We start from the raw sequence: 284006 nt of genomic DNA on the forward strand, positions 1-284006 counted from the left end.
TCGCGATCCCCTTCGAGTTCGATATATCCGTGTTCGACTGTATAATCGCCACCTTTAGCATTTTTAAGGCAAAAGCCTTAAGTGCCCCATTCTGCGAAAAACTGTTGTTGGTGTCCAGTTAAGAAAACGGCCGTGGTCGCGGGTTCGATTCCCGGCCGCGGCGGCCGCTTTTCTGATGGAGGCGAAAAGCAAAAACGCCCGTGTGTCCGAGATTTCGGCGCACGTTAAAGATCCCCAGGTGGTCAAAATTAATCCGGAGCCCTTGACTACGGCGCGCCTCATCGCCTGCGTTGCGTCGGCGCGTTAAACCCTACAATGAATGAAGAAAACGGCCGTGGTAAAGAGTATCGCCGAGTTCGCTGTAAAGAGTAATTTATTTTTTTTATGTTGCTGTGTAACATTTTGTTTGTTTGTGTGTCTCTTCCTTCCACATGTGTGATTATTTTTTATTGCATTGTCATGCTTCATCCGCCCGTGGGCGGAGGAAGCATGACGAGGAACCATGACGGGCAGAGGAATTATGAAGAGCCTAGCCATGCACACCACTGGGTGGGCTAACTCTATGACCATATGAACATGAGTAAAGAAATATGTACGCTTGACCCGATGGGATTTGAAGCAGGGTATCACCAGTACAAACCCAACGCGGTACCACTGTTTTTTTTTAGTTTTTTTTGTTATTGCCTTTCGTGGCGACTACCAACACCTTACCACCATAGCAGGCCCTGCTGTCTAACCCGACTTTAGATGTCCAGCTCTGCAGCTAACAACCAGGGCGGCGCGGGCAGCTGAAGACCACGGCTTCTTGGACTGAGGGAGCTGACCAGAACTCCAATGACCGTTTTTTTTTTTAAATAAATGTTTATTCCTCCTGTGCCATCTCCGAATTTTGACAGCGGTAGAACAAGAGTTGTTGTCGTGGTCGTCGTCCCTTTCTTCGTGACACCTGGGAGGTCCAGGAGTCGGGTGCCTTGAGGAGCTAAAAATTGCCCGCTTCACAAAATTCATAAAACTATAAAATGGAAACGTAAGATTTTTAGGGTAGCCGCGTGACACGGAACGTGATGACGTGTGAATAGAGTAGGTGCGCTCCAACCGCGCACAAGTTCCAGGGGAGCTGTGGCATGTGCCCGTCTGCTTGCTGCCGCAATTCGCACCGTAAGTAGCAGTAACGAAAGCGAAGAAAGAGACGTTCAAAGTTCGACTTGAAGCCATGTTACACTCCACGTAATCGATGCACTGACATGAATTTTATACTTTTCATTTACCAATTTACGTGCAATAACTTTGTTTCAAATTATAGCGGTAAATGCCAAGCCAATGAGCGCATCGGTAACTTTTTGACTTCCGGTTTAAAAGTTGCCACTTCCGTTTTTGTGAATGCGGCGTGACGTGCGAGGCGGCAAATGCGCTTTGCTTTGCCTTCTGGAATACGGCCTCGCGTAAAATGGAAGACTCAGCCCTCACGGCGTTAAGAGAATTTCAAGAATGCTCAAGTCAAATAACAGAGCTGCGAGTTGAACAAACATCCCACTACAGGCAGATACTGGACAATATCCTATCCTCTTTACTAAACAACACTGACAAAGGTAAGCTGAAGCTGGCATGGTGGTGTGCAAGGTGTAAAATTTGTTTCAGCAGTTAAAAGTTCCGCGCTGCATGTTTGCCTTTTTACCTAGACGCGATACAGTTGCCGGAGATTGTGGTGCAACTGAATAGGGTACACAGTCGCTGTAGGCACGTTATTTCAAATGCATTTTCGATTGCATTGTCACGTCTGCAGCTCTTCAGTATGCGGAGAATACCCGACCGGTGCTGGAGCGGCTACTTGAATGCGTTCAACACTGTGTCCAAGCGTTGCCCCTCTTGTTCTTGCCTCAAGACAGAGATTCCGAAGTTGCTACTGAACTGAGTGCTTTGCGTAAGTAGTTGTGACTGTTGGGATGGTGGTGGTGCGCAAGTGTATTTGTTATGCGTCGCGGAAATAAAGGGTCAGGAGCGTTCAGTAAAATATATGAAACATGTATAACATGACAATATTGCTGGTTCCTTTATAAACATTGTGCAGTTCAAACTCCAGTGCTAAATGCTAAAACCTGGCAATGTAGTTTGAGAAGTCTTGAAGCAGTATCCTTGTAGTGGTTATAACTGTTCTTGTTTTCCGAGATCAGTTTAGTTGTATTATGCTACGGCTAGTTTTTGTTAGTCACGCTACTTAGCATAGTCTCTTGAGGCTTGAAAGCCGAGTGAGAGCAAATTAAGGAACATCGTTTAGACAATTTGTAGGAAACATGACACTGGTAAGGTACTTGCTTGCCTTTTGCTTTTGCTGCTTTTTGTTGAAGTTTATAGGCACCGGTCACTGCTCAGAGGGCGCGACGAATAAGTACACCCAGCGCCGCCCCGCGGAAGCTTGAGCTAAGTTAGGGTCGGTGAGAGGCAGACGGCGGCCCCGCGTTCATATATTCGGCACCCCTTGGTTTGTTTTTGCGATTCTGCAATAGTTTCCCCGTGTCTCAAGTGCTTCTGTGCGATTTCCGGACAATTACGGGGCTGTACGACTACTGTCGGCCTCGCATGCGCGAGAAGTTACAGAGATTGTACGTTCCTGCACGCGTGTTCGCCGTGAAAGAAATTTACGCGACAGTCATCGTTGCGAAGTCCCATTCTCAACAAGGGAAGGTTATTTACAGCGCCAATTCAGGTCAGTAGCCAGCGTATACAACGGCGCTCCACAACAGAAGCATGTTTGTGTTATTGTTTCCTCTGTTCGCGCAACCACACTACAGTTACTTTTTCGGTTGCCCTTCTTCAGCTCGGTTGGTGTTGTCACTAATTAACAACGCATTCCAAATGTTATTAGCCGTTGACAAAGTAAACGCAGTTACACACAGTTCGAAATCTGCTGCGGGGCGGCGGTTGTCTTCACGAAGATTCCGTTTAGTTTCGGCTTCTATCTTGTGAGTAATGTTAGAGTTGTCTTAGCGGCTAATTGTGATACAGTTTGTTCAGGCCGTTCGGAATTCTCCAAAAAAAGTATTTCCTCCTCCTCCCCATCCTCTGCTTAAACAATAATAACCTCAACTTTCAGAGTATGCAATAAAGAAGTCAGCGCGAGGGAATGCAACCTTGCCTTTGATAGCTTTCCACGCTCTCGCTTGAAATGCGTGGCCGAACTATGTACACTTCGGGGAACAAAGCAGTAAGCGGGATGCGTATTGACCGTCTTGACATTGCTTTTGGCATCGCCCGCGAAGTGCTGTGAATGCATATTCTTGTGTCGCCTTTTGATATCCATTCGGTGCCGTGAATGTCGCTAAAAAAAGGTTACTGCTGATAAAACAATAGTGGTGGAAGCGGTAATATCTTGTGTTATGCATCTTCTACGACGGCATGCGATTCATCGCAGCGCGTGATGTGTATGAACACTGAAAGCAAACGTTTTAGTTTTACGGCCCTTCGTGTGTGCGCTGCGCATAAACGGTAATCGTACTCCTTCCACTGACAAAAATGGCATGACTTTCTGACTTCCTTGACTTTTCTTACTGCTAAAATCATTTCTTGCGACGCCTATTCTCCCACGGCTGCCCGAGCGAGAATCCTGTACAGAACGATGGCAGGCTGCCTTTCGCGATTGTTGCTGTCCTTCGCGCAGCAGTAGCGGCGCTGCCACTAATTGTTTCTTGCAGCCTTTTGATCCTTTGGGACCCTGCAACTTGCAATTATAACTATGTTTCTTAAAAAACTTCCGCCACACAATGTCGAACCGCACGCAGCGCATGTTTTTACGTACGCTGAACAGCCGCTCGCGACATCCACCAACCCAGAGTTGCTAAGCGGCGGCGAGAGGCGGCGCTGGAGTCGCGCGCAAACTGCAGTGTCCGGTGCCTATAGACACATTGGAAAAGGTTGTCGAAATTACGAGTCTTGCTTCACTTTTGCAGTAGGGTAAAGATTTAGCTTCACTCAGCGCTTTCAGGTGATCTGGCTTGTACCTCGTAGCCCTAAAATGGTGCCGCTCGATCACAGCACCAGCAGTCTCCTGCCCAAGTGCACAGTTGTCTTTCGGGACATATGCCTTGGCGGCTGTGGCATAGAGCGTCACAGATTCAAAATGGGGCTGCCGAAGCAGTTATCTCAGTGAAGGTGCAAAATTAAAAAACCCAGAGTGCACTAGTACACCTTTGGGGGGAACTCAGCCTTCCACTGCGGTAGGGTTTGTAGGATACGTTCGGCTTCAGTACATTAAACTAAAAAATTGAAAGTTTGTATGTGGCTTTTCTGAAAAATCTGTGCAAGTGGTGTCTTATCACACTTGAGCATTGCTGGTGCTTCTCACTTCTTGTTTGCAACGATTGAAAAGTAGCATGCTCCCAAAAGCAGTGGCACTTTGTCTGCTAGTAGAGGCTGAGTTTGATGCTATGTCGCTTTCTTCTCGCCACTCAGAATTCAGTGAAAGCCTTGTTGGAAGGCTTCTCATGCTCCTGAGCGTGCCGAACCCAGGCGTGATGGGTGAGCACTGCTACCGAGTCCTTGGCTCGCTCTTGGATCTGTATAGGCACCAAAACATGGGGCTCTTGCGGCAGTTTCTGGACAATCTGCTGGAATTCTTCATTGGTGAGCTCCCGTCTATACACTCTGTTTCATTCATAACCTTTAAAGTAACCATTCAAATGACTCGGGGTCACTGCATGTTGCCAATTAGATGTGTATAGGTTTATAGATCTATATATAGATGTGTATAGACTTCTCCGCGAAGGTGAGCATCATATGACAAAGGTCGCATGAAAATGAAGCGTAATTCGTGACAATTTCTGTGTCTGAAAAGTGCAAAGGGGACGAAGGCTTGTGCATTACTACTGACTGACATTATCGCAACATACGATAAGCCTTAATGATAAACTCATATACTGTTAATAAAATGGGAACACTGTGATGGGTGGCTTCTGTCTGAGCAAAACATTGCCGGAGTTTCAAATGAGGCATGGTACACGATTTTGGAATGACACAAGTGCTTTCGTATGTGACTGTGGTTCATACTGCCCTCTTGTCTATATACTAAATATCTTTGATTTTTTGGAGCCATCTCCCATACGTTCTTGATTGTAAGCTGTGATGAATTGGTCAAATCTGTTTTGGTCAGCGCAAACCAGCTAAGTTTCTGACTCTGGCTTAAAAAAAAAAAATCTTTTTTAAAGAGCAGCATTTGCTAGAGAAAGTTGTGGCATAGCACCTGTACGAAAATAAGAGCTTTTTGTTTGTACCAGTGTGCCATCACATTGTGCATCAGGGTTTGTCTGCTCAGCTTTCAGTGGGTTCGCAATTTTCGCCACACATAATACTGTTGGGGAATAAGTACCCGTTCCGGGAGCGGGCACCAGTTGTACCTAAGTTGTGGCAGTTTCATACAAAGAGCCAGAAGAAAAACAAGAGTTGTTTCAAAGGAGGAAAAAAAAGTGTATGTATTGTTCACATGTTAAGCCATATTTCTGAGTTTCGATTTTCCTTGAGCTTAGGGACCCATATTTTGTACAAATGTGAAGCAAGCCATTGTTGGTTTGTTTGAGATTGCTGTTGTGGAGCATTTTTTGGTGTAAATTTATTCTAGTCATAAATATAACTTACACCCTGATGCTGTCTTGGCGTTCTCTCTTACCCTTGCGGTCTTTTGATTACTTCCTGGTTGCCTTGTAAATCAGAGACATATAGATGTGAACACTCAGAGACTATAAAAATATTACTCCCACCTCCCCTCGCGGGAACCCCTGTGTAGATGCGACGCATAGGAGGTTCCGTTGTTGTTTCCGTTAGGTTGATTCTCCCATGGCTTGAAATGTGCCGTGAACCCCCTGCCGCGGCTATGACGCAACGTGGTGCGGCTATGACGCAACACAATCCAACACAATCCACTTTAATCCAATCCAAATCCAAGCCAATCCACTTTAATCCAATCCAAGCCAATCCAATCGAATCCAATCCAATGACCCTCGCGAGAGAGTGTTCGCTATCTGAGAGGAGAGAGGGTGAGCGGCGGAGAGCGCAGCTCGCGCGGCGAGGAGAATGGGGGAGGGGTGTGGACGGACAACAACGCCGTATGGAGGGACAAGGCGAGTGAATGAGATGCAGTCGCATCTAAAAATACATTTATTTCGAGATTGGGAATGTTGTGCATTACTTAGACTTAATAAAAAAGCTTGTGATAATAAACGTTCACCCATCTTGGCTGCCTTTTTCATAATTGTGTGCTTTGCTGTGTCCCTCTCCACTGCTGCGTGCAGATGTCTACGAGTTCTGTGCGATCGGAACTGGGAGCAAATCTGTGCTGTGTCACTTTGGGGTTGCCCTTTCCTTCGCTGACCAGCAGAGCATGACAGTGGGGGAAAAGTCAAGGATTCAGCAAGCCAACATTCATGTCCCTCTGCAAGATGGCGGCAACTCCCTGCTGCTCTCACTAACGCAAGTATACTTAGCATAATTATCCTCAAGTATACATGAAATCTGTGTGTGCACTGAAACTGCATTTTGCAATAAACAGAGACACCGACCGAAAGGAAACTGCTAGAAACTTTAAAAACAACAAATAAGAAATGTTCGGCTTCTTTATGAAAGCCTTGTTCACAATCTTCCGTGGACAAAGCTTCCGTAGACAAGCCAAGACATCTCTTGATTGTTCTTGTTCAAATTTTTAACAGTTTCTTTGGTTCGGTGTCTTCGTTTTATTGCAATATACACAATACAATACAATGAGGTTTATTTTCCCCCAATGTCACTGATGGACGGAAAAAAGCGGACAGAAAAAAAGCTGGAACCATGCAGCTTGACAGAGCACCGTCTGCCAATGCAGCAATGACAGGCTAAAAACTTAAAGTGTACATTGAGAAAAATAATTATAGAAAATACAAAATGACAAATGCGACAAAATGACTAAAAGACAAATGTGACACTAAATAAACATATCTAGGATGCGGTCATCTTTTAAAACCAGATTAAGTTCCTGCTTGTGAAAATGATTGAGCATGTTGGGGAGTGTATGCTTTTTAGTAGCTGCTGTCCATAGTGAGTCTGTGATGATGGGATTTTCCAAGAAGGCCTATATTGGTGCGCGTATACATATACAGTTTACTGTTAATGGGCTAGGTTTATGAAAGTATGTAGTTTGCTTTGTTTTGTGGCTGTGGCTAGCGTTCCATCCAGACGGAACGATATACAAGTGCTGAAGTTCCGTCCAGACGGAACGGAGAACTGCGGGTTATCCTTCCGTCCAGACGGAGCCGGCAGGAAATGTGTACAGTTCCGTCCAGACAAAAGTAAAACCGGCTGATTAGACGCCATCTTGAGTATTCATATTTGGTGTAGGGGTTGCGCCTCAGATAATGGCACTCCCGTACCGGGTTCGATTCCCACCGTCGGCCCTGGCTCAGAACCAAGGCCGACGTAGCCATCGCTAGTTACACCCGATCTCCTGTAATTATTGCCAGTGATTGGTAAAGATAAAAAAGACTGCTCTCAACGCGAGTTATGTTTCCTCTGGACAGAACTTTAGTGACAGTTGCTATTCCGTCTGGACGGAACGCGAAGAGAAAAGTGTTGAGTTCCGTCCAGACGAACAGGCAACTGCCACTGAAGTTCTGTCCAGAGGAAACACAACTCGTGTTGAGAGCTTTCTTTCTTTCTTTTTTTTTTCTTCTCACCCAACCGGTCAAACCGCTTTCGCTCACTGACTATAGAATCACTGTTTCTTATTAATCATTATTAATAATCACAGATGATCGGACTGACTCTAGCTCAATCCGAACGGATCTCCAAGCCGCCACCCGCCGCCTGCTTCACAATATTTCAGTGAGAGCAGTCTTTTTTTATCTTTACCCAGCGGCCAAACCGCTTCCGCTCACTGACTAGCCTGATTCACTGTTAATCACTGGTAATAATTACTGGAGATCGGGCGTAACTAGCGATGGCTACGTTGGCCTTGGCTCTGTTGAGTACAAAATTTAGACCGACCGCTCTCACCGCGTCAATTGTAAAGTGGGCGCGAAGTTAGCTGTTACAAAACGCTGGCACAACCACGCAAAAAAAAAAAGCATGTCTGCGGGGAATCAAACCCAGTACGGGAGTGCCATTATCTGAGGCGCAACCCCTACACCAAATATGAATACTCAGGATGGTGTCTAATCAGCCGGTTTTACTTTTGTCTGGACGGAACTGTACAAATTTCATGCCGGCTTTGTCTGGACGGAAGGATAACCCGCAGCGCTCCGTTCTGTCTGGACGGAACTTTAGCACTTGTATATCGTTCCGTCTGGACGGAACGCTAGCCACAGCCTTGTTTTGCATACCTGCAACTATGGATGAGTTTATATCAATATATGTTTTCAGCTTTTAATATTCGGTGTTTTTGAAATAGTTCTTTCGTGTGTGCTAGAAAAGGAACATTTTCAACTGCACAAATGGCTTTCTTTTGCAGTGTCGTTATTTTATGTATGATTTTCAAGGTTGTGTTTGCCCAGACTAATGCACAGTAGTTCAGGTGTGAGTGAAAGGGCGCCTGGTATAAATGTGGTTTTTCGCCAGTGGGTAAGAAATGACGACATCTATTTATGATACCAGCCGCTTTTTGCGCTTTCAAACAGAATGACTTGACATGCTCGTTCCATGACATGTGTTCTGTAAAAATGACACCAAGCGTTCTCACACTTTTTACCATAGTGATTCTATACGGGCCTAAAACAATGCTAGGTACTACTACTGCCGTGCCTAAAGGGCGGAAAAGTACACCTTTTGTTTTTGATTCATTTAGCGTTAGGCAGTTCTTCTGGGACCACTCTTGGATTGCATAACATAGAGGACATGACACAGACACTATAGTCTTCAAGTTATTACCAGAAACAAACCGAGTGCAATCATCGGCGTATATAATAAACTTGCAATTTATCCGTATGCGTGTAATGTCATTTATGTAAAATAAAGATAGGATAGGTCCGAGAATGGTCCCTTGTGGCACGCCGGTTTTTATAGGCTTAGTTTGCGATTTGTGGTTATTTACTTCTACGCACTGAAAACGCGTCAACTAGTAAGACTGCATGAGACTATAGGCCACACCCCAAAAACCGTAGTTGTGCAATTTGTTAGGAATAAGTACATGATTGACACGATCAAACGCCTGACTGAAGTCTAGGTATATGCCCAGCGTAAGTAGCCTTTTTTCAAGATTTTCCAGGATCGTGTGTTTCTGCATTAATAGCGCGCTTTCAGTGGAGCTATATTTTTTTTTTTTTCTCATAAAATCGAACTGGCAGTCAGTTATGAAGTTGTGTTTCCGTTTCATCATCTCTCTCTCTCTCTCTCCGGGAAAAAATTTCTATTTGGTTACATATTATTTTCTCAAGACATTTAGAAAAAACTGGTAAGACTGAGATTAGCCCATAATTAGCTAGTTCATTCTTTTCACCACCTTTGTGTATAACGCTCACTTTGGCTATCTGCATGCCTTCCGGAAAAACACCTGATGAAAGGACTACATTGTGAAAAAAAAAAGTTGCTGCGTTTTTGCAGCCGCCCCTTCCCATAGGGGCGATTTCCCGTGCAAGCTGAAAGACCAGATGGACTTCCATCAAACCCTCAACTTCATTGAAGCAGCGTGAATCATGCGCCACAGGGGCTAAGGCGTTGTAGTGTTGGACACAAGTACACAGGTTCAATCTTGGCTGTGATGGCAGTTTTTTTTTTTAATGGAGGCAGTAAACGAAAACACCCGGCTGCCGAGATTTTGATGCATGTTAAAGGTGCCCCAGGTAGTCTACATTATCCCGTCGCCCTCCACTGCAGCGCACTCCAGTGTAGCTGCAATGTGTTCAACCCCCAAGATTTCTAGAAGAACGGTTTTTATTTTGAGCAGCTGTCCAGTGGGTTACAATCTTTTAACATAACTTTTCGGCACAAACAACCCCTTTACTCATTACTGGCATCAGGTAAAGCCCGAACATACATAGGTCAGGTGTAACTAGGCCCCATATTATAGCAGTGTTTTCTTTGCAGGAATTGAGGCAGCAATAATGCTGTTTCAGGTATTTATTGGGCACACTAAAAAGTGTGCCTTTATGTTATTTCTTTTTTCTCACTGCAGTTGGGTTGGGTTACGGCAGGTGATAGTTACGGCTGACTTGAGAGTGTTGGGGGGAAGTGTGTGACACTCCTGTGCTTCTTGTAGGAAGCTGCTGGTGCGCATAGCAGACGACATGGCTGCATTTGGAAGTGGTCGGAGATTTGGACGAGACCGGCTGGTGCGTTCACTGTCCGGGTTGCTTGGCGCCGACAGTGACACCTTGCTAGAGGTGCGTGTGCCTTCTGCACCCCATCTGGGACGGTTGCGTGAGGTGTGGTTAGGTTTTACAGCCAGAAGACCACTGCACAGGCTGCAATTTGTGGTGTGCTCGCTTAAATTTTAGCATTTAGATCATCTTTGGCATTCCCGAAATTCCAGATGAAAACCACTCCGCTTTAAAAGAACACGTAGTAGATAAAATTTTTCGCGAAAAACTGGAGGTTGTAGCGAAAACTGTCGAAAGGGTGCACAGAGTGGGCAAGAAAAAAACAGATAATCCACGTCCTGTTATACTCAACTTTTTCGACTACAATGAAAAAATGGCAGTGCTTCGAAACTGCTCTAAACTAAAAGGATCAAAATTGTCAATCAACCATGACTTTTGCAAAAATACTTTAGCTAAATGCTCAAACTTGTGGAAGTATGGCAAACAGTTTAAAGATCAGGGTCGCAAAGTAACGCTGGACTATGACCGCCTTCATGTGGACGACACTACCTATGTGTGGGACGAGGCTAAATCGTGTGCTATCCCATCTTGTCAGTTGAAACCCTCAACTAATGCAATCCAAACCCACCAGTCCAAATTTTCCACTCCCTCTTGATGCAGTACCAAACCACTGCGAATAATTCTGATGAATGCTAGAAGTCTAGTAAATAAATGTAAAGAGCTCGAGGAACTTATATTTCTTCATGATCCCCATATTCTAGCGGTAACCGAAACATGGCTGTCATCGAGTATCCTAGACGCGGAAATCATCCCACCGACGCACAAATTACTTAGACGAGATCGCCGAGGGCGGGGCGGAGGCGTGGCACTGATTCTAAAAAATGAAGTTGACTGCGTTCGACTCGAAGATATTCCCGACCACGAAAGCATTTGGTGTCGCATCAATTATCACGATTTATCTGCTATTTTTAGCGTCATTTACAGGCCACCCAAAAGCCCATCAAGTTACATGGCAGCCCTAAATGCTCACCTAGAGCGTATTCTTCGCCCTAAAGACAAATTAATATTGACTGGGGATTTTAACCTGCCGTGCATTGATTGGAACCAGATGTCAGTTTCTGGCACTCAAGACACGGAGAGCGCATGCCTGCTCCTTGATTCTGCACTTTTTTACAATTTAGAGCAATTAGTAAAAAGTCCCACTCGCATTACCGAAACAACCCAATCAACGCTAGACCTAATATTTACTAATTTTCCTGAAAACTCTTCCGTAACTACGTGCGATGGAATTTCCGATCACAAGCTCATCCAGCTGTCATTAGATGTGCGTAGAAAAAAGAAAGTAACCCATCCTGTCCAAACATTCCCTGATTTTTCGGCCGCAGACGATGAAGCTATCTTAGACAGCTTGCACTTCAGTCTCGATCAATTTCAGCTTGGTGGCGACATTTCATACCTCTGGGACAGATTTAAAACTCTGGTCACGTCATGTATTTCTGCATACGTTCCACTGCGTAAAAAGAAAATTAGGCACCACAACCCTTGGATCACACGAGAGATAATTCAACTAAAGCGGCGAATTTCTCGAAAGCGCAAGGTGAAGGTAAAAACTTCTGAACTGCGCACCATGAAGGATGACCTGCTCATCAAATTGCGTACTGCACGTTCTAAGTTTTACTGCCAAACGCTTTCAACTTTCCTGAAGGAATCGCCTCAGAAATTTTGGCGCTTTTTATCAGACACTAAGCGGCAGACAAAACAGCTCAAGATTAATGGGAAAACTACCACTGTTCTCCAAGAGATTACAAATGAATTTAATTCCACGTTTTTTCAGTCTTTCTCGCAACCCGCATTCCTCTGTACCCAAAATGAATCTTGCGGATCGTCAACACGCATTCCAATTCCTGATGTGGTATTACAACAAGAAGGCATATTCGCACTTCTTTTAAATCTTGATGTAAAAAAGTCATGCGGCGCGGATGGCATACCAAACATCTTTCTAAAACGATATTCTGAAATACTTTCGCACTACCTCTATGTACTTTTTGAGGCATCGCTCAGGCAGAGCACTTTGCCACATGACTGGTTGACAGCGAAGGTAATTCCCATACCCAAATCAGGTGACATATTAAACGCAAAAAACTACAGGCCAATTTCATTGATTAGTACCTGCTGAAAAATATTGGAACATATAATAGCCACATATCGAAGCAAGCAAGCCACATTGGAGCAAGCCACATATCGAAGCACCTTGAGGATTCCAACTTTTTTGTTGAGTACCAACATGGATTTAGGCGCAAGGTATCCAAAGTAACACAATTAGTAACTGTCATTCATGACTTCGCAACCGCAATTGATAATCACCAACAAATAGATGCTGTATTTTTAGACCTGTCAAAGGCATTTGACCGAGTTCCGCACAATTTACTTCTGGCTAGACTAACAGAGATTGGTTTACCCGACATTATAGTTCGATGGATAAAGGCTTACCTTGAAAACCGTACCCAGTTTGTGGAATGCGACGGTGTTAGGTCGGATAGTCTACGTGTATTGTCAGGAGTGCCGCAGGGTTCAGTGTTGGGACCCTTGCTCTTCTTAGTGTACATCAATGATATTGCAAAAGATATTGGTGACGGTGTAAAGGTCAAATTGTTTGCAGATGATTGTGTTGTTTACTCCGTTATCAAGAGTGGTTCTTGTCAGGCTGTACTGAATGAAAATGTTTGTAAACTCGTGGACTGGTGCGATAAGAGGGGAATGGAAATTAATTTTTCAGAATCAGTTTCGATGGTATTTACAACAAAAAAGAATCCTTTTATTCACACTTATGTTATTAAAAACCGTGATCTCGAAGTTGTAACGTCTGTGAAATACTTGGGCTTAACAATTACTAATAATCTGAAATGGAATGCGCATGTTGATAATATTTGCAACAAAGCCTTTCAGAAGCTATGCTTCTTGAGAAAAAAACTGAAAGGATGTCATTCTAATATTAAATGAGAAGCTTATCGCACCTTGGTTCGCCCAGTCCTCGAGTACTCATCAATAGTTTGGGATCCGTTTCATGCCAAGAATATTACAAAGATTGAACGTATCCAGCGTCTTGCTGCACGGTTCATTTTGTCCGACTACAGAACATCGTCATCAGTAACAAATATGATAAAGAAACTCGCCTTGCCGTCACTTCAACTCCGCCGCCAGGTCGCGCGCCTCAAATTCCTTTATCTACTGTACGACAATAAAACCGGCCTGTTACGCGAAGATTATCTGCTTCCCGCACCACAAAGGTCATCGAGGATCAATCACAGCAAGACCATACGCCCGTACTTCGCCCGCAATAAAATATTTCAGAAGTCTTTTTTTCCTAACACCATAGAACAATGGAACTGTTTGCCCCTCTCGATTGTGGAATGTACAAGTGTTGGTGCATTTGAACATGCATTGTATAATCACCTTTTGTAACCCTCTCCTGCTTGGGCAGCGATGCTGCCTGCAGTATTTCTAAATAAATAAATAAAATAAAATAAATTACAGGTCACCAAACAGCTGTGTGAGCAGCTGTTTTGGGTGAAGTGCAACAGGTGGCGTGACCCGTGCATTGTGGATGGTTGCCCACATACATGGCAATGAAAGCTATTCTGGAGCACATGCAGCCTAATGCGGGGGCCTTTGCAAAATCAGAGCTGCAAAAAAAATCATTTGCACGTTAACTTTTTGTAGTTTTGTGGCTCCAGGCAGAAATGAAAGCAGAATGACAGTACCTGAGCTGTTAGCTCGTTTTCATGATTACCTCATCATTAGAGTTCCCTGCAGAGTTCAAAAGAGATTTTTTATATTATCGTCGTTTTTTTTTTCTTCTTTTTTAGCGCAATTGTATGCTGACATACAATGGGATTTTTTTTTGCTAGGAGCTTTTCTGCTCCAGGTTGTCTTAAAACAGGTGTCTGCACTTTCTTCTGCCATCTTTATTCATCATCAGATGTCGCTATTGTTTTCACTATTATTATATGTTTATTACTGGGAATGTTTGAGTGTGCACGGAGTCTAGGCTGCCTTGCTTACAACAGAGTGCTTCAGAAACGACACGATCCTACCAAAGCTTTCCAGCTCCAAGGCCGTCGAGTGTGGCTGATGCTTATTTCAGCAGCACGCTTCACTACCCTCACCAGTGGTGACCTCTATTTGCTGCTTCCCTCCCTCCCCCCTCCTGTTAGCTGTCATTGTGTGGTATGCCGATAAGGAATCATGGTCTAAGGACAATCACAACATTTGTAATGTGCTTTCCTAGCCTCTGCAAAAAAAGTAGGCTGGCAAGTTGTGAATCGAGTTGTGATTTGATCGTTGCCTACAGTTTCTATCTGCTCTATGTTGTTCTTGTTCCTTGCAGGCCAGTGTTGAAGCGCTGGAAGCCTTCTCGAAGCGATACTATCCCGTGACGGACAACACGGGGGCGGTGCTTCTCCTCAGCCTTACAGAGCTCATCGAGTCGGTGGCAGCTGATGAAACGACATTAATGTGAGTGGGCACAGTCTATCAGTGAGTCAGATTGAAAGGTGCAATTCAACCAAGATGAATACACGGACGTTGAGGACAGCATCTATATCTATTGCCAGAAGGCTAGTTGTGGATCTGTACAAAAAGATGGGCCAGTATTTTATAGTCCACAGTCACAAATTGGGGAAAACACTTTTCTAGTCAACATCAAATGGAGGGCTTCAGCCTAGGTCAGTTCGGGGTAAAATGAAGTTGCGACCAGATGTGGACGAAATCAGTAGTTTGTCAGCACAGAAGGCCTTTTGCCCACAAGAGTTTGTATTTTCTTGTCACCGTTTAGTACCTTGCAGACTACTCACTTAAAGCGTTCAATTTGGCAGTACCTGTTATAACAAGCCCAGTTTTACCAGAAGGATATAAAAAAGTAATTTTTGAGTGATGTCTAAAATCAACTTCTACGGCACCATTTTATGAGTTAGATTTTATTTCAATGGAGAAAGTATTGATTGATTGATTGTGAGGTCTAACGCGCCGACGCAACGCAGGCGATGAGGCGCGCCGTAGTGGAGGGCTCCGGATTAATTTTGACCACCTGGGCATCTTTAACGTGCGCCGAAATCTCGTACACACGGGCGTTTTTGCTTTTCGCCTCCATCAGAAAAGCGGCCGCCGCGGCCGGGAATCGAACCCGCGACCTCGTGCTGAGCAGCGCAACGCCTTAGCCACTGAGCCACCGCGGCGGGTAATGGAGAAAGTAGGGCGGTAAGCATTTAAAATGCGGTCACCCACGAGGAGGGCAGTTGAGCTTACCATGGGACTCATCAGTGGGCCTCATAACATGGTGCCTTGGCATTTGTGTATTTGAACATGGGTTTTGAACTGCTTTTCCTTGCGTAGCAACTTTACTATCTGCCTTGTTTTTTTTTGTTTTTTTTTTTTTTTTTATACATAATGCTTTCATTTCCTTTCTCATTTGTTTTATGGGAACACTGCGGAATTTTCAGGTCTTCGACAATGGAACGCTTGACGTATTTGATGAAGACAGTCAAGAGTATCAAGGTATCCCCAAGTGCCACGGAAGAAGTACTTCTGGGCTTGTCTAAGGTACGGGGCTACAACTTCATTGTAAACTCTCACTTTCTTCGTTAACCCGTTGGCTAGCAAAAAAAAGGCAGACCTTGTGTTGCTAGGAAGCAGAAGGAAGAAATATTTAGCTTCCTGGATAGCATAGTCTCTAAATAGAGATACATTTCAGCCAAATTGTTTCCAGCAGTGGGTATTTTAACAAATTATTTTTGGTGAACCTACAATTTCCTATGACACTTGCACCGCTCCTGATTTTATTTTTTTGTCTTAATCTTCTCAAGAATTCCTGCTCTGGACAAGAGTGTGCTTGTATTCTTCGAAACTCCATACTTTGAGTTTAGGATGATCAGCACACACCATCGTTTTCCAGGGCTGGTTACCCTAAGCCATTTTTTTACCTGAACTGGGGCAGATGAGTGCAGACTGGTGCAGAGTGCTACTGGAGCTGTTAGTAAAAAAAATGGGCATACCGTATTTTCGCGTGTATAACTCGTGCCAAAAATGCGGAAATTTCAGTGGCAAAGTAGGGGTGCGAATAATGTGCAGGGTTTTTTTTTAGTGCAGCTTCACGGCAATGTGCGTTGTGCCGCAAAGATGACCTTGTGTACAGCAGTGAGGACTGCAGCCAAGCTGCAGAATGAATGAATGAAAAGTCTTTATTGTGGAATGGCTCTTTGGCCTAATAGGGGGGGAAGAAGGGTGTCAGAGAAAAGACAGAAACAAAGAAAGAAGAGAAAGAAGTGCGTGCACACGTGCGTGTACATGGTATACATTTGCAATCACATGCGGCAATCGATGCCTGCCTCGTGAGCGAACACCCAGAGGGAGAGCAGGGTGTCGCGGCTGTTGTTGTTGGGGGTGGTCCATTGATGCAGAGTGCTGATGTGCGGTGGCAGGTACTGGGCATGGAGGTCCTGGTAGCCAGGGCACTCCCACAGCATGTGGGTCACTGTTGGGCACACTTCCATGGTGCATGTGGAGCAGCTCACTATGGGGCCCTGTTCGTGGTCGCCGTCGTCGCTGTCATCGTCGGTAGCCCCGGGCCTGCATCGTTGGTGGGCCCGCCATTTGGCGAGCACGTCTGCTGTTAGTGCGGCCCCCGCACGTGTCTTGTGGATGAGGACCTGAGCCCCCCGTGGCAGTCCTCGGGGCAGTGGGTGGTGGTTGGTGGGGATGTGCTGCCAAAGGGCGCGCCTTCGCTCTCTCTTGGCTGCCAGAATTTTGGCTCTTGGGTCGGGGTCGTCTGGTGCGGGCATAGTCTGGGTCACCGGGGCGGAGCGGTCGTCCATTAGCTCGCTCGCCAACGCCTGTGCGGCTCCATCGCCAATGCCACCGGCGTGACCTGGTACCCAGTCCACCCTCACCTCCACTCCATATTGCTGGTACAGCACTGTGCTTGCCATTTTGATCCTGTGAGCAAGCGTGCCAGTCCTGGGGGTGCGGCCAAGGATTTTTATGGCCTCTCTACTGTCTGTGTAGATCACCACAATCTCCCCTGTCTGCCTCAGTCCTCGACGGGCCTCCCCACAAACCCCGTCCACTGCACACAGGATGGCGGACAGTGAAATCTGGTCTGGGCTGGGTCGGTGCTCATGCACGTGGATCTGTCTGCATGTGCCGATTGGGGAGATCGCAGCTAGCCTGGTTCTGTGCGTGATGGGGTCCCAGGTGGCTGCCGTGAACACAGAGTTCCGGGTTCTGTCAGTACAGGCAGCTGCTGCTCTACGCTCCGCTTCATGATCCTGCTGATGGCACTTTTTGGAGAGTGGTTTGGGAAGCTTGAGGAGCACATCGAGCCAAGGCTCCAGCAGGCGTGGCAGTTTGGGTGCATCGGGGGGTAGTTCTTTTGTGAGGGTGAGGAGTCCTCTACCCGCAGTTGTGTTTTGCCGTCGTAGTTCATGGCCTTCATTGTGTGCCTCGATAAAGGCTTTGAGGGGAGGGAGGCCGGAGTACCTGTAGAGTTCTTCAGTCCTCGTGTGATGCGGCAGGCCAGTTATTGCGCGGAGACATTCGAGATGGAGGACCTCCAGTTGTGCGTAGTGGGTTTGGTTCAATGTGAAGCAAGCTGCTCCGTAGCATGCCTTAGAGGTGAGGGTTGCCAGGCATAATGTCCTGATGGTGCGTGTGCCGGCACCGCCAAAGTGGTTGCCTATGCGGCGGATCAGGTGGAGGTGTCGGCGCCACGCTGGCTTAAGCTGACGGATCCATTCCTTTGGTCCACCAACCTCACTGAGGGGAACCCCAAGGATCCTCACCCACCGCTCCGCTGGTCGGGTGATGGTCTTGCCGGCCAGTGTAAGGCTTATCTTCGCTCGCTCAGAGTCGTAGCCACCTACCAGGAGGAGGTTAGTCTTTTCCGGTGACGGCTGCATGCCAGTGGAAGGGAGGTAGTTGTCGATGGTGTCCAAGGCTTGCTGCATGATTCCCTGTACATCTGCTGTGTTCAAGTTCGTGCCCTTGGGGTCCACCCACAGCGTGATGTCATCTGCGTAGAATGTCAAGCCCAGGTGCGGAATTTTCCGTAGCTCTACAGCCAGTCCTCGCATCACGATGTTAAAGAGGACTGGAGACAAGATGGCACCCTGCGGCACTCCTCTGGAATTTGAGAATGTCCTTGGGTGGAATAAGTTTGATCTCTCTCACTCTCAAGTGATAGCTCTAGTGAGAGCAGTGACACTGAGTGAATTGTGACTTTCGCCTTGAAGTCAGCGTATTCTACTTGCTAAATATACACTTTTTCTGTCTACATAGTATGTGACGTGTTGCTTGAGCAGCAGCTCTGGTGCAGCCTTTACTATATCAAACGTTCGGGCAGTACGCAAGGATTTTTTTTTCTTTCCCGGCAGGCTGAAAGTGGGGGTGCGGATTATATGCAGGGGTGGGTTATACGTGCGAAAATACGGTATGCTGCACTGCTTGGCTGCTTGCGCCAGTGCAGTCAGTGCACATGAAAAAAACAGCTCTGCTGTGGTAGAAAATTACCAGTGCACCTCATTGATAGTTAATTCTGAACAGCGAGGAATTTTATGCGGTGAAAAATAGTCAGCTGTTGGAGACCACGTGTAACATTGTTGCTTGTCATGCCCGGAGAACTTTCAGGGATGTGATCTTGTCAACTAACAGGCCATGCAGGGCTTGCGGAAGCGTCCCCAGCTGCTGGGAGCTGCAGCTGACTGGTTTGCCCACTTATCGGCAAGCTGGGAATGCTTTCCCCTTGATTCAGTGCTGCAGGAACTGCAGGAGAATCTGACACCCCTGTTGGAGTCCGCAGACACTAACATTGTGAGTGCATTCCCTCTTTCTTCCCCTTCCCTTCACCCATAAAGCCAGGAGCTTTTGCAGTGTGCTGGCAGACAGTTTAATCCAGAGCTTTCGCACGCTTGAATTGATTGAGTAACTTTAAAATACTGACTATTTTATTTATCCTAGAAAAAATGATGGGCATTAGTAGCTGCTCAATTTCATGGTCGTTGGGCAATCCCCCTGAGTGGGTATGCATGTATTGTTTCTCGGTGTGCTTGCACAATTCACCTTCCTCATGTTAGAATGGGTGAATCATCATTATCCCTCTTGAAGCCGGAATCACTGTGACCGTCGTCGATGTGTAGTGCCAGTAATGTATTTTACTTCTAATGGCAGCTGTCATTGTCGTTGGCCGATCCCTCTGTATGGGTATGTGCAGGTTGAGGAGCTGTAAGTGGGTGAATTGACATTGCCCTTCTCAAGGCAAGAGTTGTCGATGTTGACATAAACGTTAACGCCTTCATGGTCTGCGCCTCATTTTAGTGCCCGTGAATTGTTCTGAGGAGCCATTAATGTCAATGTCTGGTGACAGTTGTCATCACCTTTGGTCGGTCCCCCTGAGTGGTTACGGGTTAATTGTGGGTGGGTATGTGACTGGTGTAGTCATGAGGGGCAGTGACGGTCATCATCCTCGCATGTGGCACGAGCTTCCGGTGGAGTGCTGCCCAACCACTAAAAAATATAAATACCAAGCGTTTTCCCTCTCTCCCTCCGTCTCCTCACTGGCATCAATCCTGCACTCACAACTCCTCAATCTTCCCTTGTTTAAAATGAGGAGTAGATTGATAGAAGTAATTCAGCAAGCAACAACATACCCCCTCTCCCTCGGAGGCCACGAATGATCCTAGTAAAAGTGACACTAACAGCCTCTCTTGCCCACTGGCTAAGTCGTGCTGCTGAGCCCAAGGACGCGGGTTCGATTCCCGGCTGCGGCAGCCGCTTTTCTGATGGAGGAGAAAAGTGAGAACGCCTGTGTGTTAGAGATTTCAGAGAGCATGTTGAAGATCCCAGGTGGTAAAAATTAATCCAGCGCCCTCCACTACGGCGTGCCTCATAACCTGTCTAGTTTCGGTGCGTTGAACCTTATAATCAAATCAAAACGTACACATAGGGGATACTGTGGGAGTGTGTGATTTTGTACGTGATGTACGTGACTGAGCGAGTGTGGTTTTGTACGTGATGTATTTAATGTGAATCTGGGCATTGTCAGTCGCATGGCAGCACAAATCTTGTTGCCCTTCACCTTCACATTTGCTGTGTGGGCCTTTGTTTATTTGGTGCACTAATAAATGGCTTTACTGTGATTGCGTACTTTTGCAGTAGTCACCTGGTAGCTGTGCTTTCTGAGTGCGGTTAAATCATGCTTTCATTCCTATCTGTGGCTAAGCTGAAGGCTGGGGATAAAGTTGACTTTATTTTTAAGCTGTGCCATTTTCTGTCCAGGTGTCAAGTCAAACGTACGTCGGGATTCTTACCCTGGAAGCCAGCAAAGCACTCTCAAAGTCGCAAGAAACTGGTGAAAATGTTTGGTACGTGTTTGTTCCTTGCAAATTGAATCACCAACAACAGCATGTTGCGAACAAAAGGTTTTCTGGAAATGTATTTTTTTCTACCTTTATTCAGGCACTCCGTTGCTAAAAAAACACTGCATGACAGTTTTGTTGGAATCAAGCTGGACAGGCTTTTGCATATACGGGTATGTATGTACTCTGTATATCCTGGTAAGGCCTACCTTGTTTCAGTAAATAGTAATAATAAAAATTATGACAGACAGCAAAACAGCATGCATTCCAATTTGCAGCTGCCTTTAGTCAGTACTGAAATAAACCTTTGGTTATTATGTGTGCACATCAGCATTGCTCAACAGGCAGTTGCTGTGCAGGAACAGCAGAACATATGAGGGCAAACCTACTGCATTCATTTTAATCAATCAATCAATCAATCAATCATTCATTCATTCAATCAATCAATCAATCAATCAATCAATCAGTCAATCGATTCCTTTTTGAAAAAGGAAAATGTCAATAAAGGGCAAACGAGACAGACACAGTTCAGCCCCTAGCTTTGCAATCGGTGTAAATAAAATAAAAATTCGGTAGCTTGTGAAAGGTGGTAAGGTTTGTTGGCTCAGTTTACTATGAAGCTTGTTTACAGCAAAATGGTTTTTGTTTAAGTTGGAACAGTGGCCACGTTTTTTCGTACACTTTTTTAAAGGATATTAGTGTTGCGTTTAAAAAATTTCATTTTGTTACGTTTTTGTGAAAGTATGGCCCAATCAATGTGAGGAAACCTGGACACCGGAACTGGGTGCAATATCGAGGTCAAAGGTTTTTATTAAGCCCTTAAAAGCTATGACTTGCCCATTTGCCTCGCACTTGAAATTGGTTACACACTTGGGGTTGAAGGAACAGGTTTAAGGTGCGGTATCAGTGCACCCCTTTTTGAGTTCTGTTCCTACAAATGGAGGAAGTGAAAGGGCATCACGCTTGTGCAATGCTTGCAACAAGGCTATGCCAGAGTCCCTCAATGCTTCTCTGGTCATGAAACTCCCGGCCAAGTTTCGTACGGGGACAAAGGCTACTGCGAGGGGCGCCACCGCAGATCGGAGGGCATCGGACGGCCGCCGCTGCTCTGTAGCCAGACCGGCAGGCAGGAACGCAGTAGCAGCATGCCCGTTTGCACCAAATTTTTTCGCCACTCACAAAATGACAAGTCCATTTGAGCGGCCCACGACACGTGAAGCGAAAGCGCACTGCTGATAAGGCGGCGAGCGTCTGTTTTATCTTACTCCGTGGTCGGTTCCCTGCCAAATGCGCTCTGACCACGCCCCCGGCTGCCCTCCGATCAACACCAGCGCCGCGGCACAGCAGCGTACGAAGCTCTCCCATAGCGTGACGGCGAAGTTTCATGACCAGAAAGGCATTGAAGGACTCTGGCTATGCTTTGTTACAGCACAGATGCTCAACAAGGTTTAATTTTGCGTAAGAAGTAGTTGTATTTGATCACTGAGTGCGAATTTCCAACCATGTAGTCAGCCAACTTTTGTACTACATCCTTGTGGAAAGTGAGTGTAGTAGTTTTTTTTTTTTTTTTTTTAATAACAGCAAAAATAGAGGTTTTCCCCCGTTGCTTCATCATAGTGATGTTGCTGTTTTTATTCTCAGGCGCTCATTATAGTTTACATTACATGCATTTATATGCTTGTAGCCAAAAGTAGACAGCAACACTTTGTATGCTAAATTTCTAGCGATTTTTGGAACCGCTGTGGATAACACTGGATACTGTATTGAAGTAGGTATTTTGTCTTTGCTTGTAACTGCTATTGCTGCATGCTGCTGAGCAGTTCTGTGCAGGTTTTTTTGCGTTTGAAGCAGTGGGTCAACCAGCTGCTACAGGCCACTTAAGCTGTTTTGCCAACACCCCTGTACGACTGCACCATTCATATCCTCTAGGATACTGATGTCGGGAGCTTGAAAAGAGTCGCCCTCTGCATAGAAGCCTTGCAGCAAGTGGCTCACCAGCTCGCGCAGCACCCTCTCTTGTGAGAAACTCCTTTTTTTGCCATGTTTTGATTATTTGGGACTGATTTTTTTTTCTTTTATGGGCTGCACCTTTGTTTGGTTTGTGCATAGGAGTACAACGTTCATATGAGTGACTCGCACCAAATGCAGGCGAAAAGACAATCAAATGCTTAGTTAAAACAAAATGAAACAAAGAAATGAGAGCACGAACGGAAGATTTCTTTTTCTCATTTCATCCGTGTCGGTAAGCGTCATTTTTTGCTCTTTCGTTGCCCTATTAAAGGAAACAACCTACTCTGCAACACCCCAGCCTTGTGCGCGTTCATTGCCAGCTGTCTCCTTTTCCCTTGCCCCCCTGGTTAAAGATCTCTGTAATGGTACGAAGACGTAATTTTATGTCCACCCCACTTTGTGAGTGTCTTTAAAAAAAAAAGATGATGATAAATTTACACTTTGCAACATAGAAAAATCGACATTTTATAATCAAGGTTACGGGCTTAGCTATTTATGTGCTACAGCTACAGACTTTTATGTTAGAGATTACTCATATTTTGTAACTTAACTGTTGTTTACTCTGTGCGATGCCATTGAAACACCTGAAAATGTGCTGCTTGCTGTTTTCATCTGTAGGACAGAGCAAAAAACGACTGATCCCATGGCCACAATGAAGGCAACGATGCGCCTCCAAACGGATGTCATCAATGAGCGGATGGTGTGGGCCCTGCTCCGAGACTGCCTTGCTTGCCGGTTGAGCGACGAGATGCTGGAAGAAGTGTTCCACATCCTGGGCCTTCTCCTCAGGTGTCAAGGTAGTTGGGGAATAACTACGGCCTCATTCCTGTAGTACTATTGTGCCCACACACACAGCCTCTACACTCCAGCTCTTGTGAGGCCTTCACATATCGGCCTTGCTGATTTTAGCCGCAAAAGAGGCATTGAAAGTTTGTGCAACTACCACAAGGGATGCTTAACTTTTAATTCAGTAAGGATTGGTTATCTTTTTGTACATGACTGTGTCTTTGGAGATGTTCTTTTCTTTTATTTTTATTTTTTTTTGAAAATGGTGCATATCGGGAGTTGTTTGCATCTACAAACACTGAACACGCTGCATGGTAATGGCTGTCACATTTGACGCTGTTCATTTTTTACGTTTGTTGCTGCATGCCATGTCATGAAGGAGCTGTGTGGAGAAATCAGCCGTCCGGCCTTCGCAGCAACGAATTGTCACCTACAAGTTCTCTCTGTGGCTTCCTTTCCCTTTATGGCTTTCCTTTCAGACACCAAAAGTGCAAAAGAGCTGCTGTGCTTTGTGCCGGCCATCTCTGCTTTGTGGAACACCCGATTTGTGAGTTAATTTATCGTTCGGGGTAATTTACGCAGTTCGACATACGTGATAAAATGGCATTAAGAATTTCCAATGCGTGGTTGCAATCTAACTTTCAACAGTACAGTCGCTGTGAGTTTATGGTAGTTATTGATTTTTGTATTGTTTCAGTGAGACTGCAATGAGTTCAGTTTATATCGAACAATGGTCAGCTCTTTAAAGTGTGTCTTATTGCTGCAGTCGTCTGCACTTGTTAGAGCAAAAGATGTACTAGTTGAATAATGCTAAATTAATGTTGAAGCAGTGAAAATGTTCAGTTGAGTTATTTTAGCACACTGTGTGCCTCTGGAAAGGAACTTGTCTGTATTGATCAATGCTAAATGAGACCCTGACTGTTTTGCATTTTTATCTCTTCTATTTTATCTTTTGTGCATGGTTGCGTTGAACTTTTAATTGTTTTGCGCACGGTTGTTGAGCCATCACTCTTATGTGGTGATGTTACAACGTGCCGCTGGCTGCTATCATGCGCCCTCCAACAGCTGCGTTCACAGTGGCCAAATGTTTCCACGGGAGTGTAACGGGAGCAAGTGTGATTTCAGTGTTGCATGCTTTTGGTGCCCAAAGTGCATTCTGCTGCCCTCACTCAGCCTTCAAAATGCTTTGCTTCCCGTTTTCAGCTCCAGCTTCTGCGGCGTTTCATGAATGCACTTTACAGGATGGGAGGTCTGGCCTGGAGCCTGGAAGGACTACTCTGCGCTTTGATGGGGCTGGATCTGATGCTGCTCTTTGTGCCAGCCTGATTGCAGCCAGTTTCTTCCCACGTGGAGCCCTCTGTGTGGAGACTATACTCAGCCTAGCCCTTGTGCGTACTTTTCTTCACAGTTCTCGAGATTGCCTTTCTCTTGGGAAGTACAAAATAGGCACTTCCACTCAATTATTCACGAGCCGGGTTTGGACAACCGTGGTAGATCTGCGCCTATAAAAGTGCATAAACAAGTTTACCTGTGAGTTTTTTCTGAATTTGAGTCTACAAGTGTGAGCTCTGATCTTCCTAGTAAGGAAGTTCGTCCAGCAGTCGTTTCTTTAAAGATATAAATAAAAAAACGGCCTTTGCCAATATCAGGGTAGCGTATCTCTTTCGTGACCGCGCCTATTCAAAATCATTCAATTTGAATTCAACGATACCTTGGGAGACCCTTTTCATAGCGTTCCAGGAGTTGCTTGAAAAAGTAAAGCTTTTTGGAGTTAGCTCAGAAAATGCTCTTTCAAAATCAGCTTGGTTTTCATTTTTGCAACAAAAACGTGATTTTTGGCACGCGTTTGCGGCGGAGTCATCGCGCGTCACTGCTACCAATGAAGAATGTGTGCCACTCGTAATTACTCTGCATTAGCGTTTTGTTTTTGTTATCAGGGCACGAATGGTGAATCAGCAAATGATTTTCAATCGTCAAGTTAGCACTTTGACTGTAATAATCCCTGAAATCTGCTGAAAATGCCTTTTTGGAAAGCTACTTTATGATTTTAGGCAGCTTTATTTCCTTTGCACACGTTGTTATAAGTTGTGTTGTAGTTCTGCTTACCACAGGACCATTTGCGAATAGTTTACAACAGTTTCGGTTTCGTTTTTTTATCGCGAAATTCATATTTGGCGCTACTACGCCGTTATGCACTTTAAGCCTACCTGTCTTGAGCGTCCGCGACTGATCCTCGAACAAAGCATGCCGCTCCTGATTTCACCCAACCCTAACCCGATTTCTGCAATAAGAACTTCCAATGCAAGTCAAAAGATAACACCCAGTCGCCAGATATCTGTTCCGACGAGGAAAGCGCTTCAAACCAGCCTTACACACTGCCAGCTATTCGCCGGACAGTTTCATTTCCATACGAGGGTATCTCCGGGGGTCTAGTGCTGCTGCTTAGTTGAACTGTCTATTCGGACGGAGTCTCCAATAAGTTTTGTACTGTTTCATTTCAAAAATGTTAGGTGGGGCTGCAATGGAGGAGGCTATTAGGGCTGATCTTTGTTATCGCGCAACAGCTACTCGGCCAAAGTTTGCAGTGCACGACTCTAGCGCATCGCACCTCATTCCTGCTAGCAAGGCTACAATAGCAAGTCAGAAGATGATAATAAAGCTCAACTTTATGTTTTGAGAGATAACTGACGGTGAACGTCAACAAGCATCAACCATGGAGTTCCGTTTTCAACTTCATGCATGTTTTTCTGCATCGCGTGCTTGTCCCAGTCACTGTGCTGGCCGTGAATGCAGTCAGTCATTGACAAGATGTTTTTACGTTATGTGGGGGGCAAATTGGTGCCTCTGATAATGTCAAACTGCCAGATTTCTTCCAAAGAACCACCCGAAATTACGCATTTTGAAATGGAGGTTGGGCTTCACCGCATGGCACGAGCACCACGCATGCTAACATTTTTTTTATATCTGACAAACTGTTCCACGCAAGTCGACATTTTTTCTAGGTTGTGTTTTTGAAATGTTCCCCTACAAAATGTATATTCTAATTTTTTTCTACTAACGGTGGTTTGTTATACACAACTCTTTTTTTATCATTTTCTTTGACAACTTGACAAAAATTTTGATTTTGATATTTTTTTCGCATCTATGATGCATGAAAACATTTAAAAAACTGGTGTTATTGGAAAGGCCATTAAATAATCTGCATTTTGTGTTCCTGTAATTAGTGCCTAATCGATTTTATAGCAGAAAAAAAATGTTTTCTCAAACCCCTAAAAATCGGTCAATTTTTCTGCGGCCACGAAAGAGTTATTTAGGATTTGTTGTGCATTGTTCCCCCCCATCACTGTAATTTTTACTCTGGCTTATGGTACAAGGAAATGGGCACATTTTACAAAAAAAGAAAAACGCAAAGGATTTGCAATATGCAAAAGGAAAGGCACGAACGTAAATTTGCTATGGCAATGCAGTGGCAGAGAAAATGTTAAAGCATTGCCTATGCACTTGGGATTGCAAGAAAAAAAAGTCACTTTTTTTTGTGAGGAAAAAAAAAGTGATTGCAAGCACAGTCAAGTGACTTGTCAAGTGTGCACTACACCAGTCAGTATCATTTCGAACATGTCCAGGCAGGTTTATACAGTGTAACCAATTTTCTTTTTCTTTTATCATTGATGTTATTTTTATTATACTCTTTTTTTCCCCGTTGTACACATCTCCATTTCCTATCCTTTCCTTTGTTTCTTCTGTGCACCACGCTGAAGGCATCATGCTGTTTGTGGGCACTTATCTAAATAAATAAATAAATAAATCTTTCTAAAGCAAAAAAAAAAATTGAAAGTCTAAACATTTGAGGCAGTCCAGGTTTACTCTGAGTTAAAGGTGAGATTTGGGTTAAACGTGTTACTTAAGTGGTTGCCTTTGTAGAACCTCTTTCAAACAGTAAGAAAATAACCCTTGAAGTTGCATGTTCCATGGGGCTAGTTTTCAAGCCTTGTCCCTGCATTTGTGAGCTGAAACGTGCGGCTCGCTGCTACTGCCTTTCACCTGTACTATGTAGCAGAGGTTGTGGCATCGGCCTTTGTTGAAAGCAGTTGCCCATTGCAGGCTGAGGGCTCAAGTGAGGTCCAGAAGGCTGCCCTGCGAGTCTTGTGCCACTGCGTTCAGCAAAGGAGCGCGTCCACTGCTGTGGCTGACAGCCTCAGGTGACGCCTTGTTCCTGCTTGGGCCGTTTCTCTGAGTGTAATCGTGTGCGCACTTCTGCCTTACCCACATGCCTCGTAGTTGCTTACTCGTCGGAGAGCTTGCACGTTAGATGTGTGTTACAATCTTTCTTGCCAGCTTCAGCCGACCACCTGCGAGGTACGTCTCTTTCAGCAGTAGAACTTTGGCTTAGTGAGACTGCGGTAAGGGGCAATGGAATGAAATTAGGCTCGGGCATGCTATATTTTCAGGTGTGGCATTTCATGCTCAGGGCACTCCTTGCACGTACTCCTGCATTGTTAATTAAAGAGGCCCTAAAAAGAAATTACGTTTTTATTGTAGTGTGAAGATGCAGTTTTCTTTGGGGTGGGGGAGCCTATAAAGAGCGCTTTCCCTCCTTTTCTTCACGAGCAAGGAAGACCTGCTTCTTAGTTCAAAAGTTCGTAAATAAACGTGTGAATATTCATTCTGTTTTGTATACTTGGTCAAACTATACGTTACTCAATACTTGGTTCAATCAGGGTTTCAGTATTTGAAAATTTTGACGTGCTGTTCGACATCAGTAGGGGGGTTGGGGTGCCTTTTCAGTGCAAGGAAGGTCTAAGCGCGGGTTTATTCTTTTGTGATATCAGCGTTCTATAACATGCTGGCACTCAGCCACTAAACGTGAGCTGATCACTTCTTGCTTTGTACTCACTTCAAAGGCAAAAATCACTTTTTTGTTCAGCAAAATGTTCACTGTGTACAGTGTATTTTGTAAACTGGGCCCAGTATTTATTTAGGCAAACGATGTTTCCTTCCCTTGTGGTGTGTTAAGGTGTCCCATTTGATTATATCCCATTTGTTGATTATATCCCAGTGTCCCATTTGATTATAGTAAATTTTCTTTAGATAACCAAGAATCTCTTGTCTCTCGATCCTCATTTTCAGTGCAATTATTGGAACAGCGTCTGTACCAAATCTATTGGCTTGTGTTGAATGCATTTGTGACCTGAGCTGCATTCTGTCTGGGAAGGCCAAAAGGCAAGCACTTTGAAAATTTCACAAATGTGCATCCTGATTATGTAGTCAAATGGAGTTACTGCTCCATCTATGAATGAATCTGTCGAGTAATTAGTCCCTCTGTAACTTTTTCCCTTCTAGCATTCCATCAGGCAACAATTGGCAACAACCTCACCGTGTTGTCTGCTCTGCTTGTGAAAAAGGTTGGACTTCCATTCAGTGTCTAGTTAGCTGTAATCAATTTGAGTTATTCAGCTCTGAGCGTCGCTTTTTTTGCTTATTTTGGTTCATTATTTTTTTCTTCGGTGTTCTTTCCTGGATAGCTGCGATATCACTAAAAATGTTTTCCAGAGCAAGTTGCTCCAATCGCAACACGTACTGACAGTGCACTCATGGCTGAATGTGTCGTCAAGCTGTCCAAGTCCACTCACTCTTCAGTTCGAGAAGGTGAGGCTCGTGTTTCAAACTGCATTTTATAGTCTGGGCTTTCACAACACCAGTAACACGCAAGAAAATCTCATCGTCTGTTTGTTGCTTGTGCATAAAGAATATGCATGTGCTGTCATGGTGTTCAGTTCTGATTGTAAGTCAGATGCATGTAATCCGAATGCCTTCCCTTCTTGAAGGGGGGAGGCGGTGGAGGAAGAGGGTGTTGTTGCCTTCCTCATGCCCATCATCATCATCATCTTGAGCTTGTCTGATTAAAGCACTCATCGGGGTGGGTCCCGGCGGCTCGTCCCTTTCTAAACTGGGGAGGGGGGTTGTTGAGGCTTGTTAGGTGCGGTTTCCAAGTACAGTGTGAACCATTTATAATGTAACCGCTTATAGTGCGAAACCGGGTACAACACGGGTTTTCCTGGCCACCGGTAAGCCTCCCATGGAACTCAATGAACAAGTGTACTGCTTATAATGCGGTTGCCCGAAGCACAATACTGTTTATAGTGCGTTTTTTTGGCTGGTCTGCTCATCGACCGGTGCATTTGGGGTATTGTTTTAGGGTCGCAAAAGAGAAAGAAGATAGATTTAGCCATTCCATGCAGCCCGCGCTCCCTTCTCTCGTCTAACTTGGACACGTACAGGAAATAAAAGTAATAGGCCCTCTTCAGTTTGTGTGCTCCCTTTGCACTCACGTGATAGTCACAACTGCTGTTGCTTTCAACGCACTTCTGAAGATAGCAAGCCCCAACCCCCCTCATGTGCGGTGAGTTGTGATTAGAACCTCATGCAGATGAGCAACCACCCTTTTCCTTTTTCGAACATCTGGAGATTAGCTGGCTTGTGTTCTTATCACATTGTCTCGTTGACATAAGCCGGGCTTCTGCCCTGTCTAGATGCTAAGAAGCATATATATCTCAAAGCATAAACACAAAGTATAAGTTAAAAGCTGAGCTCGTGGTTTGCAGGGCCGTGCAGCAGCGTCTAATGCCAAAAAAAAAAAGGGTGCAATAAAGATCATACCTCTGTTTCTAAGTGGCATTTGTTTGAGTGACGATAAACAAAGAATATTTGGAAGGTAGCTTGCGATATGGTTGGATTCGCGCATGTTTTCTTTATAGTGCAGATTTTCGCGGCTCCTGCAAGATACGTTTATAAGCGGTCTACACTGTATCACATTGAGATTACTTGTTTAATTATTGGAACGACTTGCTCATTTCTGTACAGAACTGACATCTTAACTGTGAGTCAGCGACAGTAATGGAACAGCATCGTGCTTGAGTGCTGTTTTTCAGGAGCTCATCCACTTATTTCTACTATTTGGGCCATTTCCGATTTGTTAGCTTGAGTTTGCTGATGAACATTATTCCTTGCGCTTAGGTCATCATCAGTGTTCAAGCTAATCATTATATTTTTTAATACTTCCTCTTAGTACGTAATACTTCGTCAGAGGCATAATAGCTGCCCCTGACAAAAGGGCACTGCGGGCGTTTTCCTCATTGCTGCGTTGTTCTCTGTGTGCACAGCCCTGGTGTCGAGGCTCCCCCGTGTCCTCCGTCACCTCCGTGTGGATGCGGATCTGGCTGCGAGTCTGCTGGAGCTCTTGGAAGACCCACAATACTGTATCCGGATGAACTTTGGGTTGGTGGGCTTGTTATTATCCTGAACAGTGAAACCTAGTTGGCGCGCTCTTTGGAAGGTTGTGTAAATCAAATTTAGCAACCTCAAAAATCATACAGTCTGGGCAGAGTCGTGATAAGGAAAGGTGGAAGTGCATGTACAAAGGTTTTGCCACATAAACGATGCGGAAGTAGAGAATGTGCCAGCAGTTTCTCAGGTTTATGGGTTCTCTTCAGCACCAGCATGAGCATAGATGTGTGCCAAGGGCGGGTCACTGTACCGAAACAAACTCGGATTAAATTGTAGTTGTCCCCAAGAATTGTTCCCGGATGAAGAATATAGGCTTCTACTCGTGAACAGTTGTTCCGGGGAATTCGAAATCTTGGTACATATTAACCCGTAGCCTTGTACTGCGGCCCACCTCGTAACCTGCATGTAGCTACGTTGCTTGAGACCCCAATTTTAACGTCTGTTTTTTCACCAGTCATTGTGATGAGTACTGCCTGTCCTGTTCTTCACCCCAAAGAAGAAATACAGTTGCAGAGGAACAACAAAACAAAAAACATTCCGGCGGAAGTTATTTCCAGTTACTGTTAGTGTGTTGTGTGATTTTCCTCTCTCCAGTCTCTCCCACCACTTCTCCTTGATTTGCAAGGAGCCCTATACTCATTGGACAGGGGCTGAGGGAAAGGGTCCCACAAAGAATGCTAATGGTTGCAGGGACCGTCCGATGAGGGCGCTGGTGTCGAGCAAAGACAGTGCCGTGTGCGAGGCCATCATGGCCCGCCTGAGGCAGGCCCTGGAGGGGGCGTGGCAGTCGGAGAATGCCCGCCTCCAGGACACCCTGCTTGCGGCCGTGGGCTGCGTCGGGGGCCAGGACCCTGAGAATGAGAATCTGCAGGAGTTCGCTGTGCTTTGCCTGCTGCAGCACATGCTGTGCCGCACACCGGGTGTCGCCAAGATTGCGCGGGACCAGGTAAGGAGAGGAACGGGTGCATTCTGCGGTCCCAAAAATGTTGACGCACTCTGCCACCTGGCAAAAGTTTGTGTACTGGAAAACGCAAGTTGCTGCGGCGGTATTTCCCAGCTGGACGCAGGGCACCAGTGTGTCAATGTTAAAGGGGCGCACAATCAATTTTGGTGGAGTGCATGTCTTCTAGCTTATATGAAAGCCAGGGTTTTATATAGTCCTCAAGGAATTTCGAACTACACTAGCTAAACTAATTTTATTTTGGCACTAAACTTTTATGAGGTCTGAAAGGTGGCACCTTGTGGTGCCATCCAAGCAGCTCCGTCTGTTCGAATGCGCGATTCCAAGACTGCATAAAGGAGAAGGAAAGACTGCATTTTATTATTGCTTTATCTGGAGAAACGTCTTAATACTTCTTTTCTTCTCGCATACAGTCAGAAGTGTGTTGCTCCACCCCTCACTCTTGTGGTTGAAAGAATTCCTTTTGGTGGCATACAGAAGGCTGGTAGATCTAAAAATTCGGCTTTGAAACGTTTTAGGGCACAATCAGTAAAAACATCTCAGTTTGTGGTGTTCCAAACAATGCCATTTCATTTGGAATAGGGAGCATATACTCCACAAAAATTCCTTGTCCGTCCCTTTAATTAAGTGGGCTTTCATTTTGAGGTATTGCGAGAAAATAGTGCTAATGTATGTGCTGGTTGGGTTGTGGGAGGAAAAACAATAAGTAGCACAGTACATTTTAAACTCTGTGTAGTGAAGCTTGTTTCTATGACTTGCCGAATTCAGGCTTGGGGACTTGCGATTCCCCTATCAGAAAGATTTTTTCAGCATAATGACATCAACTTTGTGGAGTTTCTGACTCAACTAAACACTGTACTTCGTTTTGCATATAGGTCAGTACACTGCTCCTCCAATGGCCCTGCTCCTGTCCCCCCTTTTTCTTCTAGAGTAGAGGACGCAAGCAACCCGCATACAGATTGACTTATAGTAAAAGGATACGCATTTTTTTCTCCTTTTTTTTAAAGCTTAGGAAAACAGGTTCACGACTTACCTATATTTGTGTTGTTTTATATTCATGTATTTATTTATTCATTAAAGGATACTGTCAGTCTATTTATTTATTTCAGGGTACTGTCAATCCTGTTCAGAGTATCACAAGAGTGGACTCGCATGTCACATACGGAATAATACACAGACTCTGTAAAACACGTACCAAGCGATTGGAACCAGCATAAATGCAATATTGCAATGTGTGACGCCATCAAATGCAAAAAAATTGTCGTGACTTCATAAATGTGAAGTTACTTTAATATAATTATGGACGCAGATTCACTTGCCAGGAGTACATGACACACTAGTGCTCAGCGCGTTCTAGCTGCATATGCATTTTGGGAAAAAATCGGAAGCCCCTTCGTCTAAAAATGACAACGGTTGAAACGCGAAGCTTTCTTGCATGTGACAATCAAATGGTGAAGTGCCCAAGTCAAAGCCACTGTAATCAAAGTTAATGACCAAAGGGGAAACTGCCTGCAAGTCGAAGTCGAAACACGGACGAAAGCAAACAAATCTCTCACGAGAAAGCTGAGCCCTTTCCCCCCCATCGTCACCGTTAGACCATCGTTGTCGATCGAAATTCAAACTGCCCAAGTCCACAAGTTTAAAGCTAATGGCCGTGCAATGAACCCAAAGGAAATAATGCAAAAATGCCCATGGTTTAGAGTTTTCAGTGCATGTTTATTGAGGTCTGAAAGGTGGCACCTTGTGGTGCCATCCAAGCAGCTCCGTCTGTAAAATTAATCTGAAGCCCATTGCCTGTGAAGCGTTGGTGCATCAAGCCCCACAATCAGTCAATCAATCAAAGAACCCAAAGAAAAGGCTGAGGGACCTGCGATTATGGCGCATAAGGATAGACATTGGCTCCATAACGCGAGGGACCCAGGTTTGATTCCGACCACACAAAGTTTTTTTTTTTTTTTTTATATCATCGTCACCGCGTCATCATGTGGCCTCCCATTGTGTGAAGTTGGCTTTCCTGCAGTGCAGTTTGTTTACAACGCTGCCATCAGTGATTCCAAGAAAGCTTTGCTTCGAAAAAGAGTGGCGAAATTCGCCGTTCCTGCAAGAGTATTTTTTAGGGTGAATGACAGGGCTTGTTTCGTGTTTGTCACTTTCAATTAACTGCTACAAAGCTATGCAAAGATGCGTGTACATGTGATACTCGGCGGGTGTTTCCTACTTTTGTAAAGTGCAATTTCAAGCTGCAATTACGTGACCATGGCTGAGAGCTCATTGCGGATTCGTTCTGACCAACATGTGCGTAGCGAATTGCAGAAAGGCGGTTGATGAGGGAGGTGGGCAAGATGGATTATACCTCTCAGGGTTCAATTTGACACCGTACATTCAGGCCGTAGGCTTGGCTTGTTCATTGGAATGAACTTGGGGCCCAACTTGCATTTCCTAACAATGTGTTCCCGGATGCGCGGACATCTCGCATCCCAGCGCACGGAAGCAGCTGCTTACAATGGACCAGTGGCAAGATTACACTTGGCAACTTTGAAAGAAGGATGGTTGGCAGTCCACTTATGGCAGATAGTCACCATTGGGGCTTTGTCAGCACCCTTATTAGCTGTGTTAAAAGGCCACCATTGTGTAGCTACTAGAAAAGCATCATGGGATACTAAACAATGGAAGAAGCTCCGAAAAAAGTTGACACTGCTTTTTTTTTTAAATTTTGCCTGATTTTTCTGCGCGACAAGTAGCAGTGGGAATAGGCACACATTGTGATAGAAAGCACGACGCCTTGAAAGATAAGACCCTCTGTCAAACGCCAGATTGCACAGGGTGCACTTTTGGCATTGGTGTAACATTTTTCGGTGGTGTTCTAAAGTTGTTCGGGTGTGTGTTTTTTTATGGCAACCTTGGCACGGTTTCTTTACACTAGGGTTGTGCCTCTGTTTGTAGCTCAAAGAGCTTGCCGAGCGTCTTGAGTCGTCTACTGCCCTCTTCCTAAAAGCATTCCGGCCACTTGTGGGAAAGGTGAGCCTTGTACTTATTTTCTATTTTTTCTTCCCACGGTTTCCTTGCTTTGCATTAATCTTTGGTTTTGTTGTTGTGCACTGTAAGGAAGCCAGTCTTAGTAGTTAATCTTTAGATAACACATCACCTTGTGGAATTCGATATGCAATGTCCCACTTGCTCAATTCTTGTATTTTTTTCTTCACAGTTCCTGTTCGAGAGCATGATCAAGTCGTGCGAGGAGGATCCAGACTTCTCGCCAGAGGATTTCCTCTCCAATCTCATCGGCCTTTTTGGCTCCAGTGACGTGCGGAGCTTCATCATCGTAAGATCTGATTTATTTTCCAGTTCCCTGCTCAGGTGTGTGTGCTGTTGCCTTTTGTAAAAGTGCGGGTTCTTCTGTCTGTCCAAACCATCCTCTATTTTTATGCATGTGTAGCATAGTCAATACCAGTGGTTAACTGCTTGAATGCAGTTCTGAAGAAAGAAAAAAAAAATAAAAAGTGAAACCTAAATAGGCATACCTGGACAGTGTTCTCGTGCATAAGTACGTGGATGAAATGGGGTTCAGGGGTTAGCAAAAGGCTTTCTTTGTCAACACTGCAGCCACTGTCTTGTCCAAATTTTAGTACTTGGCCTCTTATTCACCTGCATAGAGCAGTTTTAATAAGCAGTTCCTGGGCAGCCCGAAATCACTCTCACTGGAGGAGGAATTCAGTGGGTGCAAAAGCACAGTTCAGCTTTGGAGCAGTTCTGGGCAGTCCGAAATGACAAATAAAATAGGTGCACTGTTTTTTCCATCTCTCTTTTTGGCGACATCTATAAGATCATTTTCCCCGCACATGCATTCCTGTTCTATTTTGAAATGCCAGCCAGTTTCTTATTAATGATTTTTATCATCGTCATCATTGTTATTATTATGATTATTATTTTATATTTATTAATTATTAGAGATCAGAACTTGTGAGGAGGGAGTGTAAGGGGAAAGAATTGAGGTTTAGGGGGTCGGTTCTCACAAGGTGGTATGCAGCCTGGTGGCAAATGGCACAGTTGATTCTTCTTTTGGCAAGTTGCGCTGGCTTCCACGTTGTGCTTAAGTCTGCTCTTTGCAGTGAAGTAAGGGGATTGAAGTTTTCCCTTTCTTTCTGCCTCTCCCTCCCTCTCCCTCGCAGAGCATGCTGCGCCACCTGCTGCCCCCGCTGATCCTGCAGGCGGCGGAGCCGGCCTGCTCGCGGCTGCTGCGGGGCCTGGCCAAGGAGCTGGGCGCCTCCCGGCGGGACTTCCTCATGGCCAACTTCAAGCACATCTTCCCCTACCTGCTCATCCACGCCTCCTCGGCCGAACAGCTTGCCACCGCCCTGTCCTTCGTCGAGGTAGTTTGCTCTGACTGCCATTACAGCCTGGCATTGCAGCCTCAGCTTCTTGCTGCAGTGGCTGGGGGGCTCTGAGGGAGCTCGAAGTGTTCAGAAAGTATACACTTTCTATGCTCCCTGACAAGACTTTTGTGTGAAGAAAAAAAAAAAAGAAGAAAGAAAAGCGCGAAAGTTCACTTCACAGGACAAGCTGTTTATGGCTTCGAGGACATTATTATCACACTAGGGCGGCTCTTGCCACTGTGAAGTCACGACATACTGTATGGCAAACCACACATTGCGGCCACTGTGTATCCAAACTGCAGTGGCGAAAACTCAGAAAAATAAACGAGGTTCAGTGAGAAGCTATTAGGAAGTAGCAATCCCTTTACCCATAGAAAGGGGCACACTGCACGATACTGTGCTCGCTGCTTTTATCTCTTTTGAAGGAGGGGGAGGGGGGGGGTTCTCACTTTCTGCGAGGCTATTTTTATTCATACAAGCCTTCAGAAGGCCCCTCAGAGCCCCCAACCTCCTCACTCCTGCAACCCCCACAACGGTCGCACACGACCTTTGCGCCTAGCAGATAACACACCTGCATTAACTAAACGTGCATCTTTTTTTTTCGTGTCAGCGTGCGTGTGTGCATGTGGCGTGGCATTGGTGCACGCAATTATTGGATGCATTTACACGAAAAAAGTGTGCATTAAAAGCGAGTACAGTCGGACACGGATATATCGAACACGGATATATCGAATTATTGTCTATATCGAACTGTCTGAACATCCCCTTGGGAACCCCGTGCAAAAGTATAGCGCTGTAGTACGCGTATATCGAACTATCGGTCACGGACACATTCGATATATCGAACGCTGTGCCCCAATTGCCCCTGCAAGTGCGCTTCTTCTGATGCGATGGATGGGATGATGATGGCGACTTCTGCCGCGTTCGGTTTCTGGCATGTTTTCTGCATGCTCTAGCGGTTTTCAGTGGTTGATCGCGCAGGGGGACCCATGTGGCATGTTGCGTGTTTTTGTCCACGGCCCACGTTTCGGAGCCATGGTCACGGAAAAGCGGAAGACTTTGGATTTGTTAACTTATGACGCAGAAAAAGAAGCAAGCGAAGCTCACAGATTTTGTTATTTGTGTTAAATTGTCGTTATCGTAGCGGTGTGGCTTTGAATTTACCGGGCTGTGGGGAACAAATCGGTAAGGTACCGCGTGTAGCGGCTTTGAAAAGCTCTCAGTGATGTGCGGAGTTTTCATATACGCTTCAGATAGGCATATTTCATATTTCGAATTATCGATATATCGAACTATTTTATGATCCCCTTGGAGTTCGATATATCCGTGTTCGACTGTATTACGCACATTCCTCGACGTTCTCCTGCCTCGACGTAGCTTTGCATCAGCGTGCAAGGAAGTGCGTACTCCAGCATACAGAAAGTGCACTGGTAATGCACCTTGTGTGCCGAAGTCTGTATAAACTGTGATTAATTTAATCTGTACGAACTATAGATGTCCGCTCACTGCACTTGCACTCACCACGCGCTGAAGCCAGTTCGGCCCGCCCATCGAGTGACTGGTTAGTTGGCCTGTGGCAGGGCAGGGAGGCGGGGAGAGTGGAGCCCGGTGCATTCACTGTGCATTTCCACCCACGTTGAAAATGGGTTGGCATAAAAGAATGACAAGTTATATCGTTCTTCGTTCGAATGCAATTTGATGGTCAGAAATGAAATGCAAGCTTCGGTCAAAGCGGATTGAGCAGCGTTAGGCCAAACAGCGGCCAGCACGGTCACGGCTACTGCCGGGGTGTCGCTTGCCCTCTCCAGCATAGTGCACGACAGCGCATACTTCTATGCGCACTTTTACGCCGATTCGCGAGTAGGTTGGCAATTACGGGGCCATGTAGTTGAGCCTTCAGGAGAATGCATAGCAAGCAGATAGTTATTTACTTTTGCGAACATGTGTCGCTTTTAGAGAATATTTAGTCATTGCCGAATATTTGGCAGCTTTCAAATATACATTTCTCGAATCAAATGCACCTTGAATAAGAAGAATACTCGATTTGTATTCGAAATTTCGAATATTCACACACCGCTAAAAACTGGTATCTGTGAAGGCATTTGAATAGGGCCATTAAAAACACCCCTGGCACCAAACTAACTGGAGCACGTTGTGACTCAAGTTCTGTCTGCTAGGTCTCGTGGCCACTGCCTGCAAGGCTAAGCGGTTGCCTTTGCGCTAGATGACGCCATGTCTTACACAATCCAAAGAGCAGGTCCCATGACGGGGTTAAATTTTGGAGTGGAGTTTCGTAACTCTCTAAAGCCTTGGTGTTCTGTAATGGAAGGGCTTCATACTCATTTAGACCACCTGAGGGTCTATATCATGCACTAAAGTCACGACACACACAAGCATTTTCGGTTTTTGACTCCATCTGAAAAAATGGCTGCTGTGACCGTGACTGAACCACACCCTTCAGCTTAGCAACACAGCGCCTTAACTCTTTCGGGACCGCTGGAAAAAGTGATGAAAAAGGGAGGTCTCGGTACAAATTTTTTATTACATAAAGCAAAGGCGCCATCCTGCCTTATCATATACCAAAATGCAGCTAATTATATGTTCTTTGACATACAATACCAAGTTTTCCTTCAACACTGACGATAGAACCATGAAAAAATCTTAAAGTAAGAACTTCGTAAAAAAACTACAGAAAAAGATAGAAAAAAGCGTAAATATAAAAATATTAAAAAGAATAAAATTATTTCAGGATATACAAAATCTAACACAATGCTTTGTTTCTTCATCGCGAAAGTTTGATGCGGCTAGCTGTAACTGGTTTTTTGATTTGTGTGTGATCTCTTTGGCACTAGGGCCATGGCTACGTCGTTGCCCAGGTACACGCCGGGCTCTCGTCTCGGCGAAAACTTGATCCGTTTCTGCGCTGGTGGCAGGAGATCACCACCATAGGTAGTTAACACCGTAGCGAACAACTATAAACCAGCCAGAACATATTTCGAGCGCACATACCTACTCCAGAGCCAATTGAAACCGAAACCAACACCCACCTTTGAGCGCGATTTGATGTTCCAGGCTGATCGACACCCGAATCCTCACTCGAGCTGAAATCCGATCTCTAATGCCGCATTCCGACTCTTCACTGCCACTCTCATCGTTAAAATCCACAGTAGAAGGCGAAGATATGCCAGAGAAGACGAGGCGGATTTCTTATTGCGCTCGCGCGAGTATGACGCCATGTTTGTTTACATTCGAAACCACTGCCCGTCAGAATAAAATATCTGATGCGTTGCCGCCTGGTGATAAAAAAAGAAACTTCACAAAAGAGAAAACTCCAGTTTTCAAACTATCTTCTAGATGTCGCTAGGTGTTCCATCGAGCGAAAATTTGTATTCTGCAGGCTCGCGAAACCATCGATCATATGTGATCGATGGCCTATGGAGCGGTCCCGAAAGAGTTAACCACTGGGCCACTGCGGTGGGTCATTTGCAGTGGGAAAAGCACTGTAAGCTTCTCCTTGTGCCATTATCCTTCTGCCATACACTGCATAGTTAAAGCACCACCGCATATGTTACAGTGGTGTGGGAAAATACAGGAATTTCCTGCCGCATTGCCATAGTGAGTTACATCATGGGCTTGAGGCCATGTTGAAACAGCAGACATAGCTGGGGGAAAGTGGCACAAAAAATGTTTAGGCTTATTTACTCATTCAACATGATGATGAGATGGTTGTTTCATGCATAAGCAGACACACACAACACAAACACATACGCATGCCCCTCAATCTACTGGTCACTGATGTCAGCAGCGGCTAATACACTCCAAAATATATCCACCAACATGCCCACACTGCAGCGAACATCTCACACTGTACCACACCACGTGGGCTTGCCAAAACACACCAGCAGCCCCCATTATCCGCACCCCCACCCTCGAGCAGTGGGAAGCCGCGCTGTGCAGTTCAGACCCTGAGGACCAGCGACAGTTGGTGGACCGGGCACGCAGGACCTCAGCCGCTGCAGGGGCCCTGGACTGAGGGCTTCTCCCGCTTTCAAGCGCGAACCTCTTGCACTTGAATAAATGTTTCACCACCACTGTCATTGTCCTCCCTCTTGGGCAGAAGAAAGGAAGGAAAGGGGAGGGGGATTATGATTTTTCTTTTCATTCCACTGGTTGACACATTTGAATGAGAAGAAAAATCATGATCCTCCTCCAATTTCCTCCCTTTCCCTCTTGACATGTGTAATTGTATTTCACTCTTCAGCGAACCTGCCGCGGGGGCTCAGTGGCTATGGCGTGCTGCTAAAGCCCAAGGACGCGGGTTCGATTCCCGGCCGCTGCGGCCGTTTTTCTAATGAAGGTGAAAAGCAAAAACGCCTGTGTGTTCGAGGTTTCGGCACACGTCAAAGATCCCCAGGTGGTCAAAATTAATTCGGAGCCATCCGCTACAGTGTGCCTCATCGCCTCTGTAGCGTCGGCGCGTTGAACCCCACAATCAATCAATCAATTCACTCCGTAGCGATGCAGTGAGCAGGAGACCATGCTCCCTAGAGCCACTAGATAAGCTATGCTATGCTAAAAGCCCTTATTTGGTGGCTGCAATTGAGGCGTGAATAGTGATAATGGTGACTATGCATCCATGATGTGTGTACTTAGGGTGCATGGTCTCGTTTTCTTTCACTCTCCCTCTCTCTTTCTAGGCCGAGACGGAACTGCGCATTGGCAACGTGATCCGCTTCGACTTCCAGCGCATCCTGAACGAGCTGCTCTTGCACCTGGACCCCCACTACGAGCAGGTGTACAACGGCCTGCTGGCCCTGGCCAGGGAGGATGGCTTCCGCCCCATTCAGTCTACCAAGGACCTGGTGAGGGGACAAGGCATGAGGGAGGTTTCCTCGCAGCCCCCATTGCACTTCTGCGCCCGAGTTCGGTGACAGAGAGAGAGAAACGGTGTGAGATTATAAGTCCAGTTCATACAAAGGGGGAAGTGAAAGAGCCGAGCAAGTACAAACCCGTCAGCCTGCTATGTGCTGTAGTGTGCAAGTTATTAGTTAACTGCATGAACGACTCCCTGGATTTCCGACAACCGAGAGGACAGGCTGGATTTAGGAAAGGCTAGTCAACTGTGAATCACAGTCATGTCACTAACATGGCAACAAAGAAATCTTCGGGGTGCAGTAGTAAATCGCTTTACGTGACATTTATAGATCATAAAAAAAGCATTTGACTCACTAGACACCTTTGCAATGATGGAGACATTGTGAGACCAGGGCTGGAGTAGTCGACATGGGGCTCTTTAAGATCATATAAAAGAGATGGCATGGGCATGGTAATCTTTTGTAGGAAGAGTGAGGGGTTCCCTATCAGGAAGGGCATCAGACTAGGAGGCACTATCGTATTTTGGGAGCTTAATTGTGGGGTGTTAGGTACGAAAAACTTGGAAATATTTGAGCCGCTTGAGATTTGTACATGACATTGTCTTGTTGAGCATATCAGGAAAAGACTGGCTAGTAATGCTGCAGGAACTGTACCCAGAAAACTCTCTTGTAGGGATAAAGATAAACATGAATAAATCGAAACCAATAGGTTGAAAGCCTAGGTAATGAAATGCTTTAAGCAATGGATGAATACAACTGTCTTAAACATGTTGTCCGTGCTCATCCCAACCACAAGAAAGGAAAACGATGTAGAATTGGAAATAATGGCTGGGGTGCATTCAGCACCCACGCTAAAGTAATAAACAGTAGGCTCCCCTTATAACTGAAAAGATTGGCATGGAACCAAACTGTACAGCCGGTGATCACTTGTGGAGTAGAAACTTGGGCACTTACTAAAGACCTTGGAAGAAAATGTTGGTCTGCCCAACGAACCATGGAAAAACGGGTGCTGGGATAGGACGGAAAATGAGCATCTTAGATTAGGGAACAAGCTTGGGTAGAAGACATGATAAAAAAAAAAAAGAAACAAGTTGTCTCAGGCTGGGTGTGTAATGCGGAGAGCAGACAACGTGTGGGCCATCTGGATAAAATTGCAACTACCGAGAGATGGGCTTGGATGTAGGGGATGCTTACCAAGGAGGCCTTTGCCTAAGGGGGTCACAAAAGGATGGTGGTGATGAGGCAAAGTTCAAGCTGAAATAGTGCTGATTTTTAGAGCTTGTTAAATTTCATGCATATCATGCTTCACTGAAAAAAGTGTATTCTGTTACTAATCTTTTGCTAAATTGATGTATGCCACTTCCCTTTTGTGTGCCCCACTTGTGCATTGTACCAAAAGGTAATAGTAACAATACATTTAATGACATGTGGCTGGGCGCAGTGTAGGAGTCGTATCCAGTATAAGGTACCAGTATAACTTGCATGTCCTTTTATCTGCCCTGACCACTGCAGGCCGAGTTCCTCCAGCCAAGGTTGCTGGGCTTTCTGACCTTCTTCGACCTCCAGCTGGTGAACAAGTCGAGCGTCCCTGATGATAAGAAAAGGATGGTAGGTTCCACTTGCTTCTCACTCTCGTTTTGGGCTCGCTTTGTAAAACAGGGCAGAGCACTTTTTGTGCGTACATGAGGGAAAGGGTGTGCTGCATGGCTCTCGCAGTTGCTTAGCTGTTATTACCAGTAATACCGTATTTACTCGCGTAATCCTCGCACTCGCGTAATCCTCGCACCCCTAATGTGAGCCACCAAAACTTTGATTTTTTGGTTCCTCGCATAATCCTCGCACCCCCAACTTTGCAGTGGCGAAAGTTGCCTGCTCGCAAAACCCGCATGGTGCACGCGCTCTCCAACGCGCGCCCTCCCCCGCCGCCTCTCCGTTCGGCGGAGAGCGCTGAGTATCCAAAGCCATCCAGGCGCCCTAACAACCTGCATGGCTACTCCCTAACAGGCGCCCTAACACGCGACTCACACTGTCCTTGAGCCGGTTTCGTGCATGTTTCGCGTGCGCGCAACTAGACGGTGTTCGCGCAGCCCGCTGTCGTGTCGCCGTCGTGGTCCCGTCGTTGAGCGGCAGCAGTCAGTGAGTCACTCGCGTCAGTGGTGGATAGCTCGCTGCCATTTTGAGAACTTTTTGATATCTTTGTTTCGTGCTTGGTGCCGCTTCGCCATGGGGAGGAACGCCAGCTACACTGCCGCTTTCAAATTGAAAGCGAAAGAGTACGTGATCGAACACGGCAACCGTGCCGCTGGCAGGCACTTCGGCGTCACCGACTTCAGCGTGCGTTACTGGAGTAGGGCACGCACATACGACGACGAGATAAGGCGTGCGCCAGGAAGCAAAGGCGGCAATTTCATGAATGCTGATCGACGGGAGACTGTTTACGTTGTAAATAATAAAATAAAAAGAAATAGCTGCTGTTGGCAACACTGAGCTTACATATACAAAAAATGACCGCTACATTTAGCGGGATTGGCATGAGGCCAATTGGCAACACTGTGCACCGGATTTTTTTTTTTCCCGCATAATTATCGCACTCCTAACTTTGCATTGACTTTTCCGAAAAAAAAGTGCGAGGATTATGCGAGTAAATACGGTAATGCACCATGCCTAGTGCAGCGTGCACCGTGTGAACATCGACCAGTTTGTCATCTCGCCTCTTTCGTAACGGAGTAAAAATAAATGATGGAACATCCTGGTTTTGTGTCGCCTGGATGCCTGTTGCAAGCTATTCCTGTTGATTGCTGCTCCATTGCAACAGGAAACACTTAAAAACCCGACCTGTGAAGTGGCCCGCTAGTTTCTTTCTTTCTTTCTTTCTTTCTTTTTAACGTTCGCGATCTTCTCATGCCGTGTGCACAAGAATCCCCCCCCCTGTTTTATGTGTCTTACACAGGCGCTCAGAAGCCTGGAGCGCATTCTTCGACTCATGGGCCAGCGCCACGTGACGGCGCTGCGCATGAAGCTGATGGCCACGCTGAAGCTGGCACTGCGGCTGACTCATGGGGAGTTCCCATCTATCAACACCAGCGTATGGAGCACATTTGTCCACAAGTACGTGGTCCTGGAGTGTAGAGTACGTTTAGTGCTTTATTCGCACGCCAGTAAAACCAGCCTAACAGCAAAGAGTAGGGAAGGAGTGCGGAGTATGTTTCGTGCTTTGTTCGCACACCGCAACGTTTTTATGGTGCAAGGTTTGTTTCGCATTCAACAGGTGGCGCACGCAAGCGCGCAGTTTTTAAGTTGCAAGCCATGGCATTCGCGCTTACGTCTCCGGCTACTGTGGAGATTTATTTTTGTTGGAATGCGTTTTTAGCATTTCTGCACGTACTGTAGCGCGATATCAAATCACCGCGATCGCCTACGGCAGCGGCAACCATGCTGAGATAAAAACATATTCCCGCTGCATCTTTTAATTCAAAGTGACAAAAAAGTAAATTCTTAACAAGAAAAGTGGCGGGAGGGTTCATTACGTGAGTAAATACGGTAATCGCCCGTGAAATGAACTTAGGGTACTGCAAGTGTTTGGCTGACCGATCTGTTCGTTCGTCTCGAGCCACCGTTGATATTCCGTAAAGTGTGCGTTGCTCTGCCCTTGTTATGTTTGAGCCAGGTGGAGTGCACGAGGCAACGACGACTACTGGACACGGCTGCCGGGAAGAGTGTTTATTTCATGCTAGGTTTCGTGCCGCCAGAGGGAAAATATGAGAGGGCTGTGATCGCCAGACAAGGTGAAGTGAAGGCGCCATCCTGAACCGTGCCAGCCACAAGCCGGGATACTGCGCTTGGTATTCAATATGGTGCTTGTTGCTTCAAAAGCGGCTTTGCTGCAGCCCTCCATTGCTCGCAGCTGGCTCGATGGAGTCTGGGACGCCGGAGTAGGGGGCACACTGGTCACTCTAGCATCGAAACGCGTTTCTTATTCCGTCGGTGAAAAATGATAAAAGTCCGAGCGATCCTCCTTGGCCAGAGAAACGTTGCTGTTGTCAGCGATGGCTTGAAGAGGTAAAAGCTACCAATGCCAGCGTTTACGCTCTAGACCGCACTGGGGCTTCGCTCCTAATTTGTGACTCAATGGCTACGTCACAAAAAAATGAAAGGGAAGAGGTGAGAGAAAGGCCAGCTTTGTTTACCGATTTATCAGCAAATAACGCGTTGTTTCTCGTCGAACGAAAGTCTAGAGAGCTACGAAACGTATGCTTTTTCAGTTGAAACAAAATTTCATTCGGCCTTAAGTGTCCCTTTAAACCCCACAAGTCGAAATGGGTAGCCGCCGGGAGGACTGATGCTAACCCCTTGGGTTTCAGCCTGGAGCCAGCATCTACGGGGCCGATGCTGAGCCAGATCACTGCCACGCTGCTGCCACTGCTCAAGCTGGACCCCGAAGGGGCAAAGAGCATATTCACCTTTCTCTTCGTGGACAACAGGTGGGTCCTCGCTACCCTCCCTTTGGGGATTTGCCTGGCCATTACGTTGGCAAATGAAATCTTTGGCGACCTACGGGGTACTCAGAAGCCAACTTCATTAAGGAGGAGTGTCACAGCTAGTGTGTGTTTAGTTTTCATTGATTTAAGTTTCCCACCAAAGCCACGTTCCCAGATTGCCTTGCCAAGGCAGGTCATGGTTAGAGCCCCTTCCTTTTTGCGGTGGAACATGTCAAATTCTGCGATTCTAGATAGGGGAATCTGCAAAATTCCGCTACAACATTGAAACGGCATAAGGTGCATGCAACAGTTTATTTATTAGACACTTCGGACTCCTAACATGCTAGATTTTATTTACAACTGAAGGAAGCTGTTGTGAGTCTGGTGATGCTTTGTGCTTTCTTCACCAAGAGAATGGCGCTTGTGAGGCACGATGTCACCATAGCGACTGAATGACCGACAAGTATTTAAAGGGCAATGGAAGAAAGTGTTGGTGTCAGGTGTTTCATCCCAGCCCAGAAAGCCAGGACATCAAAATCTTCCCCTGGCTTTTCTTGTTTAGAAAGAAATTGTGCCAAGTCCCTGCCACTAGACTTGAGGTCTTGGGCAGACTTCAGGTACACTTGCCATTCAGCAGCTAGGACGAACAGCCCCAAACTCTGATCTCTTCTCTGAGAGACACCCAGCTTGCTGGGGATCCAAGCACCTCACACTCTTGAAGAACTTCCAAGTGTCAGAGTTCTCTAAGTATACTAGTGCCTTGCTAGCCGCTTTACTCATTGCACCCTTCATTTGTTTGCAATCTGACGTGCCTTGTCGTGTGCAATGTTCTCTTTCTGTGGCTATGGCTAAGCCCCTTGATTTGGGTGGAGGCTGTGCCACCTAGCCACTTTTAATATTTGATAAGGTAGGAATACGCAGATGCAAATTTAAATTTTCAACAGTAAAAACGTCTCAAACAATAGAAACCATTTTGCTATTACTCTTCCGCCATATTTCACCGAATATATCGTTCTGGGGACGTAGCGCCACACTTTGAACGTTTTTTTTTTTTTTTTTTAATTCCGTGAAAACACTTTAATTCCGCGATTTTTCGCGGAATTGCGGAAAGCGAGGGGCTCTAGTCATGGTGCTTCTATCATTGCATATTGGGGTGGGACGTTAACCACAAGGAAGGAATGGAGGAAGGGCTTTGCACACCATGGTCCAGGAAAGGGATGACAATGATGAAATGCACTGCAGAAAGACCAACTGTAAACATGCCTAAGGGAAAGGATGATGATGATGATGAAATATGTTTCCGACACTGCTTGGACGCCAACTTTAAGCACACTACAGGAAAGTGATGGTGATCATGAAATACACTGAGAAAAGCCAACTTTAAACACAGGAAGGCGGTGATGATAATGAAATACATTCTCTAAGCAGGGTTGGACTTTGGCTGAGTTGAAGTGAATCAGTTGAACGTTCAAAATCTACTCTCACAAAGTCCAAAGCCAGATTTGAAGTGGACTTTGGCCTTGGACTTTGGGAGAATGAATTTTGAACTTTGGCTTTGACTCAGTTTGCATGGGAGAAAGCTTCACGTTTTAACTGTCCTTCTGTAAGCAATGGGTGCTTTGATTTTTCCCTTTTGTGTGCCTGTATTTCTCTGTCTTTTCCAGGGAACACTATGCCAGCTTCTTTCATGACCTCCATTTCATCTCGGAGCTTCCAGAACTGAAGCACGTTCAAGAAGCTGTGGCGACACCAGAGAGCCAAGTGTAAAATCCTTGTTACAGATTTGGCAGATATTTCTAGTATTGCGCCCTATTTCTTTCTATTCACAGTCAGAAATAATATTTTCCTAAACAGGGGTGAGACAGCTGCGCATATCGCGCAGTTTTGATACAAATTTGTTTTCCTGCGCCAGGCTGCTCCAAAAGCTTGAAAATTGCAAAAATTGTGCCAAACTGCTCCAAAACAGTCTGAGAGTCGAGGATTTTTGGCTCCCGTGGCAGTATTTAGTGGGGAAAAAGGCTTACTGACGGCATAATTTTCCTGCACCCTCAAAGTGATGCTGTTTGTAAAGGTTTAACTGATTGATCATTCAATACAAAGCCCGCATAAAATTGTCCCCCGAAACAGCTTTTCCAAAAGTCACAATATCGGGTTGCACATGTTATATTCTGTGCGTTTTTAAAGTTTTCCCATCGAAAATCAATGCAAAGTTTTGTAGAAAAAACACTAATGTTTACTGAGACGGTAAACTGCTTGTTCAAGGTGATGAAAAAACGGCAATTTTCGGAGCGCTGTATCTCCGGAACGAAATTACTGGGCGCCGCCATTTTGGTGTGGTGAAGATTGGGAAACATGGCTGCTGAGTGAAGCACTTGCTCGTGGTTCAGGCTAGTTCACTCTAGTTCAGGCAGAGCGCTCTTTGCAGATTTAGCGTGCTTTTTTCGTTATGGGGGAGGCTAGGTTTACATTTTTTCGTATGATCTGTTGGGGGAAGTTGTGCGACTCGAAAGACTGTGTTCGTCAAAAACAACGTGGTGCCTGCGAATTTGCCGTGTTACGGCATTGAGTGTGAGGTGCGGTGCGTGCTTGAAGTGAAATTTAGGACTGATTGCGATGTTATAAAATGCTGAGTTATTGCTTTCTTTGAAAGCAACCTTGCGAGCGGCGGGAATGGTACAGTCGACACTGCAGAAGGGGCGGCGCAGGCTACATTGCTGCAAAATGTTCAAGCAGTGTACGATAGCGTGACGGGCTATTTATTATTGCATGCTAGAAACAGGTTAATCTATCTGAAGTGAAATTTAATGCCAAAAGACAGGTGGCTAAACATACCAACGGTACTCAAATTACGATCGTAGTGAACGTGCACCTTGGGGATTGAAGTGGGAAAGCTCGTGGGGTGCGACGACTCACCTCGCTTTGCGCAACTTTTTCCGTGGCTCTACACTTGTGCATAATGCTGAGTCTTCTGATACAAAAATTATAATTTCGGCATTCGCATGACACTAAAAATGCCTTATGGTTGCTTAGTTTCTCATTTCGACATTTTAAATGGCACTCCACACTATCTAAGCTTAAGAATGTAAACATGGCTTGTAAAAAGGTAGTGCAGTTAGTACATTGTGATACCCTAATAGAAAAAAAACTTTTTTCAAAGGCTGTTTCAGTGTTATGTACGTCCAAAATCATTTAAAAAGTGCACTTTTCCCCCCGAGTTGCCAAAAATTTGATTTTTTAGTCTCCCAAAATGACGTATTTAATGTCATTAACTGCTCCAAATCAAGACTCTTCTGCTCCAAAATCGAGATTTCGCTGCTCCATAAACTGCTCCCAAATCTGATTCAGCTGTCTCACCCCTGCCTAAACAACCTCTTATTGTTTTTAGTGTATATTTCGCAGCGCTCTTGTACATGCTGTTAAACTCTGTGCTTGTGTGGCATGGGCCAGAATTCGGCAGCATTGTTAAAAATGTAATACCTGTGCCACATGGGCATTTGAAAGGCCTTTAAACCAAATGTCACTCTTCTCTAATGCCACTACTGAGCTGCTACGCAATGTTTTTCAAAGTCGTTGGGTTGAAACGCTATTGAAGTCAAAGGAGCATGGTAAACTACTCTGAAATGACTGGAATGCAAGGGCATGTGATGCCACTGCACTTAGACAAATTTTGGGGTGTAGCAAAAAAACATTTGTTGTCATGCAAAGAGAGTTATCTTTGGGAAACTTTAGCTTACGAGGAAAAGGGAGTGTTAAATGATCTTTCTTGTTCTCTTCTTCAGTGTCTATTAAAGTGTTTTGTTCTGCCTTGCGTGCAGGGAGAAAAGCCTGAGCAGAATCTTGGGACACTGCTTGCACGGAATTGCACATGAAAACCTGGACGTCCGTTTTCTGGCCTTGAGCAAGCTCAAGAAAGTGCTGGCGGCAAACCAGGTACGTACTCCAGCTTTTGTCATCGTTTATCCCTTTGTTTGTGAGATCATAAGAGATTTTTCTCAAGAAACTTCAAGGCGTCTAAAGAAAAGGTGCTGTTAGGCACAGTTTACTGGAGGCAAGTGAAAGTGGATTGCTGTCAAACCAACAATGCAGTTAAACTGTCGCGTGTGTAAGTTTCTATGACCTCACAGGCAGAATTATACAATTACTCGACTGCTGACAGCCTTGGACAAATGCAAACCTTTATTACTGCATTGATGTGCCAAGTACTGTATATATAGCATTCGTGCAAGGGCTGTGTCTTTGTCACGGGGATTAAATATTTACAATTGGGTAAGACTCAGTTGAGGCACTGTCAATTCACTACGAGCTAAGCACTTAGGTTTGCGATGCTATCATATACAGCGGAACCCCGATTATATGACCCCCGGTTTTACAATGACCAGCTTCTTACAACAGATCACCGTGTTCCCAGCAAACTCCCTGTAGAAACAATATTAAAAAGCCCTACACAACGCTTGGGTGCACGTGATCCGCTTCATACGGCAAACCCTGGCGGGGATAAACCAGCATTTTTTTACCTTTTACGCCGGCAAGTTTGCTGAAGTGACATGTTACTTGAGGCTGTTTGTTCAAGTAGTGGCTGTGCCCCTTAAGAGTGAAAAATTCAACCCGAACTGCATCTCTTGCTCCTTCAGAATGAATTGGCGGAACACTTGCTCACACGAGAGTCACTGGATCCGTTGGTCTCCAAACTAATCGTTCAGGTGAGTGCGTCGTGCTTGCAGCGGGAATTCCAGTGCACACTAAACAAATTTCACTTAGGAAACCTTTTGTGCCCATTTTCATGCTTGTCTGTGGATTCAGGAGAGGGATGTGGGTGTTTGCATGTGCCACATGTACATCTGCCACCTGTTGGTGTATTCTGTGCTTTTACTGATTCCTTCGAGAGAGAAATTACTAGCCCTGCTTCTTTTCTTTCGTTTCTCTCTTGCATCACAATGCAGCTTCTTAGTGGGTGTCGGGAGGCTGACTCCAAGGTTCATGTCCTTCTGGCTGAATGCTTTGGAGAACTGGGAGCCATCGATCCTGGCAGGTGAGCCTTACTGGATGCCTTAGTTAAGGAACATGAAAAACTGAATGTGTTTTTGTTCTCGTTGCAGCTAGAACCTTTTGCAGCTCTTGGCTTTTGTAGTGTGACAAATGGTGCTCTACCTTTTTAAATACAATAGGTAGTACTGGCATTCCTCCCCCTTGTTTCCCTTCTATCGTTCTGTGACCCAAAGGAGCATGTCACGCTGCGTGAAAGTCATTCAAACAGAAAAGGTGCTACCACCTAGGAGAACGTATAAATATCAGTTCCAATCTCCAGCATGGTGACCGACAGCCAGGCGGATCGTACAAAAACAATTGCAGGAAATAGGAAATTGCTCTTCTGTCCACCCTCAGAAACCTTTGAATGTACTTTTACCACAATGCCGAATATCTCTCTGAAATTGAAATTGAAACAAATGTTACGACCAACAGTTGTAGGGAGGGAACTTGACTGATAGTATCTTAGAGCTGAAATTTGTGCCTTTTAAAAAAATGTGCTCAGATAAGTTTCCACGTACATTAATTTAACATTTACATGTGCCAGTAGTGCTGTTTCTTTGGAGAAAAATGCTCAGACACGACTTACCAACCCTCTTTCACCATGCACGAACTGTGATGTCACAGAATTGTAGTGCGGGAAGTGTGTGGGATGGTGATACCTGTTTTCACACTTTGGGCACTTTCTGTGTTACTAAGCAGCTGTGGCTGCTGATGCTAGTGGTAGAGTCGAACCCGGCTATATGGAACCTATTTACATCGAATTATCCTTTATATCAAACGCGTGTTAAGGACATATTAGTAGAAATTAAGAAGAAGAAATGGACGTGGGCAGGGCATGTAATGCGAAGGCAAGATACAGAGTGGATCCCTAGATAAGGCAAGCGTGGCAGAGGGCGGCAGAAAGTTAGATGGGCAGATGAGATCAAGAAGTTTGCGGGGATAAATTGGTCGCAGTTAGCACAGGACCGGGGTAATTGGAGATTAATGGGAGAGGCCTTTGCCCTGCAGTGATGATGATGATGATCCTTTATATCAAACTATTTCTGGACATGGTACATTTACAATGAGACAATTACTGGACCTGGTCCATTAATAATGAGACTATATAGCAAAAAGTATGCTTAAATCGAACAAAAATACCAGCGACAACGATATACTGAATGCTAAATGCTGCAAAAGTGCCCTCCACCCCCCTGCCCCCCAAGTTGGAAGTTGACTTTCCCTCGGAGCGGATGGGACATTCTGCCGGAACACCCCTCAAAGTGGTTTAGCCCGGCCGCTCAGGGGCAGCGGGCGGCTCTTTCCCCTCCTTCACCTCACTGTCCCTATCGTGACTGCACCATCGCGCCATGTAGGGCAAGCCGTCCCCTTGCAAAAAATGGTCCCGACCCACCCGCTATGCCTTTTTGTTTGTTTGTTGTGTTTGCGTTGTTCGCACTCTTTGTGGGCTTGTGTGGTAGTGCAGCTATGGTGGCTACTGGTGTCACTAAATAAAGGCTTATTTAGCGGTTCTAGCTAGCGCGAAGCGGCCAGATTTCGTGAAGCTGGCAGTCGTAAATCGAGTCGAACTTGGTGAGAAGTCGGACGTCCCCGTCAGGCATGAGATTCCCGAGAACACCTTGTTGAGGTAGGCTCTGGGTAGATTTTACTAAAGAAACTGCCCAAAATTGCTTCAAATCTGCCAGCTTGTGCATGCCGCTGATGACTGAAATTCATGAGGAGTGCAACGAAGCCACCGCCGGCGTTGCCGAAGCATGGAGCGAGCTGTCGGAATTTCCGGACTCCGTTGCCGTATCAACGGTCGGCGATTTTTTGAATGTGGATTATGGTGTCACGACCATGGGAGAGTGTGGAAGATTACATTGCCGACTGTATCTAGAGCAAATGGAGGTGGGCACAACAAGGAAAGCAACAATGATCCTTTGCACAGAACCTCCAAAGTGATTGTTGTACTTGCACTAATCCGGCGCTTCTTCGTAAATGTGAACGATTGCGACCTCAGCTGCGCCGACCCTTTATACAACGTGGAGAAGTGCGTACTGTCTCGAAAAGCGAGGCTTTTCAAGCAGAAGATACAGGACTATTTTGCGCAAAAGTAAGGCAATGTCATTAGTAAAGTGTTTTTTACGAATGGTACGTGCTTTTATGACGCCCAATTCCTTATCTTGCTCATATTTAATTATCCCCTATTTCAAACTTATAGGTGTGTGTGTGTGCGCATGTGTGTGTGTGTTCGATATGACCAGGCTTGACGGTATGTATATCTGTATATGCAGGACCACAGCCTTCCAATAGAGGCCAGCTTGTTTCTATACTTTAAGCTCAGCTCCAATGATTCCTTGAAAGGACTGCACTGTGTTTTTTTGCTGTGACTGTAAACATCCACTGAGTGTGTCAGTCAGTTCTTTCAATATTGTGTCCTTTACTGGATCTGTTCAGTTTTTCACAGCTTAGCTTGTTGTTTGGTATCCTATAATAGAAAATCGGTGTCCATGGGCATGGCAAGAAGTTTGAAATCTTGAGTGTTTCTGTTCCTCCGAACCGTGTAATTTGAGCATAACTGACTGGTGTGATGTACATAAGAGCCTCGCTCTCGTGCGTATTATGTGTGCCCTTCCCCAACACGCATCGCTGACGTACGAAGGCAGTGACATCTTTTCACGGTTTTAGGAATATAAAACAAGCACGTGTGAATTGAGGATATTCATCTCGCCTGCTGCATGCCAGTGCAAGTTTGTTCAGTGCAGTTCCAATTGCCAACTGTGTGCCAATGTTGAGGACAGGAGCATGTGCTTTGCAGGTTGGAACTGAAACACTTGGCCACGGAGAAATCGGTGGCTGTCCACTCTGGGGTCAATGACGAGGGCTTCGCCCTTGACTTGCTGCAGCGACTCTGCCGATCCTACCTGGCAGCTGAGGACAGCAGAGTCCAGGTGGGCCGATGCGGTGAATAACTCTGTTGAGCGCCAAGCTAAGTGCATTCACGTGTGAACGAGTCGTTGTTTGAGATTCACACGGGAGTCCAGTCCTTGCCTCTGGAAATTTTGACAACTCATCCCCACTGTGTAACAGTGGATGTAGACCACTTACAGGGACCGGGCACCTTTGCCCTCCCCCCCAGCACCCCCCAACTTTGTCTTTCGCTTGCGCACGACTCTGTTTCGTCATCAACTGCCAAAGGCCAGCGCCGCAGCATTCCTGGATCGGCTGCACACACCGGTTTTGTAGGAGCATTTAGCTGCAGTATAGTCCTCGATACGCCAAACTGCATGCAGGCATGAAAAAATTTGCATGAAGGTACGGAGTTGCACTTCCAGCTTGACTTCGAGCTTGACGCATTGAGCGCCGTCTTCTATTTGTAGTTACTAAGTATGGGCGTAAATTACACACATGGCATGCCTCGTAAAGGTCGCCTCTACTTTCAAGATTTACCTATCTGAAAAAAGTCCTTGTGGTTATCTACGCTTTGCAAGCCTCACGACAGCAGAACGACAGAAAGCCATGCACAACTACGCTGCGCTGACCGCCAACGGCATTCCACTGATGAGCGGTTCGCCGTGGGCGGCGCTGTTCGATGAAGCGACGGTGGTGCCGTACAACGGCCGCCCAGTCCCTATAACGTATGTCGCGCGAGCTGCGAAAATCCGCACTATAAGTGGTACTGCACTATATAAACAAAACGTGCGAATCCAACCATATAGCAGCCTACTGTCCAATGATTCTTTGTTTATCGTCACTCAAATGCCGCTCAAAAACACCGGCACGGTCTTTATTTCGTCCTCTTTTTTTTTTCCCACATTAGGTGCTGCTGCACGATTTTACAAACCACAAGTGTGGTTTTAATGAACTTACTTTGTGTTTGCATTTTGAGGGAGCATGCCTCCGTTTCTTAGCATATAGGTGGTATTCATTGAAAAGTTTAGCTGTCAGTTCTTCACTTGGCAACACTGGAAGAAACTGCCACAAACATGGCTAATGCACCACGGACATGGTGCGGATTGTGCCACTGCGCCTGCATGCCAAAGAAGAAAAAAAACACCGATGTGCGTCATCTGCTTCGTTTCAACCCGATTCTCAATGGTGGTGTGAACAGAGATGTTATTAATCGCCCTCACATTGGACTCGAGGCATTACTTTTTCCTCGTACAGCACCAGACTGGAACTGCCTTCCCAGTGAAATCGCAACCATTATCTGCTCATCATCCTTCATAGGAAACATCAATAAGTTTCTCTTGTTAAATCCCTCTCGGGTCTCTAAGGAAATAAAATGAAAATGAAAATTACTTCGCCTTTGGTGGGGTAGAGTTTGGAACGTCCGACACAAATCTTGTGCTTAGCTCGGACAAGTACCGCCATCTCGCGGAGTCCAACGTAACCAGTGACGGCGCACTCACACGGTTGCCTGTGTGCGTTCCTCACCAGTGAATACAAGCTATAGCAGAGCAGATGCTTCAGGGAGGGAAGAAGCGCGGCTTATGCCAGCAAGACTACGTGATAAAAACTCGGCACTCTCTTATCAGCACAGCAACTAGGTGGTGGAAACCTGTGCGTTGTGGCTTGCTATCTCCAGATGTTGGGAAAGGAAAAAAGCGGTTGCTTATCGGAACAACATCCTAATAGAAACAACTTACCATATCTTAACTTACCACGCGCGTGCGTGAGGGCTCACTATCTTCAGAAGTACGCCGAGAGCAAGGGACGCTGTTACCATGCGAATGCCAACGGAACACACGAACTACGGATGCCTGTTTTTTTTTTTTTCTTTTCTGTGTGGAAGTTAGAGGAGAGCAGGGAGCGTGCATTGTATCTGATGACTGCTTCCATATTTCTTTTCTTTTTTGCGGCCCCAAAACGATGCCCCAGCTGCACCAGTTAATTGACGGACTGGCCGTAAAACCGCACTATAAATGGTATTGTGCTTCCAACAACCACATTTTAAAGCAGTACACGTATGCATTGAATTGTATGCAAGGCAAACCGGTGGTCACAAAGACTCGCGTTTAACTGGTCCTGCACTAGAAGTGGTTACGATGTAAATGGTCTACACTGTAAATAGAAACAAGTATGTGCTTCCAGGACTGTTCATCATACGCCATTCAAGAAATTCTGAAGATTTACAAGTGCAATGACCAGAAGTCGCCGTTGGGACAAAATTTGTGGTCCAATTTCTCGCCGGAAATGCAGGAGTTCTTCACTCCTATGCTTAGTTCCAGGTGAGTCCTCGAGGCTTTTTTCTCCCTGGTTATTTTTCAAATGATGCTCATAAGCAGTGTGAAATGGGTGTGTTCGCTGCTTGTTCTATTCAACCCACTCATTTCAGATATGTCCTGTCAAACACGCCAGTGGACTATCCACACCCGTTGTTTGGCAGCACGTATGGGCAGAACTTCCGCGATTGGCTGGCAAACTGGACGGTGGACCTTCTGAACAAGGTTCGACGCTCGACTTCCCAGGCTCCATTCAATTCCACAATGTTCTGTCGAGTCACAGAATCAAGGTTGTGCAATGATTGAACATTGAACTCCGTGTGCTGCAGGTGCAAGACGAGAAGGCCCTCAAGGTGTTCAGCGCCTGCTCGCTGGTCTTCAAGAACGACTCCAACCTCACTCTGTTCCTCTTGCCACGTGTCGTCGTGTACGCCCTGGCCAACACGGCCCAGGCCGGCAGTGAGCAGGTGGGTGCTAATGGATCTGGCCAAGTTATCCTGAATCGCAGTGTTGTAAACCACCATCACAAAATGTAAAAAATGCCAAGGTTTCTGCAAAAAATTTTCTTTGGGAAGAAAAGTTGTGAGGCTGAAAAAGGTTTCAAAAAAAAATTTGTTTTTTAGCTTTCGCAACTGTGGAACTGTGATTGCAAGTGCGTCATTATGCGAGTGCTGAGGAATTGCGGTTTTCTTAGGCACTCCGACTTTTTTTGGTGTTTTTATTTTGAGCACTACAAAAGGTTTTGTGTTTGAGAAATTTTTGGGAAAACTTCCTGCATTTTGGGGCGGTCAGCAACATTATGGTTAAAAAAACACAGCAAGATTCGTGAATGAAAAGGTTTTTGTTGAAAATTTAAAATAGTTCGAGGTTTTCTCACTGCTGAGAAAAAAATGACCCATTTTGTTGCTGGAGATCTTACAAATTTTTTTACTTTTTAGGGGTGGTCCAGGTTACATGATGCACCCTGAATTGCGTATGTGTAAAGAAAGCTTTGGATCACAAGCACACATGCAGGCATCCACACATGTGCCAAAGTGAAAATTTATTTAGTAAACGCATAACTTCATTGCATTTCTTTTTTTGTTGTTGTTGTTGTTGTTGTTGTTGTTGTTGTTGTTGTTGTTGTTGTTTAACGTGTATGCATGTGAGCGAGAAATCAAGTGCACAACTTCAGGAACTTATTCTCTCTTCTCAGTCCAAGCGTTTTCAGAGCAAAAATTCTACCGCACTACATATTTCAAGGTCATTCATCATGTTGCGAGTGACCTTCAGTTACTTGCGCCTTTCCTTCTTATCGGTTAGCTTACTTGGAGTCTTGCCGTGTGGTACCACGTGATTAGGCTGATTTACCGGCACTGTGTGCCTCAATCTCACCATCAATGGCGCATCGGCTGCGCTGTCTGTGGGCGTCCTTACCTGCAAGCAAAAGGGTGAATCTAATCGTTCAGTGGATATGGCTAGACAGCAAGCTGCAAAATTTCAAGCAAGGGCAAGCATTCACAAAACGCTGAGTGCAGAGCCTTCGCTTTTGCCCGTGGTAACTAGGTTTAGAAGTGTGAAACTTGGGCCATTTTTTATTTTTCCTTTGATCCTTGGCTGCCACACTGAATAGGTATGTTTGTAAGGCCACTCACTGAATTTGAACTGGTAGTGTTCAAGCAGTGCTATGAGCTTTTCCCTGGTTGCTTGCCTGCAGGTGATGGCTGAAGTGCTGGCGGTTTTGCACCACTGTGAGCAGACCGACGATGCCTCTGGGCTGCTGCACCTCTGCTCCCAGACCATCTTCTCCATCCTCGATTACCTTGCCGTGCGAGCCAAGATGTTTCGCAACACGTCGTCACCAAGCACATCAGCGTCAGCGTCAGGCAGGTCCCTCTACACTGCTTTTAACCATGCCGTCTAGGGCATTCCGATAATGCGGAACTGGGTCCTTTGATCTTTCAATCTTTGTCTGGGCAAAGGCAGACATCAACTCTGTGTGAGCTGTCGTAATAGTACCACCTGGACGATTGCAGCGGGTTAAATGTCAGTTGCCTTTGGTGTTACACGTTGAAAACTGCGGCAGATGGTGCCATCAACAGGCTCACTGCACGTTACATGTTCGATTCATTTGTACGACTAAATGTGAGGTAGACAAAAGAAAATGTAGCTATTTTGTCGAGAACAAGCATTACTGTGCCTAGCACCAGCTTGTACAATGGCTCCAAGCACGTAGATGGGAAAAATGTAGCCAAAATCCATCTCTTGGTTTCAGTCACTGGGCCTTCTGCTTTTCTGTTTCCCACTGTACCAAAGAGGGTGATTGCTATGGGGTAACCTTGTGGGCTTTTGTTGAATGTAGCAAAAGAAAACGCGACAAAAGAAACGGGTTGGGCAGTACAGTAACCCTACCTTACTGCGTCCGTGTGTACTGCTATCGTGCAGAGAGGCCCGTGCTGAGCCCCGAGGAGGCGTCTTTCGTGGCCCGCATCCCCCAGGACCTGTTGGCAAGGGTGTCCTTCAACTGCCAGGCCTACACCCGGGCCCTCTTCCACCTCGAGGCCTACCTGCACAGCCACCCCAACTGCCTGCAGGACAACCTGCACTTCTTGCAGGCAAGGGGACTCTTAGCGCCTTGTGCGATCTCCCCCGCTGCTTGTACTTTATACCCTGCTGCATTGTGCTCTGTGGTGGGGACAGCTGCACAGACCTCCCAGGCTTCGTTTGAGTTTGTTTTTCTTGTCGGTTCCTCCACTGATCTGTGAGTGTGCCAAAGGGGGAGTACAGTTGTTTCAGTTGTACTGTAGTGCTGCGAAATTCACCACTTGCTGCTTCTAGGTGCTTTATAGGCACGAAATTGCAAGCATGCATGTGAATACAAACTTTAGCGTGCAGCACTTAAGCGCCCGCTCCTGTGGTTCCGTGGCGCCGTCATAGCCCATTGTAACTGAATGAACGAAGGGGGAACCAACGACAGACGAGATACAACAAGCAGGAAAACGGAGAATGAAAGTATGGCAAAAGTGTGAGGGGGAGGGTGATATACCAAGGCAGCGCAAGATGCTTCCCAGCAGCGACGCGCTACGAGGTAATCATGAGAACAAAGAGGCCACTGTAGCAGTGCAGAAGCAGTAGGCCTACTGAACCATAAAGCTGTCCGTTGGTCATTCCAGAAAATCTACATAGCGCTCGACGAGCCGGATGGAGTCGCAGGGGTGGCCGCTGTCCGTGACAGCCCGCCCTCCTTGGAGGACCAGATTGTGGAGCACCAGGCCATGGGTGAGTGGGCATTCTTTCTTTGCACACCCCTGTTCAGAAACCGCAAGAGATGCTGTGGGGGGTTAGCTTGCACTACATTTTTAGTAGCTTACACACTGACACAGAATGTCGTTGGGCAGAGTCATACCTATCTTGGCATTTGCACCTACAGTTTAATCCCGCTACAACGAAGTCCGCTTCAACGAAATTTCCGCTTCAACAAAATATTTCCAATTCCCCGTCAGCTAGCCATAGATGTCAATGCAAAAAAGTCCTCGCCACAACGAACCATTTGTCTGGCTTGCTTTCGCTTCAACGAAATTTTCACTGACTGGGGCTTGATTTGAACAATTATTTTACAATCATATCAGCATAATGCTGGCTATCTGTAACTTTTTATACATTCAAGGCCCTCAGTTTCTCTGAACACGTGCGCTGCGCACCCACACTACTGCCCGTAAATGAAAACAAACTACCTAATAGATGGACGCCATTGTTTGCTGGTGATAACCAGATAACGATGTGGCTCTCCGTTTTTACATGAGGCACAGGCCCGGTTCACCAAGCTGGAGCTACAGCCAATCCGTATCCTGTTGAAATCACGCGAATGTGCTCTGCTGGTGGCGCAGTGCCGTCACGTACGCGTTGTAAGCAGCTGTCATTGCAATTTTCCTTCTACAGCTCTTCAAAGTTTAACACAAAAATAATTGTTTCGTGTTTAGTCTTGAACCCGCGTCATCCTATCTTAGTTACGAGTGCGCGCTGGCGATAAATGCAAGCGTGCGCGGCTTGCCTGCCAAGGTCAGTTGCAGTCGCGCCTAGTCAGAAGGCAAGATAACGGCACCTCTCCTGCCTGCCGCAACGAGGGGGAGAGGGGGGGAGGCTGAACAGCTATCTGCAAGTAATCAGATCGATAGATATGCCTTGTTATGCAGCAATACGTTTTGCGACTGCATTTCTTCAACCCACCCCCGCACCTGTAACCGCTCTTTACGTGCAGGTAAATAATACGTTTGTTATCCAAACAAACATGGCACATTTGCGCATCAATCGTTTTTCTAAACACTGCATATGCTGCCAATAATGCGGAAATATACGAGGCTATTTTTCTTGCCCTCCCATAGTGTGTTAGGGCTGATTGGCCGATTTCACCTAAACGAATTTCCACTTCAACGAAATTTTGCACACGTCCCAGCAATTTCGTTGTAGTGGGATTAGACTGTATCACTTTGTCCTTGTCAGAGATATCGCATGAGAGAACAACTTAAGGGGGAAAAAATGATGGGATGAGGTGTGTTACCATGGAGGCAGGGTTGCTCAAAGTTTGGAGATGGGCTGCTCTGCGAAGGCAGCTTTCTAAAACCTGGGAAAAAGTGCCTCCGCTAAACCCAATAGTTTGTTGTCCTATGTTTCAGAGAGAGGGAGAGGGAGAGAGAGAGAGCTTTTATTTGAGCCACGGTTACTGAGGGTTGGTGGCGGCTGGGCAGAGACCAGCTGTGACTTCGGTAGCTCTGCGTGCCAGGTCCTCCTGAATCTCCTGGCTAAAGCCACCCAACATCTCTCTCCATAGCTCGCTGCTGGAGATTGGAAGGAAGGGGTCATAAGGGCAAGCCCACATGGAATGTTCCGGAGTGGCACATTGGCCGCATTGGGGACAGTTGGGAGACGGGAATGATGAGGGGTGGATGTGGTGTAGACGAGCTCTGCATGGGAAGGAGTCTGTTTGCAAGAGTCGCCAATAGCGGGTTTGGTGAGGTGTGAGGGAGGAATGGGCGGGGGAGAACGTACGACGAGAGAGTCGGTAGTGCTCCACGATGTCGTTGAACGTGATGAGGCGTTCTTTGGAGGAGCACGCGCCGTGTAGAGGGACGATGCTCACACCAGACCGGAGTGTGAGATTGTGGGTGATGGCATGGGCAAGTTCGTTTCCCGGCAGGCCAGTGTGAGCCGGGGCCCACACCAACTCCACCATCTTTTGAGGCGGGTTACTCTGGATGATGCAGAGGGCTTCAGAAGAGATGGTCCCCAGTACAAAATGCAGCAAAGCCAGCTTGGAGTCCGTGACTATCTTGGGCGTGGTCGGACGTTTTGTGAGGGCCAGTGCAATGGCTGCTGCCTTAGACCTTTTGCCTTCTTTGAGTTTACAGTTGTAGCAACCAGCCTTTCTGCACAGACATGAAAAAAAAGTAATTAAAATTGTGCTTGTGAGCCATGTTCCCACAAACTTGTGGTCGAGTCAATTTAAAAGTAGTACAGGTGGGTTAAAAAGTGTCAACTAGTGTACTACTAGCTTTCCCGGCTTGGCATGCATTAAAGAGGATCCGCTCAATTATGCTAGTGCCAGTGTTCTGGGTAAAAAGACAAGTTTTGCAAGCACTTCGAAGGAGTAATGGTTAGAAGGGCTGACTGTTTGGGTCTTCTCATTGCTGCCGCCCACACGTCCGTGCAGGGAAGCTGCAGGATGCCCTCGCCTGCTACGAGCGGGCACTGCGGCTGCCCACTTCACAGGCCAGCCACCACCAGGGGCTGCTGAGTTGCCTGCTCAGCCTGGACCAGCCCAGCACTGCACTCACGCACGCCTCGGGCCTGCTGGACGAGAGGTGCGCTTTCCCCCTCCCGTTGCACTCCACCTTTCCGTGCACTCCAGGATGTGTGCTTTGGAAATACCCGTGTGCCGCCAAGAGAGGAAATCTGTTGGATGTGTGATTGACGGCCAATGTGTATTTTTGTGCTGTCGGCCGATACAAGCCCCAACAGCGCAGGAGTTCATTTTTGTGCTTTAAAGAAGGGTGGAGGGAGAGGTCAGTTTGCTTGCAAATTTGAGACTGTCGCGCCCCCTCTGTGGCTTTGTCTGGCCTGCATTGTGGGCCCTTTCTGATAAAAGTGGCACACCTTTGCTGTTGTTCACTGTGATCACCTCCTTGCTGTCTATGTAACTGACTCATTTTGACACATTCACCCAAGGCACAGTTGGTGCAGTCATAGCTGCAGTTGTGCACTATGAACAGCTTTCACTGTAGCAATAGGCGACCGGTAACAAGTGCAAAGTCTCATGGGTACGTCGTCTGCTCCTGTCATTTCCGATTCGAGAGCCCTCCTGGCCTCCTGTATGCCAGCGGCTTTCACGCACGTGTGCATGTTGTTTATCTCTTTCTACCGAAAAGAAAAAAAAAGCTCATGTATTGTGCATTCAATTAATAACAGCAATTAAGGGCTTCTCTGAAAAATAAGCACTCTGTGACAAATAAACAATACGCACACACGTGCGGGAAAGTTGCGGCACACAGGAGGCCAGGAGAGCTCTCTAACAGGAAGTGGCAGGAGCAGAAAAGGTACCCATGAGCCTTTGCACTTTTTATTGGTCACCTATGACTTGCTTACTACCACTGCTCCTTTTCCTGTACCGTCAGGAAAGACTGGCTGGCGGACATAATCGACTACCAGGTGGAAGCTGCCTGGCGACTTTGCAGCTGGGACTCCCTGGAGAAGTTTCTGCAGACCCAGGTGGGCTGTGGGCTTGTTTCCTCATGGACGCCTTCTCATCGCTCTCTCCTCGTTCCCCCTCCTGAAGTGCACATTGCTGCTTTTTTTCTTTTTCTGGAACAGGACTCGATACCGCAGGACCCTGGAAACAGTTCGAGCTCGTGGGGAGTGGCCACAGGCCGATTGCTTCTGGCTGCTCACAATCTGGTCAGCCTCCGGCGCACTATTACCGCGCAGTATTTTCTTTTTGTTGAAGCACCATGACAGTATGTAGTTTGGCCACATGATACTAGTTCTTTCTGGTTGTTGTGTTGTACTACCTCAATTGTGTTTACTGTAAAAATTATTTTATGCCCTTTCTTTGCTGCTGTTCTAGCTATCTGTGTTTTGCTGCTTTTTTGCCCTCACCATCTTTGCTTTGTTTTTCCCTTATGTACTGTGCCAACATGTCTCAGTGAGCTAGTCTCCCCCCCCTTCATGTGTGTATGCATTTTCGTGTGCATGTGTTGCTAGGTGGTGCTTATTTAATTAAGCACTAAAAATTCTCCGACCAGCACTTCTTTTTAACACCTCCAGCTTGTTCTACTTTTGTTTTCAACTGGCTTTCTGCACACTTTCATCTCATTTCTTCTTCGTTCTCCTGTTGGCTGTATACTTTCACCAGGATGAGAAGGCCTTTTTCGAGAGCCTCGCCCAAGCTCGCAGCCACCAGACCAGCCCGCTTGCTGCTGCCGCCATGGAGCAGGAGGCCTACCAGAGGGGCTACCGCTACGTCTCCAGGTGGGTGCTGCCTCAGCCTCTTCCAGCCAGGGTGCCCACTCCCACTCTGGCTGCTTTTAAGTGGGGCCCAGGTTTTGGTGCCAGGAGCAGTAGGAACTTGTGCTTTTGACTTTGGGCTTGCGACTGCACGTTGGCCCATTTGGTGTGCTTCAATGGGTGTTTGCTGCTCCTACCAATGACTGATTATGTAGCGATGACCATGCCTACGAAACATGAGCGAGGGCTGTAGGGAAGCATCATTGGAGTCGCATGATGGCTTGCACCTTTATCTGTGGATAGTGCTATGTGCACCGGCAATGCTGCACAACTACATAAAGTAGTGTGCAGAGCGTACCTTCAATTGATTGTAGTGTGTGTTTTCTGCACAAAGGAACTGTATAAACTTTGAGATCAGTGATGTGCCAGCCTCAAGGTTTAGGGGTAATGAGTCCTAATGCTGCGGGCTACAACACGCTATGCATCTTGGTAAGTGCATGTTACTTACCAAGTCATATACACCTCGAGCTTCACGATGACTGTGCCTCCTGCCGCTGCTTCTCCGTGGCGTCTACGGGATGAACACTGGGTGGCTGATAAGGGTCATGCAATGTTTTAGTTCTCTTTCGCTTCTTTTTGCCTCTCCGCGCCCTTAACAATTTGCTATGGTCCTGTCTGTGAGTAGATAGTACGTTTGGGGCACCTCAAAAAACAGCTGCGGCTTGGTAGAATTGCTCGAAGGCCAACAAAAGCTGTCCGGGTACACGGTTCTGCACGTTTCCTGATTGCTCTTACGGGCGTCAGCAACAACAGCAGCATATCACCACTGTCACCTCCGAATACATGTTTAGACGTGATACTGGCACAGTGAGAGGTAGGTTTTGTCTTGCAGCGAGTCCAACGAATGCGGCTTCGTTTCGAATATATACGCCGTAGAAAAATCTGTCTCAGGGATGTGATTATGCCAATACCTGACAACCACTGTTGCCTTTTGAGGGAATGTAAGCCACACGAAAATGTTAAACATAGTGCAAGGCTCTGCATCATTAAATATATGCACACAATCAACAAAATTTAATAAAACCACGGACATTTAATGAATGGTCGGCAAGTCGGGAAGAAACAGATGGCCCGTGCGGGAATGAAAAAAACCCAGTGCATCTTGGGAAATGCTTAAGACGTTCGTTTAAACGTAAGCCAGGTGGGACTCCCCAGACCCAAACTGTATGCGAAATGCACTATTTCGCAGGACATTGGGGGAGGGAGGAGGACGCTTATAACTATCATTGTGGCCGAATGCGGAGCGAAATCAAGGAATGCACGTTTTAGTAATCGTACACACAAGATGCGCGTTCACTTTACTTTTGTTTTTCGAGTTGAGGAACACCTGATCATTCGTAGAACACATTTTTTGAGTACAGGGTAGGCATGCATACAGTTCACAAACAACAAAAGGTATCGTTTTAAGGCCATCTTATTTTAGTTTTGGCTAGTTTCTGCAGGATCACTGTGTCATATGGTGTTTAGTCGCATACGCGGCTTACTCTATAAGCCCGTCGCCGCAACTGCGGATGATATATGTAGCAGATGATGAAAGTTTGCGAGCGCTCACCTCAGAATAAGACGGCCCAGCCTTAAATTCTTCATCGCGTGCCAATCACCGGGTGTAATTTTGTACTATGCACCGTACTCCTTTCATAGAACGTTCAGGATACTTGTGCCAGATTGCTTGTCCATGAATAATATCCGAGGTATGATTCTGGCAAGCGTAACTGGGCAACTGTTAGGTATGAGAGCTCCGCTGGATTATGTGAGCACACAAAACCGATATACATCGTAGTGTATAGCCGTAGCATGACCACCTGAAAAAATGCTCTTTACGGAGACACTGTTTGTAAATTTTCTAGCAGTGGAATGACAGTCAGCTCCATGCATATGCCGGTTTCCCGACGCGGACCTGAGAGACCAAATGTACCACACTAAGACCGCGTCAGAAACATTTGCACTCTCGTAGATACACCACATTTGCAAACAGGCGGACTTCTTGACAAAAATATGTATTTCGAATGCGTACAAACGGTAAATCTCGGTCTCGAAGGTGCCCCAAAAGCAGCGGCAACAACGGGGGCCGGCCCAAGACTCCCGCGGCTGCTTTCCAAACGGGCCGCTAGGGGAATTTCAGTGGCGCCCCTTCAGGCAGCGCTCGAGGCGTATAGCCTGTTCTTGTTTGAGACATGTGACCCAGCAGTCCACGAATATCTGTCCTTTTGCAGTCACCTGTTGTCACACAACGTGGCTTTGCAAAACGTGACCCACGACCCCAGCGGTGCTTGCTCTTTTGCAGGCTGCACATCATGACGGAAGTGGAGAAAGGGTTTCAGCTGCTACTCAACATGGACTCTGACTGCAGTCGCGAGGAAAAACAGGCCACACTGAATTCACTGCTCGAAGTTTGGAAGGTCCGGGAGAGCCTTGTGCAGGTGAGTCGGCGCATGGTGGGACCACATTCGAGGGAGGGACTGGAGGCTGGAGAACACTGCTCTAACTGATGATAGCGTGGCTTTTCATGAATTCCATTAAGAAAAAGAACACGAACTGTACTGCCTAGGTAGCTCGGGCAGCAGAGTACGTGGGTGCGTGCAATGAGATGCAAGGAGCAACGCAAGCGGACGGCCCTTGTAATCGGTGTGTGTGGGTGTGCGTGCGCAGTGTTCACCGCTGTTGCTGGAACCCCTGTGGAACGTGCGGCGGGCATTGCTGAGCATAGCCAGGCACAAGCACGAGGACTTGGGGGACCTCCTCCAGACAGAGCTGGCCAAGTGCTGGCTTCAGAGCGCCAAGCTGGCCAGAAAGTGAGTGAGCCCCCTCGGCTGCACTGCCTGGCTGGGATCGGTAGATCTTCAGTCACTGCGTAATAAGTGTGGGGCAGCAGTAAGTGCCTCTCTTGAGAATTGAATTGAGAACTTCATTTGCACTCAAACTTCGCACGAAAGTCGCATTTCGTGGTCTGTTCTGTGTTACACGAGTCAGTGGCTGCATTTGCTTGGTTGCTTAGGGACAGAATGTGAATGAGCTTTGCACTTGAGAATTCCGGCAGCTATGACAGAACAATCGCTCCATATAGTGGCTGCGTAACATAACTTTCTTAAACGAAAGGCCGCCCCAAAATCAAAGTTTTTCGTATTAGCAAGAGTGGTACTTGTCACAGGGCCATTTGTCATGTAAAGGAATTGTTTTTTGCTTGATTGATATCCTAACAAACTTATTCCATCAGCCGAATCTTCAGAAATCCTTTGCCACATAAAGCAATTCTTCCCAAGCAATAGTGAGTGCATGGCTTTTATAGGGGTAATGCATCGATTTTTGTAAGAAGCACCACAGTCGTGAAGTGACCAATACTCTCTGAGAAACGTTGCTAGATGGGGGGACGTTACCTGCGGACAAGCCACATGCGTCATTGCTAAGTGCTGGAAAGATTCACAGGTTGTGTACATGCTTTTTAGCAGGGGTCAGCGCACCCTCCACTCTCCCATCTCGTCTCCTCATTCACTCCAGGAACGGCCACCTTCAGCAAGCCTACAGCTGCCTGCTGGAAACCGAGGGATGCGACCTGCCCGACATATTCCTGGAGAAGGCCAAGTGGCTCTGGGCCAAGGTTGGCAGCGGCTATGCGGCTTCTCTCTGACTGGGTGCCACATGCAGGCCATTGCTTCATCGTATCCTTTGCAGGGCGAGAGAGAGAAGGCCCTGTCGGAGCTTCACCGAGGCATTGAGCGCCACTTCCCCAACTGTGGTTCCGAGACTAGCAGCGACTCCTCCTCCACCCCCGAAGAACGTTTCACGTGTGCAAAGGTGGGCCTACGAAAAGCCAATCACCGAGGCCTTTTCACTGTAATTACATGCTGTGCGGCACACAGGCCGGTGTTACTGCCGAGAAATGCCACAAGAAACATCACATAATCGATGATGCATGTGGCCATAAACATGCTCAGTGTATTGGGTAGGTTGAGGCAGTTGGTAAAAATGAGGCATACTCATGTGTTGTGCCTATTTGAAACTTCTTTGTGGCCTGTTTTTCAGTTCCAGTTTTGTTGCTGAAAACATCTACAAACTATTTGCTTGTCCCCATTGTTTTGATGGGGCTGTTGTTTGAACCTGTCTTCTGCACACGTGGTGAATCAAGACTGGCCTTCGGCTGATTCAGATAGATTTTTTCAGGCATGGCCAGTAGGGGAGGAAAAGATGCTTAAAGGAGCCAAGGAGAGAAAATACAAATTTGTTTAATTTGAAAGAACTAGGATTCAGTATCTCACTCAGCTCCATTGCAGCCACAAAAGATGTTTTTTTAACGAAAAAAAGCCAAAAGTATTTAAAAACTTTCAAATTTTTTGCCACAGTGACGTGTTATGAGCAAGAATAACGTCACACGGGCCAACAATAAAGCATAATTTTTAGTGCGTTAACTGCACGTTATCCTTCAAGTGATGCGGTCGAATAGAACTACCTACAGGCCCCATTACAGACGTCCAGTCATGTGTCGTCGCGACAGGTCAGTTAGGCGGCCGCCAATCGCACAAACAAGGTTCTGTGACGTCATAGAAAAGTTGTGGGAAATTGGCTAGGGGGGTTGCGACTGCTTCACACGTTTTCTTTAATATCTCCGTTATTTGTTCGAAGATTGCGATGATATTGGTATCATTGTTATCGGGACTAAGCAGTCTTTCTAATAAACCCAACTTGTACTCATGGCTCCTTTAACATTGATCATTTAAAGGGGAACTGAAGCAGACCGGGGAGATGCGCTGGTTGGTGGAAGTGTGTGGTTGTAACGAGAGTGAAAGACTGACGTGGGCAAGGAAGCAAACAGTGCCAGCCCGGTTCCTGCTCTCTTTAATGTCAGTCTGTCATTTGCATATCAGTTTCAATGATTGGGTAGAAGGTGTTTAGGGGTGGCATTTGATTCCACTGCCCCCACCCTCCCAGGGTACATATCTGTGTGCGTTTACCAAACTTGAAGAACAGATGTTAGGTTCCCAGCATTATTTCGATTACTACGTTGCCATCGTTGTATACCATTTTCTTTGTCCCTAGCTCTCCATCTCTTTCTTTCGCTCACCTCTGCTAGCTCATAATGGGTTCCCAGCATATTCATGGGCATGCTTGTGTAATCACTGCATCACTTTTGTGCATTTGAGAGTTTGCCTGTGCACACGCTCGCCGTGCAGGCGCGGCTGCTGGTGGCGCGCTACAGCGAGGAGTCGGCGTCTGTGGAGAGCACGCGGCTGGCCCTGCTGTACAAGAGCGCTGCCCGGGCCTGCTCCAGCTGGGAGGACGGCCTCTTCTTCTTCGCCAAGTACTGCGACAACATGCTCAACCTCAACGACAAGCCCGAGAAGAAGGCGTGCGTGTACTACAGCTGTCGGGCACTCGGTTGTTGCACAGCCCTCTATGAGGGGATATGGCCTGTGCTGCATTCCAGCCTTACCCTCTCCCCTGTCCTCCTCCCCTCGATCCCAGGGACACGATGGTGCACGTGGTGCGTCACTACGGGGAGTCCCTGCGCTTTGGCTGCCAGCACATGTACCACTCGATGCCGCGCATGCTGTCCATCTGGTTCGACCTGGGCTCCCAGGTGGCCGAGATGGGCCGTGCCCGCCGGGTGCCCGCAGGACTGGAGAAGCTCGAGGGGTATCTGCGCACCATGACCGACAGGGTGCGTGCCGTCAGCTAGCGCGCGAGGTGCTAGTTACAAGCACAAGAAGAAAGTTACTCAATGTTGACTCCTTGCTCATTGCAAGTGGTGGCCCGTTTCTTCTTCTTCTTCTTCTTCTTCTTCTTCTTCTTCTTCTTCTTCTTCTTCTTCTTCTCCTCCTCCTCCTCCTCCTCCTCCTCCTCCTCTTCCTCTTCTTCTTCTTCTTCTTCTTCTTCTTCTTCTTCTTCTTCTTCTTCTTCTTGAGGGGGGGGGGACATTTCTTGGAAGATCACTGGTAAAGCTCGTTGCTTCAAGCGCAAACCTCTGCAATCTTGGCACATGCATTGTCATGCAACTTAATTTGGATTGGAAGATTGTCATGTGGCATGCAGTGATACGAATTTGTGTGGGGGCGGACAACTCGAGGCCATAGTAGTTCAGAGAAAATCTTGCAGGTCATATCATATCGAGTTGCGCTGGGTATACTCAGACGAATTGGAAGATCTTTGATATCCCATTAGTCTGAATATACCCAGCGCAGTTCATTATGAAGCAGTACCAACCAGCCCCGTTCTACATCCTTTCGAACTCTAAAGTCATGCCTGTTTTTGAGTAGTAGTAAAGTGTGAACAGTCTCCTCCTGTCTCTGTGCGGAAGGAAGGCGCCCCCGTTCTCTCCCTGCCAGGTGCTGAGCAACCTTCTGGACCAGCTGCCGCCCTACCTGTTCTTCACGGCCCTGCCACAACTCATCTCCAGGATCTGCCACTCGCACGAGCGGGTTGCGGCTAAGCTCAAGGTGAACACACTCTCGCCTCACACTGCTCTCTGCACGGAAGAAGGGAGATTAGGAGATTGGTTGCTTCTTGCATGCACAACATTGTACTTTTGGACATGTGTTTGGTCCCCATTGCGGAGTAACTGGTTCCGTTCTTCCTCTCCCACAATGTTTGTTCCAGGAGATCATTGGCCGCCTGCTCGCTACCTACGCCCCGCAGGCAGTGTGGATGATGATTGCCGTCTCCAAGGTCAGGCTCCTATCACTAATGCCGCGTTGATGCGGCCTTTATCATTGTCGACCTCAATGTCCTACCTGTGAAAATACCGAGTGCATTTGGAACGGGGGCCCTCCCCTGCTTGTGCGCTGCATTTGGACTGTATGTGTGCGCGTGCGCAGTCGTCGTACCCGATGCGAGTCCAGCGGTGCCAGGAGATCTTCCAGCTGGCCCGCCAGCAGAACCCGTCGCTGTCCAAGTTCCTGAACGACACGCTGTCCCTGTGTGACAAGCTGCTCGAGCTGTGCAACCGGCCCACCGCAGAGTCCCACGTCATGTACATCTCCAAGAACATGGAGAGCCTGCACCGACTGCTCAAGCAGCCGTGAGTAGTGGGGAGGGCGGGGTACGGTCGGGACGGCAAGGATTTTCGAATTGCATTCAAACCCATTATCATCCTTGGAAAGAAAGGAAGACCGTGTGCATTTTTTGGGTGGTGGGGAACCAGGATGGTGTTAAACTTGCTTCGCGTCTCGTGTGTTGCGTCGAAATGTCTTGTGTGACCATTGAAAAAGTGAAACGAAAGTTTTCACTGGGTGAATTTTTTGCTACAACGCTGGCATCGAAGAATTCTAGGGACCTGTTCTGTTGTTCAGTGATGGAAAGGTGTCTGCCATGTGCGTGATAGATAAACCTTAGCACTTTGTTTTGAGTGGCTTCAACTCATGCAGTGTCGTATTTTTTTTTGTGGGTGTGTGTGTGGGTCCGAGATGACGTCTCCGTATTCCAGCAGAAAACACACTAAATGTATAATAGGATACAGGTTTTGTCTTGGCTTGGGCAGTGCTTCAAGCACTTTTTTAAGCACCATAACTGTCTTGAGGTCACCGAGTCTATGCTGGTTGCATGGACAGTACAAGATAAATCAGATGTTATTATGCGGGCTAGATACAGTATGGCACGGGAGCCTTGTTTGCACTGTTTTTGTTTCCTTACATGGTTCAGACCTTGAGTCAAGTGTGCTCGTTGCCTTAGGCTTTGGATACTTTTAATTTATTTATTTCTTAAATGTACCAGGTAACGTCACGGTTAACATACACAATTAACGATGCGGTTAAAATACACAATCGGGCATTGTTATTTGCAGGCAACAACTTTTGGTTATTCGTTGTTTCAGGGTCCTTGATAAAACTATGTTTGATGCAACACTGCTAACCTTAATCTAGCCCTTTTGTAAATGACCAGATTCCCAAGCAGATCCAGTTTCCCGTCCTTCTAAGAGCAGACCTGAAGCGAAGCCAGGAGGCATCTCCTTTGAACAGTGGTCATTGATGGGATGCGCAACTGACCTCATTCCCCTCCTTGTGTTGGTTGTCTTTTGGTTATGTCTTTCGAGTACAGCTTTGTCTGCCTTCACTTGCGTTCAAGGCTTGATTCGCGACAAAGATTCTTGGCGGCAGCTGGCTTTGGATTGGTTGCAGCCGGCTTGTGCATGCGCCTTCCCTGCACAGGAACTTCAGCCGTGTGCTGCTGCCCCTGCAGTCGGCCACCTCGGTGTCCCTGCCCAGCGGTGGCACCCCCAGGGACCACCGGCCCTTCCCGCAGACACCCGTGCACCTCGTCTCCATTGACGACCGGGTGGGCACTGCGTCCCTTTCTCTCTCCTGTGCAAAAAAGGCGTCTTTGCAGAGCCAGTCTTACTGGATTCTGCAAGCTGCGCTACAGTACAGTGCTAATCATAAGAGTTCAGGCTGATTTGTGGGTATCCACAGACATTTCAAAATTCAAAATTTCAAAATTTCGCAGTTTCAAAATTTCTTTGCTCACCTGATGAGCCTTGTCTTTTTCATCCGGAATCTGTGTGTTGGTTCACCCTGTGAAAACTGCATCTCCTAAGGCGGTGTGGTGTATTCAGAGCAAAACAGTGGGCTGATACGCATGCAACTTCTTCATATTGAGGGGGGCACACTGGTCTTAAAAACTTTTTTTTTTTTTGCTTTCCAACCAATTTTGACGAAACTTTATGGGCTAGTTCAGTTTTTTTAACTGATTTAAAATATCCAATTACTTTTGATCTGAGATAATTAGTTCCTGAGTTAATTAAAAATCTTTCTTGATTTTCTTCAGAGCAATAGGAAAAACTGTTCAACAAAAAATTACCAGCAAGGTATCAATAGATGCTAGAAGTTGTGGAGAATGAATTGTGGGGAACAGTTTTTTGTTTTGCAATCACATGCAAGTTTACATCAGTTCTAACTTCTGCGTTTGAAGTTTTTTTGCTAACCAATTAAAAACAATGCTAATTAAAAAAAACCACTGAAGCACAAAATGCAAAATCTGCTTCCCTTATTAAATGGTTTAGACATTCAGCTTCACAGTGCAAAAGAAATGATCTTCCTAGCTGCACTACATGCTGGGATGTACCTCTCGATAATTTTCTACCGCGGCGATACCACTCACGGTAAAGAAGTGGGGAATTGTGAAAAAAAATTTTTTTTGTTGAAGTGTGTCCTCTATGGCTTTTATAAGTACCTGGTACTGTTCCGAGTACGGAATTTTCAGAGGGAGAACTGTGCAAATCAAGAGAAAAGTGATACCTGGAGAAATTCTTTCTTGGGCAATTTTTCGGTCCCAAAGACCCATGTGCCCCCTTAATACTGATCAGAAAGCATTACATGGCCCATCGAGCACAAATGCCAACTTCAGAGTTCTCCGCCGTTGACGCATCCCATACCGCTCTGCTAGGCAATGCCTGGTCATGTGCAGAGCTCTGTGGAAAGCAGAGAGTGCAGCTGCAGCAGCTTTAAACACACACCATTTAATAACGAACTCGGAAACGTAGCTCGCAGCGGAAACTCGAAGAACCATGCAGTTGTGTTCAATTGAACATTAAATCTTTTCCGTTTCACTAGTTATATGTTTACGCTTTTCTGATGAAGGCGAAAAGCAAAAACGGCCGTGTGTACGAGATTTCGGCGCACGTTAAAGATACCAAGGTCGTGAAAATAATTCGGAGCCCTCCACTACGGCGCACCTCATTGTCTGCGTTGCGTCGGCGCATTAAACCTTACAATCAATCAAGAAGTTATATGTTAAGTCCCCGTGGAGTTTTTCTTTATTTCTGTTCTTTTCTAATTTACCTGATCATGTTAAATAAAACATACTTTTTGGCACTTTATTTTCTGATGCACCAGGTTATATGCTTTCTTTTTTTTTTTTTCTGTAAACAATAAATCAAGAAGGGTTTTCATAGACAATAACTATGAAAGAGGCTTCTTTGCTTTGAGCAGTGAATGGGGAAATGTTGTAAACATATCATAATGCTGTTGCCGTCAAGGGTTGTTATGCAAGCTGTTGTTTTTTTTATGTCCTAGCAGCGTGTGAAACAACTGCCATAAAACTGTGTTTTGGTGAAACTAGGAGAGTGTGGAAAATGAAGTATTAAAATTGCCTAATATTCACACACCTATGATTATTTTGAGATCACAGCAATGCAAATTAACCAAAAGTTTTTGCTTGTGCGTTTATGTACTCTACCTACCTTGCGAATTCGTACTGCACCTCTTGATTTACTTACAAAAATTTTTTTCTTCCATTCTTTTGACAGGTTGACGTGCTGTCTTCACTCCAGAAGCCTAAGAAGATCTCTGTCAAAGGCAGTGATGGCAAGACCTATGCCATGATGCTGAAACCGAAGGTTCGTGGCACCAACATCCTGTTTCTACACTCCACCATCGCTCCTGCTGATGCTCAGATAATTAATTCATATTGAAACTCATTCTGGATATGAATGCCACTATAGGTTTTCGAACTTCTGAACAATGGTGATTGTCTTGAGGTCCTTTCCTAGAGTATTTGTATAGGTGCATACATTCATGGTTAGGTAGACTTGAGGCAAATACTCTGTGAGAGAATGATAGAAGGAGGAAGAATGTCCCTACACAGGGTGGAAAATTTTTATGTTTTCTTGGAGGATTAAGTAATGTAAATAATGACGTTTTCTCTGTTTAGGTGACATGGAGGATTAAGTAATGTAATTAATGACGTTTTCTCTGGTTAGGTGACATGGGCATTGGTTTTGTTTTGTTTTGTGCGTAACGACCGCTAACGTGCTTGATTTTCGTGTGAGGAGCAAGCTGAATGGGGAGGTGCTGTAAACATTGTCGTAATGTATGCTTACATTGTTGAGGTAATTAATGCCTTCTGCAAAGGATGTAGGTCGTACTATAACAGTCTTTAAGCAGCTTTGCTAATGGCGGTTGGCATTTTCCCTGGAAATATTCAAGTCCTACTATAAATCTCTGCTGGACTGTGTTAACCCAGGGTCGTGTTTGGAGCGTCAGAAATTTAATGTAAGCAGTCAGAATTAATGAAACTTGAAAATCAGTGGACCGAATAGTGGACAGTCGTGAAGAGAATGCATTCGATCAGGCAAAGCCTACAGTTTACAGTACCTTTTCAATATGAACCTGTGAAGTGCATTGTCTCAAAAATTTGTTACTGCTGTTTAGGATGACCTTCGCAAGGACTGCCGGCTGATGGAGTTCAACAACCTCATGAACCGCTACCTGAAGCAGAATGCCGAGGGCCTCAGGCGAAGACTGCACATTCGCACATACGTACGTTCTTCTATTTAAAGTAAACGGCCAAGTTAACGGCATTCAAGTAAGCGGCCAAGTTGGCCTCCGTTGGTAGACCACAGCTCGCAGCAACATCGGTTGCTTCTAACACAGAAAATGCCAAAACTGTGAACATGGGTATCGCCACCCCATACATTTTTCCACACTGCGGTTTGTGACATAACAGATTGCGGATGGCGAAATGGGGCTGACAGAGCGCATTTCTGAAAATAGCTGTGACATAATGACATGCAAATGTTAAATAAATGCACCTGGTGATGCTTACGGTACACATGCCTTTTTAGTAGGGGTGTGCGAATATCAATTTTTTAATTTCGAAGCGAATACGAATAATGAAAACAAAGTTCGAATCGAATCGAATATTTTTCGAATATTTTTCGAATACGAATACTTATTGTTTTTTGTAAAATTAAAGTTTTCACCATCTAGAAACACAAAAACTGCACAACAAATCACATAAAGTAAAATTAGGAATTGCGCAGTACCATTGCACTCAACAGGTTAAGGTCTGCACTCACTTAAATGTTATCATGAAGAAAGGTTAACTGCTCGACATGTTCGGGGAGCAGTGAGCTCCTGCTCGTCACGACTCTGCCAGATACCGAAAACAGCCACTCACTTGAGACACTAGTGGCCGGCATCCGTACACATTACCGCGCGCTGATACAGTAATATCGCGATGATACTAATCTTGCGGGACCGCGAAAAATATTCGTATCATCCGAAATTCGTATGAACCAACACAGACCAAAAAATTGAGCGCTGAAAAAAGTTTTCGTTTATTTCTTTTCTTGCTTTCGCGTCAAGAAATTCTTGATTTTTTCTGCTTTTTTTTTAACCCCCATGTCGCAAAGCAGTCCTTTCTGGAGCACGGAAAGCTTCGCGCTCATCTCCTCACTCGCGATGCCCAAGTGGCCCAAGCTCGCTACACGCCGCAACAGTCAAGCGTGAACCGCATGGTGCGTTTTTGCACGCGATATCGCTCACCTCGGCTTTGCGCACGCTGTATTTTCACGCCCGCATCGACGATTTCGCGCCCGCGCCTACCTCGGTCAGAAAATGACGCACGACGCGCGCGGCAGAATGGAGGAGCCTGACGACTTGCGAAGCGATCGAGACAGCCGGCTTGGCTCCGCGGGAGATGGTTAGGCTTAGCACCCCCACAAATATTTCATGGGCGCTTTCACTAGCGGTGGGGATGATGTTTTATAGTACCGTTTTCGCATGCATTATCAGCTCCTTTACCGCACAAGCAACTTCGTGTCTCCCTTGAGCCTTATTTTAAAGAGTGGTTAGAAGCGGGCGCTCCAGTTCCCGCGCCACTTCACGGCCGGAGCCGACGCCATGTTGCCGCCGCCGGCCGCGCCGCGTGCAGCGTGCGGGTGGTTTCGCGGCGGTGTCAGCGCGCGTGGAGCGTGCGCGGCGCGTTTTCGCGAGCAGAAAACAACAGCCCGGCCATTTCTGGAGAAAGAGTGACAAACAGGGGAGAGAGAGCCGTCACTTGCTCGATCGGCAGTCGGGTGGCCTCGCCTGCTCGTTCGTACCCGCCGGCCGCGCAGGTCCGTTCGTACGCCGAAATTTTTCACATTGCAAACAATGCAATTTCGCCGAAACTTTTCGGAAATTCGTATCACCCAGAATCGTATAATCGAGATTCCACTGTAACCACGAATAAACACCGATACAGTCTGCGAAAGCACGTATCGTTCGCCGTGTATATGCTTCGCGACTTTGCTGTTGAGACACGTCCTGAATTTTTTTTTTTTTTTAGTTTTGGATGGTTCGAATATTTCGAACAATAAAAGTGCCGTTCGAATCGAATCGAATACCAAAAAATTCGAATCGAATATTCGAAGTTTCGAATATTCGCACACCCCTACTTTTTAGATGTTGTAAGGGCAGCTTGCATTTACTCATTTCACACATTTACTGTGTGCTATACTGCAAATTAAGAGGCAACATTGGAGGTGGCAGATACACAGGTGTATCATTCGTTGTTTACACGTTTATGTGCAACCTGTACAAAGATATTCAGTTGCACGGGGGAATTTGTCTTTTATGGATGTCTAATTATTATCTCTTTCTGGCCGTTGAAGAATATTTCAAGGGCACTCCTTGGAGGCTTCCAGATCCCACCGCAAGACCAGGTCGATACGGTTTCCATAACACGTGTTCAGAATTTGGAATTGCATGCCCAGCACCAAAATACGCCATCAAATCAGTTCATCCTTCACCCCTATACATAGGGTAGGGTGGAGGGGTGCTAGCAGCTACCACTGTAAAGCCGGCCAACAGAGCCAACATGAGGAGACAAATAGTTGTGAGCTGCAAGCACGTCCCCTACCCTCCATTATTTTTTATGCTTTCACAGCTTCAGGTTCATTTGATCTTATAAAAAATTTCGCTCTTGAGCAAATAGAGCTCTCCATAAACAAACTTTTTCTCAAACAGCCACTATGTGTATTTCACAGGATCGTACTGTTGTGCAGTTAACCCACTACTCGGCTATGATGATATTCGTAGCCCCCTCATAACCTTGCGACAGAGTACAAACAGCGCAGCAAGCGAGGGCTTGCGTTCCCAGTAAGATTCTTTGAATCGTGCAGGTGCTGCTCACACCTAGTGCCTTCCCACGTCCCATTGTTGTGGAGCAGCTGTCGCCTCTGCTCTCCTTCCAGAACGTGGTGCCCCTGAACGAGGAGTGTGGCCTCATCGAGTGGATCCCGGACCTGCAGGGCTTCCGGCTCATCCTGAACCGCATCTACCGCGACAAGGGCATCCTGGTGCTCGGCAGGGAGATCAAGGACATGATGCCCAAGCTCACCGCCAGCGTCGAGTGGGTTCTGGCTCGCTGCCTCGCCTAATTGGCACAGGGCGTCTCTCTCTCTCTCTCTCTCTCTCTCTCTCTCTCTCTCTCTCTCTCTCTCTCTCTCTCTCTCTCTCTCTCTCTCTCTCTCTCTCTCTCTCTCTCTCTCTCTCTCTCTCTCTCTCTCTCCCCCCCTCCCTCCTCACCTCTTGGGCCCCGTGTGCCTAATTAAGGGGGGACGCGGCTTTCAACTTCGGAAAAATGACCAAAACATCGTTTTTTTGAAACCCGCATATTCGGCTTCTATGTTTCCTATTCTATGCGTCTGCAAAGTTTTTACGCTGAAAAGCGTCGCAAAGTGGCATAAAAAAATACTTTTGTCAGGCGCGGTGACAAACTATCAGCGCAAAAGGGCGAAAAAACGGCAATTTTCGGAGCGCTCTATCTCCGCAACGGTGCCACCGGGCGCGGCCATTTTGATATGGTTAGATCGGCCGAGCGATCGTCTTTCCGGTTCCGCTCGTCTCTTTTATCTTCGTTCATTCACAAACGCACAAACGGCAGAAAAGAAACGACGCACAAACGAAGCTAGAAATAGATGCTGAAGCGCTATTGGTCCTCCCAGAACAACGACCCTCCTGATTGGATGTCACGGGCGCTACGCAAGATGGCGGCCGCCTGAGCTGCGTAGCGAGCGCATTGAGTTCATTTTCGCCGCTTCGCTCGGCCGAGTTTCTGTTCAATCTGTGGTATTCAACACGCACGTTATCGCGATGGGAATGCCTGAGATCGCGAGCCAGATTACGGGAAGTTGTGTGGCTCGAAAGGAGGAGGTCATCGAACGCTTCGTGGTGCGCGTGACTCTACCGTCGCCAGACCCCGGAGGGTGACGCGGTGCGCGCGCTTGCGATAGCGGTTCGTGAAGTGAACTTTTAGTCGGGTTTGCGATGTTTACACGCTTAGTTATTGCTGTGTTTTGACTGTGGACTCGCTAGCCTTGAAAAAGAAACGGTCGACGCGTCAAACGCGCTGGCGCGCACGGCATAGCCGACGCGCATTGGAGCAGCACATGACTGGGCAACCGGTTACGATTGAACGCCAGTAGTTGTAATTAATGCCTGCGACGTTAGATTTAATCTTAAAAGCGACCTGACCAGCCATATCAGGTATAATTAAAGTTCGATATGTCGCGGTAAGCGTGCGCTGAGATGCGCGCGAGCCATATCGCCCGTATTGCGCAACGTTTCCCGTGCACTTGTAATTTTCATGCAAAAAGGTTTGAGTTAGTAATATAGGAATAAAAATATGTTCTCTACATTAAAAATGTACGTTACTGTCGCAGCATTTAACGGTGATTTTTTAGGGAAATTATTGATACCATTGCTTAGGGCATACTGGCTTTGCTGCTGGAAATATTGGATGCCTTGAATGTCAAAAGTATTAAAAAAATATGCTCTTGCATTGAAGTTGGGAGTTATGCAGAATACTCTACCAAGCTTCAAAGTAGCTCATTTTCATCCTTGTGGTATGCAAACTTTTGGCAATGAACACCTCTGCACGTATGAGTACTAAGTTGCTGTGCCAGGCAAGATGATAAAACATAAAAAAAAAGCCAAAAATGTTCAAATTTAATTAAAAAAAATGCTCAACTTGTTGCCATGGTGACAGCACTGCAAAAGGAGGCTGTTCAGTGCGATACAGCCAACCAGCTAACCTACTTTGCATTGAAAGCCCATTGAAACCCATCTCCCCCTTCGTTTGGTCTGCAAAGTGGGGTATGTACTCTTCACGGAGGAGCTGAAAATGATGTTTTCTGGAGAGAAAAAGGCTGTAAAAGGCACTCCAATTTCAAGGCAAGGCATTCCAGAAGCCCCATGTTCAAAAGGACATGAAAGGCTACAACCATGACGACTTTTGATAAGTGAAACCTATGTTGCAACTTCGGAAGCCGTTTTCTCAAAACAGTTTTTTTTGCCACCTCCGTCGCTTGTACCAGGGATTTTTTTGTGACCGCTGGGTCTATTTTGATTTCGTTTCTTGCATTACATTCCTTGATAAACAGTTCAGGTCGTGACACTCTTGGTTTTCCAGATTTGTTTTTTGTGATTTTTTTATTCGAATAATCGTTCACAGTCAACATGCCTATTGCACATTAACCTCTAAAGAAATGAAAACCAAAAAACATTGTGTTGTAAAAAAAAAATTCTAAAACTGTCACGACCTCGTCCATTCATTTGGGAATGCAAAGCACTTCGAACAAGTTTTCTATCGTGTTTTATAAGCCGCTCAAGCTCGGTACAAGCGGAACAGAAAGAAAATTTAATACATAAAAAAGTTTTCAAAATATTAGTTTGAAATTTTTATGGTGTTATCACGGAAGCATTTCCAGTTGCTGTGCCAATTTTCATCAAAATCCACAAAGAAATAAAAAAGTTGATTTTGAAAGCCACGTCCCCCCTTAAGTTGCCACCGTTTTTCAAAAGAAGGTCTTGATGAACACTCCACTCATACAGAAAGGTTCAGAAAAGAAAAAAAAAGGTAGGGTGTTGTGAGGCCGTGTCACGTTTAGGGTTATTCTGCAGTGGGATTTGGATCACGGATGCAGCGTACTGTTTTCCTCTTTAATTATACCGTTGAACCTCGTTATAGGTGAAATTCCTTGAAAAGTTTAGCTGTCAATTTCTGCACTTGGCAACACTGTAAACGGCCACGGACATGGCCGCTGCCCCACGAACATGGTGCGGCTTGCGCCACTGCACCCACACGCCGAAGAAGAAAAAAATACCGGCGTTCGTCGTCTTCTCCATTTCAACCCGATTCTCAATGGTGGTGTCACCAGAGGTGCTATACATCGCAGTCACATTGGAGTCGAGGCATTACTTTGCGTTCAGCGGGGTAGAGTTTGGAACGTCCAACCCAAATCGTGTGCTTAGCACGGACAAGTACCGCCATCCTGCGGAGCCCGACGTAGCCAGTGACAGTGCACTCCCATGGTTGCCTGCATGTGTGCCTCACCACTGAATACAAGCTATAAGAGGCATGGATGCAAGATACAAGTGTGTATAAGAGACACTATTCACCCACATGGATGGTTGCCCTACCTTGCCCATTCAATTGACCTCTTTTATAACAGACTGTTATAAAGGACAAGTAATCCTTGAATTTTGGTCAACAATCTTGCTTGTGACAGACAGTCTAACTGTAGATGTGGTGCCACCAGTTACGCACTGCCGTTGCGTCTGTTGTGGAATCAAATACCCACAGTCACTACTTATCATAACTTCAGCAAACACACAGTGGTTCAGTCGGCTACGAAACGACGATGAGAAGTCCTGCCAACGGAAACGCAACATAAAAAAGTGGTTAAAGCTTACCGCCGGGCATGCTGGTGCGACCATGCATGCGGGATTCTGCGCGAGCCACCGGGAATGCACAGTGGGCTCTCCAAATCGTGTTGCTCCCAATCAAAAAGCATTGCAGATGTCGAGTCCTGAAAGCCTGATGAATAACGTTTATTTATAGGTATTTTTTCCGCAGTTGGGCGACACTACACATGAGTCTTGTGCCATGTGGTTTGCAGGTGTGGTACATTTGGTCCTACCCGCCGCGGTGACTCAGTTGCTAAGGCGTTATGCTGCTGAGCACGAGGATGCGGGTTCGATTCCGGGCCGCGGCGGCCGCTTTTCTGATGGAGGCGAAAAGCAAAAACGCCCGTGTGTACAAGATTTCGGCGCACGTTAAAGATCCCCAGGTGGTCAAAATCAATCCGGAGCCCTCCACTACGGCGCGCCTCATCGCCTTCGTTGCGTCGGCGCGTTAAACCCTACAATCAATCAATCAATCTGATGAATAACCAGAGCACACACAGGGTTCGCACAGGTCCTTGAAAACCTTAAAAACCCTTGAATTTAGAAGTGTCAATTTCAAGGCCTGGAAAATCATGGAATTTTTAAATGGTCCTTGAAAACCCTTGATTTTTCTGGAGAGAGCCAATGACCCTGTCTTTTCACAAGAATTTAAAGTGTTTGTCATGGATTTTAGGTGTTAAAAATGTGAAGAAACATTGTAGCAATCAAGTTTCAGTGTATTGCATGAAATTACGAGTTTGGTGGATTGTAATTCTTACGAGGCAACATTTGGAGCAGCATTCCTCACTAGAATCCATGTCACGATACAATCCAGTGAAAGCCGGCTTCTCTTCTTTATCTTGCATATTCCATTTAGTCTGCGGATGGCCGCTCATTGCATTTTTGCTGTGCCTCATACGCTCCATCTGCGTTTGCTTTTATGTGCAAATGGTAGACGTGTACATAGTTCATCCTGCCTTGCAGCAACACTTGCTGATTTAATTTTAGTTCATACTCTTGCTGAAAAGCAGAAGATGCAGGCAACATTATGAAGTTTTGAAATCAAACAGCCTCAGCAAAACACGAAGAAAAAAAAAACACCTCTAAAAGCCATTTGGGAAATAAAAAATAAAGCTGGGGGAGCATTCACGAACCGCTTAGCGCCTATCAAATGTGCACTAATGTGCTTAGGAATTTGGCAATAACGAAAATTTGCATTGTGTTGAAAAAGTTATAAATAATCCCAGATAAAACATTAGATGGGGGCCTTGAAAATGTGATTTCTGGTCCTTGAAAGTCCTTGAAAACCCTTGAATTTTTGCTTTTGAAGCCTGTACGAACCCTGACACAGGGGGGAAAGACGCTGTGCACTCTGGTTATTCATAATACCTGTGAACTCAACATCTACGATTCTTCATCTTGCACAGACAGTGAAGGAAGAGAAAGTTTGTGGAAGGAGGAGGAGGAGGAGGAATAAATGTTTATTCCACGAGCACTGGTGCTAAGCTATTGTAAAAAATAGTGTAAATGCAGTCATGAAGCAAGCAAAAATTAACTCTTTCACAAATTCGGGGGGGGGGGGGAAACATAAATTATAAGGCCAGTCCAGTGTTTTCTGTGTTTCTGTGTACCTGTGTCCAGTGCTTATGGAAATAAATTTGGTTTGATTTGATTTAATAATAAGCCTTTTGCAACATGCTGTAGCCTTCCTTTGTGCTTATTTTAGTCGTACGATGCCCCATTTTGAACTATGCTTTGATCAGTTAGTGAAATCATAGTACCCTTTTTATAAGAGACCTCTTATATAAAAGGCAGAAGCTGCTCCCTGGTACGTGCCTCTTACAAAGGGGTTCAGCTGTAGTTAATGTTATTTTTGTGCATGCGTGCATGTGTGTACAGGTGCGTATGCAAAAATAATTCCAATTGGGTCAAGATATACAGTAACTACAAAAGTCGGGTGGTTCAGCATGTCAACTGGAACTAGAATGACTTGTTTGTAAACTTTGGTTGTTGTAGTTGAACAATGCAGCAAACATTTAGAATCGCAGTTCTCAGCATGTGTTAATGGCAGCGCTCAATTTACTACCACACTGATCTTGTAGGCCCCTTTGGATCGGAGCCTTGCTTTTTATTTTTTGTTTTCACCTGCAGAGACAAGCTGGCCGTTTACAAGGAGAAGTTCTTGCCTCGGTTTCCTCCAGTTTTTGCCGAGTGGTTCCACAAGAACTTCCCCGACCCGACTGCCTGGTATGTTTGATCATTCGCCTGGTAATTCATTATTGATGTGCCGGTTTTGTATGACCGTTTCCTGTCACTTACACAGCTGGGCTGGACAAGCCGTCCATGTCAGTTAGGACCTTGTCTTCTACAGGGTGACAGCTTATGACGGAGGCTTAGCGAAGGATTGGCATTATCGCCAGTAGCGTAGTAAATGGCACATCCTGACCAACGACACCCTTCTCTAGCGAGCAGCCTTTATTTTACATACACACACAAACAAGTGGCATTTCTTGCTTAGATTGTGACCACAGAAGTGAAACTCCAGCTGCCCGCTTCCAACTGACAAATTTAATTTCATTGCCATAGAGTGCAATTGTAAGATCTTGTGCATTTACTAAGTCACCACACCAACACTTAAAAGAGAACTTTTAATCCCGAGCACCTCTACACGAAACCTTGCTCCCTCCCCAGTTTCTATTATGGTTGGTGAGTCGTTGGATACGTTGGGATCATGTAGCTCTCACTCCTCACCAAGCCGTGCATGACAGGGAGGGTGAGATTGCATAGAGGCACCTGGCTTCGTGTTGAGACTGCAGCAATCGAACTTGGCCGTCTTGTTTCAATTTGTTCTCCTCTTCTGCCCCTCTTCCTGCAGGTACACTGCCAGACTGTCGTATGCGCAGACTGTGGCGGTCATGAGCATTGTGGGCTTCATCCTGGGCCTGGGTGACCGGCACGGCGAGAACATCCTCTTCGATGTTACATGCGGAGACGCCGTGCACGTCGACTTCAACTGCCTCTTCAACAAGGCACGCTGCACCTCCCGTTCTACTGGTCTCACCAGTCTTGCATCACCAGTCCCCTTTGTCACAAGCACCTGATGCCACTAGTCAATCTGACTATACGAGTTAGGCACTGGCTTGGTGGGACAACATTTCAACGTGTGCATGGAATTGAGCTGCTTATGTGTGGAGAGGCACCAGTCAAACATGTGTTCTTTGGTGTGCCGTGTAGGTGTGTAAGTATGCTAGTATAGAGCAACTTAAGGCCTACAATATCTCTGCCATTTAGTTACACACACACACAGCATGTCAGCTTTGACCTTTAGTATGCTAAACTCCGAATAACTTAAGTGCTTTCCAGACATTGATCATAGTATTGCCATCTGTTGGCACAGTCTCAAAGAGTGATGACCAGCGAAACTGTATATACAAGGGCCTTCGACACTAAAGTACTAAAGAAAAAAAACATTTTAATGTGGCCCGAATAAGTTGTCTCAAGGCTGGAGCAGGGCCAAAGCTGAAATGTTCTGCTCCCTGCTGTTCCCAGAACCTGGACTCATTTGCATCTTGGGGGCTCGCCTTTTCTTCTCCTCCAGGGAGAAACATTTGATTGGCCCGAAAGAGTTCCTTTCCGGTTGACGCACAACATGATTAATGCCATGGTGAGTTTTTTTATTCAGTCTCATTTTGTTCAGTCCATGTTTGGTTGCTGCAAACCGGCATTGTACATATAATGCCCAATATATTCCCACATTGCCTACAGTAGCAGGCAATGCTGCTCACTGTTGGATGCGTGTTAGCTGAGCAAGCCATAAATTATGTTTAATAAAAACAACTGGTAATATTGGCCTCTCATCCTTACCTGCCTTAGAGGATGCCACAACTAGGAGTATCTTCTGCACAGGGCCCACACATTAAAGGCCGACTGCACTCAAAATTTCGATCTCTTGAAAACACCATTTCCGTATAGTATGCCTAAAAAGAAAGCAAGATGCAAAATACAGCAGCCGAAATATGTGTGTGAAGGCAGCAAGCGGTCAGCAAAAATTGGCGATTTTGAAACCGGAACCGAGAAGAGCGCGGCCACTAAAGTGACGTTGGAACCGTCCAGCGAGTGGCCGGACGGTCAGCAGCTCGGGAGCTAGCCTGCGCGCATGCTCTATGCGCGTGTGGGGCAGCAAATGGGGGAAGCGTGCGCAGCAGAGCTTGGCCAGTTCTCCAGCTGCCTGCCTGGCCAGAGGAAGAAGTCCCTGTCGGCTGGAGCATCACAGGCACGTCATGGCTGTTTACGCGATCCGCCGGAAGGTGCAGAGTGGTCTGCAGTCGAGCTTTTTTCAACGCTTCTGACTGATTAACGAGGCGTTTCATGGGGCTACCACTTGTGTCCCAGCTGATTTGGTGGTGCTTACTACATATCAAAAATAAATTTGGTTGAGGTGAAATTTGAGTGCAGCTGGCCTTTAATAAAATGAAAATTGGTAATTACGTAATGAAGCACATCTGGTGCACCATAATTTAGTTAGTAATCGTAGCCACCGGTAGATGCACGCTGCATGTGTATGCCTAAACTTTGGTTTTTCCCCAGGGTCCCCTTGGCTACGAAGGCATCTTCCGGAAAGCCTGTGAAGTCACCCTGCGCATCATGCGAAACGAGACTGATGCACTCATGAGGTAGGGCCCAAATCAGTGAATACAAAGGCTCCATCTCTGTGAAGCAGCCATTGTTTTGCACTGGGACGTTTTCACTTTTGTGAGCTGAACTTTGCCTTGATTCGTTGTTGAAACTCCCGTGCTGCTCTCCGGCAGCGTTCTGAAGCCGTTTGTGCACGACCCCTTGGTTGAGTGGAGCAAAGGACCCAAGGGCACAAGAGCGGGTCAGTCGTCGGAGACTGGAGAGATCATCAATGAAAAGGCAAGCCTGCACTGTCTTTCAGTTGCATAGTATGGTTGTCAAGTCCTGTTATCTTAACTGCACTTCCAGAATATAATAGTAATTAAGTCATTAGTTCTGTAACAGCCAACTTTGGAACTGGACCCTGGCAACGTTCAACGCACGTACTCTGTCTACCGAGGGAAGCTTAGCTGTACTTCTAGAGGAGGTCTCGGACATTGAGTGAGATATTATAGGGTTAAGCAAAGTTAGAAGGACAGGAGGAGGCTTCATGGAGCTCACTAACGGGCATATTCTGTGCTGCAGTGGACCCCAAGAGAAGAAAAAATACGAGGTGGGATTTTTAATCCACAGAGAAATAGCAGGAAACGTGGAGGAGCTTAGCATTTGCGAGAAAGCCGCGGCTCTTGTGATCAAGCCAAACAAGCGGTACAGGTTGAAGACAGGTCAGGCCTATGCACCTACATTTAGCTATGATGAAGCCGTAGACAGGGCATCGAATCAGCAATGAAGAAGGCAACAACACAGTTCACGATTGCGATGGGAGACTAACGCAAAGGTCGGTAAACAGCAAATGGGAGAATGGTCAGTGGGAAACTTCGGAATAAACAATCACAACAGTCGAGGAGATACACTGGTTGGATTTGCAGAGAAAAATAACCTAAGGTTGATGAACACCTCCTTCTACATAGGAAAGAATAGGAAATGGGCATGGAAAAGTCCCAATTCTACGACAAAAAAGGAAATTGACTTCATTTTAAGTGACAACCCAGGTATCGTGCAAGGCGTAGAGGTTCTAAGTAATATTTGGAGCAGCGATCATAGGAGAAGGAAACTCGTGAAAATTAAGAAACCCTCCATAGAGTCGGTCAGAGCCAGATAGCAAGAGTTCAAAATAACTCTTCAGAACAAATTCGCGCTTTTAAACCAGCAGGAAGAGGTCAGTGTAGACGGGCTAAATGACAATCTAACATTGGCACTTGGTGAATCAGCAGCAGCTGTGAGAGAAGCAGCATGTAGAGAGCAAACTGGAAAACTAGCTAAGAAATTGAAGGAACTAATTGCCAAACGTAGGAACATGAAAGTATCAACAACGGTGGATCGGACTGAATTGGCCGAGCTGTGAAAACTAATTAACAGAAATGAAACAAAAGACGTTCGTGCGACTGAGGAAACGCTGCAAATAGGGGGAAGCTTGGAAGCAACTAAGAGAAAGCCAGCCATCAGCGAAGACAGGATGTACGCAGGGTAACATTATTTGCAACTAGAACGAGATAATAAAGCTAGCAGAACGATTCTTCACCAGGCTGTTGCCAGCGACGTTAGATCAGGGGAAACTACTGAGAGTACAAGCTCAACTTGCAATGTCCCATTAGTGCTGCTGAGCACGAGGTCGCGGGTTCGATTCCCGGCCGCGGCGGCCGCTTTTCTGATGGAGGCGAAAAGCAAAAACGCCCGTGTGCACGAGATTTCGGTGCACGTTAAAGATCCCTAGGTGGTCAAAATTAATCCGGAGCCCTCCACTACGGCGCGCCTCATCGCCTGCGTTGCGTCGGCGCGTTAAACCCTACAATCAATCAAAGAAGTAGTCTCAGATGCGAGTAGAAGAGGAAGATGAGGAGCAAGAGCTGCTATCCGACGTGTTCTGTGTGTATTCTAATGTAAATACAGTCCATTTTCCCTCGCCGAAGGCATTGTAGTCGCTGCAGGAGCAGTTGGAGGTCAATGGGAGAGGCCTTTGTCTTGACGACGACGATGGTGATGATGATGATGATGATGTAGCGAACGAGGTTACTGTGCAAATACACAGAACTGCCAAAGCTGGAATGGCACATGTTTAAATGTTTGTCTGCCCCGAATTTTATGTTGTCGTCAACCCTTGAAAGCAAGGGACACTCTGTGAATTAGGTGACATGGAGGGCAAGAAGCTTAGTTGAAAATGTTTGTCAAGGCAGACATAAAGTACAACTAGAAAGAGAGGGGGAAGAAAGAGAAAGCCCCCCATGTCGATGGTAGATTTTTCAAGTGATCCTCTGTTGCTCTCCCCGTCCCTCTTGTGCCCAGGCGCTGGTCAATGTGAATGGCATTGAGCAGAGGCTGAAAGGCGTCTACAGGGGGCGCAACAAGCCTGCCGGACCACCCCTCTCCGTCGAGGGGCAGGTGGACTATCTCATCCAGGTACGGCCGCCGTGCTTCCATCTAGCGCAGAACTCTAGTCCAGTGAACTCGGTGTTAATTTGCGACAGGTCATGCAACATCAGCTACCAGAAGTTTCCCCCCTCCCCCTTCAGAATTTCATGTTCAGCCATAATGATTCCTTCTGAACTGATTTACCTTTACATCCTCTAAATATAAAAATGAATTTGCTGTGACACTGCTGTGGGCTGGCCTCCTGGGCAGCTTATGGTAGAAGGACTGCTTGGTGGTGTTTGTGCTTGGGTCAAGCTGTCTTCCGTGTGGCGTTTTGCTGCAGTGAGATATTGTTGCCACCGGCCCTACTAAGATCAGATCCCAATTATAACAACTATCTAGGTATAGTAGGTTACTTAGTAGATTGTGTCACTGATTTTTGTTTCATTCAAATTCTAAATACAAGAAGGTTTGGTTAGACAGGACCTGGTTGTAGCAGACTATCAGTTGCATTGGGCAGGATTTCGAGAGAAATATGGTTTACTGCAAATTTTGGTGGCCCAACTATGATAACTGAATTATTTCATTATGTGGATAAGAAAGAAAATGTGACTCACAGCATTGCCAGCATTGTGAATGAAAAGCATGAATTGTCCCTACCATAGCTGAGGTATAGGTAAATGTTTTTGTTTTTTTTTAACACTAGAGTTAGTCCTGTTTGACAAATGAGGTGCTGATATGTCTGCTGCAAAGTTAAATCGCTGTCTTTCGAGGTTAAATTAGCACTATGAAGCTTTATTTATTTTTTTTTAACTTAATGGGTAACACAACAGAGCTCAAAAAGACATTGCTGTAACTGCAAAGGGCCTTTCAAAGCATGTCGTATGACCAGAAAGGCAGCATTGCAGCAACAAGCAGTGTCTGAAGCTGATTTCGTATTGGGTATCAAAGCAGCCACAAAATGCTTTGTGGAGCTGCAAAGCGGCCCCTGTTCAAAGATTCGGAACCTTTGGTAGTACAGCAAGAAAGGTGGTGTTTGTCAAGACATTCGGTGGTTTCTTTATCGCCAAGTTTTGACCAAAATAATGATTATCACTCTTCGTAAAGTTTTGTTGCGAAACGCTGATTCTGTGCAATTCCTGTCATTTTGCATATGGCAAGTTTTTCACACATTGACGCATTTTTGCTGTATACTTGAGGTCCATCACAAAAAAAAGCCAACCGTGATGCTGCTGTTATTTTATTATAATTATTCGGCAGGGCTGAGCTTCGAGTCTAGTCGCAATGCCTCATTACTCATGGTCCAAATATACAGGAGTCAAAAAGGGCAGTTGCAACAAGTTGCAGCCACTAAAACAGTAGGTGGCCTCTTCCTGGGAATGCCTGCGCCTGCCACCAACCAAAGGAAATGCTTTGGTGGTGGGTGGTCCTTATTAATGTGCAGCAAGTCTGGTACCCAACTCGTTCCAATTCATTTTATTAAAGGATATAATATCTTCATGATTTCTTTTTTTGAGCTGGGCACTTCCAATTATCATCAAAACACAATTGCAGTCATGTATCTGAGTTTATTGATACAACTGACTATTTGCATTTTCAAACTTTGAAATACTTTGCGTACATTTGAATTTTTTTATTAGTGCTGTTTGAGTCAAACCTAAACCGAGTTTTGTATTAGTGCATGCTTCGATATTCAGAAGTTTGAAATATTTGGTCACTTTATGCGAGCCCATTGCTGGGTCATCCCGAGACAGTCACGTCGCTTGTGCACAGGTGCATACCTGTCGAACAAATGGTGGCTCGATTTATGCCTAATCAAAGGTTGCTCCTCACACTTTTTTATTTTTTTTACGTGTGTATTCTCATCGCCGTTTTTCACTGTATATTTGTTCATGATTGATTGATTGATTGATTGTAGGGTTTAACGCGCCGACGCAACGCAGGCGATGAGGCGCGCCGTAGTGGAGGGCTCCGGATTAATTTTGACCACCTGGGGTTCTTTAACGTGCGCCGAAATCTCGTACACACGGGCGTTTTTGCTTTTCGCCTCCATCGGAAAAGCGGCCACCGCGGCCGGGAATCGAACCCACGACCTCGTGCTCAGCAGCGCAACGCCTTAGCCACTGAGCCACCGCGGCGGGTATTTGTTCATTCAGTTGTGTTCACTGTTTCGTTAAAATCGTGTGAAAAAGTGGTTTTGGTGATTTGCTGAGGCATGATACTTTATCTTGGTGATGATGAGTGCATTAACTCTCGCTGTCAGCGTAGTCCTCTTGCTGGATTATTTCTCAGCATGGTTATATCTTCTTCATTTTTAAAAATGCAGGAAGCTACAAACGAGATCAACCTCTGCCAAATGTACGTAGGATGGGGAGCCTACCTCTGATACCGGTCGGCTGCTCACTGAAAGATCGCCGTCATGACTGCACACAGACTGCATGACTGCACACAAACCTATGCTTGTGGACGTTCCTCTCTCTCTGAAGAGTCACTTGTGCTCTGTCCTTTTGTTGAGCATTCTGTTTCTGGACAGCTTGTTAACTCAGGTTTTCTCTGTCTGTGTGTGTGTGTGTGTGTGTGTGTGTGCGTGTGCGTGTGCGTGCGTGCGTGCGCGCGTGTGCGTGCGCGCGCGCACTCAACTTGTTTGCAGCATCAATGATTTTATATGAACAGTTCACTTACATTGATAGGTAATGTAAATGCATATTTTTTAAATTTAATTCATGGTACTGTTGTTGCCAGAATGCTGCAGGCAGATGCATTTGGTATTAGAGAGCCCAATGAGCACATGAAAAACGTGCTGTCGTTTTGTATAGTTACAAATGTTGAGCAAGCGAAAACTCTTCCAGCGATTACACAAATAAAGTTTAGTAAAACCAATAACATGCTCTGTGTTTTAGATTGTGAACCCTTTTGTCGCAAACATGGGCGAAGACTTGCAAGAAGGTTTTGTTAGGTGCTGCAGCACACACTGCTTCTCAAGACAGCGCTGGAGCGCAAGCTCATGTTTGAGCGCACAGGCATGCGCTTACGACTTTGCACAACTAACGACGATAGTGCTTTGTACACCAAACTGGCTGTGCACACTGTCCTCGGGGCAGCACTTTCCAGGACGAGAAGATCTTCCAGGGCATCCCATCGCTGGAGGAGAAGGACGACCTCGCCTACCGGAGCTCGATCAGCGGCAGCTCAGCTATCTCCTTCCTCAGTGCCTCGGCGACAGCTCCGAGGGCAGCCTCAACGAGGGACCACTTGAAGACATTGGTGGCCAGGTTGACGAGGGCCTCGAGCAAGAAGTCGAAGGTGCCCAGGCCGCCCATATCGAGCCACACCTGTCCCACTTGGCGCAGCTCCAGGGCCTCCAGCCTCACGGGCCCCAGTAACGCGTGTGTTGATGAGCCCGCCTCCTGGATTGGCAGGGCGAGGCGCAGGTGCAACGACAGTCCCAGGACGCCGAGGGAAGCGTCGCCCGAAGGCCCAGAGCCCAGCAGCTGCGCCCACCAGCGCCAGTGGCCCGTCAGGTTGGAGAAGCCCACGTCCGCCTCCAGGAGAAGCGTGCCGTCCTGCGAATGGCAAGCACAGAGGCGTCAGCGTTCTGCGCATCCTCCCCAACCAGACCCCTGCGTGAGTGCGCCCCTTAGCTGAGGAGGGTGGAGGGAAATAAATGGATTGAACAGGCAACTCTCATCAGAAAAGTCAACCAAGTCCACACCATGCAGATGCAGTTTAAGTACGTGTTCGTACGTGGTGTGGAGCGAGATACCATCTGATGGCAACAGCTGACCAAACCGCTACGCGAGCTGCAGTACAGCACAATCAGAAACACAGCCTCATAGTGACACTGAACGTGGAGGAGGAGATTATATAAGGACACAAATCGCATGCACTCATGCCCTTCTGGTCAGACTCCTTGCTCTGCTCTTTGGAACGGTCTTCATCTCTCCTGGTCGTTTTTACCCGCCAACCTGCTAGCGGAGCTTTTCTTTGTCACCCCTAAGTGAACCTGAAAAATCGGATGTTTATCAGAGTATGCCTTGTTCAAAGTTGCCGAAAAGAGTGTGACATTCCACATTAGTGCACTTGCAACTTCGTCATCACCATTATGCTCGAGGGGCGGGTAAATTTTATCATTTTCAATGGGAATTCTTTGACTAGCTGTGGAATCTTTGGTGGCCTGTCATCGTTTCCTATTCCATGTTTTACTATAATTTAACTAAATAGGTTGCACAGGATATCTAAGCTTAGGTCTTAAAATGTAAGACGCGATATTGTTACTTTGTCGTCAAGGGAGCATTTTGAAACAGTTGCTGCCTTCTTTGCCCAGCTATGGAATCTTTCTGGTGTCCTGTCATCATTTCCTATTACAGGTTTTATTAGAATTTAAGTTTAAAGGTTGTGCAGGATATCTTAGCTTAGGTCCTAAAATGTAAGACGGGATAACGTTACTCTGCCGTTAAGCGAGCGTTTCCAAACAGTTGCTGCATTCCAGTGCTGTCCAAGCGGTCAAGGTCAGCTGACAGGTCGAGACTAGCAGCAATGGTTTTTTACAAAGACAAATTCACAGGCTTGAGCACCTATGAGAATGAACCCTTTTGTGCAGGCACGGCGCATGCTGGAATCTAGTATCTTTTATTTCTTCTGCACGACACCATTATTGTCAGTAATCCGGCTGGCATGCCCCCTTTCCTCACTCCTGTTATTGCTGCCCCCAATTCCAGCTTCAGGTGGTTGCTCGCTTCACAATGTCGCGTTTGTCGTTTCCGGTTTGGGATGATGACGTCGTTTTCGTGGAGGCCTGATAAGCACGGCAGCTGCGGATGCCTATTGCAGACGAAGAATCATTCAATGAACCTAGCAATGCCATCGCTTTAAAATATCCTGCTCCGCGGTACTCGTAACATGGCTTTTTATTTTTTTCCCTACCCAGTAGGCTGTATTGGGCATGCTACAACGCCGTCACCAGTGAAAATGAACTGAGCGCACACTTGTTACAGGTGGCCAGAGGGGGCAATTGGGCGCAGCGCATTCTAGGGATCATGTGCTCGCGCTCACTGTTACACCACTGGCAGGTTTTCAATCTGGCCATTGCGCCAGGCCAGCATACGGGACTCAGCCTTTCTGTGTAGCCTTCGTCAGAGCCAGCTCTTTAACCGCGGAGCTGATCAGGAGCTAGCAATGCCCGCCGATTATGCTTGTCACGCCAGGCGAGGTACGCCGGCGGGCCGAGAGATGGCGCCACCGTATGACGTCGGCACGTGGTGCATGTCCACCTCCTGCTACCAGGCCTGAGCTCTATAAATAGTTACATACCGCGGTGAATGGCGTTAGTGCACCCCCCGCCTCAGCGGGAGGTGGCCGCCAACATGCCGAAGTCGCGAAATACCCCTGCCGTACGCGATCGTTAGGGCTCGTATTCCTTCGGTCGTGCTTGCACACCGCCGGCCCGCCAACTTCGGAGCCGTACCGCGGGCCCAGAAGTGCTCTCGAGACAATGCGACGGCTGTCCGGTGCGCCATCTTGGATAGACCCGTCGCTGTGGCTCAATGGTTAAAGCGTTGTGCTGTTGAGCGCAATAACGCGGGTTCGATGCCCGGCCGCGGCGACCGCTTTTCTGATGGAGGCAAAAAGCGAGAACGTCCGTGTTCGAGGTTCCGGCGCACGTTGAATATCCCCAGGTGGTCGAAATTTATTCCAGAGCCCTCCACTGCGGTGTGCTCCTGTGTAGCTTCGGCGCGTTAAACGTCATAATAAACCAAACCATCTTGGCTCACGCGCCGGGGTAAACCCCGCCACTACGTGTGGTAGCCGCCAGCGTGCCGAAGTCAGCTCTGCTGTTAAAGAAGATATGTCACAGGCATGGAACTGGATTTAATTTTTCGCTAATAAAGATTGTCATTAGCCATAAGTACTGTGATCAGCCACGACGCCAGCACCTAGCTGGGGCAGCCGTCAAGCGACGTCCCTAGCCGGCAAGCAGCGGCCGGATCGAGCGCATGCACCTGGTAGAAGGCGAGCACGTCGCCCGTGCGCTGGACGGTGGAGAGTCCGTGCAGCGAGCCGTCGAAGAGGCGCATCTCCCCCTGGGCGCGCATGAGCAGCAGGTCGTGGTCGAAGGAGCGCGCCTGGTCCGGCAGCGCGTACGGGTCGGCCACGGCGCGCAGCTGCTCAGCCGTGCGCTCGATGAGCGCGTCCACGAGCCGCTCGGAGCGCGCCGCCGTCAGGTCGACCGGCACGCGGGACAGCTCCTCGTTCACCCGCCCGCGCACCTTCTCCTCGATCTCGCCGCGCAGCGACTTCTCGGCCTGCGATGGGAGGGCAGTGCACAGTCCATCCTAAGTGACACCAGTGCGCACTTGTTTTATCACTACCTTGGTGTGAAAAAGCCAACATGAAAGTTCATGCTAGAGCTAGTGCACGGGCCAGAAATTTGGGCCCGGGCTCAGAACGGCCCGGCCCGGCCCGGCCCGGTTCTTATCGCAGTAGGCCTGACCCTGCCCGACAAAGACCAACGGGCCGGCCCGGTAGCGACCGAGAACATTACCCCATGGCCGGGGCACGTGGGCCGGGACGTTTGGCAACAGAAACCTACCTAAACCAGATAAAAAGCACTGTAAATAAGATAACATGCAATCTATAAAACGGCAACACAACCACTGAAAAGTACATACCGCTGAGCTTATATGAAGGGAAAAAACCCTAAATATTGTTTACAATGCCCAAATGTATCATAAATACATAAAAGTTTGTGCTAAATAAAGAAAACAAGAAAAGAGACAGGCGCCTGCATAGAGACTTCTCGATTAGGGGGGGGGGGGGGGGGCAAAGTCTTACCGCTGTCCCCCTCCCTCTTTACAGCAACTCCAGACATCTTCCCACTGAAGGGCTAGCGGTCCGAACGCAGTGCAAAGAGGGATGGTTATAAAATTTTTATTTCAATTTGATGGAATTTCAACACATACAAAATATTTCTGAGCCGAAATTTTTACTTTAATGTGTTACATTGGCAAAATATGGGCCAATTTGGCGCCCCCCTTCAGATGATTAGGGGGGGGCGGCCGCCCCCCCGGGCCCCTGCTCCCCCTGTGCGCACGCCTATGGGCGCCTGTGGGGTTTGAACCTGGTTGAGGCGATATTGCTGCCCAGAAACGTAACACCTCGACATCAGTCGGCTCGTGAATGTTTAGCAACTCAGCGTTGCGCTTTTTTTTTTTTTTTTTTTGTACCCATAACTTTACTTACACATAAATATACTCGTTATGCAGAGGGTCACACATGATTTAGCAGTATCTTCGACAGCGATGTCTCGGTCACATTTTTTGGGTAATGGACATAAATCGAGCACGGAAAACACGAACAAAGAAGGAAGAACAATGACAACGGCATCACAGGCTATACCGTCACAAAAGCTAAAGGAATTTTTATGGGACGTATAGGCCGGCGCTAATCTCTTGTAGAAAGTACTGAAAGGAGGGATTGATTGTATAAGCCAAGGATGCGCTGACCCGTTGGGTGCTTGAGTTTTTTTCATGGGTTTGGAAGTTTCTCTGTCTGCACCTCTCCTCATAGTGTTGCAGTGCACGACTGCCTAGGCGAGCATTCGTCGCAGTTCCGGGTCCAAGCCTGGTGTTCCGAGAGCGCTGACTATCCACAAAACATCAATGAAGTCCACCACCGAGGCCAGCTCGCACGGGGACCGTGGGAAGTCGCAAGTGCTTACAAGGACTCCCGCCTTTTCAACTTACAAACTGCATTAGACCCCATCCCCGATAACGTTCTCAGTGAACTCCCAAAGATATCGGATGATTTGAGAGACTCCATCAACTCTCCAATAACTGCAGCGGAGGTAGAATCCCCAAAACAAGTCCCCTGGTCCAGGCGGGATTGTCTCAGAATTTTATCAGGCGTTTCAAAAAAGTTTAAGCCCAATCCTCGCTACAGTCTTCGAGGACACTGCAAAGAAAGCTACTTCCCCCTTCCATGCGAAACAGCCATCTGGTCCTCTTTCTGAAAACACCCCAATCTGGTTCAACCCCAGAACCTCGGATTTCCGCCCGATCTCCCTTCTCTCTTCGGACTGTAGTCCGAAGAGAGAAGGGAGATCCTGGCTCGGATACTATCGCAACGACTCGAAACAGCCCTTAGTGCGGTAGTAGGCCCTACGCCAGACATGCGGCTTTAAAGGCCGAAAATAAACTCCTACCTGCACTGCATGGATGAGAACCACGTGCGAGGCGGGAGAACTAGGGTTAGCACCGCTGGCTGTGATTGATCTCGGCCTCAGGAAGGCGTTTGACAGGGTACAACGGTCATTTCTGTTCACACTTCTACGGCACTGCGGATTAGGAGACACCATGTTGGACTGGATTCAGATTTGCTACACTCAAACCACAACGAGCATAATCTTAAACGGAGAGGTAGAAATCCCCATCATGGTACAAAACTTCCGGCAGGGATGTCCTATTTCTCCACTGTTTTTTTGCTCTTTATCTGGAGCCTCTGTGTCGCATGGTGGCCACTTCCAATGGAATTGAAGGTCTTGTTTTGGCAGACGGGAACTCCGAGTTCTCGCATATGCCGACGACGTCGCCTTTGCTCAACGGCCACCCAAGCTGGGGAAGTGCTCAGACTGGCACACCAGTTTTGCCTTTTCTCCGGTGCAGAGCTGAACCTCACAAAATCAGAGGGGGCCTGGTTGGGGTGCTGGGAAAGCAAACCACACAAGTGCTTCAACATATGGTGGTCAGAACGCGTTGGAACATATCTAGGTGTCAAGATTGGCGTGGGCCAGACGGTGGCCCCTCGGTGGAAACCGAAAGTTGACGCGCCAGAATGGAAGCTTCACCCATGCATGGAGGAACCAGAGCATATCCATTTACACTAGGTACCTTTGTGCAATATGGTACCTTACCCCACGATCCTGTACGCAGCGCGCATTATTACCATCGATGCCGGCTAGGTTCTGAGGCTACACCGGTCATGGGCAGTAGAGCGTGGAGAGGGAGACATTGGACTGGTAAATGAATAACTCGAGCTCGTAGTCCAGCGCTTCTCGTATTTCCGCAACCAGGCTGACCCGTTCCTCCAAGCGGCCATCCAGTCCCTAGTCCCCACCACTTGAGGTCATGGCTTGCCACATCCATTTCTGTCCGTCACGACTCCCGCATCACCGGGTTCTACAAGGAGATAACGAGCGCGGTGGCTTCACTGCAGACGCTGTTTTCGTGGGAATACCTGCTCGCCGTAAAGCCACGAAAGGCTGTACTGGAATTTGGTGGCACAGACACTGTCACCACCCCTGTACCGTCAGCCTCCGGTCCCTCAGGGTGGAGACGATGCGCTTAAGCGGGTTAAGCAATCGCCCATTCCAACCGGCACTAAGGACTTTTTCTTCCGATTCCACGCGGTAGTGTTGCCAGTGATGGCGCATCAGCAGGAGCAGGCTTCTTCCTCCCCTGGTGTTATGCTGGAAGCGGACCACCCCGCCGTCCGCGACTGCGTCCTCGCCGTAGGCTCCCTCTGGAAAGCCAGTGTGGAGGCCGTGCACGTGGAGAGCGCCCTCCACCCACAACTGGCATGGGTCATTTTGTGTGGAGAGAGGATGTGAATACTTAGGGTTGCGCGGTGAGCCTCGTCGGCTACGTGTAGGTTCGGTGCTATTACAGAAAACCTAGTGTCGCCTCACTTTACCAGGCAGAACCCGGGCGGTCAGAACGGCCCCGGCCCGACCTTAGCATTAAAGGAGTACTGACACGAAATTTTTATGTTACGTTTTTTTCGCTGCTATGCGTGCCTACCAGCCCACTAATCATAGAATGACAGATTCGACGGTCGAGCGCAGCGTAAACATTCATTTACGGCGTCGTTTATTCGTGCCAGTTTCGGTTTCGACAAAAAATTCCCCCGCATTTCCCCGAGGGGGAGAATGTGAAAGTGCGAATGCACGGTTGTCGGCCCGCTTGCGGCGCTTGCGCTCGGCCCCCGCAGCCCACCGCACCACCGCCTCGCCGCCTTCTCTTCCATCTCTTCCATCGGGTTTGTAGTATCACGTGTACACCACGCAGTTATCAAGCCGCTATAACGCCGCTGAGTCGCCAACGCACGCCGCTGACGACGTAGTTTGAATGCGTTAAAGATATAAGACGGGTTACTGACACCGATATCAGCGTCGCGTCCGTGGCTTATTCGGTAGAGCGTCGGGCTGCGGCCCGCAAAGTCCTCGGATCGAAACCTGGCGCCGGATGCTGTTTCATTTTTAAATATAGAGGAGCACTGCGGACGCCGCCGCCGCCGCCGCCGACGCCGGCGGTGGATGGTTTGGGGTCGCTTATAAAGTGCATTCGCACTTAAAAAACGCCGAGCGGCCGCCATGACAGCATGTATCACATGGCGTCACCATTCTTGCCGTATCGCTGCCTCTCTGGAAGCGCGCGCGAGCGAGCGCACGCGCGCGCCCAGACCGGCCGAGGTCTTCGCCGTCCCCACAGGCCCGTGCAGCATGACGTCAGTCCCAAAACCATGACGTGTACACACGCCCGAGCAGCGCGCGCCAACCACAGCCAGCGCGTCGGCTTCGTCACGGGAGCCCCGACGTCGGCAGTTTGGGGCACGTAGCAGATGATGTCACGTCAGCCCGCTCTGGGCTTTCTCGTGCGGGCGAAGATTAAAATGGATTTTAAATATGTTTCGCTGAACGGTTGTTGTAGAAACTTGCTGGGAGATATCTCCTGATAAAAAGGAAGCGTTTTACATAGTTATCTCAGCTTTGAAATTTCGTGTCAGTACTCCTTTAACATTTCAGCCCGGTTCCGGGCCCGGGTGAAAAGTTAGTCACGCGGCCCGAGCCCGTGCACACCTATTGTGGTGGTGGTGGTGGTAGAAAAGCAGCCTCGAGTCGGGTCCTCTGTCCAGGAATGCAATGGCGGACGTTATCCGGAGGACTCGCTCGATCAGCCGTTGCTGGTCTTGCGCGGAAGTTCTGGACAGAACAACCTCCCAAGAGGAGGAGGTGGGTAATTGTACAGGGGTGAGCCCGTCTGGTGGTCGCGGGCACTCCCATACAAGAGAGTGGTAGTGGGGCTGTTGCAAGCTGGGCGTTTGCTAGGGTATTGGTTGGGAAAGAAGATGTGTTTGTGGTGTAAGTTTGGGAACGTGTCTGTCTGGAGCTGCCGCCGTGACGTGGCGTCGGCGCAGGACAAGGAGTGGTGGGGCGGAAGTAGCGCTTTAGGGGCGGAGCTTCTTAGGGGCTCGGGCTGTCGGCGTCTCGCGTCGTCGTAGTATCATGGTACTAAAAAAACACCGGGGCAATCGTTTTCCGGCGCCCCGCGCTAGAACACTTCGTGCTTCAAAGACACGAGACTTACAGCAAAGCTGTATGCCTCTATCCCAAACGGTTTCACCTCCGTGGGCAAAAACGCCAAGTCGCCAGAAATACACTTATACACTGCATGCTTCGCCCCTCCCCAGGTTTCATGTTAGTGGAGATGGCCCGGGATTTTTAGGTGCGGAGTACCTTAGGACCGCACGATGTACGTCCGCGTCCGTGCGCATAGCATTTAGAATCACAAAAAAAATCGCACAGGAACCGGCAGGACTCGAGCCTGTGTCTGGTAGACCAGACAGAGTTAGTGTCAGTCGTCTTTACCCATTGGGCTACGACCGTGAGTTGGTACCCGAGAGTCAAACGGCTTACTCCCTCGCCTGTAACGGTGCGGAGTACCTTAGGACATCCCAATGTCCGTCCGCGTCCATCCGTGCGCACACCACCATCAAGCGAGATTCGATTTGAGCCGTGAGTTGCAGTTTCATTTATGGAATAATCAAGGTGCAACTCACGGCTCAAATCGAATGACGGCCGGGACGCAAATCGGATGTCACTCGGGGCGCAACTTGCAATGTCATTTCGAGTCCCCGTACTCCGCACCCTCGCCATCATCCACGGAGTGGAGATGCTGCCATTTTTCTTTGTGTGCGGTAGTAGGCGAGTGTGAGTGTATAGTTGAGAGGTTCATGGTATGGGATGGTGGAAGCTGATGTCTGGGAATCACCCTGGAGGCTGGATCTCTCTGCTGACACCCGATGGGTCATTTCTCGCGCGCAAGCGCGTGCGCGCGCTCATTTCCAGGAAGGGAGGCATGGCTGCAGGGGTCCCGACGATACGAATGAGGGGAAGCTTGGATGGGTGGAAGCCCGAAAGAATATGCACGGCAGGCGGCTTGTGAGCCTGTTATAATAGTCGTCGTCAGCATCCGCGGCCCGGGCGGTGGTGCACGATGTGGGAAACAGCCAAGGCGGTGCGGAGCACGTTGTGTGCGCATTTTGGCGTTGGGGTTGACTGAGTTATGCAAGTTTCACCGCACCGCCAGAATAAAGCGACTATGCTTATTCCACAAAATATTTCATAATCCCACATTAAAATAGGCCCTAAACAGAGTTCCTAAGGTTGCGATTTTACGTCCGCCATGCTTGAGTACTATCCAAGGAACGTCCTGCCGCAAAAATGGTTTAGAAGCGTTGAGTATTTATTAGTCGAGTTATCGTTCATTAAAAAGGGACCGGAATAAGTCCTGGAGCTTTTACCCTCTCACCGCGCCTCCAAATCACTGTGGAAGCTGTGACGTCACCGACCAGGCGCAAGACTACCTAAAGAAACACGGCTGGTTCGAGATGCGTGCAGCCATTGGCTCCGATCGGCGTTACGTCACGCTTTTTTTTTTTTTTTTTTGCAGTCGACGGCCGTGTTCCGTTTACTACAGCCGCTACTGATTATTCTAGTACACCCTACTACTGCTGAGCGGAGCCGGTTGGCGGTCGGCCCGCATCGACCTTCCGTGTGCTCTTCGCGTCGGCCGTGCCCGAGTCGGCACGTCAGTATAACGAGCGCTTGGAGGCCAGATAGGGGTGTTCTAAACACAACATGCTCGCTCACGACAGTAATTGAAGATATCCACGGACGACTAGCGGTCCGCTAGCGTTTCTGCATGCGGCTCTGTCACGGCGAACTGGTCGCCCCGAAGTCGGAGAAAAGGCTTAGCATCGTCATCAGCGAAATCTGCACTATCACCCCCTCCCACGCACTTATAAACTGATTTTCAGCAATAGTCCCGCTATGGCAGGCGGGGACACGTGTTTTAGCTGCTGCACCGCAGAGTGGGCTCTTTGTCGACCGCGCAGGCAGAAGCTTGCCGCGGTCACGCGTGTAGCTGCGTTTCCGCCTGCAGAGACTCCGTGTTTTTCAGCGTTATATACCTTGTAAACGACGTGCTACATCTACAAACTCGGCTAAGCTCGTGTGACGAATGTCGAACGCCGTGCCGCTTGCAGGAGCGCCGCTCGCCGGAACCGCACCCGCGTTTCTCCCAGAGCCGGGAACGCTGATTGGCTACTGCAGCATTTTAAGGAACCCACCAATAACGGCGCCGTGCGTGCGCATGGCCTCCGCGACCGGCTGCCGGCGGAGCAGCGGCGCTCCGCCAACGGCGCTCCGCCGGCAGCAGATGGCGGAGGCCATGGGCTGCGTCAGAGCATTATGCCGCACGTCAGAGCGCGACAGCATGGCGAAGAAGATCGTTAGGTAAGCAAGGAAAGGAAGGAAGATCTTCTTTGCACGTTTGTGCGGACTTTCGTCACAACAGGAAACGATGCAAGCATGCTCACAAATGATAGTGAGAAAAACCGCAAGGTGATGGACAAGGCAGACGGGAAAATGGCCATACAAAAAAAAATTAATGCAGCGACCTATACAGGGCATGCACAAGGATCGGCCAACGGGCACTCACACCGCTTTGGCGTTGGATGGACTATCTGACGTAAGCAAACTACGATTGATCAGCGCCCCCTCCAACTAACGAGAGGACGCATCGATAAGTGCCGATATTCCTAATTCCAGAATAGCGTGAACGACAACAAACACGGTGATGATCGTTCCGGCCGCATCAGCGCCATGACTATGATCAGCTTACCTCACCCGAAATTTCTGTGGACAGGCCCAAAAGCATACGGGTGCCCGAAAATGTTAAGAAACTTCTTTGCTAGTGGAGCAGTGCAAACTCGCTATGACTTCCTGGTATTACTCAAACGTGACCGTGCCGGCCTCGTGACAGTAAAAACACCCGTCAAACGGGAAATATTTCTTTTCACTTTTTTCTTTCCCTAACCAACGCACCCGATCAATCGACAATTAACCGATTAAAGCCTGCCGATTCATCAAGTTTAAATTTTTAACCGACGCCCAGCCTTAATGAAAGCCACTCCAATAGCCATGAACGAATACATTTCCCCTTGTGTCGGTTTGATCTCCTATGTAAAAGAATTGCAGGCTTCTCTTTGTAGTCGTTGGTCATTTGTGTACAGAATTTGTGAACTTTTTTATGCTGTGTTCTTGTGGAATTATTATTCTTTGTATGATTGCTTCATACGCGCTGTAATCTCTACTTCGAAAATGTTAAAGCCTACTCCCCTCTATAATGCTTCGGCCATGGGGGTACGCGTACTGGCTAGCGCTTCGGCTCGGGCGCGGCGCCTGCCCTGGTTGATCTTCGCGTGAACCATAGAGTCTCATACTAATGCATGTATATATCAGTGTGAAACTCTATGGTGTGCACGACGGTGCGGGATATCCTAGGCTGGCGAGCACGTGACGCTTGGTTCCGGGGTGCTAAGTCGGATAGCTGACTGCAGCTGCAACAAAAAAGCTACTCTGCTTTTTAATTTAAAAATTTTGTACATCAACACCCTGACTTGTATATTGTAAGTTTCATTTGTGTGCTACTAAAATTAAGCCTAATTTTTTAACCTTTTTAAAGCACTTCACCGTCTACAACGAGATCTCTTTGGGGGAAGGATATATAAGAATTTAAAACCGCTAACAAAACGTGTGAAGCAAGTTTACCGTGTTTACCAAGTTTACCTCTTCAATTGTCATAAATTTGTGATGCACTGAAATCATACCAACATAGAGAAGTCAATAAATAATATTAGAAATGTAGCTAAGGAATTTGTTTCTCGAACACACAAAAACTGTTTATTTTACCACTCACCAGCGAGAATAACGTGAGCTTTTCAGTCTCTAGCCAGCAATCATCATCATCATTGTTGTCGTCACTAGGGCCCCAAGTACGCAGTTAGCCCCCGGCTAAATGCGTACTTAATCTGGCACTGGCGACGGAATTTAGTTCTATACTGCGATAGAGCGGACACGAAGAGAGAACATAAATGCGTCAATTCGGGGCTCTGCATTAAATAGATCAGTGATTCTCAACCATGAGTGAGTGGGGACCCCTTTCGTGCTGGAAAAAGTTGTGGGGGCACTCATGATGAACGATGCTGATTTGTGTTAAAATGCCAAACAATTTGCACATTCAGCGAAATTCGCTCATATACTTATTCAATTCCCGCCTTTTGTGTCTGACTTTTATGCTTATGTGTGCCATATTGTCAAGCAATTTGCTCTTGCAGCTAAACGTTCCCCAACGAATGAATGAATGAATTTATTGACAAGGAAAAGGAAAGGAAAGACCACCAGCAGGCGTAAATTGTCACACCTAGGGGTGGACACCGGAACGCCTGCTGGTGTGGGAGTTGGGGCAGGGGTGCACGCTAAACTTTTTTACACCCTTTTTGGCCGAAAAGGGTGTAAAAATCTTATCCCATGGCTAACACCATTAAAAGGTATTTTGGCAAAAAAAGGGTGTATGGATAAAAAAAGGGTGTTGAGGATGCTCAACACCTTAAAAAAGGGTGTTGAGTCTCACACCCTTTTTCTGAGGTGATGGCATGCGCAGTAGCAATGTCTAACGGCGGAGCGCGCAGCATTCAACACTAACAGCCAATACGTACAAGTTACAGTTGGAACACGGGATGCAAGCGGTACAGGGAGTGCGCACTTACTTAGCAATAGATGTGCTGTTCTTGCTTTTATACCCGGCAGAGGAAAGCACCCAGATGGAGTCGGTGGGCTTGTCGCAAAAAACTGATATTTTAGCGGTAATTTTGGAAGTATGGATTTTACTACGAGAACATACAAATCAACACGCGGATTTGCAAAAACTTTTTAATTACGCGGTAGTTTTTCTGATCCGTAACTTATAGAATTTTATTAAATACCATACAAATCTTCCCTACCACCTAACACCCTTCAAAAAGGGTGTTCATAATTTCAACACCCTTTTTCCCAGAAGGGTGTGAAGCTACAAATTAGGGTGTTTGAATCTAAGAAAAAGGGCGTAAAGAAAAAAAGGGTCTAAGAAAAGACCGCCAACGAAGAAAAAAGGTGGAGAGACCTCCAATTTTGGAGGCATTTTGTACCTGTTTACACGGGTGGACTGAACATTCTCTACAAGCGGGCGGGGGGGGGGGGTTGTACCTCACGATGTTTACAGCAATATGAATTGGTATAATTTATTACCAGTGAAGCTCTTTAAGCTTCAGGAGGTAGTTTCGGTGGCATTAGCAAAAAAATACAAAGAAAAAGAACTGGGGCACCTGTAAAGGGTGCACCACCGCAGATAGGGTATTATAACAGTGAAGTCAGCTTTCGAGCTTGTTATGTGAGCGTGAGCACAAGGGGCGTATGCGTATCCGCACCTCTTACTGTACCATTTCAAAGGTACTAGTCTTTTTTGGGTTCTAAAAGGTAAAAAAATTCGCGCAGCTTGCAATAGTGGTGCAAGGCTGGAGAAACAGCAACGTTGGGGGCCGACCTACCTTGTTTCCCTCTTGGATCTCCAGGAATAGGGGAGGGGGGGAAGGGGGTCACACTAGAACAGCCTTGTGAAATCCGGTTAAATTTGGCCTCATCCCTGAGCGGTCATCCTGGCTTAGCAAGAACATTGTAAAGCTTAGCAAACATAACAAAACTTAGCAACACCGGAAGAAACTAGGTCAACATCCAGCTCCGCTGTTCTTTTTTTGCAAATGAACACCTATTTCACACCGTTTCAACAACCTACAGAAAGCCAAGCGTGTTGCAGTTGGTAAACATACCGTAAAAACCCGCGTATAATACGAACCCGCGTATAATACGAGGTGTAATTCGGTGACAACAAAATCAGAAAAAAAAGTTTTCATCCGCATATAATACGAGGTAAAAAGCACAGAAAACATTTATTTGCACTGCAGTTATCCTTCAGTCATTGTCAGTTCTCGTTGGCACTGTCTCCTGAAGTCGCCTTGTTGGAAATGTCTTACCACAGAAAGTGGTCCTCAGTGCCATCAAGGGCTTTCGAGATGCCACATTTCTTAAAAGAGCGACTGACGAGCTCCTCTGGGATGCTGGCCCACGCATCCGCGATCCAGCTACAAAGCACCGCTGGAGAAGCCCGCGCCAGCCATCTGGTAGCTGTCACTTACGGGTCTCCTGACCTCATCCACTCTTGGTAGCAGGACCTGATGCAGTCTTTGAAAGGCTTGTTGATGCAAACGTCTAGCGGTTGCACTGGGATGTCATTCCTCCTGGAATGACAATGAGTCCGATGCGGGGTTCGCGCAACAACTTCTTCACGGAATCGGCCAGGTGGCAGCGAAAAGCGTCCAACACGAGCACTGACGGGAACCCCCAACAGTGCTCCAGGCCGCCGACACCACACAGACTTTATCCAGTCAAGCACCAGTTGCTTTCTCCACCCGCGAATTCTGCCTTCGGTGACGCCGAACTGCCGTCCTTCGGCGCAATTCCTGATGGTCTCGGCACATAAAATAACTTTTCTTTTAATTGCCGCTGAATACTGCCTTCGTGCACCTGACATCGTGATAGACTTGCGGCGAACGTGCCAATCCTTCGCGTGGTCAAAACAATCAAAATGGCGCCGGCTGAGAGAAGCAGCAGCCAGCTAACGCCACCGCAAGATGGCCCACCCTCCGCTGAAACCGAAACCGAAAGTGCAAATTTTTGGCTGAAAACTTTGGGATCCACGTATAATACGAGGCACAAATTTTACATAGTAAAATTTGGAAAAAAAACCTCGTATTATACGCGGGTTTTTACGGTACTTTTCGTCACACGACTACAGTCTTTTTAATTTTGAAGGTTCAAATTGGTGTGTCACGTGCCAAAGCAAAACTTGGGGCATGTGGTGCACCGAATAAGGAAACGAGCGATCATTGCATAAGAGCAATTTTTTTTTTGCGTTTGAAAATTTCTTGCGAGTAGAGGAGTATATGAGGGGATGTCTTCTTCTTTACAGTGTTATTATGCATCCGAACATGGCCTTATTCAATGAACAGCTGAACACCTTCACCACACCCTTTCAACACCTTAAGAAAAACCAAGGGTGTTGAAGTTGATCAACACCCTTTTTTTCAAACAAAAAGGGCGTAGAGCTAGGAAAAGGGTGTTGAGACTCAAGAAAAACGGTGTAAAGGCCTCTCAACACCCTTTTTCCACCTATGCTACACCCTTTTTGGCTAAAAGGGTGTAAAAAAGTTTAGTGTGATAGGATAGCAGTGACATATTTACAGAAGACAGCACCCCCACGCACATATTCAGCTTTTTCGTGTGTCTGGCTTTTCCGCAGAGGTGGTGTGGTGTGCAAAAAAGCCAACCCTAAAACATGTGCTACGCGGAGAAATTGCACGTACAAGTCATGCAGCAAAGCCACCTTTCTGCATAATAACCGAGGTTCGACGAAAAGGAGAAAAGAATGGGGGTAAGAGGTTAGGGAAGGGCTTCGCAGACCCCTAAAATGCCCTCGCAGACTCCCATTTGAAAACCACTGAAACACGTTACAGGCACGTGCCGACCTTTGTGTGTTGCGGATAGAAATTGGGTCTAATGCGCTGTCGGAGGAATGTAACCCACAACAGGAATCGGTGAACTATTTCAAAAAGCAGAGGACCTCGTTGAGGAACGTAGAGTGACGTTCGAGCATACAGCATGGCAAAGATTTATTTATTTATTTATTCAGGTACCCCTAAAGGCCCTCCGTAGGAGGGTATTACATAGGGGGGAGCATTCGCATACATCAAAAATAACACGAATGGGTGCTAACAAAATCACAAATTACAAACGTAGAAAAAAATACAACTTACAAAAATCACAAATTACAAACGTAGAAAAAAATACAAGCAATAAGAACTTTTCAGACAACTCCAAAACATGCAACCACAAGGCAAGCACAGAACTAAAAAAAAAAGATAGAAAGGTCAATATACGCAAGCAAGAACAGAATTATGTCACTTAATTCTTTAAAAAAAAAGTCTTGAAATTTTATGTTAGCTTCTGTGGCAATGTGCTGCGGTAGGTTATTCCATTCTATTATTGTGCGCGGAATTAATGACTGTGCGAACGCAAACGAATGGCAAGTGATGCGCTTAACTTTACAAGAATGATCGCGCCGTGAAAATGTGACAGTGGGTGAGTGAAAGAAGTCGTCGCGAAGGCGCTCATGGTCATACAATTTATGAAAAAGTTTTAGGCGAGCACATGTCGGCGGCGAGGTGATAATGAAACCAACTCGGCCCGATTTTTCAGCGCTTCAACGTCCGGGACACTTTGTGAAGCAAGATGCCTCTCAGTCAGGGTACTATTAAGACAAGAAAATATCCGTGTCTGCCTCCGCCATTTTAGCGGTTCATTTGCCCATCCTTTGGCAGATAGCTCCAGAAGTCATGTGCAGGAATTCCTGCCGGTTTACTATCAACGTCCTATTAGACCCGAGTTACCACCTTGGCAATTTTCTACGTGGTCAATAACAACAACAGTGCCTGGAATCGGGAAAAAGTCAACGATGCCTCCACCAGCCTTGACCTACTACACACTTCAGCATATATCTCGCTGCTATGGCGGGTATACCCACGTATATGCTGATGGGTCCGTGACTTCTAAATCTTCCGCCATAGGTGTATGAGTCCCATCTTCGGGGGTCTCTGTGAGCCAAAAGCTCAGCCACAAGACGTCGGCTACAAAAACCGAGCTGGCGGCAGTAAGAGCTGCACTGCAGATTGTCAGGGACTGCCCTCCAAAACCTAGGGTAATTCTCCTGGACTCCCGCTCTGCGCTACAAACGCTTCTCAAGCGTGGAAGTAATCAAGGCCAATTAATACAAGAAATCAACGTCATACACACTGAGGTACTCCGCAACGGGCACACTATTTCTTTGCAGTGGCTGCCAGGACACTGCGGCATCACGGGCAATGTGATATCGGATCGGCTCGCACGCGAGGGCCATTCCACGAGCTCACCAGTACAAATCCCTTTATCCAAAGAGGACATCAACGGAATAGCCACAACTCTTGGATAGCGCATGCAATTGCAGCACTGGCGGAACCCGGACCTGCAGTACGCCCCCCTTTACGCTATCGACCCGCAGTGTACGTTTCGTATACACCACGGTTTATCGAGGCTAACAGAGTGTGCTATACATCGCCTGCGCCTCAGAGTAGCCTATACAAAAACCTTTCTTAACAAAATCGGTTTGGTGGCATCACCTCTGTGTACGCTTTGCGGTGTACGAGAAGACACGGAACACTTGTTCTGCGTTTGTCCACGTTTTAACTCGGTGCGAACGACAGCGCGAAGTTTATTACGGGCGAGAACTGTCAGCATGGAGAACTTTTTCGGCCCCTGGAACAGCGAAGACAGGGCGGTGCGGGGTTCTAAAGCTCTTGCGCGTTTCCTCAGAGACTCTGGACTCGACTCCAGCCTGTGACTGTCTGTGATTTTTTTTTTGTTTTTTATGTGTGTTCATGTGTCTGTCTGGTGAAGTTTCTTTCGTTTTTTTTTCCTTATTTGTATTAGTCATGTAAGCATATCACCCTTATCACATGTTTCACAAACCATCTGAAGTAGCAAGCCCAGCATTATGCAGGGCTGACCTCTTCGGTCTCATTAAAGAATCTTCTCTCTCTCTCTCTCTCAGAAAAAAATGGCAGCATCTCCACTCCGTGGATGATGGCGAGGGTGCGGAGTACGGGGACTCGAAATGACATCCAAGTTGCGCCCCGAGTGACATCCGATTTGCGCCCCCGACCATCATTCGATTTGAGCCGTGAGTTGCACCTTGATTATTCCCTAAATGAAACTGCAACTCACGGCTCAAATCGAATTTCGCTTGATTTTCGCTCGATGTGCGCACGGATGGACGCGGACGGACATTGGGATGTCCTAAGGTACTCCGCACCGTTACAGGCGAGGGAGTAAGCCGTTTGACTCTCGGGTACCAACTCACGGTCGTAGCCCAATGGGTGAAGACGACTGACACTAACTCTGTCTGGTCTACCAGACACAGGCTCGAATCCTGCCGGTGCCTGTGTGATTTTGTGCGATTGTAAATGCTGTGCGCACGGACACGGACGGACATTAAGGTGCTCCGCACCTAAAAATAAATAACACAAACAGCACGGTTTTGCAGGGATGCAATATTACGTATAATGTATTGCTGACTTGGATCCCAGATGGCAGATGCATATTCAATTTTAGGGCGAATGAGAGTGACGTATACAAGTTTTTTAATGTGTGATGGTGCCTGCTTGAAGATTGAAGTAAGAGCGAGGAATCTTGAGGGTCCGAGATAAGCGTATGCACTCTGCGACGAAACCGGTAATTAACCAACATTGACGAGAAGATGAAAGTACCGGGAAAGTTCTATGGAGGTTTAGTTGTACGCTAGCAGCGCTATAGGCCAGGGAACAGTACTGAAAGGACTCGCTTGGTTCTCGAGGTTCCAGCGGTAGCTGTGTACAGGCGAGGGGGAAAGGGCGCTAATGAGATGAAGGGAGGGAAACCGCGGAAAAGGACGTAGTTACCGCGGAGGATGAACGACATATTAGGAAAGCCAGCGAAATTATTCCCAGAAAACTTCGGGACTTTAATGGCGCGCCAGAAGCATGGGGGCGATTCCACGAGAGAACGAACATGCGTGTGCACGACCATTTTTTGTTCATTATTTTTTTTTATTATATATGCGCGCAATATGGAAACGCCCGAAGATCAAGTTTGTTTTCTCCTGAGGTGCGTAGTTCGGGAGAAAAAAATGTTTGAATGTGCCCGGAGCGCAGCGGTGGTTCCGTCAACTGCAGATTTTTTTCAAGTTTGCGTCTCTGTGTACGTCATGGAGTACAAGGGGTGTGTAAAAAATGTTTTGGGCCATAAACTACACCAGAATGCTAATCCGTGTAACGCAAAATCAGCGTCCAGCAGCGAACAAAACATTAAAAAAAATCGTGAAATCGGCCCAGACGATAGTTTGTTACTGTTTTTGACGCCCCCTATCTACATTTCTTCTTTTCGGAAAAACTTGTAAGTCAGCCATTTTATTGGCCATACGTGTAGGACGCATCAGCAAATGATGGTGTTTGTAGAAAATTTATAAGTACTAAAAAAAATTGAATAACTGCGGCTCTTTTTCAAAAATTGCGCTAATTCAAAACTCAATATAAAAAAAAACCCACACTCGATTTTCTTCCAAATTGCGTAAACAAGACTCCTTTACTTGGACAACAAAACTGTGGAAAAACATGTTGCATCATTTTGTTGAGAACAAAGTTATAAGGGGCCAAACTTGGGGCTCGCGCGACGCGTCTTGGCGCGCCGCGGTAAGTTCTGGCCGCTGTTGCCGGACGTTGCGCGGGTGTACACGGGCGGTAATTCACATTCCACTGCCACATGCCGGCACGGTCAATCTCTTTCCAATATTCCCAAACAAAAAAACTATTCTGGAGATTCTTCTTTTTTTTTTTTTTTTTTTTGCCCGCCTCTGTTTCCCTAATGTGGTCTTTAACGAGCTAACTTTCTGGCCGATACCAGCTCGAAAGCGCTTCTTTGCGAGCGCCACTCTTCTTATAGGGAAAGGAAAGAAGGATTCGAAACAACAGGTAACTACCCGGTATAACCCGGTGGTTATACCGGGTAGAAGTGGTAGGAGTGGTCGAAATTTTCTATTATGATGGCGCTTCGGTCACAGCACGAGTAAATTACTGAATGGATTTCAGATTTTCTTCACAAGAATATTTATTCAAGTAAAAAGACACAAGTTTGGAAATGGGCTGTCAGACTACCGTGATTAATTATTTACAGTCAGGAACACAGCAAAAGGCATATGTGTGGGAATACAACTCAAGTAAAATCTTTATAATATCTGCACCACAGCTTCCTCGGGCTCTCATACAGTCAAGCACAGGAAACTGATAACGGGCAAATGGCAGTGGGCTCACTTTCAGCAGTTCTAGCGACAGTTAAACGCTGTTCGTTTGGGTATTCCTTCGTGACAGATCACACGTGCCAGGACTGGATGCCAGGACTGGAATATAGCCATGGGAAATCCACTTGGTGACCAAGTGGATTTCCCATGACTGTATTAGGCGGACCCAGGCCATTGCCATAAACGAAGCGAAAAGTTGCCAACGGCGATCAAGCATTGTACTGCACTTCGACTTCGCTGAAAATTGGACAATTATTCTGCCAAATGAAGTCCAGTCGTACCACTGGCACAAAACACAAATTTCACTGTTTACGTGCGTTGTAAATACAAGAAAATCAGTTCAGAGCTTCGCAGTAGTCAGCGATCACGTGCAACACGATACCGCACATGCATGCTATGCGCTCCACAAGGTGCACGAATGCCTGGAAGAAAGTTCCCCGGTGTACAGCCACGTTGTTTACGTTAGTGACGGTGCAGCCAGCCATTTCAAGAACAAATATCAGCTGTACAAACTTTCCAGAGCAAACTACGTCTGCGAAGTGGCTGTTCTCTGCTACCGGACACGGAAAAAACTCGTGTGATGGAGTTGGTAGTATTGTAAAACATCACGCTTCGTTACACAACCTGAAGGCAGGCAGCACCAACGTCATTCGGTCAGCAGCTGAAATGATTGCCGAGTTGCAAAGCAAGCTAAAGAAGGTGACCCTGATTCACGCATCTGCTGCAGGCATCGAAGAGTTTCGCATGGAAAAGCGCGAAGAATGGAAGCGTCTGCCACGCATCCGAGGCATCCAGTCCTGGCACGTGTGATCTGTCACGAAGGAATACCCAAACGAACAGCGTTTAACTGTCGCTAGAACTGCTGAAATTGAGCCCACTGCCATTTGCCCGTTATCAGTTTCCTGTGCTTGACTGTATGAGAGCCCGAGGAAGCTGTGGTGCAGATATTATAAAGATTTTACTTGAGTTGCATTCCCACACATATGCCTTTTGCTGTGTTCCTGACTGTAAATAATTAATCACGGTAGTCTGACAGCCCATTTCCAAACTTGTGTCTTTTTACTTGAATAAATATTCTTGTGAAGAAAATCTGAAATCCCTTCAGTAATTTACTCGTGCTGTGACCGAAGCGCCATAATAATAGAAAATTTCGACCACTCCTACCACTTCTACCCGGTATAACCACCGGGTTATACCGGGTAGTTACCTGTTGTTTCGAATCCTTCTTTCCTTTCCCTATAAGAAGAGTGGCGCTCGCAAAGAAGCGCTTTCGAGCTGGTATCGGCCAGAAAGTTAGCTCGTTAAAGACCACATTAGGGAAACAGAGGCTGGCAAAAAAAAAAAAAAAAAAAGAAGAAGAATCTCCAGAATAGTTTTTTTGTTTGGGAATATTGGAAAGAGATTGACCGTGCCGGCATGTGGCAGTGGAATGTGAATTACCGCCCGTGTACACCCGCGCAAAGTCCGGCAACCGCGGCCAGAACTTACCGCGGCGCGCCAAGACGCGTCGCGCGAGCCCCAAGTTTGGCCCCTTATAACTTTGTTCTGAAGAAAATGATGCAACATGTTTTTCCACAGTTTTGTTGTCCACGTAAAGGAGTCTTGTTTCCGCAATTTGGAAGAAAATCGAGTGTGGGTTTTTTTTTATATTGAGTTTTGAATTAGCGCAATTTTTGAAAAAGAGCCGCAGTTATTCAATTTTTTTAGTACTTATAAATTTTCTACAAACACCATCTTTTGCTGATGCGTTCCTACACGTATGGCCAATAAAATAGCTGACTTACAAGTTTTTCCGAAAAGAAGAAATGTAGATAGGGGGCGTCAAAAACAGTAACAAACTATCGTCTGGGCCGATTTCACGATTTTTTTTAATGTTTTGTTCGCTGCTGGACGCTGATTTTGCGTTACACGGATTAGAATTCTGGTCTAGTTTATGGCCCAAAACATTTTTTACACACCCCTTGTACTCCTTGACGTACACAGAGACGCAAACTTGAGAAAATCTGCAGTTGACGGAACCACCGCTGTGCTCCGGGCACATTCAAACATTTTTTTCTCCCGAACTACGCACATCAGGAGAAAACAAACTTGATCTTCGGGGGTTTCCATATTGCGCGCATATATAATAAAAAAAACAAGAATGAACAAAAAATGGTCGTGCACACGCATGTTCGTTCTCTCGTGGAATCACCCATGGAGAACACCAACCTAATTTTAATCCGCCAGAAAGGTCGTGTCGAAGAGCTGAAGAATTACACTCCCACCACCGTTTTCCCTCTGTTACCGGCATTTATTGTGTTTATCCCGTGTTATAGTTGGTCACATAAACGACACCCTAGCTTCGCAACTACCTAGACAACAGGCTGGATTTAGAAGAGGTTGCTTGAATAGTCATATTCAATTCATCAAACAGGTAAATCCAGAAATGCTCGGTGTATATTAAACCTCCTTACACTGTCAGTGATAGATTACGAGAAAGCGTTTGATTCAGTGAACACCACAGCATTGAAAACAGTGATCGGAGCCAGAAGTAGCGGAGAGTTGCATGGGTGTTGGAGAACATATATATGCAAGAGATGTACGGGCGTGATAATCCTTCATAAGAAGGGTGATAGGTTCCCTATAAGTAAGGGTGTAGCGCACAACAGCTTGTCCAAAAGGTGCTCTTAGAAAGCCTGGTCGGAAGACGTATTTAGAAAGCCTGGTCGAAAGAAGTATTTAAAAACTTTCAAATTTTGCGCCACAGTGACGTGTATGAGCAAGAATGACGTCATACGGGCCAACAATAAGACATAATTTTCAGTGCGTTAACTGCACGTTAGCATTCAAGTGATGCGGTCAAATGGAACTAGAGGCCCCATTACAGTCGTCCAGTCATGTGTCTTCGCGACAGGTCACTTAGGCGGCCGCCAATCGCACAAACAAGGTTCCGTGACGTCATAGAAAAGTTGCGGGAAATTGGCTAGGGGGTCGCGACTGCTTCACACGTTTTCTTTAATATCTCCGTTATTTGTTCGAAGATTGCGATGATATTGGTATCATTGTTATCGGGACGAAGCAGTCTTTCTAATAAACCCAACTTTATTTTGTCTTCATGGCTCCTTTAAGCCGCAAACGCTGCGGGAGCGCACCGATCCCGAAGGGTCTACCGAACACAGGAAGATGGCCCTCGACTCTCTTCTCTTATATGTTCGAGAAGCCGCCATAGAGGACCACGTTTAATCGGGACGCCCCCCCCCCCCCCCCCCCCCCCCCTCATTCTTCAACTCCCTTCTCCCACCTCCCCCTCCGACGATGACAAAGGTCAAGGCAGGGAGTGTAATTAATTTTAATAAATAAATATCACAACAACAGGAACGTCAAAACAGCGCTCAAGGACGGGGAGAGGAACGTCTTGTGTTGTCGTTCATCGTCGCGTCCTTTTAGCGCTGTTTTGAAATATTTTTTGCTAAACACCCAGGAAAACCTCGGCAGCGACCACTGTCTCGTCACTATCGGGGTTGAATCTGGGCTAGCCAAAGGAAAGTCCGGCAAAAAACTACAGTTCGTCGACTGGGATGCATTCCGTCGCGGGCTTTGAGCCGAAGAACAAGGCCCGCTGGGCGCGGAGGACGGCATATCTGAGATCGACATAACAGACATTCAGTGCTTAGCAGAACAACTTCACGCAGACGCTAAACGTGCCACTAAGGTTGTACCGGAAGAGGCAAAGCTCCGAAAGGCCGACGCAAAGTTGCTGCATATGTTGGAAGCTAAGCGTAGCTTACACACACGACTCGAGAAGCAAATTAAGCTTAACCGAAACCTGCGGCGACGACCAGCCGCCGGGTGTAGGAACAAATGGTCCCGGAACAAATGGTCCCGGAATAAATGGCTCCGGAACTTATGGTCCCGGAATTTATGGTCCCGGAACAAATGGTCCCAACTCGAAAGTAGGAACAAATTGTCCCGGAACTTATGGTCCCGGAACAAATGGTCCCAGGCACCTCTTCGGGCAAAATGATTCTATAAAACTCCACGTTGGTTTTCTGTTCAAATTTGTTGTATCTTGCTGGAGGGCAGTTTATAATTTCTTTAGTTCCTCTTTTTTTTTTTCAGATTCCGTTAAACCGCTTATCTCAATTTACACTATTATATCGATAAAACGCGGTATTTCTCCAAACATTCATTTTTGTGCTAGTGCAGGGCATTACACGATTGGCCCGTTTGGGGATTTTTTTATTCGTATTTCCGCCGTTTTTCTCCGGCCTTTTTTATTTTTGTCTTCGCAATTTTTATACGTTGAAGACGAATATTGTTATTTATTACTTCTCTCTCTCTTCAGTTATTCGATTTTTGTAATGTTCTCATTTTTTTTTTTCTGTTTTCTATGCCCCCTCCCTTCCCCTCATAAGTTTTCTCAGTCACCGCAACTATTTCCAGGCACGGCCAGACTTAATGCTCCCTTCCCGTTTAAGAAGATAGTTTCTGAGTCCGGCCGTGTTCCAGGAAGCCGCACCTGTAGCGGGACGCCGCTAGTACTTATAAGCGAGATTGGGGACAGGCACAGTCTCCAGACATGCGGACGTCTGATCGCTAGCGTCGGCTGAGCTACTGGTCAAGCCAGGCTGTCGCGACAGTCAGCACCATGGCCAATTTCTTCTAAAGAGGGCAATGAGGGCCATCTCAAGCAAAGAAATTTGTTACCGAAGCGAGTGCACTTAGAGCCACTAAATAAAAATATTGTCGCAGCCCTTTATTGTATTCGCTTCAAACACCGGCCCTGGGCTGCCCAGTACAGCTGATTTTGATTGAAGTGTCTGCCACTGGTTTGCCTGGTATTCGGAATAACAAAAAAAAGGCGTGCAAAGGAATCACGCGAGGACGTACATGTGCGACAAAAAAACTGTATACCGTATTTCACTCAAGTAAATTCAGCCTTAGCAAATATATTATATATACTTTCATAAAGCGTATTCAGAATGCTGCCCAAACCTCTAAAGAGTCCATAACATGCTCTGAGGACACACCTGCCATGGACGGCCACCTAGCAAAACTTGTGGAACCGAGCTAAACACCTAACTCGTAAATACAGACGACTAGGGAAACGCCACGTCGACCTAGTGAAACTATAAGGCACCAATACAAACTGATTCAAGAATATCAGAAACAATTGGCTCATGAGCACTGGCAAGAGCTATGCTCAACTTTAGGCAAAGAGCGCAAACTCTCGAAGCTTTGGAGAATCTACAGAGGCATGACAGGAAAGGGCAAACAACGTCTTCCCCTCTTCGCGACGCTCACGCTACACAACACCCCGGTCCCCGGAGGTAGTCGAGCGGGAGATTATAGCAACGCTTTTCCCTTCAGCAAGTACGCAACCCCGCACGTCCCTACCTATCATCAAACTAGACTCGGACGACTCAGCTTTAGACACCCCTTTTACGATGGCAGAACTTCGCACCGCCATCCGACAAAGCAAGGTGAAATCATCCCCAGGACATGATGGAGTCACGTGGCGACACATCCGTAACCTCGACGAGCCTCAGCTAGAACAACTTCTTGGCCTTATAAATCATTCCTGGAACACAAGAGAAATTCCTGACACCCTGAAGCTTTCCCTGGTTAACCTCATTCCAAAGCCTGGAAAAGACCCTTCTGTCATCTCCAACCTTAGACCCATATCTCTTACACCCACGTTATGCAAACTGATCGAACGCCTGATTAACAACCGGCTACAATACCATTTGGAATATGTGAACCCATGGTTTCACCCGTCCCAAACTGGCTTTCGTCCGTACCTAGGGACACACGATTGCCTCTGGCTCTTACGACGGGTAATCAACAGATCCCCGTACGACCGCGGACTTCCCGACTACGTCCTTACTGTAGACCTTCGGAAAGCATTCGACAGAGTAGATCAAACGACGATTTTGACTGAACTCGCCCAAGCCTTCCCCAGCAAAAAAGCACAAGTTTGGGTTCGTAACTTTCTCCACAACCGGCCCATTCAACTCAGCAGCACGCTCCCTGGACGAACACCCAATACCTACTACAACGACAAAGGTGTTCCACAGGGATCTATACTCGGACCCGTACTCTTCAACATCGTCATGGCAAAGTTAGCCAAAACTCTAGAACAGGAAACGTCAGCCCGTTTCGCAATATACGCTGACGATATTACGATATGGACGGAAGGTAGAGACTACTCGTCAACATCCGGCATGCTGGTCGAGCTGCAGTCGGCGGTGAACAGCCTCGAAGCATGCATACCGAAACTTGGCCTAGAACTTGGCCTTGACCTAGGACAAGATGCCCCAACACACACCCACGATGCCCCTACTGCAACACTGACGTCAAATCAAATCTCCACCACCTAGTGTGGACATGCCCACACTTTGCCAAACATCGCCCAGAAAGTTTACAAACATTAATCCCGATACCCTATCACATGCAGCACATACTGGATTAGACGCATCTTTATTACGAACAATTGCCGCTTTTGCAGTTAAGAGTGGTCTGGCGCGAGTAGTCTAACTAGGGCCGGCCCCGGTGAAGACTTCGAGGCACCCATAACACGAATCCCCTCTTTGAATATGGACCTTGATTAGTAATCCCCTTCCTTCCACCCCTCTCCCCACTCTACGGCAAGCGCCCTCCTTGCTCCAATAAAAAGACTCAATCAATTAATCAATCAATCAATATCAACAGATGCAAAATATATTGTGCACAAATACAAACATATAAACATACAAATGTATTGAGCACAAATACAAACATATAAACATAGATACATTGACCCCCTTCCTTCCCTCATACAGGCGCTCAAGCATAGGAGCAGTAGTGGTGGGACCATTTCTTCCTAGTTTGAAGTTGGGACCATTTGTTCCGGGACCATTAGTTCCGGGATTATAAGTTCCGGGGCCATTAGCTCCAGGACCATTTGTTCCGGGACCATTTATTCCGCGACCGCCAGCCGCCATCAACCTACAAAAACGTAGGCACAACTAACTCTTCAAACATGGCATAGCACATGCGATCGCATGGACTTACGTGAGCCTTCCCAAAACCTGGAACATCCTGCGCTGTCTCATTGACCCCGAAAACAGTAAAACTACCCGAAGAAGCAACCTCAGCATACTTCTCCAGGAATTTCGGGGCACAAACACGGAATCTCCCAAAGCTATTCAGGACAGATACATTGGCGACTGCACGCGCGCTGCAATGCTATCGGGTTCAGTCACCCAACGATTCCGTCGGCCAATTATCGCAAGTTTTCCTCTCCCCTACCCTCATCGATGGGGAGCGACCCGGCTTTGTATGCGATGACGCGGCGGAGAGGGACGCTTCTGCTGGACACAAGGCGCTTTCCGCGGCTTCCCGCCGGCGAGGCAGGGAGGTAGGGAGGGATTTACAAAGACGTGCAGCATTGCTTTTCCGGCGGCAATCGTCAGCGGGGGACTGCTTTGTTGTGGTCCGAGACGCTGCTATTCAACGAGTACTCCACGCCGGATTATCGACCGGGTCCGGGCGTCCTCCCGGCGCTTCAACCATTGCATCATCAAGAGTCAACTGAACATTAACCTGTGCAAAGTGCCATCTCTTTGTGAGTGTGTGGACGTCAGCTGAGGCGCCCCTGATTGGACCATACTGACGTCAGTCGAGGAAAGGGGGAAACGGGGCGGACCCAACCTGGTTATTTAATCTCGTGCGCGCAGGAGCGCAGACCCCTGTTCACTCAGTCAAACACCATGTAGATATCTGTACATAAAGTTTCTTTCGTCGCCCTACAAGCCCCAATATTTGCCCCAACTCCGGATCAACGTACGCCACCACCGGTCACGCTACCAGATCCGCAACACTCCCTATGTGGGCAACGATAATTTGCTCTTCTTGACCGGCCCATCACTGTAAGTGAAGTTAGGGGCGCTAATCTTGTCACTGCACACTCGCTTTGCTCCTGGCCCGGACGGCATTACAAATAAAATGCTCGGAAACCTAGATGACGAGGCCGTTGAAGCCTTCACAGGATACATGGACGTATGCGGGCGTTTTACCGGCTCAGTGGAAAAAGGCCAAAGTCGCCGTGATACCTAATCCAGGCACAAAGGTCCAGATTGAAAACCCTAGACCTATTTTCCTCAGTTACTGCGTTGGAAACTATTGGGACACGTTCTAATCGAATCACCAATACATGAAGGCCAATGGACTTTTTCTGCACTCCATGATCGGGTTCCTAATAAAGTTATATCTATCTACTTGAACTATGATATCTTCTACTCTAGTTTGTTCTCTGATCCAGATAGCTCGTTTACTGTCCTTGAGTTTTATTCCTAGCATTATTCATTCCATGGCCCGTTGAGCCGACCTAAGTTTCCTTTCTGGTTGTTTAGTAAGGTGCCAAGTTTCAGCTCCGTATGTAACCACCGGCAGTATCGTATGCACTGGTTGTAGATTTTTCTTTTGAGTGACAGAGGTAGCTTACTTTTCATTATTTAGGAGTATTTGCTGGGTGTTCCCCAACCCATACCTATTCTGCGCCGGATTTTCCTCTCGTGGTTGGGGTCAGCAGTAATCATCTGTCCAAGGTATAGTTCACGGCTGAGTGTTCACGGTGCTCAGCCAATAACAGCATTGCACACATCCTGTAGGACTGCCCTCGCTTTGCCGACTGTCGACAACAAGCCTTCAAAAGCGTAGGATTAGCAATCCCACCGAGCATTAATGATTGCTTTATCCAAGTCGTTCCAATCGGAGCGAAGGACGGCGCCTGCTCGCCGCTCTACGAAACTTCGTCGAGAACTCTGGCCTTCACCATTTCCTTTTTCCCCAACTCCCATTACCTAATCCCTCTCTCTTAGACACCAAAGTTCGCTAAAGCGTAACATGGCGTCTTTGTATCCCTTGTACATAAAATAAATGCGTGTTACCACCACCATATTCTTTTACTTCTGCTAGCGTTTCGTTTCCTACGCTGAAGAGAACGTTTTTGGCATGCTTATTCATAAATTGCGAATGGTACATAGCGAATGGTACATATTTAACGTTTTAATACGAAAATTGAAAACTCAATCACAGCAGCGTCTTACAGAACCAGTTTGGTTGACATCGGGACCATGTAATTTCGCTAAAATATTATTTAATCAATAATGCCATTACTCTTTCTTTATACAGGGTGTCCCCACTGATGTCCTAACTATCATGCACCAAGATTTAAAAAAAGAGCAATGGCGTTACTCGAAGAGAAGCGGACAGTAATTTTTTTCGTTGATGAGACTTCGCTAATTAATTGTAATTAATTTTCTAACTTGAGAACTACTACTGTCCTAATCACTGAAGTGTCAATGAGGCACTTGTAGGTGCTCACTAGGGGCATCTAACTGCGGTATTTTCAGCGACAAACTAATTGCGTACTCATTTATTCTGGCTGATAAAGAAAACCCGCGAAATATGAAAAATACCATGTGACGGCGCTTCCGTGCGCATTGTAAAGCAGCGTCCCCAATAACCTGACTGAAAGCAACTGCTTCGCCTGTCACCCGCCCGAAGAGACAGCGCATCACCTTGATAATGGCATGCATGGAAGGAGCAGCAACAGCAAGTTGTTGTTGTTGTTGTTGTTCCTTTTTGTTTGTGGCGCGCACCCACTTGGGGGATTGGCCAGGATCGGGAGATATATTGGGGCTAATGTGCCCGATTTAGGAGACTAAATTTTGGAGAAAAAAAAAATTGTTGATCAGAATAATTGCACAACAAATACATGAATTTGTAGAATGAAAGTGTGCACTATGCAGGAATTTGCAAGAAAAGGCTATGCGGGATTTTGCAATAGGCTCTTATTTCGTCTGTGTACAAGAAGAGCGGCTAACAGGGTAGGCGCCTAGTCTCTGAGACGTAGGTATGAACGGCCGTAACCAAATTCCTGTGGGGAAACCCAAGCGAAATGGCACCGAACGGCAGTAAGACCGGCATTGAAAGGGTAAGTCCAAGGTGGTGAATTGGCTCCACGAGGTATTTTCTTCTCATTGAAGAGAAGCCGCGGCAATGTAAGAAAAAATGCTCTAGGGTTTCGGGTTCATCACAAAGAGCACAATGACGAGATGAGGTGAGCTCAGCGCGGTGCATGTAGAAGTTGAGCTGCGGAACTCTACAACGTAAGCTAGTTAAAGTAACATCACATTGGCGAGATTCGCAACATCGGAAGTCCCACGCATATGCAAAATGGGCGTAATCATCGAGGGAGGTGATGGCATCCTCCTGCCTCCTCGCCAGATGTTGATGCCGTCGGATCCGTGCTTCGGCCAGTATGGAGGGAAATGGACAGACGTCGATCGGAGGGCCGTCTAGTGCTGACCTCGCTAAAGAATCTGCTTCTTCATTCAGATATAAACCCTTATGCCCAGGCACCCATATCAAGCGGATTTCTCTTAAGTGGGAAGGAACTAAAAACCAAATGTGCGAAGAAGAGCAGAATTTTGGGGGGATATCAAAGCGGAGCAAACAGCTAATGAATCAGACACAATTACGACATTTCATATCTGGGGAGGTAAGCTTTTTAATGCTATGACTATTGCCATAAACTCAGCATAGAATATTGGGGTGAAGTCCGGTAGGCGAATCGAAAGCGACCAGTTGAGTTGTGGACTGAAAATCCCCACACCCGCTCTCTCCTCAAGTTGAGACGCATCAGTCGCTACAACCACGTATGTATCCAAGCTAGACAGATAGTCGTTCAACAAACCGGTTAGTATACGTGTAGGTAGCCTTTTCGCATTGTTAGGGAAAATGTTATTAAAGGTTAGGGGAACAGGGAGAGCTTCCCAGGACATCTGCATAACGGACGAAATGTTAATATTAAGAGGTGAAAGTAATGTCTGGGCATACACACATTGAGGGCGGTATTGGTGGGGCCACCACGAGTTAAAAAATAAAGCCGGTCGAGCCACCATCAGCGACAAATCTCTGCTGAGGGGCGATTCGAAAATCCGTCAGAGCACTTAAAAGCTTAAACCGAGACTCTAGTGCAGGCAGCCGGGACTCTAAGTACGGAAGGCCGAGACACAATCTCAGGGCACGTCGATCTAGCAGTATAAGCGGATTGAGTTTGTACATCGGAGATCCTGAAAAGAGAGCACAGCCAAATTCTAAGATAGGGCGCACGTACGCGCGGTAAATGAATATTAAGGTGTCTCTTCTCATCCCAAAATTCCGGTTGCTAATTCTTCGCAACAGGCCAAGTGCCCGTTCCCCCTTCGTCGTAATGTGCTTTATATGATGCCGCCAATCAAGAGTCTCATAAATAATACCCAAGTATTTTAGAGTTGTCACTTGCGGAATAAAATCCTCCCGGTATCTAAGGCAGAGGGTAACAGGCACTGATACGGGGAATACCAGGACCGCGCACTTGGCAACGTTCATCGACAAATTCAGATTTTACAGCCACCTTTCGAGAGAATCCAAATAATTTTGTGACGCCTGATAAAGCTCATGTATGCCCCGTGCTGCTGCGAAAAAGGCTATATCGTCCGCATAAACGTAACCGCAGACTTCATTGTTGGTAGGAATGGATCTCATCAGTATGTTAAACAGAACCGGAGAAAGCACTGACCCTTGTGGAACGCCCCTTGTATGATGTAGTGTGGAAGTCTTAAAACCATTTTTCGAGCAAAAGAACTTGCGGCCAGATAGAAACTGCTGAATCCATGAAATAATGTAATTGGGTATCCCGCATTCTTTAAGTTTAGCTATAAGGACGCTGTATTCTATACTGTCACGTATGATTTCGCAATGTCCAGTGTGACAAGCGTGCAGATATAGTTTGTTTCTACGGGCAAACTGGATACGACTCTCCAGGTCCACATGGGCGGACCAAATGGAGCAGCCTGGACGGAAGCCAATCTCATGTGCACTCATTAAATTTTCCCTAGATAGGAATCGAAGTAAACGGCCGTATACAATTAATTCGGTCAATTTGACTAAGTTACTGGTCAAAGCAATTGGGCGAATGTTGTCTGGGAGAAAGCCAAGACTGGGATTTTTTAGTAGGGGTACAATTTTTGCAATTTTCCAATCTTCGGGCACCCATGCTTTCTCCAATGACGTGTTGATAATGTTTAATAGATCGTGAGGAGATTCCTCAAAGAGTAGCTGTATCGCTGTAGTCGAGATGCCATCGGGTCCCGGGGAAGCTGGTGGGAGGCGCATAACTATATCCGCCATTTCCTCCATCGTGACAGGGGTAAAGTCAAAAACTGGGGTATTTTCCAATATCATGGGTCGGAGAGTAGCCGTAAACCTTGTTTGCAAGGCTCGGGCGACTTTTTCGAGCGACTTCTTCCGGCGTTTCCACAATGGATACACCGTTGCTTCTGTCGTCAGTGCTCTTGCGGTTACGCAAAAAAGCAAAAAGAATACGCCGGTTTTTCGTTTTGGAAAGCGCGGAGAACCGTTGCGAATAATAGTCTTGCTTAGCCGTTGAGATGGTTCGGCGAAAGATTGCGGAATAATACTTGAAATTGGTCCAATTATTGGGGCTCTGATTACGGATAAATTTTTTCCACGCTGCTTTCCTGCGCCGATAATCTCTCGTGCAATCATTATTCCACCACGGGCTTATACCGTCTCTCTTGGTTGACGAAACAACAAACTCTGAATTTTTTAGTGTACTTTTCATTAATGCTGTGACGTTTAGGGCCCTAAGCTCCATATAATCACTGGGCAGAGATGCAAGGGACGAACTCAACTTCTTTTTCATGAGTTCATAGTTAACCAAGGTCCGCAACACACGGTTAGGTGTGCTTGGGGAGACCGCAATATCAAAAATTATCAGAACGTGGTCGCTACTTGTAGGACCATCTACTGTACACCAACTAGAAACCAACCCACCCTTTACGAATGTTAAGTCTAAGACTGAGCGCGTTTGATTCCGAAAAAAAGTCGCACTACCCGAGTTAAGACATACTAAATTATTTTCCTCTGTCCAGTCTAATAAACGCCAACCAGAAGTGTCGGTCTTGAAGCCCCAGCTCACATGGTGTGAATTAAAATCTCCGGCAACTATGACGTTTTGATTACAGGAGGAAAGGGCGAGATCCAGCGGTTCTGTGGTGGACACTCCGTTGGGGAAATAGGCATTCAGAACAGAGAAGGAAAGGCAACCTGGCAGACTTATATCTACCACCATGAGTTCACTAAACGGTGACGAAAACTGGAAGGCCAGCTTGGCTTTGTGGCAAATAGACCCCCTCCTCGCGTGTTCCTATCTAAGCGAAACACGCGAAAATTTGGTAAAGTAAATGGTTTGCCTCTAGACAGCCACGATTCTTGAAGGAGAATAATATCTGGGCAGTGATTATTTATAAGACATTTAAGATCTGTCAGTGCCGCAACTATCGAACGGCAGTTCCACTGGAGTACTCGGATCGACATTATGGAGAGTGAATGGCAGTCATGGCTGCCTCCAAGATGCTTTCTTTCAGTTTAATGATTTGCGGGCGCGTGTGCAGATAAGGCACAAACTCGGTCAGGATTTCTTCTTCTTTCTTTTGTTTATTTCATTCTGGCTAACTCAGAGGCAGCCTGTTTGAGGACAGTGCTTTACGATGCGCGCGTAGGCGCCGTCACGTGGTATTTTTCATATTTCGCGGGTTTTCTTTATCAGTCAGAATAAATGTGTACGCAATTAGTTCATCGCTGAAAATACCGCAGTTAGATGCCCCTCGTGGGTACCTACAAGTGCCTCATTGACACTTTAGTGATTAGGACAGCACTTATCAAGTTAGATAATTAATTACAATTAATTAGTTAAGTCTCATTAACGAAAAAATTACTGTCCGCTTCTCCACAGTACTGCAAACATTATGCACTAGGTTTTCTTCGAGTTACGCCATTACTCTTTTTTTTTAAATCTTGGTGCATGATAGCTGGGACACCCGGCATATGACAATATGACTGTCAGCGTTTTGTACAAACGTCGTTCTAGCATGCCAGCAATTCATTCTTGGTTAGGTAAATAACGGCGCTGAAGAATGGGTTGGATGTTTAAGTAATCTGAATGGGTTTTTTTTATGGGCGTTCGTTTATTGAAGCACCATTCATCGTACGTTCAAAACCGGCCTCATGCAGCAAATATTTATTATACGTGAGCTTTTTATTTAAATATACCGAAGGAGAAGAAACAAGGAAGACGAGAAGGAACCATGATAGGAAAAGTAAATACAACAAAATACAAAATTTACCCTCCCTTCCTAAAGAAAGTTGGCAGAAGCGCGGAAGCTTTCTAGCATCAAAGCTGCGCCAAAATCTTCGCTAAAAGAGCGTCCGGCGTTCGGTGAAAGTGCGTCCGATCGACCGTCATACCTTCAAAGACGCAAATCGCAAACGAAGAGCGAACTCGTGCGACGAGTTTTCGCGCACTAAGTAAGCGCATCAACGAACAATCTAAATGTATAACTATGCGTGGTTTATGAGATAAATGTATGCTATTTTACTTCTTCTTCATGAGCGATGCATGCATTGCTTAATCTAGAACCGTTCCCCTTTTCGCGATTTTAAAGTAACCGTTTTCACACAATGGAAGCCAGGTTCCACGCACGCGCCATGTGTTCAGAGATCTTATCAAAGCTTTTCGGTCGACGAAAGGGTCTATGGGGGGAAATGCATTAGTTTTTTGACAGGACGCCATTGGTCCCACTAAGAAAGCTTTCGTTGTAATGATTAAACGCAGCACTAGGCAAAATTGGCAGGGCCGACTTGGCGTTTGGCGTAATTAAGCGCCTTTCGGGCCTACCCCCACCTTGAATGAGTAAGCGAGGTTTCAGGAAAAACAATCTAATCACCAACAGCCAAGCTGCGCCATGTTAAAAATGTTTACCTGCTTGAAGACGTTTCCGCTGATCTGGTTGAGCAGCGAGTTGCTGAAGGTCGACCATCGTCCGCCGCCCATCAAGTTCTCCATGTGTAACTGGATGTCGTCCACATCGAGCTTGGCGCTGACCTCGCGGACCCAGGGTCCGCCCCCGGGTCCCCTCTCCAGTTCGGCGCGGGCCGACGCCACGGCGTTGGTGGCGTTCATCCAGAAGGTTCCGTTTCCGCGGACCGCCACGAAGGCGAAGTCGCCGCTCACCACGTACTGTCCGCGCAGGGAGACCAGGTCCGTGAGCGTCGCCAGCTCGACCGTCTGGCCGGTGAGGTTTGCCGTGGCGCGCTCCAGTCGCGTCGCTGACAGCCCGTGCAGCTGCAGGTCCCAGAAGCGGCCGCGCACCGTCACCAGGGGCGAGCTGGTCGAGATGTTGAACTCCGGCACGGGCAGCGGGTCCTGAAGGTACCGCTCCAGGGACACCGAGCCGGTCCGTTGCCAGAGGCACGGAAGGGCCAGCGCCACAATTACCAGGCCTCCGTGCGCGGGCCGCACCATCATCGGGGCTTGCTGCCGCGTAACAGCAGCTGATAGCGTCGTATGTGCGTGCGGCCGGGCGTGGGGCCAGTGAGGCGTCGCGCGCGCGAGGAGATAAGCGGACTGACGGCTTGAAGGCTGGCTTGAGTTTCGTTTGGTGTGGCCCCGGCCGCCAATTCTCTTTTTCTCTTTTGCGGAGTGCAGACCGTTCGAGGGGGGGCATGTCTGGCTCGGGGGCCGGCCGGAGCTCTCGGCCTCTCTAGCCCGCCCCGACATCCCCCGCTCTACGTCCAGTCTATTTATTTACGCTGCGGCTGACGTAGGTCGTCGCAGGACCGAGAAAACGTGGCCACACGACGGACGACTGCGCTTGCAAGTGATGGTTGTGGCGTTCCGGCGTCCGCGTGTCTGTTTCTGGAGGGACCTGAGAGGTCGAGTTTCCGGTCTCCGTTAGCCATCTGGTATACCTCTGCAGTAGCGGCCGACCTTGTTTTTCAACACCCTTTTGTATGTTAAAGGACATCGCGATCTCTCTGCTTCGCGCTCTAAGCTAAACGTCGCTAAACCGTTCCGAAACACCAAAACATGCGTATACGTACCCGTGGTTTGTTATGATTTCCCTTGCTATATTGTTGTAAAGTAGTGGCGCAGTCATCGTATTTGTTATTTTGATTGATAACTCGAGGTACGTTTCCTTAGAAATTCGTGGGTTTCTAATGATTAGAAGCCGATAGTTTGTGAATAGACGGTTCTATTCACTAATCGTATATAATGTGCGAAATCTACTGTTCTTCGGCAGCATATAGAACAAGCTGCCGAAAACCCATCTATTTCACGCATCAAAGTTGATGCTTAGCGAAGCATTCCCTCGAACTCTAAAATGTCGCGTTTCCGTCGCCTCGCAGCCGAGGCGTTCAGCCGAGGAGTAAGGTATCGCCGTGCCCAAATATTGTGTCACAGAGCATGTTGTAATAACCATATTCGTAAGCGTTGAAGGCGCGCTAACATGGAGCAGATTATGGCTGAAACAGCTGTAATGCGGGCACTGAGACTGAAGGATGCCTAAACCACCTCATGGGGCGCATATTGGGACTTTCGGGTGTCTCCGAACAGCTTCGCCGGCTCCACCGAGGGGGAAATAAAAGAGAATTTATCGGCTATGGGGGGTTCCCTGTAAATTTAACTCCCCTCACTCCTTCTATAGAGGAATGGGATCTTGATTTCAGGCACAGCTGGGAGCGTTGGTAAAGGATAGGTGCAAATAAAGCGCCACCACGAAGATGGTTTATTTCTCGAGTTCTTAGTCTCGATCACCTACACAATTACGTAGGTCGTAAAAAAATGTGTAGCGAGCCTTCTGGTTCAATCAGCCGGTTGAGGGGAGGAAAAAGAAAAAAAAAAAACAGTGATTTAATTTAAGCGTACGTAAGAGAAGCTGGAAGGATAGTGGTGGCGTCCTCAGTGCAGGCCGCCTATCCCGCGCCCACGCTGATTCTCAAGCTTGGGGCTGATCAGTCTGCGCTGCTGCTCCTCCAGTGGGAGTGGGTTGGGATAAGTGGTTTATCCAGAATTTCGATTTTGGTGGTGGTGTCGAAGGGAAGATGTTACGGGGTGTGTGTATAAATCCCTGGACAGGGTGCTCCTGGTCGTGGAATCTTCTTTTTTTTGCGTGTGTGTGTGTGTGTGGGGGGGGGGGGGGGGGGGGGGGGGTAAATCCCTGGTTGAGATGTTCAGCCCTTCCCGATCAGCGGCGAGCATTCCGCCTCCCCGCATGCTAACTTACTCTCCTCCTGCTTCACTTTCGGCGGGGAGGGGGGCTTCAGACCACGAAATCTTTGACGAAGAGTGGAAGGGCTGTGGAGAGGGGGCAAGTGAAATAAAGGGTGGGTGAAGGCGCGTCCCCGCTGCTCGCTTGGCACAAACGCGCTACCACCGACAACGAGAAACGCGAGAGCCACTCGTTTGCAACAAGAGCGGGCACATTCCTTCTCTAGTTATAAGTTCCGCTACCCATTACATCCCACCAGCACCAACAGAATACTATCATTGATTGATTGATTGATTGTATGGTTTAACGCGCCGACGCAACGCAGGCGATGAGGCGCGCCGTAGTGGAGGGCTCCGGATTAATTTTGACCACCTGGGGATCTTTACCGTGCGCCGAAATCTCGTGCACACGGGCGTTTTTGCTTTTCGCCTCCATCAGAAAAGCGGCCGCCGCGGCAGGGAATCGAACCCGCGACCTCGTGCTCAGCAGCGCAACGCCTTAGCCACTGAGCCACCGCGGCGGGTAGAATACAATCATGCTCCAAAGCAGAGGTCGGCAACCTTTCGAGGTGGAGGGCCGATTTGCATGAAGCCGGCGCGGCAAGGGCCGGAGCAACGTATATATATGCCAGACGGCAAATCGGGGCGGAAGGGGGGAGGGGGGTATTTCTTGGACTGGTGCAGGAAAAGGAAGAGGAAGTTGAAGACGTTACCTGGCTAAGTGTGAAAATGGGTAGCAATGTAAGCTAGAAGCGATCTTTCTTTGTTCCTGTCTAGCCCCATGTGAGGTTCACATTGCCGTGTCAGCATTCAGAAGTGACAAGAGGAGGGGTTCTGACGTCGTGTCGGGGCCGCATAATACTTCCCCGCGGGCCGAAAGTTGCCGATTCCTGCGCCAAATGATGGGCTCTGCGTCAATCCATATGATTGGATTGCTCTATAGAATATATTTAAGGTACAGACGCAGGCAAAAGCATTGTGTCCGACACAAATACTGCTAAGTTGTGTCCTAGCTATTCTTCGATACAGAGCCATGCGTTGAATCACAAGTTTTCAGTGGCTAGCAAAACTACAAAAGTTGAGCGTCAGCGATTTTCTACAAGCCCAGCTTTACGGCATTGTTAAATTACACGTAGCATGCTGGTCATATATATAATGCCCCATCTCTTGCTGTCTCTTCGCACCAGCTTATTCTGCTATGTATTTTGCGTATGCGTTTCACGTGATCGATCGATTACGTGGTACTGTTTTCTTGCTGGCGGGCATGCCAGTAGTAAAAAATAATTTTGTTCCGACAAAGGGACTTTGTGATCTGCTCACTAACAATAATAACATCGATCTGCTTTATAACTCTCGTGTTCCCTTCGCGAACTTCTAAATATGTTCTTGATCTATTTTTCCCCCCCCCCATTTCAAAAGTCTCTTATCTTTCCTCTTTGTTTTACTTTTCTATTTGGTGTACTTTATAATCCTTGAATCGTGTCATCTTGTGGATATCTCTGAGTGCTTTGTTCAACTTCCATGACCATACTACTTTTAAATGGATCGAGCATTTCAGTCTCTAAATAAGTTTGGTTTTTTTTTTATTCGCTGCTTTTTTGTTTGTTTGTTTGTCAGATCAGTTCCGTCTTTTTTTTTTTTTTCTCCCAGTGCGCCAGAACAAAGGCTCCGGCTGTTCCCGGGCTTCTATATTAGCTTTGATTGATTGAGTGCTTGTTGTTATTATTATTATTATTATTATTATTATTATTATTATTATTATTATTATTGCGTACAATGCATGCTAACGGCGAACTGCTCCGTGTAAAAGAGATTAATGACACAGGCGTTATTTTTCACGGTACATTGTAAGCTTGCACTCACCACGACCGGATGTCTCCACACGTCAGTACAATCAATCCCTTTCCGTGCACTTCGACCTGAGCCCTCTTTGCTTGCAAAGCTCTACGCAACTACCTGCCGTCCAGATCATTTGTGAAGTGGTACGTGAAGAGCCAACTGTAAGCTATAATGGACACCAGTGGGTGGGTACCAGTCGATGACGTTAGACCTCAAAGCGTGATGTTAGGCCTAGCACCTATGTTAAGGCTTAACGTTAGGTAATATTCAAGTTGAGCCTTGCGAATTACCAAGTAACGTCATAATGATTCTACTTTATCGGTTAACGATGTTAGGCCTCAAAGAATGAGTTAGGCTTAACATCGGGCCGTCGCACGCCCGCGTCGCCCCTCCCTCTGCTGCACATCATCAACCTTTGAAAAGTGAGTTATAAACTGGAAAATACGGGAGGCTTCACGAACGAGGCTTCACAAAACAGGCTTCATGAAATTCTCTCAAAACCAATAGATGTGTAGGCTTTTTATGTTGTCTCGTTACAAGAAAAATAAGAAACAAAAAATCATCGCCCCTTTCTAGAAGAAAATGGTTAGAACACGAAGCTCTCCCCGATACAAACGCAAGGCCCCGCAATCCAATCAGCCAAAGGCCAAATCTACGACGACGCTGAGGTAAACGAATTATGATTTTCTATCTATTAGTATATATTGGGTCATCTGAATGTGCTGCTTCGGTACGCTCAGCGTTGTCGTTGATTTGAACTTTGGCTGATTGCACTGTGGACTTTGCACTTGTACCGGAGCTTCGAGTTTCAACACCACTATCATCATCACACGAACTCCCATGGTGAAAAGTTGGCTTTCCTGCTTCACGTTTTGGTGTAACATCGCCATCAGTGAGGCATAGATAGCGTTGCTTTAACAGGAGAGGAAGCGTTCGTACCGTTATTCTAAACTTACCTGTTTTAGGAACGTGTTGAGACTCCCTAACCTGAGCTCAAGACGGAATAAGGTATACCTCTAAAATCATTCTCAAGGTGTACTGTGCCGAAATAGGTTAAGCTTCATGTGCCGTATATTAGAATGACAATTTACACAACCTATTTTGTGTTCGTGTCCTGCGTCCAGCACGTATTGCAGTTGAAAATGCTACGCTCTAAAAAAATTAAAGCAGGAAAGGAATTAAGAATCCGATAAAAATATAGCCGGAGTGGCGGAATAAAACAGCCCACGCCTGTTCACACAGCATGACAAGCTTGATTTCAATGACGTACAAAAGTACGTGATACGCAGTTGTCAGCGGTGTTGGACAGCAGTAACAAAAGCCAGACAAGCCTTCATAAAACCAAACGGAACCGTTGGCTAGAAACAGTTGTTGATAGTCAACGCGTGCCTGGTGTCTCAGATAAAGTTTGTAGCTCTGAATAAGCTCGGTTCTGTAGTCAATTTATGCTTAAATTGTTCAGTTTTCTTTTTTTCAAAATTTGAAAAGCACCGACGCGATAGTATGGTGCCCGCAAATCCTTCGTAAGAGGTCTGCTTCTACGCCCGTGATTTGCATTTTTCATGCTGAGTAAAGGTTCTTTTGCTGGTATATTCCAATTCGCATTCGAAAAAAAAAAAAAAAAAGATGCGTACGTGGACCTTTTCGAAGACTTTTCGGTTTTATTTCGGAACCTTTCCGCGGGCCACATGTAGTGTGCGAAAGCTTTGAACGCGCGTGCTGCGATACCAGCTCTGCTGATCCTTTGCTCAGCCAAGATTATCAGCCTTGCGACGTAAATACGGTACTGGCTTTATGGACATACGTCTCTGACTCAGTGGGCTAGTAGCTGATCCCATTTTGTGATGACGAACTGTCGGCGTAGAGCGCAGTCCAAAGGTGGGCGTGGTCAAATTCAAACACGCAGCGAACTGACAAGTGCGGGCCAAGCATGCTGACATCTGCCTTCAGCTCCTGCCTGCGGTCGACTTCATTTCACGTCCTGCAGCGCGACCGAAGCAGCAGCGGACCGGCGCTGTTTTTTGTTGCGTCGGCGCTTTTTGTGCGCGCCGACGATGGATGGTCGTGGTGGCAGCATGGGGCGTGCCACACACGCGCACAAAGTAACGCTGCTGGACGTCACAAAACGGGTTTCGCGACGCTTTGGGAAACTAGTCGTAAACCTGGACGCCGCGCGGATACAGCGGGTCACCACCGCATATCCTGCGCGCTGCGTCAATGGCGGCGCTTAACATGGCGACAAAAAATGGGTTTCTCTTCCGGACCGAGGGAAGCCGAAAGGGGCGCCGGGGGAAAGGGCCTTCCCTCACGAACCCCGAGAGGAGTGCCAGCAGTTGCCGCTCGTGTCTGGCGCCGACGCTAGCTGCTGCTGCTGCTGCGGGAACCGCGACAGACCGAGGGCGGGAGGGGGGTCAAGTCTTGGGTGCCCCCCGCGTGCTCAGAGCGTCCCTTTCAGCTTCCTTTCGGGGGGAAGAGCTGGCGAAGCGTAGACGAGAGCAGACCGCGCGTCCCCCTCGGCCGCTGGCTCTTTTTGCTTGGGCTGCGGCACTCGCTGGCTGCTGCTGGTTCGTCGCGTTCACCGCCGCAGCAGCAGCAGACGGAGAGGGGAGCGTCGGCGGCCCTTTTCCGAGAAAAACAGCGGCGCTACGCCGCTGGCCTATCCGGCCTATCCGGCGGCGGCGAAAGGACCCGCGAAGGCCGGCGCCTGCAGCACGACCGACGCTGGCCCGTCTTCTGCTGTTGTCCCCCTCCTCCGGTCCGCTTTGACGGGGGCTCTGCGCTTGACACTTTTTGCTTGCCGCTCGCGGGGGGCTCCGGATCTTTGAACCAGCGGCGGCTGCAGCGCTCGCAGCGTCGTCGCTGCTGCTGCTGCCGGCCGGCGGCGGCTGGGGGGCGGGCACCCGCTCTTCTTCCCCCCCGCCACCCGGTGCTCCTGCGGCTGTTTGCTTGGCCGCGAGCGGCGGCGGACCAAGTTAGCGGCGCGCCATCAAGTAAACAGGCATCGGGCAGACGCCGCCGCCGCCGCTGATGCCCGGCGCGCAGCTTCGGCGTAATTAGGAGCAGGCCCTTCGCGGCTGGCCCGTTTTTGTCTGGAATGTTTCTCGGGAACTTGGGCAGCGCGCAGGAGCCCGGCGTAAAACGTCGCTCGGAGGAATCCTCGCTCTTTTGGCGATCTTTCGTTTATCGCCTCCCCTGCTCGGGGGTGCGGTCCGGTCGCGGGGAAGGCCACGAGGGGGGCGCACAGCAAAGGGGGGGAGGGGGCGCTCCGACGCTGGTCGGCACCTTCCAGGGGGTGTGTTGGTTAGGGACGGGGGGGGGGGGGGGGGGTGCGCTGAGTGGAGGCAGAGATCGCTCGTTCAGGCAGCGGGGGTCACTGTCTGTCTGTGCGGCGGCGGCGGTGGCGAGAGCGCCAGCAGCTTCGCTTTCCTTTGTCCAGTGCGTGGACGCTGGCCACGCTTAGCCGCCGGCGCTTAGCTGCCGCTGAGGGTCGCTAGTCAGCGCCGCGCCGCAGAAGCGTTGCACACCCTGTTCTGTGCGTTGCAGACGCCGGACGCGATGGCTCCCGATTCGGTGGAAGCGTTCATCTCCAGCGTTAAGAAGTACCCCATACTGTACGACTGCAAACGACTCGGCTACAGAGACGTTGACAGGAAGAGAGAAGTTTGGGAAATGGTCAAGCAAGAAACTGGAATGGACACCGGTGAGTGATCCACAATCAGCGCCGTCGAGTGTCAGCGATTTGGCAGGTTAGCACGCTGAGGCTAGCGCCAGTACGATTGTCGCGCCGTAGTCGTGCGTGCAGATGCCCATTACGCATTTTGCTTCGTGCAGAGTGCTAACCGGGAGCCAGCAATTTTGTATCCAGATAAGATCTTCCGCGCTGCTCTCTTGCCCACCCGTGAACAAAGGCCGGGTGCGTGTTGCGTAATTTGTCGCACGGGCGCGGCGAGTTTAAACGGCGCTTTGCGACAGATTTTGTTGACATGCAGAGAACACGCTTCAAGAGCGTACGCAGCGCGTTGTTAGCTGGCGCTGTGCCGCGGCGTTTGATTTGTCGTTGGCTCGTCCTCGTGTAGGGTTTATCTTACTGTCGCGGTGTGTAGTTTTTTCTTGCGATAATCTGATTGCGTTGCATTGCAGTTGACGACTGTCAGCGGCTATGGAAGTCCCTTCGCGATCGGTATATCCGAGAGCTCAGGGCACTGGAACACCCCAGCCAACTGCCCTGGGAAGCACGAAAGAGCAAGTGGACGTACTTCAACTCCCTAGATTTCTACAAGGACTGCGGCAGGGCTGCTAGGTGAGTGTTATGGACGTTTCTACGTTTGTTTACCTTTTGTTTCATGCGGCATAAAATCGGTCGTAAAGAGGGGGGCATCGCGTGAGCGATGGCTGAGGCCGTTACATGGCTTGTTCAACTGCGCGTATGCCGCGCGTGAAAACGGTACTCCATCATTCACGAATCTTGAGCTTTCGTACCGATGGCAAAGACAATCACCCTCGACACGTCTGGTGCCACTGCCATGGCCTTCGGTGTATTGTCCAACACTCCTCTCCTTCCCCTATCCTGGACTGATGGGCCCAGATGGTAAATGTTTTTTTTTAGTGTGTGGATATTGTGCCAGCAATACCTGCCCCAGATATAGTGCCAGCAGTATTGCATTTAGTGATTAATGTGTTCAAAGAACAACCACGATATTTTCCACCATCATTGGCTTGTCGTCACCATCATGTCTGCATTTTTTTGCTGGCAGTTGTCATTTTACTATCTCCCATACAGATGCATTTTTCATCTTGCATGCTTTATTCACACATGTATTTTAAGCAGACAATCAAACTTACTAATCTACCCCAACCTAACCAGTAAAGGCAGGTCCAACCTTAACCTGACCTAGCTTGAGCTAACACACCACATAAGGGCAGGTCTCTAATAAATTATAAAGACAGAATGCCGCAAAAGAACCAAGGTTCTGACTAAATAAATGCAGTGAATAAGGCAAAGAAAATCGCAAGGAACAAAGTAAAAAAAAAAAGAACTATGGAAGAATGCGGGTTCGAACGTGCGACTTCACATCAGAAACCAGATGGGCAACCAGTGCGCCACGGTAACCACAGCATGTTCTGCACCTGGCAGAGGCAGACATACCAGTCACAATAAAGTAAGCTTAAACAGCCAGTTAGAAGACTGCTGGCACCCGCCGCGGTGGCTCAGTGGCTAAGGCGTTGCGCTGCTGAGCACGAGGTCGCGGGTTCGTTTCCCGGCCGCGGCGGTCGCTTTTCTGATGGAGGCGAAAAGCAAAAATGCCCATGTGTACGAGATTTCGGCGCACGTTAAAGATCCCCAGGCAGTCAAAATTAATCCGGAGCCCTCCACTACGGCGCGCCTCATCGCCTGCGTTGCGTCGGCGCGTTAAACTCTACAATTAATCAATCAAGAAGACTGCTGGCAAAAGATCACTACCAGCTAAAGTGCCGGCTACCAGCAGTATACCCTTTTCACTTTTTTTTTTATTGCCAAAGAAGCTCAAATAAAGAATTTTCTTAATGATCGGGGTGCACGCGCAAGCATTTCAGCGGTTTGAGAGTAGAAAGCACCTCCGACCTAATTTTCCACTGCTAAAAATAAAATCAAAATCTGTTAGGAAACTCAAAACCAAACAATTTGACCATGCCTGTCTTACCACACATTATCATGCTCCAGTTCATTCCTTTTGGAATCAGTTTCTTCCTCCTCACAATAAGCAGCCAGTCTTGGGCACGTTACCGGCAAAAAGTAAGTGTAACAGTTACAATTACCAAAGCCAAAAAAGTAACTGTTACAGTTGCAGAATTTTTAAAAGTGACTTGTTAGTTACTGTTACAGTTGCAGAATTTTTAAAAGTGACTTGTTAGTTACTGTGAAAGAGTAACATCGTTACTTTCCCATTACTGTATAAAACTGAGTAAGTGATTGCCAAACAAATGATAAATTTTATTTAGGATTAACGTACGAAAGAGTGCGGGTGGTCCAAGGTGCGCGTGGCAGAACCCCAGGCGAAGGGAACCTAAAGGGGCACACTCAAGCCCAACACTAACAATCGTTCTGTACGCCTCATTTTGTTGCATCAACCTCTTTTGCTTATGCACCCTTGGAGTCGGGGAATATTTTTGCAAAACTTCCGAGAGCTTCCCTCTTCCCTCTATTTTGCATCCGAGAGCTTCCCTCATTTCAGAGGTCTACTTTCCATTTTTGCTCGCTCAAGACGAAGGAATAGTTTTAGACATCACCTCTAAGACCCACCTCCGACCTCGGTCTTCTGCAGGAAAGATAATCCATTTTCGTAGTGACCTTCTCTCCTAAACTGCGAGAGCAGCTGTGTTGTGGAAAAGTGAAAGGCGGAGAGAAAAAGGTCTGAAAAAGGAGCAAGCGCAATCTGTGCGCCGGCCTTTAATATGTGTACCGAATGGATAGTTTTCTATGTAAAAAAGTAACTGTAACGGTGTTTCCTGTTACAGTTACTCTCTCAAAAAGTAACAGTGGTACACTTATAAATTCCTCTGACTTAAAAGTAGCTAGTTACATTTACAAGTTCCTAAAAAAGTAAGTAGTTACCAGTAATGCGTTACCAGTAACTAGTTACTGCCCAAGACTGTAAGCAGCAGACATTGATACTGTTTCATACTGACCCCAATCCTCATGACATAGTGTCAGATGGATAGACATTGCAGTGCGAGCCCTCGTGCAGAAGCAGGATCATGAACTGTACCATAATGATAAACAGCTATTGCCCGTCATCTGATTTCTTGCCGATTTCTTCGAAAGAGGAATTAACCTTGGAGTTTCTTTCTCTCTCTTCGGTGTGCCATTATTGTTTGCATTTATTTCCAGAAGGGTGCATTTTTGGCCGGTTCACCCTCATGGTGACCACAAAACCTAGGGTAACAACAGTTCTGACCTACTTTTTCACTCACAAGGCCCATCGTTCCTTCATCCCCCAGGGCCAAACAACCACTGGGCATTGCAGACACGGGCTCTTTAGACCATGGTTACTCCAATGGAAGTGAGCCAGCAGCAATGGAGGACAGCTTCACCAGCGAAGGCCCCCCACCGGCGCACTCGCACTGCCCAAAGCTGGTGCTCAGCTCCCCACAGACCGCCCCCGAGGACTATGCACCCCTGCGGCTACACCAGAGCCCCGAGCCGCCCGAGAAGAAACCCGTGCTCAACAACGAGTCGATGGACTCGTTTGAGTCCGAAGTGCTCAACATCCTCAACCGCCCACTGGACGAGGACGAATACTTTGCGCTCTCCATCGTGCCTTCCTTGCGACGCTTGTCCCTGAAAAAGAAGGCGCTTGCCAAGGTCAAGATCCTGCAAGACCTGGCACTTGTCGAGTTTGGCGAGTGAGGGCTCCCAGGCGTTTTCCCTCCCCGCTGTTGTTGTTGCCATTTGTCAGTGCCATATTTACCAAAGGAATCTATTTGGGACCAGTGCTACGACGAAGCCCGAACTTTTCGTGCCTTTCGACTGGACACTCGAGAAAGTGATGTTCGGAACAACGCTTTTGGCGCAAGTCAAGAATGAGCTCAGCCAAAAGTGAAGACACACCGTGTGCCAACTAGTTCACTGACCACCTCTTCAAAGAGTCATCGAAGTCGCGGCTCCTGCTTAAGTGCGCAGTTTTGATGTATTGCGCGTTTTTTACTAGAACTAGCTTTACACACGCCTTGCGTGCACAGGGCACTGGCTTTGACATTCAGGGATTTCAACTTATTGCAGTCACAGCCCAGTGCCGCCAGGTGGTCACTTTGCTCCAAAGACGGTGATATATTTTTTTAAACATGTGCCAAGGACACTTCCCCAGGTGCCAAGCTTGTACAAAGAAAGGAGCGACGTCTCCACATTGTTGCTGTTCGGTGCCAATCCTTTTACACGTGCATCGTGCTGGAGCAAGCTCTCCGTGCATGCAAGATCTCTGGAACACTACTAGAAGCTGCAAGTGCCTTTGAGTGCAGTGCAAGTTCCATTCTCGTTTTTTTTAACTGTTTGCAGTAATAAATTGCCATTTTTGCTCATTTTTGTAGTATTCTTTATTGCAATCACGCTTTCATTCTCTTTATAACAGATCACATAACCGCAGTGTATTTTTTTCCCAGAGCTGCGCTTCTTTGTCCAGGGGCAAAAGTATACCGCGCAAGGGAACAATGTCTGAAAGTCATATTTGCCCGTTTTATACCACGTCAGATCACAAACTGGACTTCGATGTCAAGCTAAACAGTCAACAAAATAAAGTAAACAGGAGCAGTAGGGTATCCTATCCACTGCTCCAGTCGGAACTAAAATGATGACAATGGCAGCACAGCGAGTATGGACTAGCAGGAATGTGAAAGGTAAGTCTGTACACAGTTTCAGCTCTGTCCCTTGAGAGCAATGGCAAATGAACGGTCTGCTCTGCCGACAGTGTCTTCGATTAGAGCTTAGGCTCCGGCTTGTGCACAGAAACGTAGATTATAGTGCCAAAGGCAATGATGGCTGGGATCCCAAGGCCGACGGATGTAACTGACACCACTGTTGCCGACACGCGCTCCTGTGGAGATTCTCCGAAACCAGCTGACATTGCCCTGGGCGAGACAAAAAGCAAAGCAGACTTGTGTTACGTGACAGGCACATATAAAGTTCAGACCAATCCACCTGATTGCCCAATTGGAGTCGCAAATACCCACAGTGCATCTATAATGGCAGATACTAGCTACACTGAAGCTAAAGCTATTTGGCCATTCACTGCCAACAGTTAGACATGCTAATGCTATTCAGTTCAATGTCAGTGTCCTGAGGATGAACTGTATAGAAATGATTGGGGAAAAATAAAAAGCAGTTCTAAGCATGACTGAAGGTATATTTTGTAGACTTGGCATCACTCGAAAGATGGCCTTCGGATGCTACTTCAAAAACCAGCATTCACGTAATCTCTATGAACCAGTTTAGAACTTCAGATATTGAACACAGTCATAGAGGCATAGTAGTGTTATTATGCAAAGTAAAATCCACAGGAATGATTCCGAAGCCTAACAAAGCCAACTTTGCTACATTTGTAGCAAAGCAACCAGTTTCATGCCACCAATCTACATTGTGCATAAACTAAAAAATACTTTTGTCAACAAATTGCTTGCCTATTCAAACATAAGAGCTATGCAGTCTTTGCCAAAAAACAAACTAACATTTCTCGCTTCACTTGCACAAATTATTTGTTTCTGATAGCTCAGCCCTCTGCCTTTGATGTTTTCAGAATCAATTTTTGTTTCTGCATTGTATGCTGTCATACTAAAATACGCAATGTCCAAAAATTTGGGGCAACTGAATGTGCTGCATACAATGTTCAGGATTCACAACACCATTCGCTTTACACTTTTTACTTGTCATTTGTTAGCAACGAAAAATTGGAAACATGATTGCTGCTTGTCTGAGCTGCAGGGCTATTTCAACTGCAATCAGTCCAAGCAAATATTACGTGCCCACGGCAATGCAAAATCATCGCTCCCAACCCTTGCATACAGAGCACATCCCGCTTTCACTGTATAGCACATAGCAAGCTGGCTTGATGAACAAAAATGGCCAAGAAGAACAAAGATTTTATATTTTTGGAGTTCCAGGTAGTGCGCAAACACAAATCCACCTACGTCATAGACATCAACACGTGAATAACCCTTTATGGTCGGCTATCGGGCCCCACCCGACAAGGGTGTTCAGGGTTAAATTTCACAGTTTTTTTCACTGCAATGCGTGCACACTCTTTGTAAACATGATGCGCCATCTCTTCAGGGATAGTGCACGCTATTTTTGTGTACTTAATGCTCCATCTCCTGAGGAATAAGTGAACTTTGTTTGCAGAAGTTTACTTGTTTTTGCACTAGCGTGCAGCACAATGTTCAGCACAGGCCTTCTGTATCACAGAGTGTCATCAGTTGCATGCTGTTCACTGAAAAGCATGGGTGCTTTTTTACCACATGCGTTTTACGCTGGTGCATTTAGTGAAAATGATGATGGCGTTAGTGAGGAAGAGAATTTTCACCGTGTGCTTTTTACGTTGGTGCATTTAGCGAAAGCGATGACGACTTTACAGTGAGCAAGAGAATTACGTGCCTACATCAGATAGTGATAACAGTGGTTCAACAGAAGCGAGTGCTGAAATATCGGTTATACAGTTCGACGCAGAATGCAAAAGAAAAAATAAATATCCTGCAAGTTTTTCTTTCACAGTTTGTGTTTTTCTTTGTGGCGCCGAAAACTGGCCAAATAGTTTCGGACCAGGGCAGCCGGAAAGTGGGTAAATGTTAGGGACAGCAAAGAGTTAATACAGCATTAATTGTGCATAACACACAATAAGCTCCTCTTACTCGTTCATAGGTGGCACTAGTTGGAAATGGTTAAGATGGAGGACTGGGCAAACTTCCTAGTGATGTTTGGACTGGATTTGTCAGGTTAGACGATTTGATGAATCCTAACCCTCTCCCTTACTCTATTACTCTGCTTTTTTCTCTACCTGGCATGTTTCAAACTACCCCTCCTTGCGTGCGATTACCACGGAACTGCTGCACAAGCAGTCGAAGCACGTTTCGCGTCAAGAATTAGGAACACAGGGACAATACGACTGGCACTTTTCTACATCAGCAGCACATGCCCTTCCCACTCACCATGTGGCGTAGCTGTACTCTTGGTACCAGTTGTCGCCCTCCGAGCCAAAGGCCATGGTGATGGCTGAGGATGCCACATTGGGTGCACGGTGCGCCAGCCACGCTGTGGCCACGTTGAAGCTCCACCAGGTGGCATTCTGTATGAAGTTGGACTCAGTGGCATCCACGGACAGCGTCACCGTCCTCTGAGGGTCACGGTAGCAGACGGGCTTCCAGTGCAGGTACTGGCTGGACGCTCCCGGCTCCTTGTGGACCACAGCGACTGTCTGGAACAGCACGCGAGGGGGAGTCAGGTCGCTGCGAGCGAGCACAATGTCGCGAGGGCAGTACCAACTCTGAACTGATGGATGAACAGGTCAAATGGGCACGTAGTTGTGCACAATTACTTCGTGCCAAACTATGTGACGACGGAATGGCACAGAGGAGGCAGTGCAAAAAGAAAAAAGTTAAGAATTTCTTTAAGAGGCACAAAGGAAATGCAACCATAATGGGTCTATCAAAACTGCTTTGTGATTTCGGCACTGTGTCTTTTGCATTATAACTATGGCTCAGGCTACTTTTCAAGTGTTTATATGAGATCAAAATCTTTCTCTTCGTTTGTGCCTCCCTTCTTTTCTCAAATTTTCTTTTTTTGGGGGGAGGGGGAAGTGAAATTGGCCTGAACTCTATCACTGAGCACACATGCCATGCTCTTCGCCCAGTTTTATTTATTATTTTCCTTGCCGGGAGTTTACCGCGCAAGTCATAGCCTTCAGGCACATAGCAGTCTGGCAGTGGAGTGACTGATCCTAAATGTGAGGCCAAGTCATGGTGGACAAGTGGCACATTGGCTTCTGTTCACAACCAGACAATATTCAGTTTCACCTCAACACCACTCAGATATTGTCAACTCCATTTGACCAGCTGCATCAGAACACTGCTTTCATTTGTATTCCGTCTGGACGGAAGGATAACCCGCAAAGCTCCGTTCCGTCTGGACGGAACTTTAGCAATTGTACATCGTTCCGTCTGGACGGAACGCTAGCCACAGCCTTTGTTATTTCTTTATTTCAGTACGGAAGTGACATATTTCCAAAAAACGCAAACTAGGCCGTTTGGAGCATCTTCAAGAATCGGCAAAACTTTTCATATGGGTGCACAATAATTTTTAAGCCTGCGCGTGGGTCGTGAAGTAACGAGTCCCATAGGAATGTTAACAGGTGAGTCCCCCTTAAAGACTGGCAAGCTGACACCATATCAACTAGTCTTTTCCTGTACTGCATAACCTAACAGCACACACAACGAGGCACAAGTCCAAACTGAAAGCAAAAGCCCAAGGCAATTATGGTGTTCCTCAGTCATTAAGCCCCAAAAGTATATCAAGACCCTACTAATTATTTTACATAGTGCAAGACTCTAAAATAAGGCACAAAATGTTAGCACAGTCCATTTAAGGACTTAATGCCAGTTTGCGTTCGAGGCAAACTGCAGCTCGACTGCATGCATGCCACGACAACTGTGTTACGCTTGACACTTTAAAGATCAATCCAGGCAGCATGTGGAACCCACCGTGAAAACTCCGGGTGTGTACTCGTCATCAAACGTGGTCTGCTTTCTCAGGTCGAGGCTATGGTTGCGGGACTGGTCATCGAGGACCGTCAGCTCGAACGCAAACTGGGACGTCTTGCCAAGTTGGGGCGACAGGTCCAGCAAAGAGAGCTGCAGCTGGCTGCTCTCACTGGTGTAGAATAGGTGCGGAAGCTGACTGTCATGGCCGTCGCTGTCTCGAACTTCAACCTGAGCACAAAAAGAACACAGCAAGAGAACTGATGCTCTCAACTGAAACGCTGCCTACAAATTGGTCCTGTTGCTCGAGAGAGGGGTGAAGGAGAGATGAGACTACAGAGTTGCATCTACGAAAGCTAGACATGCATTACCCAGCAGCACCCCCACCCCCGCTTCACGCTTTCTCTGCTTAGTTGCATGCAGCAGGTTAAAGCCACAAAGTGAATCTTAGCCCATGCAAGCACACTGCGGAAATGTTTAACACACAAGCATGACAGTTATAATGTTTCAGTCGTATTTGCACCACCAATAAGAGGGTGCCCTCACACTTCAGACGAGGACAGGCAAGGAAAGGCAGGCACACTTACAGTGAACTGAATGGTGCCACTGTGGTTGAAGAAGCCCTCGTCTCTGGCGAGGGCTGTTCCACCAGCGACAAAGGTTGCTGCAACCAGGTTGCTGCCGTTGCCAGCGCAGCCCTGCATGGCTCCCCACTTGAGCCGACTCTGGTCAATGAAGTGAGTGCCATTCACCAGGCTGGAGTTCATGTGGACCTTGTTGTCGGGATCGTTGTACTCCCACAGCTGCCACCAGGGGCAACAGGAGAGACATGTCAGGAGGATGGCACATGAGTTCGAGGATTCTCAAACTACTAATTTGTTGTTGCACGCAATCTCGACAAAGGACCTAGGGCACTTGATAGAGTTCAACCTGGATGTAACGAACCTCTATGTAACGAATTCCTGGATTTAACAAAGTTTTTCAATTCCCCATTGCCAGTCCCATTGAAACCCATGCTTTTGCGACTTCTATGTAACGAATGCGTTGCAAAAGTCAACCTTGATGTAACGAATTCGCTACACTGATGAGCCATTGTTTTTCGGCTGGAGAAATGCATTCGGCTGGAGAAAATCGGCTGGAGAAATGCATTAATTTAGCGAATTTCACCCGCACCACAAACTACCGTGCGTTTTCACGTGTGAGTGCGGTCTCGGTTAGGTGCTAGGCGTGCTTGTCGGCGTGTAGTCGCGCATCTGTGCTGTCGGTTCGTTGGTGGGGAATTCTGCTGCCAGAAAACAAAAAGTTTTGTCTTTCCAAGACAAGCTCACAATTTTAAATGCCGTCTCTGCCGGCAAGAAAGAAGAACTTAGCCGCCCGGTACAGTATAACCGCCAGCACCCTCTCACAAATTTTTAGTGCGGAAAATAGCATCAAGTTCACAAAAAGGTGCTCTTTCAGCATAACTTTGGTCTTAGAAACGCGTTAAGGCACCGAAAAGTGATAAAAGCAACAGTGACACAAAAGTTACGTTTGCTAATACAGGGGTAAGTGGTGTTGCTTCTTTGAGTGCCGTGTAGAAACTAAGCTCGCGGAAAAGCTGCAGGCGAAAGTCACGCAGTTTTTCACTGAAATAAATCCTCAAAGAGTGAGTTCACCGTCACTGATGGGCAGCATTTTTATTTCGTTCCTGCTTCACTCATGCCAGCTTTAACTCAAAACCTGCATGTAACGAAAAATTGCGAACATTTGTCAATTTCGTTATATCCAGGTTTAACTGTGGAAGACAGACGCATAAGACAAAAAATAAGTGTGGTACTTAGTTCAGTTTAAAACTAAGAGTGGAATCACGTGAAAAATGGAACATTTTGTACAACTGACACAGAGCTGTGAAGCTGTACACAAGTTTTATTTCTCAACTGTGTCATTGTATTTGCTTTTTACATAACAGACAAGAAAACTTCCAGGAGAATATGTAGGACCTACAGCCGCTATATCAGGTAGAGCCACTAAACAAGCGTAGCTCATTTAGTGGCTCTAGTAGGACCTTCATTCTGAATGATGGCTCTTGAGTGGCAATAGCCTCGAGCCTCCAGTATTAAGCAGCTTTAAAAGGGGCTATGATAAAAATACACCTTCGTTCAATTTGAAGGAGCTAGCCTTTAATAACCCACACTGCTCCATTCTAGCCTTGAAAAACAATTCTTTAACCGAAAAAATGCACGGGATATCGAACTTTCAAATTTTGCGTTACAGTGACGTCGGCATGTGTGATGTAATATGGGCCAGTCCTAAAAACGCACAAAAATCCAATGGTAACATGAAGATACAGTTAAACCTGGATGTAACAAAGTTGACAAAAGTTCGCGATTTCCCGTTACACGCAGGTTGCAAGTTAAGGCTCGCAGGAATGAAGCAAAAGCGAAGCCAAAATGCTAGACATCAGTGAAGGTTAACTCACCCTGCAGGGATTTATTTCACAGCACAATACTGCTGCTTTTGCACGAACTTAGGCACTACATGGCGCTTCAAAGAAGCAAGGTCACTTACTCCAGTATTAACAAATGTAACTACTCTTGCCATTTGACTATTTTTGGTGCCTTAACGCATTTCAAGAACCAAACTTGTGCTGAAAGGGTGCCTTTTTGCGAGCTTTACGCTCTTTACCACACTCAAAATTGTTGAGAGGGACACTGTACCAGGCAGTGATATTCTTCTTTCTTGCCGGACCTGTATATATATATAGGATATATATATATATATATAGGACCTGTACAGAATACAGACTGTACAGACCTGTATAGAATATATAGGACCTGTACATTCCACAAATCGCATTTCAAACGAGAAATCAAAAAACAGAATTGTGCTTTTGCCTGGAAACGAGTCCAACTGGAAAATATAAGAGATGGCCGATTGGTAATGCCCAGCGATTCACACGGCCAGTTTTTTGCCCTAGCAATGGCTGCACTGCATCGTGGCTTCCTCGTGACAAGCACACAAAGCTGCGAGTCTATTTATTTTCAGGAATGAAGGTGAAAGAGGCGACAGATTCCGCGAACATTACCTTAGAGATGATGACTGCTGAGGAAGACAGCACAGGCTCAGAAAAGTGGAACGTGCTTGCACCTAGGTCACTCGCATTCAGCGCTTTCCACGAGATGTTGGTAAGGACGCCGCCCAGCGGGGTGCAGATGCTGAGGGCTGCAGGGGCCCCCAGTGTTGACCAAAAGTAATGCAGTGTGTCGTTCGTGCCTTCGGCTGTGACATAGCACAGCCCACAGTCCTTGGCATCACAGAACGGGTTGGGGTAGGCTGTCAGCTGCAAGTGATGGAAGGTGCACCAATATTGCCTTGTAAGGAGCAGCAGGGCATGCTACCTAATATCAATTTACACTGTATAAAAACACCTCTGAGACAGAGCTGGGAGGAAAAAACAAAAAGTGCTGCCACTCTGTGATCTCTTGCTGTGGCCTACATGCAAAGGTCCTAAAGGGCAATATGAATCATGCAATAAAAAATTGCTAGTATCTACCTGCTTAAGCCATGGCTTGTTGTTAACTGATCGCAACAAATCATTAACCCAGATGCGGTCTTCACACCTCCCCGTGATTCGTACAATTTGGCATGGTTCTTCTGTTTGGGTATCATTCTTCGTGCATCATTAGGAACATTAACGCATTGCATGTTTGGGCAGTATATCCAATTGGCACTTACTTTGTTTAGTGTTTTTGCAGCTGTCTGTAACATTGCAAGTTTACCGTCACATAAGTTATTTATTTCTCATACAAACTCAGTCATTAAAACAGGCTAAACGGTCCCTCATGGCACAGTTAAAGCCGCCAGGAATGCAAATGATGGAACTAATATATATGTCGATGCTCACAGACCTAAACTAAAATGCATATTTCTGTGGTTTTGCTTTTCTTATCCCTCCAGCAGTGCAAAATTTCGTGCCCTTAAAAGATTTCGATAGTTGTGTTTTGGCTTAATTAGCAGCGTAAATTATTGAGCACGGGAGTAAAAAGGTGCGCACAATTTATGCTATGTCGAGCTTGTATACAGCAGCAACAGTTCACTACAACCAGGCATTACAATAAGCAAGCTTGTGCTTCCACTGTCCACAGGAAATTCCATGCAGAATCTTTTACATAACTGGGGTATTTTCTATTATAAGGGGGTCCATAAAAAAGGCAACATGTGTTACCAATTTAATTACTTGCATGAGAAAATACATGTCAAGTTTTTAATAGTTTTCTGTGGGGATTTTTTTATAGGCTTGATGGCAATTAAGATAGAGTTATGTTTATACAGTTTATAATAACCATTTTAGTGATACAGGTGTGTTGCTGCAGTACCAGTAGGCGAGTATGCAGGACAGTTCAGAAAACCTCGGCAAACTAAGCTGGTTAAGAGCATGCGCGAAGGTAGTGCTGAGCACACTTTGTTTCGTAGGAAAAAAAAGAATCTTTGCTAATAATTAAGTACGAACCAATCAGAACAAGTCAACTGACCATACAAGTATATTAGAAATTTAATTATTGTGCAAGTTTGTGATACGATCAAGTGATTGCGAATATTCTCCTTGAATGTCGCAATTACGAGCAGCTACAAATACAAATTTAAGTTCTGGCCGCACTGAGTAGTGAGTATCCAATTTGCAAATACTTTAAACGACGGACTGTTTGGTGACGGTGCGAAAGTAACAGGGCGACAGGCCTGGTGCGCAGACTTGAGATATGAGAGTCAGAGTGCAGATCTGAGATATTTCCAGAAACTATATAAGCCGATAAGGCAAATCAAACGACACAGTTTACCTTTCTCTGGCTTCCCGCATGAGTGGTCGTTAGGAGCACCACCAATACAGCTTTGGCGAACATGACTCTCACAATTGCCGAGTACATCCCCACCCCTAGTCACGCGCCAGTCATCCCTCGTTCGCTTGCAATCTAAAGTTTGCGTTGAAACTCGGTCAGGCAAGTCGCACTGATAACGCTGATTGGACACTGTAGCCGCCGTAGCCACTGGCGTCTTCCTCCGTTGTCACGAGGCTGTTTGTTTTATCAATCCTCGCCGCATGCCATCAAACGCGTCAAACGATCACAACCGAATAATGAGTCACAGCTGCGGGCTCACTGAGAGGGCTTTTAGTTTCGGTTTTGCAGTCTGAACGTATGCTCTTTGGTAAACTTCAAAGTGCTTTATTCCATTCAAAGTGCTTTACTTCAAAGTGCTAAATATTTGTTTTATACGGCATTGTTTCTCCATTTGTGTACTTTTATGAGGTACTTAGTTTTTCCTTATAATGGCCAAAAAAAGTAAAATCCAATCCAATCCAAGGGAAGAAAAAAAAAAGTGAAGGGTAAAGGAGGGTGTGCGTACACATTGCGTATGTTTTTGGACTGTTCGAAAGACGGGGGTAGGTTAGACGTGCCTGCCTGCATGTGCAGTGTGTGACACTGACTTCTTTCCGCGTGTGGCTGTTGTTGTCCCGATCCGACGCTTCGAACATACTGCAGAACTTGTAGCAAATTTTGCGCTTCGTTTTACTTTTATCCAGTGCCAACTTATTCTATCGCAGACGGGGGACCTTTAATACTGTTGTTTAACTGCGCGCGTTTTTGAACAACGCTGTCGACCATTCCGCCGTCCTTTCGAGATGTCGCTGCTGTAACGTAAAGATCAACGAGTCTGACAAAGGTAACTGTTCTGCCCACCGGGTTATTTTGTTCATGAAGCATGTTACAAAGAAGCGCGTGCTTACAAGCAACGCTTAGCCTGTCAACACGCAGTGTTAAGAATGGTGCTCTCGCGTGGTGTTCTCGAACGCAGTAGCGCGCTGTCCCCGGCCCTACTGGCACCATGGACACGTCGGTGGAGAACCCCGTGACTGCTTACCGCACTGATCGTGCCTACTCCACCTCCGAAGACGATTCTGACGATGAAGATAAATGCTGGAAACGGCAGGCCACGGAAAAGGCCAAGGCAATGGCTACCAGCGCCGGCTATGATTTCGCCAAGTCATCTGCTGTAGCTGGTGAACCGCCGCTTCCCAGGAAAAGGAAGGTGAATATTTACCGAAATTGTATATTTGAACACTTGACTGGTAGCTTTTCACCTCAAGTCCCGTTACAAAACATGTGGCATACTTATGCGCACCTCAATTTCTTCTGGCGGGAAAAAGAGGGGGTTCACAAGTAAAGGTGGTTATTTTTGTCGCACACATTATCGTCATTTTGTAAAACGAAGGTTACGTGTGCACCAACACATGGCTACACAGTAAAGCTGTTGTACTGTTTTTACATCTCCTACTGTCCTCCATTAGAAATGGCCCTGGCCGTCATGTCTCCCTGTTCACTCTTGCGTTCTTGCACTGCGCTTCATTCCAGGTCAATAATGTGTGGGGTGCCGTGGTCAGTGAGGAGCTGCTCACTGAAGACCTGGGCCAAGTGTCAGTGGCCCCTACCGAGTCCTGGGCTCAGGACCGCCAGTGCGAGAGCTACGACTACATGCGCCGAGAGCTTGACACGCGACCCAATACCGGCGAACCTGACATTCCCGTCGACGACGAAGAGTCGGTCACCACACACGATGCACTTGATGTTCTGGGTACGGCACCACGCGGAGCAAAGCGTTCGTTTGCAGACCGGCTGGGTGAGCGCGCCTGCACACGGCCATCTCGGTCGCGGAGACCGGTGGGTCGGGGTGGAGCGCGCTCCCGACGTAACGAGTCGGGCAGCTCCAAGTCTGGCAGCTCAGAACGGGAGGAAGACACGGCTGCTGAGATGGTGGCTGACATGGCCAGGAGACTACAAGAACCCAAGGTAGAGCTGCTGGGTAAGAATGGAGCAGGGATTTCACATTGGCTGGTTAGTTTTTGGTGCCAAATGGCGTCTATGGTAGTAAGTGTGCCGCAGTTGCTCCAAGGTGGAAACGAGGTCCTTTAGGACAGGCAAGCTCAGTGAGCTTGCCTGTCTAATAAGGACCTCGGTGAATAAGCACAGATCGCGAGTGAGCCATAGCATTTTAAGATGGGAGTGCATATATGCACTGCAACATGTGGTGCCGACACTTTGGGTTGTGCCAAATCCAAGTTTCCCTGATGTGGCCATCCCCCCCAAGTCCATCTATGCATACAATGTGTGATTTTTGTTGTGCGTAGCCCTTTGATCATGTTGTCAAGTTAAAGGGGACAAGCCAGGTATTGCAAGAACTTGCATGTAATAAGCAGGGCTGTTTCTAGATTGCACCATGTCAAATTCATGGCTTGTATTATATGCCAGTTTGGACGGCCTTTTGTCAAAATTACTGTGGCTGTTTTCTGCTCTCGTTTCTCTCGTGCTTCCACCATTCAGTGATCGCCCGCACTAGACCATAGAAAGCCTGGCAATCGGGAAAAAAAAAATGCAGGGAGGCAGCTATTTTCCCTCCTTTCTCTTCGGAACTGTGGTGTGGATGTGCAGTTGTGTGGAAGTTGCGGATAAGCAGACCTATGCAGTGCTGCTGGCTCCTGATCATTCTGATGATTATCAGTTAAGGGAGTACTTACACGAAATTTCAAAGCTGAAATAACTACGTCAAAGGCGTCCTTTGTGTATGGAGATGTCTGCCAGCAAGTTTCAACAGTAACCATTCAGTTATAAGATAGTTTAAATCCATTTTGATCTTTGTGCGCGCGAGAAAGCTCAGAACGGATACCCTTTCCCAGTCAGCATCAGCGTGATGCTATCTGCTTCTCCTGGCCTCAAACTGTTGACGTGAGGGCACCCGTGACATGGCCAATGCACTGGCTGCGGTTGGCGCGCATTGTTCCGCCATGTGTATCGCGTCCCGGTTTTGCGACCGACATCATTCTGCCCGGGTGCGTGGAGACGGTGGAGACCATGGCCGGTCTGGACACGTACACGTCCACACCAGCAGTGGTGCTACGAGAACGGTGACATCACGTGCACCGTCCTTTCATGGAGACTGCCTCAGTGTTCGTTCAACGAAACCGAAACTGACACAAATCAACGAGGCTGTAAATAATTATTTACACTGCTATCGACTGTCTAATATGCTTATATGATTAGTGGGCTGGTAGGCACCCATAGCAGCGAAAAAAACAATACGAAAATTTCGTATCAGTACTCCTTTGAGAGCATGATTGCAGTTTCATAATGTGCAGCCATCGGCTGCACTTTTGTTTCTGCCTTAGTTATTTGGCTCCAAGGTTGGACTAGTGGCCTTTAATTCTGTGTGGGGTGTTTGAATTAGTTTTGTAGCAGTTTACATATGTCGAACCAATGCTGTTGACAGGTTTGGTGCTTGAGTGAAATGCATGTCCAGGTTATTTTAGAGTTCGCATACGTTATACTTGGTAGTGGTTATTCCTATCTTGCATGGCTGTGATTGACTGCAATAACTTCTATGATATGGTTTTTATGTTTTCATGTTTAGAGAAGTTGGTGTTAGTCTCTTAACAATTTTGTGTTTCCTTTAATTTTAGTACAAGCAGACAATGATTTGAAACTGGCACGACAGTTTATAACTCCATTTTTTTTGTGCGTGTGTTATCTAAAAGCTTTCAAATACAACAGAAGTTGCACAAGACAACATAAGGTTTGGCTTAATAAATTCGCTTCTGAAAATCCACACTTGCTTTAGTGCGTAGAGTGAAGGCTAAATAATAAATTGAAAGCACCTCCTTTTGATGCAGAAAACTCCATTCACTTGCCTCGCTGGTTAGTTGATTTACTGGAGTGCAATGACAAGATGAAGTCTTGGCATGAGAGCTTGGGAGATGTATGAGGCTTTATGCATTGAGAAGAGGAGCTCGCAGCGTATTAACATACCCTTAAACAATCGGGCAGCTACCCGAATAAAATAGCTAGAAATTAGAGCCTGTCTTCTTACTTTCATGTCCTTGTCTACTTGTGCTTGTGTTTGGAGTACAAACTATGGCCCAGCAATGCTTTTATCTAAATTTTTGTGCTTAAAGTCATTCCTTTTCATTATTTCTTATGCAGTATGTTTCGTGCTATTTTCTAGTGCCTTGTTGGATAGCTTGAGGGATGGTTGCAGCCCTTAGTGAGATAATAACTGTTTCGGCATATGCTCCGAACTAGCACTTTTCTTGCACTGAGTCTTCTCCACACTGTGAAATGCTATCACATGTGGTGTCGCAAAACTTTACTAGAGTACATCGCTAAAATCTAATCCAGGCACCGGCTCCACGTTAGAGTGGCTGACAGCTAGTCTACTTCTATGGCCAGCATTTCTTTTTTATTTTTTTACAACTTTTATGCACCTGCTAAAGTGCCTCCCACATTGCATGCAATGCGTACTCACTTTCAGACTGCGATTGGTTCGTTTCTCATTGATTCAAAGCATATGTCTAGAAGAGGACTTGCTTTTCTCTGCATTTGGTTGCATTTTCCACTAGAGCGCTGCTGATTCTTGACTGACCATATGAACGACTGTTTTTTCTCTCCCGCAGAGCGTGCAGTGACTATCCTGGGCATCCCACAGTGCCGCAAGTTCCTTGGCATGGCCGAAGACATTGAAGCCAGTGGAGGCCTCATGACTCTGGCACGTAGACTTTCCCCCGTGGTCCAATGCTTTTCTTCTTTTCTTGGAAGCTTGGCTGCCTGTTTTGAACTCAGGGCCAGGCATTTCTGCCTCCTGTAAGGCATTCTTTTATAAGCTGTACCAACTGAAACCCTAGTTTGGCCAAAAGGCTAATATATACATGCAGGATGTCCCAAACCATGTACATTGAAGGGACACAAAACTGAAGTTAGTCTAAATAGATAAATTGACATCCCCAGAAAATGAATATAATAGTCTCTAAAGCAGTACCTCAAAAATAATTTCGTAAATAATCAAAAAGGAAGCTATCAGTTGCCCAGCAGTGATGATGTAAACAGTGGCTGAGCGGATGTGCCAAGAGTCGCGTGACAAACAACAGAGCAAGGAGTGCTCACACAAGCTCTCAAGGAAATGCGTAAAATCTTTCTTTGCAAGTTAGCTTTCATAAGTTATAAACGGTTATAAATGTACAGGTATTCAAGCCGTGCTGACATTCGTAAGCTGCCAAGCCGCAGCGCTGGTGGCAGGTGCGATGGTTCTTGCAGGTTTAGCGTAGTCAGGTTCGGAGGTAATAGTCACATGCCTATTACCTCAAACTCTATGCATACCTAGGCTGTGCTACACCAGCACATCTGTCAAGCCGTAAATTGAATGTCTTTTCCGAGTTTTCGGACGGAAGTGCACACGCGTGCCTGCATAGCAATAGCACGCAAATGCACACGTACTGCCATTGAGGCATTGGGCGCTGTTACAAGTGGAACTAACAGATGGCGCCACGTAGTCGAGCCCAGTCGAGCCGAATGCATCAAAGCGACTAAAACCCAACTACCCACAACGAGACTTCAAAGCAAAAGAGCGCCCTTGATGTCATTCTTGCTGCAGTTGCGCTGTCCACTAGACGTTTTGTAGGTAAAGTAAAAGGCCGTGCAGCACATTTACATTGTTTAACCGCCATCGCATGTCCCATGTGGCACCAAGATTGGCGCACACAGAGTGGCAGATATGCGGACATGTAGGGCGGGCAAGTTGTTTTGTCGTATGCGCCGAGAGTGCGACCAGTGGCTCCTGTGGCCGCGATGGTTCGCTTGGTAGGTTTTAGTTGTTATGCTATATCACACCATTGTCCCACTTGCTTCTGGTCTATGTTTGCGTCACACGAAACGTGAAATGCCGCAAAGGATGAAATGGGTTTTTCAGTTGGTAATTTCTTGCTAATTAAAGCATTTTTTGCCGCCCAGTAAACGCTCAGAGGACTAAGGTGCAGTTGAACTTTCGTCTGAGCCCAGCTTGCTAGTTGCCTTCAATTAAAGCATCTTTTGCCGCCGAATAAACGCTGAGAGGGCTAAGGTGCAGTTGAACTTTCGTCTGAGCCCAGCTTGCTAGTTGCCTTGAGTGTCTCTGCCCCCACGCTTAAAACGTGGTGGCAGAGTCCTGGACGAATTCGTTGAACTGATCGATTGATTAGTTGCGAGGTTTAATGTGCTGACGCTACACAGGCAATGAGGCGCGCCGTAGGGGAGGGTTCCGGATTAAGGTGGCAGACTGGTCTTAGAGCTATTTTTTTTACTTACCAACAATTTTTTTTATTTATTTATTTTTTTATTTATTGAGATACCCTAAGGGCCGAAAAGGCATTACATAGGGGGGGATTACACATCAACCAAAAAATTGCATACAAGTCACATGTGTCAAATGATTGCAGGGTGAAAAGCCAGTACAAAACATAAATGGCGTACGAGAGAAAAGTACAAGAGAATAGTACAAGAGAATATGGATACAGAACTATAACGGATGTTCATTTTCTAAAAACGCTAACAGAGCACTCTGGAACGAGGACAGCTCGGTTAGGTTTGCCACACTGGCAGGCAACAGATTCCACTCGGCAATACTAAGCGGTAATGGTGAATTTTGGTATTTGTTAGTCTTCGCGAATATGGGCCTTACTTTATGCGCATGATCGATGCGTGCTGATACATAAGTTGCTGGATGAACATGACTGCTTGAAGGCAATAAACCGTTGTGATAAAGAGCATGAAAAAATGATAAGCGACAGTATTTTCTTCGAATTGCGAGAGGCGGAAGTTTGAGGGACGCTTTTATTGCCGAAACACTGGTATAGCGGGAATATGATGAAAGAATAAACCGAGCAGCCTTGTTCTGTACTGACTCGAGTAAGGCTGTGAGATATTCCTGGTGCGGGTGCCATATAATAGAAGCGTACTCTAACGAAGGACGAATTAAAGAACAGTATGCGTACAGTTTAGTTTCGGAGTTTGCAAGGTGTAAGCGTCGTTTTAGAAGGCCCAGTTTTTTAAAAGCTTTACCTGTTAGGTATTCTATATGAGTGTTCCAGGTCAAGTTCGAACTAAGAAATATACCCAGATACTTAAATGACAGCACTGACTCTATACGGGTATTCGAAATAGTGTACTGATTTGGGGTGAAATTGTTAGAGGAAGTAAACGTTACATGCTTAGTTTTATCTGTGTTAATCTCCATTTGCCAGGTGCAACACCACTCTGACAAACCTGTTAAATCTGTTTGGAGCGCAGTTATATCAGCCGGATGTGTTATTTCTCTATAAATAACGCAATCATCTGCGAAAAGGCGGACGTTTGAGGCTAAATTATGAGCAATGTCATTTACATATATTAAGAAGAGTAGAGGGCCTAGAACTGAACCCTGTGGTACACCGGATTTTACAGGCATGCGATTAGATACATGATTATCGAGTTTGACTGACTGAAAACGGTTAGTTAAAAATCCTTCGATCCACTCTGCTGTGCGGCTGTCCAGCTGAAGAGCGGAGAGCTTCAGCAGTAATCGCTTATGGGGCACACGGTCGAATGCCTTAGAATAATCAATGAATATAGCATCGACGTAACGTGAAGAATGCAATGAGCGGTGAAGATCATTCAAAAGCTCGAAGAGCTGTGTTTGGCATGATCGCTCACGCCTAAAACCATGCTGGTTTTCAAACAAAAGGTTATTTTTGTTCAGGTGAGCCATGATATGGTGATAAAAAATATGCTCGAGTAGCTTGCAGCAGATCGATGTTAGTGATATAGGACGGTAATTACTGGGTTGGGTGCTATCACCAGATTTATGAATCGGGACTACATGGCCGATTTTCCAGTCCTCAGGTATGCATCCTGTGTCGATTGACTGTTGGAAGATTAGAGTAAGTATAGGGGCTGAAAGATGACGCGTAAATTTTAGCAATTTAGAACTGATACCATCAGGACCCGGGCTTGTGCTGTGAGGCAGGCGGTCAATCGCCCGAGCTACACCATTTTCGGTGACAACGACGGGAACATCTGGGAAGGCTATCGGAATTTGCTCAGTGGTTATAGAATTTCCTAATGGCTGTTCAGTGGTAAATACTCCACTAAAATATAAGTTAAAACGTTCAGCACATTCAACATCTGTTAAAGGGGTACCTATATTGCTTTCTAAAGAGGGAATTTTGGCTGCGCATTTAGGGTTTATGGTGTGCCAGAACTTTTTGGGATTAGTTTGGGAATTTAAATGAAACTGCACTGCATTATACAGTTTCTTGTGCTGATTTCAAATCTGCCATTAGATTCTTATAAGTTGATTATATTTTGAGTTAATTAATGATTAATTGCCATTATTTTGGGTCACAGTTGCAAAATAACCACTCCATATATAATGGAAATTACCATGTGGCTAGGCAGACAAATGACTCTAAAATACAACGTAGGAAGAACTTTTTTGATTCAGCTATTTTTGGTCGTTTTACAACACTGAACTTCGCTCCTCCCGCGCTCTGCCAGAAATGGCTCGCAGGTGGTGCCAATTGAATACAATAATAATTTTCCAAAGCCTCCATTTGAATAATTTATTTCCAACATTGTATTCTCCACACATTTTCGTATCAGAAGCAAAAAGAATTACAGTTGTACCTGCTCTGGGTGTCAAGATATCCGAGAACGAAATGCTAGCTTTGCATTGCAAGAAAAGTGCCGTTTCACCATCGAATTCTGCGCTAACTGAGCTGTAGAGTGCACTTTAAAATGCTATTATAATATAATAACAACAAAATATGGTGCCTTTTAATGAGGAAATTTACAGACTGGTCGAAAAATGGCCGTGGAGGCTGAAAATGCCATTTTTCAGAAAACTCTTTCTTTGACCGTTTTTCGGCCCCAAAGACCCAACTGCCCCCTTAAAGGGACCCCGAAAAACTTTGTGAAGGTGGCAATCAAATGCATTCAGGTGGTAGAACACATAACGGGGGATTTTCGAGCCAAGTGTGAGCCCCATACGTTGTACGGATAATTTGTAAACAATTTTTGAAGATTGCCTATTTCAGTCGATGAGCGCGACGCCGCAGCGAGCCGACCGCGGCTGACGCAACGGCGAAGGCGTTCCCTGATTCGCCCAATCACCGGCGAGGTCGGCCGGCGGCGGCGTCACTGCCATTGGCTTCCGGCTGCTCTTCCTCCTTCCTGCGCGATCCCGAGGCAAAGGCGGCAAAGGCGGGTCCGCAGCGATTGACGCGTGTCTAGGCGCAGGAATGTAGCTAGCGGAGAACGGAAGTCGAGCGTCGCGATGTCACATGGCTATTCCCAGTGTTTCCAGCTGCTTTGAAAGAAGCAGAGAGGGAGGAGGAATCGATCGGCAAGGGGGGAGAGGTGCATTTAATTGCTTCTGGCGCAGCTAATACTGAATGTAGATCAATAATTCCAACGGCATTGCATCGCTATATTGGTGCTACGTGACAATACAGGCCTTTTGTAACTTTTACGGAAGGCTTTTCTGGGTCCCTTTAAGTTTGACCAGCTGAGGATCTTTAATGTGCGCCGAAATCTCAAACACGTGGGCATTTCCGCTTTTCGTTTCCATAAGAAATGCAGCAGCCACGGCCAGAAATCAAACCCACATCCTTGAGCTCAGTGGCACAATGGCTTAGCCACTGATTGATTTGATTGATTGTAGGGTTTAACGCGCCGACGCAACGCAGGCGATGAGGCGCGCCGTAGTGGAGGGCTCCGGATTAATTTTGACCACCTGGGGATCTTTATCGTGCGCCGAAATCTCGTACACACGGGCGTTTTTGCTTTTCGCCTCCATCAGAAAAGCGGCCGCCGCGGCCGGGAATCGAACCCGCGACCTCGTGCTCAGCAGCGCAACGCCTTAGCCACTGAGCCACCGCGGCGGGTGCTTAGCCACTGAGCCAAATTTGTTTAACTATATTGTTAGGAGTCGTGCATCATCTGCACTGCACTTCCTTGTTTTTGTTACTTGCACTTCTTTCTTTTTTTGCATCTACATTACTTTTTGTGGGAGACTGGTTAGTTAGGTCATTAATTATTAATTTTAAGGTCGGGGGCCTTAGTGGGAAAGTAGCAGAGCACCATGCAGAGTAGCCACTTTGGATAGTTTGAAAACGATGGTCTCACTTTGCATGGCGCTTCTTTATCCTTGTTATTTTTAGAGTAGATCTTTCTGTTTAGCTAGCTTTGCCTTGCATGCAGTTAATAATGCATAGATACATTGCAATCGCTTTGTTCAAATCTTGTCTGGCTTGAGATGTGGTGGGTTTGGTGCTGATGTTTCGTGTATCCTGAACCTTTCGACGGCTGAGCACGACGACTATTCCAACAACTGACACTCCCAACTCTTGTGCACATTTCAGAATTACTCTAAAATTGGTTCAATCTAAGCTTATCCCTAAACACCAGTGTTGTAGTGTAACATCGAGAGACAACTCTCGCTCTCACTACTTTTGTGGAGGATCAAAGGACCTGCCTTAGAGGTTACCCCCTTGTAAGGGACTAGGTATTCATCATATAAAAGAAGGACAAAAGTCTCACATGTTAGGCCACTTCTTTTCTTAGTCAGCAACAGTTAGTGCGTGTGTGCTTGCACGTAGAGGTCATCTAAATGAACCGTGGTAACTGCGTCTCAGACTTCCGGGCTGGTGGTTGTGGTGTGCCCATGTGTGTGATGATGGTGCCCGTGTTCCCCCCTCTTTCCCCCGCAGGACAAGAGCAGGCGGCGCACCCCCGGTGGCGTCTTCTTCTATCTTCTCAGGGTGCACGTTCCACGGCGCCAGATGCAGCTGATCTTTGCCGAGGAGATGCAGGAGCGGGAGCGCATCCGCAAAAGATTTAGGCGGGAGCAGATCCGCAAAAACAGGGAAAAACACGTCGGTGAGGACTGTTGCACCCCCACGCCCACCCCTCTCCTCATGCTGCGGTGTTGTCGTGTCGAACTGTTCGAAGTAGAAATACGGCCTGACATTGGTGGTGAGGTCCATTGACAACTGCACAGGTTATTCGAGGCAAGCAAAGCAACAACCAAACATGGCCAGGTCCGTAATGTACTAGAACGGGAAGGAGCCTAGGCGAAGGCGGAAAATTTGAATTGCATTGGGTGGTAGCAGTGAGCGGATAACGGTGCTACAGTCTGTTTTGGCGAATTACTGCTCTGCACTTCCGACAGCTTTCACATTGAGTGGAATAGCTTTAATTTTGTTCCTGCTGTGGTGTACACCTGCTCAACCATCATTCATCATCATGAACGATAACCAGCCCGTTGGAATATGTAGACGTTGCAGCTATCACCAGTGCATAAGGCCTGTTACAGTTCAAAAAGTCGGCTGTAGTGTGAACAGCAAGAAAAACAAACAGAAACATGCACACACGTACCATTAGCTTTGTGCTCTCATGGCTGCACATGTTAACATGTCCATAATACAACAGCTTGACTGAAAATAACTTTTTTGTTGCATTGGTCCAGCACAGTGGTACAGCGGAGCACTGATGTGTGAATAGGGTCATTGAATGCAAGAGCATGTTTGCCTTGTTGCCTCACATTTATGCTTTGCTGTATTTTTGTCAGTAATTTAATTTGTCAACTAAAAAATGCGATGAACCATATGCTATCAGCATTTAAATTGAAACAAAACCAGTGTGGCAATGCCTAGGATTGCAACAGACTGGCACCGAGAACGTTCTGGCCTCTGGATCTGTGTAGTAACTCAGCACCTTAACCTCAGTCCAGATGAGCATTTGGGCACCAGAAATGTCGTAACCAAAAGCAGAACTTGCATTTATTCACTCATCACAATGATTATATGTGCAAATAGTGATTCATGTTTTCACGGCTAATACAAAGCATACTGTTGGGATAGTTCCTAATCGAAGCAAATACTTTGCAATTGCTGATATGAAAACGTAAAATACATTTTCTCACATGTGCATCAGTAAATGATGCATAAAAAATTAGATTAGGTGAAGAGCCTCATAAAATCTTCTCAGCGAGATGAAACAAACAAGCAATTGAAGCAAATACTTTGTAATTTGTAATTGCCTGCTTGAATACTTACAATTACATTTTCTCACATGCACATCAGTAAGTGATGCATAGAAAAATTAGGCGAGGCAAAGGGCTTCGTAAAAAACTCAGCAAGATGAAACAAAGAGAGCAACAAACGTGGATGTGTAAACTTTTAGTGTAGCTGGTTGTTTGGAGGCAACTTCCGTCACCGAGCTGCAGAGATTGAGTGTTAGTCGACATATATTGTTATTACTGTTGCGGTGTTGGCTCAAGGACGAGAGATAAGGCAGCTCAAAGGCTCTTTCCTTTCTGAGCGGCTCTCTTGCCAGTGCAGTTTTTTTTTTGTGGGGACAAGTAGCCTTCTTTTATTTACCATAAATTTGTGCACAGTTGCTGAGCTAAAAGCTGCAATAGCAGCTTGATGAGGCCCAGCAAACCGTTACATGGCAATAACGACCGACAACATCAAAGCTGTACGCGTTTCATAACATAACAGAACATGATATACGTACATCCAATATACGGAATTTACAAACAACAAAACCGTAAATCTGATTAAGCCATCTTTCAATTCAATGGCAGGTTACATACATTGGTAGGCAGGATTTGCTTTCGGATGTAAATTATACAAAATCAATCCCAAACAGCAGAACATTAAAGACCAGGAATAAAAACCAAGCAGCACAAACATTTACAACTTGCAGAGAGAAAAAAACGAAAACAAAGTCTGCAACTTTCATGATAATTACAAATTTGTCTACAAGGTCACAAAATATTTTAGCAATTTCCGAAAATTAAAGTTTGCCGTGTGCTTATAGCTGTTTAGAAGGGGGGGGGAGCGGGGGGGGAGATTGTGTTGTAGCGATTGTAATTTATAACTGGTTCCGAAATGCGGGATGAACCAAGGATCAGAACTGCGGGTGCTAGCCAAGTTTTCGCTTTGTCGCAAAGAAGCCAGGTGAGTAATATAGTCTCTGTATTAGGGGGAAAAAAATGAAAAGGAGCGCAAAATTCGGTATTCATACATGTGGTCCACTTAACAATGTTGTACATGGGAAATAAATTTCCTGTTGGGCACAGATAAGGCACGTTGGCGATTAAACGGATGATCTTTTTTTGCTGCAGTAATACTTTCATGATGTTTGTTTTCATTGTGGTAGCCCAAATTAAACTACAATAATTGATATGCGATGCAAAAAGCGCGTAGTATATGTTCAGTTTCACCCTTCTTGGGAGCAGCGCACGACAGCAAGACAGTGCTCCAGTCGTGGCAGAAAGTTTTTTACATATGCTGTCTACATGAGCATCCCAACTAAGGTGAGCAGAAAAAATGACGCCAAGAATTTTATGTGAGACACTAAGTCAAGACCACCTGACCTTCATCGGTGGATTTGGGGACCCCATCATCGCTCCCTCCTTGCGTTTCTTCACGAAATGGGAGTTAATCTATACCTGTGATGTAGTATTCATGCTAACAGGCATACTATCGCAATAAAAGAAAACTGTAGACTAGGGGACAATACTGAGCCTACAAGCTTAACTTGAGAGTTCCTATTAGTAACGAAAGAGGAAGTCGTAGGAAAGGCACCCAAAGGCATGGAAAAAGGAAAAGCTGCAGTCGACGACGACATAACCTTGGATCTCGTGAAGGAAGGAGGAGATACTGTTCTAGGAAAGCTTGCTAAACTACTTTCAGAATACTAAAGATCTTCAGAATTACAGACCCGTCAGCCTATTCTCGGTTGTACACAAGCTCTTTTCAAGGTTATAGTTAACCACATAAGTGACAGCCTAGACCGTTAAAGGCCAACTGCACTCAAAATTTTGGCCTCTTGAAAACCCTATTTTCATATAGCCCGCTTAAAAAGAAAGCAACATGCAAAATACCACAGCTGAAATACACGCAAGGGTGCTGCGAGCGGCCAGCAAAAATCTGTGATTTTGAAACCGAAACCGAAACCGAAGAGGGCACGACCATTGCAGTGATGTTGCAGCCGTCCAGCGAGCAGCCGGACGGTCACCAGCTCGGGAGAAAGTCTGTGTGCATGCTCTACGCACGCACGGGGCAGCACATGGGTGAAGCGTACGAGCTCGACCGGTTCTCAAGCTGCGTGGCTGGTCAGAGGAAGAAGCCCACGTCGGCTGGAACGTCACAGGCGCGTCATGGCTGTTTACGCGATCAGCCGGCAGGTGCAGCGTGCTCTGCGGCGGAGCTTTTTTAAACGCTTCTGACTGATCAACGAGGTGCTTCACGGGGCTGCCACTCGTGTCCCAGCTGATTTGGGGGTACTTACTACACATTAAAAATAAATTTGGTCGAGGTGAAATTTGAGTGCAGTTGGCCTTTAACAATCCAGGAAACTGGCTGAGTTTAGGAAGGATACTTTACAGTTGATTGCTTACATGTCATCAATGAAGTACTAATTGAAATATACACGGATATAGCAAATCCCTTTTTATAGCATTTATCGGCTACAAAAATGCATTTGATTTAGTAGACACCGCAGCGCTGCTGAAAGCACCAAAGGACCAGGGAATAGAAGAGATGTATACAAGACTTTTGGATGACATATATGAGGGATGTGCGGGCATGATAACCTTCCACAAGGAAAGAAAAAATTACAGACCAGAAAGAGGGTGAGACAGGGAAATATAATATCACCAAAATTACTGCATGTTTTGAAGGGTTATTTATGAAGCTTGACTGAACAATAGCAGGATTACGGATAAACATTTGAGGTTTGCAGTCGGCATAGTCTTGCTCAGTGAGTCTGCAGAATACCTGCAGAAAATGCTTGAGGGGCTACAATGAGAATTTCTAGCTGTAGGCTTGAAAATAAATGGGGATAAATCTGAAGTAGTGCTAAATAAACATGCTAAACATGTCCCTTCTTCGTAGGTAATGGAACACGAGGTAAAAATGGACCAATATAACAACTTTGGACAGTTTGTCGGGGCTGATCCCGACCACGAGAAAGAAATTCAGTGCAGATTAGCTATGTGCTGAGGTGCACTCGGCAAGCACTCCGAAGTAATGAAGAGCGAGCTATCGCTATCATTCGTGAGAAGAATGTACAGCCATTATGTACTGCCAGTGATGAAATATGGGGCGATAAATTGGCACCTTACTAAACAACTGGAAAGCAAACTTAGGTTGGCGCAACGCGCCATGGAATGAAGGATAATAGGAGCAACACTTAGAAAGGAAATGGGCACCCTGGATTAGGCTTAGCCGCGGGTGGAAGATATCATTGTTCAAATTAAGAGAAAGAAATGGACTTAGGATGGCCGTGTAAGGAGACCAAATGACAACTGGTCACCACCAGTGTAGCAGAGTGGCCACTGAGAGACTGGTGTAGAAGGGAAGGAAGACTGTTAACTCAATGGAGGGGTAAATTGGGAAAATTTGGGATGGTTTCGCTATGAGTGGCTTCACTTTCCTTGCAGTATGTACACGAAATCTTTATAGTTGTTCCTTATAAACATGAGATTTGAAAAGTTTGCCTCAATCGTTTTCTCGAGAAGCTGAAATGGAAATTGTAGAGTAATATTTTTACGGGCTCATGGACCTCTCTACATTGTAAATTCATGCAATACAGTAAAGCCCTTCATCTTGGATAACTGAGACAGTTTTTCTAATGCAAAAAAAACTAACTTATACCCATGCCACACGTACACGAAAATGACATTAAGTGGTTAATGCCTTAAGTTTTAAAGGGACCCTGCAACACTTGCCATCGACGACTAGTACTGTATTTTGGGATAAAGTCTATTGTCCCAGAAATCTCCTCCCGCAAGAATTATGAAAATCTGTTCACAATTAACGAAACTACGCGCGATGAGAAATCGCGCATAATCGTTCCCTCTCAACTCGAGCGCGGGTGGCTCGCGGCGTTCTTCACTCGAGGGTGGCTCGCGGCGTTCTCTTCGGCGGCCTTCGATATATCACATGCCGGGTAGTTTTCTCCTTTTCTCCGCAACGAGGAGGGGCCTATTTCCGGTCTGGTGCCACAAAAAAGCAGGCATAGGTGCCTGCTCGCAAGTGCGCGCTTGGGCTGGTAGTGCGTTTTTGAAGCAATAAACGTTTGTAGTCGAGTGGTCCTGTTGGAAGGGAAGTATTGAGCTCATCACTCAAACTCCGCGCGCACTCAAAACACAAAATAAACGGCAAAACTGTGCCTACAGGTTCAGGCATAGAAGAGGTTCGTACACAGCGATGACGACGACGGAAATGGGAGAATCTAGCTGCGAAGTTGACCAGTGACAGCCGATTGGGCAGCCATGGCCTATGTGACGTCCCTTAGGCCATGCATAATGAGGACAACTGAAGAGAGAGCGGTTTGTTTTTCCGCGCCTTTCACATCGATTTGCGCGCTCACCGCTTCCTGTGCACGTGTAATATTTGGCTCAGGTATTCCTGGCAGTGTAATCTAAACGTCGCGCAGGTTTACTTGCACTGCTCAAAGAGTGTTGCAGGGTCCCTTTAATGCCATTAATTTGCTGCTAGTACATGCAAAAATCTAATGTCATTCGCTCCAATGTCATTTTTGGTATAAGGAGTTCCGCACATCTCACTTTGCCTTCACGAACGCCTACTGGAACGTGCTAAGCACAAATGAAATCAACGAAACTGACACCGGAATGTTGACACAGAAACGTGGGTGAACTTCGAAATAAGATGATTTTTTTGTGCACTCTTGGTGGCGAACTTCTGAAGAAGAAGACGAAGTTCACTAAAAGAGCAGCAAAAGTCAAAACGTCCATGTTGCTCATCGTTTTGAATTTTTCAGATTTGGCTACCGCTGGCAGGTGATGGCAGCTGCTGAAGCCACTTTTCGAAACTGCTCACACCGTTTGTTGGAAAACACTATTTCTCATAGAAAACACTATTTCTCATTTTTTTCACAAAAAACATTTTTAATTCTTTTAAGACGTTTCTCTCTATGTTAAAAGTCTGAAAAATAGTGCATTTCTCTTTTTGGTCATCATCAACATCATGCCTAACACATTTAATGCAGCTCGGTCGGCCCAAATAATGTCATTCGGTTTCTTAAGGCCTTAAGCACTTAATGTCATTTTTTGAGCACGTGTGGCACGGGTATTAGAGAAGAATACGGACGGGACAAACGCTAATGGTAAATTTCGCTACAATCAGTAGCTCTGCCCGTATTCTTCATTACACAGGTTGTACTAGACCCCAAAAGTGAACCTCAAGACGTGTGTGGAAAGTAGATTTTATTGTTGAACATCTTGAAGTAGCACATATTCGACACAGACACGAGAAGAAGGAAGTGGGCAGACTACAACACTGTCATCTGTCTACTTCCTTCTTGTGTCCGTGTCGAGTTTGCACTACTTCAAGATGGTCTAGAATCAAGAAGCCCAGTTGTCGATTCTTCCACAGATTTCATTGTATTCTGTAGAGGCAGCATTGGTGGTGTCATCAGGCATACCCGTGGCTGTTTGCAGTCGGGAGGGAAAGCGCTGGGGGGACAGCGCGATGGCCATGCCTTGCTTGGTCTGTCCCGAGCTCGGGTTTAAGAATGGTTTGGTGGTAAGAAAGTGTTTCCCGGAAGCCTTTGCCACAACCTTGCATAGCGGCAGGTCCCACAGGAATTTTCCCCTAAAACTCAATTCAGAGTGTCCAAAGACGTGGCCCAACCTCCTTTTATGTATTGCTCTTGACTTCCAGTCGGCAAGTGTTCCATCATTATTTAGAGCGAAAGCTCTATTGCACTAGGTACTGGCTCATAGTGGCAATCTGATTTCGAGCTCAACCAAGGTGAATCCAGTGCTTCGGGCACTTGTTCGTTGCAAGGAGAGGGGAACACCGAGGGAATACAGGGAAAGGGTAAGGGGGATTGGCACCAGAAAAAAGATGTGAAGAGGCGCTGCCTGCATCCATATTCGCTGCGCATTCGCACCTAGAGGGGTGGTTGCACTGAGCAGCGTCTGTGTTTTATCTTGCGATGCGTTTGTGCGCGTTAGTTGTGCGCTTAGTGTAATCGTGTTCAACCGTGGCAAATTTTTTTTCGTACTGCTCTTTCACTCTTGTTCACAGGGTGTAAAAAAAGGGATCTTTCTCTGGTAGCTCTTTCGTGACCCAATTGCCCGTTAGTCTGTCTGGCTGCAAGGTGAGGAAGGTAAAGAAAAAAAGCAGCGCAAAAGAAAAAAAAATAACCAGCCAAGACAGTGCATAGACACCTGGCGTGTGTGCACCTCCGACTGGGTGCAGGCTGTTCATCTTCAAAGTTGTTCAGGGGATAATCCGGCAGCGAGGGCACAGAGAAAGTCACTGCCTTGCTGAGCCTACTGAAGAGTGCCACAGTGCCCCCCCCTCCCCCCCCTTTTTTTTTTTTTTGCTATCTTGCTATGGTTGCAGTGGTGGCTGCACGATGGCTACACTACGTAGTGCAATTTACGCCACAAGCCCCAAACTTCAGTCTTGTATACGAAATTTAGTGCCAGCGAAATTAAGGGTGTCTGCAGTATTTGTGCATCTCATGAGCTGCTCTTAGTACCGCAAGAAGATCTTGATGCAGTCATAGATTGTCGAGCCTGCTGATTAAAGGTTTGCACAGTTTCCATCACTCCTAGCGAAAATTATACTTGAGTGACCTGCCGCATCGGTGTGATGGCCTTAAATTCGCCTCTTTTCAACGCAACAACTGGCGGGCAGATCCTTGCAGGTTACTGACATGATGCAAATTCATCAACGGGCATTCTTGGCTTTGATGTGAAGTGTTCTTTAAAGCTGGCATTTCAGCAAATAAGTTTAATGTGGAGTGGTCATGGTCTTCCTGGGAATCCTTCGCACAGCAGCTTCACTGTATAAGAGCTTGGAAAATCCTCTTTATGTATTGAATGAATGAATTTATTGTCAAGAAAAAGGAAAGGAAAGACCACCAGCAGGCGTAAATTGTCTGCTGGTGGTCTTTCCTTTCCTTTTTCTTGACAATAAATTCATTCATTCAATACATAAAGAGGATTTTCCAAGCTGCTGGGATTTGGTAAGTGGCACCAGTAAAAAAAAAAAAGAAAAAAGTCCCCCCCTTCCCTTTCCTCCGACACTCACCTTTTCATTAATTCGTGCCGTCTTTGTGACAGTCTGGTTTAGGCAATTAGTTACATCGCAACTTCCTATTTTTTTCGTTCTTGAGCGCAGCAGAAGCAGTTTTGTTAGTGGCATTACCTTTGTATTTCTCCACAGCATCTTATTCACGCTATAAGCAGCAGGCAGCGGTCTCGCACAACTGAGGCTTCCGCGGACTGTGCAGCAGTCTTTGGAACGTTCCTTACCAGTCGCTTTCTTACGCAGCGTTGGCGGCCGCGGCAAAGCCCGTGGACTACCCGCGAACGAGCTACTCGCCAACGCCGCTGGACGGCGGCAGCAGCGAGCTGGACTACTCCCCAACGCGCGTGGACTACTCTCCGACGCCGCTGGACGGCGGCAGCGAGCCGATGGCAGACCAGGAGCCTGGGCCCAGCGGGAGCGAGCCAGTAGTAGCGGCCGACCAGGTGGCGGCCGAAGAGTCGGACGAAGACTGCCAGATTGTCTACATCGATCCCATGGGGGCAGACGACGACGAAGAAGAGGGCGAGGTTTCGGACTGAAAAAAGAACTCTCTTTATTGTGACACAATAAAGACGCGGGGTTAGAGCAGCCGCCGAATTTTGGGCGTGCTTCTGTGTGCTGGTGGGTTGCCGAGCTCAAGAGGGCGCCAGGCAGACGCTGCCGCGGTCGTGGAAGCCGCGAGAGCCGTCTGGGCCCCGGGGCTGGCGTAGCACGGGCCCCGGGCCGTCGGAGCGCTTTTTTACCCACGGCCCGGCTGCGCTCACGTCGCCCTGGCTGTGTGACTTGTGGCGCGGCGGCGAAGAAGAGCCTGGCGAGCCGCACGACGGGGCCGCCGCGCACGGGGGCGGGCCGGGGGCGCCTCGGGGGCCCCGGGGCTTTGCGGCGCCGCCCCGCTGCGAATGGTGGCCGTCGTCTCCGGAGCCGGCCGCGCCGGCGGCGGCCAGCGGCACGACGTTGAGCAGCGCGCTGGCCTGGCGCACGGCCAGGCTGGCCGCCTCGTGGTGCTCGAACTCGACCACAGCCGCGGAGCAGCCGCTGGCCTCCGGGTGCCTCTGCAGGAAGCGCTTGGCGCACGGCGGCACGGGCCCGCCGGGGCGCAGCAGCCGCAGCAGCGAGATGGGCCCGCAGCGCGAGAAGACCTCGGCCACGGCCTCGACGGTGACGCGCTCGACGAGCGGGAAGGCGACCACGGTGCGCGAGGGCGCCGTCTCGTCGTGCTCGGGCAGCGGCTCGCGGCGGCGCACCTTGGTGCCCTCGGCGTTCACCTCGAGCCGGCTGGACGAGGAGCGCAGCGCCTCGCGCACCAGCTCCCAGTTCTTGGTGAGGCTCTTGACCTTTCGGAACGAGGCCATCAGCTTGAGGCTGACGTAGCCCTCGCGATTCCGGCGCACGTGCTTGAGCAGGAACGAATCGCGCAGGATGTTCTCGTCCGAAAAGTAGAACTCCACCTGGGCCACGATCCGCTGCGCCAGCTCGTCGTCCTCCTCCGAGGAGCCGTTGAGCGACTCGAGCCCGGAGTCCTTGTCCGACGACGGGCCGGCCCCCTCCTCCTCTGCCTCGTCCTCTCCCCAGGGCTCCTCGTCGGCCGCGTTCATCGCTCGGTGGCTGCGCGATGAGAGCGACCGCACCACTAGATCCCGAACGCCCCGCTCACGTCGTCGTCGTCACCCGCCACGGCGCTGCAGTGACCACTGCCGCTGCCGGGGATCGAGTGGCGAGCGGCTGGAATTCGGACGCTCGGAATGACACCCATGCCGGCCGTGCTGGCGCGCGCCGTCGTGCCACCGGCCAGCGCCAATCACGATGGGCCGGCCGCCGCCGCAGTGCCGGCCTCTATGTTCCGCTGCCTCGTGTTTCGGCTGCGCGTGATTCATGTGCCAATCTGAACCCAGCTGGCTGCCAGCACGCCGCCAAAGCTGGGCGCCGTTTCCGCTTGCTTCTTTCCTTCCTTCCTAGGCCTTCGTTCAAAGCGCGAGGCTTCTTTCTGTTCCTAAGAATATACGGCCGAGGACCGCAGCTATTCGCATTGTGATTAAACAAAACAAACAAAAAAGTGCGGTTCCGCGCCTGCGCTCGTGCTTTGCTGCTTGCATTGCTATTTCGCCCTGATGACCTACTCTGCGAATAAAGGCGAACTAACGGGCTCCCGTGAGTGTGATAAGCTGATGCGCTCTGAAGTTTTTATTTAAGCCCCTCTCTCTCTTTTTTTTTTTTTCTTTCGTGCTTTCATTATCTTCTTCAGCGATGAGCGGTATTCCGAATCCTTTATCTCGACCCAAGCCGGGCAACTCCTCCCTGGCCGCTTTTAGTGGGTATCGCTAGGTATCGCCTAAGGCCCAATGGTCTAAAACGAGAGGCTGTCGTTCTTAAACGATGGGGTAGCGCCATGCAAATGCATGTGTTCTGGGGTTGGGGCGCCGCTTTGAATTGTTTCGGGACGTGAGTATCCCTGCAAAAAAGGCACTTGGCATAGGCGCAAAGCGACAAGCGAAACGACGTGGAGGGGGGGGGGGGGGGGGGGGCAGCGGGTGCCGCTTTGCGCCCTTGCCACAGTGCTTTTTTTGCAGGGATACTCGCGTCCCGAAACACTCATAGCGGCGCCCCAACCCCAGAACACATGCATTTGCATGGCGCTACCCCGTCGTTTCAGAATGACGGCCTCCCGTTTTAGAGAATTGGGCCCCAGGTTTTATAGATTGGTCGAGGGAGGAAGAGGAGGAATGAACGTTTATTCTACGCGCGCTGGTGCTGCTGTTAGGGCACCCCTGGCCTTGGCTGGCAGTGCAGGCCCTCTCCGCCAGTATGCGCTGGGTCTCAGTGTCTGGACTTTTCGGGCAGGCTACCCACTGCTCGTAAGAGGGGAAAGGGTTCGGGGGTAGAACTGGGGTTGTCCGCACTCCCACACTTGATGGTATAGGGTGCCCGGGCAAGGGACAGAAATTACAGGCGGCAGGGCATAGGGTGGGGTAGTCGAGGGAGAAATAAGGGGAGACCAAGCTACAGACTAGCCCTTATCTCGGATACTCTACAGCTGATTTAAAGGGACCCTGTTGCCACAAGCAGATCATGCAGTGCCGCTATGTGCTGGCGATATCTGTTGCTTTCAAAGTGCTTTTAGGCCCCAAGGAAATAGGATTTGTCGGCAGTGTTTCAGGGTTTCTTTAATGAGCTACGACGTATGCTTGGTATGAGATTCCGAGATAGCGTATCAAAAGCAGAGCGGCAACAGGAAGGCGCGGCTTCCAATTTCCGCTTTGCTTTTGATACACTATCTCAGATATAGAAAGTGGCTCGAACACGAGCCACCTTCTATGGACCTGCCCTGCCCTTCAAACCTCTCGCCTGCAACACCTCCGGGGCACAGTGCTCCATCCTGGGAGACCCCCTGATCTACAGCGGTGGATATGGGGCCCTCAGTACCGGTCTCTGCTGACGTTTCTGCACGGATGTGATGTTGTATATATAACTGTTATGCCGTACGGCAAACTCTCGCAATATATATATATATATATATATATATATATATATATATATATATATATATATATATATATATATACATACATATCAAGGTTGCAGTCGTCATTGCCAGTGCTATTCGGCTTTTTTTCGAAATATTTAATAGGGCTGAATGACGTGTGCTTGTCACGTTTCTTTGATTCATTGATAAATAAGCGAAAATATAAGTCGAGAAAAAATCCGCCGTTTTTTCCGGGAGCGGGACTCGAACCCACATCTCCGCATAACCGGTGCGGTGCGTTAACCAATTACGCTAACCCGCAGCGGCTTCTCTCTCGACTTTTAAAGCGGAGGTTTATATTTACAAGAGCTCTGAGGCCGGTCAACTAGCGCCGCCCCTCGACTACCGCGGGAGACGTAGAACGTCTTCTTTCCCAGCGGCCGCCACGTAGAACGTGGTCGGAGGTCGGGGTTAGCAATTGGCATATCCGAACTGCTGGAGCCAGTGCCTCGTAATGCATGTAGCAGAACAGAGAGATACGGGACGAGGGACTCGGTGAAGATACATATCAAGGTTGCAGTCGTCATTGCCAGTGCTATTCGGCTTTTTTTCGAAATATTTAATAGGGCTGAATGACGTGTGCTTGTCACGTTTCTTTGATTCATTGATAAATAAGCGAAAATATAAATCGAGAAAAAATCCGCCGTTTTTTCCGGGAGCGGGACTCGAACCCGAATAGCACTGGCAATGACGACTGCAACCTTGATATGTATCTTTACCGAGTCCCTCGTCCCGTATCTCTCTGTTCTGCTACATGCATTACGAGGCACTGGCTCCAGCAGTTCGGATATGCCAATTGCTAACCCCGACCTCCGACCACGTTCTACGTGGCGGCCGCTGGGAAAGAAGACGTTCGACGTCTCCCGCGGTAGTCGAGGGGCGGCGCTAGTTGACCGGCCTCAGAGCTCTTGTAAATATAAACCCCCGCTTTAAAAGTCGAGAGAGAAGCCGCTGCGGGATAGCGTAATTGGTTAACGCACCGCACCGGTTATGCGGAGATGTGGGTTCGAGTCCCGCTCCCGGAAAAAACGGCGGATTTTTTCTCGACTTATATTTTCGCTTATTTATCAATGAATCAAAGAAACGTGACAAGCACACGTCATTCAGCCCTATTAAATATTTCGAAAAAAAAGCCGAATAGCACTGGCAATGACGACTGCAACCTTGATATGTATCTTTACCGAGTCCCTCGTCCCGTATCTCTCTGTTCTGCTACATGCATTACGAGGCACTGGCTCCAGCAGTTCGGATATGCCAATTGCTAACCCCGACCTCCGACCACGTTCTACGTGGCGGCCGCTGGGAAAGAAGACGTTCTACGTCTCCCGCGGTAGTCGAGGGGCGGCGCTAGTTGACCGGCCTCAGAGCTCTTGTAAATATAAACCCCCGCTTTAAAAGTCGAGAGAGAAGCCGCTGCGGGATAGCGTAATTGGTTAACGCACCGCACCGGTTATGCGGAGATGTGGGCTCGAGTCCCGCTCCCGGAAAAAACGGCGGATTTTTTCTCGACTTATATTTTCGCTTATTTATCAATGAATCAAAGAAACGTGACAAGCACACGTCATTCAGCCCTATTAAATATTTCGAAAAAAAAGCCGAATAGCACTGGCAATGACGACTGCAACCTTGATATGTATCTTTACCGAGTCCCTCGTCCCGTATCTCTCTGTTCTGCTACATGCATTACGAGGCACTGGCTCCAGCAGTTCGGATATGCCAATTGCTAACCCCGACCTCCGACCACGTTCTACGTGGCGGCCGCTGGGAAAGAAGACGTTCTACGTCTCCCGCGGTAGTCGAGGGGCGGCGCTAGTTGACCGGCCTCAGAGCTCTTGTAAATATAAACCTCCGCTTTAAAAGTCGAGAGAGAAGCCGCTGCGGGATAGCGTAATTGGTTAACGCACCGCACCGGTTATGCGGAGATGTGGGTTCGAGTCCCGCTCCCGGAAAAAACGGCGGATTTTTTCTCGACTTATATTTTCGCTTATTTATCAATGAATCAAAGAAACGTGACAAGCACACGTCATTCAGCCCTATTAAATATTTCGAAAAAAAGCCGAATAGCACTGGCAATGACGACTGCAACCTTGATATGTATCTTTACCGAGTCCCTCGTCCCGTATCTCTCTGTGCTGATATATATATATATATATATATATATATATATATATATAGTATGACAGAAAAAAATAAATTTTGGCAGTCGAGAAAACCTCGGAAAGAAAAGGGGAGGATGTGGTAGGTCATTGAAATAGATAAAGAATTTGGAAAGAAAGTGGATAAAAAATGCCCGCCAGGTGGGATCCGAACCCATGACCTCCAGAATACCGGTCTGGATCGCTTTATCTATTTCAATGACCTTCCATATCCCCCCCTTTGCTTTCCGAGGTTTCCTTGACTGCCAAACTTTATTTTTTTCTGTCTTATTTTCAACGAGCCCCTCATTTCCTATTCTGATTCGCTATACATATATTACAGCGTGCATACGAAGCATACGTCGTAGCTGATTTCTCGTTTTGCTTTTGATGCGATTTTCTTGAAAGTTGCTGTTGAATGCGTTTATTGCTGCTACTTCAAGAAAGCCGGCCGATGTCTGGGACATGGCTCAAATGACGTTATTCGATCGCGCAAACAACGCCAGGTTTCTAGTTGTTTGAGTAACTTTTAGCTGATGTATGTACTTGCCTTGTGACCTTTTATTCCAAGTAGTAAACGCGCTTGTTGACTTCGTTCTTATAGCTATGCAGATTTAGAAGAGGGGCGAAAGAATTGTTTCGGGGATCTCTTGAACTTATTGGCCTTTGATTGCCGTGACGCGTGGTTGCTGTAAAACCACTCCATGGAGCGGACGATTTCGTAACTCGGCCTATCATCAAATAACTGCCGATAATGACTTTTCTTTCGCAATTTGCGCAACAACCTTACGCAGCTTCGATCCCAGCCATGGCCTCAGCTCACGCCGGTCCGCCATTTTGCAATGCCCTTAGAGATAAACGAACAAAACAATCGGAAGGCCATACACGCCCGCAGCGAACCAACGTATTTCGTTTTGTGTGGATTAAGCTTGTTTAGGCTTGATTTTGTTGTCGTTTATACTCCGGCCTGGAAGGGAACGAGTCCGCTATCGGCGCCGCTCGAGGCTTTACCGACTCGAACCGCACCTCCGCCGCGGACATCGTCCCCGTGTCGGGCAGTACCGGGCTCGTGTATACAGTGACATTCCAAGTCATTCCGGAGTATGCTACCCACCCGCGCACCCATCCCTCAGTAAGCGAAATTCGGTGGTCTGGCGACTCCCACAGACCCACTCGTATCCCAACCCACTTGCATTGCTACCCATGGCGCTATAACCCGAGTGTTGTCCGACCCTGAAGAAGAAGCCGATCCCACGGCTGAACGGCAGCTTAGTCAAGCCCGCCGGACAGCTTACCTCTTAGCCATGGCCAACCCTCTCCAGATACCTGCAGTTCCTTCCCGTGAATTCTCACGGCGGGAAACTGTGATAATCTGACGGATTCAGACGGGAACGCTGCTCACCGTTTTTCTCCACCGTTTTCATCGTTGCCGTGGGGCCGCTCCCATGTGTCCCGAGCACCTGCAGCACTTGCCATACCAGGGCAGACCTACAACAAATAGTGTGGGGTGACTGCTCCCGCTACAGTATTCCTCGGTACCGTGCCCTCACCAACGTGCGACTTGAACCGTGGCCCACGTCTCTCCAGTACTGGTCCTGTCCGCCGCCTAATGCTCCTGCTGGGTACGCTGCTAGCTTGTGGCGCGCCCTGCTGTATTTTCTCTTGGACCCCGCAGCACCAGTCGTTAGTGACCGACTTTGCGGCGACGCGGAGGTCACTACGACGGCTACGACTCCAGGCGACCACTGCGTTGCATCCAGGCCGCTGACGAAGTAAATGGCGGCATAATCATCTTTTCCCACTTTCTCCGTCCGTATACCAATCCCCTGCCGATTCTTATCCATAGAAGCGCCCAAGCGCAACAAAACGGAATAATCGTGTTTTCAATCAATCAATCATGGATGTCAGGAACGCACGGACCTAACGTATGTTATGGCAATGTCCGCAGGCCGTCGCAAATAGCTGCACAAAAAAAAAAGTTCCTGTGTTTTTGCAGCCGCCCCTTTCCTTAGGGGCGATTTCCCGTGCAAGCCGGGGGAACTTCCCAAGCGTTGTAGAGCGCCAGGCCGGGGAGTCGCTTGTACCTATTTTACCGGTATAGGTGCTCGGCGCCACCAAGGAACACGAATTCACATGGTGCCTTCCACAGCCACGATGGACGCTCAATTGCAACCGCCTGTGGCAGGACATGCCGCCAGACTCTCACCCCCGGCAATAACGCAGCATGATGGCCGGGGGCCCCGCCAGATGGACAAGGGTCAGGGGCCCCTCGATAGGGTAAAGGCAGCTTTCCAGGCGTGGATTCCCCTTTCAAGGGTCCGCACTCGACCAGGGACGCCTGGACCCATTAAAGAAACCGGTAGGTTCCCGGCGGTATCAGGATTCGAACCCAGTACCTCCCGCATACGAGGCGAGTGCTGTACCTCTGAGCCATCGCTGCGGTAAAAGTTCCTGCGTTGTTGCAGCCGCCCCTTTCCATAGGGGCGATTTCCCGTGCAAGCCGGGTGAACTTCCCAAGCGTTGTAGTCCCGAGCGCCAGGCCGGGAAGTCGCACGGTCTTAGCTGCCGGGCGGCAGCTGAGACCGTGCTGCTCAGCTGCCGCCCGGATCGATCAACTCTGGGCCGTCCAGCTGGCTGAGGACGCTGCCAGGGTCCAAGGGCTCGCTGCGGACAAACTCGGACAAACGCTAAGGACACAGTGGGCAAACTCACTAAAGTTTATTCTCTCTGTGTGTGAGTGTTTCTCGATATCATTTTTAAATGCAGAGCATTTCTATAACTCACATGTAGCGTCCGTTGTCCGTCCGCAACAGCTCAGCGCGCAGGCGCGCCCTCTCCCCCACTCCTCTCCCGCATCACGCTACCCTCCTCGCTCTCAACAACAGGTCCGCACCCCTCCCCCTACACTATATAAAAAAATAATACTTACCGGCGCCAGGTTTCGATCCCACGACTCTGCGGGCGGAACGCAAGGTACATGGCGCTCTACCCACTGTGCCACAAAGCCGACACAGAATGGACGGCTACGAACGCGCCTTATATCCTTGACTCATTCAAACTACGTCAAGATACTGCTATTACCGCTATTACAACGCATTCACTACCTGTGGGCGGAACGCGAGGTACATGGTGCTCTTCCCACTGCGCCACAAAACCGACACAGAATGAAAGGCTACGAACGCGCTTTATATCCTTGACTCATTCAAACTACGTTAAGAAGCTGCTGATACAACGCATTCACTATACTCGGTTACAACTCGATTGATTGATTGATTGTAGGGTTTAACGCGCCGACGCAACGCAGGCGATGAGGCGCGCCGTAGTGGAGGGCTCCGGATTAATTTGGACCACCTGGGGATCTTTAACGTGCGCCGAAATCTCGTACACACGGGCGTTTTTGCTTTTCGCCTCCATCAGAAAAGCGGCCGCCGCGGCCGGGGATCGAACCCGCGACCTCGTGCTCAGCAGCGTAACGCCTTAGCCACTGAGCCACCGCGGCTGGTTCGGTTACAACTTAAGAACGGCACCACCTCATGTAGTGTATCACTCCGCCAAAGCGCCGGACCCGTGACGTAAGTGCGCGCGTTTTGAAAGGGGTTTGCTATGAATGCGTGATATCGTCTGCTTTGTCTCACGCAGTTTGTTTGTCGTCACTGGAGTCGTTTATAAGCATATTAAGTGCAAAAAAATCACGGGAACGGCTCACGCCATGTTCAAAATATTCCCAGTAACGCCCTACTTGTGCAGCGCGGAGAAACATCTGGCGACGATGATAAGGCACAGCGGCAACTTCCGGTGCCGTATACCACCAACTCCCCAAACACTAAACGTTAACGCAATACACCCACCCCCTATGCGACGCATTTACTCGAGTCCCCCTCGCGGGGAGATGGGCCTTTTTTTTTTTTTGCTCATTTCATCCCCTCTTTTTTCTCCCAGGGTTTTCCCCCTGTCCCCACCGAAATGAAATGCTGTGTCCCCCACTGGCTGCATGCGGGACATTTGCGGTTGCAATTATAAGTTTAAATATCGCATGAAACAAACTTGGGCGGAAACAGCGCGCAAACTAGACAAATCGGTTCTGTCACTGGCCACCCGCGTTGCGATATCCACCATTATGCAGCGATAGTGGCTAGCCCATGGATGACTAAGCCGGAGAAGGCGGATTTCCCGTTTCGGGGCCTTTGATATGCAAGTTAAAAAGAAAACGAGGAGGGGGGGGGGGGCGCTGTCAGCACGGCTAAGATAAGCATAGCGAAATTCCCATAATTGCGGTGGAGGGCTGGGGGTGAGAAGGCAAGGAGAAGGGAAAGGGAGGTGCTGCATGCCCTCTTGGCCTTTTTATGTGGTAACGCTGTTCAACTAAAAGCATCTTATTCAGTCTACCCGTTCATCGGACCTCGGTTAATTCTATTGTGTCGCTAGACCAGCAACGACTGGCGGACACGGCCTGCCGGGCAGCAAAAGACCAGGGCTTCGTGGACGAATTAAGGAGGCCTCCCACCAAGAGACTACTACATTTCAATAAGCGTTTATTTCGCTCCCTCGTCTAGTCGACCAAACATAGCATTATGCCCTTTGCGGGTATAATGCTATCGCGGATAACCGCGGCCCGCGATCCCGAGCCGGCGCGCGCTTCGGGAGAGACGCTTGGCGATTAAACCGGTCCGGCGATCCTCTGGCTCATCGGCGTCCCCCGAGAGATAGCACCACCGGTCCGTGCGGTGCATAGGCGCGTGCTCGCGGAGAAGACGGAGAGAGAGTCTCGCCGGAGGCCCGGTCGGGGCAAGATAGGCTGAGATAGGCTGAACAGGGATACACGTATCTCAGATGGGAGCTTGTTTGGATCGCGCGCCGTGAGTGCCTGCCTCCCGTTCGCGATCACGACCCGGACGGCGTGATTCGTGAACGCCGTCGAGCCTCGTGCTCGCATGCTTTGGGATTTCCCAAATAAACGGCTGTGCTTCGGCACTACTCTCTACTGTGTTCTCGTATCGGCGAACCTCGCTGGGATGCCGTAGGCTCGAGAGCCCGCGTGGTTGACACGCCGGGAGTTGGCGCGGTGGCTTACGCCGGAGTACTGGCTAGGTCGCCCCTAAGGACCCCACGATATTCCACAATACCTCGACTTTCGTCATTTCAGTACACTTCGGCCCATAGGCGTAGAGTTTTCAATTTCCCGGTGGGGGCAAATACACATGTATATATATATATATATATATATATATATATATATATATATATATATATATATATATATATATATATATATATATATATAATTTTTTTATTATAGTCATTTTAGTTGTTTTATTTTTAACCTTCTAAACCTTCTAGCTGTCTACATCCCCTTTTCCCGCGGGCTCTGCTGATCGCGGCTACTGCTGAATTGGCGTAGCACACACTGCATAGGCGTACAATTTTCCAATCTGTCAGAGTGGGACGGGGGTGGAAGGCATCGGTGCCCCGCGTGAGCTCAGAAAGTTTTACATGTTCGCTGAAACGGTAGGACAAAAAATTGAGAAAACTGGTACATGGTGTCATCATTTATTTTTTTGTAAACAAGACATTAGGGGCTATAGTGCAATAAACAAAAAATGAGATATCTACAAAAGCATGAAAACTGAAATATCTACACCAATCACACCTAAAGCATACATACCCTCCCCCCCCCCCCCCCCCCTCCCACACACACAAAGTATATGGAGACATGTATAAGTGCAAGCACAAAAAATAAAATCACGAATCAGAGTTTTTATACATGTATACATCAACACACAAAAAACTAAAGGACATGCACATACATGACATTTTACAAATGCTTCCATGGAATGGTGTCCTGTACGCCGGTCACTCATTCAAAGTCAGAAATGTATTTTTGCGTACAGCCGATCTGCCGATAAATTCGTCAGCAATGAGATATAAGTTTATCTTTCGGCTAAGCTCTTTGTGCCCATGGAGAAGAGCAACATGATTCAGCATTGTCTGTCCCATCGTCGACCTCAAATATGTTTTGACTCGGCGGACGCATGAGAATGATCGCTCTGACGTGCACGACGTTACTGGCACAGTCAGTGCACTTTTGACTAGCGTGGCTATTTCAGGAAGCAACCCTCTCAGGTGCTCTCCGTTTTCCCCCCTGAATATCTGAACAACGTCTTCAAGTGCTCTGACCGGCGGTTCATTGCGCTGCATTGCAATGTCAAGCAGCATGTCTCGGTGCAGCTTTAGGCGCTCAGTTTGAAAATCTGAGCCGTAAAACTGGGAAACGTATGTGGCTTCGGCCCTTCCAGCGAGGAACTGCTCAATATTGATGATGTGCTGCCACGTATCGGCGGGACAACGGTCATCTAAGGAAGAAAGCACCGTGTCCACTACGGTGTAGTACAACTGGCGGTACAGGTCTTCAGTAGAGTGGAACACATGACCCCCAGATCCATCGTCGTAGCGGCGTGGAGTTTTTTTTTTTTTTTTTGAAGCGGGGATCGATGGCTCTTCAATCTCGAGTTCACTAGCTTCGGCCAGGCTCTCAGCCCAAAAGTCGGGAAAGCTGTGACGGACTTCACTAATGTTCTCCCTAGCAGCCTTAATCATCCTTCAAGCATTAAAGACCGTTTCTGTAGAGCGGAGCTCACTGTTTCTAAGCGTGAGAATACTAGTTCCATTAACTTGAGCATGAAGTAAGTCTGAAACTTTGAAAGCGCCTTCGCGAGCCCAGAAGCCTTTGCGCTGATCTCACTGCGTTCCGAGGCCACTTCTTGCAAAAATAAGATCAGCGGCCTGTAGTTCTTCAAAACAGAACTTAGGGAAGAAGCTCTAAGAGTCCACCTGATGGGGCAAAACTTTACCAAACTGACGCTTTCTTCCTCTTCCTGGAATGTTTTGAACCAATGAAGGCGCTTTGGGGAGCCTGTGACAAAACTATCAGCTCCGTTATCACACTAAGAATGTCACGGCATCTGTCAACTGTTTGCATCACGTCGTTCAAAACAAGGTTTAAAACATGGGCGATACAGTGCACAAATATTGGCCTCGAGGACATACCGTGGCGCCACCTACGAGTGACGTCACTTGTAGTAGGACGCCGAATCGTGTTGTCGTCTGCTACAACACATTTCCCGTGCGTATGCGGAAGCGTGTTTTTTTGTTGTGGACACCTTCTCGCCCGCTCCTTGTGGATTTGATGCAAATTACCAAAAAAGTTGTCTGTAAACCAAATAATTCGGGCAAGTAATCAGCGACTCGCTTGTTCCCGGCGACACCGCCGCATTTAGGTAGTTGCTACCATCGCGACCCACAGCTCTTACATACGCAGCCAGCTAACGCCAAGGACGATGCAACTGATGCCGAGAAAAGTACGCTGTAAATTCATTATGAAATACTTGTGACGGGACATGTGTGTGCAAGCAAACACCTTGTAACAGCGACGGAAACGCGTCGCTCACTTATGATGTCACCGCGCGAACTGCTCCTATTGCCTGGTAAATGAATGACGCGAGAACGGTGATGAGATTGCTTCGCCGCACATGCTTAAAAGTATTGTTATGGTAAGCAGTTTGGCTTAATCAGTGCCTATTTCCCCTACGATGTTTTTATAGTCATGCCCGGAAGTTGATTAACGATCACTGCCGTAGCCTGTACTCTGCACGGCTGTTTACTTTTCGCAACTTAGTGTCCGCAATGTATGAACGCGAGTTTTTAACGCCTTCGAGCGGGTTCGGACAAGGCTATATTTAGTTTTCATTAGGTGCTCGGCGTGGTAATTTATAATTGTCTCGTGTTTTGTATGTTTACAGTAAGCCGGCATTTCTCAAGCATCAATTTCGAAACTCACGACTGCTCACAGAAGGCGAGGGTGCGTACGAGGCGAAACATGTCGTTAATGATTTCGGGTAATGGGGATATTTAGAATAGGAGAACCGAGCGTTGGGGGCCCCCAAGAAGTTAGAGTAACCCAAACACAACACGCGCGTGCGCGACGGGAGGGCCTTCGCCAACAGCTCGCAGCCGGCTTCGGATGCACGTAATCGGATGTTGGGAACTTTAGGCTTGGCGTCGCAGCAGATATTTCATGGCTGTTAGAGTTGCGAGTGACAGTACCTAACAGAACGTTTCCCCGCGCTGGGAACTCTGTAAGCGCGGTGATTTCCGTTGAAGCGAGCGACAATCAAGATACCTGCACGGCCTCTCGGCCGCTCGCCGCACCGTGCGTGAACGGGCCGGCGGTGCCGGGACCGACCTCCGCGGCCGGTCGGCGTAAATCGCGACAGATATTTGAGCATCGCTTTGAAAACCACGGCTGATGACACTACCTATCAGAATTTTTAATCACACTAACATCCACTTTCACCAGTCTGGAACTTCTTTTCCACGACTTGTGTGATTTTAAAAAGCGGCGACAAGTTGTTACTGCCGCGACCTGCGTCGGTTCGAGTCGCACCATCGGCTGTGCGGGCAGGCACGCCGGGTGCGTGTGCTCTGCGAGCAGTTAACGCTTCACGATTTCCTGCTTTATACATTTCTTGCAAACAAGGGAAATCTAGAAACTTCACTCGGCGATCGTCGTAGTCCACATTGTTGATCGGGGAAACAAGCCGCTGCTTACGCTTCGGTCGCATACGTAATACACCACCACGCTCATGGTGTTTGCGGATAATCTACCACAGTTGACACGGTTATACAGCCACCATTATGTCGAACTGCGCTTGACGCACTGAGAATTAACTTCAAACGAAAGAAATTAACACGAAAATACTTTTAGAACGCGCTTCCTAAGCGAAGTGTCACGCGCTCAAGCCAACTACGCAGCAAGATAGGAACGGTGATCCTACAAGTGACGTCAAAACGATCGCAGCGCTGGCCTCTCCAGTGATGGGCCTCGCGGCCAATAGCTCTAGGCTTCTCCTCTCGTATGAGAGCTTGCAGCCCACTGTGCTGCCCTCTCATGCTTGCCGCGCCGTCATAGCACTGTCGGCGACACTTTTCAATGGGTATGTTAAACCTATGGAGAATGTCCTTGAGTATTTTCAGCAGTGTTGCTGCTTTCGTGTCCGTTGTGTGGAAGAAACCGCAGAACAGTTCCTGCACCTCGAAACTTTGGTTTACAACACGAAAGCAAATGGACACCTGCTCCTTGACGGATAAATCTGTCGTCTCGTCCATTATCACTGCGTAGTGACCGGCATCACGGACCTCTTGAGTGATAGACCTAAGAAGGCTACTGACCATCATGTCCAACATTTCATTTACGATTTCCGGGGAAATCCATTTGTACTTTGATCTGCGTAGCCAAGACTGCACCTCTGGGATATCATTGGCGCGAAGTTCAAGAAGTTGTCTTAGATTACTTTTATTCTCATCATGGCCACGGACTGCTAGCCCCTGGCATGCAAGGTACTGCAAAGAAGATAACGTGGTGAGAAGCGCCTTCCGGGCATCCTTCATTTCCTTCTCTTTACCCCTTGCGCACATGCAAAGCACACTCACACCGCCTTTCGCAGCTGCCAGTGCAGCGACAGCTGCGCGATGGTACTGCGAACTTTCATGAATCTGAAAACTCTCCAGACCTTTCTTCCAGTTGTTATACCCGTTTTTTACAAAAGTCAAGTGGGAGTCCTTTTCTCTGGAGGTGCTTGGAAGTGGCAAAGTCATTCCTGAAGCAGTCCGACAAGTTTCACAAAACACCTTATCTGTAACCTAATCGTACGAGAGCCAGGTATAGGTATTCTTCCATGCAGGCTTATAGTGACGTCCATGCTTGTCTTGACGGCCAGCCACCGTTGTCTCACTGAAGGGTCGTTTCTGCGCCAGCGCTCCACTCACGGCACTTGACGACTCTGATGTAGAGCTGTGGCTGACTCGAGGCGATGCGGCCACAGAGCTCGATTTAGCAAGGTGGTCATCTCCAACCTCAACTCTGCGCGTTTTAATAACGTACTTATCCATTTAGTACGTCTCCCTGCACATGAGAAAAGGGCCTTCTTTAGGGATATAGACAGAATGTCAAGACACAGACGCAAATTTTCTAATGATTCTATGGAACTGCATAGCGAAGACAACATGAGTTTGAAACAGGGAAACGTCTGAGTCGAATCGAGCAGGTAACCTCCCAGAAAAACAACTTTAATTATTGGAACAGCATGATTTCGTCCGGCAAAGTTCTATAGAAGTCAGTGTATAAAAAAGGCCGTTACTTCAATGGCGGGTAGGTTCCGCCAGGGAAAATTCGAACTACGCGGCAGCACCCTGGTGCCTTGGCGAGTGGCAGTCTGCCAGAGAAAAGCACCGGCTGCTCACCCTGGTGTGAGAAGTTTCGGTGCGGACATTTCGGGGCGGACCTTTCTGTGCACGGACATATCGGCGACCGAAATATCGGTGCTTGCTTGTTTGAAACAGCCGTTATATTTTTATTTCCGCATAACGTGAGTGATTGACCATAATCTAGCGCAGTGATTGCATCTTTAGATTAATGCTGTGTTTGTTTCTTGCCAGTTATTCTTAGAAATTGAACATTAGTATATTTTTTTTTATTTACTAACTTGTTAAGAGAACTCAGGGTGTCGAACCGGAACCGAACCGAACCGAAAACCGGAACCGAACCGGTATTTTTGCCGAAACTGAACCCGAACCCGAACCATTATTTTTTGAGCCGGCTGAACCCGAACCGGAACTGAACCGAAAAAAGAAATAACGGTTTCGGGTTCTCGACAAAACGGTTCGACCATCCCGTTATTGATAACGGGTGGTAAGTGTCATTAGGGGCTTCTTTCTTTCACGCGCCATCAACTTCGCAATCTCTCGCTCACTTTTACCCGTTCAATGAATCAAAACGCTCCGAACACGCTCATCACGGTCACAACATGGTGACAATTTGATTACTTGATTGATTGTGAGGTTTGTTAATGCGCCGACGCAAGGCAGGCGATGAGGCGCACCGCAGTGGAGGGCTCAGGATTAATTTTGACCACCTGGGGATCTTTAATTGCACTGAAATCTCGTACACACGGGCGTTTTCGCTTTTCGCCTCAATCAGAAAAGCGGCCGCCGCGGCCGGAAATCGAACCCGCGTCTTTCGGCTCAGCAGCACAACGCCATAGCCACAACATGGTGAAACGACTGCACACCAGTATAGCAATTAAGGCTCCTAATTGCAATGGTATGTTGCTGATGGTCGAGCAAGCAGGGTGCAAGGCTGGGAAGAAGAAATGTCAAACTCTTGGCAGCCTGCACGATGTTTGAAGCACCGAATTCACCCTTCCCGCGGTCGCCGGTGCGCCTGCCACCACGCCCCCACAAGGGGCCTTAAAAGGCTCAATAAAACGTTTGTCGCTCTCTCTTTCTCCCTCATTGGGACAGTGCAAGTGCAATCAGTCCACGAGATTGTTGCACTGTGTACCATCCAAGGTTCAAGCCCTACATTTGCCTATGCCTATTTACAGCAGCTAAAGAGTGTTGAAATTTTGGCTTTTAGGTACATGCCTAATCACAAGAATTAAACAGCGCCACTAACGGGACGCACGAAGAAAGGGACGCACATATGTTTGTTATTGGTTCGAGACATCGGCTTTATACAAGCGAGGCGAACCTCACGAAACGAGGAAGAGGGGAAAATAGGGCGAAGGGGCCGGAGAAATAAGATTCTTAAACGTACTGCACGGGGAAAGAGAACATTGATTGACTATGAGGTTTAACGCGCCGACGCTACACAGGTGATGAGGCGCGGCCCAGTGGAAGGCTCCGGATGAATTTCGAACACCTGGGGATCTTTAGCGAGCGCCGAAACCTCGAACACACGGGCGTTTTCGCTTTTCGCGTCCATCAGAAAAGCGGCCGCCACGGCCGGGAATGGAAACCGCGTTTTTGAGGCTTAGCAGCACGACGTCTTTGCCACTGAGCCACCGCGGCGGGTGAGGTAAGCAAAGATACGCGTCTATTCGAAATTCTAGAGACTGTGTTCTTTCGAATTGACAGGTGTGCCTAGCGTTGGGCACTGTACGTTTGGTTTCGCTGATTTCCACTAGCGTCTTTGGTAGTCTCTTGTACAGGTAAAGCTGCTCTTCACAGGCGAATAAAACGCCATGTTGTGTGCGCGGGCGTGTGTTTGCGCGCTTTACGTGGAAGTTTTCTTTGTTGATTGTTTTGCAGGCAGCATTCGCTCTTGATTGTCACAGTAAGCCCGATAACGAAGGGGCCGCAGCCCCTGGTCGGCGATATTTTTCCGCCGCGTCATCTTACATGCTTGGCCAAGGATCCTAAATGGACCATGAAAACAAAGCCCTACCTTGCCTTATTTGAAAGATCTGCCTTTTGTGACTCGTTAAGGAAGTTGTTTTTACAAGAAGTGGTGATGAACACCGAAAAAACTTTCAAATTTTCTGCCACCCAGCATCAGCAGTGACGTAACAAGGAAGTAATTCAAGCAAAATGGGCCACGTCTTAAGTCATTATTAGCATCTAAGCAGTACAATAAAACGACGCAAGGGGCACCAATAAATAACACACTCATGTCTCTTGGCGGCGGCTTTGTGTAGTCTCTAGGATGACAGTAGAGGGGGTGAAAAAGAGGCTGGTACATTTTCTGTTACACCTGGCCAATATTTTCAAATTTGACAGTAGTATTGCAGCTCATTTTCAAAAAACCACTAGTTCGAGTGAAGAAAAAAAGTACTTCAGTTTTGATGAATTTAAAGTATACAAAACTAATTTTTCACACCTTGCTAATAATTCAGTTCTGAACCGGTTCACGAACCGGTTCAACACTCCGAACCGGTTCGCGAACCGGTTCGTGGATAGAATTAGTCGAACCGGAACTGAACCGGAACAAAATAAATTTACCTGAACCCGAACCGTAACCGAACCCGTATTTTTTGCGGTTCGACACACTGCCTGTTATGCAGCCAAGTGACTGAACTATTTTGCACACGTTGTCTTTTTGAATTTACTACTAGCTGTTAATCTATATTTGCTCGTTTTTGCGGCACGCAAATCAGATTAGCCAATTAGCCGGTGTGTACGACGGTGCAATGCATTTTTTATGTAATTTCTTTAAATGAAAGGGAAACTCTCCCTATCCAAAGAAAGCAGCTTCACAAACATTCATTTGCCCCAAAAAAAACAGAAAATATTATGAATATTTCAAGCTTTATGTAAGCTGCTCTGTCACGCTAAAAGGAGTTTGCAAGCACTGTTGTAGCTATCTTTTTAGAGGCAAGTCTATGGGATATTGTTGCGGAGGAAGAACGCGCCTTTTTGAAAATAGCTGCAGCTTCTTATTTTCTCAATGCAGATAACGCTCATACGGGCTGTGTGTACAAATATAACTCATTCCCGTATTCGGGCAAACCAACCTTCATTTTATGTTTGCACGCGCACTTTCATTTGATTTTAATTCTTTGTCCCAGACTCCACCGACGCCATCCCCGCCCCTGTCTTGAGGTTTCAGTCTCCCACAGATTTTGTTTGCAGTCATATTTTCGGTTTCCTCTGGAAACCTCACAGGCCTCCGAAGTGTCACCCGGTCACCGCATCGATACAAAAGCTACACATTCACCATGAGCTCATACAACCTCTCTAACTCTGTAATGCGCAACAAAAGGCCAGCCGAAAAGGCGCTGAGAATATAATGACCAGTATCGTTGGCGTCTGTCGCCACCATCGAGGAACAAGCATCGCTGGCTACACCCTTCCGCGCGTCGCGGTCACACCCACGGCGCCCCCTCTCCAGGCTTCGTCTTCGGTCACCCCATCGGCAAGGAAAAAATTGGCTGGTTTGGAGAGCTGCGATAGTCGACTTCAATTTTCCCACGTCTAGTTTACACAACGGAGATGCACAAGTGACACCCCCCTCTCTCTACCAAGGGGGCTCGTGGTAGCCAGCGGTGCTCAGTTCCCCAGACACCAAATGCAACGAAGACCAGATTGGCAGAGAAAATATTTGAAAGGAGCACACGCGCTCAAGCTAGCTGGTTTCGTTTCTCTATTTTTCGCGGCGGTTTGGCGGGGAAGGAGAGATAGGAATGAACTACCACGGCCGCTGGATCAAAGCGCATCCAGCGGCCGTGGAACTACAAGCGGCAGCGTCCTGTAGCGTTGGGTGAAGTGAAATCAAGCGCTTCGGTAACACTAAAGTATTAGGGTTGTTCACATGAATGTGGAAGTAAAGTAACAACTTTAATTTTTAACATCTACCGAAATTGTGTTTTACGCGCCGATGCACCTCCTCGTTTTAGCGTTCGTTTCCGCGAACAGAGACGCAAATACAACTCTCGAACGTAAAATCATATCAATTGACGAAATTAAAATATTAAAGCTAAAATGTTGAAACAATGCCTGGGAGATCCCGTGCACCGAAACCTCCTACACCGAAATGTCGGGATCCCTGCTTACCCACGGGGCTGCATTGCCACCGGAACGGAGAACGCTTAGAAAAGATAAAATGAATGAATTTAAACACGCCTCTGCTTAGAACACAAACGATTACACTAAATAAATTTGTTAAGTGTCCCGACTTGACAAACAATTTTCCACCGACTGCCGGTAGCGAGTAATTCTAAACTGCGGTCTGAAAGAACAGCTGAATATATAGAACTGATGCCACAGATACCTTTGCCTTGTTTCGTTGCATGGGTGTCCAGTCCACTCGATCGCGCAGCCCAGCACAGCCACTTTCACACGGTACGCTTCCCGCCAAACAAAACGGTTAGACGGATGGTTCTATACTCTTGCTAATCACGTGTAGCGACTGCTTCTGTCCGGCCCGCTACGTTGTTCGGTCGACCGGCCCTCGTCTCCAACTTGAAATTTTTAGTTTCCTTGCTCCCAAAACACCAAACACTTCAGTTTTATGGCACAGAAACCACGCCTCCAAATGCGTGTCACAACAGTATACGAAGGTCAACTAACACACACCGGGCCGCTGATGGGCCGGGCTGCTTGCACTGTTTTTTTTTCTTTCATTTTCGTAAAGGCTCGGACTGAGTGTCAACTAGCCGGCCTAGAGGGGCCAAGGGGCGCGACGCGCCACAGATGGAAGTACTTTCTTCGAGTGCATTTTGTTGTGTTTCTCCAGAGGCGGCGGACACCGCTTAGCGCTTCGGCGGCAACTGGGAATCGGTTGGCTCGGAAGCATGCGAGGGGGCGGTGGCCATGTGGTTTCGCACCGGGCGCGTTGAGTGTTCAGGCTGCGGCGCGGGAACGGTAGCGGCAGCGCAGCGGCCGGGTCATAAATCGCTGGGTCGACTCGTCCCGAAGACGCGAAATGTCAAGGCGGCGGCCGCGGCGTCGACGGCTTTCTTTGAGACTGTAACACGCTCTGGTTTGTTTTGAAGTGAGTAATTCGGGGATGACCGGAAACGGAGCGACAACTGGACATAAATTCTCAGAACCGTTGCACCCCCCCCCCCTTCTCCAAGGAGCTCCTCAGCTTCTTATTTCTTGTTTTTTTAAGCTTCCCACTTATGCGAAGTTGCAAGCGTGTTGCGACGGTCAGAAATACGGGCACGAGTCAGCCATTGCACCGCCTAAGGGGCGGCAAAAACCACTGTGTCGCCAAGTGATTTGTGGAAAAGGTTACACCTCATACGCGCACACGCCGGCATGGTTATCGCCTCCTCCGCAGAAGTGGCGCATGGAGGGGAGTGGTTCTTTCTCGAGGCTGCAACCGTGGCCGCCGAACCATGTGCACTTGTTTCGAAGAAGTCGCTTCCTTTACTAGTTGCCGACGACTGGGGCGTCCGCAGAACAGCCGGCCGGCCCCATTTTCCGCGTTGGCCGATGCCTACACTACGCGGAGGCTGGAGCGTTGGGTTACTGCGGCTTCCCTGTGTCCCACTGGATTGAAGGCCGCACGCTTCCCTACCGGCCGCCTCCTTTCCAGATTCCTCACCGTTTCTACAAACCGTGTGTGTGATTGCGCGCACGGCTCAGGGCGCATTCCGAGAACAGTGCGCCGGCAGCTTCCGAGGCATCACGGGTGCGTGTTCTTTTGCCGTTTGGGTATCGGAGGGTCCTGTCAGCATGCGGCCTTTCGGGACGCATGCGGCATTTCGGGACGTTCCGCGTGCGTCACGATGAACGGTTTCAGGCCATCGACTGATTTGTAGTGGGGGTGCGACCTTTGACGTGACGTTTATGCGCGGAGCGCAGGCTTGGGAACAAGTCAAAGATCCTCAGAGGTGCAATAAAGCCTCTTCGCCCCTAACTGATTTCCGAAAAGGGGACCGCTACACCTGCATGCTGCGGAGCATCGAATAATAACGACGAGTGCCGTCTTATTTCTTTTTTACTGCCTTTTTACTGCTTTTTTACTGTTTTACTGTCTTTTTTTTACTGTTTTTTCGGTATCAAAATTCGCACCCCCCCCCAAAAAAAAAGAGCAAAAAAAAACAGTCTCTGGGACCACTACTGCACCCAGCCAGGGTAGTGCACTGCACGGGCCCGGGCCGGCCCGAAAGCCCGAGCCCGGCCCGGCCCGCGGGCCGGGCTCGGGCCGGGTAGCACACATTTTCTCGGGCCCGGGCCGGGCTCGGGCTTGAACGAAAAATGTTTCGGGCCTTGCCGGCCCGAGCCGGCCCGAGCAGTGCCTGAGGCACTGCAGTGGTGTGACGCTAATTCGAAATTGTTGATAGCAAGTTTTCCCATTGATATTTGAGGTTAAGTGAAAAGAAAAAAAAGCGAAGTGCAACGTCACGATGGCGCCGTTAAAAAACATGATAAATAGACGATTCCGCTCAGAAAGCCTTCACATCAATTATAAAACGGACAGTCTGGGCAGCATAGTGGGAGAGAGCAGGCCAGACGAGGGCACTCCAGACACACAATACAACATGACTGTCTTTTATTTCTGCTTTTTGAACTAAAACAAACAGAACAAAGGCGACATAGACTTCGCACTATCTACTTTTGCCACCTCCGTGGTAGCGAGCGGCTCCTCGGTCACGACGTGTGGCCCTGCATTCCAAGCGCAGGGGCCTCCACAAGAAGCGGGAGACTGAAGAATGGGAGTACATCTCTTTATTTTGAGTGCACGCGTCGAATACACTGCTGTGTACAGGACGGGGGTTGGTGGAATAGGCACGAGAGAGGAGACGCGGGGACAAGCAGTCATTCACAAAACAACACAAACACATTCCCTGAGGCTGGGAGCCGTAAAGATTCCGTCGCCGGGGTCCGCCTCACAGAAGTTCCACGAAGGGTCGCGCGGCCCGCGTCGTCGCTTTGTCTCGAACGGTTGCCGGAACCCCCCCGGTGGTGGCGCGCTGGCTCGAAGTCGTCGTCGAACAAAATAAATGGGTCAGTCACAGCGCACATGCGCGGCCGCAGCGTCGTCGGGATGCTACGGGTCCGTGGAGGGCGAAACCAAACCCTACTGCAGCGGTTCCTCCACTTCGGAAAGCTAGCTGTCACCCGAAAATGCCGAGGCAAGGCAGACAAGATTTGTTGCCATCAGCTGCTGCCTTCAAGGTCCGCACACCCCCATTCTTTTGCCGAAAGTAGGAACGCCGGACGCCCACATGTTTTCGTATGGGCGGTAGTCACAACCGTGCATAGTTTCGGGGACCAATTTTCGAAGCAGAGCCAGTGTTTCGGATAAAAAGTTTTAAAACCATGATTAAAGGCACAAACGAAAACAAATGCAGACAAAATAATGCTGCCTTCATCCCTGAAGGAAAAAAAAAATGAAGTCATGAAAGCGGACACGTCATCTGCTCAAATTTCAGGCGCGTTCGTGTATGGACCCGAATTGAACCCGTGGCGTAATCTCCGAGTTCCTTTAGCAACAGATAGTAAAAGCAAAATGCTGTCAAATATTCCAGCAGTAAATGTACGTAAACTTAGTGTGTTGAGTCAACACTAACAAAATCCTAATTATATTATTGGGATCACAGTATTTCCCATTCATTGCTTTGATCAGCATTGAGCACTACTTTTCTCGTCGCAAGAAGCGCCCTATTACGCTCTCAAGCCTTGGCAGTCATATAGTTTGAAATGGAGTTATATAATGGAAGGGAAGAAAACGGGTGGCGCGCAGGGGCCGCACGTCGGCTCCCAATGCGTGCCTCCACGTGGGGGCGGTGTTGGTATAGGCGCGCAACGACTTCGTGCGATATGAAACGCTGTAACGCGAACTTGAGAACTGTGACCGCTACTACGATTATCGTCCCGTCTACCACGCCGGCTGTCTGCGCTTACCGCGCCTCTAGCTGAAGCGCACAAAATAAAGTCGCTCTCTCTCTCATACTTCCCCTCAAGCTGCCGGCAGACCCGCTAAGTGGGCCTCGTCGAGCAAAAGCGCTTGATGTGAGAGTTCCAGCCCACGGACCAGTGACAGGAAAAATAATGGCCGTTTATTTTGACACCCTCCATTGAACAGGGCCTCGGGCCCTTCTTCGTTCCGAGGGGCTTTCGTAGGCAGCCGCTTCCTTCCGCGCGCCGAAGACAATTCCGGTTCTCCCTTTCTTCTGTTTAGGGCTCGAGTCGCGCACACCGCCCCAGCAGCGCGGTTCTGAGAACCCGACTTTGGCTCCGGCTGAAGCTCGCTGCACCCGAATACCACCGCCCTCGCACATGGCCTTTCCCTAACAGCCGGAGGCACAGAGGGCGGTCAAAACAATTGCTTCTCTTCGGCCTTGCCTCCCCACGAGGTCGCTCTAAGGTGACAAGGGTAGGGAGCGCCGTATGTTTGGCAGGCGGCACAGAGTTCTTAACGGCCGAAGAGGTTCGCGAGTCGGCGAGAGTCCTGCACGCGACACACTGCGCCGCGCATTGCACGCCTTCGATTAGTTGAAGTTCTATACTGCCACTCGCTTCCCCAGTGGCTGCAATGGAAGGTGGCGCACCATCGGCGACGCCCGGCGAGCTTAAGCACGGCTTATCCTGCGGGAACTACAAGCTTGTGCAGAAGACGAACTCCAAGAGCTCTGTGTGGGAAAAATTTCTCACCGTCGTGGACTCCAGAACGTCAGTGCCCGAAGGACATGTTCAGTGTCGGTTGTGCAAATCTTTCTTCGTCTACGATTCTGCAAAGACCGGGACGTCCCATCTCAGTCGTCACAAGTGCAAGGTTTCATCGAACAGCGCAAGTATTTCTTCTTTTTTCTCACCTCAATGCCCTAAACCTTCCGTGCCCACGGACGCAAAGGAGAAAGTGACAATCGCGTGTGCGCGCCTTTGTGCGAAAGACATGCGACCCTTTGATGTAGTCAGTGGCAGCGGCTTCAAGGCAGTTGCAGAGGAGCTGATTAAAATTGGTGCTAGATACGGCAACGTGAACGCTCAAGATATCCTGCCGCATCCCACAACTGTGTCGCGAAAAGTCGCCGAACTTGCCGGGGCTTTAAGAGACGGCATCATGCCCGAGATCCAACTTGCGCTCAGTGAAAGCAGGTGCGCAATAACAACTGACATGTGGACAGATGATTTCAGGAAGATCGCCTACACGACAGCTACGGCGCATTATATCGATTCTAAGTGGAGCATGCACTGCCGCGTTGTGTTCACGTGCGACTTTCCGAATGAACGGAAAACCGGGGACAACATTCGGAAGGAACTAGTACGAAGGTTCATGAAGCTGGGAGTGTGTGATGCCACTTTGAAAAAAGCAACGTTCGTAACTGACCAAGGAGCAAACATTGTGTGCGCATTGCAGACCTATGACAGAATAGATTGTAGCGCACACGTGCTCAACACTGTTCTGCGAAACACGTTTGCCGAGGAATTTGTCGCCAATGAGGTTCCGTTGGTTAGCGAAACGGTACAGGCGACTAAAGCCGTCGTGACTTTTTTGAAGCAAAGTGGCTTAGCCAGCCAGCTAAAGCAAACTGTCAGCCAAGAAGTCCCCACCAGGTGGAACTCAAAGGTATCCATGCTAAAGTCTGTCTGCTCCCAGTTCGAGGAGATAGAAGGTCTACTCGAGTCAAGGAACAACCCTATCATGGAAAGTGTCAACAAGTCAACACTCAACGATTTAATCGAGTTCCTGCAACCTTTCAAAGATGCTAGCGACGCACTCGAGGAGGAAAAACGCCCAACGCTTCCTTTGGTTGTGCTCTACGCCTCCGCGTTGAGGAAACATCTTGAAGCTGCTCCGGTGTCTGCAGTGGAAATCGAGAAACTAAAGGCCCGTGCTCGTCACTTCCTGAAGACAAAGCTCAAAATTTCCCTCCTTCACAAGACCGCCACATTCCTCTGGCCTCAATTCCGCCAACTGCGCATGTTGCCCGAGGACGAGCGCCTTGAAGTGTACGCGCACGTCAGAGAGCTGCTTGCCCGTATCACTGAAGCAATGAGCCAAGGTGGGGAAGATGAAACGAACAATGACGTTCGAGAGCCCGCTTCGAAAAGAAGGTGCCTTGGTCTGTTTTTAGACTGGTGTGACGAGGAGGACGACAAGACACCTAAAGATGAAATGGAGGAGTACCTGTATGGCAAGAAGGAGTACTCGTGCTCAGGCGTGTCTGAGCTCTGTGACTTTTGGAGAGAGCACGAGAAGGAATTCCCGAAACTGGCCCTTCTGTCCAAACGCATCCTGTGCATCCCTGCCACAAGTGCTAGCAGCGAGCGGAACTTCAGTGCCGCGGGCTACATTATGCAAGCCAGACGCACCTGCCTGAAGAAAGAGTCCATGGACAATTTATTGTTTCTGCACAAAAACATGTAGCAAGGAGCGAGAACTGGAAAGAAACGTGCAATATATATCCAAGTGTTGCATAAATAAACATAATCACTTTTCTCAGAATCATTTTAAGAATCCTCAGTGTGCCTTGATTTCGTGGACTGTCACAAATGAAGTGCATATTTCACCGCTACTCACAAAAATACAGCTTCTAAGTCCCGATATTTAAGTTGTGCAAAAAGCGGTCCAAGTATAAAAATTTAAATCCGAAGTAGTCGCTTTATGCTTACGCTTTTAGGTTAAAACCGCAAACGTTTTCGGGCTCATGTTTATAGCCTTTTGGACTCGGGCTGATACTTAGAAAGTCTGGCGGAGGCGGACTTATTTCATTAAATTCTACTGGACTCGGGTCGGGCTCGGGGTGATATTTTAAATTTTCGTCGGGCTCGGGCCGGGCTCGGGCTGGTATTTTAAATTTTTGTCGGGCTCGGGCCGGGCTCGGGCTCCCGTTTTAAAAACTTGTCGGGCCCGGGCCGGGCCCGGGCCGTGTCTCTACCGGGCCGGGTCGGGCCGGGCCTAGAAATTCCGGCCCGTGCAGTGCTCTAAGCCAGGGTTCTGTGGAAGACGTTCACGCTTTCATTGTTTTTCTGGGAAAACCAAGATGTCGCGAATTTAATTAAGCGCACAACGGGCGGAGAGCCGCACCGCTGCGGTCTTGCCAGCAGAAAGGCCGATAATTTGTATGGGAGTATTGAAAGACGCGTTTTCCTGTGCGACTGCGTCGAAGGGGCCTGAGAGACGTCGATGTTTCTCTTGTAACGCCGGCGAAATGTCAGTTGTCACGGGTAGCTACCGCTTTAGAGCGTGCAAAGAGCGGGTGCGACTGGTCGGTATAGTTACACTAGCTGCGAGGTCATTACAGGTTTCACCAACTATCAATAGGATGGCCCCAGCTGCCCGGACGGAGAAAATTCCACACGAGCTTCCCCGGTGGGGGCGACGCCCCCACCGGGGAGGCTCGGTGGGGGCACGCGCCCCGTTGCCCCCACGTAGTTGACGCCTATGCTTCGGCCAATTCGATATTTCATTGAATCTACTTGACGTTTGTGGCCCATAAGCGCTGAACTTTACCAGAGTTTGTTTCGCGAAACGTCGCTGGACTGTCTGAAGTTCTGGACCGTTGGACGAGGACACTGCGCACCGCTGGCGGTTCACGTACGGATCCGAAACGAGAACGCGTTGGCGCAGGCCGTTTACTGCACCACTGAACATATCGATAGCAGAGTACGTGCAACCCTTCACTGCCGTGCGCCTCGTAACCTATTCGCCGCGAGCTCGACATGTAGGTGGCGACAGCGTCGCGCTGCTAGTGTGGATGCTCCGCTGAGCGGCCCGTAAGAATGCACACTGTGGGCGCGCTTCGTGCCTTTTTCCCGCCGTATGTGCGCACGAAAGGTGCAAACAAGAGTGGTATGCTGTAGTTCGGTTCCTCAACGTTCAATGTATAGCATGGAAGCGGCAGTCAGTTTTCATTACTACGTCAAAAAAGCGACGACTCATCGGGAATATCAGAATGGCCGTAATTGTGGCAATAAACTTGTACGCTGTGGTTCGTAGCAAGCTCGATCTTTCCAGACTATGGCTATGAGCCTTCAATCGAAACAAATCAGGAAGAAACAAATAATAATAAATAAATAGAAACAAATCAGGAAGCCTCGATCTCTGAAATTCAGTTTACAACAGCAATCTCAATCGCTTTCACTGGTAGCATGACGCATTCTTGCATTTGTGGGATGCCCTGGAATGGTAACACTACTTGACTGCCCCGAAATTCTTTCTAAGAGCTTGCGATATATTTTGTGTGTTCAAAAGGTAACATGAAATTACTGAATTTTGATCAGCGCAGATATGTAAATGTAACCGCTCTAACGGGTCTTTTCAATGAAATTTTAGCGACTCTGAAGGAAGGTTTGATGAATAACGGTTTCATATCACTTATTTAAGGCTTTCGTCGCAAGTGAACTTGCGAATTGAATTGTCAACGCACGCAGTACAATCAACATCTCATGTTTAGCTAGGTTTTCGCAAAGTGACAAGCAGGTTTACAGTGTGCAAACCAAGCTTTTGGGACCTCACAGTGAGCACAAATTTTCTGTTACGGCTGCTCTGTTGACCATTTGCGTTCCTTTTAAAATCTAACAGGTGCCTGCAACAGCGAGATGTGTTTGCACTCTTGCGTATAAGGTCGCTTACGAACCCTAAAGATGGCAATAAATGAAGTTGCGCTGTTGCAGATGTAGTAAAACATTTCCTTTTTATTTCTCGTTGCGAATCAGCGCAACGGGTTCCCGGTAACTACCTTGTTTTGTAAAGTGAATATCGCCTTTGTCTTGGCATTTAATTCTTGAGGATTGGTTAAAAAATGAAATTCTGTGCATTTCGTTTTTTTTTTTTTCGGGAAGGAAGGGGGGGGGGGGGGTCCTAACTACACTAGGCGTCGTGTTCTGTAGCGGTGAAAAAGCAGTACGTATTCTCAAAACTGATTAACCCCGCTTTGGTCGGGGATTGTCCAGGAATTGTGGCTCGACTTTTTCAAAGTTGTATTGAAAGCAAGCATCGTGGGAAAAAAAAAAAAAAAAAAAACAGCGAGTCACGGCACACACTCCTCTTTCTTTAAACTTAGGTCCACCTTAAGAGGTTAAGACGTGACCATATTAGGCATTTGGTTATGCCGAGTGTCACGTTTCTGGACAAGGTGATTCATGTCGGATTTGACAATGATATATATGAAAATGACACACGAAATGCCACATGACAGACGCAAACTCACAACTGCTCAATTTTACCGAAAAATCCCCCCTAAATACTCTTGCGCATCCATAGAAACGTAATTTAAATAATACGTAAAATTAGCAACTCGATACAGTTGAATAAATGTTTATTCCTCCTCCTCAGTATAAACAACGACTGTCCAAAAATGGTATTTATTTTAGAAAAGGTACGGGAAGGACACGATCACACAGGCGCTTGCGGGTGTAAAATACGTGTCCGGTAATGTATGGGCGGTAGCGCACGGGTCGTGGGCAGTGTAAATGTTTTTGTAGCTTTCTTCTTTCTATAAGGACACAGCGCAATTTTACAAGGGTGCGGAATTTGCACGCGTATGCACAGGTCTTGTCGCTTCTTACCCGTTTCGCGTACTAAACTTTTATCCTTTAAATAATCTCCACGCCACCTTCAAAAAGCACCCTTCGACGTTCCCGAAACGGCAGACGACTGCAGTCAACAATAAGAAAGGCGCAATGTGTGGAAGCAATGTTTATAACACGTTTCACACTCAAGCGGTGACCAGGGCGGAGATGTTTCGTGGAATTAAATCAGCGCATTAACCCGCAACGGCCGCTGATTATTGCGTTTCTAGATGAAATGCGCAAGCAGAGGTAACTATGTCATTGCTTACTGCCAAACGAGCACACATATTGGTTGTTTTGTCAGGTGCAGCACGCGTCTTGCGCCGCACGCAACGTGAAAAAGCAGACGACGCAAGAGCGCCATCCACACTAGGAGCGGTTCGTCCCGCCGCCGCCAGGGGCCGACTGTGTTCGCGCTCGGGGCGAATAGCAGGTGCGGACCCACAGTTTTATCATTCATGGTTGGGTGACACGCCCATAGCAGAAAGGTGCTCGGGGAGAGGGTGATCGCCTCCCATGATCCCGTCATTGAGCCTATTAGCGTAACTTCGGTCTTAATCTTTCTTCTGTTCTTCGCTGACCACGGCTGGTCGATTTGGCGATGTCCCCTAGCGACGGCAGATACCCACGCTGGGAACCGGCCAAGAAGGCACGGCTGGCTTAACGGGGGCGCTCGCCCTAGGCCACGTCGGGCGGGAGGGCAACGAGCGGGCAGACGAGCTAGCCGCCGACGCCCACGAGCTGCCTTCGCCCACGGCGGCCAAGACAGCCGAGGGCGGCGCCCGCCTCCTGGTCCAGCGGCACGTGCGGGCCCAGCACCCAGATCCGCGGTTGGCCGCTGGAGAGGCCCCACCACCCGTGCGGGCCGCACGGCTGCCAGCAGTGCAGCGCTCGGCTGTCCTGCGTCTGCACGGGGGGTGCGTGTGGACGGCCGAGCGAAAACTCCGCCTGGAGGAGGTCGACAATCCGTCGTGCCAGCACTGCCGGGCGACCGTCCAGACTCTGCATGTCGCACTTGGACTTCGAGTACCCACAGTTTGTGGCAGGGAGGGCAGAGATGCTGGGCCCTTCGAACAGATTTTGTGGCCGCCGGGCAGTGCCAGAGAGCGGGAAGGAGACCATGAGGCTCTGGGTTCCTACCTGGACGCCTCGGTACTCCTCCCGGCGCTCCGCCTTCTCCCCCTGTAGCGGACTGCACCTTTCCCGATTTTTTAGTGTATTGTCCTTTATAAATGTATACGTGTTCCCCCTCACTCTCTCTTCTCCCTTTCCTGCCTGTCTGTTTTCCCCATCTCGCCACACTCCCGCACCAGCAGGCGTTCCGGTGTGGGAGTGGGGGGGGGATGCTCGTGGACTTTCCTTTCTACTGTGTGTGATAATAAATTAATTTATTCATGCATTAATTTATTAAGGATATTTTTAGGAATAGTATTAATGATCGAAATATAAATTGAAAATAGTCAAGAAGAGAAAAAAAATCCATGGGGATGCTCAGACCTTTCTAAGAATGTGAAGCTGAAAGACTAGTTGGACCTCCTGTTGATCTTCTGTTGAACTACGAGCGGAACGAACTCCGGGAGCTCGTTCCGCTCGTTCGCCATCGCCATGACTCAGGAGTGCCTGCTGCTCGCCCCCGTCGGTGCGTTCACCTATCGAGGCGGGTTACCCTCCTTTGGCGCCGCTGTTTCCCTTTTCCGGAGCGCGCTGCGTCGCACTCTCTCAGAGCCCTCCTTTTCCCGGCGCGCGATCCCCGGCTCGCGCTCGCTCCGACCACAACTTCAACTTTCTTGTGCCACCAATTTTCTGTATCTCACAACGCGCGTGTAGAAGGGACACTCAATGATCACTCACCTGATGGAAGAATTCACGAAGGATGCGACGTCCTTGTGGCGAATTATATACGAGGGCTCAATTGCTTCTGGAACAATGCAGAAAGGGGCATGTGGCCAGTTAGATCCCCCCCTTTGTTTTTTTTTTGTTTTTTGTTTTTCATTAGTTAAACTCTTTTTTTTTTGCTTTCTGATCGTCTCAATTCCTCAAGCTTGCTTTCAACCTTCAAATTGTGTTTCCCTTCGAAAACGTTTTATTTTTTGGCGTTTATGCCCGTTTATTTAATTCATATTGACTTTAACCTGTGTTGCGACCGAGTGGGGGCACCCGATCCGAGCTCCGTGGCCTCCGACATACGAGTGGTAGCGTGTATGATGCGAGCGGCCAGCCGCCGTTGCAGCCGTGAAGAATTCCAGAAGCCGTAGGCTAACGTAACTGTTTACTTCATAGCGAGAGGTGAGCCGAAGCCAAAGAACAATGCCCCGACGGGCGAGGTTACAATACAGGACTCGAGCAGAGTAACAGCATGGATTCGCTGCTCAAACAGGAATGGTTTTTACAACGCTTGCGGGGGTCTATTTATACCCAAAAGCGGTAACGGTCAAAACGCAACAAGCTGCAACACGCCACGAACGTCACAGACACACACAACGCTCTTTCGAGAGTTCGTAAGCCGTTCACAGCCTCGGCGCACGTTGAGTCCGGGAGAGGGGAGAGAGGAGGACTCCGCTGAGTTCGCGGGGCCTCTGTGTCCTCGAAGAGCGTGGAGACGAGCCTCGCCGGCAACCGCCGAAGTTTTGAAATGCACCGAAAACGAAGCGTCTGACGCGGCTTGTCGCAACTTGTCACCGACATGGTGGCGCCTGACGGCAGAAAGGTGCACGAGGTGGCTTCGCCGCACAGCCGTGGAGTGCTGCGGGAAAGTACGGCGGCGCTGGCCGATTCGTAACAGCTTCTCCGCCGGGGGTCCGAGATCCCGATGGACAAGGGTCTTCAACCGTTGTCCGGAGGGATGCTGTCGAAGTGAAGTGTTCGGAAGACGCTGGAGGCCTGGGCTGTACGACACCGTGCTGGAGCTTCACCGGCCGGGTCACTGGACGAGTAGTGGCTCCCCAAGAACGTCTCTGGCTTGGTCAGGCAAGCAACGGAACAACACAGGAAGACACAACCGCATCGCCGGCAAGTGCGAAGACAAATCCACACTGAAGCTCTACCAGGCTTTTAGTTGCGAAAAAGTACGCGAATAACTAACTACTCTAGTTATATTTTTGCCCAGCAGTACTTTAGACAAGTGCACAAACTTGAAAGGCGACATTTCGCGTGATTGGAAATGTCCCACACAAAAAGAAATGTAATCGTAAAGGGCGAAACCTGCTCCAGGAAAAACAATGAAATTGAGAAAGTCAGGCGTCTACAGGCCACTTCTCGCGCTGAGAGCCGCGATTTGAGCTCTCGTCATTGCTACGAGCTTTCCCCAATTTGTACCGCACTGTAGGTGCGACCGTTCTCTGAACGCTGCTGCGACCGCGTGAGGGGACACCGGCCGTTCTCTTCGACAACAGTCGAGCGCGCGGAGGAGCGAGCGGGATTTTCCATCGTTCATACGTTAGGCGCGCACTCCTTCTTGGAGGCAGCGTTGTTCCCTTGGCGCGATGCGAGCTCACGGCTTTGCACCTTGGCATGACCGCACTGAAACACGCGTCACAAGTACGCGCAGAAGTTTTCCCTCTGTCCTCGTTGTTCACCTTTTCGCGAACGCGTTCGGCAAGCGAACGTCGGAACGCGTTTACGTTCTTTCCTCTAGGCTGATCGGTTCCCGACTTCGGCTCAGCCACAGGCGACACCGGAACCTCAACTAGCTCAGCCGATGTTGGCCTATCATCGGGAGCATCAGCTGGGAGTGAAACGGGCACGACGAGCTCATTAGACACCTGGTAGCTTCGAACAGTCACCACCTAATCGCCCCTCGTGCTTTCGGCGACAGCCTCAGCACGCGAACACCGAAGCGCGTCCCCGTTCTCTTTTCTCACTGCCAGGACTACACTACACCCAGGCTGCCCTGTCTCAAAAGACGGCTCAGCCGCCCGCGACACCTGAATCTCTACGAGCTCGGCGGGCTGTTTCTCGAGGTTGGTTACCTGAGCTGGTGGCAGGACGGAATCGGCTTGCTCAGTGGCGAGATCGTCATGACTCCCAACTGAACCCTGCAAACCGTTGGCTGCCTCGACTGCAGGCTTTCCCGGCAACGGTCTAATTAGTGTCGCATGATGGCCGCCATGGGAGCAGTCATAGTTGATTTTACCCAAACGGACCAACCGTTTCCGCTCACTGAGTACCCAGAGTCACTGTTAATTATTTATAGTGACGCTGGCTAGTTAGTGAGCGGTAGCGGTTTGGCCGGTTGCGTCGAATCAAGACATACTGCTCCAATCCAGTGCAGCAATCCTCGCAGGTGTAGTTTCGCAACTACAAGTGATCAGTCTGCATTGATTAGAGCAGTATGTCTTGATTCGACGCAACCGGCCAAACCGCTTCCGCTCACTAACTAGCCAGCGTCACTATAAATAATTAACAGTGACTCTGGGTACTCAGTGAGCGGAAACGGTTGGTCCGTTTGGGTAAAATCAACTATGACTGCTCCCATGGCGGCCATCATGCGACACTAATTAGACCATTGCCGGCTTTCCCACCACGTCGCTCGTTTCTGTACTACCGTCCGAAGGAACACCCTCCGTTTCAGCGGACTCGTGCGGCCTCTCGGTAACCTCATCGTTTACGCATTCCTGCGAAACGTCGCTATCTCGCGAAATGTTCATGTTCAGACCGGTAGCCGCTCTCAAGGCCTCCCGCGAATTTGAACCGTCCGAACACTGCGAACACTCTGCCGAGATCTCCGAAACAAACGCCGACACATTATCGCACTCAGTGGACACGCACTGCCCTCTGCCGCCTCTGCCGACTGTCTGAGCTAATGCGCCGTCTGGCGCCGTCGTTATCTCTCTCAGCAACCTTGCCGCGCTGCTGGGCCGCAACCGTCGCCTCTGACTCGCGCTCCCGAGCGTCTGCTACTGGCAGCGCTGGCACGGTGCTTTCCTCGACAACGAGGTCTTTGTCGAGCAACAATTCTAAAGCGCTAACCACATGGAGCGATTTTTCCAGCGACGCGACGATCGCGACGCGACTAGGATCCGCAGTCGCCGAACCGAAGTCGCTCGCCGAGGCAACCACATGACAGCGACGGCTCGAGCGACTGAGGACGGCGATTTCAATGTTGCCGCACTGCTCATAGTAACGCGCTTGGTACGCTGGTTGTTTGCAAGCATTTTTTTTGTTAATTTGTCATAAAAAGCATGACTAAAAAGTATTACGCCTTTCTACCTTGCTTTTTGCACTTCATTGCATCTCTAAAACTGGCCCTGGGCATAGCGCACGCTTTTCCTTCTGCGCCTCGTCTCTCGGCTCCAACATGAACGCGGTGAAGAATTCGCTTTCTTGACGTCGTTTTTCCCACACGGGTCTCACCCAGTGTGTGCGGGAGCCTTCTTGTTTCTGCTCCAGCGTGTACACAAGCTTTGCCACGCAAAGCTTTCTTTGCCGCTGCACCGCAAACGCCGTCTGCATGGATTTGCAAAATCTTCCCCCCGTTCTCTTCCAAAACCGGAGGTTGCGTGCTTACCTAGGGGCTCTCCTATTGGCTAGTCGCTGAGGCCACTTCCGGGACGCGAGCGACTTGGTCCGTGGCGAAAAGTAGTTCGTCACTAGTCGCGTCGCTCCCAAGTCGCTTGCAAAATCGCTCCATGTGGTTGGGGCTTAACTCGGGCTTCACTTCTTCCTGCTCGAGTTGAATTTCATGCTCTAGGTGCTTGTTCTCCCGTTGGAGTCTCTCTCTTTCGAGCTTCTTTCTTTCCCTTCGGATTCGCTCGATATCGAGGTCGTACCATCGCATCATTTCCTCGTGCTGTCGCTCTCTTTCCTCGCGTTCCTGCTGTCGTTTCTGCCTCTCGAGCTCTTGTACTCGCTTTCTTTCCTCGCGTTCCTCACGCTGGCGCTCAGCCTCAGCCTCTGCCTCGGCAGCAACCGCCGAAGTTTTGAAATGCACCGAAAACGAAGCGTCTGACGCGGCTTGTCGCAACTTGTCACCGACATGGTGGCGCCTGACGGCAGAAAGGCGCACGAGGTGGCTTCGCCGCACAGCCGTGGAGTGCTGCGGGAAAGTACGGCGGCGCTGGCCGATTCGTAACACCTGTTGTTCTTCTGGAGCCGTGGCTCTTGTTCCCTTTGTTACTTTATTCATTTGGGGGGGGGGGGGGGGGGAGGTACAGGGACTGAAGGGCGATGAGCCAGTTAATGTTTTAATAAACAGAATCAAATGGCTGAACACGGGGCTATACCACTGGCACTGGCCGCGCATATATATATGAGCGCTCTGTAAGCGTGGTTCCACTTGATCGTGCTTTAATAGAGCTACGGTTCTGGGTCGGTTGGTTGGTTGCCTGGAAAAAACGGAACATACCCTCGGTGGAATCGCTTGTGAAGCTAAAAGGCAACGATGTAAACAATAGCTGATCTACCTTTTAGGTGATAGGAGGCAAACGTAAACGCGAAAGCGGAAAAAAAAATTTTGCATGTCTCTCAAACATCACACTATACAAGATTACTTGCCAGAGACCGACACTATCCACTATGGCGCACACTATCGACAGATTTTTAACAACCAAACCGTTTAGCAAATCGTTAGAGTTTGGCGTCCGCAGTTAAAAATACCAAGAAAACGCCGAGCGCATGCATGCCTTGCGGCGATCGCCCGGCAGTTAAAAAAACCAACCAGATGCCGAGCGCTCGTATTTGCGTGCCTCGCGGTGACCGCCCAGCGTCCCCGGCGCACGTTTTTAAAGCCAACTGGCCAAGGTCCCCCCCCCCCCCCCCCCGTAAAAATAGAAAAATAGAAAGCACTCCAGCATTCTCCGCAACCGTGGCAACGTTTGCTCGGAACGAGAAAGACACGTCATAGCGTACGCCCCTCCAAGGTGATGTCTAGTTATTATCACTTCCAAAAATAAAAAAAATAAAGAAAGCTCAAAGTTATAGAAACAATAATGGAGTAAAGGTCGTTGAGGCAGCGAAGGAAATCGGCTGCAATGGGGGCTTAAACCGTCGTGATGGTCATGAAGGTTGCGTACAGCTCGCTACCTTCAAGCCTGACGCGTTAGTGTGAGCTGCCTTTTTTTTTTCTACGTAATTAATGTTCGAATTTCTTGTGTTTCATGTGCATGCATATATCTACACAGTTAATCTGGCTATTCATCTGACGAAAACTATTTGCTCTGTTTTTGCTTAGAAATGTTCTTGGTCGAAGTAAAGAATGAACACTCCTGCTTCTCCTACTCTTGATGTTTTGCTGAAATGGGAGGCGCTGCGTGGTCCACTCGATCTTTGCTTCAGGCATGTCAGAAACAAATAAAAGTAATTAGGCGTTCGCTACAGAACAAAATCCACGCTGAAGCAATAAAACATGACGATAAATTGTTGCATGGGACGGAAAATCTAGAGGAGGGAGGCAGCTGTTAGCATCTGGCTGTTTGTATACATATATGCGTCGGCAGTAAGATGGCCTGACTTTTCTTTTTAGAAAGGCGCCTAAAAACAGCCGTCGTCACGATTATTAATATTTTTTGTGGGACTGAGACATTGTTTATTACTATCGGTCTGCTACGAGACCGTGGAGACCGTGAAGTGTGAGCTAGGAGATCGAATGAATGTGCTCGACGCCCCTTGTGCTATAATACACTAAAAAAAAATCACTTGCACATATGTTGACAGCGCAAAACTGCTGCGCACTGCAATTCTAGTTTGTTACGGTATCGCAACATGAAGGCGTCACCGAGAGGAGTTGAAAGGCGAGTCTGTCGCCGGCGATTGCGCGATGGGCGAATTTGCAAGGCCGCCACCTGAAAATAGTCGCCGGCGGCCGGAATTCCGCCCCAGTCACGCTCGAGCGGCGGGTCCCGTGAGCCCTTGAAATCCTGGTCGTTACGCCTCCCCGTCAGATGCCGCTTCTCTCCTCCGAGTTGCCGCAGCGGCTTCTCAGAGTTGCCGATTTTTTTGAGCGGCCCCTATGATTCGCAAACGCCGGCGTTGGTGTTGGTGTTTTCCTTCCTAAAAATAGAGGAAGGGAGCGCGCGGCTCCATCAGCGAGCGGAAACTTGCCCACTGCCGATTGAGGAGTGGAACAACGTTGCAGCTGTCCGGTGAGTATGCGCATCTCTAGAGCCGCTACACGCCGCACGCACTGCATAACTGAATGGGCACCGATGATGTCTGCACCCAGCCGGATCGTTTCTGGGGAAAAGAGCGGTTGCATGTTGTGCGCGGTGCCCTTGGTTGCTTTTGCTGACGCCGTTACTTGAAACTCGCGCTGGACCACTTGCTTGCAGCCAAGAAGAAAGGGAGCTTTCTTTCGGTTTCCTGGGAGAAAAGGCGCCGCGCAGCGTCCTCTGCGAGCTTCTGCGCCAATTCTATTTTGGGGCAAGGTCTATTGTTGTCGCTCTTGTCTCCAGCTCAGATCGTTCCTGTGGCGCTACAGGTAAGTGAGGGCAGCTGTCGGCGGTGATTTCGGCCGCAGGCATCTTTCATCCGTTTTTGCGCGTTCAGGCGCTGTTATTAGGCGCGCAAACGATAGCCGAAAGCCAGCGCAGTTTCGGTTTCGTTATCCTTTGTGATCGCTGAAACAAAAACATAGAAAAGGCTTTTGTTTTGACCCAGCACTTCTGTGCGCCGGTACATGTAGATTCTCTGAATAGTTTTCGTTTAATTCAATATTGATGACTATTTTGTGTGCATTTAATTTGATATTTGCTTGTTTGTTTTTGTTGCTGTCACAAAGTTCAACGTGGTGGTTGGCCCGCCAAAAGCGGGTGGTGGAGGTTTCATATGCAAGCAAACGAACGATGCAGGTGAAGCTCTAAATACTAAAAAAAAGAGTATCGCGAAAGAGGTAGGGGAGATTATTTATAACCTGCTCGTCATAAATTCAGCATAATCTGGGCGAGCCCGTGATCTTCCGCAAGTGGCCGCTAGCCTACCCTTATTTAGTCGCGTAGAAATCGAGACAAGCCAGACTCGAAGAATCCGCAGTGCGCGAGCTCAATTAACTTTCAAGCTGATCGCTCTGGTGCGGTGTAATTTTTCGGCGCTGTGTTTTGCTGTTTTGGGCAGACACCGCGCAGTGACTTGTGCCTCCGCAGTTCAACACTTCGACGGAGCTCGAACTGCACTGTCTGGAGCATTATCAGCAACTTGCTCACGTAGTCCTCGACGGACACTGCCAGCTACAGCCGGTGGTGGGCACTTGCACCCCTGTTGCTCGTTTGTGGTCGGGCCCCACTTTCGCCAAGAGCGCAAGATGTCGGAAAACACATTCGAAGCCATTCCCGAAGTGAAGCTTGACAACGGTCGCTTCAAATACGTGCTAATCAAAGTGCACGACAAGGCTGATCCAAACCGGAGCAAGCTGATCGTGCGGGGTTCAGCCTCGGCTGCCTACCACGCCGACATCTACGAGAAGGAAATGTGCAAGATCGAGTCCATCAGTGGCTTGGAGACGGAGTGCTTAGGCGGCGGAAGAATCATCCACAACCCGGACTGCGCCGAGATAAAGGTTTTCGGCTACTCTCAGGGATACGGTCAGGCCGACCACAGCAAGGCCGTGGAAATACTGAAGCGCAACTTCCCCGACTACAAGTCCATTACGTGGTCGAACGAAGGATACTAGGCCCGGCCCTGCGACTTCAACTTGTATAGCCCGACTAGTAATTTAAAATAAAGTAGTTGTACCACTCAGCGTGCCGCACGCCTTGGCTTGAATCACGACTGGGGTGTTCCCCACTGCTTCTTGCAAGGCGCCAAAAAGGGAAGCACTACTTGGGGACAGTGATCATAGCCGCGAATACTTTTACGAAGTACATACTAGGTACTTTACCAACTTACTTTGATCTTAACCTGTACTTTATTTACTTTTACCAGTTGTCGATGTTAAATCAAAGCTCAAATCAATAACCACGAGCAATTCAGCGACCTTTGAGCTGATCGTCGTCAAGAGTAGCGAACGACTACCCAGTCATTGAACGGTCGGCGCAGTTGTCGCTCAATTGTTTTGTGTTGTGCTTCTGAACTGGGACTGAACTGACGAATTAATATGCGTATCTTTAAATATTCTGCGCCACTTGTGGCCAAATTTTGGTCCGAGCGTATCTACATTAGTTGGAAAATCGGGGGATAAAAAAAGATTCGAGATTAATATGCAGCATCCCCTGAATGCATACAACGATGCTGTGATGAGCATGAATCGCTTGCTTGGGTTCCTCATTAATCTATTGTTCTAGCATGCACAGCTAGGCACCTAAATAGCTCAGTGGCTGTCTCGGGGGAAAAAAAAACTGGTCTCAGCCCCCCCCCACAACCAAGACTTAATGAGAGTAAGCCTGGCTTGCTTTGCAGCTGCATTTAAGGGAGGTTGTGTAGTCATTTCTTCTGGTTCGCATTTACATTACGTATTGGTTAGCATTGGAGCAATCATAAAGCCAATAAACTTCAGTCATTCTGCTTAAACTTTTCAACATTCTGAGAGGGTAGAGAACAAAAGTGCACGTTTTAAGTGTGCATAAGTAATTTATGTCATGCTACAGGGTGCCATTTTTTGTGGGCATGCTCGGAAGGCATTGCTAACGTGTCAGCTTTGTTTCCAGCCAGTCATGTCTGCCCTGAGTGGAATTCCAGATGTGGCCCTCGAGGTTGGCCGCAGCCGATACATCCTGCTCAAGGTGTACGGCAAGGATGATGAGGAAGTGTGCAAGTATATTGTCCGAGGGTCCGTTCTTGCGGCTCACCACACTGAGGTAAGAACCTTGCAAACCTACTTTGACTGGAGTGATGAAAATGTCACGGGTCAAATACTGAAACAGTGGCAGCGCCTGCAGAGCAGTGGTTTGGTTTACGCGGTTGCCCTTCCAAACCTTTGTGAATGACCAGGGTTCATTATTTGGACTTACGGTTTGGTATGCTTGTTACAGACCTCTGGAAACTGCCTTTAGTGACACTTAGAGTATCTGACTAATGTTGGGGCATGTGCTTTTCGTAGAAGCCCCACACTACATGAAGGGAGCATGGGAAATGGGTTTGTCTACGGGCATTCATATTTTGCCATGATCGAATTGAAGTGTGCTCGCCATGGTAGCACAGGGGCTGCTTTGAATAAGGCTGCGGTTACTAATTTCTGCCCACTGCTACTATCCTCCTCTTGGAGTTACAATACGGAAATGGTTCCTGCTCATTGAACAAACATTTACTAGCCCCAGATAGCCCAAATGAACCAGTAGCCCTGGGCGGATTTATGATAGTCCAAGTAAACTGTGCAGTGGTGCATTATTCCTGCCTTGGCTGTTGCTGAGGGGAAAGTGCCTTCTCATCTGGGGATAGGCATCCAGCAAGATGTCCTTCTTTAACTTCTGCTCCCATTTTGTGGTGTACTACCAAAGCCCTGTTGTACAAGATTGAAATCCGAGGGTCATTCCATGAACTGTACACATTTTTTACTTCATTATTATGCATTCTGTTGTCTTTATGATCCTTCTATGTTGTCCCTGTGGTACAGAGTATTTTTTTCTCAAGTGTAAGTTTTGAAGGTACTGCTTTTTATTCTGTGCTCGCAGGATTTATTTGCAGTGATGGTAAAGATGGGCTGCAAATTCAGTGAAGAAATTCATGATGACTTGTTTAAGTTCATTTTTTGGTTCACTCACTCGAATTTAAGTAAATGATAATACTTTCTTGCAATTTTTTTTACTGCGATATTACGCCCTTTGGCATAATTTAAGAAGTCCTAAAGATACAAGTTCGCCCCCGTTTCCCGGAGGAAGTGGTGGGGCCCCCACAGCCATCGGTGGAGTTCGGGGGGGATCTCCCAGGATCCAGGCCTGCACCACGAAGAATGAATCTAGGACGCATGTTTATGCTCTACAACTGCAATGGCTGGGGGGGTGATAGCGTGCGAGAATTTTGCAGAAAAATTTGCAAAAACCAGCATGGCCAGTGGTTTCCCTAAGGCCTAGGCAATGCACTTTATGCAGTAGTGCGCACTGGGAAGAACTTGCGATGGACCTGCTTTATAAGTTCAGCTGTAGCATACGGCACTTCAGGTTGCATGCGAGTCAGTGCATCAAATTTTAGGTTTTAAATTCTGAAGCTACAACTGGGCTGTGAGGTGCACCAAATGTGGAGTGCTATAGATGAATTTCATCCACTTTGGGTTTGTTCATGTGCCACTAGAACTTTTACATACTACAACCAGTTCTATTTTTACCTGTACGGTCACGGCTGCTAAGGGTTCAACCTGCACGGTTTTCAGTAACAAAACACTTTATCCCCGACTGCATCATTGTGGGGCGACCTCTGCTTTTTTTCAGCTATGCAAAATTTGAAACTGTACAATGTTTTGGCTTACTTAAGGACCTTTCTTCTGCTGTGGGCATCTAACCTACCTGAGAAATGACCCCCCCCCCCTTTCCACTCAGAAATGTCTGTACTGGCACCGTAACCAAGGTTACAAGTAGCTTGTGCAGAAGAACAACCCCCGAGTAGGCTTCAATGATTGTCCAAAAATGATGCACGTTAGCCGTAAGGCACATTGAGCAGTATGGAAGTGCGGAGGAATTTCATGATATATCGATGTACGCACTGATAAACTTTTCGCTAAAGCAAGGCATGCACTGTATTCTGTGATGATAGAGCACTCTCAAGGGTAGGTGCATAGCTGGAGGCTATGTTTGGGCTTCAAACCCCCCCACCCCAGAATTTTAATGGTCCCCACCCTTTTTCACATGTAGTTAGGAGGTGCGAGGAGGGGGTTTAAAGAGTTAACAAGCATGTAAAGTACCACCCTGCTTCTTCCCTGGAGCTTGTTTGAGAACGAGTCTTTGAAAATGCTTCCTGGGTATGCCACTGCAGCAACCAACAAAAATGTTCAGACGCATGGGAACATTGGGGAGTATAGAGTGCACTAAAAGGATTTGAAAAAAATTGGTGGCATATCTCCTTGCTTGGCTGCAAATGTCGTTGAAAGATGATAGTCTTTTGCCGCCCCTGCCATGTGACTGCCTCTCCTGTTTCCTCCTCCCGCCTTTCACGCTCTTTCCCTACCCTCTTGGTCCTCCTCCCATGATGAATGAAATTTAGGCTGGTTCAATTTAGTTTGGATTTTTCTTTCTTTTTTCTTTCAGAAAGCTCTTGTAATGCTTGAGATTCATCTGTTGGGACAGTGCATCTCTTTTTATTTAACGTGTGTTGTTTGCCCTTTCTTTTACTGCATAAGTTCCAGCTCAAGCTTTTTTGTTTGTGTTTACTTTTATTTCGCCCCTCTTTGCCACCGTTCTTGATGCATTGTTTATTTATTTTATTTATTTTTTTTTTTTCATTTTCTGTCGTAAGAACAAACACGTGTGTTCTTAACTAAGGGCTGTGCACTGTCATCGTAACTATCAATGTTGACATGAAAATGAGATATACGTTGAAAGAAAGCTAAAGAAAGGCAGATTGCCAAACAAAATTAAAATTACTCGATTCAAACTGTGATGCCTGAACCAAGCCATTTTGACGTGTTTTGATGTGGATTTGAGGTTACAGAGCACTTTTAGGAGCGAGCAGTAAACTGATTAGTTGAAAACATCTCGCAGGAATAAAAAGAGGTTTTGCTGCAGCAAGAAGCACCTGCTTAGCAGTAGAAGTTTAACCGAGAAAGGTTAAAGGAAGAGGGGGAATTTGTTTCTCGACTGTCATCTAAAAATAATTACTCCCACTGCAGTGACTCAGTGGTTAAAGTGCTGCACCATGGAGCACGAGGTCGAGAGTTTTATTTTGAGCCGCAACTGCCGTCTTTCCGGTAGGAGCGGAAAAAAAAAAGGTGCGTGTGCACGAGATTTCGGGCATGTTAAGGAACCCCAGGTAGCCTAAATTAATCCACGTCTCTTCACTATGGCGTGGCTCATAGACCAGGCTTGAGTGCATAAAACCCCACTTTGAACTAAAAATATTTTTTGCCGGAAAGTTGGAGAGGAGAGCTGCAACCGAGAAGATATATTTCGATGCAGGTGCACGACATAGTAAAAATCAGCAGTTTTGGTGGGTAGTGTGGTCGTTTTGAAATGTGTTCACTGCAAAATGTAAGCGCAATCCATAGGATTGGCATTGCAGCGTGTGTTTCGAACCATTTTTATCTGAACTACATTTTTTTTAATTTCAAGTCTGTGCTACAGCTTATGCAGATAAATATATGACCAAGACACAAATTTTAACCACAGTGTTGCATTTGTGTATAACCGCTTGACACGTTACATGGCTAGGTGCTCTGACAAGTAACACCATGACGACTGGCCTAATTTTGTTAGTTATGGCAAGATTATTGTATTATTGCAACACTTGAACATTTGGAAATTGCGTTAAATTGCAGATGCTCAGGGCAGCGTAAGCAGTAATGTGGAGCAAATCGAGGCTTTGCCGTAGCCCTCGAACTGTGCATGTTTCCCTGAGTATGAGTGCATAGGGGTCAACAAGTGCAATAACTTGAGCCTTTTTGTAAACACCATTGACAGCTGTTTCATGTGAATTGTGTGCTGTATTATAATTGGTACTGAAAGGTCTTTCATTTTTGGTTTCACATACAGGATTTGTAAAACCATCTACCTAAGCATGTCACCCAGCTTCATTGAACCACAAGAAAGGCCACCGAGCGGACTTTTGTAAAAATTTATGTTTACCATCACTCATCAACTACCGTACATTAGAATTGCAGAAAAATGAAGGGTAAATTTACTAAGTTTCCCATTCCACAACAGAGCAATGCAAAAGGCTTCAACACTTATGAGTAAACACAACAGCCCTAGCTCTTTGCTACAATACTGCATAAAGGCTACGTTTTTCAAATTAATGTTTCTCAAACAAGTTTATCCAAAACTTAACAATTGCATTCAATAAGTATTGCACTCGTGTCTGCAAGCACTTCCAGTTTTCATTTCATTTTCTTGAAGGCTGAAGACCCCATCAGCATGAGGCAATGGCTTTTACCTAGAATTGAAAAATTGAACAACCGGGAAGATGGGTAAAAAAGGCACATTTTTATAATGTTTCTATGCAAAAAGAATGTAAAACTGTACCTGGCATTGCCCTGAAAGGGCAACAGGAGGTTTGTGAAGAATATAGTAAAATTATAAGATTATAGTTTTGGGCCTGGTCTGTCTGTCTGTCTGTCTGCCATTCGAAAGAATTTAACAGCCAGAAACAGAATTACAGCGGGGTCACCAGAGTGCAGTGAACTTATGTGTAGGAAATGACAGACAGTTGTGGTGAATGTCAGCATGTCGTAGACCCTGGATTCACCTGGAGTGGCGCTGGATGTACATGGATGCTGGATGTGCATGCCATTAGATGCGCAGAGGCAGTGGTGATCTGGCCACAGAGCGAATAGGTATCACACACAACTAGTATGGTTTGGAAACCTTTGTCACGCTATTCGTGCCGCCCAGCAAGGATGGTGTACCAGCGGTGTTGCTCTGGTGTCTGCCAAGGCAGCAAATTTCAACTAAACTGTAAATCTTTTGTAGACTACTGAATATGAAAGTGACAAACTCGACAGCAACAGAGGCACTGTCGTCTTACCATGTCATTCGCAGCGAAGCAAGCACATATATGTTCAAATTTTTTTAACCCTTTTGGGCACCCGCTCGAGCTGCGAGACTTGAAAAGTCGACTTGATGGGTTCCATGTGTGGGGCGGGCAGTGTGTGTGGTGCACCTCTCCTCACACAAGGATTGTCCCCTTCCAACGTCCCCACTTCTTTAACCACAAGATGCGAGAGATTTCCACATGCAAACACACTAAATCACCTTAGATTGCAATTGAAAAGAAAAGAGGGTACCTCTGTAGACCCCCTGCAGACAGGTCATTTGCCCCCATAGTGAAATGTCCAAGTTCTGAGGGCAGTGCCTATTTCACTCGTAATCCAGTTAGGATGTCTGCACGAAAATGTCAATCACCATTTGAAGCAAAAGCCAGATTGTTTCCCTGCAGTGCACCCTGTATGTAGAACGATTACGCAGTGACATCTTGTTGGTGCAGCACAAACGACGTGGCAATTTCATTCATTCAGAGCAGCGTTACACAACACGGCGAACCAGTTTTTTGCAGTGACTAGTTACTAAAAACATGTTAGTGGTAACTAGCTACTATTCCTGAAAACATGCAACTGTAATATAATGCAATACTTTTTGTGTCCAGTAACTTGCACAACAGTAACAATGCTAGTTCTTTACACAATAGCTGTGAGATGTTACACCATTCTAGAAAACCTAACTGATACAATGGTGAAGTTCATCCTTTTTAGTCTTTTAAAGGGACAAAAAAAATTGGCTAAATTTTTGTGCATGTGATAGAATAAATTGAACAAGTGCTTGCATGGGTACCAAATGCAGAACCCCTATAGCATCAATCATCAGAACACTGCAATTCGAGCGTTTACCGTCAGAACCTTTATTAAATAAAGGACATGGTGTGCTCTGTTCATTGAGGCAAGTCCAAATCCCTTGACACACAGCCACAAGTGAAAGGGGTGCATACATTGTCTCCTCCATTTTTTTATATTGTAATGTATGTGATGACACATGCACGAAGTGCACAGAGCGCTACGGTCAAGCAACATTATTTATTGTTGGCATTTCTTTGCTGTTCCTTACAGCTCTAGGAGGAGGATGTCTAAAATATGTGAATGTTGACTCTGTCACTTATTGTGCTGTTTCATAAGCACAATAAAGTGTTCAGCGTGATATTTATGCCAATCATTTGCAAAAGCACAATAGTAACGGTGTTGCCTGTTTCTGGAAACTGTGGCATATTACTTAATGATTGTGACTGCAATGGGGTGCTTTTCTGATGTGGCTAATTAACGCGGTTGTGTTTTGTTTGCAACACACCTGTGACTGCTGCATAGCAACTACAGCAGTTGTTTAAAGTTGCTCATTAAATCTATTTTGCAGTGATTGCGCATTTACGTTTCTAGAGGCAAGTGCCATTTCCATATTCACCTCACAAACTACTCAATGTGAGGACATTTGGAGGAAAGGAAATACTAGTTGCTGGGCTATCAGCACATGGGATATATCAGAGGCACAAGCTTTGCTTTGAAACAGGAATAAAATTAACTTTTGAAGCAGTCTGGGTAAACTTGGTTGGCAGTTGAAAATAAGGCCAAATTGAGTTTTTGTGCTGCAAACATAGACAAAGGGAGCGTGTTATTGCATTCCTCCCAATGAGAGAACAGGACAATCACATTTCAAAGGTGCGAAAGCAATGCTAGGGCAACCGTAGTGCATTGGTATTTCCGTAGCTTACTCTACCTATAGCTCCATCCTTTCCCACTACACAAACAACAGAAGAAGGTACCCTCCTCCCCACCCATCCCTTACCCCACATGAAGCCTATGTCTATCGCCGCCTTCAGACGGAAACTTTCTATAATCACACGATTCTCTCGCACATCTCCCCATCCCTATTCCCCCATAACTGCCAAGCGTGTGACCTTCCTCTTACCACCTTCCACCTAGTCTTCTCCTGCCCGCAGCACCCAACCCCCCTTCACTCCCCCACCCTTGAGCAGTGGGAGTCCGCTCTGACCAGCTCGTCACCGGAGCAGCAGCTCGCCCTGGTGAAACGAGCTCTGGAATCGGCGCGGGCTCGCGGCCTCCTGGACATGGGAGGCTGACCACTTCCCCTTCCCTCTCCCCTAAAGCTCAAATAAACGTTTTTACCACCACCACCATCTTCCTCGAGATACGGAGGCAGAAAAAAAAATTTGTACTTTACTGCAAGGCATATTGCAAGTGAATCAATTTGGAAGGTCAGAAGCTTTTATTTAGCCCCAGATGTGTTCTCACATATTACTAATTCTGCTTAGGTCCTGGAGAAGGAAACTGCTGTGCTGAAGGCAGCAGGCTTGGAGTGCGAATGCCTCGGGGGTGGATACATCGTCCACCTTCCAGACACCAAGGAGCTGAAAGTCTACGGCAATTCTCAAACCTACGGGCAAGCAGACCACGCCAGGGCTACAGAAATCCTGAAGAAACAATACCCGACATACGCATCAATCACTTGGAGCAATGATGCTATTGTGTAACAGTTTACAAAGTTTTGTCTCTGTTGTTTCTGCTGTCCTGCCAATAACATAAGAGTGGAGTGGTGTGGAAGTGCACTCATGAGAAGCTGCTGAATAAAAATGATCACAGCCAACTGTCAGTGAGTAGAAAAAAAACATGTCCGTTTATTGTACAGAGATGGCAAACAGGCAAACAAGACTCCACAAACCCCCAAATGAAAATGATGGAAACAATGGCCCCCATCCCAACACCATGATGCTGCCTCATAACTCCTCCTTGGCCTTCTTGGCTCCAGAGCGGTCGAAGCCCTTGAGCTCGTTGGTGGCATGCTTGGCAATGTACTTGATGAAGTCGTCGTGGTCCCGGCCACCGTCGTACCTCTTCGGGTTCTCCTTGTCGTCCTTGGGCACCCAGTAGAGAGTGGGGAAACTGCAAGAAAAGAGGGGGCGCATCAGGCATTGCAGTTGGCACGCACTGTGAAGAGCAGTCCACTGCCAATCCAACGGTTCACCACTGAGTTAGAAAAACGTACTCACCCAGAGACCTCGAAGCTGGAATGAACGTCGTTGGCTGTGGCATCCATCTTGACGATTTCAACATCCTCACCAGCAAGCTAAGGGGGAAAAAAAAAGTTTCGGTTAACGCAGGTCTCAGCTACCACCCGCACACCAAAAACCACTCATGGCATGTACAATAAAAGCCGAAATTTTAACAGTGCTTCAAATTTAAATTTCCCTTTCATATGGCGTGTCCCAAGTTTACGCAATTGAAGCTGGCATTATATAGCCACCGAACTCGGCCATAAAAACTCAGTACAACTGCGATAGCACCTCTGCTTTCGGACCAATACAAAAGCTCCCTTACCACAAAACACTTGAAGCTATTAAAAAGGCCTGTACCGAAGACATTTTGGTTCGGGGTAAAATAAGCGAGGTTCCTGCCACCAAAAAGGTGCTCGCATGAATAATTGAGGGTAACGGTCATTTCGTTTATCTTTAAAGAAGTATTGACGTGAAATTTTAAAGCTCAGATTACTATGTAAAAAGCTTCTTTTATATATGGAGATAACCCCTTGGAAGTTTAAACCGTAACCGTTCAGTAGAACATATTTTAATTTCTACCTTGTTGGTGTGTGCTTTTCCTTTCGCAGTTTTTGGGACTAATGCCACGTGCGACTACAACCGGTTGGGTTGACTGGCACCGGCTGTGGCATGACAACAAATGCGCTTTCTTGTCATGGCGGTTGCCTGTGTTCGCTTCACCGAAACCGGAACTGATGCAAATAAACGGAGCTGTAATTATGTATGCTGCATTTGACAATCTAATGTGCCATTCTATGATTTGAGAGAGGGCTCGTAGGCACCTAAAGCTGCGAAAAAAACTTATTAAAATTTTGTGTCGGTACTCCTTTAAGGAACTCGGAATCCCCTGATTGAGACAATCCCCTGCCAGTTCAGCGTCAAAAAGACCCACGCACCGTCTTTCCAACTTCCTCGTAAGTAGGGGCCAGCTTCTTGCAGTGTCCGCACCAGGGGGCGTAGAACTCGACCAGCACATCCTTGGGGTTCTCGAGGACGAGCTCCTTGAAGTTCTCGGCGACGGCCACCTTGACGGGCCCATCGTTGCTCTCGGGGATCGGCTCGGACTTGAGGTGCGCCTTCACCTTGCCCGCCACGTAGTCGTTGAGGAACTTCTCCAGGCTCTCCACGCTGAACTCGTCCGTCATGCGGAACTTCTCGCTCTGGGCGTTGCGGATGGCCACCACGGGCTTGTTGCCGTGCGAGGACAGGCCGTAGTCGTCCATCTCGGCCGCAAAGCTCTCCTTGTTGCTGATGGCAAAGTTGAGCTTGCCCTTGAACTTCTGGGCCACCTTGAGCACGCGGTTGCGCCAGTAGTTGGTGCCTGCACAATGGAACAGGGTAGCACACTTTTCAGGCACGCTGCACCAGTGGAACAGCTGGGACAAGTTGGGCTGCGTGATGTGCAAGCCGCTGCACCAGGTGGTGTAGCAGGTTCGGAGGCATAGCCTTCTCTACCAGCATGCTCGTATGTTGAAGAAGCCATGAAGACAAAATACAAGTTGGGTTTATTAGAAAGACTGCCTAGTCCCGATAACAATGATACCAATATCATTGCAATCTTCGAACTATTAACGGAGATATTAAAGAAAACGTGTGAAGCAGTCGCGACCCCCTAGCCAATTTCCCTAGCCAATGAAGTCACTGAACCTTGTATGTGCGATTGGCAGCCGCCTAACTGACCTGTCGCGACGACACGGCTGGACGTCTGTAATGAGGCCTCTAGTTCCATTTGACCGCATCACTTGAATGCTAACGTGCAGTTAATGCACTGAAAATTGTGTTTTATTGTTGGCCCATATGACGTCATTTTTGCTTATAACAAGTCACTGTGGCGCAAAATCTGAAAGTTTTTAAATAATTCTTGCTTTTTTTTCGTTAAAAAAACATCTTTTGTGGCTGTAATGGAGCTGAGTGAGAAAACTGATGAAGGCAACTTGTGCAACCGAAATAAAATTCGTACACCACAATTATGTGACAAATCTTGCACCACCTGGTTAACAAGTACTTACAAATGACTTAGCTGTGAGATGGGGGAAATCTAAATGGTACGGATCTGAATGGCCTTTGGAAATTCTAGTTTTAACCCAAAATGGTTACAGCAAGGCACCATTCATAAGTATTTCGACAAGAACTGGATGCAAAGCCGTGAAAAGAATGAGTCCAAAACCAAACTAACGTTTGCTCAAACAGATTTCGAAATAGTAAATTTATAATATTAGCAACTGTGCTCAAACCCAGCAAACTCGAGCCCTGTTAGAACAATAACTGATCAGTTATGTATGCTAAACAATGACTTGCGGTGCTTGTTCTAATGTTCAGAATCAACAGTTATTGTTGCAATGGTTAACTACACTGGGCAGCACATGAAAAAAAATTACTTGGGCAGTAATTAATAACAGTAGTTCTGCCCCAATATACCCAACTAGTTGGCCTCCCATTGTAGACACCCCGTCATGTCCTATTTACCAGCACACTGCACCATGTACGCTATCATTAAATATTGCTGCAGTGCAGTCATAGAAGCAATGAGCTTTTTACCGTTGGTAAGTAGCACATGTCTTGCAAACGTAGGCTGCTGCTATTTTCAAGACATGTGCACTGTGCAGCTACAACCCCTCGTTTGGCATGCATCTTGGTTTCACTAGGCACGAAAGAGAACATAATTGTGCCTGTGAAAATATTCTCACCACCATGCCTCTTCCAGCAAACTCTTTTGCAGAGGCCATGTACTCTTATTTGTACTTTACTGCCGGTTGATAATCTATCTGTGAAGACAAGCTGGCTGTGAAAACGGCTACAATGGCAGCTCCTCAAGTTAATACATCAAAATCCCACCTGTCGAGATTCTTAGGGCAGCTGTGCGCTGCAGAACATGCAATTCACAAGCGCTAGACAGTTGTGCCGTGCACTGCTTCATGAACTTTTTGCGTGTAACATTTAACACGAGTGATGCCTTTTCTGTAAGTCTGCTTGCTCGGAGATGAACAAAACGCCGAAGCTGCGATCAGTGGCCACAACAGGCTGCTAGACTATGCTTCGGCATCAAAAAGCGTAAACCTATAGATGTTTAATGTGCACAAACCAAATGCAGCTTTTGTACGTTTGCAAGAAGAGACTGCCTACCCTTTGCATTCTTGGTGTAGTCAACATCGTAGTAGGCAACCAAGAGAGGAGCCTGGAACTGGTTGTAGTTGTCCTGGGTCCTGTGGCCAACAAGGCCGTGGCTGAAGAAACACAAAGGAGGAAAATGAACCTCTGTTCTTAAGAACAACATCACGTTGCCATATGGCAAGGACTCACTAGTTCTCCTTCAGGAACTTCTCCAGCTCATTCTTGTCTGCCGCACCCTCGTACACTGCTTCACTCTCCTCAAACTTGTTCTTGAGCACACTTGGCCTGAAGAGCACCACTTTGCTGAAAACGAAAAAGACGACATTTAGGGTGGTGCGACTACGAGATTAAAACCGTGAAAATGACGACCGCGGCTATTACTTGGTATGGCCATGTTTCTTGAGCAAGTCCTTGTTGAAAGTGTGGCCGAAAACCCAGGATTCCCTCTGTTTGTCGGCGACCTTAAGGAAGTGCTCGTGCAGGGCGACATCCTTGTTCTCGAAGAAGCCTGCAAGGACGGGCGAGGTTTAGCGATAACCGCGAATCGAGTGGCGCGCCGTCCTGAACGGCGGACTCACCAACAATGACCACTTCGTCCTTTGAAAGCAGCTTCTCGAGTTCTTCGGCGCTGGTGCATTCCTTGGAGGCGGGCCCGACTTGCGACCGCATGTGCTTGACAATGCCACCTGTTCGGGCAAATGAAACGGTTAGCCTTAACTGCAACTCGGGCCCAAAGGCGCCGTGACCACTTACTGAACTCCCGAGGGCCATTGTACTCCGAGGAGAATTCTCCACCCTTGAAGATCTTGAGGGTGGGGTAGCCGCTCACGCCATGCTTTTGGCAAGTGTCCTTGCCGCCGGTTTCCGACGTGCAGTCGACCTAAGAGGAAGTTATGTAAAGAAAAGCCGCTCTCTAGCAACGAACGGGATTCCCTTACTTTGACAAGTGGCACCGGCGGATCGTTATCCTTAAGTGCAGTGGCCGCCTTTTCATACTCGGGCGCTAACCTCTTACAATGACCGCACCTGTAAGAGTAACACAAGCGGCCAGTTAGTAATAAAACGCCCACACAGCAGACACGCGGCGGCTTTGAGTACGAGTGCTGCGTACCGGACGTAATTTCGAATTATCGTGACTCACCATGGGGCAAAAAATTCCACAAGAGCGGTGTCGTGCTCCCTGATCCGATCGTCAAAATCGGATCCCGAGTAGTCGAGCACGTCGCTTCCCAAGACAGCCGACACAAAAGCGGCTAGCAAAATAATCTGCTTCATGGCGTTGCCCGGCTCGAGACGTGTCTCCCTACGAAGGCTGTGCCGGCTACTTAAAAGTTAAAAAACAACGTGGCTGTCGTACAGCGACGCCGGCCGAGCTGCGCTGTCGACCGCCGATTGGCTGAGAGCAAAGTTGCAATTGGTGACGTCGATAACCAGGTTGCCAGCAGTCAACTGTTGGCCGGCGACGGCCACGCTCACACTTCTGAACTGCTGATGCACGGTAGCGCGACAGCTGATGCGCGCAGACATTCACCCGTTCGCTCTCCCCGACAGCGGCTTTGCAAGCACTTTTATTTGTCATTTTGGTCTCCCCAGAACTGTTCCAGAGCAGCTCCGTATTTTTTTTTTGTAGAATTTCTATTGCGAGAGCAGTTTTCGGCTGCCCTGAAACCACCCAGTACAGGCAAAAGAGAGCTCGCCAAAGCTCAGAAGTTTGGAGGACACAACGTTTTTAGATTACGTTGGGAGGACAGTAGTACTCGTTTTTTCGAAATAAAGAATTATAATAAATTATGCGGTAATACTTCGTAATACAATATCCGCGCTTAACTTTTCGGAAGCCCACAAAGAACGAAAACGTAGTCAGCGTGATATTCTAGCTGTTCTAATATGCGAACTGAATGGGGAGTGCGTGCGTGTCATCATGCCGTCAATCTGGTATTGTGCGGTATGTGACCTTTGAATGCGGGTCACGGCTCTGTCTTCGTAGCATCTGCCCCTGTTTTCCATCAATAGTTGTTAATGTATACAGGTACAGATGTCCCCAGACTTGAAAATAAACGTCTAGTGCCCTGTCCTAACACACACACGCACGCACGCACACACTGTGCAGTGGCAATGATGATGATGATGATCTCGTTAATTTAGTGGCTAGTTGTGCATGAACTGTCACCCCGAATTACGCCCACACACCACATATCAATCCTGTGCCTGGCAGAGGCACAAGATTTTTCCTGCCACAGGATTTTCATACTGCCAGGCACAGGATTTTTCATACCACATATCAATCCTGTGCCTCTGCCATATATGGCAGAGGCACAGGATTTTTTAAGTGCGAATGCACTTCTTAAGCGAGCCTGAATCGTCCGCCGCCGTCGTCCGCATAGCAACAGCTGCGGGTGCGCGCGCTCCTCGTCTTCCTCCTCGTCTTCCCTAGCAACGGGGGGAGATGGGCGCGCGCTACTCTCCTCCTCCTCTCTCCGCTCAGTGACTGCGGGTGTTGGGCGCCTCCTCTCCACTTCGGGCGGGAGAGCTCTCGCTCGCGTAGCGGGCGCTCCGCATTCCGACGCGTGAGGGCGCTCGTGTAGCCCTCGCCGTAACGGCGGGCGCTACTCTCCTCCTCCTCTCTCCGCTCAGTGACTGCGGGTGTTGGGCGCCTCCTCTCCACTCCAAGATCACGATATCCACCGTAATCGCGCAATCAACAATCAAAATTAGCATTGGCTTAAGGTTCAGCCGGAATTATTCTTAGCTTTCCTGGTTGTCTACGATAAGCTTGATTATCATGCTTACTGCTGCTTCAATGACACACACACTTTATAGCATTATGTGACACATGTATATTTATCAAGCGGCTCCGGCGCACCGTCACCAATCGCCCCAGAGCTAAGCTGGTTGCACCCCAAGCAACCACGGACGTCCGTGGGACGTCCGAAATACAGCCGAACATCCAGTGACCAGTTTGGACGTCCACAGTGCGTCCACTGTACGCGTCCCTGTTCGGATGTAAATTTTCGGACGCACAACGAACTAGACATCCGAATGGCATCCGCCAGTGGACGTTTAGTTACTACGAAGCATCAAATAATGGCTTAAATTGACTATAAAAGCAAAAACGAAAAAGCTATTTTGCTTTTAAATGAAAAAAATTGTAAATCAACACCGTGACTTGTAGATTGCAAGTTTCATCTGCATATTTCTGAAATTAAGCCTAATTGTTCTTTTTTTACTTTTTTGAAGCACCTCACCGACTCCAACATGATCTCCTTGGGGAAGGATATAAATTGAGAACCGCAAACGAAACATGTGAAGCAATTTCACTGTGTTCACGTATGCCTGTCTGCCAGGTAGTGAGTTGGTCCTGTGTGGTGTAGTATTCGTTGTAGGAACATAAGCTTTTCGTTATGTGATTCTGAAAATTTTTACTGAACGTCCAAAATACATCCAATTTCGGATGTCCGACTGGACGTACGGAAGTGTTAACTCCGGACGTCCCACGGACGTACATGGTACGTCCATCGGCCCTGAAACGGACGTCCTACCACGTCCGCTAGAGCCGGAATGGACGTACGGTGGACGGCCGACGGATGACCGGTGGTTGCTTGGGCATCTTTGCCGAAATGCGGCGTGCGTTGTGCTGAAAACGGGCTTACGTTGTAATACAACCAACAGTGCGAGATATTCACCCATGTAGGATGCGGCAATTACAGAGAAATGATAGGGCTGCAGAGAAATCAGGGAAGGGATACCCGTGGCTCCGAGAAGCTCGCCGGCGCGCCCTTCAATTGCTACATCTAGTTCGCCGGATTTCCATGAAATCGGGAGGAGCTCGCACAAAGATGGCTCGTCTTATTGTACATGCAATCCTGCAGACACGAATCACGTACCAAGCTCAGTTTCAGTACATGAAAAGAGCGGAGGGGGATCGTCTAGAGGCCATCAATACAGAAGCCGTGATGACTATTACCTGCCCTCCTCGCTTAACGCCCATCTCTACAGAAAGAAGCTGGCCTTTCACCAGCGGCGACAGGCACGATCTCTTAAAGCGCAGGTGTACACATCTGTGGCTGCTTTAAGGTGGTATATGGGCCTCCAAACTAACACGCCGCCAGATCCCTCTCCAGAACCCCCTCCTTGGACCCGAATATTAATTACTGACTGCAAGCCTATGGGTCGGTCAAGCCGTGTTGCGCCGCAACTCTCATCCAGTGCTGGCCAAGATACGTTTTACGTTGACGCCAGTATTTCAGGAAGCCTTACTACCACAGCCGTCGTAAACCCAGCCTTGCAATTTTGTCAAACCTGCCATTACTACGCCCCTCAGAGGCCCCCGTCAACGCTTGCTGAGCTCAAAGCGATTTTCGATGCATTGACGGCTATAGAGCTGCTGAGGCTAGACCAATCGGAACCTGTCAACATCTTTAATGATTCAATGCAAGCAGTCCGAGACGTCCGTAAGGTACTTCATCAAGTGCCCATGTCCCAAACCATCCACGCGAAGGCTGCGACCCTTAGCTTCAGAGTAAAGATTACTTGGGCCCAGAGGACGTCGACCCCCGGACAGCAACAGGCGGATGCGGCGACTCTTATACCTCCCACGACGCATCCACTTCCCCTATTTCCAGTCGACGCAATGTCAAAGTTGGTCACCGGCAAAGAAGACCTTCGGCGCTCCACACGCGCACTTATTCCACCGTGTGGATCAAACCTCCCTGGTGGGCTCACCCGCCGTGAGGAGGTGGCGCTACGAAGGGTTCGCGTCGGGGCTGCTCGTACACCAGCTGTCACGCACACCTGGCCCCCGGATCGACGGGCTCCATTTGGCCGGACATGTCCATTTTGCTCTACTTCGGCATCGACCGCAGACATTCACCACCTTCTGTGTACTTGCCGTGCAGACGTGGCCTCCAACGTTCCCGACAGCAAGTACTGAATACTGTGGGACTCAACCCAGGCCGGCCGCCCGACTACAGACGCTGGCTCTTTGGGCCGTATCACCAGAGCCTTTTAGACTCTGAGTGAGAACTTCCTGTTTACGTACATTTAGACACACTCACCCCCACCGTTTTAAGCTGCAGAGCAAACTTTCGCAATTAAAAAAGAATTAGACCCAATGATGCCAATTAGGATTAGAGATGAAACGGCGGCTGGAATGGGAAAGGGGAGCAGGGGAGAGCAGGGAAGAGATTATAGAGCCAATGAGAAGTAAATAGATGAAAATTATAAGGAGGGGGAAAATGCGAAAGGCAGTTAAATTTCTTATGGGCGGAACAAGTATACGTCGGTTTTCTTTACAATGGCCACCCAAAAACGGTAGGCCAGTTTGCGCTCCACTAGTGTTACTTTCATGCAGGCTGTGCTCATATTCTGCAGATATAAGGCGACCACCCTTGACACAACCGCACCCAAGATTCCAGTTGCGATTACACAGCAGCGTGTGCGGAACTATATAGACATTTCTGAGAATGGAGAAAGGCCTAAACGAATAGAGAACGAATGATCAGCCCATATCTTCCATCCACAGCAGCCATATTTAGAACTAAGTTCAACGAGCTCCTTAAAAAACGTGCACCGTAAATTCTTTTTCCGTGAATTCCTTCTTTACATATGTGCATGCGCGCTTGCGTAAAAAATGTACTTAGTCGTGTGTATACATATATGTGCGTCATCCCTATGCTGCTCCATAAAGCAGAATCAATGCCCATTAATTTTAATTTCGTGCAAGTTACACGAACCCGAGAAGGACGGGTTGATGTGTTTGAGCATTGTGGGGCTGTAGAATGAGCCCGTCTGCAGCCGGCGAAGATGGCGCTCCTCAGTTCTATCCAGTAAGGTCCCTGAGGGACCTTACTATCCAGGCCCTTGGCGGGCACCGGGAACGCCTGCCTACCGAGGCGCAGCTATGTTGTAACATTAGAGAATGTAGTTAGCGGGTAAGGTACGGGCGTACGGTCAGAGCAAGATTCGTGCGTGGTCTAGTACTACGCAGCCTCCATCTTCCCTTATCCTCGTGATCGCGCCTTATAACCGATGCGGAAAGATACTAGGTGGGCCAACTGGGAAGAGGGAGGAGGACGAGGAAAAACTTAATTAATGTACAAGACAGAGTTAAAGGGAGGGAGAGGCGGTTAAGCCTCTCTAGCGTGGGTGTGGGTGGTATTCCTGTCTGGGATCCCACTGGTCGAGGCCGCCGCCCGTGCCCGCTGGACGAGAGCCCGCTGAGACTCTGCAGGCCCGAGCAGCCGGACAAAGCCTCCCAGCCTTTCCTCCTTTGCTTCACTTTGGCATAGATTATATTGGCAGGCCCAAACCACATGATATGGTTTGGGCCGCACTGACCGCAAAAGTTACACGAACCCGAGAAGGACGGGTTGATGTGTTTGAGCATTGTGGTGCTGTAGAATGAGCCCGTCTGCAGCCGAAAAAGATGGCGCTCCTCAGTTCTATCCAGTAAGGTCCCTGAGGGACCTTACTATCCAGGCCCTTGGCGGGCACCGGGAACGCCTGCCTACCGAGGCGCAGCTATGTTGTAACATCAGAGAATGTAGTTAGCGGGTAAGGTACGGGCGTACGGTCCGAGCCTGGGAAGTCAGACGAAGAACGTTGGATGGTTAACCACGAGCAAGCTGCTGAAATGGCCGCAGTACCAAAAAAAACCAAAAAAGTTGGCAGTTTGCAGTACGTTAGGGTGCAGGGAACGCGTAGAAGTTCTAGAGGGTGTTGGTTAAGCGCGTTTTGCTTCCTTGTGTGATTGGTGTCGTTCGTGGAAAGGTGCAAACGCGTTTTTTCGGACACTTCTTTTCGGCATCAGGGCCGAAAAAAAATGAAAAAGAAATCATTGGGACTTCATATGCGAAAAAAGGGCCCTCCCTAGCTTTGGCCATGCAGGGAAGTGCGGTTTTTGGAAATTGGCCCAAGCAGGTTGACAGCCAGAGTACTTCTCGCCACTCCGCCATCGGGAATCTAGCTGTTACGCACGCAGGGTAGATGTAGTTCATGCAACATTTCTGCACTTGCCATTCTTTTCCCTAACGCACTGCATGAGCCAACTACTTACAAATATCGTTTTCACCATAAAAATGTTGAGTTGCGAGAAAGCGCTCGTAGCTACCTTCTCCATCTCCTGCAATAAATTTCCAAGATCAGCACCTTAGGTTAAGAAAATTCCCGACATCTGCTAAAATATATATGGCTGCACGATTATTATACATCGGGTTTACAGTTTCTTTTTTTTTTCTCTTGAATTTCTCTTGAATTTTTCTCTTGAAAGAAAATAAAGCTATAGCTTTCTTTTCTTTTTCACGATGGCGCGCCTTACAGATTGTTCCGATTTCAGCCCTTAGCAAGGAACATGCGCTACGGACGGCAACAGAACCCACAACCTCCGTGTATAATGCCCAGACAAAACACGACCGCTCCGGTATCGGACGCGTCATATGAACGGTTGTTGCTCGGACCCACCGAAACGCATTATTAAAGATGATAGACTTTCTTTAGCCACTCAAAGGCGGCAATTTTCGTCTGTTTATCGTCTGTCTGTCTGTCTGTCCCTCGATTCATTACAGCCAACATTTAAAAGAATGCTTGAAAAAGAGGAATACAGGCAGAGTCGTTTGAAGCTCCTGCAACCGCTGACATTGGTCATACATGTCGCCATTATTTAGCGCAAAAAAAGTATCTACGCCCCAACCCTTCCTTCCCCCTCTTACGAGCAGTGGGTGGCCTGCGCCTGAAAAGTCTGGCACGTGGGACCCAGCGCATACTGGCGAAGAGGGCCTGCACTGCCAAAAGCCAGGGCCGGGCGGGTGCCCTAACAGCAGCACTAGCGTTTGTGAAATAAACATTTATTCCTCCTGCTCCCAGGCACTTTTTAGACAAAATGTATGCCCTTAACCGGCAGCTCTCGAGTTCTTTAGCTAGGAATAGACGTTGGGTTGGTTTTTACGAGAGTGAATTGCCCGAAGAACAAAAACGACGCGCTAGAATTGCGCAGAAAGGCTCCAGCACATGCGAGATGAAGTAAGAAAAAAAAATGAATGAACTTCACACTAGTGCGTAAGACTTGAGGGTACCGAAACTGTACGCAACAGTAGCGTGTTCCCTGTTTTTCGCCTCACGGCGTTGTTTAAGCCTCGCCGCTGTAGGAAGGGCCACAGCTGGATGTTCGTCTTCTTCTGTCGCAGACTCGCACACGGTTCTGTGCCGCACGTGGCCTCGTAGCCTTCCTTCGTGGCTCGCGCATGCGCGTGCTTATCGCTGAGGCGGCGGCCTCCTCGCCTTCCTCCGCCACGTTCCGCGCACGGTAAGGTCCCTGTATTTGCGCTAAGGTCCCTGTAGGGACCTTAGCGCACGGGTCCCGCCAACGCCACCTACCCTCTCTAGGTGGTGTTGGTCCCGCGCACGTCTTCTTTCTCGGCCCCTTTCCAAGGTGACCGAGGTAGACGAGCAGTCTAACAGTTCGACTGCGACCTCGGAAGTGAGCACCGGATCGAGCAGCGGAGCCCCTATGCAGCCCTTTGCTCTCCTGGAGGCCCCCCACACGTTTAGTCTATAACGATGGCGGGCAACGGTCCTAGGTCGCGCTGCGACCGTGCAAATTCGGCTATTTTTACAACCCTACAGGGGAACTGCCGCGGATTTAAGGCACGCAGTAAGCGGGCTGCTCTCCGGCTCCACTTAGAAACCTATCTGCAGTTGCCCGCGGTAGTGGCCCTTCAGGAGACGGGCGAGCACGTAGCTCTCTCAAATTATACCGTGTACCAAAGGGATGTACCAACCGCACTCAGCGTGCATCGAAATTTAACCGCCAAAACTGGCAGATCTCGACTGCGATCCGCTTTATTCGTACGTTATGGTGACTCTCCTCCCGCTTAGGAAGCAGGATTCGTCGCTACACATCCTCAACATCTACAGTTCTCCCAAACTGCCTAACGTAACTTACGCTGATGTGTTTACCAAAACCCTTACGGCAACAGGCAGGGAGCCACTTGTCATCGTAGGGAACTTTAATGCCCCTAGTCCTCACTGGGGTTACCGTAAGGATGAACGGCGTGGTAGAAAGTTGGCAGAACTTATTTCCACCTTGGGCCTCACTATCCAAACGGAACCCGCGCACCCAACCCGCATTGGCAACTCTCGGGACACCTGTCCTGATCTTACACTTACCAAGCACATCAGGCATGCAGAATGACTCAACACCGATGAAACCCTCGGCAGCGACCACTGCATTCTTCTCACTACAATTAGGACGCATCCCCTTACCCGTCCCCATCAACAAGCGAAACTTCTGGACTGGGGCAAGTTCCGTTCGGAGTACACGACTTCGGCTCCCATAGCTCAACAAGGCTACGCCACTTGGTCTCAACACCTTGTGACGTCGCTTCGCCAAACTGAGCAGACGGTTCAGCTCTCAGAGGCCACGCCGGCGGTGGATAAACATCTCCTGCATATCTTGGAGGCTCGGCGTAGCCTAGTCCGCCGCTGGCGCCGACAGAAGCATAACCGTTAGCTCAAACTCCGCATAGCAGCCCTCACTCAGGAAGCGGCCGAGTACGCGGCTCAGCTCGCTGATTCCAATTGGGTAGAACGCTCCAACAATGCCGCCAAGCATATGTCCAAGCGCAGCACGTGGCGTTACTTCAGAGCCCTCATCGACCTAGCCAAACGCGCACAGAAACGCAAAAACATATCTTCAACGCGCGCTCCACGCTTACACGGGTGACGCGGATAAATTGGCACAGGCAATTAGGGATAAATATATATGTGGCCCGCAGGACTCCATCGAACCGGCGTTCTCATATGCAGGCTCGGAGAACGCAGACTTGGATCGTTGCTTTGAACTCCCCGATCTGAAAGCGGCCCTGTCGAAAATGAAGCGAGGAACGGCGCCGGGTCGGGATCAAGTGACGGTTAAGCTTATAGCCAACTTCCCAGACGCAGCATACCTTCACCTCCTCGACTACTTCAATCAAATTTGGGAGGGGCGCGAACCGCTTCCAATTGATTGGAAAACGGCTCTGGTAACTTTTATTCCCAAACCGGGCAAGTCTATCAACATCGAAAATCTCCGTCCCATTTCGTTAACCTCGTGTGTGGGGAAGCTTATGGAAACAATGGTTAGAGATAGGCTCTCCGATTACCTCGAGGTCCAGCGCACTTTTGCCGACACTATGCACGGCTTTTGTCCTCATCGCTCTGCTCAGGACATTCTCCTACAACTCCACCGTGACGTCATTGAGCCGATCGAGCATCTAAGTACCGATAAGGTAGTCCTCGCCTTAGATCTTAAGGAGGGCTTTTGATAACGTTACCCACGAAATCATTCTTACCCGTCTGTCCCAAACGAACTGTGGGTATAATGCTTTCAGGTACATCCGTCAGTTCCTGACTGAACGGCAGTCGTACCTCCACATTCAAGGCAAGGAGCATGGCCCATATCCTCTGGGTACTCGAGGAACACCACAGGGAGCGGTCCTCTCTCCTCTTTTGTTCAATCTCGCCGTGGCTCATCTTCCCCCACTGCTGAAGGATATCCCCGGTGTACGGCACGCTCTGTACGCCGACGATATCACGCTGTGGGCAACCCAGGGTTCCCTCGGCAGCATTGAGGCCAGCCTGCAGCATTGGTCGTAGATGAATACGCCCGCCGCTGCGGCCTCGAATGTTCCCCTGAAAAATCGGAGTACGTGCATCTTCGCCCCAAACTGAAAGACATGACTCAAATCGCACTTTCCTTGCGCACCGGGCCTATCCAGGAACGCGAAGAAATCCGCGTCCCGGGTATATTCATACACAAGAGCAGGAAAGTCGACACAACCCTGCGGAAGTTATATGGTCGGGGATCAAGTGGGCCGCATGGTCCGTCGGGTCTCAAACAAGCGGGGGGTCTCGGAAGCCGCGATGCTTTGCGCCTCGCCAACGCTTTCGTGACCAGTCGGATCCTCTATACGACACCCTACCTACGTTTGCGCAAATGTGATGTGCACACGCTCGATGGCATTCTCCGCAAGATATACAAGCGCGCCCTCGACCTCCCGATCTCGAACCAGCGTCTTGCAGATTTGGGCATGACCAACACGTACGGAGAACTCAGATGCCCATCTCCATAACCAGTACCTGCGGCTTACCAAGTCGCACGCTGGGAGATGCCTCTTACAACGCCTCCACATCTCCTACACATATCAGGCAGAAGAGCGAACCACGATCCCAGAAGACTGGCGTGGTGCGTTGAATATCCAGCCTCTACCCCAAAACATGGCTAGGGGTTGTTGCAACCGTGTCATCCCAGCGCTGACACCAGTTGTTGCGACCGAGCGGGGGCACCCGATCCTTTCTCCGTGGCCTCCAACATACGATGGGTAGCGTGTATGGTGCGAGCGGCCAGCCGGTGTTGCAGCCGTGAAGAAGTCCAGAGCAGTAGGATAACGTAACTGTTTACTTCATAGCGAGAGGTGAGCCGAAGCCAAAAAAACATACAATGCCCTGACGGGCGAGGTTACAATACAGGACACGAGCAGAGCGACCTCCCCTTACAAAAATGGGTTCTGAATTTCTGTTGACGTTTCATTGAGTTCTCATTGATTCAACGGAAAATCAACAGAAACTCAATGTTCATTGAGTTTACACATTGAGAACACAACGGAATTTTCGTTGTGGTCCGCACAATGATTTTTATATTGTGGAGTTCTTGTTGACTTTTTGTTGTATTTTCAGTGACTCATGGTGATTATTTGTGAAACTCAATGTTCATTGAGTTTACACATTGAGAACACAACGGAATTTTCGTTGTGGTCCGCACAATGATTTTTCTATTGTGGAGTTCTTGTTGACTTTTTGTTGTATTTTCAGTGACTCATGGTGATTATTTGTGAAACTCAATGTTCATTGAGTTTACACATTGAGAACACAACGGAATTTTCGTTGTGGTCCGCACAATGATTTTTCTATTGTGGAGTTCTTGTTGACTTTTTGTTGTATTTTCAGTGACTCATGGTGATTATTTGTGGGCAAGTCATCAGCAACTGATGCCAAATACTATCTGCATGCTTCTTCGACATGGACAGCCACGTGCACTAAAACTTTAATACCCACTGTCCTGGATGTATGAGCCTAATTAGGCAGCATCTTAGCATATTTTTGTGCAGTGTGAGTGTATTAAATAAGTTGCATTTTTCAAGGAAGTTGCATTTTGTACAGGTAGCCAGCTTTCACAATGCAACTCTCAGCGCTTTCTTGTACATATGGCAACATATCCATACGACATGCATGATATCATAACGATTTCGAGATGTCTTCAATATCACAAAGATTTCAACGAAAATCACATAACTTTTACGGCATGTTGTCGACACCTTATGAATTCAACGACATTTCGTTGTCCTCAACATCATGAAGGTCCAATATCGCAAAGATTTCAACGACTTGTCGAATAAGTATAACGACATGTCTTTAATGATAAGGACTTCTACTAGATGTCGATATACTGCAAGATTATAAAGGTCTGATATCGTAAAGAGTCAAACAACATGTCGAAGATCAACAACATGTTCATGATATAAAGATTTCAACGATGAGTCCTAGACATTCTGCAACATGTCTTCAAGGTATTCTTACAACATGTCACATATCGCACAAATCAGCGCGTCATGTCTGATGCTTTGTGTAACATCTCGCAGACAATATATGTTCTGCCTTGTCAGCATTGGAAGCATACAAAGTACAAGATACAGCACAAGGTAAAGTACAGTACAAACTCTGATAACTTGCACTTTCAGTGTGATCGAACAAAATTCAAATTCTTGTTTATACTGTTGTTTTATCAATGTTTCTAGAGTGCATATTTCAATTTCAGCCATTCAGTTAACCCATAAAATTCACTTGTCCATACTACAAAATATCCGCTGCTTCACCATTAGCTAAAAATTTGTCTCCAGATATCATTAAACAGCAGCGTCTATATCTGGTATAGACGCTAGACGAAAACGTTTGCGTTCTGATTTTTCCCTTCTAGACGGACGATAGCATAACGACAACGATGTCAAGATATGCTTTGACTCATACCACGGCAAGCACAGTCGTTTGTTGCTGAAGCCTCGGTTGCTCTTCGTCAACAACAAACTGAATCGGCCGGACAGTTTTTTTCGATTGCGTGTTTCCATTTCTGCGCAGGCCGGCGGGGGCGGCCCATGTTACATCTTTTTCGCTCGTCGCTGCCGCCCACAGTACCTGTTTGCTGCACTTATTACGTCGCCGCCACCACATGCTTCGGTCTCTTTAATATTGCCTTGCATTATCCCCAACTTGTTACAAACTCAGAGGTTTTCGCTGCTGTATGCGCCTGACATGCCAGGAGTGACATCGCTTGTAGTTTTAGCGCGATGTTGCTTGTCTGCAAGATCGGTGCGTGACAAACAAGCGTTACCAACGCCACAACGGCCACAATTCCAACGGCGCATGCCATTTCCTTCGTGGCTACCGTGGCTTGCGAAGAAAAGATCGCGGGTGACCTGCGATAGCTTTGCTTGAGTCAAATAAGGGAGCTCCGGCTCAATCGCTCGGAGTACTAACAATGTGACCTCGTCTGCAAGATCGGTGCGTGAGAAACAAGCGTTAGAACTGCCAGAATTCCAAAAATGCAGCATTGACTAGACACAAACGACAATTTTCATTGCCGGCTTACGTAGTTATACAATCATTTTAGACATTGGCTGAAGTCCCGCGTGTATGGCCGAGTGGTTACGTCTTCGATTAGTGTTTTGAGGATCCGCAGTTCGAATCCTCGTTGGATGTTTTTTTTTTTTTTCCTTATGAAGGTTTTATTACCTCTTCTTTTTTAAAACCATAGTAAGCGCCTGTTCCTTGCTTTCAATCACACCGACGTTTGCCACCCTCTTCCTAAACCCAAAGTAGTTCGTTTTCTCGCACCTCCTCTGTAGAGAAACCCGCCGTGAAAACAAAACCAAAACTAACTTTAAAACCTTTACAATTTAAGTATATATGTCAGTTAGTTTACTGTTATTCGCTTTTGCGTTTAAAAACCTCAAATTCAAGTTATAAACACTTTTAATACTTTAAAAGCAGGGAGTTAATTACCAATAACACAATTTTCGTCAAACACAGAAATGCTGCTATTGCAGTCTGGCAACTATCACTCCCTTTTTGTGTGTTTGTTTATGGGGTTGGTTTTGTGCGGAGTGGTAGCTGGGGCGATTTGTTCAGTTTTATCTATTTCAAGCTTATATCATAGTTATAAAAGCTTTATAGGGTGACGATCATCGCCTCAACGATCATCGCGCGTCAAAGGTGGATGACATTGCGTCCGAACAAAGTGTCGGTGTCCTTGAAGGGCAAGACGAGCGTGAAGAAGGATTTTTGGCGGGAAACGTCGTTTCTGCTGGGGTGAGTACGCATTTTTTTGTTTTTCTGTTCTTGTTCGGAACGAGTTCTGGTGCTTATGGGTCAGTTATTCCGTAGACCCCCATCTCATTTGCTCTCAGAGCCTATGCGATATAGCATACTTGTTTGGCGCCTTGGATTTACCAGTCTACCGTTTCCGCAGCCGTCAGCATCAATTTACGCTGAAGCTAGACCTTTGTTGCGATGCTCGCGCTGTAGAACGCGGCAGCTAATTATTTGACATCACTCAAGGCTCTTAAACACCGGGGCGTTTGTTTGTTATGTGTCTCTCAAACAGTGCCTTTGCGGCGACTGTTAATTCCGTGCAGTGCGCTTCGCAGCTATTACGCTCGCGAGACCGGCTGCCGCCGTCGCGACCCGTCTCGTGGTCTTCGGGCCGCGATATGCGTCGTGGTATGCGTGCCGTACTCGTGAAGCTCACATTCACATACGTGGAAATTGAAGGTGAAATGCGCGCGCGTGGTCTCGCAGGGGCGCCTGCCCACTCAACTCTATTTATATTGGAGAATCGAACTTGCAAAGGCAAGCTAGGCATTGAAATGGAGGAGCCTCAACTAGTACACACCAGTTCCGATTGAAAGCTAGCGATGCATATGGGCTGCTAGCAAGCGTTCCATGCAAATTAGCATAGCAGTGAGCTTTGCATATATCAGGCATACCCCACTCACAGAACCTGCGTGCCTAATAAATACATTACTCTGACCTAAATTTCAGTTTGGGTGTTGCGGGAATGTTCTTATTAGGGCCTTGGAGGTTACTCATTAACAATTAATAATCTGCTTAATGTAAGCATTCGTGGTTTGTGTGTGCTTTTCTTGTATTTCATCAAGTGCCACCACACTCACAGATTATGCACTTTCAGGTGCTGCTGCTGGCTGTCCGGGTTGGCTGGCTGGCTTTCAGTCCAGTTTCAAAGGCTTTGCCAGGGCCCTCCGTGGCCAACTGACACTGCACCTGCTGTACCCAAGTACTGCCTGGCCTTTCCTTGGTGCTGGGTACGCTTTGCCGCCAGGAATAGTCAATCCTTCATCCATCATCTGGCCGCTTGGACCACCCGTTCAGAAGCCAGCGCATTTGCTCAACGCATCGGTCCAGGCACCGCTGCCACATCAGTGCACCCACTGATTATGTACTTTCAGGTTAGTTATTTCATGTTGGAACCTGTCATAATGTATACCTGTTAGCAGTGCTCTAGCCCCTGGTTATTTGAAAGTTTCATGAAGCAGTGTTGCGCATTTTGAGTGTGTCATTGCTTAGCAGGGATATTGAAGCGAATCTGGGGCCAATGGCTAAAGTGCAAGAATAGAAATTGAACTGACTTTGAAGCAAGTATCCGTATGTAATCAAGCCAAGCAAACATTTAGGATTTTCGATATGGTTTTGAATTTGCAATACAGACTGGCGTGGAACTACTTTCCATTTTAAGTAAGCTTACAATATTATCTACTTCAGATCATACTGTTATTAATCACACTATACCGAAAAGTACTGTCGGGAGCAAAAGTCTGGATTCCACGCGAGCGGCGGCCGAAATGCATTGCAGCGCCACCCTGCGAAAGCTCGCCTGCTGCGAGACACCGGCTGTAGGGCCTATCTTAACTGCACGCATGTTCGTTCGATTCATTCGATAAAAGCAGTCGCGAAGCGACACGCTTCCTTAAACCAGTTTGAGACTATTGTTTTGGGGTGCAGTCGCAGATAGCAACTACTTTCGATGTGCAACGCTGATAAAGAGTGACGAAAAACTACCCGTTCAACGCATCAGTGGCCGCTTACTGCCACTCACTGAGACCGTATCGCAAATGCTACACGCCGACGGAATTGCCCAGTCGTAAATGCTAGACACGGCCGAAGCGACACCGTTCGGTCTTTCCGTGAACAAAAAGCGTATCAGATTCGTGCGAGCAAACGAACATGCGTGCAGTTAAGATAGGCCCTACAGCCGGTGTCTCGACAGCAGGCGAGCTTTCGCAGGGTGGCGCTGCAATGCATTTCGGCCGCCGCTCGCGTGGAATCCAGACTTTTGCTCCCGACAGTACATACCGCAGTCTGTAGATTTTGTCGGCACTTTTTTCGCAGTCTCTCATGACAGGCACTATTCTCAGTGATTGGAGGATAGCCGAGGTAGCACCAGTCTTTAAATCAGGGACGGTACTTCACCATTAAATTTTCCTAACAAGCACCATACGCAGGGAACATTTCACCCACTCTCAAGTTGCTAATTATTTATAATATTACATTCGAATATCAGCACGGTTTTCACAAGGGTTACTTGAGAATTTTTCGCGTACCCAAGCTGCAGCATAAGTGTCTGATTGATTTTCGATGGCTTCCCGTCGATGAAACGGACCAAACATACCTCCAAAGAACAGAAACGTGCGATAAGGATTGAGCATGAGGGTGATTAAACAGCGCTTCCAAAAGCAGCGTACCACCGGGCTCATTCTGGCAAATTTGCCAGGCTCTAAGTCTGCGATTTAGCGCAACGACCCATTTACGGTGACACTCAAGCGACGCAGGAAATTTGTGCAGCCAATAGACTCCGCACATGCAGACACTTGTTTTGTCATGGTGCACTTCGCACGGTTCTTGCATGAGCACTTTGTGCTTACGCTGATTGTTGGTGCAGCCAGTAACGACGTAATCACGCCTGCCCGGACAAGTAGCTTCTGAACATCGCCAAGTAAAAGGCAATGATGGCAATTTTCCCAGAATTCCGAAAATAAACATCAATTGAGGATAAAAAGGTCAGGCGTCCTGCTGGCAGGACGAAACGTGGCCTCACAGGCAATGCCTGTCAGGGCAAAGTGGTGTGGACTGGCCCGCCACCTTAGTGGGTTAGGAACAGAATTGATGGGCGAACGGGACACCTCTTGGAAGAATTAAACGTTCTCCTTAGGCACTGCTAAACTTGTTGCTGCTGAAATGACACATAAATGACACCGATTTTCGATGACGTTCGGTGCGTCTGATATTCACGCATGGCACGGAGCAACAGCGTGGGACTCAGCGTCGTCTGCTCGCCCCGCAGTCCGAAAGAATTGGTGGCGCCCAGTGCAGGATGGAAATTCTTGTCTATCATGTCTGCTATAAAATATGCCCATGTGGTTGAGATTTCGGCGCATGTAAAGATGCGCAGGTTGTCAAAATTAATACGGAGCCCTCTACTATGGCTCACCTCACAGTCTGTGTAGCGTTGGTGCATTAAACCCGAGAATCAATCAATTATAATTTATGCTTCATCTACATTGAAAAGAAAACACTTGAAAATCTTTGTCCTCCAGGTAGAATCTCTGTCACCGCCACTGTATGTAATTTTATTGCACTCTTACCTCGCAGTCGTTTCCACCCAGATCCTGTGCATAATCGCTCAGCATTGGAAGCTCAGGCGGAGGATGGTCATGCGCTCAACATACCAGAACACTGTCACTAGAGCACCTCTCAAACTCTCGTACTCCTCAAGAAGTGCGCAGCATGCCTGGGGGGGCACAGTAAAAACAGTGCCTCTTATCACACGCCACCACCACATGAAATATCGTTGCAGCTTTAAGTGCATAAATTTTCCTTATTCGAGCCACAGTCATTTGAAGCAATGAAAAAAAAAATAAGGCAATCAGCGCGTGGAGATGACACAGACAGTGCAAAATTACCTTATCTGAGCTGCTGTCCGCACCTGTCCAATTGTCACGCTGTGCTAGCATTCATCGTGCAGCCTGCTTCGTGTCTGTGGTTGTAGGAGGCGTGAACAGCGCAGTGCGGAATTTCGAACCAAAAACAATGCTGGGTATCCCTTACGACAAGGCATTCGCAAACCCACAATCCTGCAGAAAGAACACCAGCCACACAAAAAGTTCCTGCTAGCACCACGCCGCAAACCACATTTCGCGTATGACCCTCGTGCACTTCTAGCCAATGAAAAAATGAAGGAGCAAATTGGCCTAGTTGTAACTAGGGTTCACTCTTTTCAATTTAAATAATTTAAAAAATCAATAACAGTCTGCTCATTTTATTTTGCTGAATCGGGTGCTAAAAAAAGGTCAGTTTTTTATGGATAGTTGCATGAGTCAGGGCAAGGCATCGTACTGCCTACTTTGTGTGCATTACAGCCATCTGACTATTTTAGCCACATAACCTTTCATCCAGATTGACCTAACAGCACCCAAATGGTTTTTTTTGGCCTTTCTACCACAAAGCAATACACCCACGGTGTACTGCAGTGGGCACTTGGCAAACACTTTAATGAATTCTTGAAACGCTTGTTTAAACAAGCCGAAAGCATGTTGAGGTATGCATGTTCACCCATAAAAACTAAAAATATACATTTAAATTAAATCTATTCGAAAAGAATTTTTAGTGGATCAATGCCAAAATCTGTAAATGAATTACCGTAATATTCTGAGAAATTGTTCATGGGTACTCAAACTCTTCATTGTCTCGATCCTGGAGTTCATGTTGGTTCAACTGTTTCGGTTTTATTTTCTGCTCGCAGGTTGACATTGGGGGCGGTGTGCTAATTGAGAAGGGGTACCTGGATCAGCTGGTGCATGCGTGTGCGAGTGGCCCTGGCAAATTTGCCAGGGCTCTTTTGCGCCATGTCTTCACTCCGGAGGAGCTCAAGGGGAAAACTCTCTTTGGAGGGAAAGGCAAAGCCCAGGGCGACGCTCCTACAAAGCCAGGGTTGGACCAGGTGCGGGTGAAGGCTGTGGTCGGTGAGTGCACATGATTTGCATTTAGAGTGCCAAGAACAAAGCTGTCATCTTTGTCAACTTGTAGCTAATCACCCGTTTTTCTTCATGTGCACAGTGAGATCAGTGCATCCCTTTTATGCTTTTTGGGAAAGTGTCTATTTTTGCACACTTTTATTACTAATTCTGAGAACTTGCTGAACACGTTTTCATTTCTTATAGTAAATCATAAATTCATTCTATCTCTTGCAGGCTACACGGGCCAGAAGTTTCCAGGTGTGAGCGCCGGTTACATAAAAAATAACCTATCATCGCTTTTGAATCGGGAAATAAAGTAAAAAGTGCGCGCTGAACACCTTGTTTTTCTTTTTGCATGTCTGCATGAGGCAGAATTTTTAGTCACATGACATGCACTACTGCCACACCATAAACTCGTGTATTGGTGGTGCGATAAAATGTAGATTCTTGTTCAACCTACAATGATCGCAAAAACCTTTGAAAGAAATCGCAGCAGAAACACATTGAGCATTCGTGTAAAACTCAACAACATATCAACAGAAACGCATGGGGCACTCGTAAAAATCTCAACAAAATATCAACAGAAACGCATGCGGCACTCGTAAAAATCTCAACAAAATATCAACAGAAACACATTGGGCACTCATAAAAACCTCGACAAAATATCAATACGAAATTCAGTGGAGACTCAACGGAAAGGCAACAGAAACTCGATGGGAATTCGACGTAAGAAATTCAACGGACAATCAATGAAACCACGGTGGCCACTTTTCCTGAAAAACTCAACAAATCCTCAACACAATCTCAACAGAAATTCTTTGGATACTCAACAATGTTTGTTGAGTGAATTCAACAAAATTTCTTATGAAACTCAACAATCATTTTTGTAAGGGTCATGGATTCGCTGCTCAGACAGGAATGATTTTCAGCGTTTGTGCTGCTTCTTTTATACCCAAAAAAAAAAACGCCCCCTAGAGTAACACGCCACGAAATCACAGACACACACACGCAGTCTTTCCAAGATCGCGAGTCATCTTCGCCCCTCGTGGCGTCCGAGATAGGGGGGAGAGTGTCCTTGAAAGGTGCCGGGGTCGCGCTATCAACTCTGATCGCGCTGATAGCGAAACGTCTAAGCCGGGTAGGTCAGGGCGGGACTCTCCGACGCGCAGGTGCCTGAAGGGTGTGGCGCTGGCAGCCGCCGGTAGCACGTGGCAAAGCGAGGTGACTGACCCGGCATGGCGAGACCGGAAGTACGATTCACCGACACGCGGGCGCACATGGTCGATTCCCACGTGGTCGCTGATGCGGGAGAACACGTGTTGCTGGCCGATTCGTAACAGGGTACTCACGAAGGCAGGCGAACTGCGTGGGTTACAGCCTTGCAAGGACGCTATGGGTCCCGGCCTGGAGTATTCTGGCCCTCACCACGGGGGGTGGTACACGGCAGCCGTAATCCATCAAAACGTGCCTGTTCAAGGGCTCACTTTTCGAGCACCGGACATTTCTCATGCGGAGGAAGTCGCCATAGCTCTCGCTGCAGCGGACCCCGCATCTCGGATCATTATTACCGATTCGCGGAGTGCGTGCCAAAATCTTACCAAAGGTCGCATCACCATTCGCGCTGCTCGAATCCTCAAGGGCTGTTATTATATGGACCGCCCAAATACACGTTCCGTCATCTGGACTCCAGCTCACGCAGGACTAGGTGATAACGAGGCTGCCGATGCCTCAGCCCGCGCGCTCGATTCCCGGGACCCTCCTCGCCCTCCATCTCTTGACGATCCAAACCTAACCCGGTCAGCTCATTTCGCGACATCACAGCGATGTACAAATCGAACAGGCTCCGATTACCGCCTCCGGCGCCGGGCCCGACTAAGGCTGACGAGCGCTGGCTCTTACGGCTACACACTAACACGGTATTGTGCCCGATTCTGCCTTCTCCGGGGAATGCCCACACTGTGATCATACGTTTGCGGATACTTTCCACATGGTGTGGGCATGCCCATCCAACGCGGCGGTCCCCCCAATCACGTCCCTTTCACCCCCTACCCGTGAGAGCTGGGAGGCTGCCCTGCTCGGCTGCTCGACCTTGGAGGGCCAAAGAGCCCTCGTGGCCAGGGCGCGCGCCGCCGCGGAAGCCACAGGCGTCCCGGACTAGGGATTCCTCCTAGAGTTTGTACAGGGTCGGCCCTTAAGGCCACCCCTATCTCTCACTTGTACATAGTCTTAATAAATGTTTTTCACCACCACCACCAGAAGCCGCTGGAGCCCTGGACAAAGGTTTCCCCCTATGATTCTCCCATCCTCTTCTCCCCATCCAGTTATACAGTGCAGTTATACGGTGATACAGTTCTTGCCTGCTGCCTAGCCTTCGGAAACCAGATGGGTTTCTGGAAGCTTGGACCAGCCGAGTGAAGAAAAGGTATTAGAACCAATTAGGCAAAAAGGTAAAATTTGGGGCAATTTGTAAAAACTGATATAAGAGGTAAAAATTGAGTAGCGGTGGATGCATTCAACAAAGCTGACTATAGAAGCAACGAAAACCATAAACAATGCACCGTGCTGTGAGAATGTGTGTGGTGCACAAAAAGAAAAACGGTATCGTAGTTTTCATCGTATACATCCACAAAGTTGACACCAAGAACTTCGTGCGCACGCGCTTTTCCTAGTGATAATTGTCGGTCAACGTGGACGTCTCCAAACCAGACAAGAAGTGGTTGGTTGGTTGGTTGGATCCGGAACAAGAATGGCGCGTACCCACTCTGGGGGATTGGCCAAGTCTTATTGTGATTTCACTGCTAAAGAAGCTTAGTAATTAGTTTCAAACGAAGGGAAAATAGGGTACAGTGATGCTAACAATTTTGGAACCAAAAGAAATTCAATACTACTGTACCAACAGGTATTTCAATAAACGAATAAAAATGGGTTGAAGCTATTGATTAACAAGGCAAGCGACCTGTTTCGGCAATAAATGAGTGAAGAGCGCGAAAAACATCCCCGTTGCACCGCCCAAGCCCGACTGCCCCAAATGACAATAAATTAGGCACCGACAAGGCGAGACCCAGGCGCCGGAGGGGAGCCTCCAGGTAACGATTTCGGAGGGAAGAGAACCGCCGGCAAGACAACAGGAAGTGGTCAAGTGTTTCCTCCTCTTGACAGAAGCTGCAGGTGGCCGATGGCGCTATGCGTGCACGGTGCAGATAAAAATTCAAATTAGGTGTTCGACATCGCAAGCAAGTCAGTGTGACCTCGCACAGCCGAGACTGCGCAAAGTCACACTTCCAAGAGTACCGGAGATGCTCAATGTCTGGGCAGCCAGCGATGCTGTCTGGTGTGAAGCTGTCCAGTGAACTGTACCTTCGAAACCTAGTTCCAACAACATAGGCTACCGGGGGCACAGTATCAACGAGAGGACCATTCAGTGCTACTCCTGCCAGGTAATCAGCAGTTTCGTTAAGTTCAACTCCTCTGTGCCCTGGGACCCAGACCAGCCGGATTTCCCTGACATGTACTGGTATAAGCATCGACAGCGATCGGCGAAGTGGAGAAACGGTTGGGGAAGATAAAGCGGAGCAAACCGAAAAAGAATCCGTCACAATGATCACCTGGGAATGCTCTTCGCTGAGCTTTCGAAGAGCGAGCGCGATTCCCAAAAATTCTGCCAAATATATTGACGTGAAATTCGGAAGACGAAGAGGAAATGCCCAGTCAAGCGCAGGTGAAAAGATACCTACACCAGCTTTTTTGTCTCGGACAGAAGCATCTGTGGCTATAACCACATGTGTCGGGAACTCTTCTAGGTAGTTTTCTAAAAGGCCAGATATCGTTCTCTCCGGCAAGCATTTGGCATTGGAGGGAAAAATGTTGACGAAGTCAATGTCCACCATCGCAGTGCGATATTCAAACGTAGGTACAGATAATATGTTGATATTTAAAGGGGCGAGCAAGGACTGGACGAACACTACCTGTGGACGCTTGTACGTGGGCCATGATTGGGCAAAAAAGGACGCTGGGGAGCGTACAAAAACCATTTGCGATCGTGATATAGGCAATTCCATTGCACGAAGGTATGCTTCAACTGTCAACACCTTGAAACGAGATATCAGAGGAAGGATTCGAGCCTCCCAGTACAATACCCGAATGGGGACGTACCTTGGCAATCCCAAACAAAATCGCAAAGCTTGCCTTTCTAATGTAATCAATGGTCGGAGCTTGTAGAACGGATAACTAGAAAAAAGGATACAGCCGAATTCCAGAATAGGGCGCACGTACATGCGATAGAGCATAAGGAGGACGTCTCTGCGCATACCCGATTTCTTATTACAATATCTCTTCAACACGGAAACCGCCCTCCCCCCTTTCGCCGCAATGAAGTCAATGTGAGGACGCCAATTCAGAGTGCTCTCATACAACACTCCTAGATATTTCAGAGAGGTAACCTGCGGTATTGATTTCTGTCTGTATGTCAGATCAATCGAAATTGGGTCTTTCACTGGGAATGCCAAGAGTGCACACTTGTCGACATTTAGGGATAGGTAGAGGCCATCCAGCCATGACTCTAAGGTCGACATATAAAGCTGCAGTGACTGAAACAAGACATGTACATTGCTTGAAGAGCTAAAAAACGCCAGATCGTCAGCATACAAGTATGACTGTACGCCCGCAATAACGGGAACCTCGCTGAGTAAGACATTAAATAAAACCGGAGAAAGAACGGATCCTTGAGGTAAGCCTCGCGTTTGATTGTAATGTGAGGAGGTAACGCCGCTCTGAGCAATAAAGAATTTGCGACCGGTTAAAAACATCCTAACCCACGAAGTAATATATTCGGGAAAACATAATCGATGCATCTTTTCTAAAAGTATGCCATGTTCCACGCAATCATAAGCTTTGGCCACATCCAATGTCACAAGCGCTGCGGCCTCTTTGGAACGACGAGCCAGATGAAGGCGGCTCTCTAGGTCTATGTGCGCCGACCATATCGAGCAGCCTGGCCTGAAGCCCACCTGTCGAGGACTCAAAATGTTAGCACTATTTAAAAACTTTTCGATTCTGGCCAATAAAACCCTCTCAACAATTTTCACAAGATTAGACGTTAAGCTTATCGGCCTAATGTTATCCAATGAAAGACCTAACCCAGGTTTTTTAGGCAAGGGAACAACTTTCGACAGACGCCAATCGAGAGGCACCCAGGAAGCGCGCAGAGAGTGGTTCACAATATGCAGGAGGTCTTCAGGCGACTCCGTAAACACCATCTTTATCATTGGGACAGTAATACCATCTGGGCCTGGTGCTGCATCGGATACACGCTGTAACACATCGTATAACTCTGCCTTCGTAACCTCTTCAAAGTTGAGAGGAGCCGGGCCCAGGACAGGGGAGCCATGGGCCGGTGGGGCCAGTACCGGGTAGCGGGAAGTGAAACGAGCCTGCAGTCCTACAGCCAACTGATCAAGAAGAATTTTTAAGGCTGTTGGCGTGTGCATGAAGGAATCAAGGTTTGGTGAGCTGTGGCCGTTTTTTCTAATCCGCAAGAACGAGAAGAGCGCACGCCTATTACTAGTTTTCGAGAGGAAAGAGAAGCGGCTTGTGTTATATATCTCTTTTGCCCGTGCAACAGTACGTTTGAACACAGCGCGAAAATACTTAAAATTGCTCCAATTTTCGGGACACTGGTTATACTGTAACTTTTTCCACGCTGCTTGTCTTCGACGGAAATCCCTCGTACATTCCTCATTCCACCAAGGACTGCTTGGCTTCCCTTTAACCGAAGAAATTGTAAATTTAGCTCGAGTGGCCGAATCCTGAATTACTGATATAAGCTCCTTGGCACGAGCGTCAATTTCTTGAGTTGGTAACGAAGCTAATGCTGAACGCATTAAATTTTCATACCGATTCATATTCACTAAGGAGTGCTTCGTACGGGTAACGTGTTTCCTTGCGCGAATATCAAAAACCACGGGGATGTGGTCACTAGATGTAGCACAGTCTGCCGTAGACCACGCAGCAACAAGACCCGGCTTCGCAAAAGTCAAGTCCAATACCGACTTACTCTGGCCGCGCAGGCATGTAGCCGCTTTTGAGTTCTCACAGGAGAGAGAGTGGTCGCTAATCCACCCCCATAAACGCCTCCCGCAAGCATCGGTACGATATCCCCAGTCCACATGATGAGAATTGAAATCCCCTGCTAATATGACATGATTTTTACAAGCCGCCAAAGCTGCATCCAGTGAACCAGTCGATGTCACCCCATATGGAAAGTATGCATTTACAAGGGAGAATGAAACATTTCCTGGTAATTCAAAGTCAACTGCAAGAATTTCACTCTCAGATGAGAGAGAAACAAATGACATGTGTGCACTATGGCAGATCTTTTGCGATACTAAAATCAATAACCCTCCACCTCTACCTTGCCTGTCCAAACGAAACGAGCGGAAATTTGGAATAAAAAATGATTTCTGGGGAGAAAGCCAAGTTTCTTGAAGTAGGATAACGTCAGGGTGGTATTGAGACACAAGCCAATTAAGATCAGGAGAAGCAGAGAAAACAGAGCGGCAATTCCATTGGAGTACTCGTATACTTGTCATTGTTAGCCAAGCTGCGCCGATGATATAGCCTGTTGTAGAATGTCGTGCGGCTGATTGGGAGACTGCACGGAACTTTTTGGATTTTTGGTATTCTTTGGTTTGGAATCTTTGCTTACCTCCCCATCAGCGGGGGAGAGCCTGCGCTTTTGGGCCAGTGGGGAGGACTGGCCTACCTCCATCTCATCGGAGTCCTCAAAACAAGCGGACGACATTTCTTGGGACACAGGAAACTGTCCTAGATCAGTGAATGCTGCATTATCATCAGAAGTGGATGGCATGTTTACAAGAGGAGTAGGCGGGGAGACCCGAGTGCCGCCCGGCAGCGATGCCGAAGGTGGCAATGGGGCTAGAAGAGCCGATGCTGAGGGAGGTGCTGCTTCTGCTAAGTCAGCATTATTCAGTGAAGGTGGTTTCCCACTTACGGCACCTACAATGGAGCCAATTCCTGCAGGTTGAAGCTGAGAGCCGGAGGAAATTGCTGAGAACATTTGCAAAAAGTCTGCCATTTTCTGAGTCATGGCTTGGATTTGACTCATGCACTCGGACAGAGACCCTATAAGCGGCTGTACAATGATAGTCATGGAGTTCACTACCGAAGCATTGATCATGCTGGAAATGGACTGCTCGCTGACAGAGTCCTGGCGGGAGGCCACAGTAGCATAACCACGCGCCCTTTCTTTGACCGCCGCTACAGCTTCCCCACGTGAGCACCTTCTCTTCTCTATGATTTCCAACACACTGGTTTCCTGAGCACGAGTCGGACAGTTGGAGTAATCAGCCGGGTGCGATCCCTGGCAAAGGCAACATCGGGGTTCAGCTGCTTGGCACTCGGAGGCAGCATGAGCTCCTCCACACGACACACACCGGGAGTTCGATTTGCAGCCTTTGATGCTATGGCCGTATCTCCAGCATTTGTGGCATTGGAATGGCCGTGGCTGAAGGGGTTCCACCCGGAACAGCAAAGGCCATGCCTTAATCTCCGAGGGGCAGGTGATTCCCGCAAAAGTCACGATGACGGATTCCGTTGGCATTTTTCTGTCGTTGACTGTTCTGCTGCACCGGAAGACCGAAATGGCACCCGCCGCTGCGAAACTATTCAGCACCTCCGGTGGACTCAAGTCCTTGCTAACTCCCCTCACGATACCTTTCGAGCATGCAAGGTGAGGAGGAATAAATGCTCTCACCGGCACTGAGGAGAACTGAGTACAGGCTAGAATATCCATGACGCAGGCCTCGTCAGACGACCGGACGAGTATGCCACCCCTGCCGAACGGTCTCACCTCCGAGATCTTCCTGAAATGCGGAGTCACCCCTTGCAGGTCCACCTGAATGGCCTTCGGATTATTGCGCCGAATTTCGCCCCCGTTTGTTGGAACCAGGGCCACGGGGATGTTCCGCACTCCTCCGTTGAGAAATGCCTCCACAGACAGGTCCTGCATGGGGAGGAATGCCGACCAGGGCGAGGAACCCTGACCGGGGGAGTTGAAAGACATCTCCCTCACCAATACACTAACTCACAAGAAAACAAAAACCCTTCAAGGCTGAAAATCAAAGCCTCTTAACCTCAAACAAGCACAAAACCACTCAAAAACTCGGCCAAACCCCACAGAGCGCTCGCACGATCGAATGTTCCAGCGGTTCATCCAGTTCATGTTGAAGGGCTTGGACTAGAGTAGGACGGCATTTATAACATAGGGCGTGAAGCCTTTACTAATTATTGGTCAATTCCCTCCAAATGTACGTTGCATAGCCGGATGCGAGCGAGCGAAGCAACTTTATTAAAAATGCCTGCAGAACGATTAGCCGTCCCATGTAAGGAAGGCGTGACCGTGACGCGGCCATGACGTCTTCCCGGCTGTTGGCACCTCTACTCCGGCCGCGGCCTTACTACTCTCTGGTCGAATGCGCCTGCCCCTGTTTTGGGGTGGCAGCCTCCCTCCGGTTTCGCTCGGTCGTTGCCTTTCGAGGGTCGCCCAGATCTGCTGGACGGCCTGGGCTTGGATCTCCTGATCGTAGTAACGCATTGCGGCCTCGAGCCGCGGCGGGATATCGTTGTAGCTTTGTGCAGGTTCTTGGCACAGTCCCAAAGGATGTGAGCCGCAGTGGCTCTCTCCTTTCGGCACACACAACAAAGGTCACTTAAATAAACACTCGGACAAATTTGTGCTTCATCAGCACCGGGGTGAGTAAAGACCCTGTCTGTAGTTGTCACTATATTACCGCTTCCTCGCTGGTCAGGTCCGGACGGGGTGGCGGCATAGTAATTCTAGAGTGTACTAGAAGTTTTTTCTGGTACACTCTAGTAATTCTATCTAGTCTGTACTTTGTAGCGTGAGCTACACTGGCCGAGGTTGAGCAGTTTCGCGTGGCTCCTGGAGAGCCGTGCTGCGTATGCGCGAGGAGCAGTGACGTCACACGGCGCACAGAACGTTGCTCCCCAGATAACGCAAAACGTCCTGAGAACATCCTCAAATGGTCCAAACGTCCTGGATCCTATTCTGGGCTTCCGGGGGGCATCCACAGGATTAGATATTGTAAATGATTCCTCAATGGTCTATATCTGGAGCTTATTTTGGATCACAATGGATTGCGAACGATCCCTAAATGATCCGTTGTGTTACTTCTTTTGGACCACAATCCATATAGACGTGTGACGCTGCTGTTACCGTGGAGGAAAGGCTATTACAGTAATAAATTATGCTAATTTATTACAGGTGAGGTACAAAACACCACCCGCTTGTAGAAAATGTTCAGACCACCCGTGTAAACAGGTACAAAATGTCTCCAAAGTCTCTTCACGTTTTTTCTTAGTTGGCGGTCTTTTCTTACACCCTTTTTCTTTACGCCTTTTTTCTTAGTTTCGAACACCCTCATTTGTTGCTTTACACCCTTCTGGGGAAAAAAGGTGTTGAAATAATGGACACCCTTTTTGAAATGAATTTAATAAAATTCTATAAGTTATAGAACACAAAAACGACCTCGTAATCAAAAAGTTTTTGCAAATCCGCATGTTAATTTTTATATTCTCATAGTAAAATCCATAGTTCCAAAATTAGCGCTAAAATGTCTGTTTTTTGCGACAAGCCCACCGACTCGATCAGGGGGCGTTCCTCTGCTGGATATAAAAGCAAGAAGAGCACAAGAGCACCTGTACGTTACGTATGCACTCCCTGTTCAGCATGCATCCCCTGATCAATTCGTTTGTGTTCCAAGTGTGACTTGTGCGTTTTGACTGTTTGTATTGATTGCTGCGCGCTCCGCCGATTCACATTGCCACGCGTAGCTGCTGCCGTGGCCACCCTTATTTTAGGGTGACCACATTAACAGCCTTTTTTCATCCATACAACTTTTTTTCGCCAAAACACGTTTTAAAGATGTTCGCCATGGGACAAGATTCTTACACCCTTTTCGGCCAAAAAGGGTCTAAGAAAGTTAGTGAGGCCTGTTGCCTTAGCTTGTAGGTAACTTCAGACTAAGAAAAAAGAACATTAGTTTGTATCCTGGAAGTATACGAAAATTGTCCAGCGGCATCATTTTGACGACGTTCTGAGGATGAACGCAGGACGGACAAACGGACCCCGATTGGACTGTCTGAGGATAATATCTGGACAACCTAGGGATATGCTGAAATGTCCAGAGTCGGGTATCCTGAGGATTTACCCAGGTTTGTTTTGCGTTATGTGGGATCGCTGCCCGGCGTACCTCCGTTCCGCACGTGGCGGCCCGGTCCACTTGATGATCATGCGAGGGGTGGCTGGGTGTGGAACCGATGGCTCGTGCGTCGCAGCAACACCATGCCCGTACTACTGTCGCTAGGGATCCACATCACTGGGATATTGTCACAAGAGGGGTGGCTGCAGCCATTCATGCATATGTGTCCGAGACCAGCTATAGGCGTCTGCCCTGTTAGCTTTTATTATTACGTATATGTTTTCTCAAATTCAACCGCAACTTTCAATTTTTAGCCAATTCTTCCTTCTAATCTCGCGCTGTTACTGGATGCCAACGGATAGGTATCTACTTTTAAGTTGTGAGCGGGCGAATTAGCCCCCTTCTTGCATGATTCCTGGCCAATCCCCCGCGTGGGTATGCGCCATAAGACGTGGAACAACAACACCGGCGTGCGCCTGTACCACGACCGGCTTCCGGTCGTGGCCTGCACTGAGATAGGAAGAAAGCAAGGCATGGTTGGCACGGTGATAATGTGGCTCGTAAACGGTGTGCGGGAAAGTGTTCTGGAAGCAGCAGAGGGCACTGTGGTAACAAGTAACAATAATTTGCTGCAAATTAACCGAACAAAGGCAGCGAACATGTTAGGTTAGAGACGCGGGAACTCGCCCTTTCCTATTGTTTGAATTTTACAGGGCGGGAAAAGGAAAAGAAAAGAATACGGAGTGCTAAAACTCTTTATTGTGCCAGTTGACGCACGTGTACCATATTTGGAGTCTCTGGCGTTGCCCGGAAATCCGCGAGGCGGCACATATGCGCACGCAAAATGAAAAAAAAAAAACACACACACACCAGAAACAGCGAGGAGGAGGCGGCGGCGGTTGGCGGTGTGGAGGGCGAGAGAAACCTCCACCATCATGGCGTCGTATGCTCTGCGTCGGCTGTTGGGCGCGTAGTAGCACTCGCCGATTGAATTTCCTGCCTGGTTTGATGATCGGTAATGGGACATCACGCTTTTCTACCTCGATGGCTTCTCATCACATTTGCTGCGTTTTCCACTGCGATGAATTGTGAGTCATGCAATTTTTATTGTTTTTGCAGAGACTTTACTTTCGACCTCTTTCGAGACCTCGTGAGTAAACTCTCTCGAGTTGCTTGAGTGTGAAAAAAGAACGTGGGCCTGGTTGCAAAGAAAAAGAAAGCATATCTATAAATTGAGTAAACAAACATTTTTAGCTGTTGTATGCATATGGATGGTGTGGCTGCGATCTACTATGTGGACAAAATAGAGCCGCTGGTAACGCGGTGGTACTACATGAGTGGGCGGTGCGCTGAGCCGAGCTTGTTTCCGTGTGACTAAATAGTGCATAGTGTGGTATAGTATCCTCCGCTTAACTCAAAATATGTTGATAAAGTATGTCATTTTTGTGATCTCTGACGTTGTTAGCTCCCCTATAATCTTGACTGGCTACGTTAACCCACCTTTTTATGTTTTTCGAACCACAGAAAAGCTTGTAACTCCGCAGCCGCGCACGTTTACGTACCCTGGGTCTTTCCGGTGTTTATTTTTGGTGCTTTACCGTTTCAATTTGTTTTTGAGACCCATCATCGCTCAAAACCTACTCTGTTTTTTCAAAGTCCGTGCGGTAACGTAAGTGAAGGCTCAAGTACCGTTTGTGGCACGCTGATCATATTTTTGATAGAAAAACCTGAAATACTTTCCCTTCTTTCCTTCTCTATCGATCATGAAGCACAGAAAAATACTTGCGAGGATGGGCACATCTACTGAGAGAAAAAAAAAAAAAAAGAGTACCTTTCCTTAATGCGCACTTTAATTAAGAGTACCTTAATTTAAGTGTGCATTTGTTATATGCTGCAATACAATTACGGACAGAAAAGCAGCTCAAGACTTTACTTGAGAGAGGCGCTTTTTTTTTTTAAATATTTATAAACACTGCGTAGTCATTTAAAACATTGTGAGGATTAAATGTCATCTTTATGCGTGGAATGGTTTCACTTTCCAGCTGTGGTGGTTGCATATCCTTTGAACAAGGTTTCAACCCACATTTCACGTGTTCAAGATTTAAACACACAACGTAGAAAAGCACGTTTCCCATGGTTAGTTTCAAATTGTCGTGGTGTGCGCCCATTTCTTATTTATCTTTTTCCCTTAAAAATTTTATTAGTCAGACGACAGTTCTTTCAGTTTTCCTCCACTGGTCAAGTTCACAGTGTAGTCTTCTCTATTGCAGGCATGGTTTTTGACTGTTTTGGGTCACATTACGTTTGGCTCACGTCACGTCACAACCCTCTCACGCGTTCCACACATGAGAGGGTTCTTTCTTCATTGTTCAGGGCAAATCGTTCAAAAGTTTGTATTTGGGAAAAAATAAGCTAATGAATGCTCGATGGCATCTTGTTGTCTTAAGCTGCAGAGAATTATGCCACGAGTGGTAAGCATTTTCGTAGGGCATAGAAAGACATTTAGGAGGAGCGTTTTAGCAGTGGGAGATATCAAAGGTCAATGACTCCTGTTGCACTTGTGCCTTTTTTTTGATGACGAGTACATGATAACAGCATGTTGCCAGTGGGATTGTCTATGAGCAACTTTTTTGTATTTCCTCCGTTTTTTTATGACGAGACCAAGAGGCAGGTGGCTCCTCAACTGTATGCGCATTTTAGAACCACAATGTGACCTAAAAGCACGTGCGGATTCGCACTTTTTTAATGTGGTTAAAGGAAGGAAGGAAGGATAATACAGTGCATGAAAAGCAGGGAGGTTAACCAGGTTACAGTCCGGTTGGCTACCCTACACATGGGAAGTGGGGAAGGAGGGATTTAAAGAGAAAGAAAGAGTATTGAAAAGACAGGAATAGAGCTTGAGAAGCAAGAAAAGAAAAAAAAAATGTTACCTGCTTTGTAAACTAGGAAGGCAAAAAGCGATGACATTAGGGTTGCTATGTATTGGTTGCTGAATTTCTTGTGGTATCGTATATATGGTGAGCACACAATTTTTAATAAATTGTTGACAACCGACATTGCTCGCTAGCACTTCTCTACAGACTGAGGGCAAAAAATTGTAAATTTTTTTGCTGTCTTTGCTTTGTTTGGCCTCAGCGATTGTTTGGCAAGTACCATTACTCTCTAATCTTGCTTCTTTTGGTTACAAGTTGTGTGCATATGGAAAAAGCCTTACAGTATCTAATAAATAATCAAAACAAGTTATTTTCATGTCTTGCCCTAATATTTTCTTTTGTTTCTGTTGTCTTAGCGAGTCTTGCATTTCCCTACATTACAGCGGATGAGTGCAACGTTTTAAAGTGCTTCAACACATACACTGGCAGCACCTGTGACAACGTGGCAGAGGTCCGGTCATGTCTGTTACGTGCACCCAAGGAATGCAAGTCTGACTTTCACTACAGGAGTGCGTTTTCTGTGCTCGACAAGTTGAAGTTGAACTGCAGTGATGCTGCCTCTGTGCAAACGTCCACTCCAAGCTCGGCCAAGGAGACTTGCTTGTGGCGTTCTGGTGAGTGCTCTACTTTTGTCAAGCCATGTATAACTTTGCTCTGTGAGGGAAAAAAATAAAAGACGGGGAGTTTGGATCTACAGCGGGGTTTTTAGAAAGGAAAAACTGCTGGCAAAGAACAGCAGAGACTCGGCTGTGCGATCCAAGTACAATTCTTCTGTTTGCCACAAGGTTTTAACAGGTGTTGCTAATTAAAGTGAAGAGTTGGGCGAGTTGGTTAATGTTTACTAAAGAACTCGTACTTCTAGTGAACTTTATTACAGGACAGAGAAAGAAAAGACGAAACACACGCTAGACTTCAACTTGGTTTATGCAAAATGGAACAGGAAAACACGCATATATGTACATGATTCGAAAAAACAAAAAAAGCAAACAAGCACATGATTCCGCGGAAATGAAACGACACAATGTTTGCAGTCGCTCTTATCACTTTTACGTTGAAGCACAAACAACGCCTGGTTACATTACAGGACATGATCTTCACCGACACATTTGCACACCAGTCGCCAATTGCGCATGATCAAGGGACACCCCCTCTCTTACCAAAAAGTGGATTTCACGTGTTGAAAGTGCCAAAGATGGGGTACTGACGCAGTTCTCGCCCTCCCTGTTAATCACAGAAGCCTCGAAGGCTTCCCCATCAGTTTGAGAACGGCTTCTAAACAGGATGCTTGTCTGCATGAATTTGGGCGTGCACCCGCACCCACGGCAATGGTCAGCAAGGTGGCCAGCTCCCATCTGCGCACTCACAGCTGCGCGGTGCTCCCTCAGCCTATCGTTGACTGGTGTGCACATGTGTCAGTAAAGATCATGGCCTGTAATGTGACCAGGTGTTGTTTGTGCTTCAATGTAAAAGTGATAAGAACGAGTGTAAACATTAAGCCATTTCATTTCCGCAGAATCATGTGCTTGTTTGTTTTGTTTTTTCGAATCATCTACATATATGCGTGTTTTCCTGTTTTCTTTTGCATAAACCAAGTTGAAGTCTAGCGTGTGTTTCGTCTTTTCTTTCTTCGTCCTGTGTTGAAGTTCGCGAGAAGTATGAGTTCATTAGTAAAGGTGTTGCTACTTTCATGGTTATGGTTGCGCATGCATGTCTCGAGTGGCCGCTGCTATGGAGCAGGGTGTATTGAAGAGGGTGGTCTCTTTGTGTAGTGTTTGCGGTGGAGATCGATTGGGGGGGAGACTGCTTCTGCTGCGCGTTCATAGGGGATGCCATCCGCTTTTAGTCCTGGAAGGCTAAACACACACACACTAGACTACAATACAAATTGGCATTTCCTCATTGTTTAAAGCTTCTGTGAAGTGTTTAGTTAGTACTGTTGACAATTTGCTACACATGGTTGTGTGTGGCACTCAATTTCAAAGCCAAAATATAAAATCCTGGTGGAAGAGTTGTATTTCTCAGTACATCAGGCCATGATAAACAGAGGCCTAACAGCGGTTGGGTTGGCTTTTTCGGCATTAGGCACGGTTGTTGCACCTAAGGTAGGGGAGGTAGAAATATACACGAGGTAAAGATCACATGGCAGCCCAAAGAAGGACACTTGAGGCACCTTGAATAGCACCATCCCATAGTTCAGCACATTTGTCACTTTTGATTGCTTTTTCCACTTTTTATTGTGTTGCTGCTGGATAGTCTGCCATTCTGTTTTCTCTGTTTGCACCAGCACAGCATCCCCTGGAAAGCAATATAGAGATGACATGGATGTTACCTAGCCTTGCATTGTGAAATAGCCTTTAAGCTTAGTGTTTTGCTTGAAAGCCACCCAATACAGTGCCTTTGTGTAGCAAGTCACCCCCAGCACCAGTGAACAGGGCATCATTTTTCCTTTTGTTGCAAAAGAGCTTTTTCGAATGGCATCCCCGATGAGTGGCCCACACACGGTACCTATGGGTGAAGAAATTGAGGCAAAGAGGAGAGAAATACAAAAAACAGGGCAGAGGAACAAGATAAGGACATTGGTGGAAGACGAGTGGGTTAGTTCTTTGTCCTTTAACGAGCAAGTAGTGGTTGTTGTTGATATTGATGTTGGAGTGATGATGGCACCGTGGACAGCTGGTGCCACGTGGGATGTGGCATTCACCATTTTTGTGTTTTGGGGGACGACAGGTGACCACGGAGAGGGCTGGCGCCACTGCAGCCTGTACGGGGACCCCCACCTGCGCACTTTTGGAGGGGAGCTGCAAACCTGTCGTGCTATCGGAGCCTGGCCCCTGGTGGACAATGCCTATGTGGTGGTGCAGGTGACCAACAGCGCAGTGGGCAAGAGGGCCACAGTCCTCTCCAAGGTGATGACCCCCTACTGCTCATAAACATTTGCTCTTTCGTGCTGCCAGCTGAGGGTTGTCTAAGCCAGTTTCACACACTGTGTTATACTGTTACTGACTTAAACAGAACTCTTTTCTATTTGTCGTGTCAGATTTTTAACGAGCGAAGCTCCAAGGGCAGTTGTCTGGGCTAGTACTACTACATGGTGTGGCTTTCCTTTGAGGGTCCAGTGCTATGACTAGCTGGTATTCTGAGATTTGCACGGTCTTCTACATCGAATGCTTGCGAATGGTGTGATGTTTTCATTTGCGAAACATGTTATACTAAGCCTGTCGTCCGTGCTGTATGTGCGGAAATCGTAGGGAAGTTGGTTCCTTCCAAACCTTTGCCAGTTTGCTGCAGTTGGGAAAAGGTGAATGCTCTGCTGCACGAGTGGTGTTGCATTACCGCATTGGCAGGTCAATTTGCGCCATGTTGAACAGGCTTGAGACCCAGAACTTACGTTACATGGTGTTTACATATAGAAATGCTGAGGTGAGGGTTGGGAAGTTGTATGAAAATCGATGTCTGCATATGTGCTTTGTTGGCTTTGTGAGCACACTGTGATGGAGATCAGCTTAACTAGCATATCACACGCCATCTCTTGATGCTACCTAAAGAGCACGAATGGATTTTTTTTTTACTGACATTAGCATTATTGTGAATATGCTTAGCTTTGCGAAAATATCGCTACTCGCCTGCTGGCACAAGATTCCCTGGAATGATACAGTAATTTTTAAGGGAACAGAAGACCGATATACATAGTTGGTTTTGATTAACCTTAGAAATGGTGAAACAGACAGGGAATGGGGAAGATACACACATGTGCATACATGTCTTTCTCGTTTGCTTGTTTCCTGTTCTCTCAAAATGAATCGGGCAACTGGCTTGCCGCAGGTGACTGTGCAGATTCGTGCACACGGCGGCTGTGCCATGGAAAAGCGCTATGAGGTGCAGATCAAGGACAATCCGCTGCCCAGCGTCTTCGTGGACGGGACAGCGTCGGCCGGGGAAGGAGTGCTCCTGGCTCCGCTGGGGCCAAACCGCATGCAGATCACCCTCAACCACGCGGGCATGCGACTCATAATCGGGCGGCAGGGCGACTTCCTGTCGGTGGCCCTCCGCCTTCCAGCGGCCCTTGTCGGGCTGCCGCAGTCGCAGGAGCTCTGCCTGCGGGGATGCCCCTCGTGGGAGCGCCTCGCCACCGCCCCCGAGGGGGAACCCGCCTGGCGGCTGAGCGAGGCCGATGCAGCGTGCCGCGGCGCCAACTTGACGGGTGCCTACCTAGATGCGTGTGTGTTCGACGTGCTGGCCACGGGACAGAAGGACATGGCCGCCGAGGCCAGTGCGGCGGCGGTGGCCGACCTGAAGGAACTGGGTGCAACGGCGGCGCACCGTGCCATCCAAGAGCCTTCTGGGGCGGCGGGACAGGAAGCGTCGGCCACGGCTGTTGTGTCTGCCTTGCTGCTGCTTGCCTGGTTGCGTGCCAGGTGAGTGAGGAGGCAGGGATTTGCGTGCTGTTAGAAGACCTGCAGGTGCGTGCATCCGTGCGTGCAAAGAGTGTGTCTGTAGTTCATATTGTTTAAACAGCACAAGGGGGCGACAGATGAATAAAAAAAATCCCGGGCCATCTACACTAGCGTGAAACCTGGGGAGGGGCGAAGCATGCAGTGTATAAGTGCATTCTTGGCGCCTTGGCGTTTTTGCCAACGGAGATGAAATCGTTGGGGGGTAGAAGTATACAGTTTTGCTGTAAAACTCTCTTGTCTTTGAAGCACGAAGCTCTCTATCACGAGACGTAAACGAGTGTCCCGGAGTTTTTTTATTACACATTTCGAAGTGCTCCAGCATGAGGCGTAAACAAGTGTCCCGGTGCCTTTTTAGTATGCATTACGTTCTAGCACAAGGTGTAAACGAGTTTCCCGGTGTTTTAGTACTGTGACCACATGAAACGATAATTACGACAACGATGATGACAGGAGATGCCAACAGCCCCAGCCCCAAGAGGCTTCGCCCCTAAAAGAAGTAAACAAATAAAGCAATACCGTATTCTGAGTCTGTGCGGGGTTAGTCACTACAGAATGTAGGTAACCTGCATGAAAGGGAAACAGCCATGAGATGAATGAAACAAGCTTTTAGGTAGATACTGCTAGTGGCGGAATCTTCGCAAGCAAGGCAACGTTGTGTGGCAGCATGCATTTTTGAAGAGAAAATGCGAAATGTGCTGGTACACCAGTGTTGTTGAAAGGGTTAATCATGGGTGAACTATGCGGCTCAGTATTCATTGTTCTGGCATCAGAATTGAACGAACCTGCCTGTATTTTAAAATCACATCCAAAGATGGGTGGTTCATTGCCATGTCAGACTGCAAGAGGGCAGAGGGCAGAGAATTGGTTTCTGCAGAGATAGCCTCGGTGAACAGATGACATTTACTCCTTACCAGAAGTGCAAGAAAAAAAGTTGGCTCCAATCCATGCTGTGAAGGTGGTTGGAACGCAGAGCTGTAAACGACACCCACAAAGACAACCCATGCAGCGTCACTTGAATTCACACACGTGGCTCTACCTTTAGAGTGAAACCAGAGACTGCCAGCCATTACCTGGGATTTGCCGGGGCGGTGTCACGAACACTGTCGCGTCAGCCATGGCTGAAAGAGAGCGGCGGACGTCGCTCTCTTTCAGTCTTGAGGAGCAGGGCAGCACACACGACTATGGCGTCATCTCTCTCACTGCCTCCCCTCACTCTTGTTTCGTGTGTTGCCTCCATAAAGCGCCCTCCTCCTTAGTCGCTTAGTCAGCAAGCCGACGGGCTCTCGTGCCACTTCTCTTGGGGCCCTGGCTTGATTCCTGGCGGTGCCAGTAGTTTGTGTAGCAAGGATGTAGCCAGTAGCCAGTAGTAACCTGGGGTGCTTCTTTGTCTAGCCAGTAGTAGCCTGGGAGTTTTCTGCTGACGCAGACACGAAAATATCCTTGGCTGGTTAGAGGTATACATACTGCTCTGCAGTAAAAGGGCTATCTTTGCAATTCTAAGGTCGGAAAAGAGAGGCCACAGACTTTGGAGCAATATTGACAGTATTCTGCTGACAATATTAATATACCTGACCACATAATCTGGGGACTGGGTGGGTTGTCTGTCATATTCTAGATGCTTCAAAGATGTGTACAAAAGGACCATTCGCTATCTGTTGCAGGTGCTGGACAGAGCCACGGGAGACTGTTAGCTGAAGCCATGGCCATGCAAACTACATTTTGGCAGCATCGAAATCGAGGGGTGAGTGAATTGTTCTTCGGTGAAAGTTTACTTGAACAAACTGAGAAACCACTCAGGTTAAGGAGTGTATGAAAAGGACCTGTGGGGTTTTGCTAATTGAATGCTTTGCTGTAGTGGCCATGCTGCATTGGCTTAAGTGGAAAAGGTTGCCTTAATGCTTCCAGGAATCATAATGCAGCGTGCTGCTTTGCTTTGCAGTGTGCTCTTTTTTTAGAACTATGCATGTCCTGTTGATGTTCACCAATTGTTTTTCTTTTCTTAGGGGTGCCAACGAAAGTGGTGAAGGTTGCAGTTGCTCCAGTGGGACAACAGCCCCCTTCGATGTCTTCAAGTACACCCGAGTACTGCAGCTGAATCTTAGATCAGGTTACCTGCATCATCTCGGTGACAGCCGCTGGATTGTACGAGGTGCTGGGGTCGATTCCCAGCCGCAGTGGCTGCTCATAACGAGGGAAAGGGAAGAAGAACCCTCATGTGTTCGTGATTTCGGTGCACGTTAAGTACCCTTACGGAAATCAGGTGTTTCTCCGGTGCATCAAAATCAAATTTGGATTTTAAACCTTCCTGGTGGTCACTTTGGACTGTCACCACTGCAGGATGTGTGTGTGCGTGTGTTCTCAGGAACTATTTTTGGCATTGTGTGAACTGATGTGACTGTGTGCTCCCAACGGGTGTGTCCTAGCTTTCCCACAGATGTCCGACAAGTCTGTGGACAGCAGCAGCATTTGCCCGTGCTATGCTGCAGGCATGCTGTGTTCATCTGGCAGTCCATGTGAACAATGAGGTTTTTAGTAAGTCTACTTCATTTAGACATTATAGTTCATTGATACTGCCATCTATGTTTGTCAGGCAGTTCTTTTATATAAAGATATGACTCTACGTATATGTACATATATATATTTTTAAGGCAATAAACATGTAACTTATCTAAATAGTGTATATTTCTAAATTTGTTTTTATGTTTATGCATTGCTATGCATATGCAATTTATGTTTATGCAATTTGTTTATGCATTGCTTTTTATGCTGCAATTGTGCCATTTGTGAATGACGGACATAAATTTCTTTACCACATTCAGTTGTTTATAGTGTTCATACTTCTATTTTCTTCAAAAAAGTAATCCTGTACTGTAGTAGTCTTTTTGTACGTGCCTGAGGAGAGGTTTTAACCTTAAGTTTTTGCTCGAGTTTTTAGTGCAAGATAGGTAGCTGATTCTGATTGGTTACCAGGAAAAAAACGTCTGCAATGAGGTATGACCTGTAATGCTAGGGATGCTTAGAATACACAGTGCGGCTCATTATTTACAGTATTTGCTAGCCACTGTACGTATTATATGGTGTGCGAATGTCGCGTGTACAGGTGAAAAGAAGAAGATAAAAACAAGACTGCTATGTGCAAGATGAAGTCATGGACACGCTTTGGTAAAGGTTAAAGCTCTTGCTGAAAAAACATGCTTGCCACTGTTGCTTTCATGCAGAGAGCAAAAGTTTTCGAAGCAGCATATTGCGAACTGTCTCTGTGGAGCTACAGATTTCAGCCTATAGCTTGGCCCAATTCGTTAAGGAAGAAGGCAAGATGATCATCACCTCTGCAAATTATATAAAAGCCGCTCCACAAGCACATGCACGACGCAGTCAAGCTTTTGGCACCTACATGTGCAATGCCGTTGTGTCGTTGTGCAACTATGCTGTTGTGCCTTTGTGCACCTATGCTCTTCTGTTTGCAGAGGAGGTGTAATATGGGGGTGGTCGTTAGTACGCTACAACAGCAATGGATTTTGCCCCTATTGCCAGCTTCTTTGGAACTCCCTCGCATCATAAAAGCACCGACTCACATTCTCTTTTAGTGGTATTTTGTGCATGAATGCATTTAGGGACGCTATGAACTGCGGTTGGCTTGTCCAGATATTTGCTTTTGCACCGAGAAGTCGCCCACACTCTTGTCAAATGAGCATTTCTTTTGTGCGTTGGGGATTTCTGCACTACTTTGGTGCAACGTGGAGAAGCCCTTAGCCGTACATTTTGGGCAAGGAAGACATAAGAACGGGAGGTTTATTTAGTTACAGCTTTTGCCCGCTGCAGCATAGCTTCGTTTGGCTGCATTTTTTTATTTGCAGTGCCATGTACGTAAGGACTAGAATACATCAAGTTAGTTTATAGCATGGGAAAATGCAATTGTAAATAAGAGTAGCACATAGTGGGATGGGCTGTCATGGGATCGGCTGATTGTTATTGCAATCAATTGCAATAACAAATGTACAAGGAATTAACAAACCATATACTACTAAGTAAATGATTTCTATCAGTAAATATACGTATACCTTCTATGGGTGGGTGATCGATCAATTAACCTTCCGATTAATCAAATAATGCTTTAGTCAAGATTCATTTTTTTTTAACCGGTTCATCGGTTGAAGTGGGGAGCAAACTGAAATAAGAGTGCAGTGTTGAAATTGTGTGCAGGTGTTTCAGGGATCATATTCGTGTTCAAATAACCCACCTGACGTCACAACAGAAAACAATGCAAGTATACTCATAGGTGATAGTGATTAAAATCGAAAGCGTATAGTCAAGACCGACAAGAAAGTGGGTACTCTTTACACGGTACAAAAATCGGCAAGCGGGCACTCGCACCATTTGGCCTTTGTATAAACTATGTCGTAAGTAAACAGCGAGTTATTGGCTTCCCCTGCTATTACGGTGAGTGCCTACGTTTCTCATTCTAGCAAAGTGTCAGTAACGAACGCGGTGATAAGCGTCCCTTCCTAATCAGTGCCGTGATGAAGACCTGCTCACCTCATCTGGAATCTTTGCAAATGTTATAATTGTTATTATTATCATTACTATATCAATACAAATATTCTTGAAATATGATTTTTGGTCATTTTTCATCCTAAAGCAATGCAACTGATTAATCGATCAGTCAATTAACCAATTAAAGCCAACCGATTAATCAGATTAAAATTTCTAATCGACGCACCTTCTCTTGACACAAAAATTTGAAGCTTTCAAACATTATCATAGAGTAACACGTATTAATGGGAATCATCTCAGGCCAGATCAGTAAGTTTAAATCAATTTACTGCTTTGAATTAATGAGTGTTTTATTACTTTAGCTCGTGCTGAATTTTCAGTGTACTTTTGAGGTTGTCCGTGAAACTTTGGTTTTACTATGTTGTGGATGAATTTGCATCGCTTTTCTTTTCACCCATCTAAAAAAATAAGAGCACTCACCCCCTTCCTTTTGCACCCCTTCTCCAACTTCACTTCACTTCTCTCTCTCTCTCTCTCTCTCTCTCTCTCTCTCTCTCTCTCTCTCTCTCTCTCTCTCTCTCGCTCGCTCGCTCGATCTCTCTTTCTACTGTTTGCACTTAGAGTAGAGGACATGTGCTATTTTTTACTGTGGTGTCCGGCATGCCTGCCCATAAAATGTCGCTTTGTTCTGAAAAATATAGAACACCAGGTTTTCCACCTCTTAGCGAAAATTCCGCAACCGTTTTAGGCGGCGACGATGTTACTGTTAGCAACACTGGGCAAAGATATGCAGGAAAGCATCGGAAGGAAGTAGAGGGAGGTTCGCGCAGCAACTGTTGCAAGCAGCGCAATAACGCAATAACTGCTAACAACGTAATTTATAACCTGCGCAATTACTCGAGGCATCCATTGACTTCCTGCTGGACTACCTAATGCTTTCGCCTTCCTCACAGCTACCTCGCGTGAGTGGAAGGCGGTGAAATAAGGCGAGTAAAAGCGAGTTTGGTCTCGTGCCAAGAGTCGTTTCTCGGCAACGTCGGCTGCTGCTGCAGTTGCTTTTGGCTGCGGAGAGTTTATTTTATTCTGTGTTCTGATGACTGCGCATCGTTGGACTTGCAAGAAAAGCATCGCTGCTGCTGCTGCTGCTGAACTTAAAAGCTGTTTTGGGGCAGCGCCAGGCGTCGTGGGCAGTTTATCGGTATCGAATTCGGCTTTCCTGCTAACTAGGCTCCGCAAAGCAGGTCATGTCGTCGTTCTCGTCTGCTACCAAAGTGTTCGGTGTGTCCCTACTGGCCGTCCCGACGACGTACGCCTTCAACGTGGTCGCTCAGCTCCTCAAGTGGGACTCAGCCTGGCCCGTCTGCGTCGGGGTGGTGGTCGTGTTTGCGGGCGTAGCTGGCCTATTATTTTGGGCTACGGGAAGAAAGGCTCCGTTCCCTGACGGCCGGAAGCACGAGCAGATATTTTTCTACGGTGAGTAAACACCACGTTTGAGTTCACTGTCGCGCCCCTTAGTCACCTTGTTCTACTAGCTTCGGTATCAGTTTCGCGCATCATTGCGCGCGCGGATACAGGATGCGCGAGCTAGACGGCGGGCGTCATGGAGTGTTTCTTTTTTCTTTTTTTTTTGCGGCTCGTCAGAGTTATATAATAGCTAGGAGACGATTACATCTGCGAAGTGCGTCAGCGCAGTGCGCCAAACTGCTTTCCCGCTCTTTGCTTCGCATTTAAACCAAGGCCATTCGAGCGCACATCTACTACGCACATTTAAATTCGTATAGATGTCCGCGCCCAGCTGGTGATGGTGACAGCCGCGGCTGACGCACACGGACGCAACAATAACAAAGAAAAAAAAATGTTTTTGTTGAGCAGTCCTGAGAGTTCCGATTACTCCGTGGGCGTCGATTCTTTTACGTACTTTTAGTAGCTTTCTCACCGCTGTTCCAATTGTCTCGTTTCGGCTGTTTCGTGCAGCCCTGGCGATATCTGCATTTACAAGCGTGGCATCACTCACCGTGGGTCTTGAGCTGGATGGGATCATATCAGGTTTGTATACCTTTTATCGCTTTCATCGGGCCAAGCTTGAAATTACTTTGCATATGTTGTTTCCAATTTCTCTCTCTCTCTCTCTCTCTCTCTCTCTCTCTCTCTCTCTCTCTCTCTCTCTCTCTCTCTCTCTCTCTCTCTCTCTCTCTCTCTCTCTCTCTCTCTCTCTCTCTCTCTCTCGACATGTCGTAGACACTCGAGTCACGGCCCGGGGGTTAAAAAGAAGGTCCCCTTCACCCCGAGTAGTCCGAGTGGCGCTGGCTACCACCCCCAAGTGCAGGAAACAAAAAATACCTTAACATAAATACCTGAGAAAGTGGTGGGGAAACAGCCCCGCCGGTAGCGTAGTGGTTATCGCACCAGACCGGTATTCTGGAGGTCGTAGGTTTGGATCCCACCTGGCAGGCATTTTTTCACCACTTTCTTTCTGACTCAAAAAATTCTTCATATCTTTCTATGACCTAACACATTCCCCCCTTTGCTTTCCGAGGTTTTCTTGACTGCCAACACTTATTCTGTCTTAATTCACTGAGCCCCTCATTTCCCATTTCTGATTCGCTATATATATATATATATATATATATATATATATATATATATATATATATATATATATATATATATATATATATATATATATATATATATATATATATATATATATATATATATATATATATATATATGCACACACACACACACACACACACGCACACACACACATACATATATACATACATACAGATTGACACAGAAATCGTTGGTACAACGATTTCTGTGGACGATTACTGCACTCCAATTGCGTCCGATTGCCGGATGTGTCATCTCATCGTCATCGTCGTTGTCATTCCCCCATTGTGCCTTTTTGTAGCTCTTAAAAAGTTAGCGCGAAGGTTAACGTTTTGAACTTACCCAGTCCTCTTAAAATCTGTCAACTTCGAGAGGTTGCAAGCATTGCTGTCTGTGAAAGGCAGCGTAATAGAGAATTGTGATAGAGCATCAACTCTTGGTAGTTGTGCATGTGATATTGTGGCCTATCCTCAAGTGCCCAGTATTCGAAGAGCTCTTCACCGGTAGGTTGACGCGCCATCCTCTGGCCTGTCAGGGGCAGCATCAAAGTTCAATCAATGTGAAATTACTACCGCAGAGCCATGCTGCCTTTAGTAGTGGACATCTTAGCAGCATCTTGTGGCCATCAAGAGAAAATGCAACAAAGGGAAGTTTTAAAGAATGACTCCCTTGGCTCCGTTCCAGCTGCAAAAGACGTTTTGTTAAAATGGAAAAAAGACGCAAGAAATATTGAAGAACTTTCGAATTTTGTGTTACAGGGGCAGGTGCGTAATTTGGGCCAGCACTTTTTATAAAAACAATGTTGAGTGTGTTGACTTGAGTGTGTTGTATTTTGTCCTCATGGCCCTGGGGCCATGCAGACAAAATAAAAATTTGGTTTATTTGAAAAATTTCGTGTTTTATAGTGCCCCCAACGCTTGTCCAGAAGCAAACAATGCTTTATTCACTGAGAAATTAATCAATTTAAGTTAAATTTTTTATTCTTCCGCCAAACCGCGTGTTTTCATGATGCTGCAATGACATCATAAGAATCGCTCTGCCGCCGATAGTGGAGCCTCGTTTACCATTAGTCAACCTAGATGGCGCCACCACACCGTGGTAAGCCGTTTTCTGCCTTTGGTTTGTTTGTGACCGTATTTAGACCTGGCTTGTTTTTGTTCATAGAGAAAATAATCGTTTCGTGAAACATGGTGCTCACTCGACAAATATGGTCACGTAAGACACCGTCACTTGCGTCAGTCGGCCAGTGTCATCTGAGACAACCCCAAGGCCCCGCAGTGCTGTGCATCTAAATAAACCATAGTGCGTGCAGTACCAACACGAGTACACATGTTGATGTGTACTTTTGTAACTTCCACTGTTTACCCCACCATTCTTACTGCTATAAAAAAAATTGCCCTTAATTTAAGCACACATAGCTCGTTCGACAAGCTTGTAAGAACTGCCTAATTTGCATTTGCTTTTGGCGGTCTCAGCCAATCGCATGGCCGGGCATATGACATCATAGGTTCTGTTGTGGGACATGAGCTAGTGGGTCGCATGGTCATTCCCTTTTTTCCTAATTGTATAGCTTATTTGACCAAAGTTTACGCTAAGAATGGTGTCAGTATGATTCTAACGAGGCAATCTTTCGAATGAACCAAACTTGTGTTTTGTCTTCATGGCCCCTTTAAAGTGTAGAAGTTCCTACTCTTCCTGTAAAACCTTGTTAAACAGAAATTGCTTAAACAGAACATCGTGATTGTTTAGCTCTTCTAAATGGGGCTTTTCAGCAAAACATACTTGTGACAAACAGAACAAAATTCACTGGTCCTTGCAGGTTCTGCTTTACTTGGTGGCAATATGTTTGGAACTGCAAGTCTTGTGCAGGCCCCGAGAAGCTGGCTGTGTGTTAGGCGAACAATTCTTCCATTCTGTTGGAACCCCTGTTTTTACGAGTCGCTCTATTCCTGGTGCAGGCTTTGTGAATGTGTACCTCAAGGTCGGGGAACCGTACCTGCGGTGCAGCCACGGAGCCCTGGCGGCCTACTGGCACGGGACGGCCATGTATGCCATGCACCTCATGATGCTGGCTGCTCTGACGTGGGAGTAGGTAAACGTTCTGTCTGTGCACTAAAACACTTTCTGGGCCTGTTCGACACTCGTGCCCGGCACTGTGCGTTTGGGGGCTGTGAACCTGTTTGCTGCTTGTCGTTTGCATGCTATGTGGACACGGGTCCGATTCCCAGCCGCGGCGGTCGCTCTATTGATGGAGGCGAAAAGCAAAAATGCCTGTGTGTACGAGATTTCGGTGCACATTTAAGATCCCCAGGTGGTCGAAATTGATCCAGAGCCCTCCACTACGGCATGCCTCATCGCCTGCGTTGCGTGGGCATGTTAAACCCACAATCAATCAAGAATTTGCATGCTACGCATGGACTGCCGTAACCCTTGACCACGGAAAGAACTTTAGGGTGCCGAGGCAATGCTCTCCCTCCCTCCCTCCCTCCCTCCCTCCCTCCCTCCCTCCCTCCCTCCCTCTCTCTCTCTCTCTCTCTCTCTCTATATATATATATATATATATATATATATATATATATATATATATATATATTATATATATATATATATATATATATATATAGATTTCGATGAGTTTTGCAACGGGCCAGAAGAAACGGTCAGGTAAAAGATAAGAACAACTTTGCTGTTAACTTGTTTATTATAAATTAGTCCGACAGTTTCGGAAGTGGAACTTCCTTCCTCAGGGACGATCCCACAATGACATCCCACAGGGACGATCCTACAATGAAGAGTGGGATCGTCCCTGAGGAAGGAAGTTCCACTTCCGAAACTGTCGGACTAATTTATAATAAACAAGTTAACCGCAAAGTTGTTCTTATATATATATATATATATACAGGGCGTTGCGACGATAACTGGAACACTTTAAAAATTTTTCCTGAGCGATCCGCCACTCTGTCCGCGCTCAAACTTCACACAAAGGTCGCATTTTGTGGTCTATTTTGTTTGACACCGGGAACAACAACGGTACTTACCTGTTTATTCTGAAAATAAATAAAAACAATTTTCGCCTATGGGAAAATGGCCGCTGATTTGGACGTGCGAGCCAGCGCAAGTTGATGTTGGAACGACGGAACCACCTACAGAGTGAAACGCATGTTTGGGATTCACGTACGGAGCCAAATGGTGCAGCAGACGATCAGAAAATGCACCTAGAAATGAGCTAACAGACGATCAGAAAACCCGGTTTTCGGGCTCGCACGCCCAAATCGCCGCCATTTTCCCATAGGCGAAAATCGTTTTTATTTATTTTCAGAATAAACAGGTAACTACCGTTGTTGTTCCCGGTGTCAAACAAAATAGACCACAAAATGCGACCTTTGTGTGAAGTTTGAGCGCGAACAGAGCGGCCGATCGCTCAGGAAAATTTTTTAAAGTGTTCCAGTTATCGTCGCAACACACTGTATATATATTGTTACGAGGAAGACTAGCCACCATCGACGTAACGCTACCAGCGCAGCTACACAGCGGTGAAGTGGAAAGAACAGCCAGCGGAGCGTATCACCTCATGCGACCTGCATCATCATCATGGCAAGACTCAAGATCATCATCACGAGCGTGTTGGCACGAGAGCTGAGCGTGCACGGTAGAACCCCTTCGGACTCAGCTGAGCCTCTCTGCGTTTCAGCGCCTTGCTGCCATCCTGCCAATAAACCTCGTCATAATTTTGGTGGTGGTGCTGGGTAAACTGGGTGAAGCTGAGGAGCAGGACGAGGATGGAATTCGCACACTCCACCAAAATTATGACGAGGGGGCTGGCAAACATATGTGCGTCCCTTTCTTCCTGGGTCCCATTTGTGGTGCTGTTTTAATTCTTGCAATTATGCATGTACCTAAAAGCCAAAATTTCAACACTCTTTAGCTGCTGCTAATAGGCATAGGCAAATGTAGGGCTCGAACCTTGGCTGGTGCACAATGCAGCAATCTCGTTGACTGATTGCACTTGCACCATCCTAATGAGCGAGAGAGAGAGAGAGCGCAAACGTTTTTTATTGAGCCTTTAAAGGCCCCTTGTGGGGGCGTGTTGACAAGTGCACCGGCGACCGTGGGAAGGGTGGATTTGGTGCTTCAAACATTGTGCGGCCTGCCGAGAGTTTGATATCGCTTCTTCCCAGCCTTGCACCCTGCTTGCTCGACCATCAGCAGCATACCATTGCAATTAGGGGCCTTAATTGCTATACTGGTGTGCAGTCGTTTCACTATGTTGTCGCTATGGCGTTGTGCTGCTGAGCCGAAGGACGTGGGTTCGATTTCCGGCCGTGGCGGCCGCTTTTCTGGTGGAGACGAAAAGCGAAAACGCCTATGTGATCTAGATATCGGCGCATGCTATAGAGATCCCCAGGTGGTCAAAATTAATCCTGAGCCCTCCACTGTGGCGCGCCTCATCGCCTGCATTGCATCGACGCGTTAACAAACCTCACAATCAATCAAATAATCAAGTTGTCACCATGTTGTGACCGTGATGAGCGCGTTCGGAGCGTTTTGATTCATTGAAAGGGGAAAAGTGAGCGAGAGATTGCGAAGTTGATGGCGCGTGAAAGAAAGAAGCCCCTAATGACACTTACCACCCGTTATCAGTAACGGGATGGTCGAACCATTTTGCTGAGAACCGAAACCGTTACTTATTTTTACGGTTCAGTTCCGTTCGGGTTCAGTCGGCTCAAAAAATAATGGTTCTGGTTCGGGTTCAGTTCCGGCAAAAATATCGGTTTGGTTCCGGTTCGACACCGATATATATGGTTCAATGCTGGTTGACCACTCTCGACATGTCGTAGACACTCCAGTCACGGCCCGGGGGTTAAAAAGAAGGTCCCCTTCACCCCGAGAAGTCGGAGTGGCGCTGGATACCACCCCCAAGCACAGGAATAAATTACATTGACATAAATACCCCAGAAAGTGGAGGGGAAAATCGCCCCGCCGGTAGCGTAGTGGTTATCGCACCAGACCGGTATTCTGGAGGTTGTGGGTTCGGATCCCACCTGGTGGGAATTTTTTCTTCACTTTCTTTCTTTCCAAATTCTTTATCTGTTTCAATGACCTACCATATCCTCCCCTTTGTTTTCCGAGGTTTCTTGACTGCCAACCCTTATTTCAGTCTTGTTTCAACGAGCCCCTCATTTCCTTTTCTGATTGGCTACATATATTGGCTACATATTCTGATTGGCTACAAACGGAAAGAAATAAATCTGGCAATTGCTGCAAAACACAGGTCTTCAGAAAGACACAAACTTCAGGTAGGAAACATAATAAAACGGTATGCACTTCTGCCGTGAGTGGTAAGCACTGTTTTAGTTTTGATTCTGCCTTTATATTGGAGGGCAATGTAAAATGACCTTCATCCTGTCATCTTGCTCCCCCCATTCCCGCACGTGTGAACATGCAAGATATTAGGGGTGAAGCCCCTTAGAGGCTCGGGCTGTAGGCGTCTCATGTCATCGTAACCGTCATGTCATGTAGTCGCGGTACTAAAAAATGCTTCATAATGCGTACTAAAAAAATCACCGGGACACTTGTTTATGCCTCGCACTTGAACGCTTCATGCTTCAAAAACACAAGACTTTTACAGCAAAGCTGTATACCTCTATTGCCCAACGGTTTCATCTCCATTGGCAAGAATGCCAAGGCGCCAAAAATGCACTTGTACACTGCATGCTTCGCCGCTCCCCCAGGTTTCACGTGAGTGGAGATCGCCCGGGATTTTTACATCCCATCTTGCTGTTAGCATCTATATTATGTGTGTAATCTACACATGACAGCCAGGGGCAAAATTAGAGATCATTAATGCACTCAACTGTGAGACTGACTGGCTGTCCGCTTTGCAAATCACCGTGCTGGCCGGTTGCACGTATATTCTGCACCTTCTCCTAGGTGGAAGAATCACATGCGCTGGGTATGCTTGTTCCGATGCCTGCTTGTTGCTCAATATGCTTGTTCTGGGATGTGCCTTTTTTACGATGTGAAAAATATGGAGAAAAATATTAGCTGCGGTGTTCCAGTTAACGCAAAATTATTTGTATGTGTGGTTATTTTTAATACAAGTTTTTTACTTTGCGCACCTTGTTTACAGCACTAATTTCTCACTAATTGTAAGATGTTTGCAATACCAGGCTTTTTTCCATTATCAGGGATTCATGTGTGCGTAAAATGAGCAGGCAAAACGTACCAAAGCACGTTTCACGCTCTAAGGTACATGCAGTTATTGTTGGTGATGCCAAATATTTTGCACAATGTGAAACAATAGGCTCTTATTCATACCACCCTGCATTTAGTACAGATCAGCTCTGAGAAAAGTAGTAAATCGCGTGCACTATTGAGTATTGTTGCTGCCAGAGCAGTTAGACCTGGAAGTCGTTAAGTTGTATGACTGTACAGTGCTTTGCGACTGGCAGGTTGTTGCGTAATCCTGTGACTGGAGCTGAGCAGTGCATAATCTGGGACATTGGATGCCGAATTTGTGCAGTGGAAACCTCTATGATGTCGCCCTCTTCTGGTGTGGATCAAACATGAACAGCGCTCTCGTGCTTCTGCTGGGGGTCGCGACTGGTAAGTTTACTACGTACCTTAGGTGCATACAAAAAGAGCAAACCTGTGTGCAGCAGCCTTAAGAACAAGCATGTATTGCAGCATTGTGTATGGACAAGCAGACATTACAACACAATACAAGGGGTTTAAGTAACTTTGTTGTGTCTTTTCTGCACACTATCATGGCCATTAAAAGGCAAGTTATGCTTTTTAATTGTAAGCATGGCTGTTTTTTATGCAAGTAAAATTCCTCTATTCAGTGACATTGAAACAAGGCTTTAGAATATCTCAGAGAGAGAGAGAGAGAGAAAACTTTATTCAAGCAAATGTTCAAAGAAGTGCAGTCCACTGCACTTCTGGTGGGCACTTGAAGGCGGGTGGCCACGAGGACTTTTTGTATAGTCGGGTCAGAGCTACCCAAGGCCTCCCTCCACTGCTCGCTGCTGTTGATTGGAAAGAAGGGGTCTTGGGGGCATTCCCATATGGAGTAACTTAGTGAGGCATGCTGATGGAGGGAATTCTGATGGATGCGGGCTGTGCCTGGGAAGGCGTCCGTTTGCAAGAGCCGCCAAATGCGTGCCTGGCTCATCGTAAGGCAGGGATGAGCTGATGCTGCTGACCCTGTTTGTTGACACTGCCATGCTGGTCTTCCGCCAGTTGCGGCTGATAAAACGAAAGTTTTCCCCCTTTTTTTAACTTCTGTGGCTTGTTGGCATTTTGCAAAAAGTGCTTGCCTGTTTTGTTCCTCCTTCTCTCTGGCCGCCAGGGAAGCATGGCATCACACCAGGGGCTGTTTTCTATCTCCTGGTCGTCCTGGGCTCGCCTTTTTTTCTCTACCAACTGAGACATCAGAGGATTCACTTTGTGGTATGCTATTTCCTTTTTCAACGGGACAGGGTGTAGCCGCAGTTTGGTATGGCTAAAGTGTACATTTTTAATTTTTTAATTAGTGGAACGTGTTAGTAAATTGGCACAGAAGATGTGTTGTCATTTCACACAGTCCTATCCCCCCTAGCCTCCCTGAAATTTCATGGACTAGGTAATTTCTGTACAGTTCCATCTACACAAGCGCAAATATGACACCTAATGCATACTTATCGCAGGGGGGGGGGGGGTAATGCGGAGTTTCACAGAGTGAATGGAACAAGAAGAAAGCAACAAGGAAGATTTTTTAATGATGCAGGAAATGTTGTGCACCAGTCAGTCAATAAGTTGATGTTTGTTGAAATTTTTGGGGACCACCAATGGGAGAGGCCTTTGTCCTGCAGTGGACCTAAGTAGGCTGCTGTTGTTGATGATGATGATGACCAAATACACTGTGGATGCGCCGTTGTCACATTGCCATCTACAAGGACTGTCAAGAAGATCACTTTGTGAAAATCAGCTGGGGGATAGTTAATGAAAAAGTTAGAATTAGAGGGGAAAGATCAAAACTGGTAACGGAAAACTCTATTCTTTCTTTAAAATTTTGTGCTATTTTTGAAAGGATTCCACACAAATTGATTTTAACACTGCGTGACATTTACTTCAGAGATCTTGAGCTCAAGCACCGCTGCAAATTACACACGGTTCGAGCTAGCTAAATGGGCTTAGTCAGCAAAAATTTTTCTATGTGAAAACGGTTGCAATGTTAAACTCTAAGCTATTTAGAGTCTTTCTCTGCCTTTACTTTGTTTATGGTTTAGTTGCGGACAAAGAACGGGACCGTTCATGACCATTTCACTCAAATTGGAAAACTCCGTTTAGTTTGAAGACCGTCAGATTGGCTTTCTGGCAGTGCTCGATTAACATTCAGTTTGACAGCCACCAGCTTTAATGACCATTGGAGTGTGTTCCAAGCTGAATGCGTTGCTTATTATGCCAGATAATGATGAGGAGTTAAGTACTTTCTGCTTCACATTATTTGAAAGATCATATAAAGCTATTCTTGTTATAATGTCTGTTCAGTTGTTCTATAACTCTAGTGGCAATGTGAGAAGTTTACTTAAGCCCAGAGGGATATGCATCTTTCTTCCTTCTTTTCTTGGCGTGTAACAGTGCTGGCTTCTTTGCATGGCTGCAGTGTGATGCAAGAAAAGTCAGTTGTGTTGAATGTGCATAAAACAGCTGCGCTACAAGTGCGATTTACAATGCGTGAGGAAACAACTTTGATAGGGTATCATGCATATTGTGAAAAATGTTATGCATGCCAGCTGTTCTTTGCTAGCAGTTGTCCATCTATTTTTGCCAGTCCACGAAGAGCCTTTGCACAGGCTTCCTTCTTGTGAACAATGAGGCGCTAAAGCAGAGCAAGACCCGGAACACTCGCATGCTCTAGTAATCACAGCTTACTTGTAAGAGTATAGCACACTTTTTCTGCTTGCTGAGGCAGTGTCTAAGTTCTATGGCTACTTTTCAAGTTACGTACCATTGCTCTGTATAATATGACTTCTCCACTAGACTAGGCCGGTCCAAAGAAAGGGTCAGAATACCTACACACTGCATAGGTGTCAAGGCTTATATGTGGCAAGCATTAATCCATATAGTGTTGAATCTATAGCCGCTACACTCCTTTCATGGAACTGGCTTGTCATGCAGGCAACTGGTTCGAGGGAGCGTCTGTGGAAGCGGAAGCAAGACATTGCGCTTCTTCTGTGCCTCTTCGCTACGAGCTTCATCACCATATTTAGAGGCCTGGTAAGAGCCGTTTGTGTCGGTCACCCCATGTTCCTCACTTGACATCGAGCTAAATCTCAGCACTTAAGTGCAACAACGTAGATACAGGCACACAATGTGTTCATCAATGTATTTACATCTGTAAAATGATTTAAAAAGAGCCCTTTGCCCTATCGAAAGATGTTGTCACTGATCATGATTGAATGCTCGTGTCTTTCTTGCTTAACAGGCAGTTCTAGGGACCAATGTTGGTTGGATCAATCGTTACGTAGCGGCCGTGGAACCGTACCTGCAGCAAAAGGACCCAGCACCCTTTCCAAAGATGCAGGTTAGCAGCACTGTCGTGTGACTTTTTTCTGCACCGCATTGTTTCGCTTCAATGTGAAAACAAAGCTATTGCTGGTAGGACAGTCTATGTGCTCTCACATTCCAGCTTGTTTACCTCAATGTGCCTGCATTTGTGATCAGTGTCTGGTATCTCCCGCCCCCGTTCACAGATGCTCATCTACCTCTTCCATCACCTTCCGGTGCAACTTGCCAGTGCCTTTGCCTTGCTCGTTCCTGGCTGCCAGTGGATGCCCGACCTCAGCCTTCTGGCGGCCGGCGCTACGCTTCAGGTGCACTTTCAGACACAGCAGTTTTTACTTGGGGGGGAGGGAACGACGGTGAAAAATGCGGAACCATCTCCGTTCCTAAGATGGCATCCCTTAAAAGTAGATGGGCAGAGGAACCATTATCTCAAGCACCATAGGCTATTGAGAGAGCAGCACGGGGTAGTTGTGTTACTGCAATCAGAGAGAGAGAGGGAAGAGAAATGGATCATCAGAGGGGTGTAATAAAGCCTGCACCTTGTGACTGACAGTCAAGTGCTCTACTGAGCTGTCTAACTAGTTCAAAAGAAGGTAAATGGCTGGTGCAAGACTGGTAAAAGTGCAACCACGTTTGGATGCAGTGGAGGTCAGCCTATTAGTTTATTGAAATTGGTTGACTGAACTAATTCGACTGACCAATCTGCCTCTGCGGGCACCGTCTATTCTGGCGGCATGCTTGATGGGCGAACTCACAGGGCGCTGAGGATATGTGCGTCAAGTGAGGTTATTGATTGACATTACTGTTCCGTTGATGCACTTGAATAATTGCAGTTGATTTGTGTGTTGTCAAGTTTTGCCAGTGTAAGACTGAATCAGTCTGCCACACTTCAACTTGACATATGCTCTCCCTCCCTCCCTCCCTCCCTGTGTGCTGACAGTGTGTCACAAATGCAGCCACATGCAGCTTTACAGCTGCCACAATACGTAACAGAAAGGGAGGTGTGGCCGCACAGCTTTCAAGAGCTAGTGCTCAGGTTGGACAATGGTGGGTGGTTCTGTTCAATAAATGTTCATTACTACAACTTTCACAAAAAATTGTGTGGCTTTATGTTGGCCTTATTGCTAAATTTTATCTTTTGGCGGTGCAAGATCAGAACCTTGAAAGGCAAGCTGATCATCGTCACATTATCTGACCATCACATTAACTTAATATCTACTGTGTATCTATTGGCGTTGAAAATCAACTCAGTTAGCCGCAGAATTTTACAGGAGCCACGAGTGGTGACCAAACTTTGTTGCTGCCCCACCTTATGGCATAGTTCCTAAAAATTTGGCTAGTCTGCCGTCCGAGGCGTTCAACAGGGTCCTTTCAGTGATAAAAGCCTCGGGCAGACACCACACCGGTCGACTGCAGCGCCATCTTAGTATATTGGCCCTTTTTGCTACTGAGAGAGTTTTATAAACACTGAATTGTTGTTTTGATAACATTTCCTGACATTATTACATTTTTGCATTCTTTTTTTGTGTTTGAGTAAATTTATTTAGGAATTTTTAAACTGTGAACAGTACTATTGATGCCTCTGATCGTCTGCTCACCACAGGGTGCAAGATGACCACAGCTAAAAGCAGCTTGCCAGCAGATGATGCTAACTTTTCACTTTTAATTGCTAGCAAAACTAATTCTTCCAAAAAAAGTAATCAAGTGAATAATTCTACAATAAAAATTTATTACAAGAGCGATTTGATTCTTAAAATAGCCTCAGTGGCAAACGCAATGAGTGCACTGCATGGTGCGCTGAGAGTGCGCCGCAGTCAATCGGTGTGCTGTTTTTCACACTGTTACGAAGTTGCCATCTTACCGCTGGCAACCAGTTGTTACGTACGGGTCATTCCACGCCAAACGTCCTAGATAGTTCACTCGACCATCTGCGATTACACTATAAAAATTCAAGGTTGATCACATCCTCACTCTAATAATTCGCCTAGCCGACTTTTGGCGGGAAAATTTCTTTTCTGTCTTTTACAGCTATTTGAACATTGCGGCGGTCACAAAAACCTACGTTGCGAAAAAAATTTGCAAAAATACAATAATATATGGAGTGCAGGGAAATGATTGCAAGTGATAGAAAAAGAAGTGCGCTTCCTTCTTCTGTTGCTAGTGTGTTTCAAAATGGGCTTTGCGGGGAAGCGAAGTGGCGTCTTTGAGCAATTTTTACACATTTTTTTACAGCTATTGAAACTTTTGTAGAGACAATGTAGGTCCATACCTTGTTTATATTGTTGACGGTAAGTGCCGAAGAAAAATATGTGAGCAGGGAAGCAGGTAGTTTCAGCACGATAAAGACATCAAATTTGAAAAAAAAATTGCGAAATTGTCCATGTTCAGACGCTCATCGTGCTGTGTGGCGGTCCATGCAAAAATGCAGGCTTAGGCTCATTTTAAAGGTTGTACAAAGGGTATTTATTTCAGAAAATTTAATCGAAGTAATTTTTGTTTTAAGCGAGAAATTAATTTTATATTGATCACCCACCATGGCCTCAGACGGTGGGCCGCAAGTACGCTTCACTGCAATGAGGTTTCCTGCGCGGCAGCGCAGGTCGATCCACCGCGTGTTTTGTTGGTTTCTTGCGATGCTGCCGGTTAGTAAATGTGACTCCACATGCATTCTTAGGCCTTCCATGGTGCTGGAAACGAGTGGTGTTGTTAATCTTTTGTAGTTCTTTCACTTAGTTCTTTGAATTAGAAGCGTAAGCATATCTTGCTTGGGTAACACTTTTTTTTGAAAACGATCTGCGACTTTGCTGCACACTTCGGAGCAACAGGCGCGCAAAGCTATGCGGATTAGAAGCAAGGATGGGGTAATTGGCGAATCTAACATAAAGCAAGACTCGTTGTCAGCGAAGCGAAATTTTTAATAAGATTTTATGAGGACGATTCCGTTTTGTGCAGTGTACGTGGGAGAAAATACATAATATGCAGTCACCAAAGCGATTGCTCTTGCTTAATCTGAGAGAACTGTATGAGAAGTGAAAAGAAAACTTGCTTTTTAAAGTGTAGATTCTCTTCGTTCACAGCTGCACGCCCGCCACACATCGTTGTCCGGCCGAAGTGGCGTGCACACAGTTAGCGTGTGCATAGAGCACCAAAACTTCAAACCTACGCTTCATGCTGCAGGTTTCAGGCAAACTTTAGAGGAACTTATGTCAGCAATTGTATGCAACCTCTACGAGAAAGGCTTCATGTGCAGCCGCTCCAGCGTGTCCTGGCAAATATGCCCTTCTGGGAATTTCGGAGAGCGCTTTAGATATGGACAAAGTTGAGGATTTTCATGTTGAAAATTGGATCGCAGGTGTTCGCTGCACACTAGAGAAAATATATTTAAGTTTTTCCAAATTTTCAGAACAGTTTTTAGGCACTGTAGAAGATCTCAAGTTGCACCATTTAATAAGCAAACAGCAAGCAAAGTTCCTGCGATAGATAAAAACCAGACAAAAAATGAGGGGAATATTCTTGTTTTAGACCTCACAGAGAATTATGGCTTCCTTGTGCAAGAAGCTCCACAATCATGCCACTTGGTATATACGAAAGTCGCGATGCATTCATTCATGGCATACCATCGTTCGAAATTCTCGGGACCCCAGTGTAAAATTGCTTGCTGTCATTTAGTACTCTCTTGACCACACAACAGCAGCTGTGGCTGCATGTCAAAATAAGGCATTAAAACTTCATAAACAAGAATTCTCTTGTTACTTTGCTAAGCGCAGTAAAGAAAACACAGGACGAGGAAGACAAGGACCAGAGCTGCTTCCAACTGAATTTTAATGACAATCACGGGACACATAGATAGAAAAGAAGAACACGCTCAAATGACTGTGAAGTTTTTCATGTCACTGCACAGCCCCCCACACACCCGTCATACATGCTTGTGTGGTAAATGCTTCTCCAAAAAGGCCAGCTCTTTCGGGCTCAAAGATATGGATGTTGTGCTGACATAGTCACCTATCCGCTGCATTTCTGCAGCCTCAACAATCTCTCGCGTGCGCTGATCGGCGTCTCGAAATATGACGGAGCACTCATCATACATAGGCTTGCACTTGTCATGAGAAACTTCACAGTCATTTGGGCGTGTTCTTCTTTTCTATTTATATGTCCCGTGGTTGTCATTAAAATTCAATTGTAAGTAGCGCTGGTCCTTGTCTCCCTCGTCCTGTGTTTTCTTTACTGCGCTTACCAAAGTAACAATGTTGTACCAACTAGCTTGTACCCATACATTGTTAAAGAATTCCCTGCTCTCCAAAAATTTTTCCGATGGGTTATCATCACTGTACAGAAACAAGAGAAATTGTGTAATTTTGCGCTGCTATAAAAATGAGCCAATTTATTGTCTGAGTGGAACTTTTTTGCAATGTCACATGGAAAGAGTGCTTCCAATGGAATTGGTGGCACAGTTAAGCCATTGTCAGCCAGGGCCAGTCTTCAGAGACCTTACATTGACAAATAATTACACGCCATCAGTTTTTTACATGGGTGGAAAAGAACACTAAAGGTATATTCCTGCTCTGGGTGCCAGAAGAAATGGTTGAGGAAAAAAAAAAGCTGTCAACAAGCTTTGAGTTCCCAATTTCTTTGAAAGCATACGCCCACCTTTCACCACTTGGTATGATAACCGCTAACAACTGTCAAAGCTGGGCTCATGTCTTACTCCGCCACTGAGACTTTCCAAGTGGCAAAGAACCCATGTCGGCGACCACGACGAAAAATTCATACTGTTAAATGCATCAAGACCGGACCAGCAGCCAACCTCCTGCTACATCTGTATCACTTCTATGAATACAACGTTGTGGAATTTAAGAGTACCAACAACTAATCATCTGCCAATGACGCCCTTCCAAAATCCAGTACGAGCCAGCCGCCCTCCTTAGAGCAGCTAGCCATGTGAAAACTTAAAATGTGTGGTGCGTGCGGTGACGCCCCACCTCTCCGCTGCTGCGCAAGAAGGTGGGTGCAGTGAAGCGGACTTCAAAGTTCGTGTCTTTATCGCGCTGAAACTAACCGCTATACATAGCTTGCACTGACGTCAGGGAAAGGAACTCTGGGATATGCGTCCGCCATTACCGTGAACCGCTCGCTCTCACGCACTCGTTGCTAGCCTCGCAAGCGGTGTTGGCATCATGGTCATGTGCGCTATATTTGGTTGTTCCAACCGCAGTGACACCCGCGGGAGAAAAAAACCTACAAACGGCCACTTCTTTTCAGTACCGAAGGTCGTACTACAGGACTCGAGCAGAGTGACAGCATTGATTCGCTGCTCCAAAACGAATGGAGTATCCACCGAGAGGCGGGTTTTAGGTATACAATCGCCATAACAGCCCTGTGGCTTTTCCCAAAGCTTTTGTGCACACGGCACAGGCATAGTACAGACACACACAGCACTCTTTCCACCAGAGTTCGTGAGGGTCGGTAGTATAATAGCTGTTCTCGTTGAGTTTGAGATAGGGGGAAGAGGAGATCTCGGCTGTGGCATCTGCCCGCCGAGACAAGCTACACGCTGCGTTTGCAGACGCCGAAGTTTGAATCACGCCAACAGCAAGGTGCCCACGATCAGGCTGTTCCCAGGCATGTTGCGGCTTGTCGAAGGCAGCTTTCTTACAGACTGGGGACTCCACAAAAAATTTGCAGGACGTGCGAATATGGTAGCGGTGCGCAGAATCATAACAGCGCCCTTTCACCACTGTGGCAGCACACTGTTGTAATGCAAAACTGGCCTAGATGGCAGGCTAGCGAAATTTCAAAGGACTATAGTTACGGCACATGTGCGCCATCGAAGCTTGTTTCCAAATAGGGTGGAGACAGCCAGGATGAATACAGGGTGACATGTTGCTTGTTGCCCTGTCAGGCTTGTCTCTAAAAAGGGATTAATTCCTGTGCAGCGTTCTCTTGAGATGCGCACGAAGTTGTATTTTTCATACAACATCCACACCTGTCGTAAAACATTGGCCCCTTTACCCGACACTGTGACTCAGTGCAATTCTCCATTGCTTTCATGCAGGGTCAGGTGACCCACATTGGTGCATCCTTCCACCCACGCACGCCCTATGTGATGCGGGTACCACCCGAACCGGCCTCTTGGCTCGGTTTCTGGGCTGTGAACTTACTCCTTGGCTTCACACCCCAGTGCCTGGCGTACCGGTGCATCAGCGAACCGCAGTTCTTCGCCGCAACGCGTCCGCGCGGGGACCGCAGGGCATCCTAGCCCTCTCCCGTTACTCAGCGGTTGGCTGCAGCTGTTCAGGCGGGGAATTCTCAAACAGAAGATGTGGGATCAAGAGACAACGTTGGCATTTCTTGAAAGTATCGAAGTGCCTTTGCGTTTTGCCCCTTTTTACACACGGCTATGTCGTTAATGTGTGGAACTCGTAGACTGAAACTTGCACACACTGTTCCTTCCATCCGTCCTTCTTTTTGCTGTTGTACAAAGGAAAAACTTAGTGCTGTCTTCTTTTTTATTTTTTGTGGGATAGGAAACTTGGAAAGGGAACATTTGTTTTATACTTGGATGTGCTTTGATGTTATTGGCAGCCGGACTTTAATGTGCCACCGCTGTTGGCTCACCTCCTGATGTCATGTGGGCATATCAGGGTCCCCTTGCATTTACTGTGATTGATCGCATTTATCGGATACACCTGCCAAAGCTTGCACCATTGTGCTGGGTAACTTGCATGTGTACTGGTCACTTTTTAATGCGTGGCTGCTGTGTTGGTCACCATTTTTTTATTAGTGGTTTTCATTCAGAATAGAGGAAGAAGCACTAGAGCATCATCTTTTCTTTTAAGAGTTCATGTCTTGTTTTAGCCCTGTATGATTTTTTGTATAGCATTGTTGCTTATTTATATACTTATTTAAGCCACGGAGGTGCGGTGAGCAAAATAGTCCTGCACTTTCACTGTTTGGTACTTTTAACACACCCACATTTAAAATTGAGGTGACTCAGCAAAAATGAGAATGTGTGAATATAATGCGAATGAACTGGCTTAATATCTTTGCAGGCCACTATTGATGTAAGCAGCTTCCAATAGTAGGATATTGCTAAGCCAATACGATCTGTTTTTTTTCTAGTGCATTGCTGGTATACTTTGCGCCACAGCTTTCTTTACTAGGTAATTACAAAGACAGCTTCAAGGTATTGAAATGCAGTATGTTTGCTGCTTGTCATCTCTCGTCGTGCAGCATTGTAGATGTTACATGTAGCTCTCCCAAGTAACACCTCGAATAAACATTGAGTAGTTTTTTAGTTACAGCACACAGCCCTTGTGTTTTAATTCTTTATTCCTCTAGCAAGTTAAGGGCGGTTTCATGCCGAATTCATGACTCAAAGTTATTTGGTTGTGTATTTTGTGTTCGAGGATTGAAAGAGATTGTATGATAATATAGGTTTGTTGATGTGTAGTTTCTGTACGAGAGTTATGGGGGCTGTAGAATTTGGTAGCTGGCATGCATTTGATCAAAATCTGTGACTTTATGATACACAGTTTATATTAACACTATTATTACTGAAAGGCATATCAAAAGTAAACACAACATTAGTGGATGCTGTCGTTGTATGCCAAGATGGCAATCTCGCTCGCTCAGAAAATGGCATTCACTTAGAACGAGGTTGAAGTGCTGTTGTTTATTTACAGTTTCATAGGTTGTGGTTGCACCCAACCACCGCTTAGAATTTGCGAGTGCCTACTTACTCTGAAATTCTCTTCGGCTAATTCTTAGTATTTTTCTATTTTTATCTCGAATTGCTTAGGAATGCTCTTAAATGAGGCATTGAGTGTGTGGAGGAACAAACCATGTTATAGACCACAGCTTAAAACCTGAATCAAACACTTCCAGTTGTGCCTTGCTGTAGTTGTGTGAACAGACTTAAAGGGAGGGTGATAGCGAAGTCGTGAGATGTGCGCCAAGTAAAAGAGCTTTGGGAATATTCTCATGCACACACAAGCATACTTTTCCAGAAGTTTGTTCTTACACCAGCAGTGCTGTGTTTGAGGCTAAAGGTATCAGTTATGATATCTATGACTTTGGTTGAGGTGCTGTGTAGTATTATTTTACCCTTGGTGTGTTCTTTTTGTACTGTTGAAGCAGCAGGTTTTTGCAGCTCTGTAATAGTTCTGAATTTTGCATTTTAATTTTATTTGCACGCAAATGTGTCGCACATTTGCTGTTTTATCCGTAGGTTGTGCTAAACATGAGTGCTTGAGAATTTCAATTGTGTATGCCGACACATTTATATTGATGCCTTCATATTCCTAGTCAGGCTTGGCATGACAACAGGTCAGAACACTCGATGGGAATGTCCTTAACATTAGAGAGAAGTGTTAAAACTGCTTAAGGCATTCGTGCTGTATGGATATTTAAGATACAAAGGAATAAAATGACCTCTTTACTGTGATCTGTACTGTTGTAAATCACTTATGCTGATGGAGAGTGCACGCACTGTGACGTAGCTCAAAATATTTTTTGAAGGGTAGACGGGGATGTAAAATGCCCGTTGAAGTGTAGAAAGTAAGTCATACTGCCATAGCGAATGAACATGCTGTAGCTATGGGCCACTGTGAGTGTCTGCAGCTTTGTATGGGACATTCTCAAGCTCTGTTAATTCTGGGGAAGGATTTATAAAGAATGGTGCTGTAGGGTAACTATCATAGTACATAATAGTAAAAAATTGTGCATCCAGATTTTATGGCATATAGGTGTGTAGGGGCTCAAGTCTTTTAATCTACGCTCCTAGATATGTATTCTGGTACGCCTGACTGAGAAAAGTACAGCGAGCGAACGGCATAGCGGACTGTTTGCTGCGAACAATATATGCATGAAGGTAAAAAGTGTTTTTTATATAGTTGTTAGGGAAGATGCTTGTGCACTACCTGCATTGTGTACATTGCACTACCTGCATTACGAATACAACTTGGCTCACCTCTAGAGACAACAGTGGTAACAGGGTCTGGTAAGTGAAGCAGAGCAATTAGGTGTAGCACATTAGGTGTTTTTTTGTATGTGCAGTGGAAGCAATACTGCAGGCATCTAGCTAGCAGCATTGCTTCGACTAACCAAGAATGTTATTCTTAATCACTGGAAACATGGGTCACTTTGGGCCACTTGCTTTGAAAATACTGGATTGGCTTTCTAAAGTCTGCCACTGAAAAAGAAAAATAGTGTGCTCTTGAATTATGTGAGATTAAATTGCGCAAGGAGTTAGCAAGCATTGTATTCATATAAAATGTGGCATGCCAGGTCGCATCAGTGGCCAGGGTCAATGGCATATGCAGATTGTGGCAGCAATAAATAATCATATTTAAAAATTTTTTCTCAGCACTTCTTTATTTGCATTCAAAGTTCACATGAAGTCGAATTGCGTGTTCAGTTTTGTTTAACTCCGAGAATGGCCATGGCATCTACCTCCTCATTTAGTAATCAAATGAAAATGATTTTTGCCTATGGGATAGCTTGCGGCCACCACTTTTGCAAGTCCGGACCTTTCACCCAGTTTTCCACTGTTCTGGTCTGCAGATATTTTGCCAGTTTTCGGAGCTGGGTAGAAAACGTGAACTGTGCAAGAAAAACTCAACAGGATATTTATTTTTTCTTTTGAATTCTGCTTGCAACTTCTTTACCAATATTGCAGCAGCATGGGAAACCGCTCGAAGCATTCGCTTGGGTGCAGGCCAGGGTTTTTACTGTAGGTTTTGCAGAAAAACCCAGTTTCCCTCCTGCCTGTTTGTTTTTCTGTCGCTACAAACAGCACAGTCATTGTTGCTTCGGCCTGGGAGCTTGTAGATGAAATGACTTGTCTCATCTAGCCTTTACTCGCACTCCATATGTGCAGACAGGCACGTATGGAGTGCGAGTATCTATTCTTGTTGCTGTGACAAATTTTCAAATTTTTAGAACAGTCGAACTTCTATAAACGCCGCTTGGCATTTGGCAATTTGTTGCAGCAGTGAAAATAGGAAAATAGCTTGTTTTGCTGCACGAATGGTGGCGCAACTGCGAATTTGCAAGCGAAATTTGCACCATGTAGCTGTGACTTCCGAATGGTGGTACCACCTGGCGTATCCAAAACAAAATGCATGATGCAGGTTTGTGGGTGTGCAAGTAACCAGACGCTGTGGTAGATATATTTTTTCCACTGGTTTAGTATGATCATCCGCAGTTAGTTTAGAGTAGATGTGGGCTGTAGTAGAATAATCCACCCTCCCAACAACTGCATTGCACACTTAGTTATTTAGTTTTTGTAGCCAACTTTCTAGTGCATTCGAAAGGATTTGAATTCAAACGATGTGCGCCGTGAATGCTCTCACTGTCTTTGTCAGGACTGATGAGCAAGGACTGAACAACGGGACCAGCCAAGAAGCAGACTGTACTTTCACCATTTCCAGTGTCATCTTTGTCAGTGCGTGATTGGCCAAGAAATTAAAATCAAGAACTTGGTGTTGACGGTGGTGGAAATTTTTATTTCTTTCAAGTAAAATGAGCTTTGTCGAGGGCTTCTGTGGCAGCTGCTGTACTGCATGCTTTGTTCCACCAACTGTCGCTGGTATTTCGGGTCCGAAGAATTTGTCGGCATTATGTTGGTTTTTTTACAGCGGAGCTGCTACAGGCTGACATCCCTGTTACTTTCCGTCCGTAGGACGAGGACAGCCGCTCGTTTTCTCAGCTCCTGGGAAGGTGTTGTCTGCAGCTGCTGTGGCTGACTGCATGTATTGTTCTCTCGCGCTCTCTGCACACCCTCTCCCTCCGGCCACCGTTTGCCTCTGGCGCTTCATATTTCGACTTGAAATGGCGTATGTTTCCGTGCAAAAATGTGTTCCCTGAAATGCATTTGTGCTTAGAAGTGAAGCCGACTTTAAGGACATCGGTGTAAGCTGGCATTCCATGACATGTTTTGCTCAGTGAAGGCTACACATAAAAGAAAATTCAGTGCCATTCCAGTCTGTCAAGGTGGATGACAAGCGGAGGTTTTTTTGTGGGTGATTGGTTGCGGCCGCGAACTCCTGCGCAAACTGCGCCGTCACGCCTGGGAAGCGTTCGGCAAATTTGTAGCCGCGCCGATGTCTTGCGTTTTCGGCTTCGCGGTATTCGAGGTACCGATGGGCATAGAAAACGCTTACGCTTTGCCTCCGCGGCCCGATCGTCCGTCCTAGAGTTCAAGAGTTGCGCGTCTGATTGCCACATGTCGCGGGTTCCAGTTCGACAGGAAAGCCCGCTTTCAGTGCTGCGCACAAGACCCCGTATTCAGTCAGTTCTGCTCAACTGAGCATCGGCGGTTGCGGAAGAAGTGGCAGAGGCGGCGGCTAGCTGATAAGCAGCCGAGAATCGTGCGCCAGTTTTTTAGATGCGACGCATCTCTTACTCGGGGGTGTGTCCCTCCGGCGTCGGCGTCCGCACACCACCTGCGCATGCGCAACTCTCCTCCGTTCTTCTCTCCGACAGCTGTGCGCAACACTCTCACTCCGTCTCATTAACATAATAACAGCTGCGCGCGCGCTTCGCTCTGCTCGCGTCTGCTCCGGCGCGCAAGTGCGCGCATGCGCGACTCTCCTCCGCTGTCTCCTCTCCTTCAGGCGCTGTGAATATAAAGGGGGTAGCGCGTTGCGGCAGTTCAGTCAGCGCTCGCGATCCACTGACCGTGTACTTCAGCGACCACAAAGTCGTCGGGCTCAAAGTAAAGTGCAACCTCTGAAAATGGCAACCGGCCTCTCTCTCTCTCAGTAAAAGAATGAAAATTACGCCCATCTTTCCCGCGTATGAGAACACCGCATGTGATGGAATGCATCCTACGCGTTCACAACACATTTCGCGCGATTTAGAGAATCAACCCAATGGAAACACCAATTGAACCCCCCCTATGCGTCGCATCACATCAGGATTCCCCTCGCGGGAAGACGGGCGTAATTTTTGTTCGGCCGCTCCTCGCCACTCCTCGCCGCTGCGGCCCAGCGGCAGCTCGTACATGCGAGACGGGTGGCTTTCCCGCACGACCTGGAACTCAAGATGGCGGATGGACGCGCAACTCTCTTATGGTGGCTAGAAGGCTAGCCACCATAACTCTCTAGTCCGTCCGCCACGCCTGCGCCCACTGACGCCTATTTTGTCTTGCGTGGTAGGCTTCACTGTGCAGCACACGATGTAGGAAAGCCATCTTACAATAACCAAGCTTATATTCTCCTTAAAGTCGTTTTCACTTGTGAACACAGATGCATTGCTGGAAATACATTTCTTTTTTCATGGGCAATATACGCCACTTTGTATCGAAAATAAAACGTCAGAGGACGAAGGGAAAGGGTGTGCTGAAGTGAGGAAGAGGGTATGAGGGTATGAAAGGGCTTTTCTACCGCCCCCCCCCCTCTCTCTCTCTCTCTCTCTCTCTCTCTCTCTCTCTCACACACACACACACACACACACACACACACGCACGCACGCACGCACGCACGCACGCACGCACGCACGCACGCACGCACACGCACGCACGCTCGCACTAAAAAACGATGGAGCTCCGTACTCGCTCAGTGTAAAGGTTCATTTACCCGCATGGTCCACTCGACGATTTTCAAAAGGACAGGGCTGCTGCTGTTTCTGTGAGACTGTGGTGTCCCAACAGAGCGAGATGGAGTTTCACCGCGCAACTTCAAAACTCAATTCACATCATTCAAAATCACCAAAGGTGGTGCTAAAATCGCGGCACACCGCGTGTTACATGCTCTGTTTTATTTGCTGGTCGTGACTCGTGAGCAGTTCGTGGGCAGTCCAGAACTGCTGTCACAATAAACATTCTATGGGCAAAAAATAAAGAAAATTTAAAATAGAAATACTGACTGCTACGGAGCAGATTTGAGCAGTGCAAAACGGCAATAAAAGAACAACTTTTGTTTCCTTTCTTCTCCGGTTCTAAAACGCTCCGCCGCGCCTAAACTTATAGAATTTGTGGCAGCACGAGTCAATGAAAACGCCGAGCCACAGAACAACGATACCATACCGTGGGAGCCCTGCCCGCTCGCTCGACGCGGCTCGCGCCGTGAGCCTCAGAGCGGTGCTTCGTCGTCTTCGGCGATGCTGTTACAACCTCTTGCCGTTAGTTCATCTACCTGTTGCTTTCAATAGCTTTAAACGGTAATAAATATACTCCGTTCAAGATGCACGGCACTTACTGTGCGATGCAAAAAGTTAATGGACATTTTTCGAGTGCCGGTCTTCCTAGCGGCCGTCAAGGCGAACTAAGCAGTCAGGGCAGGGAAGTTTTTACTGCCGAAAAACGTGTGCACGAAACATCCTCGTCGCCCAATCCTCCGGGCTCCCACTGCTTCGTCACTCGTTCCTTCGACACGAAAGCCACGGTGCACATTACTGAGACTAATCTGCAGTGGGCGAAGGGCCGTTTTCTTTGCCTGTCTTCGTCTTTGCGACCCTCAGACTGGTGGCCATGTGCTTGCTGTGTCGATAGCCTTGCTTTATTTTTT

General features: G+C 47.4%; 13 protein-coding genes across 17 annotated transcripts; 9 read left to right on the forward strand and 4 right to left on the reverse strand.

Annotated features, from left to right (window-relative positions):
- The first annotated feature begins 1360 nt into the window (after positions 1-1360).
- Positions 1361-90115, forward strand: Mei-41 (ATR serine/threonine kinase meiotic 41). Its single transcript, XM_077700197.1, has 62 exons — positions 1361-1589; positions 1784-1921; positions 4447-4617; positions 6279-6460; positions 10212-10331; positions 14656-14783; positions 15767-15866; positions 18972-19130; positions 20595-20680; positions 20775-20847; positions 22604-22692; positions 23303-23481; positions 23950-24017; positions 24712-24858; positions 27572-27669; positions 28598-28690; positions 28811-28872; positions 29021-29116; positions 30631-30745; positions 31445-31700; positions 34659-34733; positions 34921-35037; positions 35885-36085; positions 40786-40950; positions 42475-42570; positions 43913-44070; positions 45324-45443; positions 47105-47203; positions 49256-49370; positions 50072-50140; positions 50381-50469; positions 53269-53401; positions 55545-55681; positions 55789-55900; positions 56005-56142; positions 57372-57544; positions 58104-58269; positions 58828-58933; positions 61362-61512; positions 62323-62416; positions 62519-62602; positions 63060-63175; positions 65496-65631; positions 65861-66003; positions 66707-66806; positions 66881-67003; positions 68377-68552; positions 68669-68864; positions 69529-69639; positions 69800-69868; positions 70018-70220; positions 71347-71473; positions 73443-73532; positions 74347-74454; positions 77154-77311; positions 82780-82875; positions 83504-83657; positions 84227-84292; positions 85216-85301; positions 85437-85542; positions 87586-87699; positions 89978-90115. Exons 1-62 carry the CDS (start codon positions 1448-1450, stop codon positions 90035-90037), a joined length of 7638 nt encoding a protein of 2545 aa, XP_077556323.1. The 5' UTR covers positions 1361-1447; the 3' UTR covers positions 90038-90115.
- LOC144170411 (uncharacterized) lies at positions 89098-126308 on the reverse strand. The gene is made up of 3 exons (XM_077700196.1): positions 125635-126308; positions 93651-93953; positions 89098-91214 (listed from the first exon to the last, which is right to left on the reverse strand). Exons 1-3 carry the CDS (start codon positions 126178-126180, stop codon positions 90816-90818), a joined length of 1248 nt encoding a protein of 415 aa, XP_077556322.1. The 5' UTR covers positions 126181-126308; the 3' UTR covers positions 89098-90815.
- A 6776-nt stretch (positions 126309-133084) lies between these two features.
- LOC144170417 (transcription factor Adf-1-like) lies at positions 133085-137817 on the forward strand. Its single transcript, XM_077700204.1, has 3 exons — positions 133085-133462; positions 133903-134062; positions 136741-137817. Exons 1-3 carry the CDS (start codon positions 133318-133320, stop codon positions 137147-137149), a joined length of 714 nt encoding a protein of 237 aa, XP_077556330.1. The 5' UTR covers positions 133085-133317; the 3' UTR covers positions 137150-137817.
- LOC144170415 (glycosylated lysosomal membrane protein B-like) lies at positions 137808-147096 on the reverse strand. The gene is made up of 6 exons (XM_077700202.1): positions 146793-147096; positions 145043-145297; positions 142566-142781; positions 141982-142209; positions 140434-140699; positions 137808-138363 (listed from the first exon to the last, which is right to left on the reverse strand). Exons 1-6 carry the CDS (start codon positions 146877-146879, stop codon positions 138213-138215), a joined length of 1203 nt encoding a protein of 400 aa, XP_077556328.1. The 5' UTR covers positions 146880-147096; the 3' UTR covers positions 137808-138212.
- Positions 147097-147252: 156 nt separating this feature from the next.
- Positions 147253-166525, forward strand: Phax (phosphorylated adaptor for RNA export). 4 transcript variants are annotated; one of them, XM_077700200.1, is made up of 6 exons: positions 147253-147394; positions 147808-148041; positions 148365-148812; positions 151454-151545; positions 157556-157724; positions 166172-166525. In XM_077700200.1, the coding sequence occupies exons 2-6, from the start codon at positions 147838-147840 to the stop codon at positions 166465-166467; spliced, it is 1209 nt and encodes a 402-aa protein (XP_077556326.1). In that variant the 5' UTR covers positions 147253-147394; positions 147808-147837; the 3' UTR covers positions 166468-166525. The 4 variants fall into 4 exon arrangements, with proteins under 4 accessions (XP_077556326.1, XP_077556327.1, XP_077556324.1 ...); XM_077700201.1 differs by having other exon boundaries at positions 147302-147675; positions 148365-148584; XM_077700198.1 differs by having other exon boundaries at positions 147303-147675.
- LOC144170416 (la-related protein 6-like) lies at positions 166457-167920 on the reverse strand. Its single transcript, XM_077700203.1, has one exon. It carries the CDS (start codon positions 167521-167523, stop codon positions 166564-166566), a length of 960 nt encoding a protein of 319 aa, XP_077556329.1. The 5' UTR covers positions 167524-167920; the 3' UTR covers positions 166457-166563.
- A 23524-nt stretch (positions 167921-191444) lies between these two features.
- Positions 191445-192239, forward strand: LOC144168595 (zinc finger protein 618-like). The gene has a single exon (XM_077697544.1). The coding sequence runs from the start codon at positions 191445-191447 to the stop codon at positions 192237-192239; it is 795 nt and encodes a 264-aa protein (XP_077553670.1).
- Positions 192240-203265: 11026 nt separating this feature from the next.
- LOC144170421 (14 kDa phosphohistidine phosphatase-like) lies at positions 203266-213546 on the forward strand. Of its 2 annotated transcripts, XM_077700207.1 has the most exons (4): positions 203266-203463; positions 203650-203798; positions 205960-206109; positions 213209-213546. In XM_077700207.1, exons 3-4 carry the CDS (start codon positions 205966-205968, stop codon positions 213425-213427), a joined length of 363 nt encoding a protein of 120 aa, XP_077556333.1. In that variant the 5' UTR covers positions 203266-203463; positions 203650-203798; positions 205960-205965; the 3' UTR covers positions 213428-213546. The 2 variants fall into 2 exon arrangements, with proteins under 2 accessions (XP_077556333.1, XP_077556334.1); XM_077700208.1 differs by lacking the exon at positions 203650-203798.
- LOC144170420 (14 kDa phosphohistidine phosphatase-like) lies at positions 203837-205055 on the forward strand. Its single transcript, XM_077700206.1, has one exon. The coding sequence runs from the start codon at positions 204618-204620 to the stop codon at positions 204984-204986; it is 369 nt and encodes a 122-aa protein (XP_077556332.1). The 5' UTR covers positions 203837-204617; the 3' UTR covers positions 204987-205055.
- Position 213547: 1 nt separating the features above from the next.
- Erp60 (disulfide-isomerase A3) lies at positions 213548-218498 on the reverse strand. The gene is made up of 10 exons (XM_077700205.1): positions 218241-218498; positions 218038-218125; positions 217853-217979; positions 217678-217785; positions 217481-217607; positions 217289-217402; positions 217112-217212; positions 214885-215309; positions 213944-214020; positions 213548-213836 (listed from the first exon to the last, which is right to left on the reverse strand). The coding sequence occupies exons 1-10, from the start codon at positions 218372-218374 to the stop codon at positions 213671-213673; spliced, it is 1467 nt and encodes a 488-aa protein (XP_077556331.1). The 5' UTR covers positions 218375-218498; the 3' UTR covers positions 213548-213670.
- A 12839-nt stretch (positions 218499-231337) lies between these two features.
- LOC144170422 (uncharacterized) lies at positions 231338-236921 on the forward strand. Its single transcript, XM_077700209.1, has 4 exons — positions 231338-231493; positions 232374-232650; positions 236001-236220; positions 236449-236921. The coding sequence occupies exons 1-4, from the start codon at positions 231402-231404 to the stop codon at positions 236532-236534; spliced, it is 675 nt and encodes a 224-aa protein (XP_077556335.1). The 5' UTR covers positions 231338-231401; the 3' UTR covers positions 236535-236921.
- A 10406-nt stretch (positions 236922-247327) lies between these two features.
- LOC144170424 (repulsive guidance molecule B-like) lies at positions 247328-256658 on the forward strand. The gene is made up of 6 exons (XM_077700211.1): positions 247328-247540; positions 249769-249999; positions 252113-252291; positions 253208-253800; positions 255501-255580; positions 255843-256658. Exons 1-5 carry the CDS (start codon positions 247471-247473, stop codon positions 255532-255534), a joined length of 1107 nt encoding a protein of 368 aa, XP_077556337.1. The 5' UTR covers positions 247328-247470; the 3' UTR covers positions 255535-255580; positions 255843-256658.
- A 2455-nt stretch (positions 256659-259113) lies between these two features.
- LOC144170423 (transmembrane 6 superfamily member 1-like) lies at positions 259114-278941 on the forward strand. Its single transcript, XM_077700210.1, has 9 exons — positions 259114-259806; positions 260308-260379; positions 262908-263037; positions 267473-267555; positions 268301-268401; positions 270112-270210; positions 270419-270517; positions 270687-270806; positions 276551-278941. Exons 1-9 carry the CDS (start codon positions 259578-259580, stop codon positions 276752-276754), a joined length of 1137 nt encoding a protein of 378 aa, XP_077556336.1. The 5' UTR covers positions 259114-259577; the 3' UTR covers positions 276755-278941.
- The last annotated feature ends 5065 nt before the right edge of the window (positions 278942-284006 follow it).

This window comes from Haemaphysalis longicornis, unplaced genomic scaffold (genome assembly GCF_048455015.1).
Source record: "Haemaphysalis longicornis isolate Haplotype H1 unplaced genomic scaffold, Haemaphysalis longicornis Haplotype H1 scaffold_2, whole genome shotgun sequence".
NCBI classification, from domain to species: domain Eukaryota; kingdom Metazoa; phylum Arthropoda; class Arachnida; order Ixodida; family Ixodidae; genus Haemaphysalis; species Haemaphysalis longicornis.

Excerpts from the sequence above, each read along its gene's own strand:
- Mei-41 (XM_077700197.1), top strand. The coding sequence starts at position 1,448 with ATGGAAGACTCAGCCCTCACGGCGTTAAGAGAATTTCAAGAATGCTCA. Across the intron at positions 42,571-43,912 it reads CTGATGATAAGAAAAGGATG|GCGCTCAGAAGCCTGGAGCG; the intron begins GTAGGTTCCACT and ends TGTCTTACACAG. Across the intron at positions 69,869-70,017 it reads TGATGATTGCCGTCTCCAAG|TCGTCGTACCCGATGCGAGT; the intron begins GTCAGGCTCCTA and ends GCGCGTGCGCAG.
- LOC144170411 (XM_077700196.1), bottom strand. The coding sequence starts at position 126,180 with ATGATGGTGCGGCCCGCGCACGGAGGCCTGGTAATTGTGGCGCTGGCC. Across the intron at positions 93,954-125,634 it reads GCGGAAACGTCTTCAAGCAG|GCCGAGAAGTCGCTGCGCGG; the intron begins GTAAACATTTTT and ends CTCCCATCGCAG. Across the intron at positions 91,215-93,650 it reads ACGTGCTCGCCTTCTACCAG|GACGGCACGCTTCTCCTGGA; the intron begins GTGCATGCGCTC and ends TGCCATTCGCAG.
- LOC144170417 (XM_077700204.1), top strand. The coding sequence starts at position 133,318 with ATGGCTCCCGATTCGGTGGAAGCGTTCATCTCCAGCGTTAAGAAGTAC. Across the intron at positions 133,463-133,902 it reads AGAAACTGGAATGGACACCG|TTGACGACTGTCAGCGGCTA; the intron begins GTGAGTGATCCA and ends GTTGCATTGCAG. Across the intron at positions 134,063-136,740 it reads GACTGCGGCAGGGCTGCTAG|GGCCAAACAACCACTGGGCA; the intron begins GTGAGTGTTATG and ends TTCATCCCCCAG.
- LOC144170415 (XM_077700202.1), bottom strand. The coding sequence starts at position 146,879 with ATGTACTCGGCAATTGTGAGAGTCATGTTCGCCAAAGCTGTATTGGTG. Across the intron at positions 142,782-145,042 it reads CAGCAGTCATCATCTCTAAG|CTGTGGGAGTACAACGATCC; the intron begins GTAATGTTCGCG and ends CCCTGGTGGCAG. Across the intron at positions 140,700-141,981 it reads ACACACCCGGAGTTTTCACG|ACAGTCGCTGTGGTCCACAA; the intron begins GTGGGTTCCACA and ends GTGCTGTTCCAG.
- Phax (XM_077700200.1), top strand. The coding sequence starts at position 147,838 with ATGGACACGTCGGTGGAGAACCCCGTGACTGCTTACCGCACTGATCGT. Across the intron at positions 148,813-151,453 it reads ACCCAAGGTAGAGCTGCTGG|AGCGTGCAGTGACTATCCTG; the intron begins GTAAGAATGGAG and ends TCTCTCCCGCAG. Across the intron at positions 157,725-166,171 it reads AAACAGGGAAAAACACGTCG|CGTTGGCGGCCGCGGCAAAG; the intron begins GTGAGGACTGTT and ends TTTCTTACGCAG.
- LOC144170416 (XM_077700203.1), bottom strand. The coding sequence starts at position 167,523 with ATGAACGCGGCCGACGAGGAGCCCTGGGGAGAGGACGAGGCAGAGGAG.
- LOC144168595 (XM_077697544.1), top strand. The coding sequence starts at position 191,445 with ATGCTAAAGTCTGTCTGCTCCCAGTTCGAGGAGATAGAAGGTCTACTC.
- LOC144170420 (XM_077700206.1), top strand. The coding sequence starts at position 204,618 with ATGTCGGAAAACACATTCGAAGCCATTCCCGAAGTGAAGCTTGACAAC.
- LOC144170421 (XM_077700207.1), top strand. The coding sequence starts at position 205,966 with ATGTCTGCCCTGAGTGGAATTCCAGATGTGGCCCTCGAGGTTGGCCGC. Across the intron at positions 206,110-213,208 it reads TTGCGGCTCACCACACTGAG|GTCCTGGAGAAGGAAACTGC; the intron begins GTAAGAACCTTG and ends AATTCTGCTTAG.
- Erp60 (XM_077700205.1), bottom strand. The coding sequence starts at position 218,374 with ATGAAGCAGATTATTTTGCTAGCCGCTTTTGTGTCGGCTGTCTTGGGA. Across the intron at positions 218,126-218,240 it reads GTGGAATTTTTTGCCCCATG|GTGCGGTCATTGTAAGAGGT; the intron begins GTGAGTCACGAT and ends TTACTCTTACAG. Across the intron at positions 217,786-217,852 it reads CAATGGCCCTCGGGAGTTCA|GTGGCATTGTCAAGCACATG; the intron begins GTAAGTGGTCAC and ends TTGCCCGAACAG.
- LOC144170422 (XM_077700209.1), top strand. The coding sequence starts at position 231,402 with ATGACATTGCGTCCGAACAAAGTGTCGGTGTCCTTGAAGGGCAAGACG. Across the intron at positions 231,494-232,373 it reads GAAACGTCGTTTCTGCTGGG|GTGCTGCTGCTGGCTGTCCG; the intron begins GTGAGTACGCAT and ends ATGCACTTTCAG. Across the intron at positions 232,651-236,000 it reads CACTGATTATGTACTTTCAG|GTTGACATTGGGGGCGGTGT; the intron begins GTTAGTTATTTC and ends TTCTGCTCGCAG.
- LOC144170424 (XM_077700211.1), top strand. The coding sequence starts at position 247,471 with ATGGGACATCACGCTTTTCTACCTCGATGGCTTCTCATCACATTTGCT. Across the intron at positions 250,000-252,112 it reads GACTTGCTTGTGGCGTTCTG|GTGACCACGGAGAGGGCTGG; the intron begins GTGAGTGCTCTA and ends GGGGGACGACAG. Across the intron at positions 252,292-253,207 it reads GGGCCACAGTCCTCTCCAAG|GTGACTGTGCAGATTCGTGC; the intron begins GTGATGACCCCC and ends GGCTTGCCGCAG.
- LOC144170423 (XM_077700210.1), top strand. The coding sequence starts at position 259,578 with ATGTCGTCGTTCTCGTCTGCTACCAAAGTGTTCGGTGTGTCCCTACTG. Across the intron at positions 259,807-260,307 it reads CGAGCAGATATTTTTCTACG|CCCTGGCGATATCTGCATTT; the intron begins GTGAGTAAACAC and ends TGTTTCGTGCAG. Across the intron at positions 270,211-270,418 it reads TCACCATATTTAGAGGCCTG|GCAGTTCTAGGGACCAATGT; the intron begins GTAAGAGCCGTT and ends CTTGCTTAACAG.